Source organism: Dryobates pubescens, chromosome 26 (genome assembly GCF_014839835.1).
Source record: "Dryobates pubescens isolate bDryPub1 chromosome 26, bDryPub1.pri, whole genome shotgun sequence".
Taxonomy (NCBI): domain Eukaryota; kingdom Metazoa; phylum Chordata; class Aves; order Piciformes; family Picidae; genus Dryobates; species Dryobates pubescens.
The window spans coordinates 15684175-15950923 of NC_071637.1; the positions used below are offsets into that span (position 1 = coordinate 15684175).

At 63.8% G+C, this 266749-nt stretch overlaps 10 protein-coding genes across 12 annotated transcripts; 6 read left to right on the top strand and 4 right to left on the bottom strand.

Moving 5' to 3' along the window:
* Positions 1-3716: 3716 nt before the first annotated feature.
* Positions 3717-62032, top strand: CTNNBL1 (catenin beta like 1). The gene is made up of 16 exons (XM_009901791.2): positions 3717-3825; positions 15096-15284; positions 18690-18796; positions 19548-19687; positions 21906-22003; positions 24828-24921; positions 25893-25984; positions 28643-28715; positions 28948-29006; positions 30928-31076; positions 38438-38619; positions 49407-49504; positions 51633-51713; positions 55473-55610; positions 56553-56625; positions 61784-62032. Exons 1-16 carry the CDS (start codon positions 3796-3798, stop codon positions 61870-61872), a joined length of 1692 nt encoding a protein of 563 aa, XP_009900093.1. The 5' UTR covers positions 3717-3795; the 3' UTR covers positions 61873-62032.
* Positions 62033-69153: 7121 nt separating this feature from the next.
* On the top strand, positions 69154-81121 carry VSTM2L (V-set and transmembrane domain containing 2 like). Its single transcript, XM_054173687.1, has 4 exons — positions 69154-69377; positions 78067-78236; positions 79224-79277; positions 80775-81121. Exons 1-4 carry the CDS (start codon positions 69269-69271, stop codon positions 81084-81086), a joined length of 645 nt encoding a protein of 214 aa, XP_054029662.1. The 5' UTR covers positions 69154-69268; the 3' UTR covers positions 81087-81121.
* A 5081-nt stretch (positions 81122-86202) lies between these two features.
* TTI1 (TELO2 interacting protein 1) lies at positions 86203-98925 on the bottom strand (the record flags this gene model as incomplete). Its single annotated transcript, XM_054173523.1, has 7 exons — positions 96623-98925; positions 95232-95426; positions 94385-94533; positions 93558-93698; positions 93046-93250; positions 92322-92409; positions 86203-86389 (listed from the first exon to the last, which is right to left on the bottom strand). Coding segments are annotated over exons 1-7 (3219 nt in total), but the record flags the coding sequence as incomplete, so codon positions are not given.
* Positions 98926-99275: 350 nt separating this feature from the next.
* Positions 99276-116922, top strand: RPRD1B (regulation of nuclear pre-mRNA domain containing 1B). Of its 2 annotated transcripts, none has more exons than XM_054173679.1 (7): positions 99276-99520; positions 101287-101416; positions 103597-103730; positions 106402-106514; positions 109218-109344; positions 111309-111484; positions 116712-116922. In XM_054173679.1, exons 1-7 carry the CDS (start codon positions 99370-99372, stop codon positions 116859-116861), a joined length of 981 nt encoding a protein of 326 aa, XP_054029654.1. In that variant the 5' UTR covers positions 99276-99369; the 3' UTR covers positions 116862-116922. The 2 variants fall into 2 exon arrangements, with proteins under 2 accessions (XP_054029654.1, XP_054029655.1); XM_054173680.1 differs by having other exon boundaries at positions 111314-111484.
* A 4596-nt stretch (positions 116923-121518) lies between these two features.
* TGM2 (transglutaminase 2) lies at positions 121519-135233 on the bottom strand. Of its 2 annotated transcripts, XM_054173675.1 has the most exons (13): positions 135202-135233; positions 133028-133207; positions 130636-130878; positions 129034-129152; positions 127672-127800; positions 126999-127179; positions 125860-125995; positions 125634-125740; positions 125281-125520; positions 124848-125120; positions 122518-122678; positions 122008-122144; positions 121519-121744 (listed from the first exon to the last, which is right to left on the bottom strand). In XM_054173675.1, exons 1-13 carry the CDS (start codon positions 135209-135211, stop codon positions 121588-121590), a joined length of 2073 nt encoding a protein of 690 aa, XP_054029650.1. In that variant the 5' UTR covers positions 135212-135233; the 3' UTR covers positions 121519-121587. The 2 variants fall into 2 exon arrangements, with proteins under 2 accessions (XP_054029650.1, XP_054029651.1); XM_054173676.1 differs by lacking the exon at positions 127672-127800.
* An 8494-nt stretch (positions 135234-143727) lies between these two features.
* KIAA1755 (KIAA1755 ortholog) lies at positions 143728-153575 on the bottom strand. The gene is given in 15 exon segments (XM_054173704.1): positions 143728-144782; positions 144865-145056; positions 145870-145992; positions 146284-146422; positions 147452-147600; positions 147783-147881; positions 148363-148479; positions 149045-149131; positions 150053-150146; positions 150566-150689; positions 151387-151524; positions 151636-151757; positions 151992-152917; positions 153379-153527; positions 153530-153575. Coding segments are annotated over 15 exon segments (3447 nt in total). The 3' UTR covers positions 143728-143840.
* Positions 153576-163379: 9804 nt separating this feature from the next.
* LOC104301456 (bactericidal permeability-increasing protein) lies at positions 163380-170890 on the top strand. Its single transcript, XM_054173538.1, has 15 exons — positions 163380-163499; positions 164330-164444; positions 164583-164711; positions 165300-165455; positions 166211-166274; positions 167705-167768; positions 167916-168007; positions 168171-168347; positions 168548-168601; positions 168726-168893; positions 168995-169062; positions 169241-169283; positions 169582-169645; positions 170121-170197; positions 170801-170890. The coding sequence occupies exons 1-15, from the start codon at positions 163385-163387 to the stop codon at positions 170852-170854; spliced, it is 1440 nt and encodes a 479-aa protein (XP_054029513.1). The 5' UTR covers positions 163380-163384; the 3' UTR covers positions 170855-170890.
* Positions 170891-171497: 607 nt separating this feature from the next.
* On the top strand, positions 171498-179411 carry CDK5RAP1 (CDK5 regulatory subunit associated protein 1). The gene is made up of 13 exons (XM_054173479.1): positions 171498-171747; positions 172514-172617; positions 173250-173284; positions 174050-174150; positions 174245-174455; positions 175038-175158; positions 175729-175995; positions 176810-176907; positions 177005-177060; positions 177216-177346; positions 178219-178368; positions 178877-179017; positions 179137-179411. Exons 1-13 carry the CDS (start codon positions 171516-171518, stop codon positions 179215-179217), a joined length of 1728 nt encoding a protein of 575 aa, XP_054029454.1. The 5' UTR covers positions 171498-171515; the 3' UTR covers positions 179218-179411.
* Positions 179412-219548: 40137 nt separating this feature from the next.
* BPIFB2 (BPI fold containing family B member 2) lies at positions 219549-227706 on the top strand. Its single transcript, XM_054173497.1, has 17 exons — positions 219549-219570; positions 220382-220498; positions 221380-221473; positions 221789-221893; positions 221983-222123; positions 222519-222561; positions 222807-222867; positions 223569-223660; positions 223794-223970; positions 224060-224101; positions 224215-224379; positions 225208-225275; positions 225989-226034; positions 226353-226416; positions 226497-226573; positions 226699-226730; positions 227682-227706. The coding sequence occupies exons 1-17, from the start codon at positions 219549-219551 to the stop codon at positions 227704-227706; spliced, it is 1371 nt and encodes a 456-aa protein (XP_054029472.1).
* Positions 227707-228317: 611 nt separating this feature from the next.
* On the bottom strand, positions 228318-249267 carry BPIFB4 (BPI fold containing family B member 4). Its single transcript, XM_054173498.1, has 16 exons — positions 249070-249267; positions 241441-241567; positions 239733-239847; positions 238565-238669; positions 238165-238320; positions 237067-237130; positions 236362-236425; positions 235918-236009; positions 234327-234500; positions 232567-232620; positions 231687-231854; positions 231480-231547; positions 230779-230821; positions 229675-229738; positions 228976-229052; positions 228318-228341 (listed from the first exon to the last, which is right to left on the bottom strand). The coding sequence occupies exons 1-16, from the start codon at positions 249265-249267 to the stop codon at positions 228318-228320; spliced, it is 1593 nt and encodes a 530-aa protein (XP_054029473.1).
* Between the last annotated feature and the right edge of the window lie 17482 nt (positions 249268-266749).

A 266749-nucleotide genomic window follows, 5' to 3' on the forward strand; every position in this document is an offset into this window, starting at 1 on the left:
TGTGGGTGCAATTAGCTGCAGGTCTGGTGCTATGAAGCCATCAGCAGGCAGAGATCTGAATGTTAACAACCCTGGCGCATTCCCGTGCCCGGCTGTCCCCCTCCTGCCGGCGGTAACGCCCCAGCCACGCCAGAGGATTTCTACTGGCTGCCTTAATGGGCCTTGACTACATTAAATGCACATTTTTAAACCCATCTGACGGCCCAGCCCTCCCCGGAGTGCTTGGGTGATGGATTTGGTGCTTGCTGCGGGCACCGATGCCTGTGAAGGGAGTGGGTGTTGGCACAGCAGGATGGTGGCCAGGGCCGAATCAGGGCTGGATGGGTGCCATGCAAAGAGTCTGATCCAACGTTGTCCTCTGGGAGAGGAGACCAGGGAGTAGTTTACAAGCAAATCACCACTGTGGCAGCACCAGCTGGACCGGGATACCCGGCACAGCCCTGGCAGCACATCCCTCCCATGGCATAGGGGCTTGGCAGCTGACCCATTTCTCCCACTTGGGCAGGAACGTGGAGCTGGGAGTGTGGCCATTGCCTCCTTAAGCTTCATCCCTGTTTAATTGGAGAGTTGTGAGCCGTGGCTCCTATTTCTGCAGCAATTTGCTCCGAGGTTTCTCTCTTTCCCTCCATTATCCGCCCCGATGAACTCGGCTGTGCCAGCCAGCTCCCACCCGGCGGCGCGGGCAGCGCTGGCACCACCCGTTCACATGCAGGAGTCTGCCCGCAGTCCCTGGGCAGCGAACTGGGAGGGCAGGGGCCGTGTTGGGGGAGGCAGGGCTGTGGGGGTGCTGGTGTCGCCCCTCTCCGTGCCAGGAGCTGGTGCGGGGTGGTGGCACCGGGAGCCGAGCGGGTGCAGGGCCCTGCCACCACCCCACTGCTGCCAGGGAGCTGCGTGGCTGCAGCGCCTCTGCTTAGCAAAGGCTCATTTGAGATTCCAGCTGCGGCTTGTTCCCTTCGCCCCATTTTCACGGGAGACGGAAAGCGTCCGGGAACGCCGCGGCCCCCGAAAGGGCCAAGATCTGACAGAATTAACGAGCGGCTTCAATCAGGCTGTTTTCCTAATGGTTTGTCACAGCAGCCCGCACCGCCCGGCACCCCCCTTGCTCCCAACCCCCTGAGGCATCATTTACATTTCTTAATAACCCCTCATTAATATTGATGGCGCGGGGCGGGCAGCGGCTGAGCGCGGCGCTAATTCAATTGCAGCAGCCTCGCCGTGTTCCGTTAATCACCGGGGGCCGGGGGCGCTCGGCGCAATTATTTATTCGGAATTAGATCTCGGGGTGTCGGGATTGAAACCTGAACTCGGAATAAAATTAAACTGGGATTCTCCTCCCGCTGCTCCCAGCCGGTGCCGAGCATCGCTCCCGGCCACAGCCGCGGCCGGCAGCAGCAGGACACGAGATGCCCATCGCTGCCCATCGGTGCCAGTGTAGTTAGGGGAAGAGGGTTGGGAAGGTCTGGTTTGGGCTGTCCCAAGACATCCGGAGCCCTGGAGGTGTCGCTGAGGGAGCAGGGGAGGGCGCTGCAGGTCCCTCCACCGCAGCCGGGCACACCTCCGGTCAGCTCCGAGGGCACCGCTGATGCCAGCGTCTCCCCCAGGCCGGGGCTGCGGCTGCTCTCACCACGCGGCAGAGGGCACAGGGGTGCCAAAGCCTCCTGCTGTTCACCCCTCTCTGGTGTTTTCACCATTAACCTTTCGCGGGTGCGGGACAGCGGGCAGATCTCTGCCGGGCTCCCAGCCCTCAGGACAAGCCCTCCCAGGAGGCTGGGGATCCTGGTTACCACCCGAACGCTTCCCAAATTCTCGACTTCACTTTCCTGAGCATCCTCCCTGGGAAGCGAAGCGAATTTCCTGCCCTTCTGCCTCCTGAGGAGAAGCTTCAGGCAGGAGGTGCCTCGCCAAGCTGCCTTCAGGCGCTTTTCTCCAGCCCGAAGATGATTACCAGTGCCTCCCCCCGCAGCACTGGCACATCCCCCCCCATTTGCAGACCATGCCACCCGCAGACCCTCAGCTCCCTGCCCCACACCACAGCCGCAGCATCTCCTGATCCCACACCACGAGTCCTGAGCATTCCTGGGGCTGTGGATGCCCCATCCCTGGAACATTCCAGGTCAGCTTGTTTGGAGCTCTGAGCAACCTGCTCTAGTTGCAGACGTCCCTGCTGAGCGCAGGGAGGTTGAACTGGATGAGCTTTCAGAGATCCCTTCCCACCCAAGGCAGTCCGAGGTTCATCTCATCTCAGCTGCCCTGAGACGGGGGTGGGACGGGAGGAGTTCAAAGTGCTGCTAGGGAGGGAACAGAAAAACACGGTTTTAGGGGGGGTAACATCACCCAGTGGGAACAATGGCGAGGCGGGGGGGGATTGAAGTGAAACCTCAAAGCAGGAGACTGTGGTGCCCAGCGTTTGCCTGCAGACAGCGGGTCAGCTTTAACCTCGTGTTGCACAGCTGCTCGCTGCGTCCCCAGGCTGCTCAGGTCCCCACCCGAGCCCCCCGAGCCGTGCCACGCTCATGTCACCGCTCCTCCGGCGCTGGGGCCTCACAGCTGGCGAACTCGGCCGCGCTCGCTGAAGCACAGCCAGATGAGCCCATAATCATCTTCTATTTATCTCGTCTTTAACATGCAGATTTGTGGAGTTAATTTCGTCATGACTGATGCCTCCCGCATTTCAGCAGAGCACCGGGGGGATGCGAGGGACTCCTCGGAAAAAAAAAACCCCACACCACATTATATATATTTTTAATTTCGTGAGCATTCTCAGACCAGACTCACACTGAGATAACTGCCTAATAGCTCCCATCGTTACGCCGTGAAGAATTAGTTTAGCTCAAAACTCTTTTTTTAACGGCGCAGCTGCAATAAATTCCGGAAGATTTTTGGCCAAGTCGACTCTCTTCTAATTATTCATATTTGTTAAATTGAAAAATGCCTCCATCCATCTGCGGTTCTGCAGCTTGCTGAGTTACAGCAGCATTTGTCACGGCCTCGGCACACAGAGGGATGGCCACCTTCGCCCCCCGCCCCGCTCCCCCCGCGCTCGGTGCTCGGTTACCGGCCCCTGCCCAAGGTGCCAGCGGTGCGTAACGAGGGGCTGGCAGAGCCTCCTGCGCCTCCAGCCTGCCCCAGCCCGGGGAGGATGAGCGGATGGTTGGCAAAAGCAACCCCCAGGATTTGGGTGTCTGCACTTCACAGCGGGGCGAGTCGGCTCCGGGGGGGCTTTGCTGGGGTGGCAGCACCCGAGCCCCACGCGATGCCCAGCCCTGGTGGCACAGCCGCAGACAGGACCCCCGGCCCCCGTTCATCCACAGCACCAGGGGCTCACACAGCTCCCTCCATGGCATGGCTGGGGGTCCCTCGGAGCCCCTGCCAGCCGGGAGGGGACCTTTCCTGCGCCGGCTCCGCACCTGGCGGCGCCGCTCCCCGCTCTCCTCTTGCGCTCCCCCTGCGGCCGATCGGCCGCGCCCGGCTGCAGCGCGGAGGCTCCGGTGACCGGGCCGATGAGCGAGTCCAGCCTGCTGGGGTGTGCCTGGGGGGCGGCCAGGGGCCCAGCAGAGCCCCGAGGGAGCTGCTCCCCACTTCCCCGCCCAAGCCCGGCTGGCCCTCTGCCCCACTCTGCCCTGGAGCGTCCCAGCGCTGCTTTGCGCCAGTGTCGTACCTCTCGCTTTCCGGCAGCGTCCCTCCCCGCCTCCCGCTTTCCGGCAGAGTGGCGCCTTCCCCGTGCTTTACGGCACGCCGTCGCGCGGGCCCGGTCCTCGGCGGCAGTTTCCCGGTGGCGGGGGTCCGGTGGGTGCCATGGACGTGGGGGAGCTGCTCAGCTACCAGGTGAGCGGCTCGGTGGCGGCTCCCCGGGCGCTGGGGCGGGTAGGGGCCGGGAACCGAGCTCGCGGTGCACGGGGAACAGCCGCGGGCCAGCCCCGGCCCTCCCGAGGGCACCGAGCGCGGCCGCAGCCGGGCCCTGCCGGGGCTGGCAGAGACTCCCAGCCGAGGCCGCAGGCGAGCGCTCGCCCGCGGCCTCACGGGTTGCCGGCCCGGAGCGGCGGCGGTCCCGGGCGCTCTCGGTGCGTTCCTCCGCGACTCGGCGGCGCTGCCGCAAACTTTTGGGGGCCGCTTCGGGGAAGCGGTGCCCCGGTGGGATCCGGTTACCGGGGACTTTTCAGAAGGTAGCTCTGCTGACGCCGTTCCTTCCGGAGCCCGGCGCAGCGTGCGCCGGTCCGCTGCTGGCTCCGCGGCCGCGTTCTCCTCTTCACCCGCTCCGTGACAAACCCCAGGCCGCTGGAGCTTTGCCAGCCTCTTCTGGAAAAGGTTTCCTTCCTACAGCGGCTCTGGTGCCCTCCTCTCGGGGTGTGGCTGCTGCTGGTTCGGTCTTCGCAGCCAGCCGATGGGCAGATGTGGTCAGTCCCGTGGGTTCGGGGGCTCCCCCGTGGGTTCGGGGGCTCCCCCGTGGGCCGGGGATGGGAGCACTGCTGGTTCCTGCTGGTTTCGGTCCTGTCTCTGCGATTTCAGCTCACGATAGCATTGGCTTGTGCTTTACTTCTTGGAAAACTTGCAGCAGTGGCTTTTCCCTGTGGAGTCAGTGGGGGAGGAAACCCCCCAGAGATGTTCTCTACTTTGGAAGTGGTTGAGTTCACTCAGCAGATCTGGTTCAGAGCTCAGGATGCCCTGTGGAACCCCTCCTGCTGCCACCCTGGTGTGTGTGAGTCTGGGGAGGGCACCACACGTGTTCAGGGGTGACAAGAGCACCTCCCTGCTCCAGGCACCTCTCTGCTTCCAGGATGTGTTCTTCTGATGCAGGGAAAGAGGGAAAGGCACCCCTGGGTCTGAAAAAATTCCCACCTTGTTTCCCCAGTGGTACCAAAATGCCCTGGGATGTGGCTGTGGGAATGGTCTGCCTTGGAGAGCTCCCCTGGACTGCTCCTGGTTCAGCTCCAGGCCGTTGTGCTCCGTGGCTGCTCTGTCTCTCCCATCCTGCCTCGCCCCTTCCGTGGTGCTGCCAGCCTGGGCCTGGGAGCTGCTCTGCTGCTGTCCTTCTCCACTGCCACGCTGCCTGTGACTTTTTGCAGTATGGAATTGGAGCAATCCCTTCTCCTGGTGTTTAGAGACCTCTAAGGTCATCAAGTCCAAGAACTGGAATGTGACAGAGCTTGGCTTCCTCTGCCCCTCTTGCTGGACATAGAGCCATAGAATGGCTTGGGCTGGGAGAGGGCTTAGAGATCACCTGGTTCCCACTCCCCATGGGCCAGGGACACCTTCCAGCAGATCAGGATGCTCAAAGCATCACCCAGCCTTGCTCTTAAACCCTTCCAGGGAGAATACCCCTTGGTTTTATCCTTGCTTTGCTGTCAGTGGTGGCTTAATGTCTGAGAAGACTCTTGGACTCTTTGCTAGGTTTGAGCTCTGACTGTGTCAACAGCTTGCACAGGAGTACTCCTCACACAAGCACAGCTCATTTTGTGCCACTAGGTCCAGTGGAGGTCAGGAGCCTCTGTGGTTCAACACATATCAACAGAAGCAAGCCCTGAAAACAGCATCTGCAGATTTTTCTCCCTTGTTTTCATCCCCCTGGTGTCTCTTCCCCAGTCCCAGTGATGCCTCTGCTTCTTCTGTGGTGCAGTTCACACCTCAGGCACAGAAAGGTGAACCTCTGAGAGCTGCTGCTTGTTGTTGTTTCTTAACCAGGCTCCAGCTTGGGGGTTTTTATTTGTTGTGAAGTGTGGCAGGTTCCCATCTGCCCTGGGGCACAGTGCACATCACCTGGGCTTGGTTCAGCTTTCCTTGGCTGAGCTTTTGGATGGCAGGGAGGCTAAAGGTGAGGAGATGCTGCCTGGCTGCTGGGTGATTTAATTTCTTGCTGCTGCAATGATCCTGAGCTGCAGGACAAAACATTCAGCAGCTTGCAGCCAACCAGAGAAAGTGTTCCTGGAGGGTTTGCCCTGGCTCTGTGCTCCTCTGGTCTCACTGGGTACAGAGGGTTCCTGTGTCAGTGGTGGGATTTCAGTGCTTCCAGAAAGCAGGGGAAAAGGATGAGGAGCAGGCAGACAGCTCTGATCCTGAGGAGGTGAAGTTTCCTTTGTGAGGGAGCTGCTGGCTGAGAGGTAGGAAAAGCAGCTGGGAAGAAGAGGTGGTTCTGCTCCCCCCCTGCATGGGCCAGGGTCTGCACAGCTCTGAACTGCTGCCCTCCTGCCCCCCCTGTATCCATTTGAGAGGCCTGTTCTTGTCCCCTGAGGGTGTAAAGTTCAGGCTAGTCCCAGTTCTGCCACACTGCTGCTGCAGAGAGGACTTGGGCTGGTGTGTGGCAGATGAGGGGAGGGAGCCTGGCTCTGGGCTGTGCCCAGCTGATGGCAGGAGGAGGATGGCTGGGGGCTCACACAGCAGCTCCTGACCTCCCCAGTTTTCTCTCTGATGTTATGGGGAGCACAGGTCTGGGATCTCTCCTGCACCAGACTGGCTCAGGATCTCCTTGTCCAGCTTGGGTGCAGGGGTGGCACTGGCAGCTGGGTGCTGTGGTTAGGCCACACCTTGAGTCCTGTGGCCAGTTCTGGGCTCCTCAGGCTAGGAAAGATGTTGAGGTGCTGGAAGGTGTCCAGAGAAGGGCAACAAAGCTGGGGAGGGGTCTGGGGCACAGCCCTGGGAGGAGAGGCTGAGGGAGCTGGGGTTGCTTAGCCTGCAGAAGAGGAGGCTCAGGGGAGACCTTCTTGCTCTCTGCAACTCCCTGCAGGGAGGTTGGAGCCAGGTGGGGATTGGTCTCTTCTCCCAGGCACCTAGTACCAGAACAAGAGGACACAGTCTCAAGCTGTGCCAGGGGAGGTTCAGGCTGGATGTTAGGAAGAAGTTCTTCATAGTGAGATTGGCCCTGGGGATGTGCTGCCCAGGGAGGTGGTGGAGTCCCCATCCCTGGAGGTGTTTAGGTAGAGCCTGGCTGAGGCCCTTGGTGCCATGGTTGAGCTGCTCAGATGGTGCTGGGTGATAGCTTGGACTTGGACTCAAAGGTCTCTTCCAACCTGGTTTGTTCTCTTCTGTTCTGTTCTATTCCATTCCATTCTATTCTCTTCTGCTCCCTGCTTGTGATCTCTTGCTGCAAACAAATCAGTGTTCTCAGCTTCCCCAGCACAACCCCAGGCAATTGCTTTTCTCCTGCACTGCTGTGGCTTTGTCTCCTCTAAATGGCTCATTTGTGCCCTTTCTTCATGAAGAAGATGCTCTTCCCCACTGCCAAGTCTGGCATGGGAGCTCCCTGGGCCACTGCCTGGGCACCAAGTGTCTGTCAGAGCAGGAAAAGGAACGTCCTGCAGCAGTCCCCCCCAGGTAAACACTGCCTGGCAGCTCCCCCAGAGCTCAGGAATCCAGGCACTTTCTGAGTGGCTGCAAAACAGTTGCAGGAGGTCCTGAGCTGCTGATTCAGTGAGGCTGCTGCTGCTCTGCCCACCGGGGCTGTGCCCAGACCCTCTGTGCCTGGTCTCCCATCCTGGGGAGGAAGCCAGCTGCAGCTCTTCCCAGAGCCCTCTCTCAGCCCTCCTGGGAGGGAAGGAGGGAGATGATTTCAGTGCTCATTAAATGCAGCTTTCCCCACCGTGGGGGATGATTACAAAGTGCTCATTTTTTTAGTGGGGTATTGCTAAAACCACTCAGCAAAAAGCAGCAGGAAATAGTAGGGGGGGGGGCTCTGACCCCCAACCCCCCCCGAGCTGGGTGGTCTCACTGAAGGGACTGAGGGAGGTTTGGGGTGGGATGGATCTCCAGGTGGCAGTGAGAGGATAACTTCTGCTGCTGGTGCAGACAGTTTACTGCCAGTCCACAGTGCAGAGGTGCAGATGATGGCAGATGCTTCACTCTGCTCTGCTCAGACCTCACCTGCAGGGCTGGGGCCAGCTCTGGGGCCCTCCACACAGGAAGGACCTGGAGCTGATGGAGAGGGTCCAGAGGAGGCCAGGAAAGTGCTGATGGGGCTGGAATACCTCTGCCATGAGGACAGGCTGAGGGAGCTGGGGGTGTTCAGCCTAGAGAAGGCTCCAGGCAGACCTCAGAGCAGCCTCCCAGGACCTGCAGGGGGCTCCAAGCAGGCTGCAGAGGGACTGCTCCCAAAGGCCTGCAGGGACAGCACCAGGGGCAGGGGTTTGAAATGAGAGCAGAGCAGATTGAGATTGGAGGGGAGGAAGAAGTTGTGCCCCAGGAGGCTGCTGGAACACTGCAGCAGGTTGCCCAGGGAGGGAGCTGAGGCCCCATGGCTGGAGCTGTGCAAGGGGAGGCTGTGAGCAAGCTGCTGCAGGGCAGGATGTCCCTGCAGGGGGCTTGCACTGGGTGGCCTTTGGGAGCTCCCTTCCATCCCAACCCATTCTGGGGTCCTGTGATCCTGTGCTGAGCAGCTTGGTGGTCACTTGGAGCCTTACCACCCTGGCAGCTCTCCTCCTGCCCCTGGGCTCCAGGCAGGAGCTGTTGCAGGCCCAGCTGCAGCCTAGGCCTGAGCTGCCCTCCCGGCCCCGCGTCGTGGGGCTGCTGCTGCTGCACTGGCAGGGCCACAAGTCAGCCTTAGGTCTGTGTTCCAATCTGCTCCCTGGCCACAAACCCAGAGGTCTGTGGAAGCTTGGCAGGGAAGATCCCAGCTCCCTGCCCCTCCTGAGGGTTCCAGGCTCCTGACTGAGGCTGGAGAAGATCACCTCTCTCTGATGAGCTCTGTCCCTACACAGGGTCCCTCTCTCCCTCCCTTTGCCTCCCTTTGTGTGATTTCCCCCCCCCCCCTTCTTTTTCATTTTTTGGAGCTCTTGGAGCTTCCTGAGATTTCTGACTCCTCCTGGTGCCAGCTCTTCCAATTCTCCTGCTCAGATCCTGCACCATCTGGAGGTGTCGTGCTTCAGGAAGGAGAAACGACGAGGAGGGAGACTGACAGTAGCTTGGTTTATCAGCAGGGCTGAGGAAGTTGGTGAAGGTGCCTCTGGGGACTTGGGGAAGTGCTTTCCAGAGGCCTGGCCTGGCAGCTGCTTGCTGCAGCAGCTCCCAGAGGGCTGCAGCCGGTTGGGCTGTGGCTGCAGGAGAAGCTGCATCGCTGATGAAGATTCATTTCAGGTTTCATTACCAAGTAATTCCTGAGCTCCCCAGTAACAAGGTTACTCACAAAGCAGATGTCTGGGTAATATGAAACTGCATTAGAGACTTCTCTAAACCTTCCTGATGTTTGGAGGAGGCTGGAAGTGATCAGGGCCCCAAACAATACGTGTTCAGCTTCTGGGATTAGCGATCCTAGCCTGGGGCCACTGCTCTGAGGGACCCCAGGCAGGGCCCTGGGCAGGTCATAGAATCCTGGGATGGGTTGGAAGGGAGCTCTCAAAGGCCACCCAGCCCAACCCCCCTGCCCTCAGCAGGGACATCCTCCCCTGCAGCAGCTTGCTCACAGCCTTCTCCAGCCTCACCTTGCACAGCTCCAGCCATGGGGCCTCAGCTCCCTCCCTGGGCAACCTGCTGCAGTGTTCCAGCAGCCTCCTGGGGCACAACTTGTTCCTCCCCTCCAATCTCAATCTGCTCTGCTCTCATTTCAAACCCCTGCCCCTGGTGCAGTCCCCCTGCAGCCTTCCTGGAGCCTCCTGCAGGTGCTGGGAGGCTGCTCTGAGGTCTGCCTGGAGCCTTCTCTCCTCCAGGCTGAACACCCCCAGCTCCCTCAGCCTGGCCTTGCAGCAGAGGTTCTGCAGCCCCCTGAGCATTTTATTGGCCTCCTCTGGATCCTCTCCATCAGCTCCAGGTCCTTCCTGTGCTGAGGGCTCCAGAGCTGGCCCCAGCCCTGCAGGTGAGGCCTGAGCAGAGCAGAGGGCCAGGATCCCTCTCTCCAGCTCTGGCCACCCTGCTTTGGGTGCAGCCCAGGCTGCCCTTGCTGCCTGCCAGGGGTTGTGGAGCTGGAGCTCTGCAGGGAAGCTGTTGTCCACAGCTCTGGAGCTGGGCTGAGCAGCTCCAGCTGCTGACTGACTGTGGCTTAGGAGAAATGTTACCTCTGGCCCCTTTCCATCAGGTCCATGTCCTTCCTGTGCTGAGGGCCCCAGCAGTGCAGGTGAGGTCAGTGTGCTTTGATTTGGGCTGGTCCCCACCTTCCCCCCACACACAGCCTGGGTTCTGCTGCCTGCAGAGCAGGGGCCAGGTGTGCTCTTAGTGCCTGGGTACAAGCAAGACCCTGTGCCCAGTGTGTGCCTGGGGGAGATCTGGCCCCCAGCCCCAGCACATCAGTCACCATCCAAGTAGAGCAGAAAGACTGCAGAGGCCCAGGAGGTAATTCTCCCTTTAGCAGTCAGCAGCTTTTGTTTACTTCTTTGTGTGTTCTATAAATACCAGCTTGGCTTAAACCTTCCTCTGGATGTTATTATTCATTGTTTTCCTGTGCTGATATCAGTGTTAGATTGAAATGAAATTGTCTTTGGAGTAAATGACCAGGACTGCTCTGCATTCAAGGGGAACAGAATTAAGCTTAACTAAGAAAACAATTCCCAAGTGCTTTTCATGTGCAGTTTCTAATGGATTCCATCTCCTCCCCAGCTGCACCTCAGCACAGCCTCTGAGCAGCCCCGTGGCACTTAGCACATGATTAACTTCCCCCTTTGTTGCTCCAGAAAGGCAAAGCTTGTGCAGATGTTTGTGAGGCTGTGACAGCAGGCATGGAGTGGCAGGACCTGCAGCCCAGAGAGCCATCAGAGCCTGGGCTGCAGAAGAAGTGTGGCCAGCAGGGCCAGGGAGGGGATTCTGCCCCTCTGCTCCACTCTGCTGAGCCCACAGCTGGAGCTCTGGGGCCAGTGCTGGAGCCTCTGTGCCAGGAAGGCTCTGGAGGGGCTGGAAGGTGTCCAGAGAAGGGCCATGAGGAGGAGCAGAGGGCTGGAGCTGCTCTGCTGTGATCACAGCCTGAGAGAGTTGGGGTTGTGCAGGCTGGAGAGGAGAAGGCTCCCAGGAGACCTCATTGTGGCCTTCCAGGATCTGCAGGGGGCTCCAAGAAAGCTGGGGAGGGACTTTGGAGGGTGTCAGGGAGGGATAGGACTGGGGGGAATGAAGCAAAGTGGGGAGATTGAGATTGGCTGTGAGGAAGAAGTTGTTCCCCAGGAGGGTGGTGAGAGCCTGGCACAGGCTGCCCAGGGAGGTGGTGGCAGCCTCCTGCCTGGAGGTGTTTGCAGCCAGGCTGGAGGTGGCTGTGAGCAGCCTGCTGCGGTGTGAGGTGTGAGGGGTTGGAACTGGCTGAGCCTTGAGCTCCCTTCCAGCCCTGACACTTCTGTGATTCTCTGACTCTCTGGCTGCAGGCTGGAAGAAGCTGGATTTAGGTTGCAGGAAACTCTTCCCCAGGAGGGTGGTGAGGCACTGAGATCAGAGAGAAGGAATGACAGAAAGGAAGGGTTTGGAAGGGACCTCCAGAGGGCATGGAGTCCAACCCCCCTGCCAAAGCAGCATCACCCAGGGCAGGCCATGCAGGAATGCATCCAGGGGGGACTTGAAATTCTCTAGAGGAGGAGACTCCACCACCCAGAGAGGAGTTCTGGAGGCTGCAAGCTTGGCAGTGTTCGAGGCCGGGCTGGATGGGGCTGGGAGCAGCCTGCTGCAGCGTGAGGTGTCCCTGCCCGCGGCAGGGGGGTCGGAACTGGCTGATCTTCGAGGTCCCTTCCGCGCCGTGGTGGTGTGAAAGGCATTGTGTCGCTAAAAGCCCTCTGTGTTTGCTTGGCAGCGTGCCCCAGGCTCGGCGCTGCGCTGGAAGTGCTTAATCCTTGCTGGTTGGTGACAGCCCCGCAGGAAAGATAAACCCCGAGCAGAGCTGGGATGGATGAGCGGGGCTGCTGCTGCTGCTGCTCTCCGCTCGCTGCTTCCTGGCCCCGGCGCCTCCGGTGGGAGGCACAAACGCTGCTCCGGCCCCGGCGCCTCCGGTGGGAGGCACAAACGCTGCTCCGGCCCCGGCGCCTCCGGTGGGAGGCACAAATGCTGCTCCGGCCCCGGCGCCTCCGGTGGGAGGCACAAATGCTGCTCCGGCCCCGGCGCCTCCGGTGGGAGGCACAAACGCGGCTCCGGCCCCGGCGCCTCCGGTGGGAGGCACAAACGCTGCTCCGGCCCCGGCTCCTCCGGTGGGAGGCACAAACGCTGCTCCGGCCCCGGCTCCCGTGTTTGAGGAGTGCTGGCTGGAAATCTGCAGCCTTCTTGGGAGGCTCTTGCACCACAGCAGTGTCAAAAGGCGACCCTTCGCGCCCGCTAACGGCGTTTGCCTGGCAATCCAACGCGTGGCCGTGCAGCAGGGCAGCGGGCAGGGCTGCCGGCGCTGCAGAGCTCCCCCCCGCCGGGCAGGGATGCAGAGCAGCCTGGAAAAACCCAGCTGAAAACAAGGTGTCAGTGGTGATCCTCAGCTGGTGCCCTTGGGAGCAAACGGGGCAGGTGGGGGGCTGGGCTGGGTGTTGCGCCGGTGGTGCTCCGGCCCTGCCTGCTTGGCGTCTGCCGGGGCACCGGCTCCCTTGGCCCCTCCTTGGGGCTGCAGCGGGGTTCAGCCCTCTGGTGATGGCCAGAAAGGGGAGTGAGGAGTGAGAGCCTCCGATTCAGCCAGCCTTGGAGGGCTTTTTGCTTTTGAGGACCTGTGTCAGTGGCTTCTGTGCCTTGCCAGGGGTGGTGGAGGATGAAGGGGGTGCGAGGGAGGGAGGGTGTGGGAAGGACAGAGCCTTGTGTGCTGCTCAGGGCACTGAGCAAGGCAGGGATGTTTACCAATGCTTTGCCTTCCCCCCCCCCCCCTTGGATGATGTCATTTAGCAGAGCATTTCCCCCCCCCTTCCCCCCCTCCCCCCCTTTATTGGGTTGCTGATTGCTCGGGGAGGGTTTGGATTATTGGCTGCTGACAGTGACACATTTGCTTCCAAATGGAGCTCTCTGAGATTCTATTTTAATGTACCCAGAAGATAAGTAATAGGAAGCTGCTCTAAACCACCCCCCCCAGCCCCCAACCCACCCCCCCCCAACCCCCCCAGCACAAGAAGGCAATGCACAAAGCCCTGCAAGCCAATGCATTTCTCATCTCAGAGCCTCTGTGGGGCTGCTCCACAGCTCTTGAATTGTGAGCTGCTGGGGAGTCAAGCAGGAGTGCCCTGTCCATAATGGAAGCAGCAGGGGTGGTGGGGAGAGAGGGGGCAGGGAGCAGAGCCTGGGTAGGTCTGGCTGGGGGCAAACACCCAGAGCTTTCTGAGCTGTGCTGTTGTGTCCTCTGGGAAACTCGGTTCCTGCATCTGCCTGCAAGTGGTGGCAACGAGGTGCCCCTGCAAGGGGCATGGCTGCAGCCAGCTGGTGTCTGCTTGGCCCTGATGCTGCAGCAGCTTTCCAGGGGGGTCTGGCTTTGGCTGGGTGGTTTCTCTGCCTCTCTCCTGGGAGCAGAGTTTGTTGGAGAGCAGAGCTTTCCTTGCTGGCTCTCTCCTTGTGCTGGGACGAACCCACACCTAAAATGCTCTCTGCCTCCTGCCCTGTCTGGGCTGCAGCAGGATTGCCTCAGGGTTCTGAATGATTCATTGTGCTCTGGGGCCCAAGGTTCCCACCCTGCAGGGAGCTGGGTGTTCCCACCTTGATTCATGGATGCACAGAATGGTTTAGGTTGGCAGGGACCTTGCAGATCATCCAGTTCCAAGCCCCTGCCTCAGGCAGGGACACCTCCCACTCACCCAGCTTGCTCAAGGCCTCATCCAGCTGGCCTTGAGCACCCCCAGGGAGGGAACATCCTCAGCCTCCCTGGGCAGCCTGTGCCAGAGTCTCCCCACCCTCACTCTCCAGAATTTCTTCCTGATCTCTAGTCTAAGTCTCCCCTCTCCCAGCTCAAAGCCATCCCCCCCTTCTCATCCTACCACTCTAAGCCCTCCCCAGCGTTCTCCTAGCTGCCCCCAGGTGCTGCAGGGCTGCTGTCTTGATGCCCACACTCATGCTGGGCCTGGCAGTGGGAGGGCACTGCCACCTGTTCCCTCAGCATCTTTCTTTGCATCAAACCCAAGAGGAATCCCAGTCTTGGTTGAAAAGCAGAGCTTGTGTCCCTGAGAGCATGGTGTGACGCTGATGGTTTCTGACAGAGGGCCTCCCAGAGCAGGAGCTGAGGTCTTCCTGCCAGGTGATGTCTTATGGATCAGGCTGGAACAGAAGTTAGACCTCCAAGGGGTTACCAAACCGTCTAGCAGGCAAGGTGGGCAGTGACAGGAGGGAAAAACCTTGCTCTTGTTTTCATTGCTCTTAACACAGAGGCTCCCTTTAGACAGCCAAGAGTGAAGCTTTGCTTTGCTGGAGCAGCAGGCTGTGGAGCTCTCCTCTTCCAGCCTTGGGTGGCCTTGAAGGAAGAGGAGAGCCCTGCTCTAACAGCCTTGCAGCTTCTGAAGGGGGAGGGTTTGTCCTTCTGCTGCAGATGCTTTCAGCCCTTCCTGCCTCAGCTAAAACCTGTGGTTAGGGTTCATGGACTTCTTCTTGGCCCTGGCAGATTACCTTTCATTTCCACAACGGAACAGAAAGGGATGGGCTGCTGCCAGCCAAGCCTGGAGCTGCAGGCAGCACTTAGTGTGGGGCCAAGGCCCCTGCAGAGCTGCAGCCAGCAGCGCTGCCCTGTCCTGCTGCCCCCACTCCGGGCACTGCCTCTGCAGGCAGGTGCCAGCCAGAGGGATGGGGCTGGCCAAGGTGACTCAGGCTGCACACCAGGCTCCCAATACCATCTCCTGCACTGGGCAGGTGAATGACAGTCACCTCTCACTGCCCTCTGCCTGAGCCTGTCGGTCTCCTGTCCGTGGAGCGGGAGGTGGTCGCCGCTGAGCCCAGCTCCTGCAGCAGGCCTGTGCGGCCCCTGGGGAGCTCAGGTTGCCCACTGCTCCTCTGTGAGATGCTGGGGAATCCTCTGAAATCCTTGTCAGTGCTGCCTGGGGAGCTATTGCTCTGTGAATCATCTTCATAGATCAAACAAGGTGGGCTGTTGACATAGCTGTTGGCAGAGCCATCCATCTGCCGGGGCCGTTCCGCTCCCCCACCCGGCTCCCCTGCCGGCTCCCTGCGGGCAGATGTTGTCACACCGCTGCCGGGCGGCCGCTCGGGCTGCGCTGGTGCTGTGCCGGAGAGCTGCCCTCACTCCCCTTGGCCCTCTCTGCCCTCAGCCCAACAGAGGCACCAAGCGGCCCCGCGACGAAGAGGAGGAGGAGATCAAGGCGCGGCGGAAGCAGGCGAGCGCCCGGGAGCACGGCCGCCACAGGGAGGAGGAGCCTGCTGCCCTGGAGGAGACTGATGATGAGAAGAAGAAACTCCTTCAGATAATCGAGAGGGATGGAGAAGAGGAAGAGGAGGAAGTAAGTCCCCAGTGTGCTGTGGGAGAGGAGAGGCAGTGGGACTGAGCGGCGCCCCGGGGCGGCCGCTCTGCGCTTGCCCTTCCTTGCCCTGGGGCTCGCTGGTGGTTCTTCCCCTGCCTCAGCCACGCTGAGGCCCTGGGTTTCCTGCCTTGGGGAGGGCTTCCTGAGCTTCAAAGGTGTCTTCTGGAGGTTTAAAGGGGAGAGCAAAAGGAAAGGGAAGGGGAAGCTTTCCAGCCTGGTCTCTGTTTTAGGCTGGGAATAGCCAAATCCCCTTCTGAGCTGGACTTCCAGGGGAGAAGTTTCTGTGCTGGAATCAGTCTCCTAGCTCTGCTCTCACCAGCACTCCCAGCCAGGTAGCTTCTCCCACCTCTCTTTGTGCTGTGCAGCAGCAAATAAACAAACATCCTCCTGTGGAAGGGAGGCCTTGGGTCAGGGGAGGGGGGAGGCAGCTGTCAAGGGTAAATGATTTCAAGCCTTGCAGACAGAAGTCCGCTGCAGCGTTGGCCTTTCTGCCCAGGGCCAGGCAGAGATCACTCTATAAATGTGACACACAGATTGGTGCAGGTCTGGAGGATGTTTGCTGCCTGCTGCCTGTGTCCTGTTGGATCAAACAAGCGATGCTCAGCGCTGCAGAGCTGTGTAGGGTTGTAACGTGTCACTGTCCTCTGAGAGCAGCCTTGCCGGGGCTCCCTCAGCCCTGCTGCTGAGCTCTGGCTGTGACAGGGGCTGCTGGCAGCAGAGAAAGGTGACACAGGAGCCCTGCAGCTCCAGTGAGGGCAGATGGAGGTGGTCAAAAGGCCTCTTGGCTGGCCAGAGGCCTGTGGCTTCCTGCGGGGTTCACGGCCGTGCTGGTTTGTCAGGTGGAGCTGTGCCATCAGGCAGCTGGCCTCAGGCCCAGGGGCTCCTCAGGGGCAGGATCTCTCCTCTGTGATCTTGGAATGCCAGCACAAAGTGGTTTGTGCCAATACCTTTGCTGGGGGGGGAGCTGTATCTGTAGAACACCAGATGCCAACTCAGTGCAGGAAGCTCCCAGTGGAGGTGTGGTGATGCACGTGGGGGAAGGCAGAGGATCAGGGGGGGCAGAGGGAGGTGGTGTCAAGGTGACCCTGTCCTGATGGAGTGAAATCCCATTGCAGGAGCAGCAGGGTTTGGCTGGTGGAGTACTGACTGCCTGAGTGGGCTGGTGCCAGGACAGGCTGGGCTGGAGAAGGTGGGAAATACAACAGAGCTGGGCTGGTGGTGCTGCTGTGATGGAGCTGGCTGAGGGGATGGAGGTTTGTGGACAAGGTTGCTGTGCAGTCACTAACCAAGGAACCTCCAACACCAGAAGCAGCTTTTGAGTTCAGCTTGAGCAGCACAGCTCCTTATGGGGAGTGGCTGAGGGAGCTGGGGTGGTTTGGTGTGGAGAGGAGGAGGCTGAGGGGAGACCTCACTGCTCCCTACAGCTGCCTGAGGAGAGGTTAGAGAGGCTTGGAGGTTGCTTGATTAGAGGAAATAGCCTCAAGTTGCACCAGGGGAGGGTTTGGGTTGAACAGGGGAAGAAAGTTCTTGTCTGAAAGGGTTCTCAGAGCCTGGCCCAGGCTGCCCAGAGGAGGAGGTTTAATCCCCATCCCTGGAGACAGAGATGTGGTGCTGAGGGCCATGGTTTAGCCCCAGCCTTGGCAGAGTTAGAGAAAAGGGTTGGCCCCAAAGATCTTAAAGGGCTTCCCCAGCCCAAATGATTCTGTGGGACACAAAACTGGGCTGAAGATGTGAGGGTTTGGTTCTTGCTTTGAGAACTTGTCTTTAATAGTGATTGTAACATGGCCAAGGGGAAGGGGGAGCCCAGGGGCAGGCAGGAGAGGGGAAGGGGGAGCCCAGGGGCAGGCAGGAGAGGGGAAGGGGGAGCCCAGGGGCAGGCAGGAGAGGGGAAGAGGGAGCCCAGGGGCAGGCAGGAGAGGGGAAGGGGGAGCCCAGGGGCAGCCAGGAGAGGGGAAGAGGGAGCCCAGGGGCAGGCAGGAGAGGGGAAGGGGGAGCCCAGGGGCAGCCAGGAGAAGGGGAAGGGGGAGCCCAGGGGCAGCCAGGAGAGGGGAAGGGGGAGCCCAGGGGCAGGCAGGAGAGGGGAAGGGGGAGCCCAGGGGCAGGCAGGAGAAGGGGAGGGGGAGCCCAGGGGCAGCCAGGAGAGGGGAAGGGGGAGCCCAGGGGCAGGCAGGAGAGGGGAAGGGGGAGCCCAGGGGCAGGCAGGAGAGGGGGAGGGGGAGCCCAGGAGCAGTGGTGGCAGTGCTGAGCAGTGACTGTGTGATGCCAGCTGAGTAACAGCTTGGGAGAATTTAAAAAGCCAGAAAAGGAGGTAGTGGAGTAAAATATTGATTTTTGGGTTTGCTTTAGAAGAAGGCTTTAAAGCAGAAGTGAAAGCTTCTCCAAGTGAGGCAAACACAAAAGGACAGCAGCTCAGGGCAGGCTCCAGAAGGAAACAGCACAATGGACTCCTGAGCAGCAGCCATCCAGGGGTGTAAAACTGCTCCTGCAGAGTCGGAGTGGCAGGAGCCTGCAGGCCACTGCTGGTGCTGGGCAACAGCCAGGGGGGAGGGGATGGCTCAGGGAAGGGCAGCTGGTGCAGACAGGTCTATTTTCCACTGCTCCTCTGGCAGGGGAGACCTTCTGGTGGTCCTTGTGGGGCAGACAGTGGAGGGAAGCTCTTCTGGTTCTTTGCATTAGTGAAGCCTAAAACCCCCAGCCTCAAAGTGTTGCTGTGGGGAGCTGCTCAGGCTGGAGTTGGAGAACATCCTGGACTGCATCCAAAGCAGCATGGGCAGCAGATGGGCAGAGGGGATCCTGCCCCTGTGCTGTGCTGAGGCCTCACCTGCAGGGCTGTGTGTGAGGGAGCTGGGGGTGTTCAGCAGCCTGGAGGAGAGAAGGCTCCAGGCAGACCCCAGAGCAGCCTCCCAGTAGCTGCAGGGGGCTGCAGAGGGACTGCTCCCAAAGGCCTGCAGGGACAGCAGCAGGGGCAGGGGTTTGAAATGAGAGCAGAGCAGATTGAGATTGGAGGGGAGGAACAAGTTGTGCCCCAGGAGGCTGCTGGAACACTGCAGCAGGTTGCCCAGGGAGGGAGCTGAGGCCCCATGGCTGGAGCTGTGCAAGGGGAGGCTGTGAGCAAGCTGCTGCAGGGGAGGATGTCCCTGCTGAGGGCAGGGGGGTTGGGCTGGGTGGCCTTTGGGAGCTCCCTTCCATCCCAGCCCCTTCTGGGGCTGTCCATCAGGCAGTGGTGAGCACTGGTGGTGTGAGAGGTGCTGGCAGCTTTGCAGGGAGGCTTCAGAGGTCAGAGCTGCTCCCAGGGCTGTGGTCTCACCACGCTCTGCACTCACCCTCTGCTGGTTTGCTCCCACCATGCTGAGCTCTGCTCTCTGCCCTGTCCCATGGGGTTAGGAGGAACCTCTGGATGAGAGTTCAGTGAAGAAGATGATTCTCACCTTTGAGAAGAGGTCCTACAAAAACCAGGAGCTGCGGATCAAGTTTCCTGACAACCCAGAGAAGTAAGATCCTGCTGCCTCCTCTCTCTCCCTCTCCCCCTCCCCTCCCCTCCCCTTGGATTTCAGCTTCCAGCCCCACATCAGTTCCAGTCTGATGGTTTCAGCTCCATAAGGCTGAGGTAGCAGCAGTTCCTGCCATGGAGTTCTTGCAAATTGCATTTGAAGCTAATTTTGATATCAGAAATGGCATCCTGCAGCTGGGTGGAGCAACCCCAGGCACACATCCAGGCTGGGCTGGAAAGCAGCCCTGAGGAGAGAGGTTTGGGGGTGCTGGGGGAGGAGAAGCTCAACAGGAGCTCTCAGTGTGCACTTGCAGCCCAGAAAGCCAAGCAGAGCCTGGGCTGCAGCAGGAGAAGTGTGGCCAGCAGGGCAAGGGAGGGGATTCTCCCCCTCTGCTCAGCTCTGGGGAGACCCCACCTGGAGTACTGCCTCCAGCTCTGGAGCCCCTAGTACAGGAGGGATCTGGAGGTGCTGGAAGGTGTCCAGAGCAGGGCCAGGAGGAGGAGCAGAGGGCTGGAGCTGCTCTGCTGTGAGCACAGACTGAGGGAGTTGGGGTTGTGCAGGCTGGAGAGGAGAAGGTGTGAGGTGTCCCTGCCCATGGCAGGGGCTTGGCACTGCCTGAGCCTTGAGCTCCCTCCCAGCCCTGGCAGCTCTGTGAATCTCTGTCTCCCGGTGCCTGCTGCTGGCCTCTGCCTTTTGCCCTTTCATTTGACTGGTTGTGGGGGGTTTGGGTTTGGGTTTTGTCTTGCCCCAGGTTCATGGAGTCGGAGCTGGACCTCAATGACATCATCCAGGAGATGCATGTGATTGCCACCATGCCGGACCTGTACCACCTGCTGGTGGAGCTCAACGCCGTGCAGTCGCTGCTGGGGCTGCTGGGACACGACAACACCGATATCCTCCGGCCTCGGGCCGCTCCCCGCCGCGGCTCTCTGCAGCCTGTGCTCTGAGCTCTCCCCTCCTGCTTTCACTGCCTCCCCTGGATGCTTTCCCCTTCTCCCCCCCCCACCTCAATTTATGGCTTCTTTTGTCTCCTGCAAGTGGAAGTCTCCTTTGTCCCAGCAGTATTGATTCTGGATCTGTTCAGTGCTGGTTTTTCTCTCCCCTTGTTTTATGACCCTGCCATCTGGCCCTGAGTGCTGGAGTGTGGGCAGCCCAGAGCCCAGCACTGTGTGCTCTTGGGCTGGAGCAGCCCCTGGCACAACTGAAACCCCACACACACCTTTTTTCCCCCTTCCTCTCCCCCCCCCTTTTTTTCCCCCTTCCTCTCCCCCCCCCCTTTTTTCCCCCTTCCTCTCCCCCCCCCTTTTTTTCCCCCTTCCTCTCCCCCCCCTTTTTTTCCCCCTTCCTCTCCCCCCCCCCCCTTTTTCCCCCTGCCCCCCCCCCCCCCCCCTTTTTCCCCCTGCCTCTCCCCCCCCCCTTTTTTTCCCCCTTCCTCTCCCCCCCCTTTTTTTCCCCCTTCCTCTCCCCCCCCTTTTTTTCCCCCTTCCTCTCCCCCCCTTTTTTTCCCCCTTCCTCTCCCCCCCTTTTTTTCCCCCTTCCTCTCCCCCCCTATTTTTTCCCCTCCTTTCCTCCCCCCCCTTTTTTTCCCCCTCCTTTCCTCCCCCCCCCTTTTTTTCCCCCTCCTTTCCTCCCCCCCCCTTTTTTTCCCCCTCATTTCCTCCCCCCCCCCCTTTTTTTTCCCCCTCCTTTCCCCCCCCCCCCCTTTTTTTCCCCCTCCTTTCCTCCCCCCCCTTTTTTTTCCCCTCCTGTCCCCCCCCCCCCCTTGTTTTTTTCCCCTCCTTTCCTCCCCCCCCCTTTTTTTCCCCTCCTTTCCCATTCCTTATCAGGGTTCCACACTGGAAACCTCTCTGCCCTCAGTGTCTGCTCACAGTTCCCCCTGGTGCCCTGGGGACAGGCCCCATGCAAACCCAGTTCCATGCCTACCATGGTGTCCTTGCTTGTTGCTTTGCCAGGAGCCACAGGCTGTGTGCACTCTCTGCATGGCTTTCAAAGCTCCTGCTGAGCTTCTGCTTTGCAGGGGAAATGCAAACTGGGGCTGGGGGGAGATTTGCCTCGGGGTGGGGGGTTGGGGGGAGGTGCAGAAGGCTGCAGCCTGCCTGTCCTCCCAGCCCTCCGAACCGAGTCCTGGGGTCACTGCTGCTGTCAGAGGCTCGGCAGTGGTTCTGCTGTGAGCTCCTTTTAATTGCTTTGCCACTCACCTGTCAGTTGGTGGGGAGAAGCTTGGGCCCTGAATTGCAGTGTGGGGAAAAAGTCTGTTTCTTGCTCTGAGAGTGCTGAAGTGCTTCAGATCCCTGCAAGCAGGACACGAGGTTTCTGCAGCAGCACCTCTGCACGCTGCTGCTGATGGACAGGAGAGAAAATGCTGCTGGAGTGCAGCATCCAGAGGTGAACTAAATGGATGCAGCCCCAGGTTTCTAATGACTTTTTGTTAAAACAAATGGAAAAATGTTTTAAAAGGAGTTCTTCAAGGAGAGAGCTGAACAAATGGCCCTTCAGATGGGCTTTAAGTGCACTGTCTGGAGGGACTAATGCAAAGAGACAAAGGCAGTGTCCATGGGGAGCAGATCAGCTGCTGAATGATTCATGCAGCTTTGCACAAAGCAGGTGAAGGAAAGGTGAGCACCAAGAGGGTTTGATTAATGAAAGGCAGGGAAGCTCCACATGGTGTTTTGCTTTTCTCTCTCCTGAGTTTGGTAGGGTAAGTGATACTCTCACTGGAAGCCTCTAAAGAAACTCCCTCAGACAGGAATGCTGTGCCAGAAGAGCTCCTCAGACTGCTGGAGCTCTCAGAAGTCTGCCTCAGTTGGCTTCCCAGCCTGCAGCAGGCAGCAGCAGCCTGCAGGCAGAGCTTCCCTCAGCCTCCTCCTTATGGTTGATCCAACCCCATGCCCTCAGTCCTCCCTCCTACATCCTCTGCTGGCCCCTGGACTTGATCTCAGTGATTCCCAGTGGCCAGGATGTCAGGGCCTGGCACTTCCTGGCAGAGCCCAGAGCTGAACAAAATTTCTTCTGTTGCCTGCTGAGTGCCTGCAGCAGGCAGGAATTCCTCCTGTTGGCCTGCTGCCATCCCAGGGGGCTGTGAAACTGTCTTGTCCTTAACCCCCAGCACATGTCTCCATCGCTGTGGTAGACTTGCTGCAAGAGCTGACTGATATTGATACTCTCCATGAGAGTGAAGAAGGAGCTGAGGTCCTCATAGATGCCCTGGTAAGTGATGAGCTGCAGGGTGGCTCAGTGTCTGCGTGCCCCCTGCCTCCCTCAGCAGCCTCCCTCAGCCCCCCAGCAGCCTCCCTCAGCCCCCCAGCAGCCTCCCTCAGCCCCCCAGCAGCCTCCCTCAGCCCCCCAGCAGCTTCCCTCAGCCCCCCAGCAGCTTCCCTCAGCCCCCCAGCAGCCTCCCTCAGCCCCCCAGCAGCCTCCCTCAGCCCCCCAGCAGCCTCCCTCAGCCCCCCAGCAGCCTCCCTCAGCCCCCCAGCAGCCTCCCTCAGCCCCACAGCAGCTTCCCTCAGCCCCCCAGCAGCCTCCCTCAGCCCCACAGCAGCCTCCCTCAGCCCCACAGCAGCCTCCCTCAGCCCCACAGCAGCCTCCCTCCCCACACTTCCTGCAGCTGTGGCCATGAGGCAGGCCCAGGTCCAGGGACACCTCTGGTACCTGGAATGCTGTCCTGAGGGCCACAGTGGGGGTGGGTCTGGATGGAATGCCAGGGTTTGGAGATTAATTTCTTCTTGCACCTTGTCTGCCACTCCTTTTTCTGGAAGGAACAAGCTCCCACTGCAAAAGTTGCTTAGGCTGGGAGATTTTTTTCCTCCCTGCAGGGGAGGGAGAATGAAACAGTGTTTGTGACTTGGCCTGGGGAAGTCAGGAGCTTGGTGTGCATTTTCCTCTCTTCCTGCAGAGAAGGGTGACCTCTGCTCACCCAGGAGAAATTGAGGTCTGTGGCAGGGCTCAGATTGGGATCTGAAGGACAGTGAGGTCGCTGTGATCTCAGTCTAGCCACAGAGCCCAGACCTCCTCTGCCCAGCAACTCCTGTTTCAGACCTGGCTGGAGCTGGGACTCTGCTGCTGCAGGGAGGCTGTGAGTTCATAATGGTTTGGGTTAGAAGGGACCTTAGAGATCATCCCATTCCAACCCCCTGCCATGAGCAGGGACACCTCCCAGCAGCCCAGGTTGCTCAAGGCCTCATCCAGCCTGGCCTTGAGCACCTCCAGGGAGGAGGCAGCCACAGTCTGCCTGGACAAACCAGTCCAGTGTCTCCCCACCCTCAGTGTCAAGAATTTCTTCCTTATCTCCAGTCTGTCTCCCCTCTTCCAGCTCAAAGCCATTGCCCCTTGTCCTGTCACTCCAGGCCCTTGTCACAAGTCCCTCCCCAGCTCTCCCCTAGCCCCCTGCAGGTGCTGGAAGGCTGCTCCAAGGTCTCCCCAGAGCCTTCTCTTCTCCAGGCTGAGCAGCCCCAACTCTCTCAGCCTGTGGAAGATTTGGAAGTGTGTGGAAGGTTCTGGTTAACAGAGCTCATGTTTGAAGCCTGGAGGGGGGTTTGGAGGTGGCACAGAGATGAAACAGCCCCAGCAGATGATCTAGGTGAAGTAGAAGGTGCATGGCTGAGTGCTGCCCACCTGGGTGGCAGTGCCTCTTGCCCTCTGTGCTGCTGGGCTTCCCCTTTCTCCTGTGGTTGTGCTGGAGCCTCCTGCTCCTCACCAGTGGGAGGTGGACAGGGATCTGAGCAGGAGCCCTTCAGAGATGTGCAGCTCATCTTGAGGTTTACACATCTGACCTACCTTCAGGCAGCTTCTGCTGGAGACTCCCTGTGCTTGGGCTGCCTCTTGTTCTCTAGCTCTTACGTTGCAGCTGCCAGACAGGCAGCTGGACTTTTCCCTTGCTTGCTTTGCTTGGCTGCTCTGTTTTCTCCTCCAGTTCCTGTCCAGACCCTATAATGTTGCCTTCCAAAGGTTAATGACCATGCCCCCGGGCAGATTGCCTCTGGCTGGCCTCGGGGCTGTGCTTAATTACTGTGATGTGGGGATGAATGGGATGGGAGAGAGGAGCTGCAGGAGGGGCTCTTCCCTGGGCCCGGTGTGGGAGAGGCTGTAAATCAAGTGGAGTTCTTCCTCTGCTTTCCTTGTCAGCAGCTGCAGATAACAGCCAAGGTCCAGAGGTGCTTCTGGCAGGAAACATGTCAGGCACATCTGGGGAGCAGTGTTTGGGTCTCTGCTCTTCAGGTGACTTTTAGACCAAGCAGGTGTGGAGCAGGGTGCCCGTGGGCACTGCTGAGCTGCCTTCCGCAGCAGCTTCTCCATTCACTGGGCCCAGAGCTGGTTAGCAGCGTTGGAACTGGAGGTGGTTTTGTTGTTTGACTTGCAGTGGCAGGCTGGCCAAAGGCAGGCTGGATTCTGGCCAGCTGCAGCTTCCAGAGCATACTTTTTGTGTTGGCTTTGTGAGGAGGAGCTGGAGCTGCAGAGGTGGGCTCCTGCCGTCACTTCCCTCAGCCCCCTGAGCTTGCTGAAGCTGGCTCCGGCCGTTCCCTGGGCCAGGCTTCAGCTGGTGAGCCTCCAGCTTTTGGATTTGAAGCTGGGAGTGAGGGCTCCTTCAGCTTTGTCTGCCTGCTGAGGTGGGAGAGAGAACAGAAAGGGGGCAGCTGAAGGTGGAGCTGCCTGCAGAGCTCCCAGCTCGGCCCTCCGCGGGTGCTCCGCCGTGCCTGGCGCCGCGGAACTCGGAGGGATTAGAAATCAATCAGGCAGCTTCAGGAGAGGAGGCTGTGACAAGGTGCATGCTTGCCTCCAGATGTTTGCCTCTTTAATCTGAAACACTGAAGTTGTTTTAATTAATTAGGACAAACACAGTGGCAGATTTGCTGGGTGATTCCTTCGCTTCCTCTGAGGGAGGCTGTTAGTGGCTGCTGCTCCTGGCTGGCAGCTTTCAGCAGGGCTCATTTGATATTTATTAAGCTTCCCCATGCTTTCTCCTTCATCTAACCCCCTTTCTGGTTGTCTTCCTGATTTCCCCACCCTCCTCTTTCCCATCCCTTTGGTGATTCAGGTGGAGGGCCAGGTTGTGGCCTTGCTGGTGCAGAATTTAGAGCGCCTGGATGAAAGCGTCAAGGAGGAAGCTGATGGTGTCCACAACACCCTGGGTAAGTGGCTGCCTCTTGCTTCTTACCCTGCTCTGTACAGTGGGGGTCAGTTATCCCTCCCCCATCCTGTCCAGAGGAGGCCACCAACATGCTCATGGGGCTGGAGCACCTCTGCTCCTAGGCCAGGCTGAGGGAGCTGGGGGTGCTCAGCCTGGAGGAGAGAAGGCTCCAGGCAGACCTCAGAGCAGCCTCCCAGCACCTGCAAGGGGCTGCAGGAAGGCTGCAGAGGAACTGCTCCCAAAGGCCTGCAGGGACAGCAGCAGGGGCAGGGGTTTGGAATGAGAGCAGAGCAGATTGAGATTGGAGGGGAGGAACAAGTTGTGCCCCAGGAGGCTGCTGGAACACTGCAGCAGGTTGCCCAGGGAGGGAGCTGAGGCCCCATGGCTGGAGCTGTGCAAGGTGAGGCTGGAGAAGGCTGTGAGCAAGCTGCTGCAGGGCAGGATGTCCCTGCTGAGGGCAGGGGGGTTGGGCTGGGTGGCCTGTGGAGGTCCCTTCCACCCATTCTGGGATTCCTTCCCTTCCTACATTCTTTCCCCTTGAACTGCCAACAGCACAGAAGAGGACCTGGTGCAGCTTCTGTCCTGTAGGGCTTTGCCCATCACCCACTCCTGCCAGTCCTTTGGGACTGGAGGAGAGGCAGAGCCTGGGAGAGGAGTTTGGAAGTATTTTACTGCCACTGTTGTTAGTTCAGTGAAAACTGCTGCTGGAGTAAAGGGAACATCTTGGGCTGCTTGAGCAGGAGCTGTGCCAGGCTGAGGGTGAATGGTGTGGGCAGTGCCAACACCTGAGGGGTCACCACACACCCGAGCTTGGAGCTCACTCCAAAAGAAGGCTGTTCTGTGAAGCAGGTGGAACTTTGAGGGGAGCACTGCAGCCCTAGGAAGGACCTGGCCAAGCAACATTGGTCCAGGCCTGAGCTTGAGCTGCAGATGAGGGGAAACAAAGGTCTGGTTTGTGTCTTCTGTCCTCAGCAATCGTGGAGAACATGGCAGAGTTCAGACCAGAGATGTGCACCGAAGCGGCGCAGCAGGGCCTGATGCAGTGGCTGCTCAAGAGGCTCAAGGTGAGCTCCTCTCCCTGCTCTCCTCTGGGAGATGCCACAGCACAGACTGAGAGGCTGCTGTGCCCCATGGTGCTTGGCATCCCCTGAAGGCTGCTTGGCATGAGCTCTTTCTGTTGGTGTGGGTTAGCTCTGAGGTGAGCTCTGCCACCTGAGCACAGGGTGTTCAAAGCGCCCCCGAGCCAGGAATGTTCCCTTTGTCCCCTGCTGTGGAGGGGCAGCACTCAGGGAGCTGGCTGTGAGTGTAAGGAGCTCTGCAGAAGCTGGTGAGTAGAAGCACTCTGCTTTTGGTGGTGTGTGCCTGGAAGAGGGTCTGATGTTGAGTCTACACCAGTTAGCATGGGCTGAAACCAGTGCTTCCAACGGGCCAGGGCTGTGTTGGGGCAGCCAAGTCAAGGACAGAAAGTTGGAACTGAGTTTGCTGGCCTGAGGCCCCATGCCTGGAGGTGTTCAAGGTCAGGCTCTGAGCAAGCTGCTCTAGTGGAGGCTGTTCCTGCTGCCTGCAGGGGGTGGGAGCTTTGGGAGCCTCTTCCAACCCAAACCATTCTGGCTTCTCCCGACCCTCTCTGTGAGGCTTTGGCGCTCCCGTGCTTAAACGTCCTGCTGGGTAGGAGGCCTCTGAGTCCCAAAGTGCTTTCTGAGCCCTGTGAGCCTGCAGGTGCTGCTCTGTGCACCCTGTGTGCTTGTGAGCAGAGCTGAGCTGAGAGTCCTCACTGCAGGCAGTGCCAGGATGAGTCCTTTTGCTTAAAACCCCGAAGTGAATTTCTTTGCAGGCAGCTGCGTTCTGCTGCCTCCTCATGACTCTGGCAGCTGGGGACTGAAACTTGGGAAGGCCAAATAGTCACAACTTGGAGTCCTCTGCTTGGTGCCACAGAGGATGAGTGTTCAAGGTGCTCCCCCCTTGGTGCTGAGGGTGGCCTCCCATTGCCCTGGCACATGAGGGGTGCCATGGGGCAGGGCTCTTCCTTGGCTGTGCTGTCATGGGGAGCTGCTGGCTTGTGAAACCCTTGACCAGCACCTTTGCTACTGGCAACCCTTGGACTGGCATCTCTCCCCCTGACAGCTGTGGCAGGGGTTTAGGCAGGGGCTCAGCATCTGGGCAGAGGTTTATGCTGCTGGGCAGTGTCTGTGGCATGAGGTTTAAGAGCAGGCTCTGCCTGGGAGCGGATGAGGACAGCTGGCTCACAGTGCAGAGGGGCAGTTCCTCTTTCTGCCTGCATCCCAGGCTCTCTAACTGTGCAGCCTGGAGAGCTCAGGTGGAGAGCTTCTTAGCTGCCTTCTCCTGGCATCTGCAGGGTCTGAAGGTGTTGGGTGCAGCCTTGAGAGTGCAGCTGCCACCTCCTGCCACCTCTCGTGGCGCCGTGTCCGGTGTGGGAGCGTTCCCCGATCACTGCGAGCTTGAGAATCGCTTGGAGTGAAAAGCTTGGCTTTAAAATCAACACTCAGTGGCCTTTGGGATCTCCCTGCTCCTCACATTTCTGTGGTGCCTGGTGCTTGGTGCTGTGACCTTTTCCTTCAGCAGCAGGGCAGGGATAATTGGCCCTGGGGCAGCTTCGCTCCGGCGAGCTGCGGGGAGCTGCTCAGCGTCTGGGGACAAATTGTGGGTGACAAATGGTCTGGGTCACACCTGCTGCTTCCTGCCTGCTCTGCCTGGTGGGGGATTTTTTTCCCTCCCTTCTCCAGCAGTGGAATACAAACAGCTGGTGTCTGATGCTTGAAATGCCTTGTGTTTATTAGGCATTCCTTCCCTAGCCCACGCTGGGGGTGGGGGTTACAGCGAGGCTGTTTCCGAGGCAGCTTTGGCAGCGTGCAGCAAACATCAGATCCACTTCAGAGGCCCCCTCCAGGGACTGGTTTATTTGGGGCTTTCTCTCCTTCAAACTGAGTTTGCTGTGGGTTTGTGAGGGTTGTTTTTTTAACATGTTTGAGTATGGAGGGAAGGTAGGAAATGGAAGCTGTGTGACTCTGCAGGCTTCAGCCCCTCCGTGTGCTCTTCTGCCTGAGATGCTGTGATCCTCACGCAGCACCCAGCCAGGCTTGGGAGCTGAGCTGTTGGGGAGCAGTACAGGAGAAAGGGACCTCAGAGCTGCCCTCCAGGCCCTGAAGGGATCCTGCAGGAAGACAGCAGAGGGACTTTTCATGAGGGTGTCTGGAGACAGGCCAAGGGGGAATGGTTTGAAGCTGAGGCAGAGCAGGGTTAAAGTGGAGCTGAGGAAGAAGCTCTTCCTCAGGGTAGTGAGACTCTGGCACAGGCTGCCCAGGGAGGCTGTGGCTGCCTCCTGCCTGGGGATGTTCAAGGCCAGGTTGGATGAGGCCTTGAGCAGCTGAGAGTAGTTGAGAGGTGTCCCTGCCCATGGCAGGAGGTTGCAGCAGGTGAGCTCTGGGGTCCCTTCCAGCCTGAGGCACTCGGTGACCTGGGGGTCCTGGTGGGCAGCAGGATGCCCAGGAGCCAGCAATGTGCCCTTGTGGCCAAGAAGGCCAATGGCATCCTGGGGTGGATTAGAAGGGGGATGGTCAGCAGAGCTTCTCCTGCCCCTCTGCTCTGCCCTGGTGAGGCCACATCTGTGATACTGTGTCCAGTTCTGGGCCCCTCAGTTCAGGAAGGCCCTTGGGGAGCTTGGGAAAGCCCTGATGGGTCTCTTGTTCCTTCTTCCCCCGCAGGCCAAGATGCCTTTTGATGCCAACAAGCTGTACTGCAGCGAGGTGCTGGCCATCCTGCTCCAGAACAACGATGGTGAGAGCTGCCCCTGGTGCCCACACTCTGCTGGGGGAGCCCCTGGGCACCCTGCAGCCCCCAGCAGTGCTCCCCTGCCCCGGCTGCCCTCTGCCCCTGCCCTCTCCTGCCATGCCCCTGTGCTCCTCTGCAGCTCTATTGATTTTTCTGGCTGATGGATCAGTAACAGCTGACACTTGGCTTCATTTTTCTCTCTCTCCCTTTCCCTCTCCCCCTCCCCACCTCTGTCTAGACAACAGAGAATTGCTTGGGGAGCTGGATGGGATCGATGTGCTGCTGCAGCAGCTGTCGGTGAGTAGCAGCCCTCTGCTGGGGGGTGGGCTGCAGGGGCAGCTGGGGGGAGCTCCAGGGGCAGCTGGGGGGAGCTCCAGGGGCAGCTGGGGGGGCAGGGCTGGCCCAGCAGCCCTGTAGGAGCAGAAGCACAGCCCCTGAGTGACTTCCAGGCACGTGTGTCACCCGTGGGGAGCGAGGGGAAGCCCTGGTTTAGAGATGTTAACAGTGAGGCACACAGAAGTTAGGTTAATATGGAATAGAATCCCAGGATGGGTTGGGATGGAAGGGACCCCCACAGGCCACCCAGTCCAATCTCTCTGCACTCTGGCTCACAGCCTTCTCCAGCCTCACCTTGAATAGCTCCAGGCATGGAGCCTCAACTCCCTCCCTGGGCAACCTGCTGCAGTGTTCCAGCAGCCTCCTGGGGCACAACTTGTTCCTCCCCTCCAATCTCAATCTGCTCTGCTCTCATTTCAAACCCCTGCCCCTGCTGCTGTCCCTGCAGGCTTTTGGGAGCAGTCCCTCTGCAGCCTTCCTGCAGCCCCCTGCAGGTACTGAGAGGCTGCTCTAAGCCTTCTCCAGGCTGAACACCCCCAGCTCCCTCAGCCTGTCCTAGGAGCAGAGCTGCTCTGTTGTCATTGTGTGGCAAGTTGGAGCTGGGCAGGGTTGGGGTTTGGCCCTCTCCAGCATTCTCCACTCTAGGCACTGTGTTTGAGCAGGCTGGAGGTGAGCCCCCCTCCAGTCAGTCACAGCCCCCCTCCAGTCAGTCACAACCCCCCTCCAGTCAGTCACAGCCCCCCTCCAGTCAGTCACAGCCCCCCTCCAGTCAGTCACAGCCCCCCTCCAGTCAGTCACAGCCCCCCTCCAGTCAGTCACAGCCCCCTCCAGTCAGTCACAGCCCCCCTCCAGTCAGTCACAGCCCCCTGGTCACTGGAGGCAGTGCTGCCTGCAGCACCCTCAGGTGTGTGGTGCTGTGGTGCAGAGGAGCTCTGTGCTAACACACTTCTGAGCATCTGGTGACCCTCCCTCTGCAGGCCCTGTGTGGTCACTCCTCAGGCTGCTGCTGGGCATCTGGGGGTGTGCAGGCAGGGCTGGGGCAGGGGCAGCAGGGCAGGGGCAGGGGCTGGATGCAGTGACCGGAGGGGGCAGGGGCAAGGGCAGCGGGGCAGGGGCAGCAGGGCCGGGGGCAGGGGCAGCAGGGCAGGGGGCAGGGGCAGCAGGGCAGTAGGGCAGGGGCAGTAGGGCAGGGGGCAGGGGCAGTAGGGCAGGGGGCAGGGGCAGCAGGGCAGGGGGCAGGGGCAGCAGGGCAGGGGGCAGGGGCAGCAGGGCAGTAGGGCAGGGGCAGCAGGGCCGGGGCAGGGGCTGGATGCAGTGACCGGAGGCTGGGGCAGGGGCAGGGGCAGTAGGGCAGGGGCAGCAGGGCAGTAGGGCAGGGGGCAGGGGCAGCAGGGCCGGGGCAGGGGCAGGGGCTGGATGCAGTGACCGGAGGCTGGGGCAGGGGCAGGGGGCAGTAGGACAGGGGGCAGGGGCAGCAGGACAGGGGGCAGGGGCAGCAGGGCAGGGGGCAGGGGCAGCAGGGCAGGGGGCAGGGGCAGCAGGGCAGGGGCAGGGGCAGCAGGGCCGGGGCAGGGGCAGTAGGGCAGGGGGCAGGGGCAGGGGCAGTAGGGCAGGGGCAGTAGGGCTGGGGGCAGGGGCAGCAGGGCAGTAGGGCAGGGGGCAGGGGCAGCAGGGCCGGGGCAGGGGCAGCAGGGCAGTAGGGCAGGGGGCAGGGGCAGCAGGGCTGGGGCAGTGGGCAGGGGCAGTAGGGCAGGGGCAGCAGGGCCGGGGCAGGGGCAGCAGGGGCTGGATGCAGTGACCAGAGGCCGGGGCGGGAGCCGTTCCCCTGCGCTCGGCCGCGCTCCACTCTGGGGCCCTCCGGCTGTGCTCTGCCGTCCTGCAGGTGTTCAAGCGCCACAACCCCGGCACAGCAGAGGAGCAGGAGATGATGGAGAACCTCTTTGACTCCCTTTGCTCCTGCCTGATGCTCAGCTCCAACCGGGATCGCTTCCTGAAGGGCGAGGGGCTGCAGCTGATGAACCTGATGCTGAGGTACCGGAGGGCTCTGCTGCTCTGCCCGCTCCTGCGCCGCCTCTGGGCGGCTCTGGGGGTCTGTGCCGGTCTGCCTGGCTGGCCTCTCTTTCCCCACCCCCCCTCCTGTAAGCTGGACCCTCTCAGAGGCCTGAGCTCCACTCTGCCTTGAGCTTTGCCTCCTGAGAGCCAAGGGTACCCCAGCAGCTGCTCGGGAAGTGCCAGTGCAGGGCTGTGTGGCAGATGGAAGAGAGCCCAAGGGCCTCTCGGGCTTTCAGAGACCCCTGTGGGCACCTTTCGATGGATGTCTCTGGGGGAGGTGATTTTCCTTCTGAGGTTGTAGCCAGGTGGGGGTTGGGCTCTCCTCCCAGGCAAGCAGCACCAGAACAAGAGGACACAGCCTCAAGCTGTGCCAGGGGAAGTTGAGGCTGGAGGTGAGGAGGAAGTTCTTCCCAGAGAGAGGAATTGGTCACTGGGATGTGCTGCCCAGGGAGGTGCTCAGGAGGGGCTTGGATGTGGCACTTGGAGCCATGGTTTGGCTGTCAGGAGGTGCTGGGTGGCAGCTTGGACCTGATGGTCTCTGAGGCCTTTCCCAGTCTGATTGATTCTGTGCTCCCCAGCTCCCTGCTGGGCATCCCCTGAGCTGCTGAGGCTCCGTGGCTGTTGGCAGGGAGATGCCCCTTGTGGAATGGGCATCCAGGAGCATTGCTGCTGGGCTTTGTCAGATGGGCACTCAACAGGGCTCCTCTGCTCCCTCCTGGCTCTGCAGGCACAGTGCTGGGCACAGTGCTGGGCACAGTGGGGCTCTGGCTGGCTCCCTGCTGCCAGGCTCTGTGTGGCTCCTGGCTGGCACCAGCCGGCGGTGCCCGGCGGGGGCTGTGCAGCAGCAGGGAGCTGGGGAGGCAGGCAGGGATTATTCAAATAGGGCTTCCTGGAGGCTAAGGAAAGCAAAGCTCCAGAACTAAGAGGCAGGAGGAGGCCTCCCTCTGGCCTGGCAGAGCTGATGCCTGGAGTTGTGCCAGGGGGTGGCACTCGGCTGCTGGCTTCCCGAGCAGCTTTGCCCCGCTTTGGGGCTCTGCTCTTCGCTGCTGTCTGTACCAGCAGCCCAGCTGGTGCATGATGACGAGAGGAAGGTCTCTTGGTCCCCCTGCAGCAGTTGTGACAGGGTTAGGAGGGACAGAGCTTGGCCTCAGTGGCAGCACCTGACGGAAGGAGCTGCCTGAACCTCAGTCTTTGGCTGCTGAGGAGCCCAACTTGCTCTGCGGTGTGAACAGGGCTGGGAAAGCGACAGAGCTGGGCAGAGAGAGTGAACTTCTTGCTCCTAGTGATGTCTTCAGGCCAGAGGGGGAGGTGTGGAGCTGGTGCTTGTGCTGCTGATTGCCGTTTCTCCTCCTGAGGAGCTGTCAGCTGCTCTCCAGAGTGTCTCACACTGCTGCTCCCTTCCTTCCTCCACCCCATTTCCCCTTCTTGTGTCTTGGTCTTGACACTGCTGAGAGTGAAGGTTCAGATTCTGGCAGGGGTGACCCTGTGGAACCTGGAGCAGGTGAAAGCAGTGATGCTCAGGACCCCCTTGAAGCTGCTTCTGTGCTTCAGCCTGGCTGGGTCAGAGCCTGCACTGCCCTCAGCAGGCTTTTGCAGCTCCTCCTGGGTGCTGTGAGCTGCTCCTGGGAGGTGTGACACAGCTGACTGTGTCAGTGAGGGACTTCACCTGGACCCTCAGAGCTGCAGGGAAGTGCTTCTGAGCTCTGCTGTCTCTTGGCAGCTCCTGCAAACCACCTTGCTGGGCTCTCAGCTTTGCTGCTTTGTCAGCAGCAAGGGAGTGAGGAGCACTGGAGTCAGGAGCTCTGGGGGAGGGACTGGAGGTGGGGAAGGTGACAGCACTGGGGTGTGCTGGTGAAAGTGGGGAATGGATGCTGGGAGGAGGTGCCTGCCTGCCTGGGGGAGAGGGTTTGGGCCTGCTGGGCTGCTGCTGGGGGGGATGGTACTTGGCTTAGCAGATCATGGTGTGGTTGAAGGTAGAAAGCTCTGCTGGGCTTAGCAGGTGGTGAGGAAAGCAGAGCAGCACAGTGCCTGAGAGCTGGCCCTGGCAGCCTGGGCTGGGGCTTTGCCTGTGGGCTTTTCCCCTGCCAGGCTGTGCAGAAGATGCTCAGAAGGGGGCTGGGGGCTGTCCAGAAGATGCTAAATTCAGACTGGAGAGGAGAAGGCTCCCAGGAGACCTCATTGTGGCCTTCCAGGATCTGAAGGGAGCTACAAGAAAGCTGGGGAGGGACTTTGGAGGGTGTCAGGGAGGGATAGGCCTGGGGGGGATGGAGCAGAACTGGAAGTGGGGAGATTGAGATTGGCTGTGAGGAAGAAGTTGTTGCCCATGAGGGTGGTGAGAGCCTGGCACAGGCTGCCCAGGGAGGTGGTGGAAGCCTCATCCTGGAGGTGTTTGCAGCCAGGCTGGAGGTGGCTGTGAGCAACCTGCTGTGGTGTGAGGTGTCCCTGCCCATGGCAGGGGGCTGGCACTGGCTGAGCCTTGAGCTCCCTTCCAGCCCTGCCAGCTCTCTGATTCTAAAGGGGCTGTGAGGGGGTGTCCAGAAGATGCTGAGTGCCTTCTGCTGACCCCCAGCTCTTGCTGAGAGTTCCCCTGGTGTGCAGGAAGCTCTGGCAGTGGCTCAGTGGCTCTGCCAGCTCTGCCTGGGGCAGGGAGTGAGCTGGGCTGGAGAGCTGCAGGGGAGAGACTCTGCTGGATCTCCCTGAGCCGTTCCTGCCAGAGCCCAGAGGACAGAAGTGCTGCTCAGAGGTGATTGACCACCTTGCCCACAGCCAGGCAGAAGATCTCTCTCTCTCCTGTTGCCCTTGGCTGCAGGAGGGGGTGGGACAGGGCTGTGTTATTGTTTGGGCTGGCTTTGAGGCAGTTAATCATTGTGCCGTGGCCCTGAGCAGATGGAAGGACAGGGAAGCAAAGTTGGAAGTGTATTGACATGGTGTGAGACAGATAAGCTGTGGGAGGATGAAGATATCAGCCTGGAATCTCCCCTGGCTGTCTCAGAGGACAGCATTTGATGTCTGGTGCTGCCCAATACATCTGGCCAAGCTCCCCTGTCAGAGCTGCAGAGCAGGGAAGAGGCTCTCAGCTGAGTGCTTCACATGCTGGGGAGATGGCTGCAGGCAGCAGGGAGCTCAGGGTGCTGGGGGGATGGCTGCAGGGAGCTCAGGGTGCTGGGGGGGATGGCTGCAGGGAGCTCAGGGTGCTGGGGGGATGGCTGCAGGGAGCTCAGGGTGCTGGGGGCATGGCTGCAGGGAGCTCAGGGTGCTGGGGGGATGGCTGCAGGGAGCTCAGGGTGCTGGGGGGCTGGCTGCAGGGAGCTCAGGGTGCTGGGGGGATGGCTGCAGGGAGCTCAGGGTGCTGGGGGGGATGGCTGCAGGGAGCTCAGGGTGCTGGGGGGATGGCTGCAGGGAGCTCAGGGTGCTGGGGGGATGGCTGCAGGGAGCTCAGGGTGCTGGGGGGATGGCTGCAGGGAGCTCAGGGTGCTGGGGGGATGGCTGCAGGGAGCTCAGGGTGCTGGGGGGATGGCTGCAGGGAGCTCAGGGTGCTGGGGGGATGGCTGCAGGGAGCTCAGGGTGCTGGGGGGGATGGCTGCAGGGAGCTCAGGGTGCTGGGGGGGATGGCTGCAGGGAGCTCAGGGTGCTGGGGGGATGGCTGCAGGGAGCTCAGGGTGCTGGGGGGGATGGCTGCAGGGAGCTCAGGGTGCTGGGGAGGAGGATGGAGGTGGAGGCTGTGGGTCATCTGGCTGTGTTCCTGTGTGACCTGTGCTGGCTTCCATGCTCCTGCTCTGGCAGGGGGCTTGGGCTGGGTGGTCCCTGGAGGTCCCTTCCAACCCCTCCCATCCTGGGAGCCCAAGGGGAGTGTGGTAGCTTCAGGAGTGAGAGCCTGGTGAGCTGTGTCACGGCCTCAGACTGGGATGGAGCTGCATGGGCAGGGCTGTGGGAGGGGGCAGGGAGCAGAGCAGGCTGAGAGGAGCAGAGGTGAGGAGCTCTGAAGCAGGGTGAGGTGCAGCTCTGTGTCCTGCTTTGGTTTGCAGCTCTCTGGGGTGGCAGCCACCATGGGGGGAGCTCACAGATGCCACCTTTGGTTCAGGTCCAGAAGCTCACTTGAGCAGGCAGCCCCTCAGCCTTGCCTTGGTCACCCAGCTGCAGGTTACCTTTGGGGAGCTCAAAGGGAGACAGCCAGGCTCAGAGTGTCAGCTCCCCACACTGACAGCAGCAGGCTGAGTGCTGCTGCAGAGCTCTGTCAGGCTTTGGCTGTGGGGGCTGTGTGAGGGAGCTGCTCTCTTGCAGGGGGAGGTGAGCTGTGGCTCCCCCAGCTCTGAGGGGAGGTGTGAGCATGCAGGCAGGCACAGCACAGGCAGCTCCAGCTCTCACAGCCTTTTCTCTGTGCCCCTCAAGAAGAGTTTGCTGCTCTCAGCCAAAACTGAGCTGAGAGTGCACAGCTCTGTGCAGCTGCCCAGAGCCTGCCCAGAGCCTTCTCAGGCTGGGAGCTTGGTGCTGCTGCAGGAGAAGCTGGGCAGGAGCCAGCAGTGGGAGCCTGCAGCTCAGAAGGCCAAGGGCAGCCTGGGCTGCACCCAAAGCAGGGTGGCCAGAGGGGATCCTGCCCCTCTGCTCTGCTCAGGCCTCACCTGCAGGGCTGGGGCCAGCCCTGGAGCCCTCAGCACAGGAGGGACCTGGAGCTGATGGAGAGGGCCCAGAGGAGGCCATGAAGAAGTTGTGGGTGCTGGGGAAGGACTGCTGGGAGAACAGGCTGAGGGAGCTGGGGGTGCTCAGCCTGGAGGAGAGAAGGCTCCAGGCAGACCTCAGAGCAGCCTCCCAGGAGCTGAAGGGCTCCAAGCAGGCTGCAGAGGGACTGCTCCCAAAGGCCTGCAGGGACAGCACCAGGGGCAGGGGTTTGAAATGAGAGCAGAGCAGATTGAGATTGGAGGGGAGGAACAAGTTGTGCCCCAGGAGGCTGCTGGAACACTGCAGCAGGTTGCCCAGGGAGGGAGCTGAGGCCCCATGGCTGGAGCTGTGCAAGGGGAGGCTGGAGAAGGCTGTGAGCAAGCTGCTGCAGGGGAGGATGTCCCTGCTGAGGGCAGGGGGTTGGGCTGGGTGGCCTTTGGGAGCTCCCTTCCATCCCAACCCATTCTGGGATTATTAGAATCCTTCTGTTTCCTTCTCCTGCTGTTCCTAATCACCCCCTGGCAGCTCAGAGTGCCTCTTCTACATCTCCTGCTTAATTAACTGGAACCATTTCAGGCAGCACTTCCCCAGGAACTCACAGGGTCCCAGAAGGGGTTGGGGCTGGAAGGGACCTCCAAAGGTCACCCAGTGCAGCCCCCTGCCCTCAGCAGGGACATCCTCCCCTGCAGCAGCTTGCTCACAGCCTTGTGAGCCTTTGTTGTTCTACTTTTGCCTCTGGTTTGGACAGGGAGAGGCTGTGCTGGGCCCAGCTGGGAGGGCCAGGTGCTGCCTGCACCTCCCAGAGCTGGCAGGGCTGGAAGGGAGCTCAAGGCTCAGCCAGCTCCAACCCCCTGCCATGGGCAGGGACACCTCACACCACAGCAGGCTGCTCACAGCCACCTCCAGCCTGGCTGCAAACACCTCCAGGCAGGAGGCTTCCACCACCTCCCTGGGCAACCTGTGCCAGGCTCTCACCACCCTCCTGGGGAAGAATTCCTCTTCTTTTGGAGATGAGAAATGCACCAAGAGGCCTCTGAGCTGCAAGGGCAGTGCAGGGGAGGAAGCAGGGGGCAGGCAGCAGGGTGGTGATGCAGAGCCTGTGAGGTCAGTGCCTGCCAGGGACACTCCTGGGGCCCTGGGCTGGGTTAGTGCTGAGCTCCAGGTTCCCCTCAGTGAGCAGAGATGAGACTGAGATAAACTGCCTGCCCTCCAGCTGGATAAATATTTCAAAGGAAATCAACTCCAGACAGCCCAGTCAGGCAGCTATTGATCTCTGGGAGCCTGAACTTCAACCCAATGAATATTCCAGAGCTCAGCTCTGGGCAACCTCCTTAAATGCTGATCAATATGCAATTAGTGCCCCTGGAAGCATCCCTCACCCTGGCTGCCTGCAGAGCTGCTTCATTCTGAGCTCAGTGTGGAGGGGAGCTTGGGAGCCTCCCTCCTGCCCTGCTCCTCTCTCCTCTCCTGGGGGGAGCTCTGCTGTGCCCTGTCCCAGCTGCTCCTGGGTGCCTTCAGCAGCTGCTTCCTGCCCCTTGGAAGCAGCCCCAGCTGGGCATGGCCACCTCAGGCTGGGGCTTCACTTAGGGGATCCCAGAATGGGTTGGGCTGGAAGGGAGCTCCCAAAGGCCACCCAGCCCAACCCCCTGCCCTCAGCAGGGACATCCTCCCCTGCAGCAGCTTGCTCACAGCCTTCTCCAGCCTCCCCTTGCACAGCTCCAGCCATGGGGCCTCAGCTCCCTCCCTGGGCAACCTGCTGCAGTGTTCCAGCAGCCTCCTGGGGCACAACTTGTTCCTCCCCTCCAATCTCAATCTGCTCTGCTCTCATTTCAAACCCCTGCCCCTGGTGCTGTCCCTGCAGGCCTTTGGGAGCAGTCCCTCTGCAGCCTTCCTGCAGCCCCCTGCAGGTGCTGGGAGGCTGCTCTGGGGTCTGCCTGGAGCCTTCTCTTCCCCAGGCTGAGCACCCCCAGCTCCCTCAGCCTGTTCTCCCAGCAGTCCTTCCCCAGCACCCACATCTTCTTCATGGCCTCCTCTGGGCCCTCTCCATCAGCTCCAGGTCCCTCCTGTGCTGAGGGCCCCAGAGCTGGCCCCAGCCCTGCAGGTGAGGCCTGAGCAGAGCAGAGGGGCAGGATCCCCTCTGGCCACCCTGCTTTGGGTGCAGCCCAGGCTGCCCTTGGCCTTCTGAGCTGCAGGCTCCCACTGCTGGCTCCTGCCCAGCTTCTCCTGCAGCAGCACCAAGCTCCCAGCCTGAGAAGGCTCTGGGCAGGCTCTGGGCAGCTGCACAGAGCTGTGCACTCTCAGCTCAGTTTTGGCTGAGAGCAGCAAACTCTTCTTGAGGGGCACAGAGAAAAGGCTGTGAGAGCTGGAGCTGCCTGTGCTGTGCCTGCCTGCATGCTCACACCTCCCCTCAGAGCTGGGGGAGCCACAGCTCACCTCCCCCTGCAAGAGAGCAGCTCCCTCACACAGCCCCCAGGCCCCTCCTGTGCTGAGGGCTCCAGGGCTGGCCCCAGCCCTGCAGGGGAGGCCTGAGCAGAGCAGAGGGCCAGGATCCCTCTCTCCAGCTCTGCCCACACTGCCTGCTGAAGGCTGCTCTCATGTCCCTCTCCATGCTGTCCCTTCACAGCCACATCCTCCCAAGCCCCTGGGGGCCCTCAGGGCCTTACCCTGCCGCTGTCTCTCCCCAGGGAGAAGAAGATCTCCCGCAGCAGTGCCCTGAAGGTTCTGGACCATGCCATGATTGGCCCTGAGGGCACAGACAACTGCCACAAGTTTGTGGACATCCTTGGCCTCAGAACCATCTTCCCTCTCTTCATGAAGTCACCCAAAAAGATAAAGAAAGTTGGGACAACTGAGAAAGAGCATGAAGGTAGGTGAGCTCCCAGAGCTGCTCCTGCAGGGGGGCAGGGCAGGTGTCTGGAGGGAGGGGTGGCACAGGGGATGGCACATCCAGGAGGGAGGGGATGGCACAGGGGATGGCACATCCAGGAGGGAGGGGATGGCACAGGGGATGGCACAGGGGATGGCACATCCAGGAGGGAGGGGTGGCACAGGGGAGGGCACATCCAGGAGGGAGGAAGTGGCACAGGGAGTGGCACAGGAAGTGGCAGAGGGAATGCCATATCCAGGAAGAGAAGGAATGGCAGATCCAGGAGGGAGGGAATGGCACAGAAAGTGGCACAGGGAATGGCACATCCAGGAAGAGAGGGAATGGCACAGGAAGTGGCACAGGGAATGTCACATCTAGGAGGGAGGAAGTGGCACAGGGAATGGCAGAGGGAATGGCACAGGGAGTGGCACAGGGAATGGCACATCCAGGAGGGAGGGGATGGCACAGGGAGTGGCAGAGGGAATGGCACAGGGAGTGGCACATCCAGGAGGGAGGAAGTGGCAGAGGGAGTGGCAGAGGGAATGGCACATTCAGGAGGGAGGAAGTGGCACAGGGAGTGGCAGAGGGAATGGCACAGGGAGTGGCAGAGGGAATGGCACATCCCCACTGTTTCAGGGCTCCTGTGCAGCCCTGGGGCCCTGCCTGCCCAGCTGTTGGTGCTGCCAGCCTTGCCCTGCTGGCTGGCTGGCAGCTGCTGCTGGTGCCTGTGTTTCATGTGCTGCTGAGGAGTCCTCTCCCACTCCTGCAGGCTCTGTGGTTTGAAGCTGGGACTCTTTGATGCAGAACTCTTTTGAACAGAGTAATGAGGCAGCTACAAATGTCACCTCAGAAGCAGTGTGCTCATGGCTCCAGGCACTGGAGTGTGACTGGCTGAGCATCAGGCACTGCAGGGATCAGCTGCCTGCTTTTGAACTTGGTGGATTCCTTCTTTTTCTGGGTTTTCAGTTGTTGTTGTGGTTGTTCCTCCTCTCTCCTAGAGAGCTGCTGCCCCAGAAACCTGCTGGGGAGTGAGACTGCAGCAGCTTGTGCTCAGCTGCCTCTAGGGTCAGTCCCTCCTGCTTCAGGCTGTGTTCCCTGCTCCATTCTGTGGGTCATGGGGTCATAGAATCCTGGGATGGGATGGAAGGGAGCTCCCAAAGGCCACCCAGCCCAACCCCCCTGCCCTCAACAGGGACATCCTCCCCTGCAGCAGCTTGCTCACAGCCTTCTCCAGCCTCCCCTTGCACAGCTCCAGCCATGGGGCCTCAGCTCCCTCCCTGGGCAACCTGCTGCAGTGTTCCAGCAGCCTCCTGGGGTACAACTTGTTCCTCACCTCCAATCTCAATCTGCTCTGCTCTCATTTCAAACCCCTGCCCCTGGTGCTGTCCCTGCAGGCCTTTGGGAGCAGTTCCTCTGCAGCCTTCCTGCAGCCCCCTGCAGGTGCTGGGAGGCTGCTCTGGGGTCTGCCTGGAGCCTTCTCTTCCCCAGGCTGCTGAACACCTCCAGCTCCCTCAGCCTGGCCTTGCAGCAGAGGTTCTGCAGCCCCCTGAGCATCTTTGTGGCTCTCCTCTGGATCCTCTCCACCAGCTCCAGGTCCTTCCTGTGCTGAGGGCTCCAGAGCTGGTCCCAGCCCTGCAGGTGAGGCCTGAGCAGAGCAGAGGGCCAGGATCCCTCTCTCCAGCTCTGGCCACCCTGCTTTGGGTGCAGCCCAGGCTGCCCTTGCTGCCTGCCAGGGGTTGTGGAGCTGGAGCTCTGCAGGGAAGCTGTTGTCCACAGCTCTGGAGCTGGGCTGAGCAGCTCCAGCTGCTGACTGACTGTGGCTTAGGAGAAGTGTTGCCTGCTGCAGGGGTGCTGCAGGTTCTGTGCCAGCTCCTTGGGTTCTGTAAAGGATGACTCTTGCCAGGAGCTGAAGAGATGTGAGTGGGCCTCAGGCTTGCCTGGTGTCCAGCCCTGCCTCCTGCAGCAAACCAAGGGAAGATGGAAGGGAACAGCAGCAAAACAGGAGCTCTGAACCCCAATCTCCCTGCTGTGGGGGCTCAGGGGGTGTCTGGAACCTTCATTTGCAGTGTGGGATTGGGGAAGGTTAACTCTTTAGCTGGAGCTGCTTTGGGCAGAGAGAGGTCTGGGGCTGTGGCTCATGTCTCTGACTTCAGTTGGGGCAAGTGAGCTCATCTGTGTCTCCTCTGCTTCATCTGGAGGCTGCAGGTGACTTCTGTCTGTGACCTTGGCTGCTGGGAGGGTTGGGAAGTCCAGCCAGGGTCAGGTCCTGGCTGCTGCTGTGACAGGGAGAAGGCAAATCTGCTGCCTCTGGAGGGGGAGGAGGGAGAGATCCATGCAGGCAGCCCTGGAAGCACAGCTTCACCTTGCTGCTGCTCAGAGGACGTGGAGCTGAGCCCAGGGACTGGTTCTGGTAACACAAACTGTGGTGGGAAGTGCAATTGCCTTGGCTGTGCCTGACTGGGCAGGTGAGGGCCTGAATCTGTAATGCTGGAGCTGGTTGAGAGGTGGAGCTGGGCTCCCCTGCAGCCTGCCTCAGCCTGCTGCCAGCTGCACAGTGCCCAGGCTCACACCATGGGCACTGCTGGCCAGTGCCTGGCCTGGTCAGTGTCCTCTGTGTCCCTCCTGGGGACATGGCTCCTCTCTGTAGCCCTTCTCCAGCTCTCAGCAAGGAGACTTGCAGCAGGCTTCTCCTGGCTTCTTTTCCTGGCCAAACTTCTCCCTGTGCCCAGGCTGCTGAAAACCAACTCCAACCCAACCCAGGCAACTCAGCTGACAAGGAGCTGGCAGCAGCCTCTTGTGCCAGGGGAGCACTCACAGGTGGGGCAGGGGGAGGCACATGTTCCTCACAGCAGCTCTGGGGGGCTGGGCTGGGTTCCCTCTGAGGGCTTGGGGGGCTCCTGGTCACAGCACCAGAGAACTGTTTGGGTTGGAAAAGCCTCCTGAGAGCATGGAGCCCAACCCTCCCCACAGCACTGCCATGGCTGCACAGTGCTGGCCAGGCTGGGGGAGGCTTTGGGCAGCCTGGGCTGGTGGGAGGTGTCCCTGCCCTTGGCAGAGGCTGGGACTAGACTCCTAGGTTCATGGAATGGGTTGGGTTGGAAGGGACCTTAAAGCTCAGCCAGCTCCAGCCCCCTGCTATGGGCAGGGACACCTCCCACCAGCACAGGCTGCTCAGGGCCTCATCCAGGGGACTGCAGGAGCCTGTGCTCAGCTGCCCCTAGGGTCAGTCCCTCCTGCTTCTGGCAGTGTTCCCAGCCTGGCCTTGGGCACCTCCAGGGAGGGGACAGCCTGGGCAGCCTGTGCCAGGCTCTCCCCAGCCTCACTGCAAAGGATTTCTTCCTAATCTCCAGTCTCAATCTCCCCTCCTTGAGCTTCCATCCACCCCTCCTCTTCCTAGCACTCCAGGCCTTGTCAGAAGTCCCTTCCTGGCTTTCTTGTAGCCCCCTTCAGGTACTGGAAGACTGCTTTTTGGGGTCCCTTCCCCCCCCCCAGACCATTCCATGACTCTCTGAGCTCTTCAGCAGGCTGCCAAGCCTGGAGCCTGGCTCTGGCTGAGCGAGGCAGAGCCCTGCTGAAGATCCAAGCAGCTCTGCCAGGAGCTTTGCCTTCCAGGGTTCTGCTCCTCCACTCCTTGTGGGTGTCCCTTTGGCTTGGGGGGGCCCAGCACCAGTAGGGGCTGAGGGGCTGGGGCTGTGATCAGCTGCAGGGGCTGTGATCAGCTGCAGGGACTCCTCCCTGGGCAGCTGCTGCTCTGTCCTTGGAGTACAGAACCTCTCCTTCAGGGTCTGGTCGTGGTGGGGGGAAATGCTGCCCTTGGCTGGAGCTGAGAGGCAGTTTACCAAGGGCTGTTTATTTTCTTGTCTGCAGGGGGATGCTCTGCAGGTGACAGGCTGATAACCACCCTGGTGGAGGAACCCCCTTGGTGGGAACTCTGCCAGCTCTTATTTATTGCAGGAATCTCTAAGCCAAATGAGATTGGATCCAAAGGAACTCCTCTGGAATGTGCTTTCCTCTCTGCTTTTAAAGAGCCAGCCCAGGGAAGGGGGCAGTGCTGGTTAGCTGCAGCTTAAACACTGTCAGGGCTGGAGAATGATTGGCCTCCAGGGAGCCTGGGAACCAGTTCAATCCCAACTGCAGATATTTGTGCTTGATATGCACAGGGGTAATTAGGAGAGAAGAAAGGGAGAAGTTGTGAACCATCTTTATGGATGATCTGAGCCTGAAGATCAGGCTGCTGCTGCTGCTGCTGGCTGGCTGCACATTGCCTGCTCTTGAATTCTGCCTGACTTGGTGCAGATCATTGAGACACTTCTGAGGGCATTAGGTTTGGGAGGAAAAATCTCCTCTGAAGCAATTTCCTTTTCCCTGAGGCAGTGAAGCAACTCAAACCAAACGTTTTGCAGCTGCAAACAGCAACAGAATCAATCCTGGAATGGGTTGGGGGTGGAAGGGAGCTCCCAAAGGCCACCCAGCCCAGCCCCCCTGCCCTCAGCAGGGACATCCTGCCTGGAGCTGCTTGCTCACAGCCTTCTCCAGCCTCACCTCGAATGTCCCCAAGGATGGGCCCTCAGCTCCCTCCCTGTGGCAGTGTTCCAGCAGCCTCCTGCTGCAGAACTTGTTCCTCACATCCCAAATGGTTTAGAGTTCCCCTGTGTCTGTGGGATCAGAGGGCTTGTGAGGCTCCCACCAGCCTGGGCAGCCCTAAAGAGAAGCAGCTGCTTGTTGTGGAAGCTGTGTCCTGTGGGGCTCTCTGTGAGGTGGTGGAGTGGCCTTAGCCAGGTCCCACCTTGGCTGCTGCCTTAGGTGGGTGCTGGGGGGCAGGTGGACCTTCAGCACAAGAGGAAATGGCTTCAAGCTGCCCCAGAGAGGGTTTAGGTTGGCCATGAGGGACAATTCCCTCCCCTTGAGGGTTGTCCAGGCCTGGTTCAGGCTGCTCAGGGCAGTGGAGGAGTCCCCAAGCCTGGAGGGGTTTGAGAGCCTTGGAGCTGTGGTGCTGAGGGCCATGGGCTGGTGGTGCCCTGGCAGTGCTGGGGTAAGGCTTGGAGGTGATGTCAGTGATCAGCTGAATCAGAGCACCAGTGGCTGTGTTCTGGGATGCCTCCTGTGGCAGAGCTGAGGCTCAGCTTGTCTCCAGTGACCATGAGGCCCTTGGCAGTGGTTTTCCTGCAGCACCACTTAAGGCTTGGATGCTCACCTGAGATTCTTGAGCAGCCTCAGTGAGCTGAAACAGGAGAAAACACAGAGTCTTGGGAATGAGCCTGGAGTGAAGGGACCCTAGCTGGTGTGAGGGGCTGGATCTTCTCCTGCTCTTGCCTTTGCAGTCCAGTTTTGCTCCCTTGGAGGCTCTAATGAGCTCTAAAAGGCTTCCTGTCCAATTCATCTTCATTTGAACACCTTCTCCTGGCTCAGCTGTCACTTTTGCTTAGGAATGCTTCATTTGGCAACCTGAGAATTAGTTCAGCCAACATCCAGCTGAGAATTCCTGCTGCTGGGCTTTTGCCTCTTCCCCTCTATCAGTCAAGGATCTTCTTCTGGAGATGCTCAGCTCTGCATCCTTCAAAGACCAGCAGCAGCAGCAGCCCCCATGGCCAGGTCAGCACATTCTGACTCCTTGAGCTCTTACTGCAGGGCAGCAGCCTCAGGGTGACCTTTCCTGCTGCTGCCAGGACCCAGCTCCCTGGGCAGGGGGAAGGGGAAAGGCAGCCCCAGGGCAATGGGCTGATGAGGAGCTGCCACTGCCTGACCCCAGCAGGACATGTTTGCCTTTGGTGCCTTCTGAAGGGAACACCTGGGAGGGCAGCAGCCTGTTTGATCTCAGCCTCACTCTGCCACTTTGGTTTGTTGCCCTCCCCCAGCCCTCTGGAATGCAGCAGGGAGCAGGGATATGGAAGAGCCACGGGGCTGGGCCCAGAGCTGCCTTTCCTTCAGCTCAGGCTCCTGTGCTGCATCACAGAAGGGAACCTCCTCAGCCCACACAGAGGGGTTGGTGTCCTGCCCAGCTCAGTGGTTGGGTTCCAGCTCCCCAGGGGGTTGTGTGGAGCTTCTGAGCCTTCCCAGGCTCACAGGATGGTAGGGGTTGGAAGGGACCCCTGGAGATCTTCCAGTCCAATTCCCCTGCCAGAGCAGGAGCATGGAATCCAGCACAGGAACACATCCAGATGGGGCTGGGAAGGCTCCAGAGAAGGAGACTCCACAACCTCTCTGGGCAGCCTGCTCCAGGGCTCTGTGAGCCTCACAGTGCAGAAGTTCCTCCTCATGTTGAGGTGGAACCTCCTGTGCTGGAGCTTCCATCCATTACCCCTTGTCCTGTCACAGGGGGCAAGTGAGCAGAGCCTGACCTATCCCTCCTGACCCCCAGCCCTCAGCTATTGATAGACATTGATCAGATCCCTCTCAGTCTTCTCTTCTCCAGCCTAAACACCCCCAGGGCTCTCAGCTTCTCCTCACAGGGCAGTGCTGCAGTCCCTTCAGCATCCTCATAGCCTCTCTTGGACTCTCTCCAGCAGCTCCCTGTCCCTCTTGAGCTGGGAAGCCCAGGGCTGGATGCAATGTTCCAGGTGAGGTCTCACCAAGGCAGAGTAGGATCATGGACCTGTCAGGGCTGGAAGGGACCTCCAGGCTCAGCCAGTCCCAGCCCCCTGCCATGGGCAGGGACACCTCACACCACAGCAGGTTGCTCACAGCCACCTCCAGCCTGGCTGCAAACACCTCCAGGCAGGAGGCTTCCACCACCTCCCTGGGCAGCCTGTGCCAGGCTCTCACCACCCTCCTGGGCAACAACTTCTTCCTCACAGCCAATCTCAATCTCCCCACTTCCAGTTCTGCTCCATCCCCCCTAGTCCTATCCCTCCCTGGCACCCTCCAAAGTCCCTCCCCAGCTTTCTTGTAGCCCCCTGCAGGCACTGGAAGGCCACAATGAGGTCTCCTTGGAGCCTTCTCCTCTCCAGCCTGCACAACCCCAACTCCCTCAGTCTGTTCTCACAGCAGAGCAGCTCCAGCCCTCTGCTCCTCCTCCTGGCCCTGCTCTGGACACCTTCCAGCCTCTCCAGACCTTTCCTGCAGTAGAGGCTCCAGAACTGGCCCCAGAGCTGCAGCTGTGGGCTCAGCAGAGTGGAGCAGAGGGGCAGAATCCCCTCCCTGCCCTGCTGGCCACACTTCTGCTGCTGCAGCCCAGGCTGTGAGTGGTGGGGGAGGGAGAACCAGTTGTGGGGTTTAGGGGGGGTGTGTGTGTGACATGAAACACATGAGGGCAGAGTCCTTTCAGCAAGCTGCTGTAAAGCAGGTTGAGCTCAGAATATTGCTGTCAAATATTGCTTTTGAATGCTTTGGAGCAGGCAGCTAAACATTCCCTGGGTTTTTCTGCAGTGATCTATTGAAAGCATAACCTCCTCCTTAAAAAGCCTGTGTCAGCTCCTTCAGACTTCCCAGGACTTTTTCAACAGTTTATTGATAAAGCAGATAAATCCCTGTGCCTGAGCAGCAGAGGAAGAGGGGGGAGGAAAGAAAGGCAGAAGTGATGGCTGGAATACATTGCCTGAGAGAGGAGCACCGAGGTGGTGGTGGTGGAGGGGGGGAGGAGGGAGAGAAGCAGCCAGTGAAGATCTATCATCAGGGGGAATATTGCTACTCAAACACTGTGTCAACACCTGGGAGAAAGGGAAGGTTGGGGAGGTGTGGGGGGAGGGCAAAAGCTGGTGTGAAATGCAGGCTTGCAGGGCTGCAAGCCAGCTGCTGGCTTGGGCTGGAAGAAAGGCAAAGGCTCCGTTTCCTCCTCGCTCTTTTTCTGCGCCTCAATAGGCTCTTGCAAGGCCTTCTTGGAGGCTGCTTTTCCTTTTCTCCTTCTCTCTTTTTTTCTTCTTTTGCAACCTCTTTCCTTTTTAATGCAGCCACTTAATTTGGTGTTGCTTTCCTGTGGCCTGCCTGCCTGCCTGGGTGCAGCGGGGAGCTGCCACAAGCCCCCGAGCCATCCTTCACCCCCCGCGCCGGGCTGACAGCGCCTGCCCGCCCGATAAACCTGTTATCTGCCTGCTCCTCCTGCCAGCAGCTCTCCCAATCTCCTTGCTCCGTGAAAAATTGACACCACCTCGGGCAGAAATCTGTTTTCCGAGGCAGCCACATTTATAAGGAGCTAATGAAATGGGCTGGGTGCGTGCAGCCGCCGCGCCTGCCGCCCGGCCCCGCCGGCGGCCCCGGGGAGAGGGAGCCGGGGGGGGGGGGCGACACAAAGCCACCAACAGCTTGGCTTCCCCTTCCCACAGGCACCTAAGCTGGCAGGGGGAGTGCAGGAGCTGCCTGCAAGCGCCCTGCTCCTGCCTGTGCTTGGCAGCCCGCTGCAGTGGGTTCCCGCTCGCCCCGGCTCCGGGCCGGGCGCTGCTGTGGGGGCGCAGGGCGGATGGCACAGTGGGGAGGAGCCCTTCCCTCTGCAGGTTGCCTTCTCCTCTCTGAACAGGACAGGCCATAGACCTGTCAGGGTGGTTGTTCTGCTTTTGCTTCTGTCTTGGGCAGGGAGAGGTGGTGTTGGGCTCATCTGGGAAGGCCAGGCGATGCCTGCACCTCACAGAAGTGTCAGAGGTGGAAGGGAGCTCAAGGCTCAGCCAGTTCCAACCCCCCTGCCATGGGCAGGGACACCTCACACCACAGCAGGTTGCTCACAGCCACCTCCAGCCTGGCTGCAAACACCTCCAGGCAGGAGGCTTCCACCACCTCCCGGGGCAGCCTGTGCCAGGCTCTCACCATCCTCATGGGGAACAACTTCTTCCTGACATCCAATCTGAATCTCCCCACTTCTAGTTCTGCTCCATCCCCCCCAGTCCTATCCCTCCCTGACACCCTGAAAAGAACTCTTGATGCCCCTTCTCTGCCCAGCTTGTGGCTGGTACCTGTCCTGTCTTAATCAGCCAGATCACAGTGAGGACATCTTGGAGCAGCTGCAGCTCTGGATGGATTGATGCACCTCAGCCATGGGGTCTGTGCCAGTGCAGGGCTGAGGGCAGGCAGCGGCAGCACCACGTGGGTTGGCACAGGAGGGAAGCTCCTGCTGCTCTGTGCCTTTCTGCTGGGTTTTGTGGCCCCCTGTTAAAGCCATGCCCTCTCTGATGCTGCCAGCAGCATCTCTGGGCTTGGCATCTGTTCTGCAAAGGGTTGTCATCCCCTGGGGCACCAGGGGTGCAGAACGGTGGCCCTGTGGCCACCCCACTTCCCATTCCCAGGGAAAGGAGGGTGGACACTTGCCCAGGTTCCTTGCCCTGGCTCCCAGAGGTGGGTTGGTTCCTGCCCCCTGAAATCTGTTCATGGGCTAAAGGAGAAGGAGACCAGGGCAGATCAGGGCAGCTGTGCCAGGCTGGGGGGGGGGGGGGAACAAACTGAGGCAGATGTGCCAGGCTGGGGGGTGCAAACTGAGGCAGTTGTGCCAGGCTGGGAGGGGGTGTGTGTGTGTGTGTGGGACAGACCAGGGCAGCTGTGCCAGGCTGGGGTGTGTGTGTGGGGGGGGGGGGGGACAGACCAGGGCAGCTGTGCCAGGCTGGGGGGGGGGGGGGGTTGGGACAGACCAGGGCAGCTGTGCCAGGCTGGGGGGTGCAAACTGAGGCAGATGTGCCAGGCTGGGGGGTGCAAACTGAGGCAGATGTGCCAGGCTGGGAGGGGGGGGGTGTGTGTGTGTGGGACAGACCAGGGCAGCTGTGCCAGGCTGGGGGGTGCAAACTGAGGCAGATGTGCCAGGCTGGGGGGTGCAAACTGAGGCAGATGTGCCAGGCTGGAGGGGGCAACCTGAGGCAGATGTGCCAGGCTGGGAGGGGGGATGTGTGTGTGTGTGGGACAGACCAGGGCAGCTGTGCCAGGCTGGGGGGGACACAAACTGAGGCAGTTGTGCCAGGCTGAGGGGGGACAAACTGGGGCAGATGTGCCAGGCTGGGGGGGACAACCTGAGGCAGATGTGCCAGGCTGGGAGGGTGTGTGTGTGTGGGGGGGACAGACCAGGGCAGCTGTGCCAGGCTGGGGGGGGACAAACTGAGGCAGATGTGCCAGGCTGGGGGGGACAACCTGAGGCAGATGTGCCAGGCTGGGAGGGTGTGTGTGTGGGGGGGGGGGACAGACCAGGGCAGCTGTGCCAGGCTGGGGGGGGACAAACTGAGGCAGTTGTGCCAGGCTGGGGGAGGGGTGTGTGTGTATGACCAGGGCAGCCGTGCCAGGCTGGGGGGGGACAAACTGAGACAGTTGTGCCAGGCTGGGGGATGGGTGTGTGTGTGTGAGACCAGGGCAGCTGTGCCAGGCTGGGGGGTGGGGGTGTGTGTGAGACCAGGGCAGCTGTGCCAGGCTGGGGGGACACAAACTGAGGCAGTTGTGCCAGGCTGGGGGGTGTGTGTGTGTGTGAGACCAGGGCAGCTGTGCCAGGCTGGGGGGGGACAAACTGAGGCAGTTGTGCCAGGCTGGGGGGTGGGGGTGTGTGTGTGACGAGGGCAGCTGTGCCAGGCTGGGGGGGAGCAAACCGGAGCAGGGTTCAGGCATTGTGCAAAGTGCTTTTCTCAGGTGGCTGAGGAGGAGCAGCATTGGTGTGGCAGAGCCCGAGGAGCTCTCCCCGGCCGGGCCGGGCCGAGGAGGAGCTGTCAGGGCTGCTGCCGGCGCCGCTCGCAGCTGCTCGTCCTCCTCTCGGCAGCGCTGGGGAGCCGCCAGGCCGCTGCTTATCGCCAGCCGCACGCAGGAGCGCCGGGAGCAAATTTAATGGCATGTTACAGGGAAAATAAGCTGCTGTTCCCCCAGCTCAGCGTGCAATTTCCATCCTGTATCTCCAGAACATGTCTGCTCCATCCTGGCCTCCCTCCTGCGAAACCTCAGAGGGCAGCAGAGGACACGGCTGCTGAATAAATTCACCGAGAACGACAGCGAGAAGGTGAGCGGAGTGCCGGCCCCTGCGAGCCGGCTGCCGGCCCCTGCCGGCCCCTGCCGGCCCCTGCCTGCCCCTGCCCGCCGGCCCCTGCCAGCCCCTGCCGGCCCCTGCCTGCCCCTGCCCGCCGGCTGCCGGCCCCTGCCTGCCCCTGCCTGCCCCTGCCCGCCAGCCCCCTGCCTGCCGGCTGCCTGCCCCTGCCTGCCCCTGCCTGCCAGCCCCTGCGCGCCAGCTGCCTGCCCCTGCCTGCCGGCCCCTGCGAGCCGGCTGCCTGCCCCTGCCTGCCCCTGCCTGCCCCTGCCTGCCGGCTGCCTGCCCCTGCCTGCCCCTGCCTGCCCCTGCCTGCCAGCCCCTGCGCGCCGGCTGCCTGCCCCTGCCTGCCCCTGCCTGCCCCTGCCTGCCAGCCCCTGCGCGCCGGCTGCCTGCCCCTGCCTGCCCCTGCCTGCCGGCCCCCTGCCCGCCGGCCCCTGCCTGCCAGCTGCCTGCCCCTGCCTGCCTGCCCCTGCACGCCGGCTGCCTGCCCCTGCCGCCCCCCTGCCCGCCGGCCCCTGCCCGCCGGCCCCTGCCCACCGGCTGCCTGCCTGCCGAGTGCTGCCCGCGGGGGCTCCCGCCCGCGGCTCCCCTCCCAGCTGCTGCTGCTGGGAGGACAAACTGGGGGCCTGGCAACGCTTTTGGTGCTTGGTCCTCCCTGCACAGAGGCTGGAAGGGACCTCAAGGAGCATCCAGTGGGTTCCTGCTCCCCCTTGGCTCTGGGCTGGGCGCTGCTGTGGGGAGGCAGGTTGGATGGCACAGGGGTGAGGAGCCCTTTCCTCTGCAGGTTGCCTTCTTCTCTGCCTCCTTTCCTCTGAAATCATGGAATTATAGAGCTGTCAGGCTTGGAAGGGAGCTCAAGGCTCAGCCAGTCCCAACCCCCTGCCATGGGCAGGGACACCTCACACTGCAGCAGGTTGCTCACAGCCACCTCCAGCCTGGCTGCAAACACCTCCAGGCAGGAGGCTGCCACCACCTCCCTGGGCAGCCTGTGCCAGGCTCTCACCACCCTCCTGGGCAACAACTTCTTCCTCACATCCAATCTTAATCTCACCACTTCTAGTTTTGCTCCATCCCCCCCAGTCCTATCCCTCCCTGACACCCTCCAAAGTCCCTCCCCAGCTTTCTTGGAGCCCCCTTCAGATCCTGGAAGGTCTCAATTAGGTCTCCTGGGAGCCTTCTCTTCTCCAGCCTGCACAACCCCAACTCCCTCAGCCTGTCCTCCTAGGAGAGGCGCCCCAGCCCCCTGCTCATCCTCACGGCACCCCAGCTGCTTTCTGGAGCCTCCTGCAGCAGCCACCCCTGGGCTGTGTCTCTGCTGAGCGCCTCCCGCGGGGCTGCTTCGGGCTGGCTCTGCGGGAGCAGGGCGCGCTGGGCGTGCCAGCTTCTCCAGGGGAGCTCTTCTGTGGAGGGCTGAGGAGTTGCTCCAGGAGGCATTTAGCAGTGCCCATCCTCTCCAGAACGTGTCACTTCAGTGGTGTTGACTCTGGGAAGTTCCTTCCCAAATATTGACACGGTGCTGGGAAATGCAAACAGCTGCGGAGCAGGAGCGGCAGCCTCTGCAAACCGCTAATCCCAGGCATTTGCAAATCCCACCCCTGGGGAAATGCCACTTCCTTGGCATTGCTCACTGCTGTGTTTGAAGGGTGGGGGGTTTCTTCTCATGCCCTGCTGTGGCAGTTGCAAGTTTTACTGGGCAGGCTCTCCGCTGCCTGTCGCAGCTCGGAGGGGAGCGGGAGAGCCGCGCCGGCGGCACCGAGCGTGGCCTTGGCTGTGCACAGCAAGGACAGAAAGGGATGGGGGGGAGGGGGGCGAACCAGGGAGCTGCTGGAGCATGGCACAGCAGAGAGGGCAAGCTGGGCACGTGGGTCAGTCTGCTGCCTCCTAGCTGGAGCTGCCAAGGGCGTTTTGTGCCGTGGGCTCACGGCCCGGTGCCTGCGGTCCCAGCGTGCTCGCCCCGCCGCGCTCACGCCACCCCGGGACACGCTCCTGCCCGTGAGGCTGCGGAGGCTGCAGCTGGGAGGAGAGCAAAGCAGCATGAGGGATGCAAGGGGACTGCATTGTTCTTTTCTCTTGCTTAGGTGTCTCCCTTCTGCCCTTGCAGGTCGATAGGCTGATGGAGCTGTATTTTAAGTACCTTGACGCGATGCAGGCAGCTGATAAGAAGATTGATGGCGAGAAGCACGTAGGTACTGCTGGGGGCTGGCCAGCTCCCGTCTCTGGCACCTCTCACAGGCCTGGCACAGCGCTTCTGGCTCAGCAGGTCACTCTGCTGAGCATCAGACCTCTGCCCCTACCCCTTCATTCTTGTTGCCCCACGCTCCAGCTTGCAGCAAAGCTCAGCCAGAATGGGCTGAGAGCTTCTTTGCAGCGAGTGCTCCTGGCCTTGCCTTAGAGGGAGGTTCTGAGCAGGGCCTAGCTCTGTGCTTCGGCTGGCCCCCACGGCTCCTTGGCTGCAGTCTGGCTTGCTTGGGCAGGTGGAGGCTGAGTGGAGTGCAGAGGGGCAATGGCATGATCATGGGGGGGTCTCTTGCCCTGCTCTGCAGAGCCCTGCTCGCTGCGAGAGCCTCTCCATTTGGAGCAGTGAGAGGAGGCTGCAGCCAAAGGCTCCTGAGCTCCCTGCCCGCCAGCCGCCAGTCTGAGTGCCACAAGCCCTGCTGCCACACCAAGCTTCTTGCAGCTGAAGCTGGAACAGACTTTTAGGAGGAGAGGAGCTGCAGGAGGCAGGAAGCAGCTTGCAGAGCTGTTAGGGAGCTTGGCTGGCTGCCTGCAGCTGGTCGGTGTCAGCCTGAGCAGGGCGCGAGGCTGAGCGCTGCCGACGGCCGCGAGCGCTGCAGGGGCTGCAGCCCCCTGCCAGGCACATGAGCAGCTGCCTGCCCGCTGCCAGGGCCTTCCTCTGGCCACAGGGACTAGTTCTGAAGGCATCAGAGCTCAGCAGTGCTGCTGCAGCTTCACAAATGGATGCTGGCCTGGAGCAAGCCAACCTCCAGCCCTTCCTGCTCCCTCTCTGCTCCCTTCGTCCCCAGGACAGAGCGAGAAGTGATTTCTGCTTCACAGTTCAGTGCTGGGCTGTGGGGTTGGGAACTCAAGCCCCAGTGGATTGTCCTGGCTCAGCTCAGGCTGCTCTGGAGCCTGAAAGGCAGAGTGCAGAGCTGCTCTCTGTGTCCTTCACCCAAAGAGATCCTGGTGCTAGCAGCTGAGGCAAGCAGCCAGCACAAAGCAGGGTGAAGGGGATGTGAAGAACTTGGTGTAGAAGCTCTTTGCTTAGTAGCATTTAACCCCTTCATGTTCTTCAGGAGCTGAAGAACCTCAGCTTCTTCTCCTGTGCCCAGCAAGTCAGTGGCTGGAGGAAGTGGAGCTGAGTTCTTCAGTCCTGGCAGAGCTCAGCAGGATGTGGTAGGACCAGCTCACAGGTGCAGGATGCTGGGCACCAGCTGTGTGAAACCAGATGTGGAGGCTCACCCCCAGCATGGCACAGCCCCAGAATTCGTGGCCTCCTTTGGAGCCTCTCCAGCAGCTCTTGTGCTGGGGGGCCCAGCACTGGAGGCAGTGCTGCAGGTGGGGTCTCATGAGAGCAGAGCAGAGGGGCAGAGCCTGGTGGTACTGCAGGTGCCATGTGAACCCCAGGAGTGAAGTCTACATGAGCCCCCCCAGCACCCAGTGCCCATCCTAGCCCCTTCCTCAGAGGCTTTATTTAATGAGACCTGGGAAGCATCTTGCCCCCCTCTCCAATCCAGTTCTGGTAGGAAAGGGTGCAGGATCCTTTGGCTTTTGCCTGCCTCTGGCAGGGGGTGGGGGGGAGAGGTGGGGGGCAGGAACCTTCCTGATCTCTGAGAGTGGCAGGAAGAGGCAGGAGATGGTTCCATGTATTTATAGCTGCACAGAAAATTGTGCTCAGCAGGTTGGTTGGGTGAAATGTTCTCAGCAGACACTTGGTGCTGTAATGACTTACAAATCACATGCTAATTGTGCTACAGGTGAGGCACTCCAGCCTTGGAGGGGGGGAGGTGGAGCTCTGAGTGTGGCAGCAGTGGCCACAGAGCAGGAGAGCTGCCACTGGAGTTGGTCTCAGAGACCAAAGTGCCTGGACCTGTTCTTAGGGCAGGGCACAGGGGAGAGGGACAGACCCTGTCCCCAGTGTGGCTGGGTTGGCCCTGCTGCCCCTCAGGCTTTGCTGGGCTTGAGCTCTGAACTTTGTTGCTGAGTCTGGTGGCTCTGCAGGTGTCACAGCTGCCCTCAGGTGATGCCCTTTCCTGGTGGTGAAGCTGAGCTCAGGCTCAGCAGGAGCTGCAGTTCCCTTTCTCCTGACTCAGAAGCCATCCTGGGCTTCCTAGCCATCAGGGTGAGCTTTGCAGCTCCTGCAGGCTGCTGGCTCAGCTCACAACTTCAAGTTGTTTGTGCTTGTAAGGCAGAAATGAGGAAAGCTCTGCCCACAGCAGAGGCCTCTGATGGCTTCTTGTGTGGCTCTGGGAGCTTTGTGGTCACCTTGGTGTGACCTGGGTGCCTGCCAGCTGGGTGACCTGCCCAGGGCTCAGTCCTGGCTCTGCTGTGTTTCAAGGAGCATGGTGGTGACTGAGGAGACCACGAGGTCTGCAGCCTCTGCATGTGGGAGAGGCTCCTGGGGGGGTGGGTGGCACAGCTCCTGGGGGGGTGGGTGGCACAGCTCCTGGGGGGATGGGTGGCACAGCTCCTGGGGGGTGGGTGGCACAGCTCCTGGGGGGATGGGTGGCACAGCTCCTGGGGGGTGGCTGTGAGCTGGAAGCAGCTGGTCCTGGGCACTCCTCCTTACAGCAGTCTGACTTCCCCCAGGGCTTCTGCTTGCTCTTCTCCTGTTGGAGGTGTTGGTTGCTGTCCCCTCTGTGGCCTTTTTGACCCAGAGCTTAGTGGTGCCCTTGAGCTCTCTGCCTGTGGTCTGAAAGCAGCTCCTGAGCCTGGCTGCTGCCAGGGTGCTGGAGATGATGGGTGCCCAGCCCTGCTCTGCCCAGCCCTGCTGTGTGCTGGGGAAGGCTGGTGGGGCAGGAAGGAGCAGGATGTGGAGGATCCTTTGTGCAGAGCAGGTGTGATCTGTGCACAGCAGTGGCAGAGCCACTGTCTGCAGGCTTCCAGGCTCCACCTGACACCTCCAGGCCTGTCAGTCCTGCCTCATTAGTGTGGGAGAAGCTCATTTTAGCTTCACAGAAGCCCATCTTAGTGCTGTCTTCTCCCATCAGTGAGGGGCAGCTCAGCAGGGAGTGCTGGCAGATTAGAAATGGCACCTGAGTGCTCGTTTGCAGGTGAGCACCTTGACAGCTTGGAAGGGGAGGCAGGGTGGCAGGGTGGCTGTTTGGTGCTGGCTGGCAGAGAGGTTGGCATTCCCAGGGTGGCTGTGCTTAGAAACAAAACCCACAGCAGGCTGCGAGCTGCAGGCTGCGAGCTGCAGGCTGCTCCTGGCCTGGCCTCTCTCGGAGCTGCTTTGCCTGGCTGCTGCCTCTCTGCAGGGAGAGGTCAGGGACCCAGCTGGGAGCAGGGTGCAGAGCAGACCCCAGCTTTGTGCCCTGCTCTGGGGGTTTGGGGGGGTCAGGGTTCTGCCCTGTGGGTGTTTGTCTGCTCAGGCTGTGGGGAGGAGAAGGCAGCGAGGCAGGGGGCAGCAGCTCAGGAGCTGTCCTGGCACTGCTTGGGTGTCTCAGGCAGTGCTTCCCAGCTCTTGCCAGCCAGACTCAGCACGGGGGAGAGTCCAGACTGATCCTTTGGGCTGGAAGAGACCTTTAAGGTCATTGAGGCCAAGCATTACCTGACCCTGCCAAGCCCGGTGCCAGCCTCTGCCCCTGCTCTGCTCAGGTTCGAGCCATGTGGGGTGGGCAGAGTGGATTTGTCTTTGAAGTGGCAGGCTCTCCCCTGCCAGCTCTGCCCAGCTGCTGGGAAGGGCCCTGTGAGGGCATCCTGACAGCTGCTGTGCCCCTGGCAGGACATGGTGAGGAGGGGAGAGATCATCGACGACGACATGGAGGAGGAGTTCTACCTGCGCCGCCTGGACGCCGGCCTCTTCGTCCTGCAGCTCATCTGCTACATCATGGCAGAGATCTGCAATGCCAACGTCCCCCAGGTGAGCACAGGGCTCCAAGGCCTTGCAGATGCAGCCCCAGGGAAGGCTCTCCTCTGCCTTCCCCCTCAGGCAGGACCCCTCCTGTGGCTCAGTCCCTGCGGCTCCAGCCAGGGACAGGAGGAGGCCTGGGCGGGGGCTGCGGGGGTGAGGTCCTGCAGCCTGCCCTGAGTGAGGCCCCAGGCAGAAGGGGGAGGGCCCTGGGTGAGCCCTGTCAGAAGGGACCATGCCCTGGGGGTGCTGGGGGAGGAGAAGCTCAGCAGGAGCCAGCAGGGAGCACTTGCAGCCCAGAGAGCCAAGCAGAGCCTGGGCTGCAGCAAGAAGTGTGGCCAGCAGGGCCAGGGAGGGGATTCTGCCCCTCTGCTCCACTCTGCTGAGCCCACAGCTGCAGCTCTGGGGCCAGTTCTGGAGCCTCTACTGCAGGAAAGGTCTGGAGAGGCTGGAAGGTGTCCAGAGAAGGGCCAGGAGGAGGAGCAGAGGGCTGGAGCTGCTCTGCTGTGAGAACAGACTGAGGGAGTTGGGGTTGTGCAGGCTGGAGAGGAGAAGGCTCCCAGGAGACCTCATTGTGGCCTTCCAGGATCTGCAGGGGGCTCCAAGAAAGCTGGGGAGGGACTCTTGAGGGTGTCAGGGAGGGATAGGACTGGGGGGGATGGAGCAGAACTGGAAGTGGGGAGATTGAGATTGGCTGTGAGGAAGAAGTTGTTGCCCAGGAGGGTGGTGAGAGCCTGGCACAGGCTGCCCAGGGAGGTGGTGGAAGCCTCCTGCCTGGAGGTGTTTGCAGCCAGGCTGGAGGTGGCTGTGAGCAACCTGCTGTGGTGTGAGGTGTCCCTGCCCATGGCAGGGGGTTGGCACTGGCTGAGCCTTGAGCTCCCTTCCAAGCCTGACAGCTCTGTGGCAGGCCCAGAGTGCAGCAGGTGACTTTGCTTCTCCTCCTGTGCCCCCCAGGTTCGGCAGAGAGTCCACCAGATCCTCAACATGAGAGGCAGCTCCATCAAGATTGTCAGGCACATCCTGAAGGGTGAGTTGAGCTGAGCTGCTCCTGTGCCTGCCTCAGCTCTGCCAGGGACAGCTTGGCCATCACTGGGCAGAAGCAGCCTTCCTGTCCTTCCCCTCGGCTCCCTGAGCACCTTGGGGCAGCAGCTGTGAGCTCGAGGCCTTGCTGGGCCCCCTGGTAGGAGGCAGCTGTGACCCTGGAGCTGGGGCAGACTGCCTGCTGCTGGCCCTGGGGCATCACTGGCTGCTGAGTCAGTGCTGGAGGGGGAGTGGGGAGGCTCCTCCTGCACTCCCATGGCTCCACACTTCAGCAGCTGCACTGTGTCCGTGTCCATGGTGTGTTTGTCTCCCTCTTAGTGTCAGATTACCCTGGATTATGGCATTAGCTCTGCATCTGCATCCCCCTTGAAGCCACTGCTTGCTATTGTTAATGCCTGTGCTGGAGCAGAGCAGTGCCTGTCTGAGCTGTGCCCTGCTCTCCTTCAGCAGAGGGCAGGGCTGGCTCTGTGCCCACAGCCCCTGAGCTGTGAGGCTGAGCTCGAGCTGGGGGGCTGCTGCTGCTGCCCCCTCCTTTAGCAGGGGGTCCTGTGGGCCCTGTGCTGGCTTTGGTGGGGGGAGAGGACTCCAGGAGCAGCCTTTGGACTCCAGCTGAAGGTGTTCCCCCACCAGAGCAGTTGGACACTTGGGATCATCTGCCAAGGGAAGCAGTGGAGGCCTGGGGCAGTTGGGAGGCTCAGCCTGACAGGGTGCTGAGCCACCTCGTTTCCAGCACCCAGAGAGCTTGGATCAGGTGATCCCTGGGGGCTCCCTTCCAGCCTGGCACTCTGGGCTCTCCATTGCTGGAAAGAGAGGAGGGTTGGCAGCAGCCCCAGGGCTCTCTGCTTGCTGTGGCAGTGATGCTCTCCTGGCCCTCCCTTCCCCACCCAGCGCTGGCAGGGGCAGGCAGCTTGGTTCTCTTGCAGATCCCAGCAGTTTTCTCTCCTCCTCCCATAAGCAGGACAGAAAGGGACCAGAAGGATGGCTGCTGGGGTGGAGTTCAGGAGGGACTGCTGCTGCTGGGGGGGTCCCTGCAGCTGGAGGGGATCTCTGGCCCTTGTCCTGTGCCAGCAGGTGCCTGCTGCTGCTGCCTGCTGCTGCTGCTGCCTGGGCCACTGGGCAGGGCATCTTCTCTGCTCTTAATTCTGACAGCTCCTGCCCCCACACTGCCCACTGCCAGCTTGGGGGGTGGCTCACACCTGTGCTGGGGCTCCAAGGCCTTGGGAGTGACAGTCCCCTGGCTGTGTTCCCTCACCTGGGTGTCTCTGGTGCCTTGCTGTCCACACTGAGCCAGAGGTGGCAGCAGCAAGGTCTCATCTGATCCTTCCTCTGGCAGATGCTGACCTGCACTCTGCAGCTTCCTTGCTGGTTTTGCTGTGCCCTGCAAGCTGTGGGCCTGTGGCAGGCACTCAGCACTGACCCCTTCTGTGCCCCAGGAGGCCACCTCTGGCTTGTCCACGGTGCAGGGGGTGGCTCCAGGGCTTGGGGCTTGCAGAGACCTTTGCCATCACCCTTGGCAGTGACCTGGGGACTAAATGTGGTGGTGGGCACTGGTGAAGGGCTACAGGGGGGCCCAGCAGGTCCCTGCCAGGCAGGAGCAGCACTGAGCTCATCTGCAGCCTGTGCTGGGGGAAGTTGGAGCCTGTCAGGGTCCAGGGCTCCTCCTGGATTGATTGGAGCCTGTCAGGGTCTAGGGCTCCTCCTGGATTGATTGGAGCTTGCCAGGGTCCAGGGCTCCCTGTGGCTTCAGCAGCTTCCAGCAGGAGGGACAGAGGCCCCAGCAGCTGCCTCTGCAGGAGCTGCTCCTGGGCACAGCCTGGCTGCTTGGGGGCAGCTTGCTTGTGGCCCCTGGAAGCCTCTCAGGGTTGGGTGGGTTTTGGGGGGCACTCCTTGGGGATTCCCAGAAGGGACCTGGGGTCTGTGGGGCTCTCTCCCAGGTGGCTGAGAGAGAGAGGCCTGGAGCCTGGGCTGGGCAAGCTTGCAGGGCACTTCCCACCTTGCTGGGTGGTTCTTTGCCTCTGGCTCCCTGCCCTGCTCCTGCTGAGGGCTGTGGGCCCTGGGTTTTTGCATGCTAATGAGCTGCTGGCTCTTTAGTTGGAGTTTTATGGCCTACATATTCTCCATGTTTCTCTGGCAACCTGACAGCTGATGGATCCCTGGGGGGTTGCTCAGGATTGTTTCTGATGCAAGCCAGGGAGCAAGGCCATTTCCTTGGGGGGGGGAGGAGGGGGCAGGCAGGGGCTGGAGGCTCTTTGTGGAACAGAATTCACCAGCTTGGAAAAGACCTCAGAGATCACCAAGTCCAAGCTCTCCCCCAGCACCTTCTGATCAGCTCAGCCATGGCTCCAAGGGCCTCAGCCAGGCTCTTCCTAAACACCCCCAGGGATGGGGACTCCACCACCCCCCTGGGCAGCACATCCCCAGGGCCAATCTCTCTGGGAAGAACTTTCTCCTCACTTCCAGCCTGAACCTCCCCTGGCACAGCTTGAGACTGTGTCCTCTTGTTCTGCTGCTGGGTGCCTGCCTGGGAGAAGAGCCCAACCCCCACCTGGCTCCAACCTCCCTTCAGGGAGTTGCAGAGAGCAAGAAGGTCTCCCCTGAGCCTCCTCCTCTGCAGGCTAAGCAACCCCAGCTCCCTCAGCCTCTCCTCACAGGGCTGTGCCCCAGACCCCTCCCCAGCTTTGTTGCCCTTCTCTGGACACCTTCAAGTCTCTCAATGTCCTTCTTGAACTGAGGGGCCCAGAACTGGCCACAGGACTCCAGGTGGGGCCTGAGCAGTGCTGAGCACAGGGCAGGATGAGCTCCCTGCTCCTGCAGCTGGCCAGGCCTCCCACAGCTCCTGCTCTGGAGGGCCAAGCAGTGCTTGCAAGGCACAGCTGGAGAGGGGAATAGGGGAGAGGAGAGGGGAGGGGAGGAGAAGAGAAGAGGGGAGAGGGAAGGGAAGGGAAGGGAAGGGAAGGGAAGGGAAGGGAAGGGAAGGGAAGGGAAGGGAAGGGAAGGGAAGGGAAGGGAAGGGAAGGGAAGGGAAGGGAAGGGAAGGGAAGGGAAGGGAGAGGACCATGCTGGCTTTGGTCCATGGTCCCTCCTGTGCAGGTTTTCCACCTCCCAGTATCCATCTCAGGCTCCAGTGTTTCCCCATCGATTTTCCACTGCTCCCTAACCATTGTGTTTTGGCTAATGAGGCAGAAACCAATTCTGGGTCCTTGCTGCAGCTGCAGCAGTTGCTGAGCCCTGGTTAAGTGCTGGCAGGGGCAGCTTACCTTGGGTTGTTTTTGGGGGGGGGGGGGGTTCGGGGTGCTGTTTCACTGAGTGAACAGGATTTGTCCCAGAGGCCCTGGCAAGGAGCTTGGCTGGTTGTACTGGAGAGAGGGGAGAGGAGGGGAAGGGAGAGGAAAGGAGGGGAAGGGAGAGGAAAGGAGGGTAGAGGAGATGGAGAGGGAGGAGAGGAGAGGGAGAGAGTGGAGAGGAGAGGGGAGGGGAGGGGAAGAGGAGATGGAGAGGGGAGGAGAGAGGAGAGGGGAGAGAGAGGAGGAGAGGAGAGGGGAGGGGAGAGAGGGGAGGGGGAGGGGGAGAGAGGGGAGGGGGAGGGGGAGAGAGGGGAGAGAGAGGAGAGGGGCAGAGAGAGGCTGCAGAGGGCAGTGAGCCTCCCGCGCCAGGCCCCCTCCGGCCCCGCTGCCCTCGGCAGTGCCCTCCCCGAGCAGCCTGGGCTGGGGCTCAGGGGCAGGCAGTGCTGCTGAGCACAGCAGCAGTGAAGCAAACTTCCTGCAGCAGCTCCCATTCAGAGGCTGAGCAGGAGCTGCTCTGTTTGCTCAGGGAGAGGCGGTGAGGAGGTGGAGGCTGGGGGACTACCCAGGCAGCCTGCTCCTGATTCACTCAGATCTGCTCAGCTCCTTGCTCCTGCAGCTCCAGGGCTGTCTGCCTCTGCTTCCTGCCCTGCTTCCTGCCCTGCTTCCTGCCCTGCTTCCTGCCTCTGCTTCCTGCCCTGCTTCCTGCCCTGCTTCCTGCCCTGCCTCTGCTTCCTGCCTCTGCTTCCTGCCTCTGCTTCCTGCCCTGCCTCTGCTTCCTGCCTCTGCTTCCTGCCTCTGCTTCCTGCCTCTGCTTCCTGCCTCTGCTTCCTGCCTCTGCTTCCTGCCCTGCTTCCTGCCCTGCTTCCTGCCCTGCTTCCTGCCCTTCCTTTGCTTCCTGCCCTTCCTTTGCTTCCTGCCCTTCCTTTGCTTCCTTCCCTTCCTTTGCTTCCTGCCCTGCCTCTGCTTCCTTCCCTTCCTTTGCTTCCTGCCCTGCCTCTGCTTCCTGCCCTGCTTCCTGCCCTGCCTCTGCTTCCTTCCCTTCCTTTGCTTCCTGCCCTGCCTCTGCTTCCTTCCCTTCCTTTGCTTCCTTCCCTTCCTTTGCTTCCTTCCCTTCCTTTGCTTCCTGCCCTGCCTCTGCTTCCTGCCCTGCCTCTGCTTCCTGCCCTGCCTTTGTTGTGCTCTCTGTGTCTCTTTTGAAAGCATCTTTGAGCATTCAGGTTGTGGTGACAGGAGGGAGGGAGCTGCCAGCTCCCAGGGAGTGCCAGGGAAGAGGGCAGCAGTGGAGGTGTTTGGTGGCTTGGCTGTGGGCATGGGTGGGCAAAGCCTTGGTCAGGGTCTGGTAGCCCCTGCCTGAAGGCAGGGAGGGGGGTTGGGGGTTCAGGCTGCATGAAACGCTCTGGTAGAGGGGGGAGCTGGGCTGGGCTTGGCAGAGATCCTCCCTCAGGATGCTTGGGCAGCAGAGAGGTTAAAGGCCAGGCCAGGAATGTTGGACAGTTGGGTAAGAGCCCTCAGCCCCTCCTGGCCTATGCTCAGTGTTAAAGGGACCTGGGGAGCCGGTGGTTGTCCAGGAGGGTCTGGACCCCTGGGGCTGAGAGGGGCCAGAGGTGGCCCTGTCCAGTCCAGAGAGCAGCTAGGAGAGGCTCAGGCCCTGCTGACTGCAGAAGCTCCCAGTGAGGGCTCAGGAGGTGTTTGTGGTGCAGAGCTTGGACCCTGGGGGCGAGGAGGAGAGCTCTGGGATGCTCCTTGAGCCAAATCCCCATCCAGGGGGGGAGCAGCCTGGGGCTGCACCTGCAGGAGGAGCTGCCTGGCCCTCAGCAAGAGCCTGCTCCAAGGCTGTTCTGTCTCTGCTTTCCCTCACAGAGTATGCAGAGAACATTGGGGATGGGAAGAACCAGGAGTTCCGGGAGAGTGAGCAGAAGAGGATCCTGGACCTGCTGGAGAACTTCTGAGGGCTCAGGAGCAGAGTCCCTGTGCTGGGTTTGGCTGCCCCCTCCCTGCCCACAGAGCTGTGGCTCCTGCTGCCCCCTCCTCCAGCCCTGCCTGCCCCATGCAAGAGCTGTTTCTGTGAAACTGCTTCTGAGGGGGGGTGGGGGTATTAAAGATGCTTTGTGGGGTTTGTAGCTCCTGCTCTGGTGTTTGTGCTGGGGGGGAGGTGGCAGGAGGGCAGCTCAAGGTGTTCCATTCTCTGTTTGGTTTGCCTTCCCCCCCTGGAGCCAAGCTGCTGTGTGAGGCAGCACAGAGTGTGGGGGACAGAGGTGGGAGGGGGAGCCCCAGAGAGCTCAGGGGGCTGTGTGCAGGTCACTGCAGGCTGAGTGTGCAGCCCCCAGCCCCTGCTGGCCTGGGCAGGCTGGGGGAGGCCAGTTCAGCTCTTCTGCAGCAGCAGAGTGGGCTCAGGGGGTCAGCACATTGGCCATGCCTGGCAGGCCCTCCCACAGGGGAGCTGGAATGGAGGCAGGGCTGGCACAGGCTGCCACCCACCCTGGCCCAAGGGGGTGCTGGAGTGAGCCTGCCCAGGGTGTGCCCAGAGCCAGCAGGGAGAGGAGGAGTCAGTGAAATGCCCAAAGCCCACTGGCTGCCTTGGCACTTGGGTTCAGGTCTGGGCTGTGCTCCTGCTGCAGGGTCCTGGTTCCTGAGCTGGGCTCTGGAGCTCAGCAGCAGCAGAGGAACTTCCCCACCCCTCCCTCCTGCAGCCTTCTGCACCTCACACTGGGGGCTGCAGGGAGCCCCAGGGCTTTGCCTTTGGCTGGACTGCAGCAGGCAGGGCACTGCTGCTGCTCTGCTGCCTTCTGCTCTGGGGGTGCAGCTCCAGCTGCCTGCTCCCCAGACCCCACTGCCCCTCAGCTCCAGCTGGGCCGAGGAGGCACTGAGACCATTCCTCCCCCCCCCCCCCCCACACACATCCTTTGCTCTGCTGGAGTTGATGACAGTCAGCAGCCAGCAGCACAGCAGCTCCAGCAGGCTGGGCCTTGCCTAATTTAGGGAGATTTGCATGCTGGCAGCATTCATTTTTTATCTCCCCAGAAAAATGCATTGTCAGGGAAGCTCAGAGGCTGCCTTCAGTCATGGCTGCCTGGCTCTGCTGGCCTGGTGCTATCAAAGGCTCTTCTGCAGGGGCTCAGGGTGGAAGTTGTGGCTTCAGCAGCCACAGAGAGCTGCACAAACACTTTCTCCTCTGGTGCAGAAGTTGGTTGAATTCCTCCTTCCTTTCTCCTCTTTTCAGCCTGCTTCCTTAGAGCTGCTTTTGGGGGGGATGGGGGGGTGTTTGTGGTGTGGTTTAGCTCTCAGCTGTGTTCAGTTCTTTGCTTTACCTGAGCCTGGGGGTTGTGCCCTTCCTGCCCCACAGGCCTGGGGGATTTGTGGGCTCAGAGCTGGTCTCAGGTGGTCCTCATCTCCCAGGGTGTGAAAAAGCTGAGGGGAAGGGAGGGCTTGAGGCAGAGCAGGAAGGGGATTGACTGTGGAGCAGCTTCAGCTGAAAAGTAGGAGCCAGGTACCTGGGGAAAGGGGCAGGGAGGGTCTGGAGAATGGTTCTGCAGAGGGTGTGAGCAGGAGGTGAGGTTTCCGTCCTCAGGTCCTGCCCCTGCTCTGGTGTCACTGCCTCTGCCACAGGCCTGGGGCTGTCCTGGTGCAGCTCACTGAGCTCTGGGGGCTCTGTGGTGCTCAATGGCAGCACTGAGCCAGCTCCCTGCAGTGTGGGGACCCTGCAGTGTGGGGACCCTGCAGTGTGGGGACCCTGCAGTGGTGTCTGGTGGGGTGAAAATGCCTCCTGGGAGGCTGCTTCAGCTTGGAGACCCTTTGGGGCAGAAACTGTGCCTCATGTCCAGCCTGAACCTCCCCTGGGGCAGCTTGAGGCTGTTGCCTCTTGTTCCTTGAGAGAAAAGACCAAGCCCCACCTGGCTCCAACCTCCTCTCAGGGAGCTGTACAGAGCCTCAGGGTCTCCCCTCAGCCTCCTTCTCTCCAGGCTGAACACCCCCAGCTCCCTCAGCTGCTCCTCCCCAGCCCTGCTCTCCAGAGCCCTGGAACTCAAGTGTGGGGAGATGCCAAACCCTTGCCAGGGCAGCAGGAGCAGAGGCTGGGCAGTGGGGCTGAGGCAGGGCATGAGGCTGCTGCCCCAACTGCTGCCCACTCTCAGTGCCAGGCTGGGCACTGAGGCAGTGGAGTGTGGGCAGAGACCTGACTGCATCACACCAGGCCCTGTCTCCTTGTCTCTGATTGTAAACAGATTTGACTAAAGAGGGGAATTAGAAGTTAATTAGAAGCAACATGATGGATGAGGCACTCTGGTGCTGGGGAGGCAGGACACTGGAGCTCCAGGAGAGGGGAGGGGGCTCTGCAGCAGGAGCTCACCCTTCACCCCACAATCCCCCTGGCAGAGGGCTTTGGGGTGTGGGGTTTTGTCCCCCAGGAGGGGATGTGAGCTCCTCTCCTGATCCCAGTCAGGTAGTGGGTGCCTGAGGCTGCTGAGCACCAGCACAGGGGTTGGCAAGAGGCAGAGCAGCAAGGGAGGGGGAGAGGCAGTCCCTGGTTTCTGGGGCCGCTGGGCTCTGTGCTCACCCCGGTGGGCTCTGGCCAGGCCGGGCTCTGTTGGGGTGAATCCTGGGGGCAGCCAGGGTGAGAAGGAGGCGGCAGAGGGAGGGGGAGAGCGGCCCCGCGGTGGGCAGTGGGGCAGGGCCCCGGGGGAGGTGTCTGATCCCAGCCGCAGCAGGGGAGCTGCCGGCCCGGCGGGGAGGCAGGAGCCGGGCACCTTCCCCTGGCACCTTCCCCTGGCACCTTCCCCTGGCACCCTCCTCACCGCGCCGCTGGATCCAGCTTCAGCTCCCCGAGCAGGGAACGAGGGGCGGCGGTGGGGGCTGAGGGACGGCTCCTGCCGGGACGGCTCCTGCCGGGACGGCTCCTGCCGGGACGGCTCCTGCCGGGACGGCTCCGGGGCCCCGGCTGAGCTGAGTGCGAGGAGGCAGCCTCGGAGCTGCAGCAACCCTGCAGGCTTCCTCGCACGGCAGTAACTGACCCGGAGGGGGAAGGGCTGCAGGCCCTGGGGCTTTTGGGGTTGGTTTTGGGGGTTGGGGGGAGGTTAGATTTGTCTTTTTTTTTGGTTCTTAAAGGGTTTGGGGAGAGGGAACTTGCCCAAGGGACTGAAACCTGCCCCAGCTCTCCTCTCCGTCGGGGAGCTGCCGGTGAGTCGTGCCCAGCAGGAGGGAGCTGATGGGCTGGGAGTGGGCACGAATCTTCCTCTGCAGAAGTCATCCACCTCAAGTGGTTCTTCTTCTTCTGAATTGCCTGCTCTGGGATCACCTTCTGTGGGGCTGGGCGAGAGACCTGTGGCTCCCAAAGCTCTGTGTGCTGGGGGGGAGGTTCCCACCACCAACCCCCAGGGCTGAGGGCTGGGTACAAGGGGCTGCAGCTGTCCCTGAGCTGGGCAAGGGGGACAGAGCCAGTGGGCTTCTGTGCCCCAGGGGTGCTCATCCCATCTGCCCAGCCCCAGTGCCGCTCAAAACAGGCCATGCCACCTGGAGGGGCACCAGGAGCCCTCGGTGGCGCTGGGACCTGCTCCTAGCGGCCGCTGGGGCTGGGGCAGGGCTCCCGAGGCTGCCTGCCTGCTGGGCTGGTTTCTGGGGGGCTGTTTGGGTGCTGGGGGGTGGGGTGGGCTGTTTGCTCCCCTGGGTGAGGTTTCAGGGGGTGCTGTGGTGGCTGGGCTGGGCTGGGGGGGGAGGCTGGAGGGCAGGCTGTCGGCAGCCTCGCTCTGCCGCGGCGCACGCAGGCCTTTGCCAACACTCTCATAAGGCAGGGATGCCAACCCGGGGCTCTGGGAGGGAATCCTTTTCTACAGGCACGGGCAAGCCTCGAAACAAGGCTCAGAAACGAGCTGGGCTGTCGCTGGGGAGGGTGCTTGTGCTGCCTGTCAGAGAGAGGAACAGCCAGATCCGCTCTGCCCGGCCGCCGCGGGGGCCGGCGTCGCCTCTCGGGCCTGGGGAGGGCTCGGGGGGTGACCCCGCAGCTGGTGGGGCCCTGGGGGGCTGGGACCGGCTGCCCCTGGGGCAGCACTGGGGGCAAAAGTGGCTGTGGGCAGGGTGGGGGCAATGGGGAGCAGAGAGCAAGCGTCCCACTGAGCCCTAGGGTTGGGGGCTGCTGAGCCTCGGGGTGCCCCTGGGCTGAGCCCCCAAAGGGTGAGAGTCAAAGTAAGGCAGGAGGCAGCCTCAGCTCTTCAGGAGCTAAGGGGCTGGGGAGGTCTCTGCATGCCATGAGCTGAGGATGCAGGGCCTGGGTGGCTCTGCCATCGCTTGGGCTGTGTCAGAACGAACCAAGCAGCGTTTGGGTGGCACCAGGGAGGACTGACCCAATTCAGGCTGCCTCTGGGTGTCTTTGGGGAGTGCCAGGCTGGGGCTGTGTCGCTGGGGGACAGTCCCTGTGCCCCAGCCACAATGAAAGGCTCCTCCCAGCTGCCCTCTGGGGCCTCCTGGGCCCCAAACAAGGCAGTCCCTGGGAGGTGGCAGTGATGGGGCGACATCCCCTTCACCCTTCCAACCTCTCATCCAACTCGGAGCTCTGCTGCCAGCTCCAGCTCCACAGCCTCACTGTGGCACCCAGCAGATGGGCAGACACCTGGGAGCCTGGTGGGTGCATGGGGGGGGGGTGGCACAGGCTGCCAGGCTGGTGCCACCCCGAGCAGAACCAGCAGCGCACGTGGGACGAGGCAGCAGGAGGAGAACCCGGTGCCAATGGAGACAAAGAACATCTCATCCTCAAGAGCCAGCCCCTGGGCAGGTACAGCTGGAACAGGAGCCCTGAGAGGGAGGCTCCAGCTCTTGCAGAGCAGCGGAGAAGGGACCTTGACAGGCAGCAAGCGCTGGCGTCTGGCTGCTCTGGGAGCCTCTGCTGCTGCCTCTGTGTGTCAGCCACGTCCTCCCCCGGCCCTGTCAGAGGCGTGGGGCTGTGGCAGCTGGCAGCAGCAGCTCTGGGCCCTTTGCTGATGAATTCGAACTGAGGAGGAAAATGAAACCTTCCACATGTGCCTGAGTCTGTGGCTGCTCAGCTCTCCCCCGCTCGCTGGGCTCCTGCACAGACCTGCTGTCCCTTTGTCATCTGCTGGGGATGGGACTTGCTTCAGGCCCTGCAGCCAGAGGTGGTCCCAGCTCCCAGAGTGGTTCCTGCTCTGCACTGCCTCGTGGCAGGATCTCAGCACCTCTGGGGCAGGTGGAGGTCCCGGCAGGTTCCAGCCCCCGTGCTGCAGTGTGGGAGCTGGGATGGGGCCAGCAGCCTGAGCTCAGGATGTATGATCCCTGCTGGGTGCTGCCCCCAGCTCCCAGCCTGGCTGCACCCAGGGTGGGCCCTTCACACGGTGGGGCTGCCAGGGCTGAAGATACTGTTTGTGGGTCCCATCTCAACGTGGGTTCAGTCAGCAGCTGGTGGTAGAGAGCAGCCCTCAGGCCATGCAGCAGCCACGGGGGTCTGGGCAGCCCTGGGAGCTGGGGCTCACTGCTGCTTGGTCTTTGCTGCTTCTCCCTATTGCACTTCATTCTGTCCCTGAACCTCACAGCTTGGTGCATGAATCCTCTGTCCCTGGCTCTGGGTACTCTGGGGCTTCTGCTATGCTCAGGGTCCAGCCCAGAGCCTCTCCCTGAGACAGCCACAGTTGCTTGCTGTCTCCTGGCCCAGTTGTTTAGGCTGCAGGAGCCTGATGGGGGTAGCTGGAGCCCAGTACTGTCCCAAGGGAAAGGTCTCTCTGCTCAGGGCACAGAGCCTGACTCTGGGACCATGCTGGAACCTGCTGGGGCAGCAGGGCTGTTCCCTGCTGGATGCAGTGGTCAGTGACTCCTGAGCCCCTCTGGTATCCTTGTCCCAAGCCCAGTCCCACTTTGAAAGGCCAACTCCCGGGACCTTTGCCACTGCTGCTCTCCCATGATCCCAAAGCAGGACCCCCCAACCCCAACCAGCCCCTGCTCCTCCTCACTGCCGCTCCCTCCTTCCTCCAGCTTCCAACTCTAGAGGGAGCAACTGGCTTGGGCAGAGCCTGGTGCTCCCTGCTCTGCCTCTGGCTCTCTGCTGAGCTGCAGAAGCCCTTCAGAAGGTGCAACTTCCTAGGCCTGTTGAGGCGTGGCACCAGTATAGGCTAAACTGGGCTGCACTGGACGCTGTACTGGGCTAAACTGGGTGCTGTGCTGGGCCGTGCTGGTCTGTACTGGGCTGCACTGGGCTCTCTTGGGCTGTGCTGGGCACAGGGCACTGGGCTGGGCCGGGCCGTACTGGTCTATACTGGGCTGCACTGGGCTCTCTTGGGCTGTGCTGGGCGCAGGGCGCTGGGCTGGGCCGCGCTGGGTGCTGGGCGCTGGGCTGGGCCGCGCTGGGCGCTGGGTGCTGGGCGCTGGGCTGGGCCGCGCTGGGCGCTGGGCGCTGGGTGCTGGGCTGGGCCGTGCTGGGTGCTGGGCGCTGGGTGCTGGGCTGGGCCGTGCTGGGTGCTGGGCGCTGGGCTGGGCCGCGCTGGGTGCTGGGCGCTGGGCTGGGCCGCACTGGGTCCTGGGCTGGGCCGCGCTGGGCGCTGGGCTGGGCCGCACTGGGTGCTGGGCTGGGCCGTGCTGGGTGCTGGGCGCTGGGCTGGGCCGCGCTGGGTGCTGGGCGCTGCGCTGGGCGCTGGGCCGGGCCGCGCTGGGTGCTGGGCGCTGGGCTGGGCCGTGCAGGGCGCTGGGCTGCGCTGGGCGCTGCGCTGGGTGCTGGGCACTGGGCTGGGCCGCGCTGGGCGCTGCGCTGGGCGCTGGGTGCTGGGCGCTGGGCTGTGCTGGGTGCTGGGCCGCGCTGGGCGCTGGGTGCTGGGCGCTGGGCTGGGCCGCGCTGGGTGCTGGGCGCAGGGCGCTGGGCGCTGCGCTGGGTGCTGGGCGCTGGGCTGGGCCGCGCTGGGTGCTGGGTGCTGGGCGCTGGGCGCTGGGCTGGGCTGCGCTGGGTGCTGGGCGCTGGGCTGGGCCGCGCTGGGTGCTGGGCTGGGCCGCGCTGGGTGCTGGGCGCTGGGTGCTGGGCTGGGCCGCGCTGGGTGCTGGGCGCTGGGCTGGGCTGCGCTGGGCGCTGTCCGCGGTGCTGAAGCGGCTCCGCGCGGCGCGTGCTGCCCCCGCGCGCCGGCCCCGCCTCGCGCACTTTAAGAATGAACCGTGGGAAAAACTTGGGGGTGCGCGCGGGGCGCGGATCCCTCCGCCGGGCGGGGGGAGGCTCCGGGCGAGCCGCTGCACCGCCTCGGCGCTCGGCTCCCTCCGCGCCAGGGAAGAGTTCCGCAGCGCGGCGGCGCCGGGACCGCGGCGCAGCCCCGGGGACAGGGCTCGGCCCGGCCGCGCCGCCGCCCCCGGGACGGCCGCGCCGGCGGCAAGATGGGCGGCCTGGGCCTGGCCCTGGGGCTTTTCCACTACCTGGGGCTCTACCTGCAGCTCGGCGCCGCCTCCCGGCACCCCCCGTGGGACGCCCCGGCGGCGGGCAGCGGTGAGAGCGGGCGGCGGCGGCAGGGCGGGATCTGGGGCGGCGGCTGCTCCCCCGGGGGGGAAGGCCGGCTGCGCTCAGAGCGCTCCCGGGGCTCTGTTCACGGCGGGTCGGGGCGGCTCCTGCCCGGGCAGCAGGACGGGCGGCGAGGGGGGGTCCCGGCGCTGGAGGCAGCGCTGGTCTCTATCGCCGCGGGCAGCATCTCGTCGCGTTCCGGCGTCTCCGGGAAACGAGGAGCGGCCCGGCCGAAGCCGGGCTGGGCTCAGCCGCTCCCGTGCCTGGGGCTCGGGGGGCGGCATCTGGTTCCGCCTCTGGGCTGCCGAGCCGAGGGGGGATTTGCACGAGGCCACCCCGAGCACATCCCAGTGCCCATCCCGGTGCACGCCGCCGCGCACCGTCGTGCGCTGCCCTGCAGCACGGGGAGCGGGAGCGGCTCTCCGGGCTCCTCTCCCGTTCTCTGCCGCCGCTGGGGCTCGGCGGGGCGACGGAGCCCAGCCGGGGTCCCGCCGGGGCTGGGGCCCCTCTTTCAGGACTCCCCTCACCAAGGTCTGTCCCGGCCAGCGAGGGGCAGCTCCCGCCCCAGGGGTGCCGGCAGAGCACCCTCGGAAGGGAACACCGAGTCCCTCCCGCTCTGTGCGCGGTGACACTGTTGGGCTTGGAGCCGAGCCCCGAAGGGGTTACGGCGGGTGGGTGCCCGGTGGCAGCCGTGTCCATCACCCGGCTCCGGAGCCCTGAGTGCGTGGAGGGAGCTGCTCTGCCCCGAGGAGCCTCCGGGCTCGGGGCCGTGTGCTGGTCCTGCGGGCTGCGGGGGTGAGCGGCGGGAGGAGGTGACCTGCCCTTGCGTGGGGGGCGAAGGCAGAGGGTTGGCGAAGCTGCCAGCCCGGCGTGGCGAGGTGGGCGAGGAGAGGTGGGCGAGGAGAGGTGGGCGAGGAACCTCCATTAGCCGCCGCTGCTCCCCTCAGATATCGGCGATAGGCAAATAAACGGTGAAATGGTCGCTGAGAGGGAGCGGAGGGAGAGATGTTCGGGGGAGGCGAGCACTGGGGAGCCACATTCCAGCTGCCAGGAGCAGTTCTGCAGCAACTCCCTGAATCCCGGCACAAACCTTTATTGGGGTGCTGGGGAGCAGCGGGAAGTGGGACACGCATCACGAGCCGCTGGCGCTCAGCAGGTGAATGCCAATCGGATCAGCCCCCGGGAGCTGAGCCCTCGATCAATCGCTGATCTATTGCCTTTCTTCAGCACGCGGCGATTGATCCTTTTACCCCTGCCTGGTGATGCTTTCCCTTCGCACCGAAGAGCCTGGCGGGGCAGGAGCTTAGAGCAGGAAAGGGGCCGGGTGGGATCCAACTGGATCCTGCCAGGCTCTGGCTGGCTCTGCTCGCAGCCGACGGCGTCTGAAGCTCGCTGCCATCTCTGCCCGGTGCCGGGTGGCCTGGAGGAGCCCCTGCTGCCCAGGCAAGGTCCAGCACAGCCCAGAAGAGTGATTGTTGTTGTCTTTCCCTTGCCCACAGCGGATACAGGGAGGGAATGGAGTGGGAGCTCTGCAGGGGACAGCCGGTGCCCGTGACCGCTCTTGGGGTGCCGGCAGCTCCCACCCTCCTGCCAGCCTGCAGCCGTGAGCGACGGGCCTCTGCTCTCCGAGCAGCCAGGGATGCTGGCAGGGGGAAGTCCTTTCCCTGCTCCCACGGCAAGGCTCTGCCTCGAGCGGGGATGGAGCTGGGATGGAGCATGGATAGAGTGAGGATGGATGTGGGATGGAATCCATCTGCCCCACTGTCCTGGAGAGCGCCTGAGCCGCAGATCCCTCCTCACCATCCCTCCCTTACCCACTGTGCTGCCTCTCCTCTCTCCCTTCTCCTCCCCTCCTCTCCTCAGGCTGGTGCCTTCAATTATTCATGCCCCCGATTGCAGGCAGCCTGTGCAAGCTGGGCTGGTGCCACCGGCTCTCAAACCGGCGCTGGCTGGGACCTCCTGAAGCAGGGCAAGGAGAGTGGGCAGCGGCTAGCGGGCAGCAGGCACTCCCGAGGAGAGCAGCCGGGCTCCTTCCTTGCACCTCCCGCGGCCGATGGTGCCTCGCCTTCGGTACAGCTGCTGCCAAGGGCTGGGGGCTGCAGGCAACGGTGCCCCGGTTCCCCGGGGGGCCTGCCCTGCTCCTGCCGGCACACCCCGCTGATTATTCCATCAATTACTTTCATAAACACTTTGCATTCTGCCGGATTTTTTCACGCTTCCTGATGGGAATTCTCCACCCAGTGTGTTTTTCCTGCTGCTGTTCGTGCAGTCATTCAGCACAATTACTTCTGACACCTCTCCTCATCAAACGTCTGCGCTCGCTTTTCCCTCGCAGAAGCTGACAGACGATGGGCCAGACACTGGGAATTATTGCGTTAGGACAGTGACAGCTAATTTTAATCACAGCGTTCCCCGGGAGCCAGGCAGCAAATCAAACCCGCAGCCGGAGCCGTGGGCAGCGCGGTGGGGCCAGGGGGGGAGAGCCGGAGGGGGCCGAGGGGCCGGCCCCCAGGTGGGGGCTCTCCCCTTTGCAGCCCCTCGGGGGTTTTGGTGCACGCTGTGCGGAGAACTTGTGTGGCCCCGACAGCCCCTCCCGGCCCCTCCAGCGCTTCCCCAGCCGCTGGCGGCTCTGTTCTGCCTCTTCTTTTCCGTGGCCATTCCCCTGGCTGTGCTTCGTCTCCCTCCTGCCCCCTCCCCACGGCTCTGGATGCGGTGGGTGCGTGGCACAGCACCAGGGCCACCGGCTGGGCCCAACCGTGCCGGATGTGCTGATGCCTCACGCTGTGTGCTCCATGCAGAGCCGCATCCGGATGCGCTCCCCAGCCACGGGGCGGGCAGAGCTGGGCAGGAGGGTGCTGTGCTCGGGAGCGCTGGGTGCTGCCAGCTCCGTGGGACAGGTACCAGTACCGTGCACGGTGTGGGCAGCTCTCTGCAGTGCCTACCAGTGCCAGTGGCTCGCGGTTTGGGCTCTCAGGTTGAGATCAGAGGAGCGTGATCTCCATGTCTGCCCCACGGCAGTTCCTGCCCGCTGGGAACCATCCCCTGGCCGGGACCAGCGCCAGGGTGAGCGGCGGCTGATGGCCGGCGGCGCGGCGCTGCCGGGGTCGCGCCGGGAACTGTTCCGAGGGACCACGCCGGGGTTCTGTGCTTTACACGATCAAATAATGACTCTGCCTCGTTCCTTGGGGAGGGAATCGTCTGAGAGCCGCGACTCCCAGGAGCCGGCCGGGAGCAGCCAGTCCCCTCTCTGATGAGAGATGGAGTCCCCTCCCTGGGGAGGGCTCCTGGTGCCGGTCTGGGGGTGAATTCTCACTGCTGGGCATCTCTCCAGCCGCGGTGCAGGACCTGGGCAAGGGGGAGCTGCCGGGAGGGTGGGAGCTGGAGAGCAGCCCCGTGGTAATGGTTCAGTGCTAGAAACACTCTGGGGTTTCAAGGTTAATTCCAGCTCCCTGGCAAGGAGAGCTCCAGCTTGCTCGAGAATTCCCTGGATTTTATTTTGATTTTAATTTGTGCTGCAAATTTGAACTAATTCTGAGCTAATCTGACAGTAAATAGGGGCAGAGAAATGGCGTTCCCATCCCCGGCGTGCCGGGGGAACCTCCCGTCCCTGCCTGGGTTTCGTAGTGTTCCAGCCTGGGGCTTCTCCTGGAAAGGACGAGCAGGGCACTGCCGGAGGAGCCCTGCAGCGCTAGGGCCAGGCACTGGCAGGGTGCTCAGCAGGCTGGCACAGCCAGGAGCTGCCCAAATGCGTCTGTGGATGGATCCATCCCCGGATCCAGCTCTGGTCCTCATTCCCACCCCGGCTGCCGAAGCCTTTTGCCCGGGCGCAGCTGCTGGAGCCGGCGCCGCCGGCTGTGGTCGTGCACCGGTTTGTGGTCGTGATGTGTTTTTGGTGACCCTGGGTCAGCATCCCTGCTCGAGGGCTTGTCAGGAGATTCATTCACAGATGTTTGTGGGCAGATGGGAAGAGGAGAGAGGTTTGAACCCAACCTGCAGAGCGGACACGCGTAACCCTCTTGTCCCCGCGGCAGGGGATGGCGCAGCCATGCCAGAGCAGCACCGGGGCTCCTGCTCCTGGGCCCATCCGGCGCGGGGGGTGGATCCTGCACCTTCTGATCAGCCAGGAATCAGGGTAGGGTTTGTATGGAGTCATCAAGGGGCAGGGGTAGGAGCAGGAACTGGAGAAGAAGCAGGCGCAGGAACTGGAGAACCTCAACCGACATCCTTCGGGAGGGCTGAGCACTGCCCACAGCCCTAGCACCAAGGTGGGGCATGGGAACAAGGAGGCTGTGGGGGGTGGCTGCCTCTGCAGCTTTGCAGGGTCCTCTTAGGGGGTCTCTCACCTGCTCTTCAGACAGGGAGGGAGCAGCTTGGCTCTCCTGGCAGCGCCAGCTGCTCTCTCCTGCCTTTATTCTGCCCCGTGGTGCTGTCTGCACTGGGAGCTGCCGGTGGTGGGGCCCCGGTGTGAGAGTGGTGCTGCCCCAGGGTGGGTGGCGAAGGCAGCACCGATCTGCTGGTAGCCTGGGCAGGTCTGGATGCTGGTGGGCACCGACTGAGGGGGACCACTGGAGTCCAGCCTCCATCGGAGCTGCGGACGTTGGGGTGCTCCTCTCCCCAGCGTGAGCCCAGGGCCACCACGCTGGTCACGTCCGGAGCCGGGTCCGTTCCTGCCGCGGCTCACGGCACAGCCCTGCTGCCGGGGGAGCGGTGACAGGAGTGCGAGGCCGTGCTGGCAATTAGGCTTCCAAGTGCCTCGGCTCACCGAACCGTGACGAGCGGTGAGTTACAGCGAGGAGCTCTGGGAAGGGGGGAAGGAGCCACCCCCCAGCACAGCCCGCGGCGCGGCAGTGGCCGCTGGAGGGAGGGACAAAGGGTGGCAGGGGCTGCTCACCAGCACGGTTCCTGCCCCTGGCTGCCCGGAGGTCCCAGCCTCCCCCAGACCCTGTCCCTGCCCTGAGCAGGATGGACCCAGCCCCTGCCCAGCCTTCATGTGCCACCCACAAGCCTGGCTGCGGCTCTGCCAGGGGACTGCTGCTGCTGCTGAGTTTGGCAGGGAAAGTAGCGTTGAATCGACCAGCGCTGTAATGGTCCCAGTGGGGCGAGGGACTGGGAGTGCCAGTGCCAGCACAGCCTGGGTGATCCATGTGCCCACCGTGTATTGAATTGCCCTCCAGAACCGGACCGTGCCCACCTCGCTGGTTAAGCCATGGCCACCCCCGCAGCCCGCGGTCGGTGCCTCGTGTGGGCTGTGCCAGGGGAGGCCGGGAAAGGCAGCCTGGCTCCACCAAAGCTGCCAACAGCAGGCAAAATCCTGACCAGGCTCCTGGGGGCTACACGGCCTCATGTGCCCGCGGGGCAGGACTGCTGGGGGGACAGGGCAGGCTCATTTCCAGGTGGCTAGGGCAATGCATGACCTGTCCTTGCCCCTGGCACCTTGCCCAGTGCCTGCTCACTGCTGGTACAGCCCTGTGTGTGCCGAGGGGGCTGTGGCGGTGGGTCGTGCCCGCGGTGGGTCGTGCCCGCGCTGGATCGTGCCCGCGGTGGGCGGGTGGTGCCAGCGGCGGGCAGCAGCCTGTATATCTCGGGTTTATGAGAGCACCAAGCTGTCCCAGCAGGCGCTTTCAATTCCGTTTATCTGTGTTTCCCCATTGAGTTCATTTTATTTCCCCTGATTTTTGTTTCCTGGAAGATTTATCGATCCTGGCGCTCTCAGTTTATGGCAGGTAGCAGCCATAAAGCAGGCAGAGCCGCCAGCCCGTCGCCGGCCCCCTCCCTTCCCCTGCGAGGACGCGGCACCAATGTCAGCGGTGGGGAGAGGGATGGTGCTGGGGACAGCGCGGGTGGGACAGCTCGGGTGGGCACAGGGGCTGGGGCGTTCGCTGGCTCCAGCAGCTTGGCGCTGCCCAGTCTCGGCCAGCGGTGTTGATGGAAGCAGGATCTGGGCAGCTCGGCCAGCCCGGTGTGGGGTCCGTGGGTCTGGGCAGCTCGGCCAGCCCGGTGTGGGGTCCGTGGGTCTGGGCAGCTCGGCCGGCCCGGTGTGGGGTCCGTGGGTCTGGGCAGCTCGGCCAGCCCGGTGTGGGGTCCGTGGGTCTGGGCAGCTCAGCCGGCCCGGTGTGGGGTCCGTGGGTCTGGGCAGCTCAGCCGGCCCGGTGTGGGGTCCGTGGGTCTGGGCAGCTCGGCCAGCCCGGTGTGGGGTCCGTGGGTCTGGGTAGCTCGGCCAGCCCGGTGTGGGGTCCGTGCCCAGCTGTGGGACTGCTCTTGGTGGGGGAGTGGTCTCCTCTTTGCCTCACCAAACGCCTTGACTCCCAGAGTGCTGAAAGGGCTGAGCTGCCCTCGGGGAGCTGCTGGCCCCCTCCATTGGACCCCCCCCAGGAACCATCCCCACAGTATCTCCCATCTCTCACTGACCCCAGAGTGCCTCTCTGTCTGTCCATCTGTCTTTACCTACTCTGCTGTCTGTCCCTGTCCCCTGCTGGTGTTTTTGGCCGCTGTGGGGCTCGCCCACCATCCCGGCCCCTCTCCTCGGCCCTTGACCACATCCTGCTCTCCCGGTGCCACAGAGACTGTCCTGCTGTGACTCGGGGGCTGGGAACCACACTGGTGGCGCAGCTGCCCCTTGCCTGGGGTGTCCCGGGGTGACTGCTGAGGCTGGGGGGCCAGCAGCCTATGGACACAAGCTGCATGCATGTCCCTTGGCACTGGGGACCTGGAGCCCCCTCCCTGACCAAGGACCTCGGGGTGGGAGCTGGGATGGAGGGGTATGAAGCACTGGGATGTGCAGGGAGGGTGGGACCTTCCCTGCTGCTGTCAGAGCTCGTTGTCTGTCTGTCCGTCCCTGCTCAGGGACGGTTCATGGGCTGTCTGTCCGCGGTTTCCAGCGTGTCACTCACCGCCGCTGCTGGGCCCGGGCCGGGCGCGGGGAGGGGGCTGGGGCCCACTGTGGTCCCCAGGAGCGCTGTGGGGCTGGCAGGGCCATCGGCAGGACCGGCCCTGCTTTGGCCGCACCGGGAGGGGCTGCGCCCTGGGGTTAATTAATGCAGATTGATGCCCGCGCTTTCCAATGACCAGCGGGAGGAAAGGTGGTGCTGGGTCCAGCCCTTTCTCCTCCTCTGCCTAACCCCGACCCTGGCAGCAGATTTCTCTTGGGCACGGCTGGAGCCCTCTGGCTCTCAATCCCTCTGCCCCTCACGCCCGGCCAGGACTGTGGGGTCCCGCGGGGCTCTGCTGAGACCCCCCCTTGGTTTTTGCCCACCACTCCTGCGGAGCAAAATCCCTATCCCAGCCACGGCTAGGAGAGCCGCGGGTGTGTCTGGCTTAACGGCTGGACGCAGTAGCCCTGGCACCGCTGTGGCAGGAGCACGGCACAGCCCTTTGCCATGTGCCAAGGAGCAGCTGGCACCGGGCAGTGCCAGGCCCTCTGCCCATCCCGCAGCCCTTGTCTGTTCCCGGCTTGAAACTCCCTCTGCACCCTGGCACAGAGCCCACATGGCTGCTGGCATCGGGGTCCTGGGTGAGGGGGATGCAGGGGCCGTGCCAGGTGCCTCACCAGGAGCCCCCAGGTCCTTAAAGCCTCACGCTGGGTGTTCCCTCAGCTCTCTTGCCAGGATGGATTAGAGGGAAGGGATCAGTGCCTGGGATTTCCCTGTGTCCACAGGGACAGGGAGATATCCAAGGCATTAACTTTTCTGTCTGGGCTGATAATGATTCGTTTTCCGAGGAGACCAGGGCTTGGCAGGAGGCTCCGGGGAGCTGTGCGCTGCTGCTGACAGATGTGTGCCCCTGGGGGGCTCTGGTGGCACCGCTGGGACCCGCAGGGCGGCTGTCAGACAGCAGCTTGAGGTGACTGAAGACGGGAGGGCAGAGGGCACAGGCACGCTATGGCCCGCCTGGACTGGGCACCACGCGCTGCAGCTGATGGCAAGGCAGGGCTGGGCAGGAGACTGGCAGGGCTGGGCACGGATGGGCAGTAGGGACAGGGCAGGTGGCCCCTGTCCCACTCGGCCCCTGGCTGCCTCTGTGGCCAAATCGTTGGCCAGGGAAAGGGCAGGGACCTGCCCGTGCTGCTGTTGGGGGTCTCAGCCCCTGTCCCCATGGCAGGGAGAAGCTGGCACAGGCTGTGCCACAGCGCTGGTGGGTGACCTGCGCAGCAGGAGCCTCCTCAGCGAGGAGCAATCATCCCTCCAGAGGAGATGAAAAGAATTCTAATTACATCTCCCAACGATGTTTGTTTTGAGCAGGGAGAGCAAAACATACGGCGTGTGGGAGGGGGGTTGGTTCCGTTTCTGCTCCAAGCAGGGCTGACCGAGCTGCTTGGCTTTGCTGCCCCTGGGAGGTGCATCCTGCGCTCATCGAGGGCAGGGGTCCCAGGGCCGGGGTGGGACTGGGGGCTCCAGCTCCTTCCCTTTCTTCCTGCTGCTTTTTGCAAAGCGCCAGGGGCCGGGGGGGTGCTGGGTGGCTCTGTCAGGGCTGGGGAAGGGGCACTAGGGGGAGAGAGGGGCAGCTGGGGATGGGAGGGGTCCACCTGAATGGCAGACAGCTGCCTCCTCCGCTGAGGGTGCTGGGTCCGTTTGGCTGGGGAGGGGTCAGGGCACTCCTGGTGCCACCGGCAGCCTCTTCCCTCGCCAGGGCGGCGGCAGGTCCCCGCAGGCGCCCGCAGCCCCGGCTCTGTCTCCCGCAGCCCTCTTCACCGAGGCCCCCCACGACATGACAGCGCAGGCGGGCGAGGACGTGGAGATGGCCTGCTCCTTCCGCGGCACCGGCTCCCCCTCCTACTCCCTTGAGATCCAGTGGTGGTACGTCCGCAACCACAGGGACTGGACGGACAAACAGACCTGGGCTTCCAACCAGGTGAGGCCCCTCCCGGCCCTGCTCGGGCGGAGCCCCCTCCCCACGCCCGCCCGGGGCTTTGCTGCAGCAGCAGTTGGGATCCGAGGGGGTCCCCGCCCCGCAGCAGCGTCCCCGGTGCCCACAAGCCCTGCACACAGCTGGGTCCCATCCCCTCTGCTCTGCACGCGTGGGCAGACGCCGTGGGTGCCCTGGCACAGCCCCGCGTGTGGGGAGCGCTGAGGCTGGGCTGTCCTGGTACCTTCCCTGGTACCGTGAGCCCAGGCACCGCGGGGCTCATCCCCCGGCACTGAGGCCAGGCAGAGGCTTTGTCTTTGTGCCGGGGCCTGCTCCCAGCCCATTCCTGACTCGTCCCCGTCCTCTGCCCTCCCTCATTGTCCCCATGTCCCCCTCTGGGGCTCGGGAGGCAGCTGGCTGCTGGCTCCTGGCTCTGTTCACACAGAGATAAGGGCCAGGGCTGGGGGTGGGCAGCCTCGAGTGCTCTCAGGAGGCTTTGGCACTGTGCCCGTGGCAGAGCTGCTGCTGGTGTCACCACAGACTGGGAGAACACAGGGGAGGTGCCACTGGGAGGGGTGAGGGGGGTGCTGGGAGTGAGGGGTGCTGGGATCCCAGTGTGGGGAGTGGGATGGGAGCCAGCTGTGTGGTGCAGTAGGGAGCCCAAATGCCCGGGCCCTGGTGCTGTTGGTGCCTGCTGAGGGTGCCAGGCTGCTGCCCACCTCCCCAGCTGATTCCAGCTGACTGGGAAGGGGCTGGGCTTACAGGGGCCAGGGGTCACATTGCAGCAGTGGGTGGCACTCTGTCCCCAACCCTGGGGCATGGGAAGCACCCGCAGCCCAGCACCCCATGCCCCCTGACTGCTGTGGTGCTCCAGCGCTACCAGCCCCTAGCTGCCCTGTGTGTCCCTCGTCTGCCCTGCTCCTGCCTCCCCCCAGCCGTCTGACAGCTCCTCTCTCTTCCTCCCTGGTCCTGCTCCCATCCGGCTCTGGCCAGCATCTGAAAGCGTCGGCGCAGGAGGAGCCTGGCAAGGACGCCACCAAAATCAGCGTGAGTTTGGCTGATGGGGGCTGCCGGGGGCGAGTTTGGCTAGTGGGGGCTGCCGGGGGCGAGTTTGGCTGATGGGGGCTGCCGGGGGCGAGTTTGGCTAGTGGGGGCTGCCGGGGGCGAGTTTGGCTGATGGGGCTCCTGGGGGCACTGCTGGAACCTCCCCAGCGATGCCAGCACCCAGCTCTTCACGAAGCTGGGGGGCAGGAGGCTCTCCAGGGGGTTGGTCTCTCTGCAAGGCCCTAGGGGAAGCGCCCTGGGCTGGGGTGGGGGTCGCACCGCTCCCGCCGGGGGGGGGAGGCCGGCTGTGCCGCAGCTCAGTGCTGGGAGGCAGGAGCGTTGGGGGTGGTCATAAACTCCTGGTAAGTGAGCGTGGGCAGCGCCTGGGTGACCTGCAGGGCAGCGGCAGATTGGGCTTTCGCTTTTATTAGTTCTCCATTTCCCAGCCATTAATTTCAGTAAGTGACTCCCTGCTCTCCTGACACCCAGGGCTCTTTTGGCAGCCACTTTCCCGTGGTGGCCTCCGTGCCCCGGCACGCTCGCCCCGCCGCTGGCACCTCCCCCCTCCCGCACCTCCCTCCCACCCCGCAGCCCCCTGGGCACAGCCCCCGCTGCCCCTTCCTTGCCCCGTTTCAGGGCCCGCTTTGGAGAAGCAGCCTGCACCGGGTGCCCACCCGGGCGGGTGCTGGTGGCTGCGGGCTTAGAGTCAGCCTTTCGGGGTGGCCCTGGCCACCTCTCAGCAGCCCATGGGGCTGCAGGGCAACCAGACCAGCTGCTTGTGTGTGCCAGCCTGTGCTGGCATGTATTGGCATATCCTGGCATGCCGATCCGTGTATGTATTGGCACGTCCTGCCCGTGGGCAGCTCAGCCCCTCGGCGAGGCTGCTGCTGGGTGCCCGTCTCCACGCTGCTGCCCACGGCTTGGCACTGCCTCCACTGCTTGCTTGCTTGCTTTCCCTCCCCCCCTCTTCTTTCCTTCCCTCTCCCCATCGTGTGCCAGGGGTCTGTGCCTCTCCGGCGGCAGCTCCCAGCCCCGTCTCTAAACACCATAAAATCTTCGGCTAACAAACGCAGCGGCGAGCAGAAAAACGACCGCTGCCAGCCCGGGTGATTGTAGGGAGCAGAGCCAGGGGCCTGGGGCGGGCCATAAATCTGATTTATTGACCCAGCCCAGCGGCAGCCGCGGCTCCGGCTACTTGAGTGAGTCTTAAATTTCATTGGGTGATAAATACTGAGAGCGAATCAATTTGGTACCAAAGCTAATTAGCCGGCCTGGCTCCGCAGCCGCCTCCCGGCCCGGCGCGGGCGGCCGCGCTCCGGGGGCTCCAGCACCCCGGGGTCCGTCCCCCCACCCCCATCCCCGGCACCCGCTGCCGCCTTCACCCTGTCCGCACTGCGGGGGGCAGGGTGTGGGAGGCATGCGACTGGGCTTGGCGCTGGTCAAGGGGTTTATGGGGGTCCCGGGAGCCCCCTTGACCCCCCCCGCCTGCCCCGTTTGCAGGTGGTGAAGGTGGTCGGCAGCAACATCTCGCACAAGCTGCGGCTGTCGCGGGTGAAGCCGGAGGACGAGGGGACCTACGAGTGCCGGGTGATCGACTCCAGCGACGGCAAGGCGAGGCACCACAAGGTCAAAGCCTACCTGCGGGTGGAGGCGGCGGGGGGCGCGGGGCACCCCCAGGACACCCAGCTGCGGGGAGCTCCGCCGCCGGACCCCGCCGCGCCGGGCTCGGCCCACGCTCACCACCATCACCACCACCACAAAGCCGGGAAGGAGCTGAAGAAGCGCTCGGCGGACGTCTCCTGCGTGCTGTAGGCAGGCGGTGCCGCGGCGGGGGGATGCCGGAGCGCCCCCCCACCTCCCCTCCCCAGCCCCCCGTTGCCCCGGACTCAGTGGAGCCATCGAAGACCCCGCACCCCCTGCCAGAGACTGGTCCCACCGCCCCGTCTTGCCCACCACCCCCGCTCCGCCCCCGCCGCCTCCTTCCGCCAGCCGCTGCCGCCTCGGTTTGTTCCCCAGCCCTGCGATGCGGCGGTGCCAGGGCTCGGTGTGGGAGCAGGACTGTGTCCATGCCAGGGGGGCATCGCTGGGACAGTGCCCGGGGCACACACCCACACACGTTGGTCCCATCCCCTGTGGCCCCCCCCGTGGGCGGGCACCCTGCTGCTTACAGCCACGCGTGGTGCCACAGGCCACGGTGCTCCCCAGCTTTGCGTGACCGGTGGAGACCCCCCCCCCCCCCTTCGCCCACGGGACCCTCCCTGCCCTCCCCTGTGCTTTGCAGAACCGCCCGGCTGTCCCCGTAGGAGGTCCGGTTTAGTTGCCCCCTTCCAGCCCCGCAGCGCCCACCTAAGTTCCAGTACCCATCTCACAGCCCCCGCGTACCCCCTGCCCCTGCCAGCGCCGCCCCAGCACGTCAAGACCTGAGCCCAGCGGAGGGAGGATGGCAGGGAATGCCCCTGGCACGCTCCTGGCACGCTCCCAGCGTTCTTCCCACCTCAGCCATGGTGCTGCGGGCCGTGCCGCGGCATTGCCCAGCCAGGCAGTTGCCCGCGGTCCGTGTGTGCCCGGGGAGCTGCGCCACCCGGGCTGCCCCCCTGCCACCATCGCTCCTCCCGGCCCTTTGCATCTCATGGAGGAAAGGGGCTCGGCCACCTTCCCAGCCTGCCCTCGCTCTGTCCCTGCTGCCCCTGCTGGTGTGGCTCTGGGTCTTCTGCTCCCGCCGAGCTCCCAATCCTCCCGTGCCATCGCACCCGTGCCGTAGCACCCGTGCCATCCTGGGCAGGGGCCGGCTCGTGGGCTCCCGTACCCCCCTGCGAAGGGCAGAGCCCATTCCCGGTGCCCCCGTGGGTAACACCGCTGCTGGGGCCGGAGCTGTGGCAGGGCCAGGGGAGCCCTGAGCCTCCCCATCCGGGTGCCAGGTGCTGCTCCCCTGCCGTCGCTCCCCCGCGCCGCCCAGCCTGTGCCACCAGACCTGCTGCAGCTAATTAAAGCTCTTTAAACGAACCCTCTGGGCTCTCTGTCCCGGGCACGGCGAGGGGAGGAGGCTTTGGCACTCGCCCGGCTACAAACGGGCACAGCTGGGGCTGCTCCGGGGGGAGGAAGGGAATCAAGCTGCAGCTGGGTGATGCTGTGCCATGGGTGCGGGATGTGGCGGGGTCCCGGGTGAGCTGGGGTTGCTCTGCAGCAGGGGGCAGTGGGAGGCTGGGGGTGCCTCTGGGTTCTGCTCCTCTCCGGGTGCCAGCCGCGACCCCTGCCTGGGCACCCACAGCAAAGGTCTCATCCCCAGCCAGGCAGGAGATCAGTGGTGCCCAAAGTGGGGGCGGGGGTGGGCTGACCCCCCATGGCAGAGCAGCTCCCGGTGCCAGCAGTGCCCAGCCTGGCCCAGCAGTGCTCTGGCTGATGGGGTGCCAGCCAGCGCTGGTGGCAGGGCAAGGACATGGTCCGGCTGGTGACCGTGGGACGTGGCAAGAGCCACGTTGTCCTCCGTGGGTTCCCTGCAGAGCCAGGGTCTCGGGGAGCCGCTGGCGTGGGCTGCGAACGTGCAGGAGCCCCGGAACTCCTGACCTGCTGGAGGGCAAGGGGCTGGCGCTGGGCACCGCTGCTCTGCCCAGGCTCTCGCATGCCCCTCGTCGGGACACGCTTCCGGCATGAGGGAGCCGGGGGGAGGGCACCGAGCAACAAAACCCAGCCCCCGGAGGAGGGAAGAGGCAAAGGGCTGCAAATCAGCTGCGCGGGAGGGCAAATAAAGGGCTGCGTGCCGCAGGCACCTGGGGGTGGGCTCCAAAGAGAGCAGGGGGCGTGAGGCGAGCTGGGGACGGGGAGCTGCTGGTTTGGTGTGCGGGACCCTCTGGCGGTGCCCGGCCTCGGGGGCTGCGTGTTGAGCTGCACATCCTCGGTGGGGGCTTTCCCCCCTCCAGGTTTGTGCACGGAGGAGGCTGGGCAGGGCCTCCTCTGCTCCCCGTGCCCAGGGAAGGCAGCTGGGGGCAGGGCTGGGGGCAGGGCTGGGGCAGGGGGAGCCCCACTCGCTGTGCCGGGCGAGGGCTGTGGCACCCCACGCAGCTCCTCCACTCCCCAGAGCTGAGGGCAGCTGGGGCCAGCTCTGCTGGGGGTGCTGAGGGAGGGACTGGAGCCCTCCTCCTGCACCCCAAGGGTGCTCAGCCCTGAACCTCGGCGGGCTGGGGGGTGGGGAATGCTCAGGAGCCTGGCCGGGGAGCGGGGCGAGGACAGGGCAGCAGAGAGCCTCCCAGGGCTGGCTGGCACATGGGCTGAGCTTAACGGGCAAGTCCGGGCTGGGCAGGAACCGGGCTCATGGAAATGCCATCTCCACGCAGCGCTCTGCTGCCCATTAGCCTGCTCCAGACAAAAGCAATTTGCTCAGCCGGCAGAAAAGCAGAGGTGAGAAGGGAGCTGGGGCAGCCCCGGGGCAGCCCCGGCAGGAGCCACGCTGGGGCTCCCCCGGTGCCGCCGGTGGTGCCGCCGGTGGTGCCGCCGGCGGTGCCCATCGGCCGCGGGGTGAAGCCTGGCAGCAGCCTCTTGAGCCCCAGCAGCATCTCTGCTGGTCAGGGCTCTGTCAGCCCCCCAAACCGGGTGGCTCAGGCCAGAGTGGCAGCCCGAGGCTCCCTTCCTAATGGACGCAGCTGATCCCAGCGGCTCTCCTCTCTCCCTCCCTCCAGCACCGACCGAGGTGATTAGAACTCTTCTCTTGCTGGCACAGCCCTTGCCTGGCCCCCAGCCGGGAGGGAGGCAGAGAGGTTGGGCACTTGGGGCTCCAGTGTGGTGCCACAACACCTCTGGCCGGCTGCTGCAGCCCCAAGGCCCCCAGAACTGTCGTGGCTGAAAGAGACCTCGAAGCTCCTCGAGTCCAGCCGTGAGGATGCTGCAGGAGGCTTCACTTCCAGCCCTGCCTGCAGCAGCCTGGGCTGCACCACCCCCAGGGGGCTGCTGTGGGCCTGAGCAGGTGAGTGTGGGGGGGCAGCAGGGGGGACTCTGATGCCAGTGCTGCTCCTGAGCCTGGGGCCTGAGGGTGGTGGTGGTGTGCCATGCTGTGGGCACGGGCAGGCTGGGGCCTCAGAGCCCACCAGGGTGGGCTGGGGGCACACAGAAAAGGTCCCAGGGTGGGCTGGGCAGGCTGGGGGCACCTGGGGAGGGTCCCAGGGTGGGCTGGGCAGGCTGGGGGCACCCGGGAAGGGTGCCTGGGCTGGGGTGGCAGCCACAGGGGGGTCTTGCTGTGGTGGGTGCTGCAGATGCCACCTGGTTTGCATGCTTGTCCCGTGGGGAAGATGAACTTCACTCTGCCAAAGAGCAGGACAGAGGTTACTGAGGCTGCCTCTCAGCTTGCCTGGGCCCTGCAGGGGTGAATGCAGCCTGGGCTGCTGCTGCTCCCCTGCAGCCTGGCACCAGCTGGTGCCACCAGCAGCAGGCTGCTCCGGGGGCTGGCAGCGGCTCCCTGGCAGCAGCCCTGCCAGAGGCACAGCCTGTGGGGAGCCCCCGGGGGCAGGAGGGAGAGAGGAGCCCCTGGGGCCGTGGTGGGGCTGCAGGCAGGGCTGCAGGCAGGGCTGGGCAGGCTGCAGCTGATGGATGAGGCTGCTCCAGAGCTCCAACGATCCAGAAGGTTCTGCAGCAGCCCCCGGGGGGCCCTGGAGGCTGCAGGTGATATTTCACCTTCCTGCTCTCCCACCTCTGCCTCTCAGCTCTGAAGGCTTCCTTTGTACAACCCCCAGCCCAGAGCCCAGCACTGAACAGACAGTGGGGGAGGGGGAAACCCAACCCCAACCCAAACCACCCTCAAAAGGGGGGGAAAAAGCTGAACTTCAGCCCTGCCCTGCCTGCTGCCCAGCTGCAGAAGCAAAGCAGCAACCAGGAGGAAGCCTGAAGGCAAGCAGGGAGCCAAGGGGAGGTAATGCCAGCCTGGGGGGTGGGGGCAGCAGCAGCCCCCTTGGTGCCACAGCTGAGCCAGGCTGGATGCTCCCCCAGGGCCCCCCCAGCAGTGAGGCACAGACCTGCTCCATGTAACAGTCACTTTATTGCTTTGGTTTTTGTCCCTCTGAGCTTTGCAGCCAGGATCTGTCCCAGCAGCACAGCTCCTCCCCAGGGGCCAGCCCGAGGCCAGCACTCGCCTGGGGTGAAGCTGGCATCCAGAGGGCAGCCTGGGCTGGCAGCAGCTGAGTGAAGCAGCAGCCCCTGGGGCTGGAGCATCAGAGCCCCTCCCAGGGGAGCAGGGAGCCCCTGCTGTGCCCTGGAGGGCAGAGCAGCCCTTTGCCAGGGGCAGAGCCCACTGCCCTCTCTGCTCACTGCATGGTGCTGAGCCAAGCAGGGCACTGCCATGGTGCCACCCAACCTCCCTGCCCAGGGCTTGGGCACAGGGGGAGCCTCCACTGAGCTCTCCTTGGGGTGGCTGCTGGAGAGCAGGTCTGGGGATGAGCCTGAGCCCCCCCCTGTGAGCTGGGTCGGGGCTGGCACCTCCTGCCCTGTGGGGGGAGAGCTGAGGGGGCCCCCAGGGGCCAGCCCCAGCGGCCTGCAGGGCAGAGCCAGGGTGTTGCAGGGGGACAGAGTGCCCTCAGCAGTGGCACTGGGGAGGGGGCTCCCTGGAAGCGCTCTGGCTCCACAAAGCAAAGGTCTTTGGTGCCCCCCCGGCCTGGCATCACCCCAGCACCACCTGCAGGGCAGGAGCAGTCAGGGGGGATGGGGCTGAAGCCCCCACCTCATCCTCAACCACTGGCTCCAACCCCCCAAGCTTCTGCCCCCAGGGAGGTGCCTCAGGCAGCAGCCCAGCCTGGGCAGCCCCTGCCCTGCCCCCAGCACCCTGTGGGCATCTCCCAGGGCAGCTCTGCCCCCGGGGGGGGGCTGTGTGTCTCTCTCCCCTGCCAGCTGCTGTGCAGGTGCCTCAGGGAGGGGAAGGCTCCTGTGTGGCCAGCCCTGCCCTGCCCTCCTGCTGCCCCAGCCTGTCCAGCAGGAGCTGCACGTTGTGGCTGAGCTCTCCCCCGGGCCTGGCCCTGCCCCCCAGCTCCACCGGCTGCAGGCTGGCATGGGGGGGGGAGGGGAACCCGCGGGGGCAGGCCTCCTGCAGCAGCAGCCAGGTGCTGTCAGGGTCCAGCTGCATCAGGTGGAGGAAGACACTGGAAAAGAGCAGGGAGAAAGGAGAGAGGGTGAGGAGGAGGAGGCCTGCTGCCTGGCACCCACCAGAGCCCCTGGCAGGGGCTGCAGGCAGCTCTGGGGGCTGCCCCCTCCCACCTGGAGGCTCAGCAGGGAGCACCAGGAGAGGTGCCCAGGAGAAGGCACTGCCTGGCTGCACATCTGGCAGGGGGCACAGAGCTCTTCTGCCCCAGGCTCTGGCTCTGCAGCTGGGGCTGGCAAAGCCCTTCCTAAGGCAGCCTGGGCCCAGGGGTGCCCAGGCTGTGGCCCTGCCCTGCCCTGCACCATGGCTCCTGCACAGCTCCCTCAGGCTCTGCAAGCTGCTCAGCAGCCTCTCTGGCCTTTGGGGAGAGAGGGATGAGCCCAGCAGGGCTGCTTCCCCTTCTGGGGGTGCCTGGGGTGGACTCACAGCGTGGCTCTGGCTGCAAGAGACCTTGGAGGTCGTTGGAGCCCAACCACGGAGCCAGCACTGCCAGGGCACCACCAGCCCATGGCCCTCAGCACCACAGCTCCAGGGCCTGGAAACCCCTCCAGGGATGGAGACTCCACCACTGCCCTGGGCAGCCTGGGCCAGGCCTGGACAACCTTCCAGGTAAGAAATCATTCCTCCTGTCCAACCTGACCCTCCCCTGGGGCAGCCTGAGGCTCTTTCCCCTTCTCCTGCCACCAGGACACAGCCCAGGAGCAGGCAGGAAAGAGGACTCCCTGGGAGGCAACCACAGGGAGTGGGAACTGTCCTCAGCTGGCACCTCCAGCACACAGCTTTACCTCTGAGACTCCCAGGGAGCATCCTCTGCCCCCCAGCCTGTGCCCTGGAGAGAGGAGAGCAGCTGGTGCCTGGAGAGCTGCCTGCCTCTGGTGCCCACAGGGGGCTGCTGCTGATCTCCTGAGGGCCTGGAGTGCTCTGCAGCCAAAGGACTTCCACCCTGCCCAACCCTGGGGCAGTCTCTAAGCAACCTCCTTCCATGGCAAGGACTCCTGGGGCCAGCCCAGGGCTGTTCCCTGCTGGGCTGCTCTGGTTTGCTGGCTTGAACTGCAGTGTTTGGTTGTGCTGTGCCCTGTGCAGGTGGCTGAGCCCAGGCTGTGGATGCCAGCTGCCAGCAGTGCCCAGGACAGCACAGCCCAAGCCAGCAGGGATGCTGCAGGACTGACCTGGGCTCCTCAAGAGGGCCAGAAGGGAACTCCCCTCTCTGTCCCAGCTGTGCTCAGCAACTTCCTGTGCTAGCACAGAGCCCAGAGTGTGGCTGCTGCCCTGCCCCAGGCTTCAGGCAGAGCCTCAGGCTGGCAGAGGGACACAGAGCTCCACAAGGTAAGGTCCTGCAGCTGGCTCAGGCCAACCCCAGGCTGGCTGAGGAGTGGCTGCAGAGCAGCCCTGAGGAGGAGGCCTTGGGGGGTGTCAGGGGGTGACAAAACTCCCCAGGAGCCACAGCTTGAGTCCTGTGGCCAGCTCTGGGCTCCTCAGCTCAAGAAGGACATTGAGAGGCTTGAAGGTGTCCAGAGAAGGGCAACAGAGCTGGGGAGGGGTCTGGGGCACAGCCCTGGGAGGAGAGGCTGAGGGAGCTGGGGTTGCTTAGCCTGCAGAAGAGGAGGCTCAGGGAAGACCACCTTGCTCTCTCCAACTCCCTGCAGGGAGGTTGGAGCCAGGAAGGGGTTGGGCTCTTCTCTCTAGCAACCAGCACCAGAACAAGAGGACACAGCCTCAAGCTGTGCCAGGGGAGGTTCAGGCTGGAGATGAGGAGAAAGTTCTTCCCAGAAGGAGTTAATTGGCCCTGGGGATGTGCTGCCCAGGGGGGTGGTGGAGTCCCCATCCCTGGGGGTGTTCAAGAGGGGCTTGGATGTGGCCCTGGGAGCCATGGCTTGGCTGTCAGGAGGTGCTGGGGGACAGCTTGCTGATCTCTGAGCTCTTTCCCAGCCTGAGTCTGTGACAGCCAGGCCACCTCTCAGCCTTTCCTGCCTCTCCCAAACTCTTCTGCAGCAGCTCTGGAAGGGTTTTTTTGGGTGGCTTTGGGGTTTTTCTTGAGCTGTGGATAATATTCCTCCCCTGGAACTCTCTTATCCTAAAGCCTATTGTCCCTTTGGCTCCTCCTCAGCCATGCTGGAGTCTTTTGTTCCCCTTTGTTCCCAGAGTCTCTTTGCTTTTGCCTGTTGAGTCTGGCATAAAGCTGCAGCTCCAGAATCCACTTCCTCCCCCTGCTGCAGCTCATAAAACTACAGGCTCCCATCAATGGGATTAAGAAGCCTCCTTGGGGGCATGACAACAGCCCTGGCTGGCTGCCAGAAGCCTTTTCTTCTTCCCTTTTCCACTTGGTTTGTGGCTCCAGCACCGTGCCCAAACCAAACTCCTGCCTGAGCCCTTCAGGAGCCTGCAGGACCCCCAGAGCAGGGAGCTGGGGCTGGCCTGGGGAGACCTCAGCTTGCTCTTGGCAGCTCCCAACTCAGGAGCTGAGTAAGGCTGGGAGGGCACTGACTGCCAGCTGGCCCCCAGCAGAGACTCACAGAGCAGCCAGGGCTGGAGGGGAGCTCAAGGCTCAGCCAGCTCCAACCCCCTGCCATGGCCAGGGACACCTCACACCACAGCAGGTTGCTCACAGCCACCTCCAGCCTGGCTGCAAACACCTCCAGGATGAGGCTTCCACCACCTCCCTGGGCAGCCTGTGCCAGGCTCTCACCACCCTCCTGGGGAACAACTTCTTCCTCACAGCCAATCTCAATCTCCCCACTTCCAGTTCTGCTCCATCCCCCCCAGTCCTATCCCTCCCTGACACCCTCCAAAGTCCCTCCCCAGCTTTCCTGGAGCCCCCTGCAGATCCTGGGAGGCCACAATGAGGTCTCCTGGGAGCCTTCTCCTCTCCAGCCTGCACAACCCCAACTCCCTCAGGCTGTGCTCAGAGCAGAGCAGCTCCAGCCCTCTGCTCCTCCTCATGGCCCTTCTCTGGACACCTTCCAGCCCCTCCAGAGCCTTCCTGGCACAGAGGCTCCAGCACTGGCCCCAGAGCTGCAGCTGTGGTCTCAGCAGAGTGGAGCAGAAGGGCAGAATCCCCTCCCTGGCCCTGCTGGCCACACTTCTGCTGCAGCCCAGGCTCTGCTTGGCTCTCTGGGCTGCTCCCTGCTGGCTCCTGCTGAGCTTCCTTTTCCCTGCTGGGATTCCTGCAGTGAGGAAGCTGAGTTGTGTGACACAGCCCAGCCCTGGGGCTGGGGCTCACTGCACTTCTGCTCTAGCTGTTTGAAGATGCAGCCCTGCTGAGGGAGCAGGCTGAGGGCATTGCCCTGGCTGCCCATGGCTGTAGGATTGCTTTCAGGGGCAGGGAGAGCAAGGGAAAGGGTTGGAGCTTGCAGGAACCTGGTGCTAAAGCAGCTGGAGGAAGGAAAGGGAAGCAGGGCTGAGGAGTGATGCTTGTCCTGGAGCTTGTCCTGGGTCTGAACTCACTTTGACTTCTCCAAGCTGAAAACCTCCTTCCCAGGCTCTTCAGCCTGGAGGAGAGAAGGCTCCAGGCAGACCTCAGAGCAGCCTCCCAGCACCTGCAGGGGGCTGCAGGAAGGCTGCAGAGGGACTGCTCCCAAAGGCCTGCAGGGACAGCACCAGGGGCAGGGGTTTGAAATGAGAGCAGAGCAGATTGAGATTGGAGGGGAGGAACAAGTTGTGCCCCAGGAGGCTGCTGGAACACTGCAGCAGGTTGCCCAGGGAGGGAGCTGAGGCTCCATGGCTGGAGCTGTGCAAGGTGAGGCTGGAGAAGGCTGTGAGCAAGCTGCTGACTGGAGGGGAGTTGCACTGGGTGGCCCTGGGGAGGTCCCTTCCAGGGTTCTCTGGCTGCCCTCTGCTGTGAGAGCAGGGATCACACAGGGCTGAGCTCCCCCCCAAAGCCCCAGGCCAGCACTGCTGCCAGGAGGCCAGCAGGATGTGGCCCTCCATGCAGCTCTCTCTGGCCAGCAGGGCTGCAGGAGCCTGCTCAGAGCCTGCTCAGAGCCTGCTCAGAGCCTGCTCAGAGCCTGCTCAGAGCCTGCTCAGAGCCTGCTCAGAGCCTGCTCAGAGCCTGCTCAGAGCCTGCTCAGAGCCTGCTCAGAGCCTGCTCAGAGCCTGCTCAGAGCCTGCTCAGAGCCTGCGTGCTGGGGGGGAGCACTGGGATGTGGCTTTTTGTTTTCCCCCTTAAAATAGAGCAGGAAATAATAGACAGGAGAAAGAAAAGGAGTTCCTTGGCCTGCTGTTTGCTGCTGCTGCCCTTTCCCTCCAGCAGCAGCCAGGCTGCCTCACAAAGCACTGCTGAGGACCCCAGCACATCACAGAGCTCTTCTGGCCCTTCCCCCACTCCTCCTGCAGGGGGGTGGGTTGGAACTGGTGCAGCTTTCAGGCTGCTTTGTTACTGATTTAGCAGCTCAGGTTCTAAATAGCCAGCTGAAGCCTGCTTGCTGCTCCCCCAGGGCCAGGCTCCATTGTGCCAGGGAGCTGGCTGCCCCCAGGCAGGAGCCCCTCTGCTGTGCTGCCCTCGGTGCCAGGCAGGTAAAAATAACCCCCAGTGCCCCCAGTGCAGAGAGGCAGCACAAAGGCAGGGCTGCAGCTCCTGCCAGCCTGCCCTCAAACCTGCTGCCCAGCCACACAAAGCCCTCCCTGGCAGCCTGAGCCAGGGCAGCTCTGCCCTTCCCAGCAGCTGCCCTCCCAGGCCTGCAGTGCCCCTGCTGCAGGGGGGGCAAGGCTGGCACACAGAGGGGGCTGTGCCCCCACCCTCAGCAGAGCCAGGGGCTTGGGGCTTGCTTTGTTCCCTTCCCCCCGCTCTGTGCCTGGGCTTCCACCTGGAGCTCTGTGTCCTCTGTGCCAGGAAGGCTCTGGAGGGGCTGGAAGGTGTCCAGAGCAGGGCCAGGAGGAGGAGCAGAGGGCTGGAGCTGCTCTGCTGTGAGCACAGCCTGAGGGAGTTGGGGTTGTGCAGGCTGGAGAGGAGAAGGCTCCCAGGAGACCTCATTGTGGCCTTCCAGGATCTGCAGGGGGCTGCAGGAAAGCTGGGGAGGGACTTTGGAGGGTGTCAGGGAGGGATAGGACTGGGGGGGATGGAGCAGAACTAGAAGTGGGGAGATTCAGATTGGCTGTGAGGAAGAAGTTCCCCAGGAGGGTGGTGAGAGCCTGGCACAGGCTGCCCAGGGAGGTGGTGGCAACCTCCTGCCTGGAGGTGTTTGCTGGAGGTGGCTGTGAGCAATCTGCTGTGGTGTGAGGTGTCCCTGCCCATGGCAGGGGGTTGGAGCTGGCTGAGCCTTGAGCTCCCTTCCAGCCCTGGCAGCTCTGTGATTCCTTGTGGCTGCTGAACCCTCTGGCCTGGTTTCCAGCTGCCAACAGCAGCAGCAGCAAGCAGCAAAGTGGCTGTCAGCACTTCAGAGAGCTGCTGTGTGCTCACCTGAACTGTGGCTGTGCTCCTTCCACACCCTGCAGCCAGGCTGGTGCCAAAGCTGCCAGCTTCCCAATCAGCCTCCAGCCCCCCTGGCACAGCCTGGGCTGCTGCCAGCCAGGTGCCCAGGGAACCAGGAGGGTAAGAGAAGTAAATGCCTCAGCCTACAGGGGGCATGGAGTGATGAACACCATGGGAATGCCTGGCACAGCCTCTGGCACAGCTGTCCTCCCCTTGACAGTTTTGTGCCACCAGCTGCCCCCAGGCTGCTCCCTCCAACAGGAGGAGGCTGGAGGGAAGGCAAGGAAGGGGCTGGGGGGCAGCTGCAACCTGTGGGGCAACCTAACCCCTGCTCTTTTTAGCCCCTCCCTCTCTTGAACTCCTCCAGCTCCAGGGCAGCAAACACCTCCCCAGACCCAGGGCTGACTTCCCTCATCCAGGACCCAGACTGGGAGGAGGCCTGGGGGAGCAGCAGAAGCAGAGGGGTCACACTTCCCCTCTGCCCACTCTCTGCACACCTGATGCTCCTGCACCTAAGGGAAGTTACCTCTGGGCAGCTTCCTGCAGCTTCCTGGGCTGCCTGGCACTGAGGTAGGGCAGGCAGGCATCTGCCACTTGATTCAGGTCACTCTCTCCTGCAGGAATGGAACAGAGAAGAAGGGTAGGAGGTGACCTACTCAGCAGCTGCTACCTAACAGAATCAGCTCTAAATTGGCAGCCAGAGGCTTCTGAGCCTTTGAAGTCCCTGACCCAGAGCTCTTCTGACCTCACCTCTTAAGCCTCTTGCTGCAAAGGCAGGGAAGCAATCAAGGGCAGGAGGAGAGGAGAGGAGAGGAGCAGCTCACCAGCAAACCTTCTCCCTCCTCAAAGGCAGCTCCAGAAAGCTACCCTAGACCTTCAGAGGGCTCCATCCAGCAGGAGGTGGTGGGGTGCTGCATTTAAAGGGTCACCCAGAGGTGCCCCCAAAGTGGGGCCAGTCAAGTCTGAACTGGGCTCCAGCCCTTCAGTTAAGGAAGAGCAAGGCAGGTGCTCCCCTCTGCAGCCACTCCCCAGGCAGGGCTGAGGGGAGCAGCCAGAGGCTGAGTGCTGGGCACCACCTCTCCCCTTCATCTCCTGAGGAGTGAAGAGCAACCAGCTTCTCTCTGCAGAGAGCTCTCCAAGAGCACAGCTTGAGGCCCAGCAGCACCTGAAGGGGCTGAGGCTGGAGGAGACCAGGACATGACTCCCAGAGGGCAGCTGGAGGGGAGAAGAGCCAAGTGCCTGCTACTCACCCAGGTCCAGCCTCTCACAGAGGGAGCCCAGCCCCTGCAGGACAGCCAGCTGCAGCTTGAAGGCCAGGCTGTGGCTGTACACAGGGCCAGCTTGGGCACTTGCTGGGGCCTGGCTGAGGAGGGACTGGGCCAGCTTGGGCAGCACATCCTTGGAGAACCTCTGCCTCAGGAAGTCCCCACACTTATCAGCCAGGGTACACAGCACCTGCAGGAGAAACAGCACTGATGGAGGAGAGGTGCACAGACAGGGGGGGTTGTGTGGGGCACAAACTGGAAGCCAAGAAAGCTCCAACTGAAGAGGAGCAGAAACTTCTTTGGTGTGAGGGTGGCAGAGCCCTTGGAGCAGGCTGCCCGCAGAGGTTGTGGAGTCTCCTCCTCTGGAGAGCTCCCAACCCCAGCTGGCTGCTGTGCTCCTGGGCAAGCTGCTGTGCTCCAAGCCGTCTCAAAGCCACTAGCCAAGGCTGGGGCTGCCCTCAGGAGCCTGGGGGCTGTGTGCAGGGTGGTTGCTGTACCTTGAAGGCCCTGAGCACGGCCAGGGGGTGGTCGCTGAGCAGGCGGCTGAGCAGCGGCGGCCAGGCCCGGTGAGCCAGGGGCAGCAGCTGGCTGCCATGGGGATGCAGCACGGTCACACACAGCTCCAGCACCTCCAGCACCTAGGGGACAGACTGTCAGAGCCCTGCTGCAGCCCCAGCTGCTGCCACAGCAGGGAGCAGGAGCAGGAGAGGGGCCTGGCAGGGAGCGGGGCTGGGTGGACCCCGGCAGGGAGCACAGGGCCTGCTCAGAAGGGCACAAGTGACAGCCCCCCCACCCCGGGGCCAGGCTGGCACCAGGGCACGGTGCCCAGCCTCCTGAGCTGCAGCAGGAGCCCAGCACTGCTGTGGCAAGGCAGCACCTGGGAGCTCTGCTCAGAATCTGGGTTAGGGCTGAGCGCTGCTGTGGCTGCCAGGCTCTGCAGCTGGAAAGGAGGCCACCTTCAAAGGCTTGGCATAACGAAACAAGCCCAGGCTGGGAGCTCTGCTCAGCACCACCCAGCCTCTCCCACAGTCTGCAGCGGGCTGGGGACTTGGGGGGGAGGGGAGGAAGGCTCTGCTGAGGCCCAGGACTGAGCACCCTGGGGAGGTGTCTGATGTGAAGCCCCCCTCGAGGTTCTGCCCAGCCTGGCTGCTCTTCCCCAGCAGCTGCTGCTGCCAAACCAGCCCCTGCCAGAGCTGCAGGGTCTGCGTGGGGCAAGCAGAGGGCAGAGCTAACCCTGCCCCAGGAGGAAGCTCCACAAGCAGGGAGCAGGTGCTGCTGACCCCCCCCAGCTCCCCCTGACCCCTTCAAGCCCCCAGTCCCCAACCTTCAGGCGCAGGTGGAGGCTCTCATGGGACAGCAGGTGGCTGCACCTCTCCATCACAGCCTTGGCCAGCTGAGCATGGCTGGGCAGGGGAGCCTCTTCCTCCATGGCACAGCTGCTCAGCTCTGGGCCAGCCAGTGGGGGAACCTCATCTGGAAGGTAAAAACCATTGCTGAAGGCATGGAGGTGACTTGGAAGCTGTGGGAGGTCACAACCCCTCCCCCCCACAGCTGCTCTGCACCTTCCCAGGGGAGGCTGTGGCATTTTCCAAGACACTTCCAGGCAGCCCAGTGCCTGAGCTCTGGGGGTTAGGTGTCAGCTTCAGCTGGGTGTGGGGCTGGGGCAGGTCTGCTTGCCTCCCTGGGCAGAGCAGAGGGGCTGACCTTTGCAGCCTCCCCTCACCATGGCCTCAGTGCCCATTGATTGGGGTTAGAACTGCAAAGCCTGGGGAGTTAAAGAGAAGGTCTTTAAAGGTCAGGACTGCAGCAGAGCCCAGCAAAGACTGAAAACTTCCTGAGGTGAATGTGTGCAGAGCCTGCCAAGGCCAGAAGAAAAGGGACTGGGGCTCCCAGCAGCCAGGAGAAAACGGCCCAGGGATTCCCAAGGGAGGGAAAGAGGCAACGTTGGCTCCTGAGCCCAAATGATGTGATGGAGGTGAAGAAAACCAGAGTGTGCCTTGTGCCTTGGAGCCAGGCAAGCCCTCACCTGCCCTGAGTGGAACCCAGCAAGAGCACCCAGCAGCACCTCTCATCAGCTGAGGCCAGCTCAGAGCAGCCCTGAGGCTGTCAGGAGGCTGCTGGGCCTGCAGCCTGCTCCACACTGAACATCCTCCAGCACACACAGCACTGACCTGCCCCTGCCTCCTCCTCCTCTGTCTCAGGAAGATCTCCCTCTGCCATCTGCTTCTGCCTGATGTAGTCCAGGAAGAACTGCTGCACCTCCTGCTTTGTCACCACCTGCTGGCCCTGGGACACAGCTCTGCTCCAGCTCTGCCCAGCCTGGCCACGGCCATGCTCCTCATCACAGCAGGGTCCAAACCAGGCAGCTGCAAAGGAGGCACTGACAGGTCAGCAAGGGCCCCTCCTGCAGGCAGCGGCCACCACGGGCTCCCTGACAGACAAACAGCCCTCTGGAGCCTGATGGGACTGACCCACAGAAGCAGGCACCTGCTGCCACAGCAGGGTGGCCTCCTGGTGGCATGAGGCTGTCAAACCCACGCAGCAAAGCCAAGCTGCTCCAGGTGCTCCTGCAGAGCCCTGCTGGGAGCAGGAAATCCACCACTAAAGGCCTCACTCCTGCACCTCTGCAGGCCAGAGCAGGGGGAACTGGTGGTGGAGAGGGGGAACTGGTGGTGGAGAGGGGCAGCTGGTGGTGGAGAGGGGGAGCTGGTGGTGGAGAGGGGCAGCTGGTGGTGGAGAGGGGCAGTTGGTGGTGACCTTTGCGGGACAGCTGCCCACCCAGCACAGCACAGCTGCCCACCCAGCACAGCACAGCTGCCACCCAGCACAGCTCCCACCCAGCACAGCACAGCTGCCCACCCAGCACAGCTCCCACCCAGCACAGCACAGCTGCCACACAGCACAGCTGCCCACCCGGCACAGCACAGCTGCCCACCCGGCACAGCACAGCTGCCCACCCGGCACAGCTCAGCTGCCCACCCAGCACAGCACAGCTGCCCACCCAGCACAGCACAGCTGCCCACCCAGCACAGCACAGCTGCCCACCCAGCACAGCTCAGCTGCCCACCCAGCACAGCTCAGCTGCCCACCCAGCACAGCACAGCTGCCCACCCAGCACAGCTCAGCTGCCCACCCAGCACAGCTGCCCACCCAGCACAGCACAGCTGCCCACCCAGCACAGCTGCCCACCCAGCACAGCACAGCTGCCCACCCAGCACAGCTGCCTGCCCACCCAGCACAGCACAGCTGCCCACCCAGCACAGCTGCCCACCCAGCACAGCACAGCTGCCCACCCAGCACAGCTGCCTGCCCACCCAGCACAGCACAGCTGCCCACCCAGCACAGCACAGCTGCCCACCCAGCACAGCACAGCTGCCACCCACCACAGCTGCCCACCCAGCACAGCTGCCCACCCAGCACAGCACAGCTGCCCACCCAGCACAGCACGGCTGCCCACCCAGCACAGCACAGCTGCCACCATTCCACCTGAACCCTGGCAGGCCCAGAGGTGCCCTGAGGCGCGGCAAGGCCGCAGCAGCCAAAGCCAAGCTCCCTTGGATACCTAAAGCTGTCATCACCGAGCGGAGGACCCCGAGGAAGGCGGCGGCCTGCTCGTTGTAGGAGTGATCCAGGGCAGAGAGGACATCCCGGATGACGTCCTCCACCAGGGGCAGCAGGCTGGCGTCCGAGTGCCTCAGCACGGCGTCCAGCACCCGGGCGGCGTGGGGCCGCAGCGCCGGCTGGCGCAGGCCCAGGGCGACGCCGTCGGCCAGGTAGTCCGCGTTGTCGGCGATCAGAGCCCGCAGGGAGGGGTACCCGCAGGCCTCCCCGATGTCCCCCAGCGTCCCCAGCGCCGTCTGGCTGACCAGCAGGGTGCCGGCCCCGGCCTTCTCCAGCACCGGGTAGAGGGCCGAGAGCAGCAGCGGGCGGAAGGCCCTGCCCAGCGCGGCGGCGAAGCGGCCGACGCCTTCCAGCTGGATGCAGAGCTGCCAGACGTTGCCGTTGGCGGCGCCGGGCGGCTCGGGGGGGGCGAGGACGAGGCCTCCCGCGCCGCCGCCGCCCCAGCCCCGCGCCGGCTCCTCCGCCTCGGCGCCGGTCGGCAGGTACCAGTTGGCCTGCTCGGTGTACTCGTCCAGAATGGACGCCACGGCGCCTCTGAGCTCGTCCGCCCCCACGGGCGCTTCCCTGGGCCGCAGGACGTCCACCCCCAGCCCGGCGGCCCCCGTCACCAGCTCGTTGAGGACCATGGCCGCCTGCCTGCGGTACAGCCCCGAGCGGCGGTACAGCCCCGTGAAGTGGTCCACCAGCAGGTAGAGGTTGCCGTGGTAGCCCAGGACGCGGCAGACCTGCTGGAGCAGCCGCAGCACCTTCTCCTCCGTGAAGAAGCGGAAGTATTTCCTCTGGCAGCCGCCGCCCCCCCCCAGCCCCTGCTGCCAGGGCCCCGGGGGTCCCTCCCGGCCCCAGCGCCTCTCCTCCACGACCTTGACGTCGGTCACGTCCAGCTCCAGGACCTGCAGCAGCGCCTGGGCCAGCCGCTGGAGGTGGGACGCGGAGCGGAGGACGGCGTCGACCTTGGGGCCCAGCAGCTTGAGGTAGCCCAGCAGGAGGCTCAGCGTGGCGACCTTGCCCCGGTCATCCTGGGAGCTCATCAGGCGGGGCAGGGCCGTGGCGAGGGAGTGGAGGTTCTCGGAGAGGACGTCGGCGAGAGCCCTGCTCTGAGCCACCACCCCCTGCTCGGCGATGCCCTGCAGCACCTCCCGACAGCGGCCGCGCACCTCGCCGCTCTCGTCGCTCACCAGCCCCACCAAGGCCTTCAGGAGGTGGCCGAAGGAGTCCACCAGCGACCGGCTGCAGCTGCCCAGCAAGTGGTGGACCAGCTCCACCAGCTCCAGCCTCACTTTCCAGTGGGGGTGAACGGAGGAAAACTCAACCACTCTCTGCAGGAGGAGAGCGAGCTTGGCAGCAGTGCTTCTGCTCCACTCGGGTCCTCTGTGCACCATCAGCTCCGCTATCCTGCACTGCTCCGCCGGCAGCTTTTCTTTGCTCTGCGGCGCTCTGGCTAGCTGGGCGTCAGCCATCACCGAGCCAAGGGTCAGATAGAGGAGTCTGATGGCAGAGACAACAGGTTTGTGGCCTTGTTTGATGTCCCCAGTGATCACCCGGGACAGTGTGATGGACATCCCAGGCAGAAAGGAAGCAAAGAGATCCCCACACCGCTGCACCTCGTCCTCAGCCAGGGGCCGGTGCTCCTGGCAGTCACACTGCAGCACCAGGACCTGCAAGCACCTCAGCGCAGAGACCTTGATCTGCTTTGCTTTTTCGTGCTCTGCCAAGCCCAGGAGCAAGGAGACAGCAAATCCTAGGAGGGGCAGGGTGGAAGGCTGGTACAGGGACAGGACAACGTCCCCGCGGGCTGCGTGCAGCAGGGTGTGCAGCGCCTGGATCACGGCCAGCTTCAGCTCCTCCGACAGCGGGGCGGCTTTGCCGGAGCTGGGAGGGGGCGAGAGGCAGGAGCAGAGCTCGGAGAAGAGCTCCCGCAGCAGCTCCGGCTTCTTCAGGCAGGTGGCGGCCAGCACGGCGGAGATGCACTGCACCAGGCTCTGCACCAGCCGCTCCTGCTGGGGCCCCGGCAGCCGCAGGGCGAAGCGCAGCGGGAACAGGACGTACTCCTGCAGCTCCTGCAGCGCCGGGGCGCTGACCGCCGCCAGCCGCGCCCGCAGCAGCCCCACGTTCTCCAGCGTCTGGGCCCGGGTCAGCTGCACGCAGACGGGGCGCAGGGCGCCGAAGGCCTCCTGGGGGGTGTCGAAAACGGCCATGCCGGAGCGGGGGCGAGCAGCTGGGCAGCTGCCGGGGGCGGCCTCGGGGCCGGGGTGGTGGTGCTGGGGAGCCCTCAGCGGGGCCGGGGCCGTGCCCGGCGCGGGGGCGCGCCTACCTGCTCCCGAGGAGAGGGGAGGGAGGCGGGGGCGGCCATGTGCCGGAAGTGACGCAGGGGACGGCCGCGGCCGGCAGCGCCGCCGCCGGAGCGGGCAGGCGCCAGAAAGGTCCCGCGCGGTGGCGGTGCGCGTGCGCCAGCCCCGCCCGCGCGGCCGCACATGCGCCGTGCGCCCCCGGCCGCGCGGGCGGCCGCCGCGCCGCCCCTCCGGCGATCCGTAGCTCGGTGCCCTTCGACCCGCCGCGCGGGGTCAGGGGGCGGGCGGCCATCTTGTGGCGGAGGCGGCGGCGGCGGCCGTGGCCGGTTGTCGTCGGTGAGGCTGCGGCGCGCCCTCCCCCGCGGGCGGAGCGGCCCCGGGCGCGGCCCGGCCCGCAGCCATGTCCTCCTTCTCGGAGTCGGCGCTGGAGAAGAAGCTGTCGGAGCTGAGCAACTCCCAGCAGAGCGTGCAGACGCTGTCGCTGTGGCTCATCCACCACCGCAAGCACGCAGGGCCCATCGTCTCCGTTTGGCACCGGGAGCTCCGCAAAGGTAACGCGGGCCCGCTGCGCTTTGGCCGTCGGCCGCCGCTTCGCTGCTCCCCGGGCGTGGGTTGGGATCCCGGCGGGACCGGGGAGCGGTGCGGGTCGTCGGCTCTGCCGCCGCGGCGGCCGGCGGAACCAACCCGCGGCCCGGCGAGGCGGCGGCCGCCCCGACAGCAGCTCCAGCTGGTGGGCACCGCGGGCCGGCTGCGGGGCCGTGGCTGGGGGCGGGCTCCGCCTGACGGCGGCCTCAGGACGCCTGCGGTCGGTACGGGGAGAGGTTTGTAACCGGGGAGAGGCGGAGCTGGAGCGCCGCCGGAGCCCGGGCGCCGTTCCGCTGCTGCTGTGGCTGCGCTCTCTCGGGGTCCCGCGCACGGCTGGCGGGGATGAGGGCGGTGTGCGCCGGGCGGGAGCGCGGGGGGTGCGCGGCCCCGGCCGCTGGGCAGGTAGCGATGTGCTGAGCGCTCGGCCCTGGAGCCCTTCGGGTTGGGAAAGCTCTCCAAGGTCACCCAGTCCAGACAAAAACCCAGCCCCACCGTGCCCACCAAACCCTGGCCCCAGGTGCCTTGGCCGCAGGTTTTGGAGCCCCTCCAGGGCTGGGGACTCCACCGCCGCCCTGGGCAGCCTGGGCCAGGCCCTGACCACTCCTGGGGTAAAGGAATTTTTCCTCATCTCCAACCTAAGCCTCCCCTGGCACAACTTCAGGTCATGTCCTCTGCTTCTATCTGAGACTGGGGAGAGGAGACCAACCCTCACCTCACTCCAGGTTCTCTTTGATGTGCTGGAGAGAAGGGATCCATCCAGAGGGACCTGGAGAGGTGTCCCCAGGACAACCTCAGGAGGTTCAACGAGACCCAAGGGCAAGGTCCTGCCTCTGGGTCAGGGCAATCCCAGGCACTGCTGTAGGCTGGGCAGCAACTGGCTTGAGAGCAGCCCTGAAGGAAAGGCCTTGGGGGTGCTGGGGGAGGAGAAGCTCAGCAGGAGCCAGCAGGGAGCACTTGCAGCCCAGAGAGCCAAGCAGAGCCTGGGCTGCAGCAAGAGAAGTGTGGCCAGCAGGGCCAGGGAGGGGATTCTGCCCCTCTGCTCCACTCTGCTGAGCCCACAGCTGCAGCTCTGGGGCCAGTGCTGGAGCCTCTGTGCCAGGAGGGATCTGGAGGGGCTGGAAGGTGTCCAGAGCAGGGCCAGGAGGAGGAGCAGAGGGCTGGAGCTGCTCTGCTGTGAGCACAGCCTGAGGGAGTTGGGGTTGTGCAGGCTGGAGAGGAGAAGGCTCCCAGGAGACCTCATTGTGGCCTCCCAGGATCTGCAGGGGGCTGCAAGGCTGGGGAGGGACTGCTCAGGCTCTCAGGCAGTGATAGGAGCAGGGGGAAGGGAATGAAGCTGGAGGTGGGGAGGAAGTGCCTCACCATGAGAGTGGTGAAGCCCTGGCATGGGCTGTGCAGGGAGGTGGTTGGGGCCCCAGCCCTGGAGGTGTTTGCAGCCAGGCTGGCTGAGGCTCTGGCCAGGCTGATCTGCTGTGGGGGTCCCTGCCCATGGCAGGGGGCTGGGCCTGGCTGAGCCTTGGGGTCCCCTCCAGCCCTGACCGCCTCTGTGAGCGCTGTGGAAGTTGCTCTGAGCCTGAGGAGCTTCAGCAGCTGGGAAGGCCACACTGCTTGTCATGGCTGCAAGGCCTGAGCCATGGATGCAAACTCTGCTCTGGGTTTGGCTCTGTTTTCCCTCCCCCCTCTCCTTCCTTCCTTCCCTTCCTTCCCTTCCCTCCCTTCCCTTCCCCTTCCCCAGCCAAATCCAGTCGGAAGCTGACCTTCCTCTACCTGGCAAATGATGTCATCCAGAACAGCAAGAGGAAAGGGCCTGAATTCACCAGGGAGTTTGAGTCAGTGCTTGTGGATGCTTTCTCCCACGTTGCCAGGTAGGTTGCCCTCCCTGCTGGCTCTGCAGCCCTGCTGCCCAGGCTGCCAGCCCTCGGGCCCGGGGCTGGGGGCTGCTTCCCCTCCCCTCCCAGTGCAATCACAGGGTGGCAGGGACCTAAAGAGACCTCCCAGGCCCAGCCCTGTGCACTTTGCACAGAAATGTGCTCAGGGAGGGAGGCTTCACAGCCTCTCTGGGCAGCCTGCTCCTTAGGTCCCTCAGGGCCTTGCTGCACAGTGGCTAAAATGATGCTCCAAGGGCTGGGGCAGCTCTGCTCTGCTGCAGGCTGAGGGAGCTGGGGTTGGTCAGCCTGGAGAGGACTCCAGGGGGACCTCAGAGCTGCCTTCCAATGCCTGAAGGGGGATCCTGCAGGGAGGCTGCAGAGGGACTTCTCATGAGGGTGTCCAGAGCCAGGCCAAGGGGGAAGGGTTTGAAGCTGAGGCAGAGCAGGGGCAGAGTGGAGCTGAGGAAGAAGTTCTCCAGAAGGAGGGTGGTGAGACTCTGGCACAGGCTGCCTCCTGCCTGGAGCTGTTCAAGGCCAGGCTGGGTGAGGCCTTGAGCCCTGAGCCTGGCTGAGAGGGGTCCCTGGGCACAGTGAGGAGGTTGGAGGAGAGGAGCTCTGAGCTCCCTTCCAGCCTGAGCCCCTCTGTGAGCCAAACTCTACTGCTGTGTCCAGCAGCTCCCCTCCAAGCTGTCCTTCCTGAGAGGGTCACTCAGCCAGGGGGGGCTCTGAGCCTGGCTCTCATGTCAGGAGAGCACAGTTCCAACCCTCAGGGAGCCACTTCTGTGCAGTCTGTGGCTGGGAGGTACTCAGTGGTAAGATTTCTCTCTGGCCAAGCATCTTGGGGTGAGGCTCAGCCCCTGGCAGCTTCAGCCCCATGCAGCTCCTGTGCTCTGTGTCTCAGCTGTCACCAGAGGCCCTGGCAGGTTTGTTGATGGGAGGTGAAACTGAGCTTGTGCTTATTGGAGCCCCCCAAGGAGTGGCCTTGGCCCAGAGGGCTTTGAGGTGTGGAGCTGAGCCTTTGGGGTGCTGGGCTCTCCTCAGTCCCCTGCTCTGAGCACAGCTCCTTTCCCTCCTGCTCCTTCTGCTTTGGTCTTTAGAGCCTTGCTGGAACCACAGAATGGGTTGGAAGGGACCTTAAAGAGCTTCCACTTCCAAGCCCTTGCCATGGGCAGGGACACCTCCCACTGGCCTCCCAGCTTCCAGCCCTGGGGTCCCCAGAGCTTCCCCTGGGCAGCCCAGGCTGCTGCCTCACCACCCCCCTGGGAAGAATTGCTTCCTGATGCCAAACCTGACTCTGCCTTCTTCCACTTTGAGGCCATCACCCCTTGTCCTGTCCCTCCCAGCCCTGGTCAGAAGTCCCTTCTCAGCTCCCCTGTAGCCCCTTCAGGCACTGGCAGGCTGCTCTAAGCTCTCCCCAGAGCCCTCTCTGGGCTGAACAGCCCCAACCCTCCCAGCCTGTCCCCACAGGGGAGCTTCTCCAGCCTCTGACCACCCTTGGGCCTCCTCTGGAGCCTCTCCAACACTTCCTTGTCCTTGTGCTGGGGGCTCCAGGGCTGGAGCCAGCTCTCCAGGTGGGATCTGAGCAGAGCAGAGGGGCAGAAGCCCCTCCCTGGACCTTGAGGTGGGAGGGATTCTGCAGCTGGAAGGGAAGGCTGGATGCAGCCCCCCAGGATGGGCTGTGCCTGGGGCAGGAGCTCTCTCAGCAGCCTCATTCCTGGCAGCTGAGCCAAGTGCTGTGTTCAGTGGGGGCTGTTCTGGCTGAGGCTGAGCCTCCAGTGCTCTCCAGGAGGGATCCCAGTGCCTGATGAGCCAATCAAGCTGCCTTTTAATTGGGGTGAAGCAGCTCTTCCACCTCCCTGCAGTGGCTTGGGGCAGTGCTCTGAGCAGGGTCTGACTCCTCTGAGCAAACCCTGCAGGGCAGCAAGTTTCTGCCTTCAGAACCCTTCCAACCCTGGGAGGGGGAGGGGGTGTGGGGGGCACTTCCTGGCTGCCTTTGGCTCTGTTAAAAGAGGAAGGTTGGCCTTCAGGCTGGTTTGTGTGGCTTGTCTCTGCCCAGCAGCTGCTGGCCCTGGGAGCTGCCCTCCCCAAGCCTGAGGGCTGCTGCTCAGCTGAGCCAGAGTGGTGTTGGTTTGGGGGTTTGTTGTTGTGGTTTTTTTCCCCCTGCTCTTTGAACACAGAGAAGCAGATGAGGGCTGCAAGAAGCCCTTGGAAAGGTTGCTTAACATCTGGCAGGAGAGGAGTGTGTATGGCAGTGAGTTCATCCAGCAGCTCAAGCTCTCCATGGAGGACTCCAACAGCCCCCAGACTAAAGGTAAGCAGCCTGCTGTTGGCCTCTGCTGGAGCTGGGCTGCAGGTGCTCCACACTGCACTCAGAGCACTGCCAGGAGCTGAGCTCTGGGCTCCTCCAGCTGAGCTCTGGCCAGAGCTGGGCATGGGCTGGCTGGAGAGGAGCCTGGTTCCCCTTAAACCCACAGCTGCAGTTTGAGGCTGGAGGATGGCAGGGAGGTTAATTGAGGCACTGACTGCTGCTGCTGCAGGGGCAGAGAGCCCCCCTGGGGCTGCAGGGGGGCAGAGAGCTCTGCAGGGGCAGAGAGCCCCCTGGGGCTGCAGGGGGGCAGAGAGCTCTGCAGGGGCAGAGAGCCCCCCTGGGGCTGCAGGCAGAGAGCTCTGCAGGGGCAGAGAGCCCCCTGGGGCTGCAGGGGCAGAGAGCTCTGCAGGGGCAGAGAGCCCCCTGGGGCTGCAGAGGCAGAGAGCCCTGCAAGGGCAGAGAGCCCCCTGGGGCTGCAGGGGGGCAGAGAGCCCTGCAAGGGCAGAGAGCCCCCTGGGGCTGCAGGGGGGCAGAGAGCCCTGCAAGGGCAGAGAGCCCCCTGGGGCTGCAGGCAGAGAGCCCTGCAAGGGCAGAGAGCCCCCTGGGGCTGCAGGGGGGCAGAGAGCCCTGCAAGGGCAGAGAGCCTCCTGGGGCTGCAGGCAGAGAGCTCTGCAGGGGCAGAGAGCCTCCTGGGGCTGCAGGGGGGCAGAGAGCCCTGCAGGGGCAGAGAGCCCCCTGGGGCTGCAGGGGGGCAGAGAGCCCTGCAAGGGCAGAGAGCCTCCTGGGGCTGCAGGCAGAGAGCTCTGCAGGGGCAGAGAGCCTCCTGGGGCTGCAGGCAGAGAGCCCTGCAAGGGCAGAGAGCCCCCCCCGGGGCTGCAGGGGCAGAGAGCCCTGCAGGGGCAGAGAGCCCCCTGGGGCTGCAGGCAGAGAGCTCTGCAGGGGCAGAGAGCCCCCTGGGGCTGCAGGGGGGCAGAGAGCCCTGCAGGGGCAGAGAGCCCCCTGGGGCTGCAGGGGGGCAGAGAGCCCTGCAAGGGCAGAGAGCCTCCTGGGGCTGCAGGCAGAGAGCTCTGCAGGGGCAGAGAGCCTCCTGGGGCTGCAGGCAGAGAGCCCTGCAAGGGCAGAGAGCCCCCCCCGGGGCTGCAGGGGCAGAGAGCCCTGCAGGGGCAGAGAGCCCCCTGGGGCTGCAGGCAGAGAGCTCTGCAGGGGCAGAGAGCCCCCTGGGGCTGCAGGCAGAGAGCTCTGCAGGGGCAGAGAGCCCCCTGGGGCTGCAGGCAGAGAGCTCTGCAGGGGCAGAGAGCCCCCTGGGGCTGCAGGCAGAGAGCTCTGCAGGGGCAGAGAGCCCCCTGGGGCTGCAGGGGCAGAGAGCCCTGCAGGGGGGCAGAGAGCCCTGCAGGGGCAGAGAGCCTCCTGGGGCTGCAGGCAGAGAGCCCCCCCTGGGCAGCAGGGGCAAAGAGCCCTGCAGGGGCAGAGAGCCCCCCAGGGCAGCAGGGGGGCAGAGAGCCCCCCAGGGCTGCCTGTGGGGTGCAGTGCCAGTGGCTGGTGTGCTCCTTGCCAGCTGGAGAGCCAAAGCTGTCTCACCTGCTCTGAGAGCAGCCAGCTGCCCTGCTCACTGCTTCACTGAGTGCTGCTGGAGCTCTCAGTCTCCTCCTGCTGTGGCTGCTGCACTTCCTTGTGGCTCAGCAGGGAGGGTTTGCTGGCTGCAGGGTGTCCCCAGCAGCTTGCCTGGCACCAGCTGACAGCATCTGGGGGAAGCAGCAGCCTGCATCCCTTCCTGTGGCTGGCTCCTCACAGTGCCCCTCACTGCTTCAGCCAGGGCTGGGAAGCTGAGGGCAGGGTTTGGGGTTGGCTTTTGTGCTGCTTCCACAGAAGCACAGAATGGGTTGGGATGGAAGGGAGCTCCCAAAGGCCACCCAGGCCAACCCCCCCCTGCCCTCAGCAGGGACATCCTGCCCTGCAGCAGCTTGCTCACAGCCTCCCCTTGCACAGCTCCAGCCATGGGGCCTCAGCTCCCTCCCTGGGCAACCTGCTGCAGTGTTCCAGCAGCCTCCTGGGGCACAACTTGTTCCTCCCCTCCAATCTCAATCTGCTCTGCTCTCATTTCAAACCCCTGCCCCTGCTGCTGTCCCTGCAGGCCTTTGGGAGCAGTCCCTCTGCAGCCTTGCTGCAGCCCCCTGCAGGTACTGGGAGGCTGCTCTGAGGTCTGCCTGGAGCCTTCTCTCCTCCAGGCTGAGCACCCCCAGCTCCCTCAGCCTGGCCTTGCAGCAGAGGTGCTCCAGCCCCATGAGCATCCTTGTGGCCTCCTCTGGACCCTCCCCATCAGCTCTTCTGCCCACGTGTACCCTGGCCCCAGGGCTGCTTTGCTGCTGCTGGAGCATCCTCACCTGCAGTGGTGTGAGCCAGAGAAGCTGAGCAGGGCTGAGCAGTGCCTGCCAGGTGGGACAGCCCCTGGCCTTTGCTGAGGGCAGGAGGCCCCAGGCTGTGCAGTGCACCCTGCTGCTGCTGAGGGCTGTGCTGCTGTGCCTCTGGGGGGTGAAAGCCAACCTCCTGTAGCTGCTCACATTGGAGTGCTGGGGGTGAGATCCCAGCCCTGGGGGCCAGCTGTGCTGATCCTGGGGCCAGCTTGTGGAGGTGGTTATAAGGTGGGCAGAGCTGGCATCCTTACTCATGGCTTCAGTTGCAGAGGAGAAGAAGTCACTCAAGAGGACTTTCCAGCAGATACAGGAGGAGGAGGATGATGACTACCCTGGCAGCTACTCCCCCCAGGACCCCAGTGCTGGGCCCCTGCTGGTAGGTGGGAAGGGCTGGGAGTGGGAGAGGCTGTGCCCCCACCATTCCCAGCTGGGACAGCCTCTCTTCCCCTGTGGGACAGCCACAAGGTGGAGCTGCCAACCAGTGAGAGGCCTGGGCTGGGGGAGGCAGCTGGGAAGCCGGTGTGGAATGGGGGAGAGAGGCTCTGTGCCCCTGGGAGCAGCCACTCTGAGTGCTTGCAGCTGCTCTGACCCCAGCTCTGAGCAGTGCCACCAGCAAAGACCCTCAGAGGGCTGCTGGGGGAGGGCAGACCACAGTCTGAATTCCCTCTGAGGTCAGGCTGTAATTTCTCAGCCCTGGAGCTGGAACACAAACCCCATGGAGTCCCAGAGGGGCTCAGGCTGGAAGGGAGCTCAGAGCTCCTCTCCTCCAACCTCCACACCATGCCCAGGGACCCCTCTCAGCCAGGCTCAGCTGCTCAAGGCCTCACCCAGCCTGGCCTTGAATATCCCTGGGGAGGAGGCAGCCACAGCCTCCCTGGGCAGCCTGTGCCAGAGTCTCAGCAGCCTCCTACTGAAGGCTTCTTCCTCAGCTCCACTCTGCCCCTGCTCTGCCTCAGCTTCAAACCATTCCCCCTTGGCCTGGCTCCAGCCCCCCTCAGCAAAAGTCTCTCTGCAGCCTTCCTGCAGGATCCCTCCAGGTCCTGGCAGCAGCTCTGAGGTGCCCCTGGAGTCTCCTCCAGGCTGCTCACCCCCAGCTCCCTCAGCCTGCCCTCCCAGCAGAGCTGCCCCAGCCCCTTTGTGGCCTCCTGGGCTCTCCACACAGATTCACTTGCAGGAGCTCTCTCTCTGAGCTATCCAAAAAGCTCAGGAGAAGCTTGCTACAGACTTCTGGAGGCTGCCAACTGGAAAGAGAGGGCTGCAAGAGAATCCTTCTGCCTGCTGGAAGCTGCAGGGTGAACATATGTTGAAGCAGGGGCTGGTTGGGAGGGCAAGCAGCCCAGCCTCCATCTGCTGGTGTGTAAACACTGGGAGAAGCAGGGAGCAGTTGCCAAGGAAATAAAAGTGAGGGGATTTGGGTGGCTTTTTGTTGTACTTTGCCTCCAGATGCTTTGCAGCTTGTGGTTTGGTTGGGGTTTGGTTTTGTCCCTTGCTGCTAAGCTTTGCCTTTGTTCCCCTGGGAGATGATTAACTCCTTGTAAAGCAGCAGGGAATTTTGGGTGCTGGTTTTCTTCCTTCCTTCCTTCCTTCCTCAGCTTTAACCCCAGATCCATTGTTCAGGGGCTCTGGTTGCTGTTCAACCCATGGCAGTGGAGTTTAACCTGCAGCAGGGGTGGCTGCAGGGTGGCTCTTCCAGCTTCCCAGACCTCCTCCAAGCAAACAGCAGGGTGGGGGTGGGGGGGGTTAAAGCTTCCCCTTCCACCTTCTCTCCTTTTTGAGGAGGAGGAAATGTCCTCTTCTGGCTTCCACCTCCTGCTGAAGCTGGGCTGGCTTGGGGTTTTAAACTGGCAGGTTTTTATCCCCCTTAAAAGCCACTGAGAGGTGGAGCCTGAGGGGTTCAGGTGGCTGCAAAGGGGACAAGAGGGGGTGGGGGTGGAAAGCTCTGCTTCCCCCCCCCAGGATTGGCCTCTCTGCCATCAGAGGTTCTGGCAGGTAACCAGCCCCAGAGTGGCAGATCTCAGATGGATGGAAGTCTGACAGCTTGCTTTGGGCTGATACAGAACCACAGGATGGGAGGGGTGGGAAGGGACCTCTGGAGCTCCTCCAGCCCAACCCCCCCTGCCAGAGCAGGGTCACCCAGGGCAGGGCACACACAACACACCCAGGTGGGGCTGGAAGCTCTCCAGAGCAGGAGACTCCACAGCCTCTCTGGGCAGCCTGCCCCAGGGCTCTGCACCCTCACAGGGACAAAGTTTTGCCTCCTGTTCCCCTGGCAGCTGCTCTGCTCCAGCTTGCCCCCAGTGCCCCTGGTGCTGTCCTTGAGCCCTGAGCAGAGCCTGGCTCCAGCCAGTTTCCCCTCCTGTTCCCCTGGCAGCTGCTCTGCTCCAGCTTGCCCCCAGTGCCCCTGGTGCTGTCCTTGAGCCCTGAGCAGAGCCTGGCTCCAGCCAGTTTCCTCTCCTGTTCCCCTGGCAGCTGCTCTGCTCCAGCTTGCCCCCAGTGCCCCTGGTGCTGTCCTTGAGCCCTGAGCAGAGCCTGGCTCCAGCCCTGCACATCTTTATCCCCAGCACTGAGGGCACCCCCCAGGCTCCTCTGCTCCAAGCCCCAGCTCCCTCAGGCTGTCCTCAGCAGGGAGATGTTCCACTCCAGCTCCATCCAGGGCTGGGGGTGGGTTGGCTCCCTCAGCATGCCCCCAGGGAGCAGGGCCAGGGCACCGCAGCCCCCGGGGCTGAGGGGGAGCGCTCAGCCGAGGGAGGCAGTCCCAGCCTGAGGGAACAGCGAGGGCTGAGGGCTGTTTCTCACCCAGCTGTGCTCAGGTGCTTGTCAGCTTTCTCTCAAGTGCTCTCTTGTTCGGAACAGGGAGGTTTCCACCACAGAGCCTCGAGGAAGCTGATCCTCCCGGGGCTGACCCCTGGGGGGTGGTGCGAGGCGGCGAGCGGCCGCGGCCGGAGGAAGCAGCAGCTTGGAACGTCGGCCAAGTCTTCCCCCAGTGGCTGCTCTGAGACCTCAGCTGCAGCCACCCCGACCACAGGAAGTGGCACAGGAGTTTGCCTGGTTTCAGTGTTGGCCAACTTTTGTCTTGCAGACTGAGGACCTGATCAAAGCCCTGCAGGACCTGGAGAACGCGGCGTCGGGAGACGCGACGGTGCGGCAGAAGATCGCCTCCCTGCCCCAGGAGGTCCAGGACGTGTCCCTGCTGGAGAAGATCACAGGTATGGGGCTGGGAGGGGGCTGAGGGCTCAAGGTGGTCTTTTCTTCAAGGAAGCCCAGCTTGTGGGGGGCTGAAGTCCTGCTCCTGTGTCCTGCTCCTGTGGCTCCGGGGAAGGTTCACCTCCGGCAGCCCTCTGAGGTGAAGCTGAGGAGGAAGCTCGGAGAGCTTTGGGGCAGGTCAGAAGCATTTGGCAGGGTCCCAGAGGAAACAAGGCCAGAGCTCTGGGGTGTTTGATGGGAGCATTGAGGCTGCTGGGTAGCTGTGAGTTGGGTCAGGCTGGGCTGGGTGCTCCCAGTCCTTGCTTGCCAGGGAACAGGAAGCTGCCCGCCCCTGCCCGGCCCCCAGCCTTTGTTTCGGCACCCTGGCAAGGTCACCTGGGCAGGGGGCAGCTGCAGCCTGCCCTGCCCTGAGCCTCATTCCTGCAAGTTGTTTGAATGCAAGGAGCTCCTCAGGAGCTTCACTTCCTCAGTGCTCTGTGAGCCACTCTGAGAGCTGGTGTGCAGTGTCTGGGTCTTGCTTGGAGCACCCCAGCAGCGTGGGTTGGAAAGGGCCTCTGGAGGTGGAGTGCAACCTCCTCCCCCTCCCGAGGCAGGGGTCCCACAGGGATGCAGCCAGGCAGGCCTGGAAGGTCTCCAGAGGTGGAAACTCCACCACTTCCCTGGGCAGCCTGCTCCAGGGCTCCATCACCCTGAAAGAAGTTCCTCCTCCTGCTTAGATGGAGCCTCTTCTGTCCCAGTTTGTGCCCCTTGCCCCAAGGAGTTGCTCAGAGAAGGGAGGCCAGCAGGTGTGAACGTGGAAGCCACTTGGCCTAACTCCAAGCACAGCCTGATGGTCTGAGGGCACAAGCTTCAACTTGGAACAGCTTTTCCTTTGGGTGTGAGGGAGCAGAGCCCTGGGGCAGGCTGCCCAGAGGGGCTGTGGAGTCTCCTTCTCTGGAGAGCTGCCAAAGCCCACCTGCATGCCCTCCTGTGTGACCTGCCCCAAATGGTCCTGGAGCTCAAGGATCTCCAGAAGTCATAGGCTCCTAGAGTTGCCAGGGTTGGAGGGGACCTCGAGGGGAGGAGAGGAGGAGGAGGATGGAGGAGGATGGAGGAGGAGGAGGATGGAGGAGGAGGAGAGGAGGAGGAGGAGGAGGATGGAGGTGGAGGAGAGGAGGATGGAGGTGGAGGAGAAGAGGATGGAGGTGGAGGAGAGGAGGAGGAGGATGAAGGGGGAGGAGAGGAGAAGGAGGATGGAGGAGGAGGAGGATGGAGGTGGAGGAGAGGACAAGGAGGATGGAGGAGGAGGAGGATGGAGGGGGAGGAGAGGAGGAGGAGGATGGAGGGGGAGGAGAGGAGGAGGAGGATGGAGGGGGAGGAGAGGAGGAGGAGGATGGAGGTGGAGGAGAGGAGAAGGAGGATGGAGGAGGAGGAGGATGGAGGTGGAGGAGAGGAGAAGGAGGCCGGGCTGGGGCAGTGAGCTGCAGCTCTGCTGCCTGAGGCCAGCCTGAGCCCCTGGCCTGCCCTGGAGGTGGCTCCAGGCTGGAGAGGAGGAGGCTGGGCTGGGGCAGTGAGCTGCAGCTCTGCTGCCCGAGGCCAGCCTGAGCCCCTGGCCTGGAGGTGGCTCCAGGCTGGAGAGGAGGAGGCTGGGCTGGGGCAGTGAGCTGCAGCTCTGCTGCCCGAGGCCAGCCTGAGCCCCTGGCCTGGCCTGGAGGTGGCTCCAGGCTGGAGAGGAGGAGGCCAGGCTGGGGCAGTGAGCTGCAGCTCTGCTGCCCGAGGCCAGCCTGAGCCCCTGCCCTGGAGGTGGCTCCAGGCTGGAGAGGAGGAGGCTGGGCTGGGGCAGTGAGCTGCAGCTCTGCTGCCTGAGGCCAGCCTGAGCCCCTGCCCTGGAGGTGGCTCCAGGCTGGAGAGGAGGAGGCCGGGCTGGGGCAGTGAGCTGCAGCTCTGCTGCCCGAGGCCAGCCTGAGCCCCTGGCCTGGCCTGGCAGACAAGGAGGCGGCGGAGAGGCTCTCCAAGACGGTGGACGAGGCCTGCCTGCTGCTGGCGGAGTACAACGGGCGGCTGGCGGCGGAGCTGGAGGACCGGCGGCAGCTGGCGCGGATGCTGATCGAGTACACCCAGAGCCAGAAGGACGTCCTGACCGAGAAGGAGAAGAAGCTGGAGGTGAGGGCTGCCCGGGCCCGCCTGCAGGGGGCCCTGCCCCGGCCTCTGCCGACGGCCCTCGGCCTCAGGCTCCCTCCGAGCAAGAGGCTCCCCCTGACAAACAGACTAAATGCCCACTGCCCACAGCCTCTTGCCCTCTCTGTGCCCACAGCCTCTTGCCCTCTCTGTGCCCACAGCCTCTTGCCCTCTCTCTGTGCCCACAGCCTCTTGCCCTCTCTCTGTGCCCACAGCCTCTTGCCCTCTCTCTGTGCCCACAGCCTCTTGCCCTCTCTCTGTGCCCACAGCCTCTTGCCCTCTCTCTGTGCCCACAGCCTCTTGCCCTCTCTCTGTGCCCACAGCCTCTTGCCCTCTCTGTGCCCACAGCCTCTTGCCCTCTCTCTGTGCCCACAGCCTCTTGCCCTCTCTCTGTGCCCACAGCCTCTTGCCCTCTCTCTGTGCCCACAGCCTCTTGCCCTCTCTCTGTGCCCACAGCCTCTTGCTCTCTCTCTGTGCCCACAGCCTCTTGCCCTCTCTGTGCCCACAGCCTCTTGCCCTCTCTCTGTGCCCACAGCCTCTTGCCCTCTCTCTGTGCCCACAGCCTCTTGCCCTCTCTCTGTGCCCACAGCCTCTTGCCCTCTCTCTGTGCCCACAGCCTCTTGCCCTCTCTCTGTGCCCACAGCCTCTTGCCCTCTCTCTGTGCCCACAGCCTCTTGCCCTCTCTCTGTGCCCACAGCCTCTTGCCCTCTCTCTCTCTGTGCCCACAGCCTCTTGCCCTCTCTCTCTCTGTGCCCACAGCCTCTTGCCCTCTCTCTCTCTGTGCCCACAGCCTCTTGCCCTCTCTCTCTCTGTGCCCACAGCCTCTTGCCCTCTCTCTCTCTGTGCCCACAGCCTCTTGCCCTCTCTCTCTCTGTGCCCACAGCCTCTTGCCCTCTCTCTGTGCCCACAGCCTCTTGCCCTCTCTCTGTGCCCACAGCCTCTTGCCCTCTCTCTGTGCCCACAGCCTCTTGCCCTCTCTCTGTGCCCACAGCCTCTTGCCCTCTCTCTGTGCCCACAGTCTCTTGCCCTCTCTCTCTCTGTGCCCACAGTCTCTTGCCCTCTCTCTCTCTGTGCCCACAGCCTCTTGCCCTCTCTCTCTCTGTGCCCACAGCCTCTTGCCCTCTCTCTCTCTGTGCCCACAGCCTCTTGCCCTCTCTGTGCCCACAGCCTCTTGCCCTCTCTCTCTCTGTGCCCACAGCCTCTTGCCCTCTCTCTCTCTGTGCCCACAGCCTCTTGCCCTCTCTCTCTCTGTGCCCACAGCCTCTTGCCCTCTCTCTCTCTGTGCCCACAGCCTCTTGCCCTCTCTCTCTCTGTGCCCACAGCCTCTTGCCCTCTCTCTGTGCCCACAGTCTCTTGCCCTCTCTCTCTCTGTGCCCACAGCCTCTTGCCCTCTCTCTCTCTGTGCCCACAGCCTCTTGCCCTCTCTCTGTGCCCACAGCCTCTTGCCCTCTCTCTCTCTGTGCCCACAGTCTCTTGCCCTCTCTCTCTCTGTGCCCACAGCCTCTTGCCCTCTCTCTGTGCCCACAGCCTCTTGCCCTCTCTCTCTGCCCACAGCCTCTTGCCCTCTCTCTGTGCCTACAGCCTCTTGCCCTCTCTCTCCTCTCTGTGCCCACAGCCTCTTGCCCTCTCTCTCTCTCTGTGCCCACAGCCTCTTGCCCTCTCTCTCTCTCTGTGCCCACAGCCTCTTGCCCTCTCTCTCTCTCTGTGCCCACAGCCTCTTGCCCTCTCTCTCTCTCTGTGCCCACAGCCTCTTGCCCTCTCTCTCCTCTCTGCCCACAGCCTCTTGCCCTCTCTCTCTCTCTGTGCCCACAGCCTCTTGCCCTCTCTCTCTCTGTGCCCACAGCCTCTTGCCCTCTCTCTCTCTCTGTGCCCACAGCCTCTTGCCCTCTCTCTCTCTCTGTGCCCACAGCCTCTTGCCCTCTCTCTCTCTCTGTGCCCACAGCCTCTTGCCCTCTCTCTCTCTGTGCCCACAGCCTCTTGCCCTCTCTCTCTGTGCCCACAGCCTCTTGCCCTCTCTCTCCTCTCTGCCCACAGCCTCTTGCCCTCTCTCTCTCTCTGCCCACAGCCTTTTGCCTTGCCTCCCTCTTCTCTCTGTGCCCACAGCCTCTTGCCCTCTCTCTCTCTCTGCCCACAGCCTCTTGCCCTCTCTCTGTGCCCACAGCCTCTTGCCCTCTCTCTCCTCTCTGCCCACAGCCTCTTGCCCTCTCTCTCTCTCTGTGCCCACAGCCTCTTGCCCTCTCTCTCCTCTCTGTGCCCACAGCCTCTTGCCCTCTCTCTTCTCTCTCTGCCCACAACCTCCCTCTCCCCCTCTCTGTGCCCACAGCCTGCCTCCCTCTCTGCCCCAGTTAGCAGTGCTTTTCTGTGAACTGATTGGGTCCTTTAGATGTTCCTATGCTTGGCTGTCCCTCATCTGCCTCCCCACCCCCTGCTGGACAAGGGGCTGCAGTTCAAAGGGGATCTGGTGGTGTCCATCCTGTCCCAGCCACTCCTGCCTGCAGCCTGTGGCATGAGCATGTGTGGGGCTGCCCTGAGCCCAGTGAGGTGCCTGCCCTGCCCTGCCTCCCTGGAGGAGGGGACAGGAGGCTCTGCATGAGCCCCAGCAGCATGTCCCAGCTCTTGGAGGAGCTCCTTTCAGCTCTGCAGCCTGGTTCTGGGCTGTGAGGAAATAAAATGGCTGTGGCTGTGCCACTGCCACCTGAGAGCTGCCCCTCCTGAGGCTGCCTGGGTGCTGGGGGCTCTGGTTGGTGCCAGCAGCTGTTGCTGGGTGGGACAGGAGTTGCTGGAGGAGCTGTGGAAGGAGGCTGTGCTGGAGCACTTGCAGCTCTGCTTGCTGCCAGGCCACAGCTAATCCTCTGGCAGGCAGGCAGGCAGGCAGCAGCCTGCTGGGGTGCCACTGCCAGTGTGGTGTGCCCTGTGTTTGGAGCAGAGCTGCTGTGTCTGGGGGCTCTGGATGTGCTGCTCTCCCAGAGCAGCCTGGCAGAAGTGCTGATTGTGCAGCCCAGGGGGAGGGAGGGCTGTTCATCATTCTGTGAGCTTGCTTGGCTGGGCTCTCTTCAGGCAGAGGGTGTCTGGTTTGTGACTGAGTCATCAAAAGGCACTTCCAGACCTGGATGTGAGAGAGAAACCCAAATCCTCCTCCCTGGCACCTGGTTTCTCTGCTGGAGCCTTGGGTCAGGGCTTTTCTCCTTGCTGGAGGAAGGACACTTGGCTGGCAGCAGTGTGTTGGGGTGAGGAGGGGTTTGGGTGCTGGGGGAGGTTGCTGGGTGCTCTGTCAGAGAGGCAAGAGGCAGGCAGCAGAGTGCCAGGCAGCAGTGATTTGAGCAGCCCAGAGCAGCCCCCCCCCAACCCCCTCTGGAGCCAGCTTCAGCTGGGGAGTGAAGGAATTCATCCCAGGGGCATCAGGGGAGCATTGCTGAGGCACTGCCTGGAGTGGGGCAGCTGTGGTGGGGCTTGGTTTGGTTGGGAAAGGACCTTTAGGGCTCTGGGTGAACCCTGTGGAGTGGTTTGGGTGGGAAGGGAACCTCCAAAGCTCATCCAGCCCAAGCCCCCCTGCAGTCCCCAGGGGCAGTCCCAACCAGAGCAGGCTGCTCCCAGCCCCAGCAGCCTGAGCTGCCAGGGGGCAGCTCCCAGCTCTCTGGGCAGCCTGGGCCAGGCTCTCCCCACCCTCACTGCCAAACATTTCTCCCTGCTCTCCACTCTCCCTCTTTGAGTTCAAACCATCCCCCCTTGGCCTGTCCCAACAGGCCCTGCTCAGAAGCCTGTCCCCAGCTTTCTGCTCAGCCTCTGAGCACTGCAAGGCCCCCAAGAGGTCTCCCTGCAGCCTTCTCTTCCCCAGGCTGAGCAAGCCCAGCTCTCTCAGCCTGGCTCCCAGCAGAGGGCTCCCAGCCCCCTGACCATCCTCGGGGAGGTGCAGCTGAGGCCCCATCCCTGGAGCTGGAGCAAGCTGCTCTAGTGGAGGATGTCCCTGCATGGGGGGTGGGCTGGGGTGGCCTTTGCAGGTCCCTTCCAGCCCAACCCATCCCAGGATTCGATCTGGAGCCTCTTGGGGAGCATCCTGCTGAGGTGCAGTGTCCTTCTGGAAGGGCTGTGGGCCATGGGAGCTGTGCAGGGGCACCCCTGGGAGCTCAGCAGTGCAGTGGCTGTGCAGCCCTGAGGGCAGGGGGGATGCTGCTGCCGGCTGTAAGCCCCGGGGAGTGCTCTTGCTGGCTGGCTGCTGGCGTGAAGCTCCCGGCAGGGCAGCAGCAGGGTGGCCCTGAGCTGCAGGCAGTGCTGCTCCCCGGTGTCAGAGCTGCAATCTGAGCCGGGGGGGTTGCCCAGGAAGGGCTTCCATTGTTCTGCACTTGTCAGGGGGCTGAGGAACAGGAGGAGATGCTGGTTGCAGATACACAGCCTGCAGCTGCTTATCGCTGTTGCTGCAGCCTTTGATGTTGATAAGCTGCCTCTGCCTTTGTAGTGCTAATGAGCTGTTCAGGGAGGCCTCCCAGATTCTGGCAGCAATTAAGGGAGGTTTGAAAGCCCCAAGTGTTTGCTCAAGCCAGGAGGGGAGTCGGGGAACGGCTGAAACCCACCCAGCTGTGCAGATGTGGCTGTGCCCTGAGCAGTTTCCCCCTGCCCTGCGGCGGTGCTGCCCTCCCTCGCTCCTGGGGCAGCTGTGGACGGTGCCTGCTCCAGCAGCTGGCCAGAGGTGATGCTCCTGTGGGACTGCTCAGCCAGCCAAGGCCAGCAGGGGCTGGAGGAGGTGCCCCTGAGGCTGTTTGCTTGTGCCCTGAGTGATGAGCTCTCTGGGGTGTGTGTGCTGAGGAGAGCAGCAGGGGCAACCCCTCCCACCCCCAGGCTTTGCTGTGGGGAGGCTGAGCTGCAAGGGAGGCAGAGTTTGGTTGCCAGCCTGGGCCACTCTGAGAGAGCTTTGAAAGGCTGATGAGGAGGAGGAGGAGGCATCTCCAGCAGCAGGAGCAAGGCCCTGCAGAGGCCTCTGCTGCTGCCTCTTCCATTGGGCAGCTTGCAGTCATGGGGAGGCTGAGCTGCAAGGGAAGCAGAGTTTGGTTGCCAGCCTGGGTCAGTCTGAGAGTGCTCTGAAAGGCTGATAAGATGAAGATGAGGAAGAGGAGGCATCTCCAGCAGCAGGAGCAAGGCCCTGCAGAGGCCTCAGGGGGCATAACAGAGCTCTGTTAGCTGCCCTGTGCTCAGCCTCTCCCTTCTCTCTCCCCCTCAGGAGTACAAGCAGAAGCTGGCTCGGGTCACCCAGGTCCGCAAGGAGCTCAAGTCCCACATCCAGAGCCTCCCAGACCTCTCCCTGCTGCCCAACGTCACAGGGGGGCTGGCACCTCTGCCATCTGCTGGTGACCTCTTCTCCACAGACTAAAGGTTGCTGTGTTGCCCTGTTCCCACTGTCAACCAGCAGAAGGAAGAAGACTCTGGGCTTGGCTGGGACCCCCCCAGCCTTCCAAGATCTCCAGTAGGAAGGAACCTGCAGACCCTGCTTTCGACCTCTGCCTGCCCCCTGCTCACCCCCTCTGCTCACACTGAGGGGAGGAAGAGGAGCCCAGGAGGGAGTGGGGGATGGGCCAGGGAGGCAAACTTCCCTCCTCCTCGTCCATGCTCTTTAGTTGCTGTTTGCTCTTAGCACTTGTCACCCCCAGAGGCTGTGACGCTCGTGTGCCCCTGCGAGCCTCCGGAGCGAGGCTGCCCCTAGAGCCCCTGCCCCCTGTGCAAGCCCTGTGTCCTCTCTGAGCCCTGGCTGCTGAACCTCAGCCCTTGCAGCTGGAGAGGGGCTGCTGGGTGGCTGGCAGGCACTGTGCCAGCTCAGTGTGGGAAGGTGGCACTGACTGAGCAATGCCACAAAGTTTGCCTGCAGCCCACAGTTCCTCCTGCTGCTGCTGCTGCTGCTGCCCTTGGGGCTCCCCCCAGGCAGTGCCCAGGAGCAGCCTTCCTGTGTGGATCAGAGCTTCAGGACTCGCTCTGCTGAGCCATGCAGAGCTGGGTTAGCACCTCAAGGAGAGGGGAAGTCACTGTTCTTCCAGCTGCCTTGGAACTCCACCACATTGTCCCCTCTTGCTCACCCAAAAGGGAAGATGGGTGAGCCAGGCTGGGAGCTTGGCAAGGTGCACTGCAGCTGGGGGCAGCCCTGGCACAGGCTGACTCTGGGGCTGGATCCATGGAAAATGCTCTCCTCTCAGTTCCCTCCTGGCTCCAGTGAAGTTCCAGGTGGCCCCAGCCCTGATCCATGGAGCAAGCAGCCTCCTGCATGCGTGGAGGTGGCCCAGGAGGATGCTCCTCTCTCTGCCACAGATCACTGGGAGTTGATTTCTTTGGGTTTTATCATCAGGAAAAGGCAAAAAAGGTAACAGGAAAAAAGGGCAATCAAAGAGCCTCTGGATGCCCCTGGGCTGCTGGGCTCTGGCCAGCTGCTGTGGTTGTGGTTTCAGTTTGCCTTGGGTCTGACACTCTTGGACTCTGGTCACTGCAAACCATTCCAGCTGGGGGGAGCAGACTGGAGGGCAAATTCAGCCCCTCTCCCAGCAGAGCCTTCTGGAAACACTTGGGCTGCCCCCACAGAGGCTTGGTGGTGCTGAGCTTTGTGTCTCCCCTAGAGTCTTAGGCTGCTGCTGGCAGAGACAGGAGGGGAAACCTCCCTCCTCCTCCTCTTCCCCCCCCCCCCCCCAGAATGCAAAGCTTGTTGTGTGTCCCTGCAGGCTGCTCAGCAGCCTGCTCCCTCTTCACTTCAACCCCAAATGCAACACCTCTGGGGCCCTGGGAAGCTCTCCTCCTTTCCTCACTGCCACTTGAGTTTGTTCCCTTCTGTCCAAGCTCCTTGCCCCCCCGCCCCCCACATCCTGCCCAGCCAAATGTTTGGTGATTTATTTCCCCCCTCCCTCCTCCTCAGTTTACAGGGAAGCCTTGCAGTGCAGAGCTGCTCCTTCCATGGCTTGCTCTGCCACAGCCTTTTATGGTCCAAACCCTGCTCAGCTCCAGCACTCTGCACTCTCAGTGCTTTTGCCAAAAGGAGAAGGGGAAAACAACCAACAGCTCCCCCCCCAGCCCCCTCCCTCCCCACCCCACAAAGCAAACAAGCAGCAACCCAACCCCCCCCCCCCCCAAAGGGCCTCAAGAGCCCCAGGCCCAGCTGCTGGGAGTCACCCTGAGGCTTTCTGGCTTTTAACCACCCCCTGGCTTCACTCTGTCCCCAGCACAGGCCTTGGAAAGCTGATTTGGGTTTTTAGGGGGGGGGTGGTTGCTCAAGCTGGTGTTTGGTTTGTCCTGGGGGGGGGTTGTTGTTTGGGGGAGAGTTTGGTTTTGGTGGTTGTTGATTTTATTTGCAACCCTTCTGTTTTTACTCTATTTTGGGGGGGGGGGGGAGGGGTTGGTTTCAGAGAGGTTTGTGTCAGGGGGGGGTTTTATTCTGCTGCCCTGAAATGAGCTCTGGGTGGGGGTTTGAGTTTCCTTTGGGGTGGGCTTGCAGGGCAGGGGGGGAGGAGGAGGAGGAGGAAGAGAAGGAGGGGAGGAGGAGGAAGGAAAGGAGGAGGGAGAGAAGGGGAAGGAGGAGGAAAAGAAGAGGAGGGAGGAGGAGGAAGGGTGTGTGACTTGAGGTTCTCTTGAGGCTGAAGAGGTTGAGGCTCTGTTGTTTCCCTTGCCCCCAGGTGTGTTGTTTTTGCTGTTGTGTTGGGGGGTTGGTTTGGGGTTGTTTTTTTGGGGGGGGGGTTGGGTTTTGGGTTTGTTTTGGGGGTTGTGGTTTGGTTTTTTTAACAAGAGGGAAAGCTTCACCCTGTACATGAAGTGATGGAGGGATTCCTGTAGAGCTAGAGGGCTGCCCTTGGGGGCCAGCAGTATATTCTCAGTTGTCTCTCATAGATCTCTATTTTTGAATAAAGAGCCTGTCCTTGAGTGCTGCTGCTCTTGGGGTTTCTTCCACCACCCTGCTGGGGGCTCACCCTGCACCCTTGGGGTCTGCCAGACACCCCCCCCCTCCCCAGGCATCACAGGATGGGAAGAAGGGACCTCCAGAGGTCATCCAGGCCAGAGCAGGAGCAGCCAGGAACACATCCAGGTGGGTCTGGAAGCTCTCCAGAGCAGGAGACTGCACAGCCTCTCTGGGCAGCCTGCCCCAGGGCTCTGCACCCTCACAGGGACAAAGTTTCCCCTCCTGTTCCCCTGGCAGCTGCTCTGCTCCAGCTTGCCCCCAGTGCCCCTGGTGCTGTCCTTGAGCCCTGAGCAGAGCCTGGCTCCAGCCAGTTTCCCCTCCTGTTCTCCTGGCAGCTGCTCTGCTCCAGCTTGCCCCCAGTGCCCCTGGTGCTGTCCTTGAGCCCTGAGCAGAGCCTGGCTCCAGTTTCCCCTCCTGTTCCCCTGGCAGCTCCTCTGCTCCAGCTTGCCCCCAGTGCCCCTTGTCCCCAGGCTGCCCCCAGGCTGCTTGTGCCTGGGGCAAGGCCCTGCCGTGGCTGTGGCTCTTGGTCACAGCTTTCTCAGTCCCTCCAGGCCAGCCAAGGAGGTCGGGGGGAGGGGCAGGTGCCTGGGGGTGTGATGGAGGTGCCTGAAGTGATTTCATGAGGCTCTGCAAACAGCCTGGAAGTGTGAGGTAGCTGCTAGGTGATGGGGGAGAAAGCAGCCCCGAAGAGCCGACCCCGCGGTGGGAGCCTCTGCCGAGCTGCTCTCTCCTGGGGCTCGCTCTGCCGAGCCTCGGCTGCGGGAGTGACCTTCCCGCAGAGCTGAGCTGCTGTTTGGTTTAGCAGGGCCAGGCTCCCAGCCCGGCTCCCAGCCCGGCTCCCAGCCCGGCAGCGGGGGGCTGAGGGGGGCTGCAGGGGGCTGCGGGGAGCAGGGGCTGCTGTGGCCGCCCTGCGCTCAGCCCTGCTCCCGCCAGGGGCAGGCAGCTCGGCTCCTGCTGTTAACCCTTGGGGTGCCGCTGCTCCTCTGAGCCCCTGGGGCATCTCCTGAGGGCTGGGGGGAGGGGGCTGGCATGGCCCCCGTTCAGGTTTGAGTCCAGCCCTCATCTAACTAGCAAGGCTGGGGCTAACCCATGGCCCTCAGCAGCACATCTCTGCAGCTCTGAAACACCTCCAGGGCTGGGGGGGATTGCACCACCGCCTCCCTGGGCAGCCTGCTCCAGCGGCTGAGAAGCCTTCCAGTGAAGCATTTTCTTGTAGTGCCCAACCTAAGCCTCCCCTTGGGCCACCGAGGCCATTTCCTCTCATCCTACCTCTTGTTCCTTGGGAGAAGAAACCAACCCCCACCCCCACCCCGGCTCCAACCTCCTTTCAGGGAGCTGCAGGCAGCCAGGAGGTCTCCCCTCAGCCTCCTGTTCTCCAGGCTGATCTCCAGGTGTTCCCTCAGCTGCTCCTCCCCAGCCCTGTTCCCCAGGCCCTTCACCTTCTCTCTGGGTTGGAAGAGCCAGGAGGGCTTTAAAAGTGAAAAATAGAGATTTTATTCAGTGCTTGCAGAGTTAACTCGGGTCAGGGGCATGTCCTGTCCCTCTCTGTGCTGGCTGCAGCCACAGGAGCCAGGACTGGCACAAGCTCAGGCCCTGCTGCACCCCTGCAGGGGGTCCTGTGCAGGGCATGGCCAGCAGCAGGTCCCCTGTGGCTGTCCACGGCCTGTGGACAGCTCGGGCTCACAGCTCTGCTCTCCCCACGGAGTCCAGGGGAGCAGGGCTGAGCTGTGCTGGGTACTGGGGGGGGTTGTGCTGGGGTTTGGTTTGTTACAACCTTCTCTGGGCTCGGGGGAGGGTCAGCACTGCAGGAGGAGGAGCAGGAGGCTGCCCGGCTTGCGGGGGTGGCTCAGGAGGTCCCTGCTGCACCCAGGCTGGGGGCCAGGCAGGGCAGGGATGCTTCCACCCCACGGGGTGAGGGAAAGGCAGGGAAACGAAGAGGTGCTGCAGGGACCTCCCAACACCCCCAGCCCCTCTCTCCTCTCGCTGCTCCACCGTCTCTCTCCCCGCAGCAGCTCCCCGGGAGGAGCGCAGCGCCGAGCCGGGGCCGGGCTGGGCTCCTGCTGCCCTGCCGTGGAGGGCTGGAACCATCGCGGGCGAAAGCTAGCGAGGGGCTGGCGAGGCCCCGGGCCGGAGGGGAGGCGCCGGGCGGGGAGGGGGCGGCGGCGGCCGCTCACTTGGGCTGGGGGGCGATGATGACGTTGCGGTAGCCCTTCACCCCCAGCAGTTTGTCGCTCTCGAAGTCCACCACCAGCTTGTGCCGCCCCGCCTGGCGCGGCACCAGATCCAGCCTGACCTTGGCCTCCGCCTGCGGCTCCACGGGCTCCTCGCTGCGGGGTGGGGGGGCAGGGGGTCAGCGGGGTGCCCACTCTCCCTCCCGGGGCCCTGGCCCCCTCCCCGTGCCCGCAGCGCCACAGGGGGGGCAAGTGAGGCAGAGCTGACCCCGCAGGCACCAGCGCAGCCCCGGCTCCTGCTGAGCCCACAGCAGAGCCGGGTGCCAGGACCACCCTCCCTGGGCGGGGGGCGGCTCTGGGTACAGACCCCACCCCCATCCCCATGGGCCCAGCTGGGGGAAGGGAGGAAAAGCTCTTACAGCTGCTTGACCTGCTGCCCGTCGGTGAGGTTGGCACCCTCCACCATGAAGACGCAGTTGTTGAGGGGGGCTGAGAGGGGGTTCACCAGGCTGACCTCTGCCACCAGCTTCCGCTGCTGCATTGGCTCCCCCAGGATCTGCAAGCAGGAGGGGTTAGAGCCCCAGCACAGCCATGCCTGGGGGGGGCTGCCTTTGCCCCAAGCCTGGGGAGCTGGGGCAGGTCCCAGGGGGTGCAGGTCCCAGGGGGTGCAGGTCCCAGGGGGTGCAGGGTCCTGCTCCCCAAGCCCCACCTGGGGACCCCAAATCTTGGGATTGCTGGGACCAACCCCTCAGGATCATAGCAGTATCATAGAAGCAGTCAGGATTGGAAGGGACCACAAGGATCATCCAGTTCCAACCCCTCCTGCCATGGGCAGGGACAGCCCACACTAGATCAGGATGATTGCAGCAACCCCCTGCCAGTTGGACATGCTGTTCCAGTCCACCCAGAGCAGAGCACTGAGTCCTTACCCTGATCTTGATCTCTGGATTCTGGATGAGGATATCCCTGACAGCCACAACCACGTCACCAGTCTGGTACTCGGTCAGGAGGGCAACCACCTTGATCAGGTTGTCCTGGGTCAGGTTCTCCCCGTAGGCCTCGTACAGGATGCGCAGGGGAACTCTCTGCTCTGCAAGGGGGAGCACAGGGGGCTCAGGGCTTGCTCCCTGCCCACAGCCTTCTGCTGGCATCTGGCTGCTTGCCCCTGGGCTTCTCAGGAGTTTCTCCAGGTGCCTTGCAAGGAGAGGAAAGTGTGGGGAGAGCTGGGGGAGTAACCTCACACGAAAGGGGCACTGGAGGGGTGGGCCTGGCACTGTGAGCCCAGGAACAAGCCTGGGCTGGGGGTGCCCAGGCTGAACACTCCCCAAAGAAAATGGGATCTGTCTGTCCATCCCCAGCTCCAGAGTGCTGGTGGCTCCCAAATGAGCTGCAAGACCCCTGCAGCTGGTTGCTCTGTGCCCATCCTGGGTGCTGAGGGTGCTGCTGCAGCACTGGGTGCTTGGGGTGCTGCTCCCACTCGTGCAGGGAAGCAGGGCTGCGAGCGCCTGCCGTGGGGCATTGGGAAAGGACCTTGAGTCCAGCCAGGGCTCCAGGATGAGGCTCTAGAAGTGATGTTCAGGATGTGGGGAGGGGAAGGAGCCGTGTGCCAGGGCAGAATCCCATGGATGTGCCTGCATCAGGACCCGGAGAGGCTTCAGCAGCCCTTTGCAGCCGGCGGTGGGAGCCAGCCCAGCTCCCTGACAGCTGCCCTCGTTCTGCTCTGAGCTTTGTTTATCCCAAAGCCCTTCGGGATTGAGCTGTCTTGTGCTGAGGGGGGGAAGGAGGCTGAAGGCAGCCAGCTGCAGAGCTGTCCCGGGGAAGGCTCCGTGACCGCTGGAAGCACGCAGCTCGGTGTTCCCGGCACATGATGTGCCGTGCCGGAGCCCAGACCAGAGGGAAGGTCCCGGCACGCTCCCCCTGGGCTGCTCTTGCCAGCACAGGGCACAGCGTCCCCTGAGGGCTGCACCGTGGGGAGTCCTGGGGGTCTGCATTCCCAGGCAGGAGCTGCAGAAGCCTCATGGGGGGAGAAAAAATGGTGTTGGGTTAGCTTGGGGATGGGGACGTTAAAGACAGGGAAGGTTCAAGTGGAGGGATGCCAGCAGCATCCTGCTTCCCTTCACAGCCAGAGCAGGCACTTTCCTCATTCCCTCCATCACTCCTCATTCCCTCCATCACTCCTCATTCCCTCCATCACTCCTCATTCCCTCCATCACTCCTCATTCCCTCCATCACTCCTCATTCCCTCCATCACTCCTCGTTCCCTTAAGGCAGCCCCACAAGCAGCAGGGAGCTGAGTGCTGCGTTCGTCACGGCCGCCTTAGCCGAGCGGCGCTTGGCGAGGATTGAAGCCCAAGGCTGTTCCAGGACAGCAGATGGGTCACATTTCCAGGCCCTGCAGGGGCTGTGGAAATCTGGCATAAATCAAGCCTCGTGGTTAATTAGCAGGCGTGAAGCTAATTTGTACCCGAGGCAAAGGCAGGCTCGGCCGGGACTGCTCCGAGCGGAGCCCACCCACGGAGGAGCTGCCGGAGCTGCGGCGCTGCCGTCACCGGGCGGGGGCCGCGCTGTCGGGGCCGGCCCGGGGTCAGTCCTGCGCTCCCTGCCCTGGGAGAGTCCTGCAGGAGAGCCCAGCCCCACTTTGGGAAGCTGAGACCCACGGAAGAGCAGGGCTGGGGTGCAGGTGAGGGAACAGAGTGGCCAACGGTAACGTCTGTCCTGCTCCAGGTGCTCTCCCAGCCCCTGCCTGAGCACCTTCCTCACCCTTCCGTCGAGGAATAAAATCCACAGCAGTGGATGAAGGAGGAGGAAGCCCCAACGGAGCCACTGCTCACCGAGCAGCCCAGGCATGGGGCTGCAGCTCTTGAGCCCTCCCCAATCTGGGGCTTTGAGGTCACTGTTGAAGGAGGAAGGCACGGAGCAGCTGCTGCCTGAACAAACAACCCTGACCCCGGCTGTGGGTGCTGGCTGCTCCTGCTGCCCAGCCCCAGGCCCTGCTGCAACATCGCTGTTATCTCGTGGATCAAACAGAAACCTCCAGCTGCCGCCCCAGCTCCAGCCGTGAGCCTGCTGCGAGGATTGGTTGCAGTGGTGCAACCGGAGGGCGTTCAGGAGGAGAGGAGAGGAGTGGAGGGGATGCGAGAGGAGGGGATGCGAGGGGAGGAGTTTCGAGGGGAGGGGATGCAAAGGGAGGAGACGCAAAGGGAGCGGACGCAAGAGGAGGGGGACGCCATCCCCCCTGCGGTGCCAGCAGGTCCCTTACCCGCCCAGGGCTCGAGGGTGAGGTTCAGCAGGTCCTTCAGGCCGCACTGGGGCCCGACGGTGCCGTTGTAGCTGGCGGTGCGGGCGCCCAGCGTGAGGCGGCAGCGGCGCTCCGTGGCTGTGTTGTTGTTGACGACGGCGAAGACGTCGAAGTCGCAGCCGTTGTTGGCCCCATCCGACAGCTTGATCTTGAGGTGCAGCCCCTCGTCCTCCTGCCGCAGCGAGCTGGTCTCATGCTCGGCCCTGGCGAACACTTCTCTCTCCTTTTCGGACCCTGTGGCGCACGGAGAAACCCATGGTTCCCAGGAGGGCACGGCCAGGCCAGGGTCTGGGCTGCTTTGCCCTGAAGACCTCCTGGAGCAGTCGGTGCCTTGATGACTCATTTCCCCACTCCCTTCCCCGGGGCACCTTCCTCCTGCCGCCCCCCTGCGTACCCTCCGGGTACTTGTAGGTGTGGGTGATGTCCTCCCTGCTGTCCCTGCCCACGCTCTTGGTGCTGATGTTCTTCCCCACCACCGAGGAATGGGTGCCCTTCTTCTGTGTCCCGTCGTTCTGCACCACCCAGTACACCACGTCGGCGTTCACCTCGGCGAAGACAAAGGGGATGTCGTACTTGAGCTGCAGGTCTCCCTCCTTGATGGCTCGGACCGGGGCCGGCCCGCAGCAGAAAACCCCTGCAGGGACCGGAGCCGACGTCAGCGCCCCGGCCTCGGCCACGGCGAGGGCAAGCCCCCGCGGTGCCAGGGGTAAGGGGTGGCACGGAGCACCCCCGTGGTGCCCCCCGTACCTTCGCTCTTCTCCTGGGGGGTCGGGTCCAGCACCTGCCAGCCGTCGTAGCTGGGCCTGGCCAGGTCTGGGCGAGCCATCCAGGATTCCACCCAGCAGTGGAAGTTCCTGCAAGACAAGCCAGGATGTAGGAAGCTCCTCCAGCGCCCAGCAGCTGTGGGGAAGGGGCAGGTGCTGCCCTGAGGGGTGGGTGGGTGGGCAGGCTGGAGGCCCCTGGTGCCCCTCACCAGATCATGTCCCTGGAGCGCCGCTCCAGCTCCCCTGTCTCGCTGAGGTAGCGATCGATGACCAGGTTGCCGTTGGTGTCGTGAGCCGAGTTGTAGTTGGTCACCACCCGGCTGGGGATGCCCAGGCACCTCATGACTGTGGGGAGGCAGGGCAGGCTGAGACAGGGCCCTGGCCCCGGGGGTCCCTGGGGTGGCACAGCTCCCGTCCCTCAGAGCCCTGGCTTCACGCAGCTCCCATCCCGCAGGGCCATGCAAAGCCGTCCCACGCGGCCCCAAGTTCCCCTGCCCTTCCCCAGGCTTTCCCCACCAGGATGAGCTGGTCCCTGCAGTGGGCACGGGCAAACTGGGTGGCACAGGGCGCTGGCAGCCTGCAGAGTCTGGGTACTGAGGGGGAAAAAAGGCACAAAAGCAGCTGCCAGTGCGTGTGTGAGGTGCGGCGGCAGCAGAGCTCAGCCTCTCGTTTCATCTCCCAGCTGCTTTCGCCGCCAGCAGAGCTCCCCGGGGAGCAGGGAGGCTTCAAAGGGAGGCTCCCAACTCCTCTGAGTGCCGGGAAACCCACTTTGGTTTCCTGCTCTCTCTCTGCACTGTAAAGGCTCTGCTCTGGCTGTGCTCTGCAAACACAGGCGAGCTCCCGCAGCTCCCCGAGCGCAGCCTGTTCCTGCGCCAGGTGTGAAGGGTGGTGGTGCACATCCCACCGGCCACCAGCCTGGAATTCCTTCCCCTCTCTCTTGCCTGCCCCAGCCTGGCTGCTTCGTCGGCAGTGGAACCATTTTGACCTCAGAGGATTGGAGGTTTTACTGCAAGCTTGACCTTAAAGCCACTTTTCCTTCTCCCGAGCTGGGCATCCAGCCCCCTCCTGCTCTGCCAGCTCGAAGTGAAAAAGCCAAAGCCCTCTGCTAACCCTTTCCTCCCCTTCCCCCCGCCACCTCCTTCATTTCCTCCCAGATTGGAAGAACAGAGACTTTTAACTGCTGAGCAATCAGCGGGGGCTGATTATCACCGGCCTGAGAGTTTCCCCCTCCGCCCCCACCCCTGCTGCACCGCTGGGAGAGAGGCTGGGAAGCAGGAAGCTGGGCTGGGGAGAGAGAAAGCCACGGCTGACCCCCACCCAGCACCAAGAGGAGACAGCAGGCGCTCACCAGTGCACGCCACAGCAGCAAACACCCAGCACTGGCCGTACTTGACCGGTTGGCAGCCGAAGTTCTTCCACCTCTTGAGTATGTCCACGCTCCCGATCCAGGCCATGGGGCTCATCCCGTCCTCGTACTGGTTGTCCCAGCGCCCTGCCAGCACCCCGTGGTCCTCATCGTTGCAGTTGACCTGTGGCGCGGCAGGAGGGACCCATGAAGGGGTGGAGGGAGGGGGGAGGGTGCCCATCAGCCTCCCAAGACCTCGCTGGGATGTGGGAGGACGTGGGGCAAGAGGGCACCGGGATGCACGCAGTGCATCCCGGTGCCCTCTTGCCCCACGTCCTCCCACATCCCAGCGGGTTTGGGATGGATTTTTAGGAGCACATCAACTTTCCCAAGCGTTTAGGGGGTGGTCACCGCCTGCAGAAGCCAGGGAGGAGCAAAGGCAGCTCCAGGGAGGGAGCATCCCCAGCTCTGCTGCTTCGCTCCTCTGGCAAGGAGGGGGAACCAACCCCCGGGGATGGAAAGTGGCGTGGCTGGGAGTGTGTGGGGGGGAAGGGTGAATGTCCCCTCTCCGTCTGTCCCAGCAAGGTGGGGGGATGGGGGAGGGAAGGAAGGATGGGGGAGGGAGGGGTCTGTCTGCAGTGGGGGGAGGTTGCGGGGTGGCGCTGCCGGGGCTCACCATGGCGCTCACCACCCTGCCGATGTACACGGGGTCGTTCCGCCGGGAGCAATCCCGGTTCTGGTCCCTCAGGAATTTGGGGTTTGTGTCCAGCAGCTCGAGGCAGATGGCCAAGATGTCATCCTCAAACTGGAGAGGGGGGGAAAAAAGCGGGGTGGGGGTGTGAGGGGTGGGGGTGTGAGGGGTGGGGGTGTGAGGTCCCTGGTGCACCCCGGGATCTCTTGCCTCCCTCCCTGGCTCAGCCCCTGCAAACGGAGCTGCTGGGCACGCAGCAGGGTGGCAGAGTCCTGGGGTCCCCTCGCTGAGCCAGCAGCCTCTGAGCGACATCTCCTCCCCCCCCCCCCATTTGTGCCCCCACGACGAGGGGCTGGAGCTGCGGCCAGCAGATGCTGAGCCCTGCTGGGGCTGGATCCTGCTTCCTGCCTCTCTGCTGCGCAGGGAGCAGGCACGGACCTGACCTGACCTCCTGCTTCCCTCCGAGGCTGAGTCACAGCCCTGCCCCGGACTGCAGCACGGATCCTGCGTGGGCCACGGCACCCCCGCGGCCCCTCCGGGACACCCCCGCGGGGCTCAGGGTGAACAGCCGGGGCTGCCCCTGCCCGGGGAGGGGGCCCCAGCACGGCCGCGGGGCTGTGGGCGCTGCCTTATCAGCACAACCGGCACGGCCCCGGGGAGCAGCTATCGGGGGCCGGCTCCCGGCGCTGCGTGGTCACCCCGATTAGAGCAGCACACGGCCCCGGGGCCCCCCAGGAATGCTCCCCAAGCTCTGCTGCGCTTCTGAGCCAGCAAGTTCCCCTCTTGGAAATGAAACTGAGCTCTTGGGAGTCGGGAGAGCCCAACCCTTACCCCAGCACTGCCGGGGCACCACCAAACCACGGCCCTCAGCACCGCATCTCCAGGGCTTTGAAAGCTCTCCAGGGATGTGGACTCCACCACTGCCCTGGGCAGCCCGGGGCAGGGCTTCAGGGGAAGGAAATCCTCTAACAATGGGAGCCCTCGACCACCAGAAGTGGTCAGGAACTCTGAAGAGAAAGGCCAAGGCAATAAAAATCGGCATGAGTTGAAACTCCTGCACCACTGCAAGGGCAACAGGCAGCCCAGGGAGGTGGGAGCTGCCCCAGCCCTGGCCCCACTGCAGGCCAGGCTGTTCGGGGCTCTGAGCAGCCTCCTCTGGCTGCATCTCCACTTTGGATCTCGTTTTGTTTGTCCCGTGGCTGCGTGGTGGGGATCAGACCCTCCCTTGACGTGCTGGCTGCACTTGGGCTGTGCATTCAGGGGGCACCTGCATGGCACCAGCCCCTACACCCTGCAGTGCTAGGCTGTGCCAGGGGTCCTGGTGGGGGGGGGGCAGGCCCTGCTCACCTGGCCAAAGTTCCAGGGGGTGGAGGTGATGTAGTCCCGGGAGCCCTGGTAGATGAGGCCCTGCTGCGACAGCACGTACTCGCGGCGCTCATCCTCGTCCCGCAGGTACACAGCGTCCTCTGGGGGGAGGGACAGAGGTGGGCACGGGGCTCTGCCCCACACCCCCTGCCCCCAGGCCTGCTCAGAGCCCCCCAGCCCTGCTCAGAGCCCCCCAGCCCTGCTCAGACCCCCCCAGTCCTGCTCACATCCTCCCCCACCCCGGGGATGTGCCAGGCAGTGACCAGGGCTGGTCCTGGTGGGCAATGAAGTGACAGGCTATGAACAACAGCACAGCAGGTTCCACTTCAACATGAGGAGGAACTTCTCCCCTCTGAGGGTCACAGAGCTCCCCAGAGGGGTTGTGGAGTCTCCTTGTCTGGATCCTTTCCAGAGCCATCTGGCTGTGTTCCTGTGTGACCTGTGCTGGGTTCTGTGCTCCTGCTCTGGCAGGGAGGTTGGGCAGGAGGATCTCTGGAGGTCCCTTCCAACCCCTGACATCCTGTGAGCCTGTGTGATCCTGTGGCTGTCACTGCTCCCATCTGAGACAGCTGCTGGGGAATTTCAGCCCGGTTGGGTCGAAGCTGCTGGGAGTGTTTCAGCAGCCTGGGGGTTTCCCTTTGCTTTCTGCTTTCCCTCTTTCTTTCTCTCCTTTTGTTTCACGGGGTCAGGTCCTTTCCCAGCCGGGGACCCTCCCAGTGGGAGCAGCAGGCGGTGGGAAGTGGGAGCACTGAGGTGGCAGCTGAAGCCATTCTGCTCACCCAGCCGTGGCTGCTGGACCCCCACCCCCCGCCCTGTTTACTGGAAACGTTCTGGGAGGGAGCCCAGCACGCACATCCCCTGCTCCAGCTCGGCACAGCTGAGCAGAGCTTCCTACAGACCCTTATCTCTGCAGCGCCAGGAAACGGCCGGCTCAGCCCAGGTTCAGCCCAGGTCTGCCTGGGAGGAGCTGGAGCTTGGCAGCTCCTGGAGCACAGGAAGGACCTGGAACCGTGGAATCCTGGCTGCTGCTTGCCCAGGGCCATCAAACCCCTCCAGCACTGAGCCCCACTTCTGCCCCAGGCTGCCTCAGTTCCACCGGGAATGAGCACCCAGGGCTCGGCCTGGAGCCCACAGGTGGTGCCTGGGCTGAGGCTGGGGGGGGTTGGCTGGGGCAGGTGGGGGCAGTTGGGGCAATTAGGGGCACTTAAGAGCTTTCCCCTCTGCTCAGGACAGCCAGGAGCTGTTGCTGAGGGCTGCTCAGAACTTTGCACCAGCACCCCCAAGGTGAGCTCCCGTGGGGCACCATCGGGTGGGGGCAGCCCAGAGGTGGCCTTGGGGTTTTGTGGCACTGGTGAAGGGGCTGTGAGTGTCTTGGGGTGGGGGTGGTGTTTGTGGCCTCGACCTGCTGTGGCACCATGTGGAGGTGGATCAAAGTGGAGCTTTCTGCTTAGAGCTGATCTCAGGGCAAGGTTTGGGTCACCAGGGGTCTGCAGCAGTGAGACCCATGGGGATGTGCTGCCCTGGCAGAGCTGGGGGCAGACGGCGTTTGCCCTCTGCCCAGCCTGGGGAAGGGGAAAGCCTCACCTGGGTGCCAGGCATTGAAGAGCAGGATGAAGCTCCCGATGTGGTAGCTGCTGCCCTGGTAGCCGGTGGAGGTCTCCACCGTCAGGCTGTAGCGACCGATGCGGGCGTCGGGGGGCGAGCAGAGCGAGACCGAGACGGAGTCCCCGTCCTGGTCCTGCACCACCGCGCTCCAGCTCGCCTCCTCCGGCGTGTCCGTCACGGCGAAGTGCGACCTGGTGCCGGAGGTCTCGATGGGGCATGGCCCTGCCGAGAAACAGCGCCTCAGCTTCCCCGGGGCTCTGGGAGCCCCACGCCGTGAGGATGTGCCGGGGGGGGCTGCCCCATGGTGCTCCCTGTGGCCCTCCCCGGAATGCCAGGAATGTTTCCTGCTCGGTCTGTTGGCGTGGGGCAGCTGTGGGGTGCTCAGGAGGGTCTCTTGCTGTTTGGGATGGGGCAGGAGGGAGGGACTAGCCTCGGGGCTAGGAGGGTGGACAGGGTGCCCACCCCAGGGCCGTGTCTTCTCCCCTCAGCCGCACCCACTAGGCGCAGAGCTGCCAGGTCCCTGTGCCCATGCAGCGTGGGTACCACTACAGCCCGTGGCGTGGGGGTCGCGGCAGTGCCCCCCCGGACATCACCGGGCTGCTCCCAGCCCCACGAGGTGTAGGCAGCCGCAGGCGTTGCTGCAAACAGGCCGGGACCGGGGATGACATCAGCGTCCGCAGGCTGAGCCGAGGACAGCGTGATCCCTGCCACCCCCCCGGGCTCGCAGCGGACTCCAAGCCACCTGCACCGAGCCAGTTCCCAACGCGGCTCCCAGGGGGAGCGGTGCCGCCCAGCCCCGGGCCTGCCGGTGCCGGTGCCGTGGCACAGCCCCGGGCTGGTCGCTTGCCAGCCTTCTCCCGCAGCGTGCGCCAGGCCAGTCACCAAAAATACTCATGAACTCATGAGCGGTGACACAGTTTTTCTCCTCTCCGTCCTTCCGAAGAGGCTGGGGTTGAGCTAACCCTATCCTGGCAGAGCCGCAAACCCTGCGCCTCCCCTGGCGCGGCCGGAGGGATGGGCTGCCAGGGGAGCCTGCCTCCCCCTCCTCCTTCTCTTCTTTCTCTCCCTGCTTGCCTGCAAATCCCTCATCCCCAAAGGGCCCCCGGTGCCTGCGCCGGGCTCTTCAAACGCAATAGCTTCTGAATTGCTGTGCTTGCCCGCGGGAGGTGGCGCAGCCCGGGCAGATTGGCTGTCCCGGGGAGGGCAGGTCTGGCCCTTCCCTGTCCTGGCGGGGCTGGCCCCAGCGAGGTAGGTTGGGTTGCTCACGTCTCTATGAGACCCGAAGCAACTTTGTCCCTTTGCTGCAGGCTCCGGGGCTGCCTCGCCCCGGGAGGCTCCGTTTCGGGCTCCTGGCTTGCAAAACCAGCCCGGGGCTGTATGGGAGCAGCACGACCTCACAAGACCCAAGAGCTTTGAGCTGGGGGTGTGCAGACCACTGCCTTGGGACTGAGGGGGCCGCTGGTGGTTTAGGGTGAAGCTGGGGGTGCTGGATTTGTGTTGTCACCCCCCCGGTGGGATCGTAGCTTCTGAGGGAAAAGCAGAAGAGTGATTGGCACTGGGAGGACACCGTGGAGTCACTGTGAGTTCTGGCCTGGTTGACTCAGCAGGACTCAGCAGCCCCAAAAATAGCTCTTGCCCAAGAGTTTCCTCTCCCTTTGCTCCGAGCTGGCGGGGGCTGAGCCCCTGCCCGGAGGCTGTGCCCTGCCCTGGCTTGCAGCTGCCACATCCCAGTCCCTGCAGCTCCCGGTGGGCCCTCACCAGGGCTGCAGGGGTGGTGGGAGAAGCTCCTGGCTTGGAGCTGAAGGGACCTGTTAGACACGGTGCCCAGCTTCTGGGTACCAGCTCTGGCACCGTTTGAGCTGGGGGGTGGGGTTGCAGCAGGGCTGTGTGCTGGGGGCAGCGTTTCCTTTCTCAGGATCCCCACGCTGGGGATCTCTCGGTGCTGGGGGCGCAGGGAGTGGCTGGGTGAAGACTCTCTGGCTGCCGTGGTTCGCTTTGATGCTGCCCAAAAGGGTGAGAGACTCCGTGTGGGGCATTTCCCGGCCACAGCCAAGGCATTTCCGGCTGCTCTGGCATGTCGCTGCGTCTGGCACAGCCGTGGAATGAGGAAGAGGAGGAGGAAGAGGTGGTGGCGGCGGCAGCAGCTTTGTTTCTTTCTTGCTAGCTTCCCCCCAGCTCTGGTGACAGAGCCAAGTTCCTGCCTTTGCTCTCTGTCTTGGTGTAGAAGCTGTGCCCAGCAGCAGCCCCTGCCAGGAGGGGCCGGCAGGGGGCAGGGACCGGGTGGGATGGGGCAGGCGCCTTGGCGCAGCGCACCGCGGGCGGAGGGCAGCTCGCTGGTGGGGGAGGGGGAGAGGGGCACGGCAGCACTCACCTGTCTCGATGTCAAAGGCCAGTTTGTCCACTCCCTCCTCGTAGGCCCTGCCCGAGAAGTGCAGGGTGATGGTGAAGGGCTGCCCGCGCCGCACCACCAGCTGCTGGCAGCCCATCTCCGCCGTCCGGTGCTCGCGGCCGTTGCGCTCGCACTGCAGGTCCCACGTCTCCAGCACCAGCTCTGCCAAGGCAGCACAATGCCCAGCTCAGGGGGGGCGGCAGGAGGGCTTGATCTTACCCCCCACCCCACCCTGAGTCCTGGGATTGTGGATCTTGGTGCCAGAGTCTGGCAGCCGCTGCCCTCTCCCTGCCCAGCGCTGCCCTGGATGCTGCAGCTGTGCCAGGCTCTGAGCATCCCTCCTGGGGCGGCCTCTGCTCTCAGCTGGCACTCTGTGCTGTGGGCACTGTGATGGGCAGAGGTCCTGTGGGTGAGCCTGCAGCTAAGAGCTGCCCTCCTGCCTGATCTCCATGCCCATGCTTTATGCACTGTGGTGCTGCCCTCCGTGGTATCACCGCAGAGTGCTGCCCAAGCCGTGCCAGGTCCACAGCTCGTGGCACCCTCTCTACCTCCTGGCAGGTGTGGGGTCCATCAGTCAGGGCTTGCTGCCTGGGTGCCCCTACCCCAAGCAGGCACTGCTGAGCCTGGAGAATGCCAGGAATGTTGCTGTGCCTCTGCCAGGCCGGGAAGGGCTCTGCAGCAGCTTTAATGCTCCGTGACTGCTAACAAATTGGTGACACCAGCCATAAATTCAGCCCCAAGGAAGGTGTCTGTTCCACCCTCGCTGCTCTCTCTCTCTCCCAGCCCAGGCAGGGCTGTGTCCCTGTTATGTGCCCACCGTGTCCCTGCTGGCACTGTGCTGGAGCCATGTGTCACTGGAGGCTGCTGCCCCCCGGGTGCTCTGCTGATGTGAGGGTTGGCTGCCAGAAGCAGCAGAAGTCTTTGGTGCAGGGGAGCCCATGGCAAGCTCAGCACCAGCCAGGGACTGGGGTGGCTTGCAGGGATGATGCTCAGATTGCTGTCCCCATTCTACAGCTGTCCCTGGCTGTGCCTTCCCTAGTGCCAGCCATGGTTGTCACCAAGCCATCCTCAGGGCTATGAGCATCCCAGGGGCTCAATGAGGCTTGTCCCTGGTGCCCACTGTGCTGAGATCTGAGGTGCCCACCATGGCAGCTGAGAGTGGCCATGAATGGCTCTTGTGAGGTGACTCCAGCTGGTCCCTCTGGACCCTGGGATGGGGACTAGGTACAAAAAGTTCCCTTCCTGTGCCTCTGTGAGCAGGAGCATGGCTCCGTGGTAGAGCCTCAGGCACCGACACTGAGCCAAAGGTGTGGCAAAAAGTGAGCTGGGGGAGCAGGGCTGAAGCTCTTCCTGTCCTTGACACCTGGGCTATTGTCCTCCAAGGGTCCAGCAGGCAGCAGATTCTTCAGAGCAGGGGCAGGTGGCACCCCCCTGAGGGGTCAGTCCCAGGAGATGGGTGAGGAGGGGGCTGCAGGGTGAGCAGGTGGCAGTGGGGTCCTAGGCATGGCCACACAGGAGCAAGAGGTGCCCCACGTGCAGTGGTTCAGCCTCCTGCCCGGAGCTGGGGGTGCCCAAGCAGAGGGACCCCTGTCGGTGTCACCGCTGTGGTGCCAGGAGCCTGGTGAGCTGGGGACAGCCTGTGGCAGTGCTGGGCACTGGAGCAGAGTGATGCCACCTCACCCAGAAGGCTCTGTGCCCTCAGTATGGCTCTGACCCAGTCCCAGTCTCAGTTGGAGGTGAGGGGCAGGAGGTGATTTGCCCCTTCCTAGGAGCTCCCAAAGCCCCCTGCGGGGGTGGCTCTGCCTAAGCCCCCGGAGCCCTCCTTACCCCCCGGGCATGTGCCAGCAGCTGTCACTGCTCTTCTCCTGAGCACCGAAAGCTTTATATAGCAGCAGCAGCTTCGAGCTGCCAGCGCTGGGGCCACGGAGGGAGGGAAGGAAAGCACCGGCGGCAAACCACCGCCGAGCTCTGCTCCGGTCCTCTCCGGCCCTTCCCTTCCCGCTCCCTCTCGCCCTTGGCTCAGCCAAGCAAAGGGCTGGAGGTGCCACCGAGCAGGGAGAGCTCCAGGGCTGGATGGGACCGGAGGTGGGGGTCCAGCTCCTGCCGGTCACAACCTCCCAGGGCACCTGCGGGAGGGAACGGTCCTGCGGTCTTACCTTCGGCCATGGTGCCCCGGTGCTGATCCCGATCCCGGCTGTGGTCCTAGCGCCTGTCCCGGGAACTGCCCCTCAGCGCCCGCTGCCCGGCCCCGCTGCCCGCCCCATTTATACGGCTCCCGGCGCCGCGCACACCCCCGGGAAAGTAAAAGGAAAACAAAGTTTCCAGGAAACGGAGCGGTCTGGGTCCCACCTATTGAAAACAGCCTCCCAAAAATAAGAAAGAGAGGGGAGAAAAAAAAAGAGCGGCCGGGGCTGAGCGCCCGGCCCCTGCCCCGGCCCCCGGTGCCGCCTCCGGGGCTAGGAACGCCGCTGGGGAAGAGGAGGGGAAAAACCCCGGGGGGGAGGAGGAGGAGGGGGACTGTGCAGCTCCCACCGAGGTGCCAGAGGCTCGGGGAATGTTTTCTCCATATAAAGTTTTCCTTCCCGGGGCCTTATCTCCGTGCCCGGCCGTTTCTGGCAGGCATGCGGCTGCTGGAGCGGCAGCAGCTGGTCCCTTCCCGGCAGCACATCCCTGGGAGCTGGGGGGACAGCGGGGAAAATGGGCTGGAAACCTTGCTGGGGGGGTGGGGGGGAGCACAGTGCCATGGAGAGCTGGGCACAGGGCAGGGATCAGCGCTTTCCCTGGCAGCCCTTGCCCCACGCTCTGGCTGTCCCTCTCCTGCGCAGGGGTCTCTGGCCCCACAGGGCTGCCTGGCCTGACCCTGGGCATCCCAAGGGTGACCCAATGCAGTTGAGGCTGCCCAGCAGGGGCAGAGACCCTACATCAGACCCCCTGTGGGGGGCTTGGGGTTTGGGAGTGCCCCTGAGCAGCAGCCTGGCTTGTGATGAGCAAGGTCTTGAGCTCTGGAGCAGATGTGGTTTAGCCACTGGTTTTTCTTCCCATGATTTAAGCTGACCAGGGGCAGGGCCAAGGTTGAGGTTTGCTGCTGGTGGAGCCCTGTGCCTCTTTGGCCCTTGGCCAGGTGCAGGACACTGCAGCCCCTGTGCTGGGGGTGTTTGCCTACTTGGAACCCTCCCCCCCTCGGTTTGGGGGTTGGTGGTCACCCCAGGGCTGCTCCAGTTACTGAGGACCTTCCTGTGGATGCCCTGAAGGTGGCTGGGGTCCATCACTTGGTGTACTCAAGGGCCCACACACAGGCTGTGCCCCTGCTGTCCTGGACTCTCCTGTGTCCCAGTGTGCCCTGTCCCAGCCCTGGCTGGATCTGTTCCCCTGGTGCTCAGGGCAGTCTTGGCAAGGAGCAAGGATGCAGGTGGTGCTGTCTGCTGGGGCATGCCACAGCCCCAGGGTGGCAGGCTTTGCAGTGAGCTGTGCAGCTCCTTCAGCTCCACAAAGAGCTTCTGGGCACCACCACTGCCTTTGTGACATCTCAGCAGGCCAAGAGCAGGGGGGGGAACCCCAGGAGATGAGGGCATGGCTGATTTTTGCCCCATGTTACCTAGGCTGGCAGCAGGGCAACATCCCTGGGGTAGGAGCTGAGCTGGTGGCTGCAGCTGTTGGGGGGGAGCCCCATCCTTCACCCCTCTTGTGGGCAGCTGGGAAGGCAGGTCAGAAGGAGGGCAGCAAATCCTTGCTGAGAGACAGCTCAGGGCAGCTGGTTTTGATGGAAGCTATCCATGATCCCTTGGTGCTGGCAGTGTGGGCAGAGCTGGGTCGATGCAGGGAGGGGGTCCAGGGGGCTGCCCACCTTTCCTGGCATCAGGGGCACAGGAACCCCTCTCCCCTGCCAAGCCACAGCAGTGGCAGGGCTGAGGGAGGGCTGGTGGCAGCAGGACCTGCAGCCCCACTGCAGCTGTTGTTGTCTGCCACAAGTTGGCACTGCACCCAGGGCTGCTTCCTGGGCACAGGAGCCTTTGATGATAAGTGCCAGGGGGTTGGGGCTCACTCTGGGGCGTGCAGGGCCTGGCTCTGCCCGCACAAGCCCTCTCTTCCTCTCGGTGTGAACTCTGGATGCACTCAGGTGTTCCTTCTGCTCCAGGTGCAGGTGGCACAAACAGCTCCCCCGGGGCAGTGGCAGGCAGGCTGTCCTGGCTCTGCTGGGAGCAAGGGCACTCTGTCATCGGGAGGGTGCTGGGGTGTTTGGGGTGCCGAGGTGCCAGGCACTGGCCAGGCTGCAAGGGACTCGCTGCCATCTGCTCTTCTGGCCAAGCACGGAGCGGGGACCGCTGGCAGCGTCCGTCCCTGCCCTGGCACCTCTGCCACAAGTGGCCAGAGCTGAGAGCCCTGCTGTCCCCTGGGGCTGTCCAGGGAACCCCGGGCCAGGTCTCACCGCCTCAGCCAGGGGAAACCTCCCTGGTTTCCAGTTGCAGTGCCCGCTCCGCTCCCCGCCGCCTATCTCGGAGGCATTGGTCAGCCCGGGCAGTGGAAAACGCTGCCCGCGGGAGGCCACCCCCCCGGCAGGGTTATTTTTACTCTCTTCACAAGGTTGCATTAAGAGGGTGTTTGCAGGGCTGGATGGCCAAAATAACCTCTCATTTGCTCAAGGTGCTCAGCAGAGGACTGCGACTTCCCTCGCACCCACCCCAGCCCTGGAGCCGCTTCAAAGGCTCCCCGGGGCGGGCAGAGCTCTGTTTGCTCTCCTGGGTGTGAGCTGGGGAGGTTGGCAGCCCCCGGCTGCGCCCGCACATCACATCCTGACTCAGTCCCTTGTGCAGGCAGATAAACAAGCCCTGAAAGGGGACAGTGTCTTCCTCTGAGTCGCTCGCCTCGGCTGTCAACCGCCTCTAACAGATCTGCCCCGGCGGCGCCGCCCACCCCGGGGTGTTCCCACGGCCTGACCCCCGCGCAGAGCCAAGGGCTGCCCCCGGAGCTGGGGTGACCCATCCGCTCCCCACCTCGTGTGGTCACCCCAGCGCCCGGAGCCTCTCAGTGAGGAGCCCAGCATCCTCCCAACCCTGCCCCAGGGGCTGGAAAGGGGGCGGCGGGGCAGGGATGGCTCTGGGCAAAGCTGCAAGGGTGGGAAGCTGTTTTCTGCTCTCGCTGATGGGGAGGGTTTGTGGCTCCCCTGGCACAGCCTGCCCTGGCACACCAGAGCTGGAACAGGGCTCGGGGCTTGTGGGCATGGCAAAATAGCTCAAAAGTGGAGGGAGGAAACACCTGCAGCTGCCCCACACCTGGCAGGGCTGGAGCTGAGGGCTGGGCAGTGCCAGCAGGCAGGGCGGGTGAGGGCAGCCCAGGCTGGCAGGTGAGAGAAGCTGGGGGCTGTGGCTGGGGGCAGTGACTGTGGGCAGAGCAGAGGAAAGGCAGCAGCTCTGTGAGGACATCACTCCTGGCTTGGGGGTTTTGGTTGCTGTGGGCACCTCTGGCACTGGGCCAGTGGTTGAGCAAGATGAGCTTGGCCCTTTGGCAGGGCTGCTGCAGGGGCACAGCTTTGGCAGCTGGCACAAAGGGGCTCTTGCTCCTGGCCATGAGCAGTGGGCAGGGCTGCCCTGGTGCAGGGCATGGGGCAGCTTTGGGAAGAGTGGCAGTTCCCAGGGCAAGCAGGTTGCCTTTCCACCTGGACCCACAGCCACGTCCGGGGAGCTGAGTTGCCGTGGGGTGAACAGGCAGAGGACTCTCACCACGGGGGCACAGCAGCCTCTGCTCACCAGGCAGGAGGAGGGATGTGCTTGGTGCTGGGCTCTGGCTCACTGCTCTTGGCATGCAGCGAGCCAGAGGCTGTCTCAGAGAAGCACAGAGCTGGCAGCAGCATCCCTGCAGGTAGCTGATAACCAGGCAGCTGATAACCAGGTGCCCTGGAAAGACCTGGGGCCAGGCACAGCAACCTCTTCCCAAGGTGGGGGGCTCAGGAGCAGCTGCTCATGTCCCCCTCTTTGTTCTTAGGCCAAGGCCATGGTTTTGTTCAGAGGGAAGGAGAAACACAACCCCCCTGTGTGTCTCTGGGTTTATCCCCACTCTGGTGAGGGGCCAGGAGGGCTGGGGCAGGGGAAAGGCTTCCCTGGGACAGCTCCTTCCCACCCCCTCCAGGGCAGTGGGACCTGCAGGTGAGCAAGGGACAAGGATTCTGCAGCCACCTGGAGCTTTGCCATGCTGGTGGCCCAAGGGTGGCCACAGTGCTGGTCCCAGCCACTGGCTGGGTCCTGTTGCACAGGAGTGGGTGGGCAGGAGGCTGGTCCTGCTGCTGGTGAGGGTCCCACTGTGCTGGCCCCTGGGGCTGTGGGGGTCAGACACATCCTCACTGGCAGGGCAGCTGTGAGCAGGGACACAGCATTTTGCAATCTGAACTGTTTGAACCTGGTGGGAGGTGAACTGTCCTCTCCCAGGGCCCTTTCCCAGAAGCTTACTGGAACCACCCCCAGGGGACCAGTTCCTCCTTCCCACGAGTCTTCCACCCCCTTCATGGCAGGCAGGGTGGGTGGGAGGCAATCAAGAGGGGTCTGCACTGCCCCCTAACCCCTTGGTGTGTGGTGAGTCGGTGTCCCTCTGTGAGCATGTGTGCCCAGGTTTGATGACCAAAGCCACCAGGGTCCCTGGGACTGGCACACAAGTGCCATGCTTCCCCCAAGCAGGGGGGGCCCTGCACCTCTCTGTGCCCTCAGCAGCACTGGTGGGTGTCCAGTGGGCCACTGGACAAGCACTGGCATCCTCAGGGTTGCCAGCAGGCCCTTGGAGGGGGCACAGCTGGGACTTGGGAAAGCAGCCAGCTGCTGGCTGGACCAGACTGGAGTTAGGTTTGGCCCTCAGAGTCCAACCCTTTGGTGTTCCTGGTGTCCCTTTGGCGTTCCTGGTGTCCCTTTGGCGTTCCTGGTGTCCCTTGGCATTGTTTCTTTGGTTTCCCACACTGTTGTGGCCCCCACGATGCCCCCCCAGGAGCAGCAGCCACCTTGGCTGGGTGGCAGGAGAGAGCCAAGCTGGCTCTGCTTGACAGCAGAAGGTTGGAGGTCAGGAAGCTGCTTTGGGTCGTCCCTGCTCAGAGCCACTTCCAAACCCCTGGCATGATAGGGATGGAGCTGTTGGCTTTGTGCTGCCCTTCAGGTGCCTCCTGCTGTGTTTACCTGCTGAGTTGCCCTCCAGTTGCCCTCAGGAGTACAGGTCCAGACTCAACCACACTTCCACAGCCTCAGTCCCACCCTGTGCTTCAAACCCCCCTGCGGCTGCTGGCAGCTGAGCCCCGGTGCCAGGTGCTGCCATACCGAGCCCTTGGCAGCTCCACTGGCACCAGACCTGCTGGAGGGGGGGCCTGTCCGGGGGGGTTCATGTTGTCCCACTTGTGGCTGGCTCTTTAGTTTGTCTTGCCACCCATTGTCCACGCTTTGCTCCTTGCCCGGGAGCAGGGCACAGCTGTGGGAAGGCTCCGGCCCCGGTGGCTCCTGCCCTGCCTGCTTCTTCCTTCCTCTTCTCTCCATCTGTGGTTGAGAATTCAGCGACCCCCACCCTGCCCCCACAGCCTGCGGGGGAAGGGCTTGACGGGAAGGCAGCAGTGAGGAGGAGGAGGAGAAGGAAGAGTTGCTGATCTTGGCTGGATCTCCCTGCTCAGTGCTGACCTTGGTACCGACTGCTCGGCGGTGGGGGATGGCTGCCTGCAAGAGCTTTCATGAGGAAGAGGAGGGCAGCCCCCTGGGGCTCCGTGACCTGCCTCCTGTCTCCAGGGTGGTTTTGTCTTCTACAATGAACACTTAGCACCTTTTTCCCTCGGGGGGAGAATAGTCCGGACAAGTTCAAGAGGCCCCAGCCCCATAGCAGGCTGGGTACCGGGGCAGGAGCTCCCCTCCCCGGGCTGGGCTGGGCACGGTGCTCTGGCACTGCCAGCCCCCTGCCACCCCTGCCCCGTGACAAACGATTTTGCCATTTGGTGGGTGGGAGCTGGATGTTGATTAACTCCTGGGCTCGTCTTGCTGGAAAGGTTATGGCTTAATTGGGCAGCCCCAGAGCCATAAATCAGGAGCTGAAGGCTCAGCAGAGATAAGAGTGATGCAGAGGGCTGCAAAAACACTTTGTGCTGGGAGGGCTCCAGCTGTGCCCAGCCAGATGTGAGGCTGAGGGCGGCGCAGGGCTCCTCTGAGGAAAGGTTTTGCACTCCAGCAAGGGGCCAGAAATTCTTCCCTCTCTTATCAGTGAATCTCAGGAACTGCAAAATAACCTTGGGGACTTGCTGCTGCTGCTCCCTTCTTTCTCCCCCTCCTCTCCCTTCTTTCTCCCCCTCCTCTCCCTTCTTTCTCCCCCTCCTCTCCCTTCTTTCTCCCCCTCCTCTCCCTTCTTTCTCCCCCTCCTCTCCCTTCTTTCTCCCCCTCCTCTCCCTTCTTTCTCCCCCTCCTCTCCCTTCTTTCTCCCCCTCCTCTCCCTTCTTTCTCCCCCTCCTCTCCCTTCTTTCTTTCTCCCCCTCTCCCTTCGGGGTGGGGATGTGGCTGTGCCACGCTGGTGCACCAGGCTGAGCTATCAGTTATGGGCTGATAAGGAGGAGTCCTGAGGCCACCGCCTCCTGCATGGGGGATGAGGGTCAAGAATCTGTGTCCAAGGAGGCAGGTGGAGGCACTGGGCAGTGCAGGGTGCCATGGGTGTGTGAGGAGAGGACACAGCTGTCAGCAGAGCAGAGAAGCCAGCAAGGCAACTGCCAGGGTGGGCTTTAAATCCTTCTGGAAGAAGAGGTTCTTTGGCTCTCACGAGGAGCTGTGCTCCATCCACGCATGGGGCTGGGGAGCAGGCAGGCTCGGGGGGCGGGGGGGAGGGTAGCACAGGATGGGGAGCAGAGGTCAGCGTGGGGCCGGCCAGCCCCGGGCGGCTCGCAGTGGCGGTCGGCGTCCGTCTGCTCCCCCTTCAGCGCTCTGTGTTGCATCAGCTCCGCGGAGGGGATTTCTGGAGCACTTCAGGCTCGGCCCAGGGCCAGGCGGTTGGGCAAGAGCAAACATCATCATGGGAAGAGGTAGGAAGAGTGACTGGGCTGGGGTGACCTCGGTGACACTCAGGACGTGCCGCCGACTGCAGAACGGAGTGGAGCCGGCGGGGTTCACCCAGGACGGGCTGAGCAGACCTGCCCTGGCGACTCCCTGCTGCCGAGGCAAGGGGAAGGGGCCAGACCCCGGCCAGCAGGGCCACAGTGAAGCAGGGACAGAAGTGCTGTGGGGGACTTGGTGTCTGAGCTGGAGAAGACGGAGCTTGAAAGAACCCCAAGAGCAGAGCACGGGTAGGGGATGGGCAGGAGGTCCCAGGGCAGTGCCTGGGGAGCCCGCGGGGATGGACCTTCGTTAACACTCATTAATGACTCGGGCAGGAGGAGGCTGAGCTGCGGCAGGGGGGTGGCCGTGACTGCAGCCTCCAGAGAAGATCTCAGCGGGGCTGGGCTCGGGGACTTGGCAAAAACAAGGCTGAGGGGGGTATGAGTGACTCTGAGAGACGCTGGGATGGGCAAGGGCCCTTTGCTGAGGCACAGCACCCATGGGGGCCGTGAGCAGGCCGTGGCTGGGAGGAGGAGAGGGTTGCCGTGGCTGCTCCTCGCCGTGCCCCATGAGCTCATGGTGCTGTCTGGGGTACCCGAGCAGGTGGTGTGACTCTCTGGGATGTGCCATGGGGACAGGATCCCCAGGGCCCCTGGGCTGTTTGGGATGGTGATCAGTGAGCTCACAGCCAGCTCAGCTTTGGGACAGCATGTTCCCAGCGAGCAGGGAGGCTGGGCAGGATGACACCACCCCGGCGTGCACCGGGAGTGAGAACCAGGGGTGGGAGGCTGCTCTTTGAACCCCCCCAAAAGGGGCAGAGGCTCATTCTGCAGGTGGCTGCAGCCTGGCAGAGGGGCAGGGGACAATGGTGATGAGCCAGCAGTGGTTTGAGCAGGATCATCCTACCAGCAGGGAGAGGCTGGTGGTGGGCAGGAGAACCAGGCTGTGGTCACAGAATGTTAGGGGTTGGAAGGGACCTCTGCAGATCATCCGCTCCAGATCCCCTGCCAAGGCAGATTCACCAAGACAAGGTCACACAGGCACACACCCAGGTGGCTTTGGGATGTCTCCAGAGATGAAGACTCCACCACCTCTCTGAGCAGCTGGCTCCAGCTCCCTTAAAGAAGTCCTTTTCCATCCATCCTGGGGGCTGAGGAGACTCCTGTGGTGGCACAGGCTGCCCGTTGGCCCTGGCTTGGGGCAGCAGCAGGGAGCCTGGCTGGGCAGCCTGGCTCTGGGCAGGACACAGCTCCAGGAGGACCATGCTGGGTGCTTCTCTCTGGGTTTATTACCATTAATGAGGTTAGTGCCACGTTAAGGAGTGTGCAAGAACAGAATGCCCATGGCTGGCACTGCCCAGGGCTGCAGTGCAGGGGACGGTGCAGCCACCCAGCAGGTGGTGGAGCTGCTGGGCACAAGCACAGCTCTGTGCTGCCTCGGGATGCTCCAAGCACAGCTGCTGGCTGCCTGGAGCCTCCCAGCTGTGCTGGGCAGACCTGGCTGGCCCTGGGAGGCATCCTGCACCCCAGGCACAGGTTGCTGCACACCTAGTAGAGGATTAATGAACCCCAAGAGGCTGGTGACGAAGTTACTGCTGTCCCACGGCGGGGGCAGTGCTAAAGATGGGCAAGTGGAAGACCCCCCCAGGGCTGAGGGTTGGGTGAGGGGTCCCAGCATCCCCCCTCCAAGCACGGCCTGTCCCATCCCCTTGGCGATGGAGACCTCCCCAGCTGGCCAGGGACAGCCCCGACTGGAGGGGGTTGGTTTTACTTGGCATTGGCTTTAGCTGGACTCTTGCTGTGGTGGTTCTCCAGGTAGACAATCTGGGGGGGCTTTTCGGAGGGGCAAGGTGGTCTGGGACTCTGGGGGTCCCGGGGCAGAGCCAAGCCCCCTGCTGGGGCCTCCTCGGTGGAGTTCTGTGAGTCTGAGTCTTCGGAGGACAAACTGCTCTGGCTGGAAACCTGGAAGTACTGCGTGGCTTCTGCGGGCAGGCCCCGCGTGCCGGGGGCTGAGGCCGTCCCGAGGGGCACAGAGGGGGCACACAACGGGTCAGCACCCAGAAAGCGTGCCTGGGGAGGCAGGATGAAGGGAAGCCTCTGAGGGAGCTGGCTGTGATCCTGGGCGAGGTGTCCTGCAGCTCCCAGGCTGGCTCTGCCCTCGGGTCTGGGCAGGGAGGTGCCAGCAGAGCCGTGGTGGGGGGCACGGTCCCCCTGCTCTTGGGGCTGTGGGGAGCTTGGCTCTGCACCCGGCGTGGGGCTGGCGACGCTGCTGGCCTGGGATTGTCCTGGCCCCTTGGCCCGGGGCTCTGGCTGCTCTGCTGGCCCCCAGCCCCCCAGCCCCACCGGCCTGGGGCTGGTGGCTGCTTTGCAGACTGGAGCTTCCTTGCAAGGGGCTGCAGCTCCTGAGCCAGGGGGACTTAAGGCATCTCCCTGCCCTTCAGCTTGTGCTCCCCAGGCCTCCTGCAGCTCTGCCAGCATCTCCTCCAGGACCTGCCGGGTCTCCTGGTACCTGTGCCGTGCCTCGGTCCAGGCTGCCAGCCCCTGGCTGCTCTGCATCCTCCGCAGCTGAGCCTTCATCTCCTGCAGCTTCTCCAGGGCAAACTCCACCGACAGCTTCTGGAAGGAGCTCTGCAGGCACTGCAGCTCCTGGCCCTCACCACGCCGCGCCCGGGCCGGGCACTGCCCGCAGTCCAGCTGCAGCGCTGCCAGCTGGGGAAGGGGACAAGAGAGGCTGTTTGCTACGGGCGCCCGGCCGGCGCCGGCGCCGCGGGAGAAGATCCTGGGCGCTCACCTTGCTGGAGACGCGGCCGAGCTCCCGCAGCAGCTCCTGCTCCTCCTGCCGCCGCTCCACCTGCCCCAGGAAGCCCAGCAGCTTGGTCTGGAAAAGCGCCGCAGCCGCTCGGAAGGGATCTGCCTCCGGCAATGCCCCGGCCCGGAGCTCCGCCGCCTCCTGACACAGGGCCAGCCCCTGCCGGTACCGCGCCTGCGGGGGTGGCAGGGAAGGCTCTGTGCTCAAGGAACGGCACTGCCCCGCCGTGCTGGGACGTGTGGCAGTGTCACTGCGTGGGAAAGGTCTCACAGAATCATGGAATTGTTTGGGCTGGAGGAGAGCTCCAAGATCCTCGAGTCCAACCTTCAAGCCAGCACCACGACAGCCATCAACCCACGCCCCCAGGCGCCGTGGCCACACGGTTCTGGAGCACCTCCAGGGCTGGGGGGCTCCAGCACCTCCCTGGGCAGCCTGTGCCAATCCCTGACCAATTTCTGGGCAAGTGAGAAGAAAGGAGGAGAAGATGGACTGCCCAGACCCCTGCTCTGTCCTGGCTTGGCTCTGAGCACACAAACAGCACCATCCTGTCCTGAGCAGGCTCACCTTGTCTCAGCCTCCCTGCACTGCCTTAACTAAAGAGACCTCATCTCGGGGGGTGTGGGAGGAACCACTCCTGGACCACCTCCTTACCTACTGCCTGATGGACATCCAAGCTCTGCAGCCCTGTGGGAGGAAGGGGGCTGCGAAGGACGAAGTGCAGGAGGGGTCAGGAATGGCAGTGAGGAGCAGCACAACCCTCCCCTCAGCAGAGCAGGATGGTGCCAAGATGCCAGGCAAGCTGGGCTTGGAAACTGCAGCTTCACCCAGCCAGCCTGGGGCCCCCTGGTTTTGCCCAGAAGCCTGCTTCCAAATCAAACTCTGTGAGGATGCTTGGTCATTTCTAACTTGGCATTTCCAGCTGAGGTGTCCAGAGCTGGCAGCAGGACCCCAGGGCTGCATGTCACAGGCTGTCCCCTCCCAACCTACCGTAGCCTGGGTGAGGAACTCGTTGAAGCGCTCGGCAGAGCCCTGGGGGCTGTCAGGGTTTGGCTCCTCGGTGCCCATCTCCTGCAGCCGGGCTGCTGCCTCCCCGTCCAGCCAGCAGCCCAGCTGTGGGGGAGAGCAGAGCCAGGGGTCAGGTGGCATCAGACACCCCCCTGGCACCCCCCCTTTCCTTTACCCAGCCAAGCATCCCACCCCTGGAGTGCTCACAACTATAATGAAACCGAAGCTCAGGCTCTTCTCCAGGCTTCCTTCGGCGTTAGAGCCTGGGCAAAGGTGCCCAAAGTGCTCAACCATGGGAGCACCACGGGGGACAAGGTGGGAGCACCACGGGGGACAAGGTGGGAGCACCACAGGGGACAAGGTAGGGACACTCAGAGCAGCACCCCAGGGACCCACCTTGCTGAACTCAGCCTCGAGCTGCCGGACCTTGCGGAGGAGCTCCAGGCGCTCCAGGCAGGCGTTGGACTGCGACACCAGGTCGTGGAGCTGCTCCTCCAGCTGGCTGTAGAGCCCCTCAGCCAGCTCCATGCTGGTCCTGGTGGTGGGGAGCAGAGGGGGTGTCAGTGCTGGGTGCTGCTGACACTGCAGACACTGGACAAGGCAGCAGGCAGGAGCCTGGGCTGGGCAGCTCCATGGAAGTGGGCACCGCTGTGTGGGCAGCCAGGAGCCAGGGAGCAGGCAGGCAATGACCCAGGATGTGTGGCTGCTCAGAGCCTGGAAGGTGTCCAGGTCAGGAGCCAACCAAGAGACCTTCTCCCCATCCTCCTTGCATCCTCTGAGCCCACCTGGGAGTCGAGGGCTCTCCCTGTGCTGTGCTGGGCAGCAGGCTCCAAGCCCTGCACGCTGGGCATGCTGCAGAGGAGCTCCCCGGCCCTAGGGTGCCCGGGCACCTCCTCATCCCATGCAGTCAGATGGATGCTGGGGACCATGGGGATGGGCAAGGGTTGGCTGCCTGGCCCAGCTGAGCAAAGAGAGCAGTGGGACTAGAGCTGTGCATGCACCGGAGGAGTGTGGCATCACCGGAGGAGCGTGGCACTGGCAGACACATGCAGCGTTGCTGGGTGAGTGCTGGCATCACCAGCGGGGCATGGCACTCCCAGGCATGTGCAGCATTCCCAGACAAACGTGTCACCACCAGAGGAGCACGGCATTCCCGGACGTGAGCGGCATTCCCGGACGTGAGCGGCATTCCCGGCGCGGCGCGGCCGGCCGATCGCGGCACCGCCGGGGCTTGGCCCCATCTAGCGGCTTCGGCTGCCTGGAGGGCTCCCTGCAGGCTCTGCCGAGCAGCCCGGGAGCGCGGCCAATGCAGCAGAACCACCCCCCAGGAGGAACTGTGCCCCCTCCCCAGCCGGGACACCCTGCACGGGGCTCTCTGGGATGGCAGCTCCAGCATCGGGAGCTGTTGGCAGGGCAGGAGAGAGCAGGGCGCAGCTCTGGGATGTGCTGGGCAGCAGCTCCTGCCGATGGGGACCCCGAGGGGGAGTTGGTTCTGTGGCCAGCCGAGGAGCCTGGGGTCTCCAGCGCTGCGCCCCCCTGCGCCGGCAGAGCCAGGGGCTCTTACCTGACGTGGGCCGAGGCACGGAGCTGGGCGGCCTCCCTGCGCAGCCTGGCCAGGACAGAGCCTCCCTCCCGCTGCAGCTGCAGCAGCTGTGGGTCGCTCAGCACCCTCCCCATCAGCGCCTGGTGCCTCTGGATGCAGGCAGCCACGTCCTGTGGAGGGAGGTGGGGCACGGGTCTCACCTGGGGGCTCACCTGGCAGCTCCTGGGCCAGCCCGGGACCCAGGGACAGGCAAAGGGGACAGGGGACAGACCCATGGCCAGGAGTGGCCGGTCTGGGAGGAGCTGCAGCCCATCTGGGGGACTGCAGAGCGGCTCTTTGGAAGCCCCAGCACCTGTGTCCCTGCCAGAGCCTTGGTACCACACAGCTCCTGGATGCAGCTCTGCAGCACCTCCAATGCCTGCCTGAGGCCAGCCACGAAGGGGTGAAGCTTCTGCCAGAGGAGACACAACAGGTCAGTGGGGCTGGGGCAGGAGGGCAGCCTGTCTTGGGAGGGAGGAGGAGGAGAAGCAGTGCCAGGGAATACCATGGGGCACTGGTAGGGAAAGGAGCGTGGAGATGGATGGGCAGGAGGGGGTTGCCCTGCTTGCACTCAGAGCTTTTCTTTCCCCTCCCCTGGGCTTTGCTGCTGCTTTTCTAGGGGTGGCTGAGCGGTGGAAGCCGTGTTGGGGACGGAGGGGCCTGGCAAGGAGGCGAGGTGATGGCTCAGGGCGTGACAGCAGACACCTCGGGGAGGCGAGGTGATGGCTCACGGGGCGGGGGCAGGCCGGGGAGGGGAGGGGGGGCGACAGCTCAGGAGGTGGTGGCCGGCACAAGGGGGCACAGCAGGGAGGTGAGGTGGGGGCACAGCAGGGAGGTGAGGTGGGGGCACAGCAGGGAGGTGAGGTGGGGGCTCACTGCGTGCTGACAGACACCTGGAAGAATTGCACCCACTCGCCGTGGCAGTAGGGGAAGGAACCCTCCAGCTCCGGGGGCAGCTGGGAGCTGTCGACGAAGCGGCCCAGAGCCCTCAGCGACCCCAGGGTCTCCACCTGTGGGGAGGGGGCTGTGAGCACCGTGGCACTGCACCAGCTCCCTCCCCAAAGCCCTCTCCCCCTCGGTCCCCCCTACCCAGGGACAGCCTGGAGCAGGGCACAAGCCCCTGCTGCCCCCACAGCCACCCTGCCAGGGTAGCAGGTCCAGAGTGGTGGCCCTGGGAGTGTGGCACATGCCGGAGAGCTGAGCAGGGCTGCAAGCTCTGCCAGCAGAGCCCTGCCAGGGGATCCAGCTCGTTAATGGTTCACATTAGACTAATTAAACCCAGCAGCACTGAGCAATGAACTCCTTCCAGTTGGGACTTAATCATCCCAGAGCCTGTTGTGAGGCCAACAGAGGTAACTGGGACGGTGCTTGGCTGTCACCTGCCTGTGCAGCACATCAAGCCCAAGGGTCTCATCCTGCACGTGGCACAGGAGCACCTGCCCTAGCAAGGGGCTGCTCTGCCTGCAGGTGAGGAGACGAAGGTCCCTCAGGGCAGGGGGGCTCCTTTCACCCCAGCTCTGCTCTTCCCAAGGGAGGCAGAGAGGGGCCAGGAGGAGGGGCCGGGGAGAGGCTCACCTGCACCCCGGGCAGCCGCTCGCGGTGGGCAGCCAGCTCCTTCTCGGCCAGCAGCAGCACGGTGTGGATGCAGCCTGGTGAGGTGCTCTGGGGGAGGCAGGGCAGAGTCCCCGTGGCAGAATCCCCACAGCAAAGCCCTTGGGGAAGAGTCCCCCGCAGCAGACCCTGTGGCACAGCCCTGGGGTTCCCCAGGGTGATGCCAGGCCTTGTTTCGTGGGGAACGGAAAAGGTTGGCTCAGGCCACGGCCTCCTCCCAGCCACCACCTCCCTGGGCAAGACCCTTCCCTGGTGACCTGGCTGGTGTGGCATTTGTGGCACAGGCTGCAAGGATGCCCTGGGCAGGTGGAGGCAAGGGCAGCTGTGCAAGGAGGGCCCCACTGCCCCCGGGGCTGTGCAGGGCACTGCCTCAGCCCTGGCACCAAACCCCTGCCAGGACCATCACTGCAGAGCCCATTTCCAGCTGAGCTCAGCCAGCAGGGTGCTGAAGGGGTTAGGGGCAAACCATGGTGCCAGGTGCCAGTGGAGATGAGGACAGAACCTGCAGGGCTGGGAAGGGCTCCAAACCACCAGAGCCTTGGGCTGGCACCTGAGGAGCTGGAAGTGCCAGGTGGGAGCTCTGTTTGGGGCTGTGCCCCTGGGGCATGGGCTGTGCCACCACAGTCATGCCCAGAAGTTTGGAAACCAAGTGGCAGCTGTTTAAGCACTGCCAGACCTACAGGGAGTTGGGAACTGGGCTGGGGAGCTGGGGAGGCAGCCAGAGGGACAGGGGTTTGCCAGGCCAGGGCACCGTGGTGCAGCCAGGAGCTGCCAGGGCAAATCTGCACCATGGCACTGAGGGGCAAAATCTGTGAGTGAGGTAAAAGCAAGGCCCCAGGGCTGCTGGAGAGGCTGCTGCCAGCTGTGCATCACAGTGGGCACAGAGGAGCCTCTGAGGGACCCCAAAGGGCAGCAGCTCCTGGGTAGGGACCCCCTGGCATGTCTGTGGCACAGGGCTGGGGCCAGGCATACCTGGGCAGAGCGGAGGGCACAGAACAGGACAGGAGCTGGCAGCTGCTTCCTGGCATCCACCACCACGGTCAGCCCCGAGTCCTTCGCTCCTCGCCTGGCAGGGGGAACAGAGCAGGAGGCAGATGGCACCGGTTAGAAGTGAGGCATGAAGTGGGGGTCCCTTCCCTCTGGCAGGACCCACTCAAAGCCTCCTCCCACAGCTCTGTGCCCCTGGGCAGCAGGGTGAGGGCAGGGAAGAGCCAGCAGCCACCAGTGATGGGCCTGACCCTGTGGGATGCCCCAGCCAAGGGCAGTGCCAGGCCCTCAGAAATAGCTGCCTTGGCTAAAGGCATGGCACAGGGGCCCCAGGGGTGGCTGCAGGGGGGGCTGGGCACACGGTGAGGACGTGTGGGATGTGCCCAAGCCAGCACGTGCAGGGGGGTGGGCATCCCCCCCAGCTTGGCCTAGGAACTGCCCAGCACCCCTGAGGCAGGAACCATCTGGGAGTCTCCTGAAGGTGCTCCTGGCACTTACCTGGGCAGGGAGCAGAGGTAGAGGATGAGCCTTGCCAGCTCGCCGGCCGAGCACCACGCAGCTCCCCAGGCACTGCCGCTGGTGGTCACCTGGAGCAGGGCCCTGCCCAGCCTGTCCGAGCTCCCTGCAGGGACAGGGACAGGGACCGGTCACCCCCCCAGCACCCACCCCCCGGCTGCCAACTCCAGCCCTGAGCAAGCCCCCAGAGGGCTCCCATTGGCCTCACTGCTGCTGGCCATGCAGGGTCAGCTCCTGAGGGGTGCAGGACTGAGCTCTGCCCCAGCTTGGGGGCAGCTCAGGGGACACAGCCCTGGTTCAGAGGGTTCTGCCCAGGTGAATCCTGTGCCACCCTGGCACAGCCCCCCTCCCAGCCCCCCCCCAGATGGGCAATGCCAGGCCCTGAGGGCTCTCGGCAGCGACAGCAGCCCTGAAGTGCCAGGGCAGAGCTCTGGGGAGGTTCTTGCTGGGGCTCTCTTTTTTTCTGGTCACTGTTGTTTCCAGTTCTTGGGAAAAGGAAGCAGCCAAGTGTTGAGTGCTTGGCAGCTGAGCACTGAGAGCTTCACTGGTGAGGAATGGTGTGGGAGGGCTGGCTGCAGCTGGGGCAGCTGCTCAGGGCCCTTGTTTGTCTGCTTTGCCTTTTGCCCTTTGGGTTTTTGTCTGCCCAGCTGAAAGGAGATTTTTCTGCCTGGAAGCTTTGTGGCCTCCAGCAAAGCCCTGAGACCTTCCTCCAGAAACCCACCCCCACCCCAGCACAGCAGCCTCCCACTGCCCCTCCACAGGCTCCTCCTGCCATGCCCCCCCCCGGAGGTGCTGGCGGGTACCTGGCAGGCACACGATGCCCGAGTGCAGCAGCCCGGCGTGCAGCTCCTGCCAGGCTGGGGGCTGCTGGGGGCTGGGCACCATGGGACCGTTCCTGCAGCTGGTGCTTTCCAGAGACCGTTCCTCTGCTGTGTCAGTACCTGCCCGTGGGGATGGAGAGAGGAGCTGGTGATGTGCCAGGGGGCAGGGAGATGCCAAAGCCCCCCCGCGCCCAGTGCCCAAGCGGGCACCCAGCCCTGCTGGGTTGGTACCTTTCCCAGCTGGCTTGGCTCTGCCCATCCGGGGTGAGTAGATGGCAGTCATCTTCTTCCAGGCCCCCTCCTGCTGGCTGGGAGCTTTATCGTCCCCGGGGGCTGCCCCAAGCCGGGGCCCCCTCAGGAAGGAGAATTTGTGAGTGGAGCTGGTGGGGAGCCGGGGGCTGCCCTGCTGTGCCTCTGCTGGCACCCCGGCGCCGGCCTGGGGGGGATGGGGGGTGGGGGGCGTGGGGCTGCCAGCCCCCACCCCGTGCTGCGCGGGGGTCTCGTGAGGGGCGGCGGGGGGTGGCTCGGGGCCGGGGCCATCAGACTCCTCCAGGATGGCTGCCATCAGCCCGGGGCCGAAGCTCACCGGGTTCTGCAGAGCGGCCAGGTAGGAGTCGCGGTGGCGGCACCGCGGGCCGTGCGGCCCCAGCTCCCGGCCCAGCTTCCTCCCCAGGCACGGGGGGCAAGGACCCTCCTTCGAGCCTGACGCCCCCGCGCAGGGCCAGGCATCTGCTCCTTGACCCCCAGCTGTCCAGGGAAGCGCTGTCTCATCCCTGCTCCCCACCGGCCCCGCCGGGGGAGTGGAGGGCAGGGACCGGGACAGGAGGTGCGGCTGCTCCTGGGAGCAGTCCAGCAGGTCCACGTATTCCCCCTCCAGGTTCTGGCTGATGATCTCGTAGAGGCTGGGCATGGCCAGCGTGCCTGGCTGCTTCTGCAGCCCAGCCTGCTCCACCTTGATCAGCCCTGGGTACCTGCCCTGGCTCGATTTCCAAGCGGTGCCCTTGCAGCCCGGGACGGTGCCCGCCACATTGCCATAGGGCACCGAGACGTCCACCGCGCCACGGGGCACGGCCAGGCCGGCTGCTGCGGGCTCAGCTGCGCTTCCAGGAGCGGGGCCCTGCTGGGCGCCGTCACCTCCAGCTTTGGGCTTGTCGATGAACTCGGGCGTGGCGATCTTGCTCCAGGGCAGGGGGGTGACGCCGTTCTCGGTGGCCACCAGGCAGGAGCGGAGCGGCGCCGTCTCCCGGGCGCCGTTGATCTCCTCCAGCCACTCGGTGGTGAAGAGCAGAGGGTAGGCAGCCTCGGGGACCGGCGTCTCCTCCACCGTGCTCAGGTCCCGGGACAGGTGCTTGAGGGTGATGCGGGCAGAGTGCTCCTCGCAGGGCTCTGCTTGCAGGTAGAAGTCCCCGGGCCGCAGCAGCAGGGGGTTGAGGGGTGCCAGGTGGACGACCACTTTCTCGTGAAGACACAAGGGCCAGCCCTCGTGGAGAAAGATGCAGTTAAAGTAGGGAGCCTGGCCGGGAGGAAGGAGACAGTGTGTGAGCCAGAGCCCCCACCGGCTCCATACCCTCCTGGCCAGCCCCTCAAGATCTCTCTGCCCTGCCCTGTGCCCCTGTGACAGGACTGAAGAGGCCAAGGACCTGGTGGCACTTCCCTGAGACGAGCCACAGCAGGGTCCTGCAGTCCCACCCCTAGCCTGCAGCCATTCCCAGGCTGCAGAGGGCAAACCCCACCTGCAGCCTCTCCAGGGCTGTGACAAGGTGCCCTGGGTGTGCCCCCAGCCTTAGCGCAAGGACCGCATGTGCCAAGCTGTGTGCTGGCAGCTGGGCACACTCACTCTGCGGTGAGGGCAGGGAGGGAGCCTGCAGCCTGGCACAGGGCACGGCTGCACAGGGGGTCAGGCATTAACGGCAAGCCCCCGGCGCCCAGCAGCGTGGCACAGGGGCCCGGTGGCACAGGGGGAGGTTGTCTTACGCAGGCAGCCCGCCGGACGTGCTCGAAGAGGCGCTTGGCCGGGATGAGGAAGTGGAGCAGGCAGCAGAGCCCATCCCCTCGGAAGCTGGTCTCCAGCAGCCGAAACACCTGGCCCAGCACGGTGGGGGCCGTGGCTTCGAAGGGCGGGTAGAGAGCCTGCAGGGCACCCTGCACGGCTGCGTCCAGCGACCCGGCATCCTGCAGGGGGGGAAGCAGCGCCGCTGGGGAGAGTGGCCCCGCAGCGGGATGCCATCCTCCCCCGCCCCCCCCCGCAGCCTGTGCCCACCATCCCGCGCAGCACCGCCTCTCTGCCAGCTCCTGCTGCGCCCACGCCGGCGATGCCACCAAGCTCAGGAGGCTCCAAGCCGGGGAGGAACCGGGCGCAGAGCCCAGCAAGCACCGCGCAGCCGGGACCACGGGCACGGCCAGGATCGGTTCCCAGCGCTGGGCTGCCGGGATGAGTGCTGGGCGTGCGGAGGCGGAGGAGCCGCAGCAGCCAAGGGGTTAACCCGAGCCAGACGCGGAGCGTGGGGATGTGCCGGGCTCAGCAGGAATGCAGCAGCGGATGGGAGGAAGGACAAACATCTGAAGATGGATGGAGTGCTTGGTTCAGACTCATCGCCGAGCTCGCCAAGCTCCAAACGAGACTCGGAGCCGTTCCTGGGAAGCGCTGCCAGGGGACGTCCCCCTCCCCTGCACGCTTCCAGACCACGTCTGGGACGCTGGCCCTGTGGCCAGGACACCGGCTTTGTGGCCAGGATGCTGGCCCCGTGCCACGCATGGGCTGGGGGTTCCAAGCCTGCTCTCCTGGCGGCGTGGGGCCGGCTGGCACAGCTGGCATCCGGCGGGAAGCGGCCGGCCGGTTCCCATGGAATCCCAGCTGCGTGACAGGCAGCTCAGGGGTGACCGTGGATGGGGCTGCCTAAAGGAGCCTCTGGGGGAGTGGGAGAGAGACTTCTGCAGCTCCCCAGGGGGGGTTCTGCTCCCATCAGCTGCAAAGCAGGCTGGGGCAGGCGGGCAAACGGTGCCTTGCTGCTGGAGATGGTGCTGCTGGGGAGAGATGCTGGTGCCCATGTGGTGCAGGGTCAGGCCCAGCCTGTCTGCCCAGGGATCATCTGCTGCTCTGCAGTGGGACAGCTCTCTTCTTCCTCCTCTTCTTCCTGCAGAGCTGCCTCTGCCAGCTGCTGGGTACCAAAGAGCAGCCAGGTCCTGGAGCTCCAGCAGTGTCCCTGTGCTCCTAGACTGGCACCCAGGAAGTCAAGTGGGATCAGCTGGAGGTGGGCATTAGCTTGAGGCAAGTAATCCATAGCCTGGGAATCCATATGGAGACAAAGTGGCCTGAGTCAATCTTAATGAGCTGTGAAGAGCTTTAGCTAACAAACTTTGCAGTCATGCTTTGGGTAATTCCTGACTTCTCATAGCTCCACGCAGGGATCTCCTGCCCCTGGCCCTGGCAGGGGAAGCCTTGGAGCCTGGGCAGAGCAGGAGGAGAGCAAGTCCCTTCTTGGTGCCTTGAGCAGTCCCCTGCTGGCTTTCTGCCCTTGGACCATCCATCTTCTCACACTGTTCCGAGGAGGAATGGGAGACCTTGCTCTGGCCAAGCACCAGCTGCAGGGTGAAGCCCAGCTCCATGTTCTTGCCTCCTTCCCAGGCACCAAGCCTGGCCAGGCACCCACCACCTCCCTGCCTGGCACCACCAAGCTCAGCTCCTGCCTTGTCCCAGCACATGAGTGAGGAACCACTGCCTGCAAAGGAGGATCCATCCAGATCCTGATGACAGCATGAGAGAGAGACCAGCCCTGCCAGCCCTGCCTGTGCTGACCTTCACCAGGTTCACCCTTGCCCAGCCCTGGCACGTTCCAAACCCAGCTCTTTGGGAGCCAAAGTCAGCTCTCACCAACCAAGCTCATGTGCACTGATAAAGCAGCAAAGGAGAAGAGAAAGAGAAGCCAAGTCCCCCCCAAAATGGGACCAAGGTGGCTGATGGGTCCTAAACTCAGCCATTGCCCAGCTTGGCCACACCACTGGCAAGGGCTTTGCATGGTGTGGGGGCACAGAGCAGAGTCTAGCACAACCAAGGTGCTTCCAGCAGCCCCATCCCTCACCCAGCATCTCTCAACACTGCTCCCAAGCCCCAGAGCAGCCTCCCCAGGCCCATGGCACACACAGCCCAGCTCCCTGTCTGCGCTCCCACACCTTGGTGGCTGGGGAGAAACAGCCTGAGTTTGGGTAAACTCAGCGTCTGGGGTCCCCCCAGATCACCACCAAACCTCAGCAGAGGGATGTGCCAGGGGCTGGAGGGGCTGAATGAGCCCAGTCCCACCTCAGTGGGATCCCACTCCTCCATCAGTAGGATCACAGGAGCCAGCACTGAGAGAGAGCAGCCAAGGGATGGAGACACCAGGCACAGCCTGTGTCCTGCCGAGGAGGGTTTTGGCCTGTGCTGACTGAAAGGTTTTCAGTGAGTGTCACAAAGCCCTCCGTCGCCGGGGGGAGGGGGGATTTGGGGTAACCGCGGCGGCAGCTCTGCATTCCTGGGAGAAGCTGAGGGCAGGCTGGAGCTGCGCAGAGCCAAAAGCAGCCAATTAGCCCCAGCCAGCTGCAGGGAGGGAGCAAAACAAAAGGCATCAGGGAGCAGGAGGAGATTTACATTTGCAAAGCCATTTCCATTTTAATCAGCCCAAGTGCTGCTAGATAGAGATTGATATTTCTCCCCAAGCACCCATCTTTCTGAGCTGCTTTCCACCAACCAGCCCAGCCCGGAGCTGGGCTTTGGCGTTTCGGGGCTGGGAAGTGGTTTAACTCCTGCCCAGCGCCGTGGGGTGACTCAGCTCTCTCTCCTTTCTCCCTCCAGCTCAGGAAGGAGCCAGGCTGGAGCTCCAGAGCCAGCCCTGAATTGCAATCCCTCTCCCTCTGGCTGTCAGGAACTTTGGCAGGACGCGGAGAGGAGGCTGAGGAACGGCCCCGGCGCTCGGCACAGCGTCGCCGGGAGCCAGGGCAGCAGCCTGTGCCGGCTGCAGGGACAAACGAGCCAGGCACGGCCCCGGGGAACCTCCTGTACCTGCACAGCAGGGGCGCACAGCAGCACCCACCTGCTGCACCCGGACCCCTGCCAAACTTTGCAGGGAAGTTTGAGCAGCGTGGGCAGCAGCCCCACAAGCCCCTGCCCCAGGGGCTGGTGGCCTCCACCTCCTCCACATGGCCTCTACCTTCACACCTCCACGACCACCTTTTTACCTCGACCTTCACACCTGACCTCCAGCTTCACTTCTTCCTTCCTCTGCCTTCGCCCCACATCTCCACTTTCATGCCCAGCCTCCACCTTTGAACCCAACCTCCACCTTCACACCCCACCGTTTCCTTTGCTCTTGACCTCCAGCTTTGCTCCTGTCCTCTACTTTCTCTCCTGACCTCCACTTCCACTCTCCACCTCCTCCACCTTCTTATCCCACCTCCATCTTTGCATCTGACTTGTTCCACCTCCACCCCCGACCTCTCTGCTCGAGATCTCTCCCACCTTCACCCCACCTCCATCTTCACCCCACCTCCATCTTCACCCCACCTCCTCCACCCTCGCTTCCGATGCCCGCCCCGTTCTTGGGAGGCCCCAGGACCGGCAGATGCCCGCAGGAGCCGGCGGGGAGTGGAGAGGAAAGCAGCAGGAGTTCATTACCATGTCCACCGGGCAGTGGCAGAGGCACCGGGGGGGCACCGACTCTCCCTTCCCTCCTCCTTGCCGGGACCCGGCTCCGCTCGGCCGGCGGCTTAGCCCCGAGCTGGGGGCGGGCGGCCCCTGCCCCCCCGGGCCCGGCTGGCTCCCTCCGCCTCTTCTGGGGAAGAGAAAAAAAACAAAGAAGAAGAAGAAAGAAGGAAACAGAAAGCAAAGGCGAAGAAAGAGCGAGAGCGGCGGGGCGGGCCGGGGGAGGGGGCTGGCGGGGGGCGGCTCGGGGAACGCTGCCGGGACGGGACGGGGGGGCCGGGATGGGACGGGAAGCGGGGGACGGGACCGGGCAGAGCCCGCCGGGCGTCCCCGAGGCGGCGGCGGCAGCTCCGTCCTGCGGGGGGAATTGCGTTGGGGTGGATGGGGGGCTGTGTGCAAGAGAAAAGCCCCGGGAAGGGTAGGGGGCCCCCACCGCCCCCAGCCCCACGGGAAAACTCCGCGGATGCTGCAGAGCACCGGGAAAGGCAGAGCCGGGGGGTGAACGGCGCTTGCGGCTCCCTCCCGTTAACTGAAGTCGGTCCAGCGCCGGTCCGGACCCCCAGGACTGGCTTGTGCCCCACGCCCAGCACTCGCCCAGCGCGGGGGTCTCCTTTGCGAGCTGCTCTGAAAGCTCAGCAGGGGGAAGGAGCCTCTCAGGGCTCCTGGGATGTGGCAGCGGCGGGAAGAACTCTCTGGCAGGCAGAGCTGGGATGTGGCAACCAGGGTTGTACAAAACCAACCGGCCCAGGAGCCAAAGGCACAGACTGGGGCTGTCCTGAAGCCACTCGGGGCCACTCGGCCGTCCCTGGGCTCCTCCGACCCTGGGCACCGCGTCCAGCTCCCTGCCCAGCCCTCCTCGGGCTGCATTTGTGTTTGTGGGATGGGGATGGGATGGGACCAGGGGTGGGATGGGACCAGGGGTGGGACAAAGGGCAGGACCAGTGAGGGGACCACAAAAAGAGGTAGGACCAAGCCTAGGACCAAGGCTGGGACAGGACCAGGGAACAGACTGAAGCTGGGGTGGTGCTGGGACAGAACAGGACAAGGGATGAGACAAGGACAGAAGACAGGACCAGAGATGGGACCAGGGCTGGGACTGGGGCAGAGACAAGGGACAGAGCACGTCATGGGGCTGGGGCTCGGATGGGAGCAGGGCCAGGGCTGGGATGAAGCACGTTTGTCGAGGGCTTAGTGAGTGGCTAGGGGACAGGCAGTGAAAAGCAGCAGAGCAGGAGGAGGCACAGCTGGGCTGGGCTGCTGTGGTGGGAGGACAGCACTGGGGAGGGCTGTGTCTTAGCTTCCCTGCTCCTGGCAGCTACAGGAGCCCTTCCACGGCCGGCACAGGTCACGAGTGCTGCCAGGGCTTAGCACCAGCGCTGCGTGGGCAGAGGCTTGGCCACGGAGAGCAGGGCTGGAGCGGCCGGCTCAGCCCCCTGCAAGGCTCCAGCCCGGCTGGCAGCGCCACGGCTGGTCCCTGGCTCAGCCCCGGTCCGAGCCGTCTGCCTGGGATCCCTCATTCAAACGGGGGGCAGCTGGGGCGGCTCCTCCCATCCCAGCAGCAGCCAATTGCTCCGTTAATTGTGCTGGTTCACACACTCCGCTCCAGCCTTTTTATAGTCTCCCCAGCACCAGGGGAGCATGAGCTCATGCTCTGACCTTCTGCAATTGCCTGGTTACCTCTGAAACGAGCCCAGGAACTTCCCTTGGCTCGGGCACCTTCCGGCTGGGGGGAAGGCAGAGAGGCTGACTGGGTCCTGCACCAGCAGGTAGGAGCCCTCCGCGGTGCTGGGGAGCAGGAGGGGAAGGATGCAGAGCTCAGAAGCGTGGAGTGCCCGAGAGCAGCAGCTCACTGCTTGGCCCTGGGGTGTGCTTTTCACCCAGCGTGGGCAGATCCTGCCCTGGATCCCTGCAGCCCCCCCAAACAAGTCCTCCTGCTGCTCTCGGGCAGCTTGGAGGTGGGAGTCAGGGTGCTGAGGGCCAAGCCTGTCCCTCCAAAGGCAGAGCTCCCCGGGGGCCACCCGGCTGCCCCTGCCCCCACAAGATCCTCCTCCTCCTCTGCTCCCTTTCTCCATGTCCTGTTTGTCCTGAGCAGCTGCTGGGACAGGCTTCATGTGGCCTCCTGCCCTGCCCCTCCAGAGGCACAGAGGCACCATTCAGCTCCCCCCAGGCCCTCTGGCCGAGGTCACCATCGCTGCACTTCTGGTGTTTGGGGTCACTTTTCTGCACACTCATCCCTCGTGGCTCTCTGTGGCCCCTTTTGTGTCCCAGGAGGAGGCTCCCAGACCTCGTGTCCCGAGCTGGGGAGCGGAGTCCATCTGTCTGGGGGCCCCGGGGACAGCAGACACTGAGTCTGCTCAGTGTCTGGCAGCATTGGTCCCCAGGGATCCTCCCCAGGATCTTGGGGTGGAGGAAGGGTGAGCGTGGGGAGCCCAGCACCAGGGAGGGTGTCTAGGGCTGGGCTCCTGCTGGGAGCCTCGTTGCTTGTGGCCATGTCCCTGCCCCCTTGGGTCCTCACCATGCTGTGCTAGGTCTGGGGTCCTGGGTGTCCTGCCCTGGCCTGCTCAGGGCTGCTCTCAGCAGAGACTTTGTGCTGGCTGAGAGCCCTTCCCTGCTCCAGGGACAGCTGGGGATGGGTCACAGCAATCCTGCAGCTGGGAAAGCAGCAGTGGAGGAAGCCCTGTGCAGCCCTGGCTGTTTTCAGAGGCTGTCAAGGACATGCAAGTGACAGTGGGCAGTGCCAGGCTGGCAGCACACAGGGGAGCAGGCAGAAGCTGCAGCTCTCCTGCACCTCCCTGCTGGCAGCGCTGCACCAAGCCATGGGCACAGCCACCAGGGGCTCAGGGACAACCGTGGTGGCCACAGGGACCTGGGCAGAGCCTGGTTCTGTGGGTGGCAGTGAGCTTGTCCTGCCTGGCAGGGGCTCAGGGTTGGTTCTGTTTCTGCCTGGGGACTTTTCCTTTCCAAGCTGCCTCCAACCCCAGCCAGGCTGCTCTCACTTTTCCTTGCCAGCTCCTGGGTTTTCCCCCACCTTTCCCCTTTGCTGACCCCCAGCTGCAGCTCACAGCCCTGCCTGATGACTGGTGGCAGCAGTTCCTCTGCCACCAGCAGTGCCTCTGGCACTGGCAGTGCTGCCTGGGGCCCCGGGGAATTCCCAGGCTGGTTGTGGCACCACAAGAAGTGAGGGGGCCGGATTTCCTCACCAAAGGCAAACACATCTGTGTGGCCTTGCAGCCCAAGGAGCAGAAACTCCTGCCACGCTGCCCTGCATCTGCCAGAGGCCATCCTGGGCACAGCTGGGTGCAGCCAGCCCCCAGTGCCCACCCAGGAAGGGGCTTAGTGGGCACTGAGCCCAGCAGACCCAAGCTGGAGGCTGCTGGGGATGGTGCAGAGCCTCGGCCTGAGCCTCATGGCCACCCCAGGAGCCCCAGCACACAGCTTCAGTGTAGTTTGGGTCATTGCATCATGCAGGGCTTGGAGGAAGAGCTGTGGGCAGGAGCAGGAACTGCCCACACGTGCTGGGGAGCGTGGCCAGTGGACAAGCCCTGACCTGGGGAACAAGGGGTGGCCTGGGGTCATCAGGCAGCAGGTCCTAACCCACAGCCCCGGCCAGGAGAAAGGTGGCAGCACAGGAGAGAGGCCTCCTGCAGCTCCTCACCCTCCCAGCTGAGGATGCCCCCTTCCTGCACATACAGCACAGCCCCAGCAGCCGCGGGGGGGCCCTCTCCTCCCCCAGCAGGGCAGCCCCCCGGGGCTCCGGGGCTGGCAGGGCAGGGCAGCCCCCCGGGGCTCCAGGGCTGGCAGGGCAGGGCAGAGCAGCCCCCCGGGGCTCCGGGGCTGGCAGGGCAGGGCAGAACAGCCCCCCGGGGCTCCGGGGCTGGCAGGGCAGGGCAGAGCAGCCCCCCGGGGCTCCGGGGCTGGCAGGGCAGGGCAGCCCCCCGGGGCTCCGGGGCTGGCAGGGCAGGGCAGGGCAGCCCCCCGGGGCTCCGGGGCTGGCAGGGCAGGGCAGGGCAGCCCCCCGGGGCTCCGGGGCTGGCAGGGCAGGGCAGCCCCCCGGGGCTCCGGGGCTGGCAGGGCAGGGCAGCCCCCCGGGGCTCCAGGGCTGGCAGGGCAGGGCAGGGCAGCCCCCCGGGGCTCCAGGGCTGGCAGGGCAGGGCAGGGCAGCCCCCCGGGGCTCCAGGGCTGGCAGGGCAGGGCAGAGCAGCCCCCGGGGCTCCGGGGCTGGCAGGGCAGGGCAGGGCAGCCCCCCGGGGCTCCGGGGCTGGCAGGGCAGCCCCCCGGGGCTCCAGGGCTGGCAGGGCAGGGCAGAGCAGCCCCCCGGGGCTCCGGGGCGGGCAGGGCAGAGCAGCCCCCCGGGGCTCCGGGGCTGGCAGGGCAGGGCAGCCCCCCGGGGCTCCAGGGCTGGCAGGGCAGGGCAGGGCAGCCCCTGGGGCTCCAGGACAGGGCAGCAGCCTGTCAGGGGAAGCCTTTTCCCCCGGGAAGGGTCAGGGTTTCAAACTCGATCCCCTGCTGTCATCCCTCACCCCAAACACGTCCAGGCTCAGCCCCTGGGTGTCCAGCCTCAGATGTGGCTCAGCTGTTCCCTCTGGCAGGGCTCATGCTGTGTGAAAGGCTTTTACAGTTCAACGTTTGCTCAGCTCCAGGGGGACACCTTCTGCTTTTGCTTCCTCGCTGTGCTGATGCCTGTGCAATGCCATTTCTTCTCGTGGGAAGAGGCTCTGGTTCCCCAGAGCTCATCCTGGGGGTCTCCAGTGTTGTTTTCAAACAGCCCTGCTGGGGTCTGGCCTCTTGGATGGGAGGTTTGAGTTGCTTCTCCTCCACGTGGTGCAAGACCCAGCAGGGTTGGGGGCACTGTGGAGGCTGCAAGTGGGGGGTTGGCCCTTCAGCATTCTCCTCTGCTCCTGGCTGCTTGTTTCAGGGCAAGACAAGCTCTGCCCACGGGCTCCTGGCCCTCAGGGGTGGAGCTGGGCTGGCACTGAGCACAGGCTGTGGGTGCTGTTTGGATGCTCGTGGGACACAGCTCTCCCCTGGGTGGTTTGTCCACCAGCACCAGAGCTGCTGGGCTGCTGTGTGCTCTCCCTGCCCAGCCACGACTGCAGGGCTGCACAGCAGCACCAGGCTGCAGCCACAGCTGGGAGCCTGGTGGGGTTCTGCTGGGTCTCTGCCAGGCACCTGCAAGTGACCCCCAGCCAGAGCCTGGGGGGGAAGGAAGGCAGAGTGGGTCTGAGACCCCTCCATGTGCCACATTCCTCCACTCAGCCCATCCCTCAGGGTCTCCTGGGGCTGCAGCCTTGGTGTTTGAGCAAGAGCTGCCTTTCACAAGGGCCTTCTCCAGGGATGGTGCCTCTGGCATCCAGGACTTCCCTGGATGCAGCTCGAGATCTGCCTGCCTCAGCAGGCCTGGGTTTCCTGTGCTGCTTCCCCAAGGGGAAATGAAAGTCACTTCAGTCACTTCTTCTTCCCTCAGCTCCCTCCTGCAGCCCCTGGGCAGGATTTGGCCACCCCAGTCTTCCCCCTCACTCCTGCCTGGCTGCACCCACCTCCAGCCACCGTGACCCCAAGAGCTGGGGCATGGCTGAGCCCCACAAGCTCTGCCCCTGAGGCTCCTTCCTGGTGCAATCCCTCCCCAAATCAGGGGCTGGATTTCGTTGCCCCCCTCCCTGAGTCCCACAGCAGTCACCCAGCCCAGGCAGGTGACCCTTCACCAGCCCTCAGGGGGCGTGGGGGGACCCTGAGGTCTGCTCCCATGGGGTGAGAAACCACCACTTGCTTTCTTCAGCCCCTGCTGCGCCCCAAGGCTGCTCTGGTGCCTTGGGCAGGCCTGTGGTAGCAGCAGGAGTGCAGAGCACACCCCTTGAACCCTGTGGGAGGTGTTGGGGATGGCTTTGGAGGCACCTCGGGCTCTCCCCAGCCTTTGCTTGGCACAGGCAGAACCCACAGCAAGGACCTGGCCCCGCGGAACGAGCTGGCAGTGCCAAAGCCGTGCCAACAGCAGCTCTAACTCCCCGGGCACCTGCCTGTGCTGCAGGCAGGGACCCTCTGCTCCCCCGTGGAGAGCTGGAGGCTGAGCTGCCGTCTCCTGGCTTTCGCTGGCCCTTCCCAGCCCCTGAGGGGAGGCGCAGGGGTGCCGTGCCCTGCGGCGCAGCGAGAGGAGCAGGGCAGCGTCCCAGCAGGAAGCTCGGGGGGACGTCCCCGCAGGGGCTGCGGCAGCGCCTCCGGACACCTCCCTCGCCGGTGGTTCCCGTTTTGGCAGGGGCTATAAAAGCAGGGAGGGCAGGGAGGGCCTGGCAGCAGCGTGGGGCGGGCAGGATGGGAGCGCAGAAGCTGGCGGTGGCTTGCAGGGTGCTGGCTTTGTGCCTGGCCACCATCGGGGCCACCAACCCTGGCTTCGTGGTGAGGATCACCCAGGCTGGCTTGGACTATGGTGGGTTCGGCTTCCGCTTTCCCTCCTTGCAGGTGTGCTGGTGGCCGAGGAGCAGTGCTGGGAGCTTGGGAAGAGCTCGTGGCGGGGGGGCCCAGGGCAGGATGGGGGCACCCGTGGGCACCACAGGCACCATCCATCCCCTGGGACTTCCTGCTGATGCTCCCAGCTGCCCCCTGCGCCGCCCTCACGGGGGGTCAGGGCTGCCCGGCCCCGCTGGGCTCTCAGGGGGCTGTACTCAGCTGGAGCTGGAGGAGGCACAGGGCTGGCAGAGGAGGATCCTGCTGCCATGGCACCGTGTGCGGGCAGCTGAGCCGTCAGCAGAGGAGGAGGGCGGAGGAGGGGGCTGCGGGGGGCAGTGCCGGAGATGGATGTGCCCTGGGCTGCTTTTATCGAGGCAGGCAGAGCCCTGGCACTGCTGTGCGTTGAAACAGACCCTGAGAGGCAGCTCCAGCAGCCTGCGGGGCAGGATCCCCGTCCCAGATGGGTCAGGGGTGCAGCCCCCGGCTCCCATCCTGCTGCTCCTGGGACCCGCGCTCCACCCAGCCCCGGGCACGAAGCGGTGCCGTGCCCAGGGCCTCCCCACACCTTGCCGAGCTGGGAGCTCTCCCCACCGCCAGTGCCTGGCCACCACCTTCCCCCGGGGCTTGCGAGCAGCAGACGTCAGGGAGCCGCTCGCAGGGCTCCGTGCCTGAGATTAGCTTTAGAGATAGGCAGGGAGGTGGAGAGCAGCCAGGGCAAAGCCTGGGTGGTTCCTTTAACCCTTTCCTTGTCACCTGGGGGGGTGCTGCCGGGGAGCTCACGGCCGTGCCGCCCTCCCTTTGCCCCCGCAGCCCATCAGCACGGGATCAGGATCCTGGAGGAGGAGCTGGGCCAGCTGAAGCTGCAGGACATCTCAGGTGACTTTCGGGTCCTACGCGTGGGGAAGGTTCGCTACGAGCTCTCCAGGTGAGCCCTGCCGGCCCCGCAGGGCGCTGCAGCCTCCTTCCCCTCCCTCCCTCCCCAGCTGGTGTGGCCAGGGACAAAGCTCCCCTGTGAAGTGACTTTTCTCTTAGCTTTGTGGGGTTGTTTTCCCCTCTGTTTCAGGCTGCAGCTCCGCAGCTTCCACCTGCCACACTCCTACATCTCCCTGGTGCCCAGCGTGGGCCTGCAGGTCTCCATCTCCAATGCCTTTGCCGACCTGAGTGGGAACTGGAGAGTGAAGATCTACTTCATGTGCGTGCCCAGCTGCCCTCTCCCTGCCCAGGCACTTGGGCTCTGCCTCTCCCTCTCTGGGTCTGGACTGGGTTCTCCCCTCTCCCCTCTCCCTGAGTTCTCTTCCCCACAGCTGGGCTGCAGCCACTCCATGCCAGGAGCCCCCGGAGCTGGCAGGAGGTCTTTGTCTTGATTGCAGGTGGCTGGGGAGACAACTGGGAAAGCCATTTCCCCTCTTGTGACATCTGGGGGGCGAGGGCCAGTCCCTTGGTCCCTCCCACTTGCTTGCACCACCCTGAGCACCCTCAGGCACAGAGCTGAGCCAGGAGCAGGGCTGGGCAGAGGTTGCTGCTTCTCCCACAGCAACTGAGATCAAGCAGCCAGGTCGGGAGGAGAACAAGTGGGCCACATAGAGGCTGTGGAGGATCTCTCCTGGATCTCAAGGCCACCTTTCCTAGTCTGTGTCCCAGTGGAATTTGCTTTCCCTGAGTCCAAAAAGCTTTCCTGGGAGCTCCCCTAGATGGATCCAGCCCACAGCTGATCTGCGACCCCTGCCCGGGGCCGGGCGCTGAGGAACCTCCTTCTCTTGTCCTCCTCCTCCCCCTGCAGCAGGGACCATGGCTCCTTTGACCTGAAGGTGGAGAATGTCTACATCAAAATCGACCTGCAGCTGGGCAGTGACCCCCTGGGGAAGCCTACCATAGACACCTCTGCCTGCAGCACTCGCATCTCCAAAGTCCATGTCCGCTTCTCGGGCAGGCTTGGGTAGGTAACCTCTGCCCCCCACCCCCCTCCCCGAGGCCTGGGGATGCTGCCTGGCACCCAGCTGCCATCACCAGGCCTGTGTGCAGGTTGCAAGCAGCTCTGTTTGCGAAGGGGAAGCCCGAGGTGGAGCCTGGTGCCGAGTCAGCGTGGCAGGGACGTTGCCCAGCGGCTCGCGGCTCTGCTGCGCTCCTTTCCCGGGCTAAGGGTTCTGCAGCAGCCTCTCAGCTGGAGAAGGAAGTTGGGAAGGGATGGGATGGGATGGGGTAGGATAGGAGTGGGGTAGGATAGGAGAAGACTAGACTAAACAGAATAGTATATTTAGGGCTGGAAGGGAGCTCAAGGCTCAGCCAGCTCCAACCCCCTGCCATGGGCAGGGACACCTCACACCACAGCAGGTTGCTCACAGCCACCTCCAGCCTGGCTGCAAACACCTCCAGGATGAGGCTTCCACCACCTCCCTGGGCAGCCTGTGCCAGGCTCTCACCACCCTCATGGGGAACAACTTCTTCCTCGCATCCAATCTGAATCTCCCCACTTCTAGTTTGGCTCCATCCCTCCCTGACACCCTCCAAAGTCCCTCCCCTGCTTTCTTGTAGCCCCCTGCAGATCCTGGAAGGCCACAATTAGGTCTCCTTGGAGCCTTCTCCTCTCCACCCTGAACAGCCCCAACTCCTTCAGTCTGTCCTCAGAGCAGAGCAGCTCCAGCCCTCTGCTCATCCTCATGGCCAAGCTCTCCTCTCTGGTTCTCCCTGCAGGTGGCTTTACAACCTCTTCCATGGTGCTGTGGAGTCCAGGTTCAGGAAGATCTTGGAAAGCCAGGTAGGTTTCTTACCAGGAGGCTGCTGGAACACTGCCACAGGTTGCCCAGGGAGGGAGCTGAGGCCCCATCCCTGGAGCTATTCAAGGTGAGGCTCAACAGGGCTCTGGGCAAGCTGCTCTAGTGGAGGTTGTCCCTGCTTACTGCAGGGGGCTTGCACTGGGTGAGCTTTGGAGGTCCCTTCCAACCCAAGCCATTCTAGGATGCTATGAGGTGAATGGTGGGGGGCAGGGATTGGGGCTTTCTTGGGGGGGCTTTGGCCCTCACTGGTGGCTGATGGGCTGGAGGGGGCAGGCACAGGCTGGGATTTAACTGGAGCCAGAGCACAGGGCTGTGCTGCCAGCCTGGTGCAGCCCAGAGCAATGGGCATGGCCAGCTGCAGCCTCCCCAGCACCGTGTGGCTTGGGCTGGATTCGAGCCCTGCAGCCTCTGCCAAAGCCCTGTGTAATCAGCTGCCTAATTAACAAAGCTTCCTCTTTCCATGTGGTCAGTTAATTGGATCTCACCCCTCAGCCAGCCCTGGCCACAGCAGAGGGAACCTGATCAGAGCTGGCCTTTGGAACAGCCACGCTCCAGCTGCCTGGGGAGTGCTGGGGAACAGCTCTGCAGCCTGGCTCCCAGGCACTCCTCCTAACAGGGAGCACCGGGGGGAGCCTGGGCTGGGCAAGCAGCACAACAGCCCCGGTGCAGGAGCCCTGCCCCATGACAGGGAACAAGCTGTTAGCAGTAATTGCTACAAAGAGAACTGGCAGCAGCTGCAGCCTCCCTGCAGCTGAGCTTGCTCAGGAAGGAGGCAGTTGGAGAGCAGGCAACTCCTCCCCCAGCAGAGCCCACCCTGCCTGGGCACCATCCCCATGCCAGGCAGTGGCTTTCCCCTGGCCCCCAGGAGCTGTGGCACCATCCCCATGCCAGGCAGTGGCTTTCCCCTGGCCCCCAGGAGCTGTGGCACCATCCCCATGCCAGGCAGTGGCTTTCCCCTGGCCCCCAGGAGCTGTGGCACCATCCCCATGCCAGGCAGTGGCTTTCCCCTGGCCCCCAGGAGCTGTGGCAGCAGGAGTGCAGCTGGGGCTCTAAGGCTTTTTCTGCTGCTGTGCCTCCTGCAAGGAGAGCAGCTCTGGGATTTCTGAGGGGATCCCTGCTGCCCTCTGTGCCTCCTCCCAGCCCCCTTTGCCCCACACAGCTTCCTCAGGGCCTTTCTCCATGGGAGATGGGCTGAGGGGCAACGGGCAGGAGAGGACAGGGGCTGGGAGTGCAAGTGCTCTGGGACCTCAGCTCAGCCTGGTGCCATCCCAGCCTTGGCAGCCTGCATCTGCCTCTGGCTCTTGCTGCACACACTTCGGCAGCCCTCAGGTCCCCAGTGCTGGGGGGAGCTGGTCACTGGGAGGTCCCAGTCTCTGGGGGGGTCACTGGGAGATGCCTTCCTGCCCCACAGGTCTGTGAGCTCGTGGCCAGGTCTGTGCACAGGGAGCTCCAACCTTACCTCCGGACCCTGCCAGGTACCCAGCAGGGGCTGCGTGGCGGGGGGGCAGGGGCAGCTCCTCCTCGTGTCTCCCAGCCATGAGGGCCCTGCTGAACCTTGTGCCCACTTCTCTCCCTGGGCTGCCACCTTCCCCTTGCTCATCTCTCTGCCTCATGTTTTACAGTCACAGCCAAGATCGATGCCAGGGCTGGGATCGATTACTCCTTGGTGGCACCACCGGCTGCCACTGCCCGCTCCCTGGATGTGGACCTGAAGGTGAGAGGCTGCCCTGGCTGATGCCATCAGCACAGGCAGGTGGGGAACCAGCTTTAGGTGCCTCCTGTGAACGCTGCTCGCCAGCTCATGGCAGCAGAGAGTCCCGTCCTCCCCCGCTGCTCTCCTGCTTCACCTCCCTCCCTCCCTCCCTCCCTCCTCTCAGGGCGAGTTCTTCTCCCTGGCACACCGCTCTGCTGTCCCCTTCTCCCCCCTGCCGCTGGCCTTGCCCCCAGACCACAGCCACATGGTTTACTTCGGAGTCTCCAGCTACTTCTTCAACACCGCTGCCTTCGCCTACCACGCAGCCGGGGCGCTGGTCTTCAACGTCACGGAGGCTGTGGTGAGCACCATGGAGAGGGGACAGGAGCCGCTCCCCTCGCTGCTGCCTGCGGGGCAGCTCTGGGGGCAGCCGCTGCTCTTGGAGGACTCCCCCCCGTGAGCTGCTGGGAGCGGTGGGAGGGGGCTGCTGGGCACGGGAAAAGCTTGTGGGGGGCGGAAGAGACGATGTCATCCCCGCGGTGTGACCGTTCTGCCCTGCAGATCCCGAAGGGTGTCTCCCTGAACACCACCACCTTCTCAGCCTTCATTCCCCAGGTCAGTGGCCCGGCCCTGCCTCCCTGGAGCTCCTGCTGCACGCAGGTTCTCCTCCCTGCCAAGCAGAAGCCCCGCCCCGGGGGGGTTGTGCTGCTGTCCCCACCCTGTCCCTGCTCCTCTGCAGCTGGAGAGGATGTACCCCAACGCCCCAATGACATTCAGGCTGTCAGCCCCCTCTGCCCCCTTCCTGAGCATTGAGCCACAGGGGCTCTCCCTGCGGCCCGTGGTGGACGTCCAGGCTTACGCCGTCCTGCCCAGCTCCGAGCCGGTTCCCCTCTTCCTCCTCAGCCTGGTGAGTCCCCACGGCGTTCTGGCTGGTCAGGGCCATTGCCCTGGCTCTGGGGTGGGGTGAGGTGGGATGAGCACTGCTGGAGCTCAGCACTCTCCCCCCAGACAGGGAACGTGTCAGCTGTCGTCGACGTGAGGTCCGGCCACATAGTTGGGAGCCTGAAGGTGGGCAGGTATGGAGGGGAGCAGCACAGGGCACTGTGAGGTGCTGCATTTCTGGGCTCCTGGGGACAGAGGGGAGGTCCTGGAGATGTGGAGCTGGTGTGAAGGGGCTGGGCTGGGGGTGGCACCAGGGTGGGAACTGTCCCCTCCAGTGGGGCAGCCTCACAGCACCACCCTGTCTCTGCGCAGGATAAAGTTCACCCTGAAGCAGTCAAACGTTGGCACTTTCCAGGTGAGCTGCTCTTGACCATGACCCCCAGCACGGCGCTGAGGGCATGCTGGGAGCCAGGGAGAGGGCTCATCCTCCCCCTGTCCCCCAACGCAGGACCCGGGGGCTCACCCAGGACCCCACATTGCCCCCTTGGACAGCCTGCGAGGCTGGGAGAGGGAGATGCCGTTGCTCCTCCCACCCCACCAGCCTGGCCACACGGAGCCTCTGGTGCCCGTCCCAGCTCCTCCTCATCCTTTCTTGCCCTAAGGGTCCTCCAGTGCCTGGTCCCCTGCAGCTCTTTCCCTTCCCCCTTCTCTAGGTGCGGCAGCTGCAGTCCCTAGTGAACACCATTGCTTCCTCCATCCTCATCCCGCAGCTTAACGGTGAGAACCTGCCCGGGGCTGGAGCTGCCGGAGTCACCCCTGGCCGGCTTGCTCCGTCCCAGCAGTCCCCATTGCCAGCCCGCTCGGAGGGGGAAGCCTGCAGCTGCAGGTAGCTCCTTGGAAGCCTCTCAGCGCTGGGACATCCACCCAGCAGCGAGCTCGATGGAAAAACTGAGCCCGGCACACAGCCTAATGCGTTCCAGACCCTCTGCCCTGCTCGCTGCTCCTCTCCACTCCCCGGCAGTTTGCGCTGGCGGCTGCCTGGGGCCCCGGGGCGGGGAGGGGGAGGGTGAAAACGGGGGGAGGGGGTTTCGCGGCACAACACGCAGCCCCCAGCCCTTCCGAAGAGCTTGGGAGGGATTTCCTCTGCCCGCCCCCGGGGGAAGAGAGGGCTGGGGTGAGGAGGCGGCCGCCTGCTTTGCACAGCTCGTGTTCCTCTTGCTCCAGCCCTCATCCCACATCTTGTCTGTTCCAGAGAGGTTAAATGAGGGATTCCCTCTGCCGCTGCCGGACAGGATTCAGCTCTCCAAGATCCTTGTCAGGTTTCACCAGGTGAGTGAGGAGCACCCAAACCTGGCTGGAGCCACCCCACCGCCCCCGAGCCCCCCACATCCTGACACCCCAGAGCTCCCCCATCCTGCTCTTCCTCCCCAGGCTGGGAGGTGGTGGCAGGAGGGTGCAATCCACCAGGATCCCCGCAGCAGAGCCCCACTTTTCCTGCCTGCACGCTGGGGGTCCGGGCTCTGCACCCCTCAGGCATCACCACATCGCTCTCCGAGCCCGGGGTGTGAATGTCCCAGGATGTATTTGATAGCCTCAGCCCCCAGCCGCCTCCTCCGGCACAGCTGCCTGGGGCGGGACCGGCAGCGCCTGCCAGGCTCCTCGCAAGGAGCCCAGCTGGGTTCTGGGAAGCAGAGAAAGCCCTAGGAGTGGGAGGTTTGGGGAAGCCTCCGGGAGGTGTCATGATGTGGATGCTGAGCAGTTCCTGTGTGTGAAATGTCCTCAGAACTCCTGCGGGGGCCCAGGGGCCGGCAGGGTCACACGCTCCCAGCCGTCGTCCCCCTCCCCCCCGCCCCGAGAGCTGGTGGGTGCTAGGGAGCACAGAAAGCAGCTCCCAGGCCTGTCACAGCCCCAATTTCTCTCTCTTTCTCCCAGAATTTCCTGCTGCTGGGAGCAGACGTCGCCTACCAGCCCCGGGAGCGAAGATAAAGCAAGGAGAGAAACCAAAACCGACCCCTTCCCCCCCGGCCCCGCTGCCGGAGCTGAAGAGCACTGCTTCTGTGTCTCCTCACCACTCGCTTCGAGGGGGCAGAAACACCCCAGGGGTGAACCCCGCATCCCCCAGCCGGGGTCTCACTATGAGCTGGGGAGTCCCCGGCGCCCCCAAACCCTCTCCCCTCCCTCTCTGCCACGGTGGTCTGCAACAATAAAGGCGGCGGGCGCCGGAGCCAGGGTTATGGTGGAGGTGTCGCCGTCAAGAGCCTGCGCTCCCTACCCGGGGCTCTTCGCGGGGCCTGGGGGGGGGACTCCAGGACCCCCCGAGGGGGAGGGCAGTGTGGCGGGCAGGCTCTGTGGGTCTGTTTTTACGGCTGCGCTGGGGGCGGACCACCCACCGCGCACCACCGTTCCCTTACGGTGACTCTTTTCCAGGCTGGGGACATCGCCCCCGGCCGCCCGCAAGCTCCCCGGCTCCGCCCGGCCGCGGGGCGGGCAGCGCGGAACGAGCGCGGCGCGGAACGCCGGCGCCGCGGGGCGGGGAGGCGGCGGGGACCGCTTATAGCGGCGGACGCCTCCTCTCCGCGCCCCCCTCCCGCCGCGGTCCGTCCCGCAAAGCCTTCCGCCGGCAGCGCTGCCGGGCGCCGGTGCTGCCATGCTGCCCTGCGGACGAGCGCTGCGGGCCGCGGGGCTCCTCCGCCCGGCCGGCGCCGCCGGGCACCGCCCCTGGGCCTCTCGCCCAGCGAGCCGCGGCCCGGGCGAGCCGCAGGGGGGCCGCGGGGCGGCGCTGCCCGCGGGGCCGGACCTGCGCCACTTCCTCAGAGGGGTCCCTGCCGGGGGGCCGCAGCCCGAGCCGCAGCCGGGCTCTTACCCCGGGGCCGGGAAAGGTTTGTGGTCGTGCTGCTTCCCCGCCGCCGTTATCTCCCCTCCGCGGGCGTGCTGGAGGGCTCAGCCGTGCCCCGGGCGGGTGGAGGGCTCAGCCGGGCCCCGGGGGGTCTGGAGGGGTCAGCCGTGCCCCGGGGGGTGTGGAGGGCTCAGCCGGGGCTGGAGGGCTCAGCCGTGCCCCGGGCGGGTGGAGGGCTCAGCTACCCCCTGTGGCTGTGCTGCCCGGCAGCGTAGGGTCGCTGTGGCCGGCGGCGCCCCGGAGCAGAGAGTCAGTGCAGCGTGTGTGGGGAAAGCAAGTTGTTAGGGGCTCGGGGGGACCCCGAAGTGGGTTTTGGCATTAGAAGAAGTCCATCCCCTTGGCCACGTCCTCGCTGGCCTGTGTGTCCCTGCCTGAGGAGAGGGCAATGAGCAAGTCCTGGCGTTTCCACAGCCGTGGCCAGTGGGGCTGGGGCAGAGCTTTCAGGCTGTGGTGCCCAGGAGAAGGTTTTTCAGTGCACCAGAAGCCCTGGCTCGGGAAGAACATCACTGCTGCTGCTCTCTGCAAGCCACATTCCAGACCTGCTGGGCTGGAATGAGGCTCTCTGAAGCACCTGGCTTTCCCAGTCTCTTTCCTCTTTGGTTTACCCTTTCTGTGGGGGCTGTAAAAGGAAGGCAGCTTTTGTGCTGCCTGCCTGATGCTCTCCAGTGGTGGGAGTGAAGGTCCCTGCCTGCAGAGGAGCTCCCAGCAGCAGGTTGTGGAGGAGAGCTGAGGTGTGCCCTGTGTTGCAGTGTACCTGGAGACCTATGGCTGCCAGATGAACGTCAATGACACAGAGATTGCCTGGACCATCCTGCAGAGGAGTGGCTACACCAGAACAAAGGAGCTGGAGGAGGTGAGGCACCTTGGCAGCTCTCCTGCAGCACAGGCCTTGCTGTGGGGGTCACACTGTGTGTGCTGCAGGCCCAGCTGGTGCCTGGGATGCAGCCCTGCAGGGTGCAGAGAGCCTCTGGAGTGAAGGAAAGCACTTCAGCAGTGTGCTGGGAGGCTGTGGGGGTCACACTGTGTGTGCCTGCAGGCCCAGCTGGTGCCTGGGATGCAGCCCTGCAGGGTGCAGAGAGCCTCTGGAGTGAAGGAAAGCACTTCAGGAGTGTGCTGGGAGGCTGTGGGGGTCACACTGTGTGTGCCTGCAGGCCCAGCTGGTGCCTGGGATGCAGCCCTGCAGGGTGCAGAGAGCCTCTGGAGTGAAGGAAAGCACTTCAGCAGTGTGCTGGGAGGCCATGGGCTGCCCCTTTCTTGCTGTGAGGTGCTGGGCTGGGCACAGCAGGATGCTCCTGGCTCATCTTTGAGCTTGCTTCTCCCCTTCAATGGGAGGTTGCTTCTGCTGGCTTCTTTCTTACAGCCCACCTGGGCAGATCATTTTCACTGCCTGAAGGGACTCCTGGGTTCCCTGTGCAGGGCATGGCACTTGCTGCTTGGCTCTTACTAAGTCTTCCCTTCTTTTTGTGGTTGCTGCTTTCACTCCAGGCTGATGTGGTTCTCCTGGTCACCTGCTCTGTGAGGTAAGGAGCTTCACTTGCTGCTGCTGCTGCTTTGGAGGGGTTGTAAGGGCTCAGCACCAAGGCAGTGGAGGTGTCATGGGGGTGTCATGGCAGGAGTGCAGCTGCTCCTTTAGCTGAGGTTGGAGCTGCCCTGATGTGTGGCATCAGCTGTGCTGGGAATGGATTTCCTGGGGGGGGGGAAGAGAGAGAGAGAGAAGTTCTTTGGGAGCTGCAGCTCGGTGCTGTGGGCAGTGGGAGAGCTGCCCAGGACTCTGCTTCCATCAGGATGAGGCTTTTCTCAGTATTCTTTTGCCTTCTCATGGAGTGAGGAGTGGGAGAGCCACAGGAGGAGGAGGAGGAGAGGGCCTGTGCTACACAAAGGGGAGGGAATACATCTAGGGGCAGCTTGGGCCAGAAGTGCCTGGGGAGCTTTGCTGCTTCTTCCTGCACGCAGGGGACCTCAGGTGCTCCTCCTCACTGCCAAAGCAGCTGATGCTGGCTGCCTAAAGCCAATAGCACTTTGTCCACAGGGGGGGTCAGAGTCTCCAAGGGGACTTTTCTCCCCCAGAGCTCAGTCCCTGAGTTGTTCCTGCAGGGCAAAAACTCCCAAGGGTTTGAGAGGAGGGTTCAGAGCTGAGCTGTGACCCACACTCCGCAGCCCCCAGCAGGCGATTCCCTCTCTCCCTGCTTGGATTCTCCTCTCCAAGCACTGGAGCTGCCTCACCTTGGGGGGTGGGTGCTGTAAAGGCCCAGCAAGTGCAGGCAGGGCTGTGTCTGGCTCCCCAGGGAGAAGGCAGAGCAGGCCATCTGGAACCGCCTGCAGCACCTCAAGGCGCTGAAGGTTCGGCGGCAGCAGCGGCGCTCGGCCCTGCGCATCGGCATCCTGGGTGAGCAGCCGGGGGGGCCCTGCCCTGGACCCCCTCTCCCTCCCCTCTCCCTCCCCCAACCAGGCCATTTACTGGGGCCTTCCTTTGGTGGCAGGGTGCATGGCTGAGAGGCTGAAGGAGGAGATCCTGCAGAAGGAGAAGCTGGTGGACGTGGTGGCAGGGCCTGACGCCTACCGTGACCTGCCCCGGCTGCTGGCCCTGGCAGAGGCTGGCCACCAGGCTGCCAACGTCCTGCTCTCCCTGGATGAGACCTATGCAGATGTCCTGCCTGTGCAGACCACTGCAGGTGGCATCACAGCCTTTGTGTGAGCACCTGGCTTCTCCTCTGCCTGTTTGTGTGGCTCTGGCAGTGCTGCTGTGAGCTCCTGGGCTCTGCTCTGCCTGTTTGTGTGGCTCTGGCAGTGCTGCTGTGGGCTCCTGGGCTCTGCTCTGCCTGTTTGTGAGGCTCTGAGAGTGCTGCTGTGGGCTCCTGGGCTCTGCTCTGCCTGTTTGTGAGGCTCTGGGAGTGCTGCTGTGGGCTCCTGGGCTCTGCTCTGCCTGCTTGTGAGGCTCTGGCAGTGCTGCTGTGGGCTCCTGGGCTCTGCTCTGCTCTGTTTGTGAGGCTCTGGCAGTGCTGCTGTGGGCTCCTGGGCTCTGCTCTGCCTGTTTGTGAGGCTCTGAGAGTGCTGCTGTGGGCTCCTGGGCTCTGCTCTGCCTGTTTGTGAGGCTCTGGGAGTGCTGCTGTGGGCTCCTGGGCTCTGCTCTGCCTGTTTGTGTGGCTCTGGCAGTGCTGCTGTGGGCTCCTGGGCTCTGCTCTGTTTGTGAGGCTCTGGCAGTGCTGCTGTGGGCTCCTGGGCTCTGCTCTGCCTGTTCCTCTGAGCAGTGACCTGGCCTTCTCCCCTCTGCAGGTCGATCATGAGAGGCTGTGACAACTTCTGCAGCTACTGCGTTGTGCCCTTCACCCGCGGGCGCGAGCGCAGCCGGCCCCTGGCCTCCATCCTGCAGGAGGTCAGGATGCTCTCAGAGCAGGTAAGGCACAGCCTCCTTCCCTCCCCCAGCCCCTTCAGCAGCTGAGGCACAGCCTCCTCCCCTCTCCCAGCCCCTTCCAGGAGCTGAGGCACAGCCTCCTCCCCTCTCCCAGCCCCTTCCAGGAGCTGAGGCACAGCCTCCTTCCCTCCCCCAGCCCCTGCAGCAGCTGAGGCACAGCCTCCTTCCCTCCCCCAGCCCCTGCAGCAGCTGAGGCACAGCCTCCTTCCCTCCCCCAGCCCCTTCCAGCAGCTGAGGCACAGCCTCCTTCCCTCCCCCAGCCCCTTCCAGCAGCTGAGGCACAGCCTCTTTCCCACTCTCCTAGACCCTGGGTCTTCCCCATTCCCAGCCCAGAGATGGGAGGCTGGTTCTCAGTGCTGCCCCTGCTAACACTCCCTTCCCTCTGGAGAGGAAGGTCCCCAGAGGGTCCCTCCAGGGGCGTTTTGCTTCCCCTGGTTGAAGCTGTGAGGCAGAGTGGGAGGGCAGAGAGCTTCCCTGGGAGCCTGCTGCTCGGGGGCGAGCCCAGGGCCGCCCCCGCGGGGCTGCCTCTCCTCTCTCTCTTTGCCTCGGCAGGGGGTGAAGGAGGTGACCCTGCTGGGTCAGAACGTCAACAGCTACCGGGACCTGTCGGAGGTGCAGTTCCAGGCAGCGGCCGCCGCGGGGCCGAGCCCTGGCTCGGGGCCGAGCCCTGGCTCGGGGCTGAGCCGCGGCTTCGGCGCCGCCCGCAGGGGCCGGGCCGGGGGCCTGCGCTTCGCGCAGCTCCTGGACCAGGTCTCCAGGGTGGACCCCGGCCTCAGGATCCGCTTCACCTCCCCCCACCCCAAGGACTTCCCTGATGAGGCAAGTGTGGAGCGCAGCCCCGCAGCCCTGCCTGCCAGGCAGGAGGCTGAACAGGAGCCAGCAGTGCGCCGAGAGGGCCGAGGGCATCCTGGCCTGCGCCAGGAGCAGGGAGCTCATCCTGCCCTGTGCTCAGCACTGCTCAGGCCACACCTGCAGTCCTGTGGCCAGCTCTGGGCCCCTCAGTTCAAGAAGGACATTGAGAGGCTTGAAGGTGTCCAGAGAAGGGCAACAAAGCTGGGGAGGGGTCTGGGGCACAGCCCTGGGAGGAGAGGCTGAGGGAGCTGGGGTTGCTTAGCCTGGAGAAGAGGAGGCTCAGGGGAGACCTCATTGCTCTCTGCAACTCCCTGAAGGGAGGTTGGAGCCAGGTGGGGGTTGGGCTCTGCTGCCAGGCACCCAGCACCAGAACAAGAGGACACAGTCTCAAGCTGTGCCAGGGGAGGGTTGGGCTGGAGGTGAGGAGAAAGTTCTTCCCAGCAGGAGAGATTGGCCCTGGGGATGTGCTGCCCAGGGAGGTGGTGGAGTCCCCATCCCTGGGGGTGTTTAGCCTGGCTGAAGCCCTTGGTGCCATGGTTTGGTTGATCAGATGGTGCTGGGGGAGAGGTTGGAGTGGATGAGCTCAAAGGTCTCTTCCAACCTGGTCTGTTCCTATCCCATCCCTTCCCCCAGGGCTTCTCATCAGAGGCCGGCAGCAGCTCCTGGGAGGGGGGAAAGTGGGAGCTGGAGCTGGCAGCAGGTTTCCCCCTGCTGGCTGTGCCCTGGGGGAGAGAAGACTCTTGCCTTGGGCAGCCCAGTAGAGCTGAGCTGTCTGTCCCAGGTCCTGCAGCTCATCCAGGAGCGCCACAACATCTGCAAGCAGCTTCACCTCCCTGCCCAGAGCGGCAGCAGCAGGGTGCTGGAGGCCATGCGCCGGGGGTGAGTGCCCTGCCCTGCCCTCTCCTCTGGGCTGCTGCCTCCTCCTGCCCTCTGGGGTGGCTCTCTGCTGAGCAGGTCCCTGTGCTGTTCACTGCAGGTACACCAGAGAAGCCTACCTGGAGCTGGTGCAGCACGTGAGGGAGTCCATTCCAGGTAGGGGCTCCTGAGGCTGGTACTGAGCTCAGCACAGCTGTGTCCTGCCCTGAGCCGAGGGCTCCCCCCGGGCCCTGAGCCCCACCTTGGGCCCTGAGCCCGAGCTGAGGGCTCCCCTCTGGCCCTGGGGGGTGCTCCCTGTGGGTGTGTCACAGGGGTGAGCCTCAGCAGTGATTTCATCACTGGCTTCTGTGGGGAGACAGAGGATGATCACCAGCAGACCCTGTCCCTGCTGAGGGCAGTTGGCTACAACATTGGCTTCCTGTTTGCCTACAGCATGAGGAAGGTGAGTGCAGGACCTGCTGGAGGAGGCAGCAGCCTCTGGGGCCTCTCTCTGACCTCCTGGGACCCTGAAACCCCTCCCCAGATCTACTGGAGAGCACAGCAGGCCTCGTTGGGTCGGTAGATTCTGTGCCTGGCACGCAGCCCTTCGGGGTTTGTGGTGCTGCCAGAGCTGGCTGCAAGCCTGAGAGGCTCCCAGCCCCCTGGGGGGTGCCAGGGCCCACTGCTGTTGGGTGATGTGGGGCTGCAGAAGCTGCTGCACAGCCTCTGAGTGGAGCAGCCACGGGCTGCAGAGACCTGGCTTTGGTGAGGAGTTGTGCTGGGGCCCAGAGATTTGCCCTTGGGGGTCTGCAGGCCCCAGGAGGTGACTCTCCAGGAGGCCTTTCCCTCAGCGGGGTGGATGGTCGGCATCTCTGCTCAGGAGTGCTCCCTGCACTCCCTGCCTCGGAGGAAGAGGAGAGCAGGGGGGGAGAGAAGGAAGCAAGGGGCCGTGGGGAGGGATGGGAGCTGTCTCCTCCTGCTGGGGGCAGGCAGGCAGCAGCTCCACCTCCCAGCTGCCCCCAGCCCCCTCCAGCAGACCCTCTGCCGAGGAGGAGCTGCGGGGGGAGGGCGAGGAGCTGCGGGGGGAGGGCGAGGAGCTGCGGGGGGAGGGCGAGGAGCTGCGGGAGGAGGGTGAGGAGCTGCAGCAGGCTGCCGGTGCTCGGCCCCTCAAACCATGCCTTGAGATGATGCTGACGGAGAGAGCTGTGCCGGGCTCGGAGGGCAGCCGGGCGGGGGGGCGCGGGGCCGGGCTTGGGGCGGGGACTGGGGGCTTGGGGCCGGGCTCTGGACTCGGGGCTGGGCTCAGCTGTGGTTGCCCCCTCCCCCTGCCCGCAGAAGACCCAAGCCTTCCACCGGCTGCAGGATGATGTCCCCGCGGCCGTCAAGCGGCGGCGCCTGCAGGAGCTCATCACAGTCTTCAGAGAGGAGGCTGCCAGGGCAAACCAGGCCATGGTGGGCCAGGCTCAGCTGGTGCTGGTGGAGGGGGTGAGTGTGCCTCAGCAGAGCTATTCTCCTCCCCTCCTGCTGCTCAGGAGGCTCTGGGGCTGCACCCAGCAGCCATCAACTCTGCCTTCCCTCCTTGCTGTCCTTCTCCTCTCCTGCTGCTCAAGAGGCCCTGGGACTGCACCCAGCAGCCATCACCTCTGCCTTCCCTTTCCCCACACCCTGGGGTGATGCCCACAGCCTCAAGCAGGCAGCCTGCTGTCTGCAGGGCACTGAGCTGGGCACTGAGCTGGGCACAGCAGGGCGGTCTGGGGCAGAGACCTGGCTCTGGCCAAGCAGCTGAGCAGCTTTGGAAGGTTGGCCTTGGTGCGTGGGGGTGAGGGCAGCAGCTCTGCCCACAGGACTCTGTTGCATGCCAGGTGGAGGCTGGGGCTTGGCTCAGCCCTCAGTGAGCTGCTGAGGCAGTGGGGGGCAGCAGTGGGGGCCAGCAGTGGGGGGCAGCAGTGGGGCTCTGCTGCCCTGCAGGTGATGCTCTCTGTCCCCCTCCCAGCCCAGCAAGCGCTCTGCCTCCGAGCTGTGTGGGAGGAACGATGGCAACCTCAAGGTCATCTTCCCTGCTGCCCAGGGGGAGGAGGATGCAGGCTCCAGGGCTCCCTTCAGACCCCAGCCTGGGGACTATGTGCTGGTGAAGGTAACCTCTCTCCTTGCACCCTCCTCTTCTCCAGGGCAGCTGCTGCTGGGGGAGACTGGAATTCCCAGGCAGCCTCCTGGGCCTCTGTGTTCTGAGGCCTCTCCTGCTCTGTCTTTCAGGTGACCTCTGCCAGCTCTCAGACCCTCAGGGGAGTCCTGCTGGGTCCTGCCAGCCTCTCCCACTCTGCTGCTTGTCCTTGAGGAGTCCCTGCTGCTGCTGGGGGGGGCAGGAGCAGCAGCACCTTCACTCCAGGAAGCAGCAGTGAGGCCTGGTCAGGCAGAGGCAGGGCAGTGAGAGGGAGGAGTGTGTGTGTCAGATGCTGGCTGTGGTTTGCAGCCACCTGCCCTGTGCAGCTTTGCCAGCAGAAGGGCTGGAAGCTGTGCCTGGGCTTGTCAGACCCATTTTCCCTTGCTGCCCTCCTTGCAGGGCTGCCCTCCAGCACATCCTCTGCTGCAGCCCAGCCTGAGGGCTGGCTGCCTGCAGAGCAGCTCCTTGTGCTGGCTCTGGCTGGCAGGGGCTGGAGGGGCAGAGCCTGCAGACCACAGCTCCAGGAAGTGCTGAGGAAGGCTGGGAGGACTCTCCCACAGAGGGGGAGGAACTCAACAGCAGACTCTGAGTTCCTGATGACCTTCCCTCTTTTGCAAGCTGCTGGGAAAGGTGAAGTGAGCTCCTGGCCTGTGTGGAATGCGGCCCTGAGCTGTGGAATGCCAGCAGCTGGTTAGCAGGCTCAGGGCTTGCTTCATCTGCTCTGCCTGAGGCCAGGGAGGTGCAGCCTGGGGCTGCTGGGGGCTGGCTTGGAGGGTTTCTTCATCTCCAGGCCCAGAGGATGCAGGGTGAGGATGGCTCTAAGCCTGCTGAAGCTTGAGGTGCAGCTTTTCACCCACTGCCTGGGGATGATCCTGCAATGGGTTGGGGTGGAAGGGACCCCCAGAGGCCACCCAGTGCAACCCCCCCTGCACTCAGCAGGGACTTCCTCCAGCAGAGCACCTTGCTCAGGGCCTTCTCCACCTCAACCACCTCCCTGGGCAACCTGTGGCACCTTCCTGGGGGTGCTGCTGTGCTCACTGGGAGGAGAGGAAGGGTTGCACTGGGTTCAGTGGTCAGCAAGCTCCTGCAGGGCACCTCCCAGCTCCTTCTTTCTGTCACCCTGCAGCTAAGCCTGGCTGCATCCTCTCCCCTGGGGCTTGCTGCCTTGCCCTGCACCCTAGCCTCTGAGCTGGGAGGAGGAATCACCTCCTTTTACCCCAGCTGTTGAGAGAAGCCCCTGCAAGAGGCTCTGGCCAGGGCCGGGCTGTGAGGGAGCAGCTGCTGCAGCAATCAACCCAGGAGCCTGCAGGAGCTTTAAATAAACATGAAAGGCTGTTGCTGGAAAGTCCTCCTGGCTCTTTCTGGGCTGGAATTGGTTCCCTTTGAAGCCAGCAGTGGGGCCCTGAATATTCATTAGCCTTGCTTGAAGGAACGATCAGCAAAACGAATCTCTCTCTCTCTCTCTCCCAGCTGCTTCTCTTCCCCTTCCCAGCGCTGGGGGAGCAGCACGGAGGGGAGCTGCTGAGGGGCTCCTGGGGCCAGTTTGCTTCCCTTGGCCCCCGGGCTGCCAAGCCGGGGCTGTGGCTCCCTGCTGCCCCGGGAGCCTTTGAGCAGCAGGCTGTGAAAGAGGAGGCAGGGAGGAGCTGTTTGCCCTGGAACAGCAAAGCAAAGGAGCAGGATCGTTGAGCACCCTGCCCTCAGAAGTGCCAGGCCCTGGAGCCACCCTGCCCTTGCTGCTGGGAGCACCTCCCGCTGAGCTACCCCGGGGTGGCTGCCCAGCAGCTTCTCCTCCAGCTCCCTTTCCCCCCCAGAACCTCAAAACCCAAGCCCAGCACCCCCTGAGAAGGGCTGACCCCCCCTTTCCCTTTCCCTTTCCCTTTCCCTTTCCCTTTCCCTTTCCCTTTCCCTTTCCCTTTCCCTTTCCCTTTCCCTTTCCCTTTCCCTTTCCCTTTCCCTTTCCCTTTCCCTTTCCCTTTCCCTTTCCCTTTCCCTTTCCCTTTCCCTTTCCCTTTCCCTTTCCCTTTCCCTTTCCCTTTCCCTTTCCCTTTCCCTTTCCCTTTCCCTTTCCCTTTCCCTTTCCCCCCTTGCCCCTTTTCCCCTTGCCCCTGCCCAGTGGATCCCCAGTGCTGCTTCACAGCTGTGAGTGTTGGGTAGCTCTTGGTGCCTCACAGCACCCAGGCAGGAGCCATGGCAGTGCCCTGTGCCCTGCCCCAGGAGCAAGGAGCCACCTTGGTGCCTCCAGCCCCCTCCCACCGCTGCCAGGCGCCAGTGTGTGTGCTGTGCTGGCTGGGCAGAGCTGCCCAGGGGCTGTGCCAGGCTCTGGTGACATTGGCATCCCCCAGGGCTCAGCCAAGGCCCCTCAGGGTGACAGAGCCCTGCCCAGCCTCTCCCTTCCAGCAGCTGCCTCCTTCCCAGGTGCTTTGTGCCAGGGTCCCCCTGGAGGACACCTCCCCAGCCCCTCCCCCAGCTGGGTCACACCCGTGGGCAAACACCTCCGGGGACATTGGGCAGGGCAGCTTTGCCAGCACAGCCCTGGAGTGCTGGGTGGCATTTACCCTGCTGTGCCCCCAGGGTTTCACAACAGCCACCCTGCCCCTGCCCCTGCCCCTGCTCTGCCTGTGCTGAGCCCCCAGCAGCTGCAGGGGGTGGGAAGGGGCTGCCAGGGAGGCTGCTGCCTGCCTGCTCATGAACCCACAGAATCAGTGAGGCTGGAAAAGAGCTCAGAGAGCACCAGGCTGCCCCCCAGCACCTCCTGACTGCCCAAACCATGGCTCCAAGGGCCACATCCAAGCCCCTCTTGAACACCTCCAGGGATGGGGACTCCACCACCCCCCTGGGCAGCACATCCCCAGGGCCAATTCCTCTCTGGGAAGAACTTTCTCCTCACCTCCAGCCTGAACCTCCCCTGGCACAGCTTGAGATTGTGTCCTCTTGTTCTGGTGCTGGGTGCCTGGCAGAAGAGACCAACCCTCACCTGGCTCCAACCTCCCTTCAGGGAGCTGGAGAGAGCAAGAAGGTCTCCCCTGAGCCTCCTCTTCTGCAGGCTAAGCAACCCCAGCTCCCTCAGCCTCTCCTCCCGGGGCTGTGCCCCAGACCCCTCCCCAGCTCTGTTGCCCTTCTCTGGACACCTTCAGGTTTCTCAGTGTCCTTCAGAACTGGCCACAGGACTCCAGGTGTTGCCCAGAGCCCCTGCCCTCAGCCCCCCAGAGGAGCCTGCTCCAGCTCAGGGCCGTGGCCATGCTCAGGGCAGGGGAGGACAGAGGGCAGCAGGAGCTCAGGGCCAGGGCCCTCAGTGGCAACTTCGGCAGCCCCCCGCTTGCCCCCCCTGCCCCTGCCCAGCCTTGCTCCCCTCCCAGGCAGCTCTGGCAGAGCAGCTGGGGCTGGGGGAAGGTTCTGATGTCCTGAACCAAGATCCTTCCTCCCATGCCAAAGTCCCTGGTGGTTTAAAAGCCCTTTTGCTGTGCCTGGGACAGCTTTCCCCACCCCACCCTCAGAAGCAGGCAGAGCCCAGGGCTGCCAGGAGCAGCAGGTGGCAGAGCCCCAGCTCCTCTGGGCAGCAGAAAGATGCTCAGGGGGCTCCAGGGATGCTGGGGGGGACAGGGAGGGGGCTCGAGGGACAGACAGAACCCCTGCAGCTGGCTGGCATCCTCTGTGCTTGGCCTTGCCAAGCATTTCCTCTCTCCAAGCACCTTTCCCTGCCCTGGACACCGGTGCCAGGCTCATCTCCATCCTCCCTCAGCTCTGTCCTCAGCTGGGAGGTGCTCAGAGCCTTGGGCTGGGCTGGGCTGGGAGCTGCTTGCGCCACAGCTGAGCAGAGCCAGGGCTGCTGTTTGCCTTCAGGGCTTTGGGTTGGCACTGCCAGGGGCCAAAGCAAACCCTCAGGCCTTCTGTTTCCCTGCTGTGCAAACAGAGGCTGGAGGAGAAGGGGATGAGAGTGGCTGGCAGAGCTGCTGCTGCTTGGCACAGCTGGGGCTGCCTCAGAGCCAACGAACTGCTGCCAAACAAAGGCTCAGGTGTGAACGCTCCGGAGCAGCACTGGAGGTGGCTGCCAGGGACAGGGATGTGCCAGCCCAGGGGCTCTTTGGCAGCCCTGGATGGAATGGCATCAGAGGAGGGCTCTTGGGGGTGAGGAGGCAAGCGCAGGGTCAAGGTGGGAAGGGCACTGAGCGGGGCTGAGTCACAGCTGAGGAAGGGCACTGGGGGCTGGGAGCTGCACTGGGGATGCTCAGCTGGAGCTGGCACCAGGGCTGCCAGCTGCTCCTCCTGGCTGGCACCCACCACTTCCCAGTCCTCAGCATCTTCAGCTCCTCTGGTTCTCTTCTCCTTTTGGAGTTGTGATCAGGAGCAGGGCACTGGCTGCAGAACCACAGCTCCAGGCTCAGCCCTTCCTGCTGGGGCTGTGGGGCCGTGGCAGGAGCAGAGGGGGCTGTGATGGGCAGAGGCACAGGAGGGTGTCGGTGCCTGCCAGCAGAGATGCCCAGCAGAGCTGGCATGGGCACTGGGGCGCACACAGTGCCACGATGGCAGCTCTGGAAGCCGCAGGGCTCGGGGTCTCGGTGCTGGCCGCTGGGACTCGGCGCCGGTCGCAGCAGCTCTCCCCCCGCCCCGGGCAGCCACTCCGCTCGGGGGCTGCGGCAGAGCCACCCCCAGGGACGTGTTTTGGGGAGCTCCTCCTGCCCCCCAGCTCCCTCCCTCCGTCGCTGCCTGCCCGGCCCGGGGGGCCCGGCCCCAGCCGGGGGGTGCTGCCCCGGCGGGCACAAGGGAGGCGTTCGCTCCTGCCGGACGGCTCCCGGAGCAGGGAACGAAGGCAGCAGCAGCAGCCCGGGGAGCAGCGGGGAATAAACCTGCAGAGAGCTAAAGGAGAGGAATTTCTGTGCCTCGCTGCCCCCAGCCTGCTGGGGCCGCTGGAAGCAGGCAGGGAAGGGAGGCTGCAGCGCAGGGCTTGGGGTGCAGCTCCCCCCCCAGCTCCAGCAGGCTCAGCCCTTCGCTCCTCCCTGAGCGGCTCCTGGAGCTGATGGGAGAGAGAGATAACAACAGCTCCCCCCAGCCCCCCCGGCAGGAGCAGAGCAGCTCCGGCGGGCCGGGAAGGAGCCAGGCCAGGCTCTGAATGCAGATGAAGAAAGAGCTTTCCTTTTATTGGGAGGAGCAGCAGGAGGGACCTGAGCCCACCCCAGCCCCGAGGCGACACATCCAACCCCCTTGGAGCTCACAGGAGAGGAGAGAGGTAGCGCTGAGCAGCTGCAAGCAGAGCTGTTGGGGAGCAGCTGGGGGTAGAGCTCTGCCCCTGCCTCCAGCAGGGTGCAGGAAGCAAGGAGCAGGAGGAGAGCACAGACAAAGCTTTCATCAGCCTCTGCCCCTCCTCCCTCGCAGGTTTGGTGCAGCTGCTGCAAACTCCCCCAAGGGCTGAGGGCACAGGGAGCAGATGGTGGCCCCCAGCCAGGCTCTGCTGGTCCAGCACCGCTGAAGTCTCCTCTGTGCCAAGCAGCCCAAGCCCCAGCCTCGGCCCAGGGCACACTTGGGGGGGGGGGTGAGGAAGGGTGGGAGGGGCAGGGTTGTGCCCCTGCCAGGGGTGGCTGTGGCAAGCAGGAAGGCACAGGGGCAAGACCTGGAGCTCCTGCCCCTGCATCTGCTGCCAGCAGTGCCACTGGGACAGTTAACCATTGGTGTGGGTAGCCATCAGCCTGGCTAAGCATTGGCATGGGTAACCATTGGCAGGGGTAACCATTGGCAGGGGTAGTCACTGGCATGGGTAGCCATCAGCCTGGCTAAAGACTGGCATGGGTAACCACTGGCATGGGTAGCCATCAACCTGGCTAACCATTGGCATGGATAACCACTGGCATGGGTAGCCACTGGCATGGGTAGCCATCAGCCTGGCTAACCATTGGCAAGGGTAACCCTTGGCACAGGTAACCCTTGGCATGGGTAACCAACCATTGGCACTGGTAACAACTGGCACAGCTCACCCTGGGCTGGACAGGCCCCAGAGTGTGCCAGGGCTGAGGGGTGGCACAGGACTGCTGCATTTCCTGCTTGGGTTGCTCCATTGTCTTGTGTGCTCTCCATGCTTTGAGTTCTCTTCCTCCCTTCCCTCCTCCTCCTCGGGGTGGGGTGGCACAAGCTGCCCACAGGGGCACCTGCAAGAGGCCAGAGCTGAGGGTTCAGGCAGCCCTGTGCTCCACCAGCAGCTCCCACTGCCAGGGTGTGGGGACAGCCCTGGTGGGCTCCAGCCCAGCACCAACCCCAGCACTGGCACCAGCACCAACCCCAGCACTGGCACCAGCACCAACCCAGCACTGGCAGCAGTACCAACCCTAGCATGGGCACCAGCACCAACCCAGCACTGGCAGCAGCACCAACCCAGCACTGGCGGCAGCACCAACCCAGCACTGGCAGCAGCACCAACCCAGCACTGGCAGCAGCACCAACCCCAGCACTGGCAGCAGTGCCAACCCCAGCACTGGCAGCAGTACCAACCCAGCACTGGCACCAGCACCAACCAAACATTGGCAGCAGTACCAACCCAGCACTGGCAGCAGTACCAACCCAGCACTGGCACCAGCACCAACCAAACATTGGCAGCAGTGCCAACCCCAGCACTGGCACCAGCACCAACCCAGCACTGGCAGCAGTACCAACCCAGCACTGGCACCAGCACCAACCAAACACTGGCAGCAGTACCAACCCTAGCATGGGCACCAGCACCAACCCAGCACTGGCAGCAGCACCAACCCTAGCATGGGCATCAGTACCAACCCCAGCACTGGCACCAGCACCAACCCAGCACTGGCAGCAGCACCAACCCCAGCACTGGCACATGCAGCAGCAGAGCTCTCAGCTAGGTCTGCTGCCAGCAAACCTTCCTTACCCCATGGCAGTGCCAGCCCCACAGCTATGGGATGTTGCCAGGCTCGATGCCTGCAGCTGGGAAGAAGGTGCCAGGTCAGAGCTCACCAGTTCCCCCCCAGCCCCCTCCCCAAGCTGCAGCAGCCCCCACCTGCAGTGCCAGGCTCTGCCGTGCCCCCACAGATGATTTACAGCTCTGCCTTCTCCCCTCCTCTGTGGGCACACGGCCCTGGAGCCCCCCTGCCCCCTCCCCCTGCCCCAGTCTCTGCAGAGGATCCTTGCCACCCCCCAGGTCCCCCCAGCCACCCCCACGAAGGGAAATCCTTCACCCGAGCTGAGGTGGCACCCCCCGGGCAGTGCAGGGCACCCCCAGGGCACTCAGTCAGTGTCCCAGCACCAGAGCCCTGCTCAGGGGCCAGCCTGCCCCTGCTGGGGGTGTCTCTGAGGTCCAGGGACCCCCCCAGCACCTCTGCACCACGTGGGGGGCAAGGGCTTTGTGGGATCACCCCCCGAGGCACCAGCACCCTTGGCTTGGGCTGCACCCCGGGCAGTGCCCACCCCAGGGCCGTGCCCCCTCCCAGGGCAGCCCACAGCAGCCCCTGAGGGGTCCCCAGGGACTCACTCTGGAGGAGCCAGTCGATGAAGGTGCTCGGGAAGGGGGAGTTCTGCAAGAGCAATGGGGGAGCTGTGAGAGGGGGCTGCAGGGGCTGCAGGGGCTGCAGGGGCTGCAGGGATGCTGGGGCTGCAGGGGCTGCAGGGGCTGCAGGGGATGCTGGGGCTGCAGGGATGCTGGGGCTGCAGGGGCTGCAGGGGCTGCAGGGATGCTGGGGCTGCAGGGATGCTGGGGCTGCAGGGGCTGCAGGGGCTGCAGGGATGCTGGGGCTGCAGGGATGCTGGGGCTGCAGGGGCTGCAGGGATGCTGGGGATGCAGGGGCTGCAGGGGCTGCAGGGGCTGTGGGGTTGCAGGGATGGTGGGGCTGCAGGGGCTGCAGGGATGGTGGGGATGCAGGGGCTGCAGGGATGGTGGGGATGCAGGGGCTGTGGGGTTGCAGGGGCTGCAGAGGCTGCAGGGGCTGCAGGGGCTGCAGGGGCTGCAGGGGCTGCACTCAGCCCTACCTGCAGGTCCAGCTCCACCACCTGCTCCGAGGTGAGCGGCAGGCCGGAGAGGGCTGAGTAGATCCTGCCCAGCAGCCCGAAGGAGAGGACACCTGGCAGAGGGAGGAGCTGTGAGGGCTGCTGCAGCCACGCCGCTGAGAGGAGCCTGTGCCGAGGCTGGGCTGGCACCGCCCCTGGGCTGGCACCGCCCCTGGGCTGGCACCGCCGCTGCTCATCCTGCCCCTGGCTCTCAGACCCTGCCCGGGCTTCAAACGCTGCCCTGGAAGCTGCTCCCCAGGGCAGGGCTCAGCCCACCGAGAGGTTTGGTTGGCCTCAGTGACCTGAAAGGGTTTTCCCCCCCCCCAGAAGCAATTCCATGGGGCCAGGGGCCAGGGCTGCTTGTGGGGAGGCAGCAGCTGGGGAGCCCTGGGGCTCAAACAGAGCTAGGGAGGGAAATCCCTCAGCACTGCAGGGCTGCACGCTGGGGAGTCCTGGCAGTGTCCTCTCCTGGCAGGGCTCCAGTTGGAGCAATCCCATGAGGAGCAGGAGCATGGCAGCTCCAAGGGGTCAGGAGCATGGCAGCTCCAAGGGGTCAGGAGCATGGCAGCTCCAAGGGGTCAGGAGCATGGCAGCTCCATGGGGTCAGGACCATGGCAGCTCCATGGGGCCAGGTCCATGGCAGCTCCATGGGGTCAGGAGCCTGGCAGCTCCATGGGGTCAGGAGCCTGGCAGCTCCAAGGGGTCAGGAGCCTGGCAGCTCCAAGGGGTCAGGAGCATGGCAGCTCCATGGGGTCAGGACCATGGCAGCTCCATGGGGTCAGGACCATGGCAGCTCCATGGGGCCAGGAGCATGGCAGCTCCATGGGGCCAGGAGTATGGCAGCTCCAAGGGGTCAGGAGCCTGGCAGCTCCATGGGGCCAGGAGCATGGCAGCTCCAAGGGGTCAGGAGCCTGGCAGCTCCAAGGGGTCAGGAGCATGGCAGCTCCATGGGGTCAGGACCATGGCAGCTCCATGGGGTCAGGACCATGGCAGCTCCATGGGGCCAGGAGCATGGCAGCTCCAAGGGGTCAGGAGCATGGCAGCTCCATGGGGCCAGGAGCATGGCAGCTCCATGGGGCCAGGTCCATGGCAGCTCCATGGGGCCAGGAGCATGGCAGCTCCATGGGGCCAGGAGTATGGCAGCTCCAAGGGGTCAGGAGCCTGGCAGCTCCATGGGGCCAGGAGCATGGCAGCTCCATGGGGTCAGGAGTATGGCAGCTCCATGGGGCCAGGACCACAACAGCTTCAGCTCAGGACCACGACAGCTTTGTACCAGGCACTGGCTGAGCCAGGACTGTGCCACCCCAGCAGCTTTGCTCCCTGCAGGGCGAATTGCCTCTCCCCCAGCCCCAGCTGCCCCCAGGGAGCCCTCTGGAGGAGCCCAGGCACCCAGAGCTCGGCCTGCAGGTGGGAGAGAGAGCAGAAGGACTCACGGTTGAGGAACTGCAGCTGCACATTGATGATGCTGACCCAAAGATTCACCACGGGGCAGAGCTGCAGGGGCAACAAGGGGCACAGCCCCGGTGAGGAGCCTGGGGGGTGGGCACACACCTCCCTGGCATGCCCTGAGCCTCACAGAGCCTGCAGCAAGGAGGAGCAATCAGCTTCCTGCGTGGCAAAGGGGGGGTGTGAATCATGCAGCCCTCCTCTCGGCCTGGCACCCATCCATGCAGCAGGCAAAGGCTCTCTGAGGAGCAGCTTTGCCCTCCCTGGGGCTGTGCCCAGGAGGCCACTTGGAAGGCAGCTGGGGATAAATGATCCCCCAAGCTTGGCTGGTGGAACCTGGATGGCTCCTAGCAAATAAACTGTGGCCTTGAGGAAGATGAGGGCAGGCTGTGCAGTTCACTAGGGGTGGGGGGTGGGCTGTGCACCCCCTGGGATCACTCTGTGTGAGGCTGCCAGGCTGCCCTGGCAAGGGCTGCTCCAGCTGCAGCTCAGCTTCTGCCAGCAAAGGACCTTCAGGGACTCACCAGTGCAGGTACAAGGGACTGGAGAGTAGAGTTCAGCAGTCGACTGACCAGGTTGGTGAGGAGGCTGGAAGGGGAAAGGACAGACAGGGGGGAGCAGGGAGATGTCAGCCCCCAGGGCTCAGCACCAAACCCAACCTGAGCTCCTCCAGGGCACGGTGAGCAGCCAAGGTGAGCACCACCTCCGAGGGAGATGCTGAAGCCCACAGCTCCCCCAGGCTTCCTCAGGAGCTGGGGATGCTCAGGGCTTTGTCAGCTGATCCACAGACTCCTGGGACGGGTTGGGTTGGAAGGGGCTTCGCAGATCAGCCAGCCCCAAGCCTTCTGGAAGGTGTCCCTGCCCGTGGCAGGGGGGGGTTGGAACTGCAGGGTCTCGAAGGTCCTTTCCAACCCAAAGCACTCTGTGAATCTCTCAATCTGCGCCCAGGCTGGAGGCTGAAATGTTGCTCAACTGCGAGGCTGCCGAGAGCTGAGCCCTGCCCAGCTCAGCCCTGCCCAGCTCAGCCCTGCCCAGCCCTGCCCAGCCCTGCCCCTTTCCCCAGCGGCTGCCAGCAGCCCCCTTGCAGGTTCATCACACCGAAGGGCTGAGGACACCCTGTGGGCTCCCCGGGGCTGGGCACTGCAGCTGCCCTTCGCTTCCTCTCCTCCTCCGGGCGGCTCCCGGGGCTGGGAACCCAACACCCACCTTGGGTGGGGAGGGAAGGAGAAACCTGCCCGCAAGCTCTGCCCTGCCTGGAGCTGAGCTGCAGGGAAGCTCGGTGCTCATCTCCAGGTCCCTTCAGCTCCCCCGAGGTCTGTGCCTGGCCAAGCCTGGGGCCGGTGCCGGCCGCCCCCCGCTCACCTCTTCCGCAGGCTGACGCTGAAGCCCCCGAGCAGGCTGCTGCAGTCCTTGATCACCAGCTTGAGGTCACCAGGGCTGTCCTGGCTCAGCTGGATGTGGGATGTGATGTTTGTCTCCACCGAGGAGCCACTCAGGAAGTGAAAGATCCTGAGAAGAAAAGGAAGAGGCTGTGGAGGGAACCCAAGCAGTGGGGGCTGAGCCACACGCTTGGGCTGGGACAGAGGTTTAGTCTCAGGGCTTCCAGCAGGCTCCTGGGGCTGGTAGAGCATTGGAGTGCCAGTGTGCAGGCAGGCACAGGAGAGGTCTGGCTCCAGCAGGAGGAAGGACAAGTCAGCCTGGAGGAGCATGGAGCATCCTTAGCACTTGGCTTTTAATGCCTTCAGAGAGTCACAGAATGGGTTGGGGCTGGAAGGGACCTCAGAGACCATCCAGCTCCAACCCCCTGCCCTGGGCAGGGACACTTCCCACCAGCCCAGGATGCTCAAGGGCTCATCCAGCCTGGCCTTGAGCACCTCCAGCTTCCCTGGGCAGCCTGCTCCAGGGTCTCCTCACCCTCACTGGGAAGGGTGGTTGGGAATCCCCTTAAGAGAGCTAAAGAAACAGCAGCAAAGCCAAAGCCACCAGAAGCTCCACAGTGCCTGGAGGCTCAGAAGCCATCTCCAGCCTAAACCTGCCCTCCTTGAGCTCAAAGCTATTCCCTTGGCCACCCCAGGGTCACTGCTGGCCACCCCAGGGTCACTGCTGGCCACCCCAGACTGGGATTTGGACTGAGGGCAGCTGGGAATGTGCCCAGGGAGAGGCAGCAGCACAGCCCAGCACAGAGCTGTCCTCACCAGCCCCTCCCTCACACCTCTGGGGCCATTTCCCCAGCACCCAGGACTGTCCCATTCCCCCCAGCAGCCTCAGGTCCCCGTGGCTGTGGTGGCTCAGGGCTCCCCAGGGCCCTGCTCACCCTGGGAAGCGAAGCACCAGCCTGGAGTAGAGGTTCAGCACCAGCTCTCCGCCACGGAGGAGCTTCCAGGACACTCGGAGGTTCTCCAGGTTCAGCACCTTCAGCCTGAGGGTCAACACCAGAGCAAAGCCACCCTGAGGTGGCAGGAGCAGGCCCCCACAGCCCCACCCCTCCCTCTTCACCCTCTGACCCATCACCCCTGCAGATTATCCCAGTTAAAGGTGAAGGTGGGGAAGGGTCAACCCCAGCTCCAAGAAGAGCCAAGCTCAAAGCAAGGTCAGGCTGCCCAGGGCTGTGTCCTGCAGAGCCTTGACTGCCCCCAAGGCTTGGAGATCTCCTCCCAGGCTGCCCAGGGCTGTGTCCTGCAGAGCCTTGACTGCCCCCAAGGCTTGGAGATCCCCTCCCAGGCTGCCCAGGGCTGTGTCCTGCAGAGCCTTGACCATCTCCAAGGCTGGAGATCCCCTCCCAGGCTGCCCAGGGCTGTGTCCTGCAGAGCCTTGACTGCCCCCAAGGCTTGGAGATCCCCTCCCAGGCTGCCCAGGGCTGTGTCCTGCAGAGCCCTGACCATCTCCAAGGCTGGAGATCCCCTCCCAGGCTGCCCAGGGCTGTGTCCTGCAGAGCCCTGACCATCTCCAAGGCTGGAGATCTCCTCCCAGGCTGCCCAGGGCTGTGTCCTGCATAGCCTTGACTGCCCCCAAGGCTTGGAGATCCCCTCCCAGGCTGCCCAGGGCTGTGTCCTGCAGAGCCCTGACCATCTCCAAGGCTGGAGATCCCCTCCCAGGCTGCCCAGGGCTGTGTCCTGCAGAGCCCTGACCATCTCCAAGGCTGGAGATCTCCTCCCAGGCTGCCCAGGGCTGTGTCCTGCAGAGCCTTGACTGCCCCCAAGGCTTGGAGATCCCCTCCCAGGCTGCCCAGGGCTGTGTCCTGCAGAGCCTTGACCATCTCCAAGGCTGGAGATCCCCTCCCAGGCTGCCCAGGGCTGTGTCCTGCAGAGCCTTGACTGCCCCCAAGGCTGGAGATCCCCTCCCAGGCTGCCCAGGGCTGTGTCCTGCAGAGCCTTGACTGCCCCCAAGGCTTGGAGATCCCCTCCCAGGCTGCCCAGGGCTGTGTCCTGCAGAGCCCTGACCATCTCCAAGGCTGGAGATCCCCTCCCAGGCTGCCCAGGGCTGTGTCCTGCAGAGCCCTGACCATCTCCAAGGCTGGAGATCTCCTCCCAGGCTGCCCAGGGCTGTGTCCTGCAGAGCCTTGACTGCCCCCAAGGCTTGGAGATCCCCTCCCAGGCTGCCCAGGGCTGTGTCCTGCAGAGCCTTGACCATCTCCAAGGCTGGAGATCCCCTCCCAGGCTGCCCAGGGCTGTGTCCTGCAGAGCCTTGACTGCCCCCAAGGCTTGGAGATCCCCTCCCAGGCTGCCCAGGGCTGTGTCCTGCAGAGCCCTGACCATCTCCAAGGCTGGAGATCCCCTCCCAGGCTGCCCAGGGCTGTGTCCTGCAGAGCCTTGACCATCTCCAAGGCTGGAGATCTCCTCCCCTCCCAGGCTGCCCAGCAGTGGCACATCACACCCATGGGGAAGTCTTTTCCCATCTCTGGTTGGAATCCCCCTCCCATGACAGCTCCTCCTGTGAGCTGTGAGCCCCAGGCTGGTGTGCCAGGAGCACCCTTCCAGGGGAACCTGTCCCCTGGGGGGGTTATTTGCCACCTTGCAGTGAGAGCAGCCCCCAGCTGCTGCTCTGACCTACCAGGCAAAGGGTGTTGATTTGGGGGGGACTCCACTGCCCAGCAGTCCTCCTCCCAGCAGGCCTCCTTCACCCAGCAGTCCTCCTCCAGCCAGCAGACTGTCAAGACCAGGTAGACTTCCATTGCCCAGGAGACCTCCTTTGCCAAGCAGCCCTGTGCCAAGCAGCCCTGGCTCTCCAAGGAGACTTCTGTTGCCAAGGAGGCCGTTGCCAAGAGCATTGCCAAGGACACCACTGGTAAGGCCTTGACCACCAAGGATGCCTGTGCCAAGTCCTCCAAGGACCCCTGTTGCAAGTCCTGCACCTCCTGTGCCAAGCAGCCCTGTGCCAAGCAGCCCTTGCTCCCCAAGAGGGCTTTTGGTGCCAAGGAGACCACTGGTAAGGCCTTGACCACCGAGGATGCCTGTGCCAAGTCCTCCAAGGACACCTGTTGCAAGACCTGCACCTCCTGTGCCAAGCAGCCCTTGCTCCCCAAGAGGGCTTTTGGTGCCAAGGAGACTCTTGCCAAGGCCTTCCCCACCGAGGATCCCTGTGCCAAGACCTCCTCCAAGGACATCTGCTCCAAGACCTTCTCCTCCAAGGATCCCTGTGCCTGCACCTCCTGTGCCAAGCAGCCCTTGCTTTCCAAGAGGGCTTTGGGTGCCAAGGAGACTCTTGCCAAGGCCTTCCCCACCGAGGATGCCTGTGCCAGGAAGACCACCGCTGCCTGGCTGTCCTCCTGCAACAACCAGACCTCCATTACTCTTCTTTCACAGCCCAGAAGCCCTCCTCCTCCTCTCCCATGCCAAGGAGACCTTCCTCACCTAGGAGGCCTGTGCCAAGGCCCCCAGATTCTTTTCCTCCATCCAGGGGACCTCCACTTCCCTCCCCACTGGAGCTCCCTTTGCCAAGGAGGCTGGTCCCAAGGAGGCCACCTGCAGCAAGACCTGTGCCAGGCAATCCTCCTGCTGTGCTGAGCAGGCCTGCAGCACCAGGAAGACCACTGCCAAGCAGACCTGCACCAAGAGACAGCCAGTGAGTGACCAGCCTCCCACTGCTGGAGAGACTTCATTGCCCAGAGAGGTTTGCTGCAGCTCTGCTTGGCTGACCTGCTCAGGAGGAGCCCTGTGCCCAAAGCTGAGCTCCCAAGGAGCTGAGCCTGGTCCCTGAGGAGCTGCTCCAGGAGCTCTGTGTGGCACAGGGCACACCAGGACCAAGGTGGGAGCTTGGCCACCCTGGTGCTCCCCTGGGAAACACAGGAACCCCCCCAGCTCACCGGCTTTGGGTTGTGCTGGGCTCAGCCCAAGGACGCTGCCCAGGCTGAGGAGTCCCTGGCAGGTGGGCAGGAGGCCCCCAAGGAGGATGAAGTACCAGCAGGGCATCATCTTCTGACCTGGCACCTGTGGAGAGACCCAAATCAGCCCAAGGGCACTGCCCAGGCTGAGGAGGTTCTGGGAGGTGAACAAGAGGCTCCCAAGAAGGGCAAGACACTAGAAGGGCATCACCTCCTGAGCTGGCACCTGTGGAGCCACCCAGAGCAGCCCAAGGACACTGCAGAAGGGCATCACCTCCTGAGCTGGCACCTGTGGAGCCACCCAGAGCAGCCCAAGGACACTGCAGAAGGGCATCATCTCCTACCCTGGCACCTGTGGAGCCACCCAGAGCAGCCCAAGCATGGGAATGGGCAGCCTGGGCACCCTCCATCCTTCAGGTGTGCCACCCCAGGGTGGTGGAGCAGGTCCCTCTGGACACACAGCCCCCAGACACTGCCCCTCAGCCCTGGGGAGCCAGCCTGGACTCTGCAGCACCCAGAAAGGTCAAACCACCTCTGGTCCCAGGGGAGCTTGGTGAAGTGCTGCTGCAGAGCCATGGCTGCCCCCACGCCCAGCTGGGTCACTGCCCTGCAGAGCTGCTGCCTGGCACGGCAGGGAAGGGGGAAAGGTCCCTTTGGAGGGAGAGGAGGGATGGAGCTGAGGCAGGAGGACCTTGTGCTGAGGGGAGGGATGACTGCTGTGGAGCATCCCTGAGAGAAGACCACCCGGAGGGGCACAGCCGGGTGCCAAAGGGTGCTGCAGCGCCGTGCCCTCGCCCCCAGCTGCAGGGCCCTGCCGTGCCGCCCGAGCCCAGCCCCCAGCCCACCCCAGCAGGCTCTTTGCTTTCCCCCCCGCTCCCTCCGGCCAGGCTGCGAGCAGAGCCTCCTCTGGCCGCGCTTGCCCTGCCCCTGCCCAGAAGCAAGGAGCTCCTGTCCCCCAGCCGAGCCACTGCCAGCGCCGGGCGGCGTTCGCTGCGCAGGGGAAGGGCAGCAGCTGGAGGTCCCTGCCTGAGGGAGCTGCAGAGCCTGGGCTGGAGCCCCCCCGAGCTGAGCTGCTGCGGGGGGGGCTGTGGGGCAGCAACCGGCGGCGTCTAGGTCGGGCTGAGCAAGTCGCTCGGCCGCTGCAAAGCCCTTAGGAGAAGCTCTGCTCTGGCGCCGTTAAGCCCGGCTTTAATTCACAGCCCGGCCTCTGCCCGCTCGGCGCCCAGCGAGGCGCAGCCTGCCGCGGGGGCAGTGGCCCGGGGGAGGGGGCGGTCGCCCAGGGGAGAGGGCAGTAGCCCGGGGGAGGGGGCAGAGGCTGCAGCGGCTCCGTCCAGCCCTGCGCCGCGGCGGATCGGAGGGGCTGGCCGGAGGGGCTCCGCGGGGCCGTGTGCGGCGCGGTGAAAGGAGCCCAGCGCGGCTGTCAGGGCTCTCAGAGTCACACACTCAGGGAGTTGCTCGGGCCGGGGAAGCCCTCTGAGAGCATCCAGCCCAACCAGCAGCCCAACCATGGCCATCAAACCATAGCCCCAGGTGCCACGGCCACAGGCTTCCTGAGCACCTCCACGGCTGGGGACTCCACCACCGCCCTGGGCGGCCTGGGCCAGCCCCTGACCGCTCTTGCAGCAAAGAAATCTTTCCTCATCTCCAACCTCAGCCTCCCCTGGCACAGTTTCAGGCCATTGCCTCTTGTTCTCTCACCTGGCAGTAGGCAGAAGAGCCCAAGCCCCACCTGGCTCCAGCCTCCTTCCAGGGAGCTGTAGAGAGCCAGAAGGTCTCCCCTCAGCCTCCTCTTCTCCAGACCTACTCCTCAGACCCTTCTCGGGTCCCACTCCAGCACCTCACTGTCCCGAGAGGTGCCAAGGGAGGCAGCTGTCCTGGTGGCTACCAGCAGCCCCTCTCAGGCTGGCACCTCCCCGGGCACGCAGGAGCTGAGCAGCACCCGCAGAGGCTCCTCTGCATTTCACACCAGCTGAGACCTGGCCAGCTGCAAACGGTTCTGAATCGTGGCTGGGGAGATCATCAACCCCCATCCTCATCCCACCTCCCCTCAGCCCTGGCTGCTGGCTCGGGCACGATGTCAAGCCCCAGCAGCACCGAGCAGCGGCAGGGAAGTGGCCGAGCCAGAGCTGCCAGCTCCGCAGATTGCCTTCCCCTCCGCTGCAGAGACCACAGGGAGCATCCTCAGCAGCCCTGCCCCTGCAGCCCTGCCCCTGCAGCCCTCTCTGCTCGGCTGGCGGCTGTCTGACGGCAGCAGGAGCCCCGCGGCGCCTCGGTGCCACTTACCCGCAGCCCTTTGATGTGGCGGTGCCGGTGCCCGCGGCGGGGAGGGCGCAGCTTTTATACCCCCGGCTGCAGGAAGCAGGGGAGAGGATGGAGCGGGGAAGTTCCCCCTCGCTGCCTCTTGGGTGTGAACCTGCGCTGGGCTGACCCCGAGCGCCGCACGGAGCCGTGCCAGACCGTGGCCAGCAGCAGCCAGGCATGCCCGCGGCTCGGCCCTTCCCCTGGGGCTGGGTGCCCACTGGCTCTGCTGCCTGGCCCTGGAGGCTGTGCCCTCCTGTCCCCACCGATTTGGGGGCCAGCAGGGGCTGAGGGGCCAGCGTGGCAGCTGCCGGGTGCTGGGGCAGGGGGGCTCTGGACCAAGCCCCACCTGGCTCAAGCACATGGCCCAGGGTGCCTGGCCCTGGGCATGGCAGGGCCGTGGGCTGTGGCACAGGTGGCAGTGGTTGCTTGCAGCTGCTCAGAGTCTCCCTTTGCTCCCTCAGAGAGGAGCAGCAGGGAGATGGCAGCCAAAACCCTCCCCAAGCCCAGCCCCAGCAGAAGCCCCTGAGCCCACTGCAGTCATCAGGAGAACCCTTTGGACAGGATGGGCATCCCCTGGGCAGGCTGAGAACCCTGGAACAGCAACTGCACCTTCAGCAATCTGTGCCCAGCTCCTGGGCCCCAGTTGAAGCCATTCCTTGAGGCCCTTCTCCATGGCATCAAAGCTGCCTGCAGTGAGCACCTCTGGAAACCAAACCTGCTCCATCTGCAGGAGTCCTGCCCCAGGGGAGCCCAGGATCCGACCCCCACCTCTGCCACCATCCCCTGTGAGGCACCAGGGCGAGCATCCCAGGGGCACAGCATGGGCACAGCATGGGCACACCTGGGCTGTCCTGTGCTCCACTGGGGACCCCAAACCTCTCCATCCATCTGCAGAGGTGGGAGAAAGGTGCTGTTCAAAGCACAGCCCCCCTGCCACACCAGGAGGGACTCTCCCTTGGCTCTCCTGAGCCAGCATCTATCAGCACTTTGCTTTCTCCAATGGCTGCTTCGTGTTGCTGAGGCTGATCCTGCTCTGCCACCAAAGCCAGGGATGGATGAGGCCACCGAGGAGAGCTCAGCCCTGCAGGAGGAAGCAGAGGTGAGGAGAGCCCAGGCAGAGCCTCTGCTGACCCAATCCCATTGATTTCAGGGTGTCAGGGAGGGATAGGACTGGGGGGGATGGAGCAGAACTAGAAGTGGTGAGATTCAGATTGGCTGTGAGGAAGAAGCTCTTCCCCATGAGGGTGGTGAGAGCCTGGCACAGGCTGCCCAGGGAGGTGGTGGAAGCCTCCTGCCTGGAGGTGGCTGTGAGCAACCTGCTGTGGTGTGAGGTGTCCCTGCCCATGGCAGGGGGGGTTGGGACTGGCTGAGCCCTGAGGTCCCTTCCAGCCCTGACACTTCTCCCAGTCTGTGCCACTCTCCTCACTGCACAGCCCAGCAGCTCCCACACCCATGGCCACCTCTGCAACCTGCCCCCAGGCTGAAGACCAGAGTCAGATGATGCTGAGCTCCAGTTTGCTGTCCCCAGCTGCAAAGCACAGGGGCAGCAGGGAGGTGGTGAGGGACAGAGAGGGCAGGGCAGGGTGGCTGCCCCAGGCCATGGCACATGGGGCACAGGTGCCAGCAGCTTTGGTGCCCTCCGTGCAGGGCGGAGGAAACCTTCAGGAGGAGGTTCTGCACGAGTTGCTCCTTCACCCAGAGGATGCTCAGAAGGCAGGGAGAGTTCTGGCCCTCACCTGGGCAGATCTGCAGCACCTCTGCTGTGGCCCTGGGCTGGCTCACACCTTTGTTTTCCTTTCAGGTCAGCCAGGGTGCTGCAGGGGCTGCAGCAGCTCACGTGGCTGGGGACATGCCTTGCAAACCTCTCGACATCCCCGGGGGAGAAACTGGCCCTGCAACCTGGAAACCAGCAGCAGGACACAGAGTCCCACAGCCAGGCAGAGCCAAAGCCTGGCTGTGACCCGAGGGAGCTGCAGAGGGCAGGGTGGCAGCCAGAGAGTCCCAGGAGCCCAGCAGGGAGGGACCTCTGGAGCTCATCCACTCCAACCCCAGGCCACCCACAGCAGCCTGCCCAGGAGCACAGTGCCCAGGGGGGGTTGGAAGCTCTCCACACCAGGAGACTCCACAACCTCTCTGGGCAGCCTGCTCCAGGGCTCTGCTCCCTCACACCAAACAACTTTCTCCTCATGGAACCTCCTGGCTGCCACTCTGTGCCCACTGCTCCTTGTGCTGTCCCTGGGCACCACTGAGCAGAGCCTGGCCCCAGCCTCTTGCCCCTCACAGCTCCTTTAGCTCCCCTCTGGGGCTGCTCTTCTGCAGGCTCTCAGCCCCAGGGCTCTCAGCCTCTGCTGCTCCCAGAGCTGCTCCAGACCCCTTTGGAGCTTCCCTTGGGCCCTCTCCAGCAGCTCCCTGGCTCTCTGAGCTGGGCAGCCTGTGATGTGGCAACAGCTTCAGCTCCAGACAATGCTCTCCCTTGTTTCCACCAAGCTGTGACATGAGGAGATCAGACTTTGGAGACTTAATTACCCCAGGAGGAAAGCAGGATCCTGAGGAGAGGTCTCTGCCCTGGCAAAGCAAACAGCTCCCACCCCAGCCCAGCCCTGCACCACTCTGCCTTCCTCTCCCTTCACCTGCATTGGTTCAGCCTCTTTTCTCTTTCAGCCCTTGGCACCTTCTTGGAGCTGCAGGCATCACCCCCTAGGTGCCACAGCCCCACTGCTGATCCCTGGCACCTTCTTGGAGCTGCAGGCATCACCCCCTAGGTGCCACAGCCCCACTGCTGATCCCTGGCACCTTCTTGGAGCAGCAGGCATCACCCCCCAGATGCCACAGCCCCACTGCATGGCTCAGATGCCCTCTGGGGCTGCTTTTCCCCAGTCTAAACCAGGCTTTGCCATGGTTTCCAGCTGTGGACCTAAGTCCTTGAGCTTGCCCCCCTCCAAGGGACAGGTGGGATAGTGCTCCTGCAAAGGAAGGGACAGGGAGACATCTCCCCTGCCCTGGGCACTGCAAGCAGAACCAGGACTCACCCCAGGGCTCCAAGGGTCAATGTGGTTAGTGCTGGGGGCTCAGGAAGCTGTGGCAGGGAGAGAAACTCTGTGTGGTGGCTTCAGCAGAGCCTGCTCTCAGCACTGCTGGGGCTGGCAGCACAGCAGATGCCAGCAGAGCCCCTGCTGAACGGCCCTGGGGTGCTAAAGCAGCAGCCTGGGTGCCAGCCCCAGGTCCCTGCAGCCCTGAGCCGGGCAGTGCCCCCTGCTCACCACGCTGCTGGAGCTGGCCAGGTCCAGGGCACCCTCCTCCTGCAGCCCCCCCAGCCCAGCCAGTGCACAGAGAGCCCCAGCAGCAGGAGCTGGTGCCCACCACGGGGGGCAGGGGTGGCATGGGGACAGCAGGTGGGGTGGGGACAGCCTCTGCCTCACCCAGGGGAGGCTCCAGGAGGCCTCCTGGCTCTTGCCCAGCGACAGTGTGGAGGTGCAGGGCAGGGCAGCAGAGGCCAAAGCGTTGCAGTGTTTGCCTTCACGCTCAGCTTGGTGTCCCCCCCGGGGACACTTCCTCCAGCACCAACCCTGCAGCACTCTCCCATGACAGCCCCAGCAGCAGGGCACCCGGGAGGGACCTCCTCAGGCCTCCCACAGACACCTCAGAGCCAGCTGCTCAGCTGCCCATGGCCTGAGAGGACCTTCCCCAAGCCAGCTGAGGTCCTCCTGAGCCTCGGGTGTGGGTGGAAGGAGAAGCTGCAGGGCTGCTGCTCAGGGCTGCCTGCAGGAAGCGGCTGGGGAGCCCAACCCCTCCAGCTGCACTGCCCCTGCCCAGCCGGCCCAGCAGGCTGGCCAAGGGCAAAGGAGCAGCCTCCAGGTGCCCCAGAGCCCCCTCTCGTGGTGCTGCTTCCACCAGCCCAGGGCAGGGCTGGCACTGCCACCAGCACCAACCTACCTCCGGGCGCTGAGGGCCAGCCGCGCGTGGAGCTTGAGGTGGCTGCCGGCGCCGGGGGGCAGCTGCAGGGACACCCTGGGCAGACCTTCAGGCTGCAGGGACACCCTGAGGGCTGCCTCTGAGCCTGGCACCCAGGCTCTGCCCCCTGCACAAAGCCACTGCTCCAGGGGTGGGCAAGTCAGAGGCCCTTTGGAGCAGCAGACACCAACCCCCTGCCTCCCCCCCGGCTTTGGTTGGCTCCTGGCTCAAGCAGCAGCCAGGGTGGGAACGGGGTGGTAGCAAACAGGAGAGCTTTGGGCTCGGCACCAGCTGCCCAGGGCCAAGGCCTGGCTCTGGGGATGGTGGCAAAGGGCAGAGCTCTGGCACGGCCCCAGCTGCCCAGCGCCAAGCCTTGGCTCCGGGCACCCTCTACGGGCCAGAGTCCTTCCACTGCTGCTGCCCTCGGCTGCTCCTGGGCAGCCCCAGAGCCTGCCTGGGGCACTGCCAGGCTGCCTGTGCCTCGGAGCATCAGCTCCCAGCCAGAGCTGCCACACAAAGGAAGGGTTGTGAGGCAGGGAGCAGCGCTGAGCAAGAGGCTGTTGGGCGCCCGGCTGCGGAGCGCTGCTGCAGCCCGGAGGAGGAGGAGGAGGAGAAAGAGAAGGAGGAGGAGGAGGAGGAGAAAGAGAAGAAGGAGGAGGAGGAGGAGAAGGAGGAGGAGAAGGAGGAGGAGAAGGAGGAGGAGAAGGAGGAGGAGAAGGAGGAGGAGAAGGAGGAGGAGAAGGAGGAGGAGAAGGAGGAGGAGAAGGAGCCCAAGACTGTGGGGGGCAGCACAGGAGGTTCCTGCTGCCCCTCGAAGCCAGGCTGGGAAATGAGCTCCCTCCAGACACTTCCCTTCCCCCCCAAGGATTGGTCCCACACAGGCTGCAGCCCCGGGGGGGAGCTCCAGGTCTGCAGGGAGGCTCTGGGAGGCTCCAGCGTAGCACCAGCAGCCTTTTTCTCCCTTTCCTTTAGTGCCCAACCCAAGAAGTGGCTCTGGAGGATCATCCCTCCCACCCCACAGCCACTGCCTGCTTCCCAGCAGGGGGTGTTCCCCAGGCTCAGGAAAGCCCCTCCTGGGGGGTGGGGGGCAGGCTGCTGCAGCTCAGCTCCCGGCCACAAGGCCACTTTTGGCCTGGTGCCCTCAGCACTTGAGAGCAGCCTGAGGTAAAAGGCTGCAGCCAGCCAGCTGCTGGAGCTCCCCCAGCAAGGGGCAGCCTTGTCTTCAAGCCAGCAGCAGGAGCTGCCTGCTCTCTGCTGGGATCCTCTCTCTCTCTGGCTGGGATCCTCTCTCTCTCTCTGCTGGGACCTTCTCTCTCCCTCTGCTGGGATCCTCTCTCTCCCTCTCTGCTGGGATCCTCTCTCTCTCTCTCCCTGCTGGGATCTTCTCTCTCCCTCTCCCTGCTGGGATCCTCTCTCTCTCTGCTGGGATCCTCTCTCTCTCTCCCTGCTGGGATCCTCTCTCTCTCTGCTGGGATCCTCTCCCTCTCCCTGCTCAGATCCTCTCCCTCTCCCTGCTGGGATCTTCTCTCTCCCTCTCCCTGCTGGGACCCTCTTGCACAATCAGGCTCCACGTGGGACATGCTGCCAAGAATCCCAGAGGGGCTCAGGCTGGAAGGGAGCTCAGAGCTCCTCTCCTCCAACCTCCACACCATGCCCAGGGACCCCTCTCAGCCAGGCTCAGCTGCTCAAGGCCTCACCCAGCCTGGCCTTGAATATACCTGGGGAGGAGGCAGCCACAGCCTCCCTGGGCAGCCTGTGCCAGAGTCTCAGCAGCCTCCTACTGAAGGCTTCTTCCTCAGCTCCACTCTGCCCCTGCTCTGCCTCAGCTTCAAACCATTCCCCCTTGGCCTGGCTCCAGACCCCCTCAGCAAAAGTCTCTCTGCAGCCTTCCTGCAGGATCCCTCCAGGTCCTGGCAGCAGCTCTGAGGTGCCCCTGGAGTCTCCTCCAGGCTGCTCACCCCCAGCTCCCTCAGCCTGCCCTCCCAGCAGAGCTGTGCCAGCCCTTGGATCATCTCTGTGGCCTCCTCTGGCCTCACTCCAGCAGCTCTGTGTCCTCCTGCTGGGGACCCCAGAGCTGGAGGCAGGATTGGAGGTGAGGTCTCAGCAGAGCCCAGGGGCAGAATCCCCTCTGCTGCCCTGCTGCCCACCCTGCTCTGGCTGCAGCCCAGCACCCAGCTGCCTGCAGGGCTGCAGGAGGGCACTGCCAGCTCCTGGGGAGCTGCTCAGCACCCAGCACCCCCAAAGTGCCTTTCTTCAGAGCTGCTCAAGCTGCTCCCCAGCAGTGCCTGCAGCAAGGGCTCCAAAGAGGTGGGAAGTGGCAGCCAGGTGCTTAGCTAAACCTGCACCACAGCTGCACTGTGGGCAGCTCCTCTGCCCTGCCAGCCTGGCACGAGTGGCACCCAGCCAGGCAGGGCATGGGCTGCAGCAGGGCACCCAGGGGCTCTAAACCCCAGCCCTGTGTGAGGCTGAGCCCCTGAAACACTGTGTGAGGGACTGGCTGGGCATGGGCTGAGAGGGATAGGGGCACGGGGGGGACAGGGTGGGTGCTGGCACCAGAAACCCAGCTCAGATAAAGGCTCAGGGAGAGAAGTTGTGAAGCAGTGAAGGATTTTATTGAGAGCAGGAGGAGAGCAACCTCCTCCTTCACACCCAGGAGAGAGCTCTGCTTCCCCACAGCAGCTCCTCAGAGTGCTCCTGGCCAGCGAACAGCCACCAGCTGAGCAGCTTCGCCCACCCTGGTGCCAGGCTGACCCCAGGACCAGCTGAGCAGAGAGAGCCTCCGGTGCCCCTCGGGCCACAGCGGCAAAGGAGGCTGGGGACGGCAGAGAGGGGCAGGGCTCTGGGCTCAGAGCCGGGACAGGGATCCTCCCGAGCAGGAGCCCTGCAGGGAGGTCTGGGCGGTGAAGTCCTCAGCCTGGAAGAGGCAGCACAGAAACCATTCAGCTCTTCAGCTTTCCCCTGCATCCCCGGTGGGCTTCCCCCGTGGCCCCTTGGAAACACCCACGGGAGTCAGGCTGCCCGGGGGCTGCCGAGCCGGGGACAGGGCGAGAGGGGTGGGGAGGGGTGGGGAGGAGTCGGGAGGGGTGGGGAGGAGTCGGGAGGGGTGGGGAGGGCGACCCTCACCTCGGTGAAGTCAGCCTGGACGTTCCTGAAGCTGGCGTTGATGACGTTGGGCAGAGGAATTGCCACGCTCAAGGCATCTGCAAGGGAGAGCATCCTGTCATGGGAGGGTGAGAGGCACTGAGGGAAGGGGAGAACCCCCCCAAAGGTGGCTGAGCCGAGAGCAGAGGCACCCCAGAGCTTGGCCATACCATTGATGTCAGGCAGGTAGGCAGAGGTAAGGACCTGCTTCATCCACCCTGCCAGTGAGGAGACCTGCAGGAGAGCAGGACAGCAGTCAGTGGCTGAAGAAAAGAGCAACAGCTGTGGGGGGCAAAGAGCAGCAATGTCCCCAGCAGCTGTGCCACTGCAGGGTGCTCAGAGCTGGGAACACAAAGGTTTCCTTCAGTGATCCTCAGTGAGGGTTGGGGACTCAGGGTCATGGCCTTTGGGTGATCTCTCCTCCCTGATTCCCAGCCCAGTGCACTGCCAGGAGGAGAAGGCAGCAGGCAGAGGGCAGGGATGGGGCAGGCAGCGGGCAGAGGGCAGGGATGGGGCAGGCAGCAGGCAGAGGGCAGGGATGGGAGCAGGGATGGAGGCAGCAGGCAGAGGCAGAGGGCAGGGATGGGGCAGGCAGAGGGCAGGCAGCAGGCAGAGGGCAGGGATGGGGCAGGCAGAGGGCAGGGATGGGGCAGGCAGAGGGCAGAGGGCAGGGATGGGGGCAGGCAGCAGGCAGAGGGCAGGGATGGGAGCAGGGATGGAGGCAGCAGGCAGAGGCAGAGGGCAGGGATGGGGCAGGCAGCAGGCAGAGGGCAGGGATGGGGCAGGCAGAGGGCAGGCAGCAGGCAGAGGGCAGGGATGGGGCAGGCAGCAGGCAGAGGGCAGGGATGGGAGCAGGGATGGAGGCAGCAGGCAGAGGCAGAGGGCAGGGATGGGGCAGGCAGAGGGCAGGCAGCAGGCAGAGGGCAGGGATGGGGCAGGCAGAGGGCAGGGATGGGGCAGGCAGCAGGCAGCAGCTGGCCTCTGCCCAGGGGAGCAATGTGGAGGCTGGGGGAACTGGGGTTTGGTTCCTCCCCACCCAGGCTCCAGAGCAGCACTCACAGAGACAGGGTCCAGGCTCTGGGGCACCCTGGTCAGGCTGATGCTGCAAAAGAGAAGAGCAAGGCAGGGGTTGGAGAAGCAGAGCACCCCAGGTGGGTTTGGGTGGGAAGGGAACCCCAAAGCTCATCCAGTCCAAGCCCCTGCAGTCCCCAGGGACTGCCCCAACCAGAGCAGGCTGCTCCCAGCCCCAGCAGCCTGAGCTGCCAGGAGGCAGCTCCCAGCCCTCTGGGCAGCCTGGGCCAGGCTCTCCCCACCCTCAGTGCCAAACATTTCTCCCTGCTCTCCACTCTCAATCTCCCTCTTTGAGTTCAAACCACCTCCCCTTGTCCTGTCCCACCAGGCCCTGCTGCAGGGGCAGGCTGCAGCAGGTACAACCTTCCTCCAGCTTCCCAAAGGCTGCTCAGAGCCTTTCTTGGGGTGGAATTGCTCTCACCCCAAGACCTGAGGATTCTGAGATCAGGGAAACCTGTCCCAGCCCTCTCCTCACTTCAGCCATGCCCTTGGTGTGGGGCTGGGGTGAGGCAGGGAAGCTCTGCCTCCCTTTGCATCTCCCCCAGGTCTCCAGGGCACCCCCCAGCTGCTGCCACCAGCCCCCCCACACCCCGTGTCAGGCTCCTGGGAGCCCCCCCAGGCAGAGCCCCCCACCCACAGAGCTTGGCTGCACCTGTCAAGAGCCAGGGAGGTCCTCAGCCTGCCGTCCTGCACCACTGGGATGATGTCCAGGACGATGTCCTGCAAGCAGGAGAGGGCAAGAGGCCAGGTGAAGGCCCTGCAGAGCCCCCAGCCCTGAGGAGCAAAGCCAGGGTGGGGGAAAGGAGCCCAGGGAGCCTCCTGCTGGGGCTGCCTGCTGCCTGCTTTGCAGTCAGGGCATGGGTTGGGCTGGAAAGGATCATCCAGGGACCCCTCCCCCCAGCCCAGCTTGCTCCAGGCCTCATCCAGCCTGGCCTTGAACACCCCCAGGGAGGGGACAGCCACAGCCTCCCTGGGCAGCCTGTGCCAGGCTCTCCCCACCCTCACTGGGAAGGATTTCTTCCTCCTCTCCAGTCTTGATCTGCCCTCCTTGAGCTGCAGTGGATGGATGGGAGGGAGAGGAGGGAGGGAGAGGAGGGAGGGAGAGGAGGGAGGGCTGGGTGAATGACCTCACACATCTGTCCCCCCAGGGCTCCCCCTTCCTCCCTTGGCTCTCTGTTGTTCCCTAGAGCTCTCACTTGAGCTTCATTAGGAGCAGCTTAACGAGCTGGGCACCACCGTGTGAGGTGCAGTGAGCTCCACAGCAGGGGCAGTGTGGTGACAGTGGCAGGCAGGAGGCTGCCTGGGAGCAGCCAGGCTCAGCCTTCCCCCATCCCCCTGCTGCTGGGGTCCCCCCCACCCCCAGCACCCACTCACTGCATCCACGGAGAAGAGAGGCCTCAGGGAGTTCTGCAGGGCAGGGACCACGAAGTCAATGGAGGCTTTGAGGGTGGCAGTGGCTCCCTGTCCCCTGATGGCCACCTCGGGGTCCTTGGCCACCCTCAGGTGGAGCTCCAGCGGCAGAGTCCCAGGGAGGATCCTGGAGAGCTGCAGGGGCAAGGGGAGCTCAGGGCAAGGAGGGCTGTGTGTGGGTGGGGTGGGTGGTGAGGGGGCTGGAGGTCAGTGGTGATAGGGGAGGGAGGGGGCTGGAGGTCAGTGGATGGGAGGGAGGGGGCTGGAGGTCAGTGGATGGGAGGGAGGGGGCTGGAGGTCAGTGGATGGGAGGGAGGGAGCTGACCTGGGGGATGAGTGGGAACAGAGCAGCTGTGGACAGCGAGAGGCCGTTGGGTACCTGCAGGAACAGCATCAGAGAGTCAGTGCAGTGGTTTGGGCTGGAGAAGGCCTCTGGGATCATCCAGTCCAACCTCCACCCCAGCACCACCCTGGCCATCCAACCCTGGCCCCGTGGGCACAGCTTGCTTCAACCCCTCCAGGCATGGGGACTCCAGCTCCTGCCTGGGCAGCCTGGGCCAGCCCCTGGCCACTCTTCAGCCAAGACATTTGCCCTCACCTCCAGCCTCAGCCTCCCCTGGCACAAGTTCAGGCCATTGCCTGAGACTGGGGAGAAGAGCCCAGCTCCAACCTGCCCTCTGGGCTGTTAGCAGCCAGGAGGGTTTGTACACCCACAAACACCCACAGTCCTCCTTGGCCCACCCAGGAGTGAGCAGGACACTGACCTGGCCCCAGGGGTAGGCATCACTGCTGGCCTCTGAGCTGGTGATGTCCTGGTTGAAGGCTCCCTGCTGCCAGCCCTGCCCCAGCAGGGCGCTGAGGGCTTGCCGGGAGAGGCTGAGCCGCGGGGGGCGGCCGGTGGTCAGCAGCAGGGTGGCAGGGAGGGGGTTCTGCTCTGCAGGGCTCACCACGCTCCCCTGAGCGTCCCTGGCCGTGATCTGCAGGGCACAGAGCAGGGGAGGTCGGTAAGGGGGGGCTCAGAGGTCACACACAGCCCCCTGCCCACCCCTGGAGAGGCTCAGGTGGGGTTCAGCCACAGGGTAATAAACCTGCAGCTGCTCCAGCGCCTGCTGCAGCTCCCGGGGGGGCTCTGACCTCAGCAGGACGACGGCGTGGCCCAATTATGGTCCCTGCTAATTAGGTGCCAAAGGTTTGCAAAGCCCCTGTCAGTGGATCCTGCTGTGAGCAGCGACCGTGGCCCCGGCGCGGGGCTGAGCTCTTCTGGCTGGCAGCTAGGGGACTGCTCTAATTAGCTGACTGCTCCGATTAGGAGACTGCTTTAATTAGGCTTCATTAAGCAGCATCAAACCGATCCTCTGGCTCCTGCTGCCCGCGAGGGTCAGCAGCTCAAACCCGAGGCAGGGATGGCATCGGCGTGGGGCTGGGCAGCCGCTTCCAGCCGGTGCTGCTCTGGAAGCCCCCAGGGACTCGAGAGGAGCCTTCGCCCCCGGCCCCCCAGAGGCGATTGTCCCAGGCTCACCCAGTCAGAGGTGCGGGCAGGGGCCGGCAGGTTCAGCTCCATCCGGACAGAGTCCCCGCTGATGATGGAGAAGGGCGGCAGGTCCCCCAGAGCCCCGAGCGGGAGCGCGGCTGCGGGACACGGGAGGGCAGGTGGGAAGCCGCCCACGGGAGGGAGATGCTCCCCGAGCCTGCGGCCCCAGCGCCGGCCCCGGCTCCTGCTCCGGCTGCCCAAGCTGCCAGGCAGCAGCAGCTGGAGGGTTTCTGTGAGCCGGAGGTGGGTGTCTGGGGAAGGAGCTGGCCCCGGGGCACGGCGGAGCAGAGCTGGGCTTCACCTGGGGGGGGGGGGGGGTGGTTGGAGGGCGAGGGGGGCAAAGCCTCCCCCCCGGCCCCAAGTGCTGGGTCGCAGAGGGGAGGCAGCCAGCACTTACGGGTCCTGGGGCTGAGCAGGGAGTTCAAGACTCTGAGCCTGGCGCTGAGGATGTCGCAGACCTGGGGAGGAAGAGGAGGGTCAGGACCCGGGAAGCCGTGGGGGCAGCGGCTCAGCGGCCGGAGCAGCGGCGGAGCAGCGGCCGGAACAGCAGCAGCGGCGGCTCAGCGGCCGGAGCAGCAGCCGGAGCAGCGGCTCCGCGGCCGGAGCAGCAGCAGCAGCAGCGGCTCCGCGGCCGGAGCAGCAGCAGCGGCGGAGCAGCGGCCGGAGCAGCAGCCGGAGCAGCAGCCGGAGCAGCAGCCGGAGCAGCGGCAGCTGGCTGTGCCGAGGGGCATGGAGCAGGCAAGGACCTGCTGCGATCTTCCAGCACTGCTCTGCTTGGATTTGATGGGAAGAGACCTTTGAGATGGTGGAGTCCAAGCCTCAACCCAGCACTGCCAGGGCACCAAACCTGCCAGCCAGGGCAGCACCAAACCATGGCCCTCAGCACCACACCTCCAGGCCTTTGAGACCCCTCCAGGGGTGGGGACCCCACCACTGCCCTGGGCAGCTTCTTCCAGGGCTTGGCCACCCCTCTAAGCCAGGCTGGATCCCACCCCCCTGGACAAGGCTGTGACCACTCAACCCACCCTGTGTCCCAGCCAGCCCTTTGCCAGCAAAGCCTGGCACCAGCAATGGCACAGGCAGGGTGCTGGTGCCCACCAGTGAGGGCACCCTTTCTGTGCCAGCAGCCACGGGCACCACCCTGCCCCGTGCTGGGGGCTCAGAGGAAGCTCTCCCTGCTGCTCACCTTCCCCCGCAGGGCATCAGCCAGGAGGCTCTTCAGAGGCTCGTCCAGAAGTGGCACTTCGGGCCTGGAGGGCAGGAAAGGGGCAACAAAAAGTGACCTTGGTCAGCAGCTGGGACCCCAAAGCACTCCACAGGAGGAAGAGGAGGCCTGGATTGCACTGCCCAGGGCCGCTCTCACTGCCAGCACAGCACCAGAACTCGGTCCCCTGAGGCCAGCTCCGTGCCAGGCTCCCAGCACAGCCCAGAAATCCTCTTCCTTGAGCCCAGTTTTGCCAGGAGAGGTTGGCAGAGGCCCCTCTGAGGCTGGCAGCAGGGTGGTTGAACCCCCGAGGTGCCAGGCACCGGAGTGCTGCCTCCCGTGGGCAACAGCACCAAGAGCTGCTGCTGCCACAGGGCCACCAGCTGGCCACGGGCACCCTGCTCCCATGGCTGCCACCCCTCATGGCTGCCACCTCTCATGGGTGCCAGCCTCACATGTGGATGTCAGCCTCACATGGATGTCAGCCTCACATGGGTGCCAGCCTCACATGGGTGCCAGCCTCTCATAGGTGCCAGCCTCACACAGATGCCCACCTCACACAGATGCCTACCTCAGATGGACCTTTATGTCGACCACCTGGCAGTCCCTGGTGCCCTGAGGCGCTGCCCACCTGTCCTGGACCAGCAGCTCCACGTCGGCCTCCACCTGCAGGCAGAGCTGCTGCCCTGTGGCACTGCAGGGGGGGCAAGGGGGCAGGAAGCTCAGGGCAGCTCTTGGCCATCTGCCTGCCAAGGGGTCGGTGCCCACCTGGTGCCCTGAGCCATCCTACCTGGTGCTCTCCGCCAGCAGCTGGGTGCTGAAGCCCAGCTGGTGCCCGAAGCCTGGCAGGGAGCGCAGGCTGAGCCTGGGCAGGCTGTTGTTCACGATTCGTGGCCTGGAGGGGGGGAGCAAGGAGGAGGCAGTGAGGCAGGCAGGCAGGGAGGGACACCTTGGCACAGATGGTGCCCTGGCCCTCGGGGGGGGCCTCTCCTTTTGGGGTCCCTGAGGGCAGGGATCCCCAGCAGGCAGGAGCAGCACACCCACAGGTCCCACCAGCCCCCTGGCTGGAGCTGCCCCTGCCCCAGGAGGGCAAATGGAGGCAGAGAGCAGGCTCCAGAGCAGAGCCTCCTTTCCCCAGCGTGAGGACTGCTTGGGGTCCCCCATCCCCCTCACCCCCACCCCCCACTTACCCTGGGAGCTCTCCACCACTGCCACCCAGGAGCCCCCCGACCAGGCCGTCCTTGGAGAGGATTCCTCCCTTGCCGATGAGGAGGTTGAGAAGAGCATCAAGGAGAGTGTCCACGAGGCCATCCTTGCCAAGCAGAGCGTCCAGAAGCCCACCTTTGCCAAGGAGGCCACCCAGCAGACCTCCAACAGCTCCATCCTTGCCTAGGAGACCCCCAAGGAGACCATCTCCGCCCAGGAGACCTCCAACTACACCATCCTTGCCCAGGAGACTGCCCACAGCACCATCCTTGCCCAGGAGACTGCCAACAGCACCATCCTTGCCCAGAAGACCTCCAACTACACCATCCTTGCCCAGGAGACTGCCCACAGCACCATCCTTGCCCAGGAGACCTCCAACTACACCATCCTTGCCCAGGAGACTGCCCACAGCACCATCCTTGCCCAGGAGACTGCCCACAGCACCATCCTTGCCCAGGAGACCACCAAGGAGTCCTCCAACAGCACCATCCTTGCCCAGGAGACCTCCAACTACACCATCCTTGCCCAGGAGACTGCCCACAGCACCATCCTTGCCAAGAAGACCTCCAACAGCACCATCTTTGCCCAGGAGACCACCAACAACACCATCTTTGCCTAGAAGAGTGCCAACAGGACCATCTTTGCCCAGGAGACCTCCAACAACACCATCCTTGCCCAGGAGACTGCCCACAGCACCATCTTTGCCCAGGAGACCACCAAGGAGACCTCCAACAGCACCATCTTTGCCTAGAAGAGTGCCAACAGGACCATCCTTGCCCAGGAGACCTCCAACAACACCATCTTTGCCTAGAAGAGTGCCAACAGGACCATCCTTGCCCAGGAGACCTCCAACAACACCATCTTTGCCCAGAAGAGTGCCAACAGGACCATCTTTGCCTAGCAGGCCCCCAACAACACCATCTTTGCCCAGGAGACTGCCAACAGCACCATCTTTGCCCAGGAGACCACCAAGGAGACCCCCAACAACACCATCTTTGCCTAGAAGAGTGCCAACAGGACCATCCTTGCCCAGGAGACCTCCAACAACACCATCCTTGCCCAGGAGACTGCCAACAGCACCATCTTTGCCTAGAAGAGTGCCAACAGGACCATCTTTGCCCAGCAGGCCCCCAACAACACCATCCTTGCCCAGGAGACTGCCAACAGCACCATCTTTGCCTAGAAGAGTGCCAACAGCACCATCTTTGCCTAGAAGACCCCCAACAACACCATCCTTGCCCAGGAGACTGCCAACAGGACCATCTTTGCCCAGCAGGCCCCCAACAACACCATCCTTGCCCAGGAGACTGCCAACAGCACCATCTTTGCCTAGAAGACCCCCAACAACACCATCCTTGCCCAGGAGACTGCCAACAGCACCATCTTTGCCCAGAAGAGTGCCAACAGGACCATCTTTGCCCAGCAGGCCCCCAACAACACCATCCTTGCCCAGGAGACTGCCAACAGCACCATCCTTGCCCAGCAGGCCCCCAACAGCACCATCCTTGCCCAGGAGCCCACTGAGCAGGTCGCCACCGAGGAGGCTGGCTCGAGGCTGGGGGAGGTCCTGATGGAGCACTGCTTGTCCAATGCCTGGGGAAAACAGAAGGGAGGAGGAAGCACCATGAGCCCTCTGGCTCCTGGGCCTTCCACTGCCCTCCTGACAGAGTGCCAGTGGTGCCACCAGGCACTGTGAAGGGCCTGAAGTGCCACCTGCCAGGTGCTGTGTCGATGCAGCCCTGCTGGAGGGCTCTGGAGCAGCTCCTGGCTGCCTGAGCATGGTCAGGAAGAGCAGAAGTGGCCTCCAGAGGGGGCAGAGCCTGCCCCTTCCCCACACTCACCTTCCACATTCTCTTGGGCAGCCGGGGGCAGGATCCTAAACCCTTGTGAAGGGCTCAGCAGGCTGCAGAGGAGGAGGAGAGCCCAGGAGGGACTCATCTTCGGTCCTGGGAACTGTGGGGAAGCAAAAGTCATCAGCAGAGGGGTGGGAGAGGGGGGCAGGAGCCAGAGGAGAAGAAAGGAAAGGGAGGAAGCCTGTTGGGGAAGATCAGCTCAGCTGCTGGCACTGCTCCTGCCTCCTCCCCAGGCTGCTGGGCACAGCCAAGCCCCTGGTGGCTCCTTCCTGCAGGAGCAGCCAGGACTCCCACCACAGATGCTCCAAAGAGCAGCAGACAGCACAGCAGCCAAGTGGAAGGAGGCTGCCTGGTTGCTCCTGCTGCAGCCCCTCCACACCAGGGAGCAGCTGGGCTAGGAGAGGGAAGGGGACTCAGGACCCTCCTGACAGGAGGAACATCTCCAGTCAGGGAGAGAAAAGGGCAGAGGACAACTGCAAGGTGATCTCTGAGCTCCCCACAGGCCCCCAGGAGCCTGAGGCTTCTCTCTGCACCTTCTGGGAGAGCTGTGAGGAGCAGAAAAGAGGCTTCAGAGTTCCAGCCTCGCTGAACCACTCCTGGGACCCTGCAGCACGAAGCAGCTTTGACTTGTGGAAGAGCCAGCAGGGACTCCAGGGCCCCAGACCTATGGAAGGCTAAAGAGGAGGTCAGGAAGGGACCAAACCAAGGGTGACCTCCATCAGCTGGGAGCTGCCTGGGAGAGCAGAGCTGCACCAAGAGCAGGGAGGTGTTAACTGGTGAGGAGCTCCTGGAATCAGAGCTGCCAGGGCTGGAAGGGAGCTCAAGGCTCAGCCAGTTCCAAGCCCCTGCCATGGGCAGGGACACCTCACACCACAGCAGGTTGCTCACAGCCACCTCCAGCCTGGCTGCAAACACCTCCAGGCAGGAGGCTGCCACCACCTCCCTGGGCAGCCTGTGCCAGGCTCTCACCACCCTCCTGGGCAACAACTTCTTCCTCACAGCCAATCTCAATCTCCCCACTTCCAGTTCTGCTCCATCCCCCCCAGTCCTATCCCTCCCTGACACCCTCCAAAGTCCCTCCCCAGCTTTCCTGGAGCCCCCTGCAGCTCCTGGAAGGCCACAATGAGGTCTCCTGGGAGCCTTCTCCTCTGCAGACCCCAACTCCCTCAGGCTGTGCTCAGAGCAGAGCAGCTCCAGCCCTCTGCTCCTGCTCCTGGCCCTGCTCTGGACACCTTCCAGCCCCTCCAGCCCCTTCCTGTCATAGGGGCTCCAGAACTGACCCAGAGCCCCAGGAGGGGTCTCAGCAGAGGGGCAGAAGCCCATGGAAGGCTTCTTTCCCCTTGGGGGACTGCAGGCCCCCCGCCCACGCTTGGCTGCTCTCGAGGAGCTCACCCTGGCAGCCAGCAGCTTGCCTGCCCCAGCAGGCAGCAGGGATTTGGCTTGGGCAGCCAGGAGTCCCAGCTGCACCTCAAAGGCTTCTCCTCCCCTGCAGGGGAGCAGCAGCAGAAGCTGGAAGCAAGCTCTCTGCTCTTACCTGCCCAAGCTCTGGAGGCAGAGGCTGTCCCCAGCTGATGGCTTCTGGAGCTGCCCTGCGCTGAGCATCCTCATATATAGAGCTGGGCAGCAGGAAGGGGATGCCAGGGAGGGCACCCAGGGCAGTCCTGGGGGGAGCTGGGGGGAGCAAACCAAACAAATGATGCAGGTCCCTGGTGACTTCCACTGCAAATATTTCCCTGGAGATGCAGCAGCTTTGGGGAAAGGATTGAGCAACACCCCCTGGGCTGGGCCAGAGCCTGCTGCCAAGATGCCCAGGGTGCCAGCTCAGCCCCAGGGGCTTGTGCTGCTCCCAGAGTGGAGCTGGCTGGCCAGAGCCTGCTGAGAGCCTCTGGGGCTTGTGCTGCTCCCAGAGTGGAGCTGGCTGGCCAGAGCCTGCTGAGAGCCTCTGGGGGCTTGTGCTGCTCCCAGAGTGGAGCTGCCTGGCCAGAGCCTGCTGAGAGCCTCTGGGGGCTTTTCCTGCTCCCAGAGTGGAGCTGGCTGGCCAGAGCCTGCTGAGAGCCTCTGGGGCTTGTGCTGCTCTCCCAGTGGAGCTGCCTGGCCAGAGCCTGCTGAGAGCCTCTGGGGGCTTGTGCTGCTCCCAGAGTGGAGCTGGCTGGCCAGAGCCTGCTGAGAGCCTCTGGGGGTTTGTGCTGCCCACAGAGGAGAGGCTTTGGCTGAAGGGTGTCAGACTCTTGACCACCCCCTCGCTGTCAGGGCCCTGCTGCAGCTCCTGGCTCTGAGCACCTTCCCCTCCTGGGGAGCTGCCAGAGGGGCTGGGTGACCCCAGGCAGTGGAGAGGCCCTGGAGCAGAGCTGGGTGCTCAGCAGCCAGGCCAGCAGGGCATGCCCAGCATCCCCACCCCGAGCTGCCCACAGGCTGGCACCTTAGCAAAGCCACCAGCAGCTGTCCAGTGCTGGGGGGCAGGGGCTCAGAACCCAGCTGGGCAGCAGATGTGGAGCTGGGAAGGGCAATGGCAGCAGGAGGAGCTGTGGTGCTGGGGGGGGCACAGCCCCATGGCTGCCTGAGCTGCCAGACCCTCTGGGTCAGAACTGCTTCACTGCTGCTCAGCTCCACCACCTCTGCACCCCAGGAGGGCCTGGGGGGCAGGTGAGACACTGCTGGGAGGGTGATGCCAGGCAGCCAGGGAGCTCCCAGGCTGGCAGCTCTGGACCCCTTGGAGGGGCTGCTGGTCCCAGTGGGGGCACAGCAAGAGAGGAGAGCTCCCCAGCCACACAGGGGCCAGGTCCATGCAGGCCCTCAGCCCCTCAGAGTTATGCTCAGGATGGTTCCATGCTGAAGAACCATGTCCCAGCCTGCTCCATCAGAGCCTTTCTCCCCCCTGCCAGAGAGTTCATTGCCACAGGCAGGAGGGGAGCAGAAAGCTCTCTGCTGAGGCAGCAGCTCACAGGCACCCAGAGCCTGGCCAAGGGGACCCTGGGCTGGCCAAGGGGACCCTGTGCTGGCCAAGGGGGACCCTGGGCTGGCCAAAGGGACCCTGGGCTGGCCAAGGGGGACCCTGGGCTGGCCAAGGGGAGCCTGGGCTGGCCAAAGGGACCCTGTGCTGGCCAAGGGGACCCTGTGCTGGCCAAAGGGACCCTGGGCTGGCCAAAGGGAGCCTGGGCTGGCCAAAGGGAGCCTGTGCTGGCCAAGGGGGACCCTGGGCTGGCCAAAGGGAGCCTGTGCTGGCCAAGGGGACCCTGTGCTGGCCAAAGGGAACCCTGGGCTGGCCAAAGGGACCCTGGGCTGGCCAAAGGGACCCTGTGCTGGCCAAGGGGGACCCTGGGCTGGCCAAAGGGAACCCTGGGCTGGCCAAGGGGGACCCTGTGCTGGCCAAGGGGGACCCTGGGCTGGCCAAAGGGACCCTGGGCTGGCCAAGGGGACCTTGTGCTGGCCAAGGGGACCCTGTGCTGGCCAAGGGGACCCTGGGCTGGCCAAAGGGAACCCTGGGCTGGCCAAAGGGAACCCTGGGCTGGCCAAGGGGAACCCTGGGCTGGCCAAGGGGGACCCTGGGCTGGCCAAGGGGACCCTGTGCTGGCCAAGGGGCACCCTGTGCTGGCCAAGGGGACCCTGTGCTGGCCAAGGGGCACCCTGTGCTGGCCAGGGGGAGCCTGGGCTGGCCAAAGGGCACCCTGGGCTGGCCAAAGGGACCCTGGGCTGGCCAAGGGGGACCCTGTGCTGGCCAAGGGGGAGCCTGGGCTGGCCAAGGGGGAGCCTGGGCTGGCCAAGGGGAGCCTGGGCTGGCCAAAGGGCACCCTGGGCTGGCCAAAGGGACCCTGGGCTGGCCAAGGGGAACCCTGGGCTGGCCAAGGAGACCTTGTGTTGGCCAAGGGGGACCTTGTGCTGGCCACAGGGACAGGGTGAACTCTTCACTGCCCCTGCTGTGTTCATCAGGATGGGGGTGGGGTGGGGGTGAGCTGCTCCCCACCTCTGAAAGATAATAGCCCAGGAAACCTCTTGCTTGGATTAATACCTTCTGCAAACTGGGAGCTCAGCTTTTCCAGCCCAGGAGCCAGCTTTGGTCACACCTCCCTTCCACCTTCAAGAATCCCTTAGCCACAGGCCAAGGAAGGGGCAGCAGAGCTGCCAGAGCTGTCACTCTCCTTGCAACCCGAGCAGGGAGGCAGCCCAGGAGCACAAAGCCCTGCTGTCACCAGCAGATCCTGACCTCTGATAAGGAGGGGCAGCAGGAGCAGGATGCTGGCACCTTCTCACCCCCCCCGGGGTCACCTGATACTTTGGGCAAGCACTGGCCCCAGCCAGGCAGCACCCAGCAGAGGGGCACCTTGGCACCCCCCTGCCAGCCCCCTCTGCCAGCCCCCTCTGCCAGCCCCTCTGCCAGCCCCTCTGCCAGCCCCCTCTGCCAGCCCCCCTGCCAGCCCCTTCTGCCAGCCCCTCTGCCAGCCCCCCTGCCAGCCCCCCTGCCAGCCCCCTCTGCCAGCCCCCTCTGCCAGCCCCTCTGCCAGCCCCTCTGCCAGCCCCCTCTGCCAGCCCCCCTGCCAGCCCCTTCTGCCAGCCCCTCTGCCAGCCCCCTCTGCCAGCCCCCCTGCCAGCCCCCTCTGCCAGCCCCCTCTGCCAGCCCCCCTGCCAGCCCCCCTGCCAGCCCCTCTGCCAGCCCCTCTGCCAGCCCCCTCTGCCAGCCCCCTCTGCCAGCCCCTTCTGCCAGCCCCTCTGCCAGCCCCCCTGCCAGCCCCCCTGCCAGCCCCCTCTGCCAGCCCCTCTGCCAGCCCCCCTGCCAGCCCCCTCTGCCAGCCCCCCTGCCAGCCCCCTCTGCCAGCCCCCCTGCCAGCCCCTCTGCCAGCCCTTCTGCCAGCCCCCCTGCCAGCCCCTCTGCCAGCCCCTCTGCCAGCCCCTCTGCCAGCCCCCCTGCCAGCCCCTCTGCCAGCCCTTCTGCCAGCCCCCCTGCCAGCCCCCCTGCCAGCTCCTCTGCCAGCCCCCCTGCCAGCCCCTCTGCCAGCCCCTTCTGCCAGCCCCTCTGCCAGCCCCTCTGCCAGCCCCTTCTGCCAGCCCTTCTGCCAGCCCCCTCTGCCAGCCCCTCTGCCAGCCCCCCTGCCAGCCCCCTCTGCCAGCCCCCCTGCCAGCCCCCTCTGCCAGCCCCCCTGCCAGCCCCTTCTGCCAGCCCCCCTGCCAGCCCCCCTGCCAGCCCCCCTGCCAGCCCCCCTGGCACCCCCCTGGCAGCCAGCACAGAGTTTCACTGCTGAGCCTGGAAGCCCTCAGCCCCTGGGCCCTGGGCAGGGGCTGCCAGGAGCTGTGGAGCCTCTTGCTCAACACCCAGCAGAGGCTGGCAGGGCTGGGCTGAAACTCGAGGCTGAGCTGCTTAATGACAGGGTGCAGGCAGCACTGGGGGCCAGGAGGAACCCAAGAGCTGCTCTGGGGAGACACCCAGGGAGCTGTGGCTCTGGGCAGGAGAGGCTCTTGCTCGCTCGTGGAGCACCAAGGGAGGACAGGGGAGCTGCTGCTGGCACCCTGCTGGGCTCAGTGACAGCCCTCAGGGCTGGAGGGAGGCTGAGGAGAGCCCTGCCCAGGCTGAGGAGAGCAGCTCTGGGCTGAGGAGAGCAGCTCTGGGCTGAGGAGAGCCCTGCCCAGGCTGAGGAGAGCAGCTCTGGGCTGAGGAGAGCAGCTCTGGGCTGAGGAGAGCCCTGCCCAGGCTGAGGAGATCATCCCCAGGCTGAGGAGAGCAGCTCTGGGCTGAGGAGAGCCCTGCCCAGGCTGAGGAGAGCAGCTCTGGGCTGAGGAGAGCCCTGCCCAGGCTGAGGAGAGCAGCTCTGGGCTGAGGAGAGCAGCTCTAGGCTGAGGAGGTCATCCCCAGGCTAAGGAGGTCATCCCCAGGCAGAGATTGACCATCTCCATGCTGAGATTGACCATCTCCAGGCTGAAAAGGCCATCCCTAGGCTGAGCTGAGCCCTCCCCAGGCCGAGCTGAGCCCTCCCCAGGCCGAGCTGAGCCCTCCCCAGGCTGACCTGAGCCCTCCCCAGGCCGAGCTGAGCCCTCCCCAGGCTGAGCTGAGCCCTCCCCAGGCTGAGCTGAGCCCTCCCCAGGCTGAGCTGAGCCCTCACCCACCCAGAGGCCAGGCCTCTGCCCCCCAGCCCTGCCCCCCCCCCAGCAGAGCCATGTGTCCCCCCCCAGGCTGCCCACACTGCTGCCACCTCCATGGCCTCCTTCAGCTGGGGGCAGAGGCCAGCAGGGGGGTCCTCACCCAGCCCCTCCTGGGCTCCCCACCCTGCACAGCCAGCTCAGGGAGGTCACCCTGGGGGGCTCCTGCTGCACCAAGCCCTGGGTTTCTTCCCTTCCTCCCTGTGTGGAGCCTGGCACAAGGTTCAGCCTGCAGCTCCCTCCCTCCCAGGGCTGCTCTCCTGCCCCCTCTGAGCCCAGCCAAGGAGCTTTGCCTCTTCTGCTCTCCAGGAGGGGAGGTCCCAGGCTAAACCTGGCATGGAGCACACCAGGACAGGAAGGCACTTGGGTGCCAGCAGCCTGAGCAGTCATTAAGCTCTAAGCTGACATCTAATTAAGCCTCTGCAGGGATCAGCAGGCTCAGAACAGCTCTTCAGGAGGAGTAAATCTCCCTCTAAGCCCCACGGAGCCACCTCACCCCAGCAGCTTATCCCCAGCCCCTTGTGCTGCTGGAGCCAGGCTCAGCAGAGGCAGCTCCCCAGCCCCTGCCCCTGCAGCACTCCTCAGGGGATGCTCTGGGTGGTGTCCACCTCCCTGCCAAAGCCAGGGGACACAAAACACTGCCTGGGAGCCCGGGGGGGGGATTCCTCTGCAGGTTCCAGGCTCCCTTCCTGCCCTCACCTGCCTGGGCTGCCCACCCCAGCAGGGCAGGGAGGCTGCTGCTGGGCACAGACCTCCCTCTGGCCTCTGCTCCCTGGCTGCCTCCAGTGGGAGCACACAACGTGGCTGGAGCTCTGCTCCTGCTGGGAAGGGAAGGGGCAGGGTGCTGGGGGAGCTCTGACCGTGTCAGCATGGCCCTGGCCCCAGCCCTGGCCCCAGCCCTGGCCCCATAACTCACCTCAGCCAGGCACAAAGGACAATGGCTGCCAGCCCAGGCTGCAGGTGTTTCAACAAGCCCTGAGCACCTCCTGCCACTGCCAAGGGCTGCAGACCAGGGTGGGCAGCTCAGCCCCCTCTGCAGGACAGGGCACACCTCCAGGGGAGAGCACAGGCTGGGAGGGGGGAGAGGAGGGGAAGCCAGGACGTGCAGCAGGGAGGAGGCACTGCCAGGGGGGTCCCAGCTCTGCCCTCCAGACCAAAAGGAGGCCAGGAGAAGGTGCTGGGCCCCAAGCACAGCAGGGAGGGAGCTGGGAGCCCCTTCCAGGAGCCTTTCACTGCTTGCAGGGAGGTCAGCAAAGGCAGTGGGCAGCAGCCCCAGGCACTGATGCCAGCTGGGAGAAGCACTGGCAGTGGCTTTTGGGTGGGGATGGGTTCAGCAGGGGAAGGAATTGTTGCCCCTGGATGGCTGCAGAGGTCAGAGGAGAAGCCTTCCAAAAGAGCCTGAGCTGCTGCCTGGCCTCAGGCTCCCTGAACCCCCCAGAAGCCCTCCTGCTGCCTTCAAGAGCCATCCCCAGGCCTGATGGAGGCAGAGGCCAGCACTGATGAGCTGCCAAGAGCTCCCTCAGCATCCTCTGAGCAGCTCTCAGCCCTTCTGCTCCCAGCTGCCTGGCTGGGAGAGCGACACAGAGCACAGCCTGGGGCTGGGGCTGGGGCTGGGGCTGTCCCCCAGCAGAGAGCAGGGCTGCAGAGCACAGCAGCCAAGGTTCCCTCTCTGGCAGTGCCTGGCTGCTTGGCACCTTGCAGCCCAAGAAGGTTCTTTGTTCTCCTCCAGCCAGCCCAGGATGGAGGCAAGCTGCCCCAGCACCTGGGCTGCCATATTTCACCTGCCTGGGTCAGTGGCCCAGGGAACAATGAGCAATGGGTGGCCAAAAACAAAGGGCCCAGCCAGTGCCCCCTGCTTCCAGCCCCCTGCCAGCTTCTGCCCCACCAGCCCTGCTGCTCAGGGTATAAAAAGCAGCTGAGGGCCTGGGGGTGGCCAGGGCAGGCCCCAGGGAAGGAGCTGCAGGATGGACAGAGCGAGCTGGAGAGGTAAAGCTGGGTTTGCCAGCTGGGCAGCTTGAGCTGGGCTGGCTCCTGGCTGCCCCTGCCAGGCTGCCTCCCAGCACAGCCTGGCAGGAATCTCCCACCAGCCCTGCCTCAGCCTGCTGGGAGAGCAGCAGAGCAGCTCCTCAGGGAGGCAGAGGACCTCTTCCACCTCCTCAGCTGCTTGGAGCCTCCTCCACAGCTTCCTTTTGTTCCTCAGCTGATTTCAGCTCCCAGTTCCACACCAGCTGCAGGGGGGTCCTGCTCCTGGCCTTCCTCAGCAGCACCTCGGGGCTGACCCACAGGGGGCTGCAAGGTTGAGCCTCCTGCTGGTGCTGAGCCTCCCTGCTGGTGCTGAGCCTCCTGCTGGTGCTGAGCCTCCCTGCTTGCACTGAGCCTCCTGCTGGTGCTGAGCCTCCCTGTTGGTGCTGAGCCTCCTGCTGGTGCTGAGCCTCCCTGCTGGTGCTGAGCCTCCTGCTGGTGCTGAGCCTCCCTGCTTGCCCTGAGCCTCCCTGCTGGTGCTGAGCCTCCCTCCTGGTGCTGAGCCTCCCTGCTGGTGCTGAGCCTCCTGCTGGTGCTGAGCCTCCTGCTGGTGCTGAGCCTCCCTGCTTGCCCTGAGCCTTCCTGCTGGTGCTGAACCTCCCTGCCGGTCCTGAGCTCTCTGCCGGTTCTCCCAGCGCCCCCCAGGAGCCCTGTGCTGGTGTTGCACGAACCTGACCAGCTCAGGACCACAAACCCAAGCCGGGAGCAGGTCTGTGGCCCCCTGGGGGCCGGCTCAGGGCCATCCTGCTCCGGTTCTTTCCTTCTCCTCTTCCAGGATCCGAGCCGGCGAAGCTCTGCGCCCTCAGCATCCTCCTGAGCCTGCTGCTCCCTGCTCAGCCCAGCAGGTCACCCGACTGCGGGGGCATCCTCACCCCGGCAGGGCTCAGCTACTGTAAGTGTGGAGCCCACAGCTCCTCCTCCGGCAGCAGCAGGGCGGGCAGGGGAAGCACCAACTCCTCCCAGCCCTGGGGATCGACCACCGAGCGCTGCCACCAGGAGCTTCCCTCGGGCAGCTGCGGGGTGGGGGGTGAGGGGTGGCAGGGTGGCACCTGGGCAGGTGGCATCTCTGCATCACACCAAGGAGGGGATGGGATGGGAGGGGAGGGGATGGAATGGAATGGAATGGAATGGAATGGAATGGAATGGAATGGAATGGAATGGAATGGAGTGGAATGGAATGGAATGAACCAGGTTGGGAAAGACCTTTGAGATCACCAAGTCCAACCTCTCCCCCAGCACCCTCTGATCAACTCAGCCATGGCACCAAGCACCCCATCCTGGCTCTTCCTAAACACCCCCAGGGATGGGGACTCCACCACCCCCCTGGGCAGCACATCCCCAGGGCCAATCTCTCTTTCTATGAAGAACTTCCTCACCTCCAGCCTAAACCTCCCCTGGCACAGTTTGAGACTGTGTCCTCTTGTTCTGCTGCTGGGTGCCTGGGAGAAGAGCCCAACCCCCACCTGGCTCCAACCTCCCTGTAAGGAGTTGGAGAGAGCAAGAAGGTCTCCCCTGAGCCTCCTCTTCTCCAGGCTCAGCAACCCCAGCTCCCTCAGCCTCTCCTCCCAAGGCTGTGCCCCAGACCCCTCCCCAGCTTCGTTGCCCTTCTCTGGACACCTTCAAGCCTCTTAATGTCCCTTCTTGAACTGAGGGGCCCAGAACTGGCCACAGGACTGCAGGTGTGGGCTGAGCAGTGCTGAGCAGAGGGCAGGATGAGCTCCCTGCTCCTGCTGGCTCCAGAGGCTCTCTCAGAGCTTCTGCCCTGTCCCACAGTTGCTGAGGTCTCGAAGCCACACACGGAGGCAGTCCTCAGGCGGCAGCTGGTGGCAGACCCTGACCTGTCCCAGAGCTCCTCAAAGCCCAGCAGGTGAGTCCACAGCTCTGCCTTGCCCACCCTGCCTCTGCTGCATGCTGCAGCCCTCTGCCCATTGTCACAGAAGGCCTTTTGGCAGCACAAATGCTCCTGCAGGCCAGCAGGGAGGCTTGCAGCGAGGTCTGGGAGCAGGCTCCTGGCTCCTCCTCTGAGCTCCCAGGGCAGCAGCCCCGGCGCCACCCTGGGGGCAGATGCCCTGCACTGGTGGGGTTTGCCCCATGGGGAGAGCCCCCAGGGGCTGCACACCAGCCTGGGCTGCTCTCCTGACCCCGGGCTGCTCTCCTGACCCCCTCCCTGCTGCTCCAGCAGGAACTCAATCACCTCAGTCAACGTCTCCGAGCTGTCCCTGTCCCTCGTGCCCCACGCCGGGCTGCGGCTGAGCATCGATGCAGACCTGGGCATCTCCTCTGCCCCGTGAGTGCTGGGGGCAGCCTGAGGGCTCCAGGAGCAAGGCCAGGGGCAGCCCCCACGCCCCAGCCTCATCCTCTGCCCCCCTGGCACAGCTCAGCCACCAGGGTGAAGAGGTTGTCCATCCTGGCTGACCTCCACGTGGAGATGAACCTCGAAGGCAACATGGAGCTGGTGACCTCCTCCTGCAAGCCCACCCTGGAGGGCACCCAGAGCAGCTCTGAGGAGGTGGAAAGGTGCAGCCTGAAGATTGTCCTTGCTGTAGGGCCTGGGGAAAGAGGGGGGGGGGGGGGGGGGAAAGACCCCCAAGGCAGGAGGGTTTCTGGGCAGGAAGGGGCCATGGCTCAGAGAGGTTAGCAGGACAACTTCACCTGCATGGGAGGACCTTTGCTCCTCTCCAGGGTGGTTTCACTCCCTCCAAAGCCAGCAGACCTCCTTAAGCAGAGGGCAGGAAGGTTCTTCATGCCAGTCCAGCAGTAGCCTGGGCTCTGGTGGTGGTTGTAGCTTCACAGGGGACAGCAACCAGCAGAGTTTGGGTCTCTGGGTACCTTTGGGTAGATGGAAGACCCTCACCTCCCCCTGGCTCACCTGGGTCTTGCCTAATGTCTCCCATCCTCTTGTTTCCATCCAGCAAGTCCTCTAGTTCAGAGCTGGACAAGATCAGTGTGGACAAGGTAAGGCAGAGCCTGGGGAGGTGTGGGGGCAGGAGAGGCCCAGGCTGGCCAGTGAGCATCAGAGCACCTCCAGCCAAGCTGCTGCTTCTCTGCCAGGTCTCCCTCACAGCCCTGTGCTCACCAGACACTGCCCTGCTCCCTCTCCTGGCTGCCACACGGCCAGAGGATGGGCACAGCCCAGCAGAGGGGTTGGGGGGAGGCCCCTCAGGCCCCCCTGCCCCCTCTCTTTCTCCTTCATCCCACAGGTCTGCCTGGAAGTCTCCAAGCTGCTGCTCTCCCCCAACGAGAGGCTCATTTCCCTGACAAGTGAGCACCTGCCTTTGGCTGGCCTCAGCTGGCCCCAGGGCTCCAGGGTTCAGTTCTGGAGCAGGTCTGAGATGGGACAAGCTCCCAGCCCTGCAGCTCTGCTGCTGCCCTCTCCCTGGGGACCTGTTCCTGTCCCTGCAGCTCTGCTGCTGCCCTCTCCCTGGGGACCTGCTCCTGATCCTCTGCTGCCCTCTCCCTGGGGACCTGCTCCTGACCCTCTGCTGCCCTCTCCCTGGGGACCTGCTCCTGACCCTCTGCTGCCCTCTCCCCGGGGACCTGCTCCTGATCCTCTGCTGCCCTCTCCCTGGGGACCTGCTCCTGACCCTCTGCTGCCCTCTCCCCGGGGACCTGCTCCTGACCCTCTGCTGCCCTCTCCCCAGGGACCTGCTCCTGACCCTCTGCTGCCCTCTCCCTGGGGACCTGCTCCTGATCCTCTGCTGCCCTCTCCCTGGGGACCTGCTCCTGATCCTCTGCTGCCCTCTCCCTGGGGACCTGCTCCTGACCCTCTGCTGCCCTCTCCCTGGGGACCTGCTCCTGACCCTCTGCTGCCCTCTCCCTGGGGACCTGCTCCTGACCCTCTGCTGCCCTCTCCCCGGGGACCTGCTCCCTGTGCCCAGCTCCTTCCCTGCCTCGCTGCTGGGGAGCCCCAGGCCCTGCCCAGCCTGCAGCAGCCCTCCTGAGGCTGCCTGTGCCCCTTGCAGCCCAGTTCCCGGTCACAGCCAGCTGCCAGGCCCAGTACGTGCCCCTGGCCGTGCCCATGTTCTCCGAGCAGGGCATCATCATATCCTTGCAAGTAAGTCCCAGCCCCCCAGGGCTCACAGCCCAGCTCCAGCCCTTGGCAGAGCCACTTCCCCTCCCCTCCCCCCTCAGCTCCCCACGCCCTGGGACCCCTCAAGCTCCTTTTCCCCTTGACCCTGTCCCTGCAGACCACTTTCCAGGTGGCAGGAATCCCCATCCCCCTGCCAGTCAGCCCCGTGCCCTTCAGCATGCCCGAGCCAGCCAGCTCCAGCTCTTCCCACCTCACCCTGGCTTTCTCTGAGCACTTCTACACCAGCCTCTTCTTCGCCCTGGAGATCGCTGGAGCCTTCAACATGACCTTGCTGGTGAGCAGAGCGAGGGAGGAGCAGGGAGCAGAGCCGGGGAGGGGGCGGCAGCCCCGGCGGCGCCTCACAGCCTGTGCCTTGCCTTGCAGAGCCCCCTGACCACCCGCACCGTGGCTCAGAGAATCCCTCAGGTTCGTCGCGGCGGCTCCAGGAGGCACAACCCCGGCTCGGGCAGCGCCCCCCAGCCGCCCGGGGGGCTGCCGTGCCCAGCAGTACCCACCCCCACCCCCCCTCTCCCGGGCAGGTGGGCTCCCTCTTCCAGGAGGACGTGCCGGTGGTCCTGCAAGCCGTGTTCCGGAGCTCCCCTCGTGTGCAGCTGGAGGAAGGCAAAGCTGCCCTGAGGCTCTTCCTCACCGTTCACGTGGGGGCAGGGGCGGCAGGGTTCCAGAGCTTCCTCAGCGTCAGCGTGGTGAGTGTGCCAGGTGTGCCCTGGGAGCGTGGTGAGTGTGCCCCGGGAGTGTGCCAGGTGTGCCCCGGGAGCGTGCCAGGTGTGCCCCGGGAGTGTGCCAGGTGTGCCCCAGGAGTGGGGTGAGTGTGCCCCGGGAGTGTGCCAGGTGTGCCCTAGGAACCTGGTGAGTGTGCCCCGGGAGCGTGCCAGGTGTGCCCCGGGAGTGTGGTGAGTGTGCCCCGGGAGTGTGCCAGCTGTGCCCCGGGAGTGTGGTGAGTGTGTCCTGGGAGCGTGCCAGGTGTGCCCCGGGAGTGTGCCAGGTGTGCCCCGGGAGTGTGCCAGGTGTGCCCCGGGAGTGTGCCGAGTTTGCCCCGGGAGCGTGCCAGGTGTGCCCCGGGAGTGTGCCAGGTGTGCCCTGGGAGTGTGCCAGGTGTGCCCCGGGAGTGTGGTGAGTGTGCCCCGGGAGTGTGCCAGCTGTGCCCTGGGAGTGTGGTGAGTGTGCCCCGGGAGTGTGCCAGCTGTGCCCTGGGAGTGTGGTGAGTGTGCCCCGGGAGTGTGCCAGCTGTGCCCTGGGAGCATGAGGAACACAGGGAGTGTGCCCTGCACGAGTGCCAAGCACAAGGAGCGTGCCCAAGGCTGGCACAGGGGCACTGCCCTCTGCTCCGAGTGCCAGCCTGGCTGCAGCCCCCGCAGGGGCTGGGCTCTCCCTCACCTCCCCCTCGGTGCTGGGCAGCTTTGCCCGCAGGCAGCAGCTGGCAGCGCAGGGAGGGGATCCTCACCTCCCACTGCTGCCAGCCCAGGCAGGGCCCTCGGCTCCCCCTGAGCCTGGCATCGCTTCTGCCCATGCAGGACATGTCTGCAGAGCTCCTCCTCAGCGTTGTGGGCACCAAGATGAAGATCTCTGCAGCAACAACAGAGTAAGGATGCCCAGAGCAGGGTGCCAGCCAGAGCAGGGTGCCAGCCAGAGCAGGGTGCCAGCCAGAGCAGGGTGCCAGCCAGAGCAGGGCAAGCAGCCTGGGGCATCGCTTCCCTGCCACGGGCTGGGCACTGCCGAGGTGGCTCTGGGCAGAGGGCAGCAGCCAGAATCCAGCAACCTGCTCCGGGAGGACAGGGAACAGCTCTCAGCTGCCCCAAGCACCCCCTGCAGCTGCTGGGGGCCTGGCCATGGTGGTCCCTGCAGCCACTGCCCCACAGCACCCAGCACCCCCACACCCGGCACCCCCACACCTGGCACCCCACATCCGGCACCTCAAATCCGGCACCCAGCACCCCGCACCGCACATCCAGCACCCCACATCCAGCACCCAGCACCCCACACCCAGCACAGCCTTGCCTGCTTCAGCAAGGTCCCACAGCAGGTCTGCAGTCTGGGTGCCCAGGCTCAGAGCCCCCCCAAGCCCTTGCTGCTGTGCCCTGGGGCAAGGTCGGGCTCCAGCTGCCCACCCTGACGTGCCCAGGCTCAGAGCCCCCCCAAGCCCTTGCTGCTGTGCCCTGGGGCAAGGTCGGGCTCCAGCTGCCCACCCTGGTGTGCCCAGGCACCAAGGTCCCTGCTGGCTCAGCCCTGGGCCTGCCTGGGGGAGCCCCGAAGCGGCTGCTGGCCACAAGCAGCTCCTCTTCTGCTCTTTTGCAGGGGTGCTGAGCTCAGCCTGGCTGCCTCTGACGTGGGTTCCGTGCCGGTAGGTGCCCCCCACCATGCCCCTCCCAAGGGACCGAGCACAGCCGGGTCCCCTCCTTGCCCTGCGCCGCTGTGAGTGGCTCAGTGCCACCCTCCGGGAGCCTGGGCACCCTCAGCACCCCCAGCCAGCTCGGACTGCCCCATGGCAGCCTGGGCAGCAGAGAAAGGGGAAAGCCCTTGGGTGCTGCACCCTGCAGAAGGGAGAGGCAGTGCCGAGAGGGATGGGGGAGGGCTGCAGTGAGCACCAGGACCCCCTCCCCGGCCCTTGGCTGGAGCCTGCCCCTCTGCCCGTGCTGTGCTGAGGCTTTGCCTCTGGCAGGCTGCTGCGCTGCGGGAGCTGCTGCTGCCCACCGTCCAGCGGGAGGTGCCAGCTCAGCTGAACGGTGAGTCCCACAGGGCGCTGCCGGCCGGAGAGCACCCAGGCAGCGCCCACCTGGCCACTTCTCCTCCTTTCCTCCCCCAGAGGTGCTGAGCGAAGGCATCTTCCTGCCCCACGTCTCGGGCTTCACCTACACCGACGTGGCCGTGGCCATCCACAGGGTAAGGAGCGAGGCGCTTGGGCTGCTCCCCGTCCGGGGGCGCCTGGGAGCGGCGGCCGGAGCGAAGCAGAGCCTGCTCCTCAAGCCTGCCGCTAACCCTCCCCTTCGCCCCCCCCCCGTGCTTAGGACTACGTCCTGGTGCCCTGCAACCTGCAGCTGCAGGAGAGGATCCGAGGGCAGAGCTGAGCTCTGGAGCCCGCAGCGAGAGAGGCAGCAAAGCTGCTGAGCTGCCTCTGAAACCCTGCTTCGAGGTGCAGAGAAAGCTTCTTCCCTGCCCCACTGGAAGGTTCCTCAGGTCTAGGACAGCAGCAGGTTCCTGGCCCAGGCCTGCTCCTGGGGCTGTGGGTGCACAGAGAGGATGGAGCCCAACCTCCTTCTGTGCTTGCATTAAACACTTCCCTCTCAAGCTCCACTTTCTGCCTGCTGACTTTTGGGGGGGGGTCTCCTCCTCAAGGGGTTGGGGCTGGGCTCAGCTGGGTTTGGGGCTGGGCTCAGCCGGGTTTGGGGCTGGGCTTACCTGAGTTTTCTCTTGCTCAGAGCTGCTACCAGTCCAGATGCCCAGAGCATGGCAATGCCACCAGTCCCCAGGGGTGCAAGGCAGCCCTGTGCTGCCTGGCTGCACAACCAGACAGCTCCTGGCCAGCAGCAGAGCTTCCCTCTGCTTCTGCTCCGTCCCTGGGTCACTCTGGGAACATTCCAGCTGCTGGTTTGCCCTGGATCAGGCAAAAGGGGAGCAAAAAAGGGACCAAAACCCAACCAGAGGAGGCAACCAGGCTGCAAAAAGGGTTCTGATTTCAGACCCCAAGGCAGGAGCCTTGCCCCAGGCTGTGCTGCTGGCAGAGCTCTTCACAGCCCAGCTGCTGAAGGAACCTGGGCTGGGCTGGTGCCACTTTGCCAGCAGCCTGGGCTGGGCTGTCCCACAGCCCAAACACCTCCATGCTCCAGAGGCTGTTCAGGAAACTAAAGGGGGAGGAGGGGAGAACCCCACAACAGATCTGAGCACCCTCTCTGCTCCTCCCTGCTCAGCTCCATGCCAGAGGCCAGACCCAGGGAGGAAAAAGCCTTCTCCAGGTGCTCAAGCAGCTTTCCCCCCTTTCCTGTGGTCCCAGGCTCCCACAGCCCCTGGCCCTGTGAGACTCCCCCAGTCCCACCCTGAGCCCTCCCTGAGAAGCAGCAGAGAGCCAGAGCCTCATTCCAAGCACCAGGAACTGTTTATTAAAGGAGTTACAAATGGGTCCTGAGCTCCTGCCCAGCCCTGCCTCCCCCTGCCCAGCCCTGCCTCCCCCTGCCCAGCCCTGCCTCCCCCTGCCTCCCCCTGCCCAGCACTCCCTACACTGCCCAGCCCTGCCTCCCCCTGCCCAGCTCTGCCTCCCCCTGCCCACCCCTGCCTCCCCCTGCCCAGCCCTCCCTACACTGCTCAGCCCTGCCTCCCCTGCCCGCCTGGCTGGGGACACTGGCAGCCACGGGCAAGGTCTTCCTGGCATCAGCAGTGCTCTGCCCTCAGGGCAAAGGCAGCAGGGCCCAGCCCCAGCTGCTCTGTGACCCAGCCCAGGAGGGTTTCTCCCCAGGATGAGTGCTGCCCCCCCAGCTGCCTGCTGGCTGATGTGAGCCTCAGCCTCCACAGGAGCCGGCCGGCTCTGGAGTGCCTGCAGTGCCATCGGGGCTGTGAGCCAGGGCTACAGAGGAGATCAGGCTGGGCTGGGTGCTCCATCCTCCCTCCTCCCTCCTCCTCCTTCCTCCTCAGCTCACACAAAGATCAGCAGCAGGCCCTGGGGGGGTGCAAGGAGCAGCAGAGCACAGCCCAGGTCACAGCCAGCTCACAAACCCCTCCTGCCGAACCCCCCACGTCCAGTGTGGCAGGGGAGAGGCAGAGCTGCCCCCTGGGAAGCGTTGGGAGAGCATCCCAGCCCCTCTGGCACAGCTCCAGGGCAACTCCAGACCCTTCTGAGGGCTGCCCCTCAGAGAGGCTGAAGCCCCTGCACCCACCCAGAGCTCTCCAGGAAGGGAAGGTCGCCGGACAGGGAGGCAGGAGCTGCCCAGGGGGGCCCTGACCATTGCTCCCTGTGCTGGTGTGAGGCTGCTCATGGGCAAGGGGTGCTGGGGAGGCACCTTCTGCCCTGCAGGAGGTCAGGCAGGGCGAGCCTTTGTGGCCTTGCAAGGATGAAACCCTGCAGCCCCTGCCCCCTGAAGCACCACTGCTGGGGAGCAGCCACAGGGGCCAGCTGCTAGCCCCAGGGCCCTCTCCCAGAGCCCTCTCCAAAGAGCCCTCCCAGTGCCCTCTCCCAGTGCCTTCTCCCTGTGCCCTCCTCAATGACCTCTCCAGTGCCCTCTCCCAGTGCCCTCTGCCAATGCCCTCCCCCAGTGCCCTCCCCCAGTGCCCTCCCCCAGTGCCCACCCACTCACCACTTGGATCTGGATCTCCACCTTGAGGAGGGGGATGCCCAGGACGTTGGGCAGGGGGATCCCCACACGCAGGGCACCTGTGGGCACACAGTGGCTCCTTAGCCAGCGCTGCAGGGCTGAGCCCCACTCCCAGCCCAGAGCCAGCCCTGGCTCAGCAGGCACAGGCTCAGCACCACCAGGCCCTCAGCTCCCCTGGCAGCACAGAATGGGCTGGGAAGAGAGCTGTGGGGTGGTGGAGTCCAACCATCAACCTCCTCTCATCCTCTGCCACTGCTGCCAGGAGCCCCAGGGCAGGAGCTGGGGTGGGTAGGGTGAAGATGAGGTTGGGACTGCAGTCTCTCTGACTCACACAGAATCCCAGCAGGGAGGGCTTGGAAGGGAGCTCTGGAGCTCACCCAGCCCAAGCCCTGCTCCAGCAGGGCTCCCCCAGCAGCCTGCCCAGCAGCACAGTGCCCAGGGCAGGTTGGAAGCTCTGCAGACTCCACAGCCTCTCTGGGCAGCCTGCTCCAGGGCTCTTCCTCAGACACCACAGGAGCCCATTGGCCTTCTTGGCCACCAGGGCACATTGCTGGCTCGTGGGCAGCTCCAAGCAGCTCTCCCAGGACCCTCTCCATGGAGCAGCTCAGCCCCTAAGCCCTGCTCCAGCTCTCCATCACACACAGCCCACCCCCTGCACCCTCTGTCCCAGCTGTCCCTTACCATTGAGGAGGGGCACTAAGGTCTCTGTCAGCAAAGTGGTGCAGTGTGGCTTCAGGTTGGAGATCTGAAGCAGAGAAGAGGCAGGGGGTGAGCAGCCAGCACGGCCGGGGGCCGGGGCCGCAGGGCAGAGCAGCCCCCGGGGCTGGACAGCACCTCCCGGGGACACAGCCAGGGGACGGCAGAGCCTGGGACAGCACAGCCAGGGACAGGGACAGCACAGGGACAGCACAGCCCACCCAGGGACAGGGACAGCACAGCCCGGGGACAGGGACAGCCAGGGACAGCACAGCCCAGCCCGGGCACAGCCAGGGACAGCCCAGCCCGGGGGGGACAAGGACAGCACAGCCCAGCCAGGGGGCAAGGACAGCGACAGCCCGGGGGGGGGACAGGGACAGCCCAGCCAGGGGGACAGGGACAGCACAGCCCGGGGACAGGGACAGCCAGGGACAGCACAGCCCACCCAGGGACAGGGACAGCGCAGCCCGGGGACAGGGACAGCACAGGGACAGCACAGCCCAGCCCGGGCACAGCCAGGGACAGGGACAGCACAGCCCGGGGACAGGGACAGCCAGGGACAGCACAGCCCAGCCCGGGCACAGCCAGGGACAGCACAGGGACAGCACAGCCCGGGGACAGGGACAGCCAGGGACAGCGACAGCCCGGGGGGACAGGGACAGCCCGGGGGGACAGGGACAGCCCGGGGGGACAGGGACAGCCCGGGACAGCCCAGCCCGGCCCGGGGGACAGGGACAGCCCAGCCAGGTCTCTCTTTGCTTCAAAGCAAATCTGCTTCCCCGCCGGGTTTGGGCTCGGTGCTCCCTTTGGGAAGCCTTCAGCCAGGTGAAGCTCTGCTGGAGCCGAGGGAGAGCTTTGCCCAAGCAGGGATGGGCACAGCCCCAAGCTCTGCATCCACAGGCCCAGGACAGGCAGAAGGCAAAGCAAGAGCAGCAAAAGAATGAGGAGTGGCCAGAAAGCAGAGCAGCCAAGAGCTAACCCCCAGCAGCTGCCCTCCCTCGCAGCCAGGGCACCTTCCCCACCCACATCTCCCTCCCCTCAGCTGCTCTGCCTGTGCCCAGGCAAGCCTGGCTGCCACCAGGGACTCACATTGCTGATGCCAACATCAGAAGACTCCAAGGAGAGGGCAGTGCTGCAGGAAAGCAAAGGCATCAGGTGCCAGGAGGTGCCAGGAGGTGCCAGGAGCTGCCAGGTGCCCAGGATCAGCTCCCACCACCTCCCAGGGCAGCATCGATCAGCCCAGGGCCAAGAGCCCCCCGTGGGGCACCACTGGGGCACCCACGGGGTCACCAGGAAGAGCTGGGCACTGCCAGCCTCTCAGGGAGGAAAGAGGAGCACAGGAGCTGCTTCTCATTTCCATTGCCTTGCCAACCAAGCAGCCCTGGCACAGGGCACCCAGCAGCTCCTGGCTTCCCCTCTAGCAGCTCTGTGCCACCCTCCTGTCCCTCCTGCCACGGTCCAAGCACCTCCAGCAGCTCTGTGCCACCCTCCTATCCCTCCTGCCATGGTCCAAGCACCTCCAGCAGCTCTGTGCCACCCTCCTGTCCCTCCTGCCATGATCCAAGCACCTCCAGCAGCTCGGTGCCACCCAGGGACCTGCTGCCCTCCCTCCCTGCTGTCCTGCTCCCTCCTGGCTGCTGCTTCCCAGGGAGCTGAGCCTGCAGCAGCCCAAAGCCCAGGGCAGCTGAGGCTTCCCAGCGTGCTTGAACCTCAAGACCTGGTTGCAGAAGGCGTTGCTTCAAACACCCCCACCCCCCCCCCGCCCCCACCCCAGCCTGGGGACCCCCTACCTGCCCAGGGACAAGCCCAGCACCAGCCTGCCCCCCCCGATGGACAAGTGGACATCCAGGCTGAGGTCCTGCAAAGCAAACGAGGAGAGGCTCAGCCCGCGGGGGTGCCCCCAGCCCGCGGGGGTGCCCCCAGGCGCGGGGGTGCCCCCAGCCCAGCTGGCAGCCTGTCGGCTGGCACCAGGGCGGGCTGTGCGCAGCCACACTCACAGCCTTCAGCAGCAGGAGGTTGAGGACAGCTCCGTCCGGACGCTTCGCAGAGACCTGGATGAGGACCAGCAGCTCCACGGCGGCTTTGCCGTCTTCCAGGAGGAGCAGCGGGCTCCCCCCCAGCGTCAGCCTGATGCTCAGGGGGCTGCCCCCGCGGCAGGCAGGGCACTGTGGCAGCGGGGCACAGGGGGAGGTGGCTGCCTGCACCCCCACCCCTTGGCCAGGCAGGGAGTCCTCTGGTGGGACTCTCACCCCCCACCCCCTCCCCAATAACTCTGGAGGGCCACCCCGGAGCTCTCCCAGCCCAAACGTGCCGAGCCAAGGGCTCTGGCAGCACAGCTCAGCTCTCCTTGCCGGGGTGGGGGGAGCCCAGGGGGGTGGCAAGGCTCACGGGAGGGTGCCCAGGTGCCAGGCACTTATCAGCTCCTCCTGCCAGGGGCTGGGGGATCAGAGTGGGCTGCCCAGGGAGCTGCTGGAGTCACCGAGCCCCGGGGGTGGCCAAGGAGCTGCAGATGTGGCACTGGGGGACGTGAGGTGATGGAGGTGCTGGGTGGAAGCCTGGACCTGAGGACCTTGGAGACCTTGCCCAGCCTTAATGGCTTCATGACCCTCTGCTTGAGCAGGGTTGGCTGCAGGCAGCGGAGCACGGGGCAGTGGGCACCCTGCAGAGGCTGCCGAGGGCTGGGCACAAACCTTGGGGCCCTCCAACGCTCCCACAGCAGCTGCTGGGCAGCAGAGCAGCCTCCAACCCTGCTGGCACAGGCTGGCCACGGGGCTCAGCCAGGGCGGCCAAGGGAAGGGGAGCAGGAGGCCCCTGGCAGCAGCAGACTGGCACGGGGAGGCTGGCACGGGGGGTCTGGGGCCAGGAGAAGCTACTCACCCCAGCAGGCACCAGGGCCAGGATGGCTTCTTGCAGAGGGGTGGCACTGGAGAACTGTCGGCACAAAAGCAGAGCCAGCCCCAGTGAGCTCTCCAGCAGCCCCCACCGAGCGCCCCTCCAGCAGCCCCCACGGAGCGCCCCTCCAGCAGCCCCCACGGAGCGTCCCTCCAGCAGCCCCCACGGAGCGCCCCTCCAGCAGCCCCCACCGAGCGCCCCTCCAGCAGCCCCCACCGAGCGCCCCTCCAGCAGCCGAGTGAGCTCTCCAGCAGCCCCCAGTGAGCTCTCCAGCAGCCCCCACCAAGCGCCCCTCCAGCAGCCCCCACTGAGCGCCCCTCCAGCAGCCCCCACCGAGCGCCCCTCCAGCAGCCGAGTGAGCTCTCCAGCAGCCCCCACCGAGCGCCCCTCCAGCAGCCGAGTGAGCTCTCCAGCAGCCCCCACCGAGCGCCCCTCCAGCAGCCGAGTGAGCTCTCCAGCAGCCCCCACCGAGCGCTGCTCCAGCAGCCCCCAGTGAGCTCTCCAGCAGCCCCCACCGAGCGCCCCTCCAGCAGCCCCCACCGAGCGCCCCTCCAGCAGCCCCCAGTGAGCTCTCCAGCAGCCCCCACCGAGCGCCCCTCCAGCAGCCCCCACCGAGCGCCCCTCCAGCAGCCCCCAGTGAGCTCTCCAGCAGCCCCCACGGAGCGCCCCTCCAGCAGCCCCCACCGAGCGCCCCTCCAGCAGCCCCCACCGAGCGCCCCTCCAGCAGCCCCCAGTGAGCTCTCCAGCAGCCCCCAGTGAGCTCTCCAGCAGCCCCCACCGAGCGCCCCTCCAGCAGCCGAGTGAGCTCTCCAGCAGCCCCCAGTGAGCTCTCCAGCAGCCCCCACCGAGCGCCCCTCCAGCAGCCCCCAGCCTGCCGGGGCCACCCCGCCCCGCCTGGCACCCTGCTGCCAGCCACCTTGGGCACGCTGCTGGGGCCTGCCCTGAGCCCCTGGCACTGCCCCCACCGAGCCTCCAGGCGGCTCAGGCACACTCAGACCTGCGAGGGAGCAGCACCCTCGGCCCTCCACCTCCCCCACTGCTCCCAGAGATTGCCAGCGAGGCGCTAGGGTGAGGGCAAGCAGCAGGAGCTGGAGCCCAGCAGGGGGGGCAGGGGAAGGCTGCAGGGGGGCAGGGGGAAGGCTGCAGGGGGGGCAGGGGGAAGGCTGCAGGGGGGGCAGGGGGAAGGCTGCAGGGGGGGCAGGGGGAAGGCTGCAGGGGGGGCAGGGGAAGAGGGGAAGGCTGCAGGGGGGCAGGGGAAGGCTGCAGGGGGGGCAGGGGAAGGCTGCAGGGGGGGCAGGGGGAAGGCTGCAGGGGGGGCAGGGGAAGGCTGCAGGGGGGCAGGGGAAGGCTGCAGGGGGGGCAGGGGAAGGCTGCAGGGGGGGCAGGGGAAGGCTGCAGGGGGGCAGGGGAAGAGGGGAAGGCTGCAGGGGGGCAGGGGAAGAGGGGAAGGCTGCAGGGGGGGCAGGGGAAGAGGGGAAGGCTGCAGGGGGGGCAGGGGAAGAGGGGAAGGCTGCAGGGGGGGCAGGGGAAGAGGGGAAGGCTGCAGGGGGGCAGGGGAAGAGGGGAAGGCTGCAGGGGGGGCAGGGGAAGAGGGGAAGGCTGCAGGGGGGGCAGGGGAAGAGGGGAAGGCTGCAGGGGGGCAGGGGAAGAGGGGAAGGCTGCAGTGCCCAGCAGCCCCCCAGGCTGAGCTGTGGTGCAGCTGCTGTGTGTCCTGGCATCAGAGGAGGCGCTGGGGCTGCACTCACCACGTCTGGGGTGCAGGTGAAGGTCTGGGGGGGGGTCTGGATGAGGAGGGCCAGGACCGCGTTGAGGAAGCTCTGCCGCAGGCCCAGCACCAGCAGCTTGTCCAGCAGCGGGGGCAGGGCAGAGGGGGAGGCCTCGTGGGGGATGATGGTGCCCCCCACCTGCTTCACTGCACCCTGCAAAGACAGGGCACAGCCACCTTGGCCCCCCAAAGCCAGCAGGCTGCCCAGAGCCTCGGGGTGGAAGGCTGCAGGGCCTGTGCCAGCTGGAAGAGCAGCCAAGGGAAGGTGCTGGGCTTGGAGCTGAGATGAGAGGAACCTCAGGGCAGGCTGCAAGTGAGACCTGCCCTGGGTCCTGCCCAGCTGCTGCCAGCCTGGGTCCTGCCCAGCTGCTGCCAGCCTGGGCCCTGCCCAGCTGCTCCAGCTCATACAATCCCAAAGGGAAGGGATCCTCCCAAGCTCATCCAGTCCAAGCTCCTGCAGCCCCCAGGGACAGCCCCAACCAGAGCAGGCTGCTCCCAGCCCCACACAGCCTGAGCTGCAGTGGTGCCAGGCAGGGGGCAGCTCCCAGCTCTGTGGGCAGCCTGGGCCAGGCTCTCCCCACCCTCAGGGGCAAACATTTCTCCCTTCTCCCCAGCCTGAATCTCTCTCCTTGAGCCCAAACCATCACTCCTTGTCCTGCCACAACAAGCCCTGCTCAAAAGGTCTGTCCAGAGCTTTCTTCTTGGTCCCTTTGAGCACTGCGAGGCCCCCAGGTGGTCTCCCTGGAGCCTTCTCCTCCCCAGGCTGAACCAGCCCAGCTCTCTCAGCCTGGCTCCCAGCAGAGAGGTAGAAAACTCCAGCACCCAGCCAGCGTGGGGAGGGCAGGCAGCCTCCAGGAGCAGCCAGTCTGGAGGCAGGGCAAGGGCAGGCGGCAAAGCACTGCTCCCAGCAGCTCCAAACAGAGCTGGGCAGCCCTGGGCAGCGCCAGGGGAAGTCTGCCAAGAGAGCAGCAGAGGGTTTGAGGAGCAGTGCCCACGGGGGGGGCCGGGCTGAGGGCCTGCACAAGCAGGCAGCACCCCCCGGAGCCATCAGCCCCCCGGAGCCATCAGCCTGGCTGCTCCCCGCCGGGACCCCGGCAGAGGGGAACTGCTCCCAGGGGGGAGAGGGGAGCGGGATGAAGCGTTCCCGGGCCTGGAGCATCTGCCACCTCCCCGGGCAAGCTGTTCCAGGGCTTCCCCACCCCCACTGCAAGGCATTCCTGCCTTCCAGCCGACCCAAACCTCCTCTCTTTCGGCCGGGAACCTTCCCCTCCCCTCCCGCCGCGGCGCTCCCCGGGGCAGAGCCTGCTCCCCACCTCTCCCCCTCAGCCCTCTGAGGTGTGGGCACCTTGCCAGGCTCCTGCCACCCAGCTGGCTGGCCTCTGGGATGTGCTGCCCAGGGGGGTGGTGGAGTCCCCATCCCGGGAGGTGCTCACAAAGGGGCTTGGCTGTGGCACTTGGAGCCACGGTTTGGTTGGTCAGGAGGTGCCGGCTGGCAGGTTGGGCTTGATGATCTCTGAGGCCTTTTCCAGCCTCGCTGAGCCCATGACCCTATGATTCTGGTGCCAACTCACATCCAAGTCCATGCCCAGGACCAAGCCAGAGGTGAAGGGCAGGCTGGCCAGCTGGTAGTGGATGGTTCCTGCCGTCCCGACCGGGATCACCGCTGCTCGCAGGGCAGAGAGCCACAGACCAGCCTCAGCAACACAGCAGCACCGAGGCTCCCCCTTGGCCCTGCAGCTCCCCACGCCAGACCCTCACCCCCAGGTCCCCCCCAGCCTCCCCTCCTGCTGCTGCTGCTCAAAAGAGGCCAAACCACCTCCCCCCCAGACTCAGCCCCGTGGGGATACAGCCCGAAGGGAGCACCCAGGGGAGCCAGCCAGAGCCAGGGGGGATGGAGGGGACTGGGGCAGGGTGTGAGCAGGTCACTTGGAGCCTTCCCCCTCTGGGCTAGGTGTGGGGAAGGGTCCTCCCTGCTGTGGGACTGCAGGGGGGGTGGGGGGAAGCAAGAAACACACCGTTGAGGGTGCCCAGGAGCTGGATGTTCACCAGGTTCACCACAATCTCCAGCACTGGGCACAGCTGCAACACAGAGCAGAGAGCTGAGCACCCAGCCCCCTCTGCACCCCTCTGCCCACCCTGAGTCCCCAGGGCAAAGCACCTCAGGGCACCAGCTGTGGAGGGCCCGAGGGGGGCAGCAGGGCAGCCCTGGAGCTGTGGTGCCACCCCAAGGGCACTGCTGGGAGCCAGGGAGCAGCCAGGCTGGCCCTGGGCACCCCCAGGAGCAGGGGGCAGCAGTGCCACGGGGAAGCAGCACAGGGCATGGTGCTGGCTCCTGGCATTCCTGCTGGGAGAAGAGGCTCAACAGGATGGGAGGGGTTGGAAGGGACCTCTGGAGCTCTCTTCCTGCCAGAGCAGGAGCACAGAATCCAGCTCAGGTCACACATCCAGAGGGGGCTGGGAAGGTTCCAGGGCAGGAGGCTCCACAGCCTCTCTGGGCAGCCTGCTCCAGGGCTCTGGGAGCCTCACAGGGCAGAAGTTCCTCCTCCTGCTGAGCTGCAACCTCCTGTGCTGCAGCTTCCATCCACTGCTCCCTGTGCAACTGAGCAGAGCCCGGCCCTGGCCCTTCCTTCCTGACCCCCAGCCCTAGGGCACTGACAGACATTGATCAGATCCCTCTCAGCCTCCTCCTCTCCCGAGCAGAGGGAGGGCTCCAGGCTCACCAGAGCAGGCAGAGCTGCTGTCAGCTGGCGCAGCACCATCTCGTTCACTGACAGGGTCAGCAGGCTGGGGAGCAGAGAGGAAGACTCCAGTCACAGCTCCAGGAGAGGAGACCAGAGGGTGCCCAGCCCCCACCTGACTCATTGGCAGTCCTTGGCCATCCCTTCAGGGGCAAGGCTACAGCCCAGGGGCTCTGCTGAAGGCAGGAGGACAAGGAGCTGCACTGCTCACCCAGGGGAGAGCAGGGCTGGCTTCTGGGCAGGGAGGGCTTGGGGTGGGCAGCATCAGGGAGTCACAGACTTGTCTGGGTTGGGAAAAGCCCTCTAGGATCATCCAGTCCAGCCACAGAGCCAACACCACCATGGCCATGAAACCATGGCCCTGCCACACCACCCCCTCCCTCCTGAAACCTAGGCCAGGACATGCAGGCTGGGTGAGCTGGGTGCCTCTGCTCCCTGGCAGGCTCTGTCCTGGAGCAGCTGCTGCACTGGGCCAGGCAGGAGGAGGACTGCAGTGAACCTCAGGAGTGCCTCCCCGGGAAGCAATGAGAGGGGACAGTGCCCCTGGGCGAGCTGCTGCCACAGCCCTCAGCGCAGCAAGGCAGCAAACTCCTCCTGCCAGGGGCTTGGCTAAGGCTGAGGAGGAGATGGGACATGGGCAGGGGACATGCCAGGGGGGTGGGACAATCACCCACACCCACAGGGGTCACACCACGGGTCCATGTGCCCAGCAGCACCCGGGGCCAGCAGTGCCCAGGGCCAGCAGGGGCCAGGGCCAGCAGAGGGGTTGCCCTCCCAGAGCTCTCTCCCCCTCTCATGCCCACCCTTTGGCTGCCTGCTCACCAGCCAAGCCTGCAGAAGGTGCCAAGGCTCACCCTTCAGCCCAGGGCAGGGCAGAGGAGCTCTCCTCTCCCAGCACCCACATCCTTGGCCAGCCCCACGGCAGCCGCCCGGGCGAGGGGCAGGGATCCCTTCCCCGAGGCCTGGCCCTGCAGCAGCTCAGCACCAGCAGCACCCCCTGGCCTGGCAGCCTGCCTGCCTCCCTGGGTGAGGGCAGGGGGGATGGCAGAGGGTGGCAAACAGCGACCCAGAGGCACTCACCGAGAGAGGAGCTTGATCTTCACAGCCCCCAGGATGCAGAGGCAGTCCTCGAAGAGCACCTGGACGCTGCCCGCCTCGTAGTTGGTGCATTTGATGTTGGCAGTGATCCTCACATCCACCAGGATGTCAATGAGCTCAGAGAGGAGGCCAACCAGGCTGGGAAAGAGGGGGGGGAAAAAAGGCAACAGATTGCATCTCTCAGAGAGAGCCTCAGCAAAGCCAAAGAGCCTCAGCCAAGAGCTGCTCCGGCTCGGCACAGAACGCCCTGAGGCATCTTCTGTGCTGCTCCAGCACCTCCTGGCAAGCGAGAAGCCCCTGAAATGCAGCAGCCCCTGCAGGACAGGGCCCCTGGGGGGCAGGGGCTGCCCCAGCAGAGCCCCCATGACCCAGCAGGACTCACCAGTCACCGCTGAGCTCCAGCTTGGCGGCGACGGTCAGCTGGACGCCGATGCCCGCCAGCAGCGCCACCGACAGCTTGGGCCTCCGGACCTTGACCAGGTGCAGGCTGCAAGCAACGGCAACAGCAGCAGCTGGCAGCAGCTCAAAAGCATCCCCTGAGAGCTCAGCAGCCATGCCCAGCTGAGGAGCCCACAGCAGCCAGCTCCAGCTGGTGGCACCAGGGTTGTGAGCAAGGGAAGCCTGCTGCGGGACGAGAGGCAGAGGCTGCAGCTGAGAGCCCAAAGGAGGAGCCTGGAATCGGCCTGGGGTGGAAGCCAGCTCTAGAGAGCAGTCAGTGCTTCCCCTCTGGGGCCTCTTCTTTGCCCTCTCAGTGCTGCCACAGAGTTCCAGCTTGGTGGGGTTGGAAGGGAGCTCTGGGGCTCACCCACCCCAGCCCCTGCTCCAGCAGGGCTCCCACAGCAGCCTGCCCAGGGGCACAGTGCCCAGGGGGGGTTGGAAGCTCTCCACACCAGGAGACTCCACAACCTCTCTGGGCAGCCTGCTCCAGGGCTCTGCTCCCTCACACCAAACAACTTTCTCCTCATGGAACCTCCTGGCTGCCACTCTGTGCCCATTGCTCCTTGTGCTGTCCCTGGGCACCACTGGGCAGAGCCTGGCCCCAGCCTCTTGCCCCCCACAGGTCCTTCAGCTCTTGCTGAGCATTGCTGAGGTCCCCTCTGGGGCTGCTCTGCTCCAGGCTCTCAGCCTTTGCTCCTCACAGAGCTGCTCCAGGACCTTTCCCTGGACTCTCTCCAGCAGCTCCCTGTCCAGCTTGCACTGGGGAGCCCAGACCTGGCCCCAGTGCCCCAGCTGTAGCCTCACTGGGGCAGAGTAGAGGAGGAGGAGAAGGAGGAGGAGGAGAACCTCCCTTGCCCTGCTGGCCACACTCTTCTTCATGCAGCCCCAAATGTGCCAAGCACCTGAGAGCCCAACAGCAGCACCAGGGCCTCCACTCTGCAGCCAGAGCCTGCAGTGCTGCTCAGCACCCAGGATGCCACCACACAGAAAGCTTTTACTGGCTCAGAGCTGCAGCAGCAGCCAAACCAGGGCTCCCCTGCTGGGGCAGCCATGCCCAGCTCCTGCTGCTTCAGCTGCTGGCTCAGGAAGCCCTTTGCTGCCCACCCACTCACCCAGTGATGCTGGTGGGGGAGTTCAGCAGACCCCCTTCACTCAGGATGTTGGGGAGCACCAGGCCCTGCAGGTGCTGCTGGAGGAGCCCATTCTGCAGGATGGCTTCTGAGAGGACTGCAAGAAAGACCTCTGGGTGAGAACCAGCAGCAGTGAGCTCCCCCTCCTTGCTCAGCTCTGGCCTGCCAGGGGCACCCCACCGAGTTCCACCACCACCCCCAGACCTCCTGAAGCCAGCAGCTGTGAGTGGCTCATTGCAGTCACATCCCCCAGGGGCTGCTGCTCTCCAGCTGCACCAAAGCAAAGCTGTCCTCAGGGAGCAGAAGGGAGGGGCTGGAGTGGAGAGCACCCCACAGCTCCCACCCCACGGCTCCAGGGGGGTTGAGCCCCTCCCGTGGTCATGCTTCAGCTCACAGCCTGCTTCCCAGCTGCAAAGGGCTTTGCTTGGTTGGGAGGCTGGGGAGGAGAGGCTGAGGGAGCTGGGGCTGCTTAGCCTGGAGAAGAGGAGGCTCAGGGGAGCCCTCATTGCTCTCTACAGCTACCTGCAGGGAGGTTGGAGCCAGGTGGGGGCTGGGCTTTTCTCCCAGGCACCCAGCACCAGAACAAGAGGACACAGCCTCAAGCTGTGCCAGGGGAGGCTCAGGCTGGAGGGGAGGAAGAAATTCTTCCCAGCAAGAGAGATTGGCCCTGGGGATGTGCTGCCCAGGGAGGTGGTGGAGTCCCCATCCCTGGAGGTGTTCAGGAAGAGCCTGGCTGAGGCCCTTGGTGCCATGGCTGAGCTGCTCAGATGGTGCTGGGGGAGAGCTTGGACTTGATGAGCTCTGAGGTCTTTTCCAACCTTGATGATTCTGTGATTTTTGGGGGGGTTCCCACAGCAGCAGCTGGAACTGAGCCTCTCTTTGTTGGGTCTTGTTGGTCCTGGGTGGGTTGGTTGGTTGGCTTTTTCCTGCTGGAGCACTGCAGGCACGAGCAGGGCTGCCCAGCTTGACAGCAGCTGTTGGCCAAGCATCTGCTGCTCCAGAGTGGAAATGAAGACCAGGACAAAAAAAAAAAAGGAGGAAACCACCCAGATCTAGCTCCAAAATGCTGTGTGGCTGCTTGGTGTGGAGATCAGAGCCACACACAGCCTCACACAGCCTCAGAGGATGTTAGGGGTTGGAAGGGACCTCTGGAGATCATTGATTCCAACCCCCCCTGCCAGAGCAGGACCATAGAATCCAGCTCAGGTCACACAGGAACACATCCAGACAGGCCTCCAGAGAAGGAGACTCCACAGCCTCTCTGAGCAGCCTCCTCCAGGGCTCTGTGAGCCTCACAGAGCAGAAGTTCCTCCTCATGTTGAGCTGGAACCTCCTGTGCTGGAGTTTCCATCCATTGCCCCTTGTCCTGCCACAGGGTGCAGCTGAGCAGAGCCTGTCCCCTCCCTCCTGACCCTCAGAGATTTGTGAGCATCTACTCAATGCCCTCTCAGCCTTCTCTTCTCCAGACTAAAAAGCTCCAGGGCTCAGCCTCTCCTCTCAGGGCAGTGCTGTGTGATGCATCCCAGGGCCTGCAGCAGAGCTCAGTCCCTGAACCCATCCCTGGCTGTAGGAAGCTCTGAGCAAAGCCTGCAGCCCTGGGGAGCAGTGAGATGAAGATGAAGACCCCCTCAGGAGGGCTTCCTCCCCCCCAAGAGCTGTCAGAGCCACCAGGCCCTTGCCTGCTGGTTACCATTCTGCATGGCCCTGGGGCTGACGGCGCAGGACAGACCGGACAGGACCTCCTGAGAGGGGCAGAGGAGGCCACAGAAAAGGAGGAGTCCAAGGAGCTTCAGCATTGCCACCTCCAGCAGACTGCCCTGCAGGCAAGGAGACATCAGGGGGGGGAAAGGGGAGGAAAAGCTTCCAAGAAGGGCCTCTTCAGAAGGGAAGAGGTGGAGCAAGAGATGCTCCCTTTGGCCTTCATCCAGCTCGAGTGAGACTCTGCAGGAGGACCTTGCTGATGCCCACACGTGGACAGGCTTCAAATGGGGCACAAGGAAAGCCCTTTCCAAGCCCTTTGTGATTTGCCCCAGAGCCCCCAGATGTTCCCACAGAGGAAAGCAGCCCTGCTCCTTCTCCCCTGCCCTGAGCCTCCAGCTCCTGCATCTTGCATCAGCTCCTCCTCTGCTCTGAGCCTCCAGCTCCTGCATCCTGCACCAGCTCCTCCTCCTCTGCCCTGAGCCTCCAGCTCCTGCATCCTGCACCAGCTCCTCCTCTGCCCTGAGCCTCCAGCTCCTGCATCCTGCACCAGCTCCTCCTCTGCCCTGAGCCTCCAGCTCCTGCATCCTGCACCAGCTCCTCCTCCTCTGCCCTGAGCCTCCAGCTCCTGCATCCTGCACCAGCTCCTCCTCTGCCCTGAGCCTCCAGCTCCTGCATCCTGCACCAGCTCCTCCTCCCCTGCCCTGAGCCTCCAGCTCCTGCATCCTGCACCAGCTCCTCCTCTGCCCTGAGCCTCCAGCTCCTGCATCCTGCACCAGCTCCTCTCCCCTGCCCTGAGCCTCCAGCTCCTGCATCCTGCACCAGCTCCTCCTCCCCTGCCCTGAGCCTCCAGCTCCTGCATCCTGCACCAGCTCCTCCTCCTCTGCCCTGAGCCTCCAGCTCCTGCATCCTGCACTAGCTCCTCCTTTGCCCTGAGCCTCCAGCTCCTGCATCCTGCATCAGCTCCTCCCCTGCCCTGAGCCTCCAGCTCCTGCATCCTGCACCAGCTCCTCCTCTGCCCTGAGCCTCCAGCTCCTGCATCCTGCACCAGCTCCTCCCCTGCCCTGAGCCTCCAGCTCCTGCATCCTGCACCAGCTCCTCCTCTGCCCTGAGCCTCCAGCTCCTGCATCCTGCACCAGCTCCTCCCCTGCCCTGAGCCTCCAGCTCCTGCACCCTGCATCAGCTCCTCCCCTGCCCTGAGCCTCCAGCTCCTGCATCCTGCACCAGCTCCTCTCCCCTGCCCTGAGCTTCCCATTTGGGGCCAGGTCTTTGCCTGGGGGGTCTGAGCTGAGGGTGATCCTTCTCCTCTCCAAGGCAGTGACAGAATGAGCTCAAGGCACAGAAATAAGCCAAGGAGAAGGTCCTAAGCAATAAATGTTAACAGAAGCTCAGTGCTGATGGTTGGGAGCTTGGTGCACAGCAAAGCCTCAGCTCAGCAAGAGGCTCCCTGCTCACACTCTTCCCTCATTCCCATCCATGATGCCCTCCTGCCACCATGCACATCCTCCTGCCACCCCCCATGGTGTCCCCCTGCCACCATGCACATCCCCCTGCCACCATGCACATCCCCCTGCCACCCCCCATGGTGTCCCCCTGCCACCATGCACATCCCCCTGCCACCATGCACATCCCCCTGCCACCCCCCATGGTGTCCCCCTCCCACCATGCACATCCCCCTGCCACCATGCACATCCCCCTGCCACCATGCACATCCCCCTGCCACCCCCCATGATGCCCTCCTGCCACCATGCACATCCCCCTGCCACCCCCCATGGTGTCCCCCTGCCACCATGCACATCCCCCTGCCACCATGCACATCCCCCTGCCACCCCCCATGGTGTCCCCCTGCCACCATGCACATCCCCCTGCCACCCCCCATGGTGTCCCCCTGCCACCATGCACATCCCCCTGCCACCATGCACATCCCCCTGCCACCCCCCATGGTGTCCCCCTGCCACCATGCACATCCCCCTGCCACCCCCCATGGTGTCCCCCTGCCACCATGCACATCCCCCTGCCACCCCCCAGCCTTGCCCAGGCTCTGAGGCAGAGCTGATGTCACTACCTGCAGCGTGCTCTCAGGGCTCTCAGCTCCCCTCAGGCTCTTCTGGAAGTTGTCCTCTCTCTCTTGTCCTTTTTGTCCCCCTCCCTGCACCTTGCAGCTGAGGTGGAAGGAGCTGTCCCTTATATAAAGCTGCCCCCAGCAGACACACCTTCCCCTCCCAGCCTCCCCAGCCCCTGAGCAGCCATCCCTCTGTGCTCCTGCTCGTTCCAAGCTACACCCAGCTGCCACCCCTCTTGATTGATGGGAGGCAACGTCACCCCTGCCTGGGCTGCTTGCCCTTGCCCCTGGTGGATCACTCAGATGCTGCTTCCCCCCCCTCTTTGAAGTCCATCTCTCAAAGGATTGCCCTGGAAGAGTGGCCCTGGGAGAGGGGGGCACCCCCAGGCCTTGAGGAAAGCAGGGGGGAGGGAGTGAGGAGAAGCATCTCAAGGAGCCAGGGGCTGCTGGAGCTGCCTGGGTGGGCAGGTGGCACCTGGAGCACAGGGGGCATGGGTTCAGGGAGGCTTGGAGTGGGGAAACCATCATCCAACCTTTGCCCTTCCCAGGCCCTGAGGAGCTGAGGGGCTCAGAGTGTTCATTCCTGTGCTGAAGGCAGCTCTGGGCAGGGGGGGACAAAAAAGATTTGCTTGACACAAAGCAAGGGGGAGAGGCTGCAGCCACCTGAGGGCTGCTGGCTGTCAGGAACCAGCTTCAGGAGGGAGAGGCTGCAGCCACCTGAGGGCTGCTGGCTCTGTTGGGAACCAGCTTCAGGAGGGAGAGGCTGCAGCCACCTGAGGGCTGCTGGCTGTCAGGAACCAGCTCCAGGAGGGAGAGGCTGCAGCCACCTGAGGGCTGCTGGCTCTGTCAGGAACCAGCTCCAGGAGGGAGAGGCTGCAACCACCTGAGGGCTGCTGGCTCTGTCAGGAACCAGCTCCAGGAGGGAGAGGCTGCAGCAGCCTGAGGGCTGCTGGCTCTGTCAGGAACCAGCTCCAGCAGGGAGAGGCTGCAGCCACCTGAGGGCTGTTGGCCCTGTTAGGAACCAGCTCCAGAAGGGAGAGGCTGCAGCCACCTGAGGGCTGCTGGCTGTCAGGAACCAGCTCCAGGAGGGAGAGGCTGCAGCCACCTGAGGGCTGCTGGCTCTGTCAGGAACCAGCTCCAGGAGGGAGAGGCTGCAACCACCTGAGGGCTGCTGGCTCTGTCAGGAACCAGCTCCAGGAGGGAGAGGCTGCAGCAGCCTGAGGGCTGCTGGCTCTGTCAGGAACCAGCTCCAGCAGGGAGAGGCTGCAGCCACCTGAGGGCTGTTGGCCCTGTTAGGAACCAGCTCCAGAAGGGAGAGGCTGCAGCCACCTGAGGGCTGCTGGCTGTCAGGAACCAGCTCCAGGAGGGAGAGGCTGCAGCCACCTGAGGGCTGCTGGCTCTGTCAGGAACCAGCTCCAGAAGGGAGAGGCTGCAGCCACCTGAGGGCTGCTGGCTCTGTCAGGAACCAGCTCCAGGAGGGAGAGGCTGCAGCAGCCTAAGGGCTGCTGGCTCTGTCAGGAACCAGCTCCAGAAGGGAGAGGCTGCAGCCACCTGAGGGCTGCTGGCTCTGTTGGGAACCAGCTCCAGAAGGGAGAGGCTGCAACCACCTGAGGGCTGTTGGCTCTGTCAGGAACCAGCTCCAGAAGGGAGAGGCTGCAGCCACCTGAGGGCTGCTGGCTCTGTCAGGAACCAGCTCCAGAAGGGAGAGGCTGCAGCCACCTGAGGGCTGCTGGCTCTGTCAGGAACCAGCTCCAGAAGGGAGAGGCTGCAGCAGCCTGAGGGCTGTTGGCTTTGTCAAGAACCAGCTTCAGAAGGGCTTCAGCTGCCTGTGGGGTGGCATGAAGGTGAAGCTCTTCCAAGCCAGCATCAGCCTGCAGAAGCCAGGCTGGAGGCAAGCCAAGGGCAGGGCAGCAGGGGTGAGGATCTCAAAGGAAAGGAAATCTCCTCCCACAGGGATGGAAGCCTCAGCAGCCCTCAGCAGATCTCTGTGCTGAGCTCCATGGAAGTTTCCATTGTGCAGGGCCCTGGGGAGATCTTATCTGGGACTTTGCTCAGGTCTGCTCAGCCATGTGGAGCAGGGATGGACCTGGAGGGAAGCTGGGCAGCAAAGGGCTGCTGAGGGACTGGGGAGCTGGAGAGGGCCTTGGTGTGGCTTGGACTGTGAACAAAGCCCAGCAGAGATAGGATCATGCTCCACAAACATGGAGAGGGGGAGAGACTGGGGAGGGGAGGGGAGCAGAGCTGCTTGGGCTCAGGGGCAGTGCTGGCAGAGGAACAGACAGAAGCCAGCAGGCTGAGGTTAGCAGAGAGCTGCCACTGCTGTGCTGAGTTCTGGGGCAGCTTCCCCCTGGGACTACAGAAGCCAAGGAAAAATAGTGGAGGGCTGGGGACTGCACCACCTCCCTGGGCAGCTGCTTCCAGTGCCTGACCCCTTGCAGCAAAGAAATATTTGCTCATCTCCAACCTAAACCTCCCCTGGGGCAGCTTGAGGCCATTTCCTCTCATCCTGTCCCTTGGGAGCAGAGCCCAGCCCCCACCTGGCTCCAGCCTCCTCTCAGGGAGCTGCAGAGAGCCACAAGGTCTCCCCCCAGCCTCCTTTTCTCCAGGCTGCACACCCCCAGCTCCCTCAGCTGCTCCTCCCCAGCCCTGCTCTCCAGACCCTTCCCTGGACCTGCTCCAGCCCCTCAGTGTCCTTCTTGGAGTGTGTGTGTGGGAGGGGGGGTCCAAAACCAGCCCCAGGATTCCAGGTGTGGCCTCAGCAGTGCTGAGCACAGGGCTCCTGGTCCTCCTGGCCACACCACTGCTGAGGATCTTCTCAGGCACCTGGGCAGAGCCTGGCTCAGCTCCAGCAGGCTGGCACCAACACCCCCAGGTTCCATACCCTGGAGCCTCCCTGGGGCTGTTGTGCCCTTGGCTTTGCTGAACCTCAGCCCACTGGCCTCAGCCCATCAATCCAGCCTGGCCAGATGCCTCTGCAGAGCCTTCTCACCTCGGAGCAGGTCACCACTGCCACCCCAGCTGGTGCCATCTGCAGCTCTGCTTGCTGTGCGAGTGCCCTGCGCTGGCTCCCACCCTCTGCCTTCCCTTCACAGCTCTCTCTCAGGTGCTCCTCGCAGCAGGGATTCAGGGCTGGCTCAGCAGGAGGCTGATTGCAGCCCTGCAGCGAGGAGAGCACGGCCGTTGAAAGGGAGCACCGCAGGGAATGCTGGCAGAGCTCTTTCCCAGCGCTGGGAAGGGGCTTGTGGAAAGGCCAACAGCACAAACACCCTGGGGCCAGCCCCTGGCAGCCTGAGCTCAGGAAGACAAAACTAACCTCCAGCAACAGGAGCTGCCACAACCTGAAGTGGGAAAAGCCTCCTAGAAAGGAGCTGGAAGGTTTCAGTCAGACCTGCAGGCATCAAACCCTCCTCAGCTCCTGGCTCTGGGCTGCAGCCCAGGGCTGCCAGAAACCCACAGCCAGGTTCACACTCGGTTTAGCAGCTCCTCTTGTCAGCAGCCCACAGGGGCAGAGCAGCTCAATTAAAGCAATCAGGCTCCAGGAGCAGGCAGCCTGGCCAAAGCCATCCCAGCTCAGCCTGACCCAGGGCTCCTGCTCAGCACCAGGGGCTCACAGCACCTCCTGCGTGGGGCCAGACGTCAGAGGCGTCCCTGCCAGGGCTGCTGGGGGCTGACTGCTCACCAGGGCACCTCCCTGCACCAGCAACCTGCCTCAGGCTGGGAGGGACCTCAGAGAGCATCCACTCCAACCTCCTGCCACGGGCAGGGACACCTCTCAGCTAGGCTCAGCTGCTCAAGGCTTCTCCCAGCCTGGCTTTGAACACCCCCCAGGGAGGAGGCAGCCCCAAGCTCCCTGTTCCAGAGTGCCACCAGCCTCCTGCTGAAGGAGCAGGCACATCATGAGTGGGGAGGGCCATGCACAGGCAGGGAAAACCAGGAGGAGAAGACCAGGAGGCTCCTGTCAGGAGGAGGGAGAGGAGCAGCATTGATTTCTGGAGGGACCTGCAATGCTGAGCACAAGGAGCAAGGGCAGAGCAAAAGCTCTGCCACGAGATAACAGCAAATCAATGTCTGCAGGAGCTGTACAGGCAGGGAACCTGCTGCTCCTGGGCTCCTGCCTGGCCCCACGGCCCCGCAGCCCGGCTCCGCAGCCCCGCAGCCCGGCTCCGCGCCCGGCCCCGCGGCCCCGCAGCCCGGCTCCCTGCCCGGCCCCACAGCCCGGCTCCCTGCCCGGCCCCGCAGCCCCGCAGCCCGGCTCCCCGCCCGGCTCCCCGCCCGGCCCCAGGTCTGGGGGAGCTCTGCCTGACGAAAAGCAAAGCAGCACTGAGTGAAATTGGCCTTGATGGCCTCCATTAATCCCCGGGAAGAATTAGCAGCAGGCCTATATTGCACACATACATCTTCTGCAAGCGAAGGGTTTCAGCTCCTTGTCTTATCCCCAGCCTGTAACAGAGATGCGAGGTGGTCTCCCCCGGCACAGCAGCGGCAGAATTAGCGCTGGGCTTTGTCCAGACATCCCTCAGGGGATAGATTAGAGCCCTCCAGGGGCTGGAGTCAGCACTACGCAAACAAAAGCTGCTGTTTAGGAAGACATCAACCGCCCTGGAGAGCCTGCAGCTGAAAGGAGCAGCCTGCTAATGAGTTAATTACTCCGAGGAGCAGGGCTGGGGTCAAACTCACCCACCATGTTATCTCCTCCTCCGTGGATCCTGCCTGAGGGCACAAACCTCAAAGCACCAGGGGGAGGTGGAACGGAGGAGACAAAGAGGCATCAGAGGAGATAAAACCTGGAGCAGGCTGGGGAGGGGGAAGATCATGGCGATGCTGCCAGGGCACAGCTGCCCTGCCTGGGACACTGCGTAGCTCCAGCATCCCAATTCATGCCTACAGCTGCCTGGATAACGTGGGATGGCCCTGCCCTGCCCAGCTCCTCTGCACCGAGGTCTCACACACATCTCCCCTCGGTTCCCTTGCCCCCAAACTGCAGTTTTGATGCCAAAAACCCAAAAAGAAATGGGTGAGAACCCTCTCAGAGAGGGGAAAACAGAGGATCAGGAGAGAGAAAGAGTCACATTTCCCCATCTTGTGATGCTGGGGCAGTGCTGGGAACCTGGAGCTCACCCAGCACCATCCAGACCCCCATGGAAATGAGCCACCCTCTCCCCCCGAGGCTGATGTGATACACAGAATCACAGAACAGAATCACAGAAGCCTTAAGACTGGAAAAGCTCTCTGAGCTCGTCCAGTCCAACCCCCCACCACCATGCCCCCTCAACCGTGTCCCCAAGTGCCATGGCCACATGGTTTTCGAATGCCTCTGGGGATGGGGACTCCACCACCTCCCCGGGCAGCCTGTGCCAATGCCTCAGCACTCCTGCAGGAAAGACATTTCCCCCCCAATACCCAACCTCAACCTCCCATGCTGCACCTTGAGGCTGTTTGTTCTCCTTCTCTCGCCTCTGCCCGGGGAGAAGAGACCAACCCCCACCTCACTGCACCTTCCCCCCAGGCAGAAGACAAGCCCATCCTCCCTCGCAGCGAGCAGGAGCACAAGGGACAAGCCTCCGGGGACACGGGGCAGGAAAACGCCCGATGGAGACCCCGGGGAAGGTCTGACCCTGCCGGCGGGGGCGAGACTCGAACCCGAGCGCTGCAGGCTCCGGGCGCCTCCGGCCCAGGGCGCAGCGGGGCGCGGCGCGGCTTGTGTTGTGCCGCCCCCTGCTGGCGGCTCCGCGGAGCAGCAGCCCGGGGAAGGGACATCGCAACCGCGCCCCCGGGACCTCCCCGGCTCGGGCAGAGGGAGCCGCAGCCCAGCTCCATCCCCAGCCTGCGAGCAGCGCGGCTCGGAAGGGCTGCCGGGGCTCGATGCCAGGCAGCGGCAGAAGGGCTCTGCTGCGGCTCGCTGCCGTTTATTTAACGCCTGGCTGCGGCGCTGTGTTCACCCCATTAGAGCTGGCAGCGCTTGGGCAGCGCCGAGTGGAAAACGATTCCAAGGACACGCTGGGATAACCCCTCCCGAAGCAGCTCCCCGGCAGGGGCAGATTGATTCCTGTGCACGCACAAAAAAACACCCCCACCAAACCCCGCAGTACAGCCAAGGGAAAGAGAGATCATTTCATCCTCCTTTAACTCTGAACACCGATTTGAGGCATCCGTGGCAGGCTGCAGAGAAGCATCGACCCAGAAAGAGACAGGAGTCAGGCACCAGGAGCTGGCAGAGTGGAGTGGAGAGAGGAAAAATTGCTTCAGGGCTAATTTCACTCCCTCACAGAGTTAAAGCCAAGACTTGGTTGGTGGTGGAAGAGCACAAACCGATCCATTAACCACAGCCACTAACGAGCTCCACAGCCAGAGCTCCTCACACAGAAGCAAAGAATTGGTTTGGCTGGGGAGAAAACAACACCCTTTAAAGATCATCAACCATTATCCAGCTCTGCCAAATCTCTGACTGAGTGACCTGCACCAGGGTGGCACCCTCACCTCCCTGGGCACACCCAAGGGTGCCCCCCAGCCCCCAAACCAACTGCAGAAGAGCACAGCAGCAGCAAGAGAGAGGTTAAAAGGAAGGTTAGAAACTTCCTGCCACCTCCTGTCAGGCTCCAGGGTTGCTTTCAGCCTCCAAGGGTTCAGCCAGAGAGCCCTTTTGCAGCCACACCAGGCAGGAACACCTGGGAAGCCCTGGAAACCCTTCCCTGCTCCAGGCAGATGTTGTTCTCCCCCAGCTGCAGCAGTCTCTGTCCATCACCAGCCTGCAGACACCGAGTTAGAGTCCCTAAGGTGCCCTGGGTGGACATCTTGCACCTTGCCTGCCTCAGCTCCTGGCACATTCAAGGTTTTCCCAGGGTTTGCCTTCCCCACCCGGCCCCACACAAGGCAATCTCAGCTGCTTGCTACAACCCCTCTGCTGTTCAAGGCCTGGGCAGGGCAGCAGGACAGAACACAGAATTCACCAGGTTGGAAAAGGCCTTTGAGATCATCCAGTCCAAGCTCTCCCCCAGCACCATCTGACCAACTCAACCATGGCACCAAGGGCTTCAGCCAGGCTAAACACCTCCAGGGATGGGGACTCCACCACCTCCCTGGGCAGCACATCCCCAGGGCCAATCTCTCCTGCTGGGAAGAATTTCTTCCTCAGCTCCAGCCTAAACCTCCCCTGGCACAGCTTGAGACTGTGTCTTCCTGTTCTGGTGCTGGGTGCCTGGGAGCAGAGCCCAACCCCCACCTGGCTACAATCTCCCTTCAGGCAGTTGGAGAGAGCAAGAAGGTCTCCCCTGAGCCTCCTCCTCTCCAGGCTAAGCAACCCCAGCTCCCTCAGCCTCTCCTCCCAGGGCTGTGCCCCAGACCCCTCCCCAGCTTTGTTGCCCTTCTCTGGACACCTTCCAGCACCTCAACCTCTTTCCTGACCTGAGGAGCCCAGAGCTGGCCACAGGACTCCAGGTCATCTGATCAACCAAACCATGGCACAAAGGGCCTCAGCCAGGCTCTTCCTAAACACCTCCAAGGATGGGGACTCCACCACTCATGAAAAACCTGAATCAGGCTCCAGGGCTGCTTTCAGGCTCCAAGGGGTCAGCCAGAGAGGCCTCCTGCAGCCATCTGGGGAGGGGGGCACAGAGGCTGCCCACTGGGGTCTGCGTGTGTGTGACCACCGAGCGCTCCGCGGGGGGTGTTTGAGCTGCACCGCGGCACGGCTCCCCTCGTGCTGTCTGTGAGATGGAGACCTGGAGCCTTCAAGGCATGGCCAGGCTCTGGGAGCTTCCAGCAGCCTCTCCTGTGCCTGCAGATGCTCAGACCATAAATCATCCCCGCACGTTTTCCCTGCTGCCGCTGCCGATACTGCGCTGCCTGCGGCGGCCGCTGGCCGGGCTGCCGCCCAGCTAAGGCCGGGCGAGCTTCAGAGGCTTTGGGCGCTTTGAGTGGAAGCTTCTCGACATCAAAGCCCCAGGAGGGCTTTTAGCGAGACTTTGGAAGGCCAAGTGAAGGCCTTTTAATGTGCCGCGGCAGCAGCTAGCATCAAAGGGAGAGCTGGCTGCAGGGAGCTGCGGCTTCACAAAGTCGCCGATGGCAACGGGAGCTGAGCTCAACAGCTTCCCCGGCAGCGCTTGGAGGAACTCTTTGTGTACAGGAGCCCAGCGCTCCGGAGGCTTCCTTGGAGCAGAGAGCCCTGAATAACAACAACAACCAACAGAGAAACCCAACCCTGACTTGCCTGTGTGCCGCTGAAAATGACTCAGATGGAAGCACAGCCTTGAGCTTGCCTGGGCCGGTGCCACGCAGGCAGCTCCCAGGGATGACTGATGAGCTCTGCAGCCCTCACACAGCCACCCAAGGTCATCTCCAGCGCTCAGCAAGCCAGCTCCACTCCCTGCTCCTTACTGCTTCAGCACACAGTTAGGGTTGGTTTGGGGTCTGTTTGATTTGATGTGGGTTTTTTTCCCCCTTCCTTTCAGCAGGAGCTGCTGCCAAGCAGGGGCCTGGCACAGACACCTCCCTGGGCAGGGGATGGAGCAGGAGGACAGGAGCCAAGGTCTGACCTGGTCAGGGACTTAATGAACAAAAGAGTGAAGTGGTTCACAGAACCCCAGCGTGGTGGGGTTGGAAGAGACCTCTGGGGATCACCCAGCCCAAGCCCTGCTCCAGCAGGGCTCCCACAGCAGCTTGCCCAGGAGCACAATGCCCAGGGGGGGTTGGAAGCTCTGCACACCAGGAGACTCCACAGCCTCTCTGGGCAGCCTGCTCCAGGGCTCTGCTCCCTCACACCAAACAACTTTCTCCTCCTGCAACCTCCTGGCTGCCACTCTGTGCCCATTGCTCCTTGTGCTGTCCCTGGGCACCACTGAGCAGAGCCTGGCCCCAGCCTCTTGCCCCTCACAGCTCCTTTAGCTCCCCTCTGGGGCTGCTCTTCTGCAGGCTCTCAGCCCCAGGGCTCTCAGCCTCTGCTGCTCCCAGAGCTGCTCCAGACCCCTTTGGAGCTTCCCTTGGGCCCTCTCCAGCAGCTCCCTGGCTCTCTGAGCTGGGCAGCCTGTGATGTGGCAACAGCTTCAGCTCCAGACAATGCTCTCCCTTGTTTCCACCAAGCTGTGACATGAGGAGATCAGACTTTGGAGACTTAATTACCCCAGGAGGAAAGCAGGATCCTGAGGAGAGGTCTCTGCCCTGGCAAAGCAAACAGCTCCCACCCCAGCCCAGCCCTGCACCACTCTGCCTTCCTCTCCCTTCACCTGTATTGGTTCAGCCTCTTTTCTCTTTCAGCCCCTGGCACCTTCTTGGAGCTGCAGGCATCACCCCCCAGATGCCACAGCCCCACTGCTGATCCCTGGCACCTTCTTGGAGCTGCAGGCATCACCCCCTAGGTGCCACAGCCCCACTGCTGGCACTGGGGCTCTACCCAAACACTTTGGACACCTTCTCCCAACCCCTCTGCCAGGGCAAGGGCAGCTCTGCTGCCAGCCAAGAGCTGGCCAGCAGCAGGTTTCTCAGCTACCACACAGCTGACAAAAACCAAAGCAGTGCTCTGAAGGCAGTGCCAGCCCCGGGTGCCTGTGCCAGCCCCGGGTGCCTGTGCCAGCTCTCAAGGCCACCTTCAGCCTCCCCACCGCGCAGGGAACTCGTAGAAGGCTGAGCTGAGACAGTATTTCACGGCTTGGATTGCTTCAGATCCCCCCCAGGAGCAAGTGCCAGAGGCTTCCAAGAGCTGTGGCGTTAACAACAAAGCAGGGACCCCTCCCAGCCTCTCAGCCCGAGCAGCAGCGATTTGCTCTGGCCAAGCTCTGCTTCCTAAACCCTTTGCCTCCATTCAGCTTGACATCCAAACACCCATCCCATTCACTCCAGCTGTCAGCTGGAGGAGTTGTGGGCTGCTCTTAGGAACAGCCCTGAGGTGAATTAGGAACAGCCTGTAATGATGTTCCACTACAGCAACTTTATTTCCACCCAGCCAAGTAAATGAGCAATATTTTATCTGCTCTGCCTCGGCTGGGCGGCGAGAGGCAGCTGCTCCCCTCCCCCCCTCCTCCCCTCCCGGTGATTTACTGCAGGGATGGGTCCTAAAGAGCCTAAAAGCCAGCCCCTGAAACCAGCCACAAAATCTCCTCCTCCTCCTCCTCACAAGGAGGGAGAACTTCAGCTCCTGGAGGGTGGCAAACTCGAGCACGAAGCCTTTCATTTGGCATCCTTCTCTTTCTTCCCTGCACGCAAGGAGCTGAGCAGCAGCAGCCATAAATATCGATGCTGAGCAGCTGGCAGCAGCAGCGTGGGGCACCAACAGCTCTGGGCACAGAAAGGCAGCAGCAGGGCAGCCCTCTCCTGCCCAGCAAGCAACCAAGGGAACGCTGAGGGCTTGGAAGCACAGAGAGTGCCTCCGGGAACCTGCCTCCCGTTCCGGGCTCCCCCAGGCCAAGAGGGACAGGGAGCTGCTGGAGAGAGTCCAGAGGAGGCTACAGAGATGCTGAAGGGGCTGAGGAGCAGAGGCTGAGAGCCTGGAGCAGAGCAGCCCCAGAGGGGAGGCTAAAGGAGCTGTGGGGGGCAAGAGGCTGGGGCCAGACTCTGCCCAGTGGTGCCCAGGGACAGCACAAGGAGCAATGGGCACAGAGTGGCAGCCAGGAGGTTCCATGAGGAGAAAGTTGTTTGGTGTGAGGGAGCAGAGCCCTGGAGCAGGCTGCCCAGAGAGGTTGTGGAGTCTCCTGGTGTGGAGAGCTTCCAACCCCCCCTGGGCACTGTGCTCCTGGGCAGGCTGCTGTGGGAGCCCTGCTGGGGCAGGGGCTGGGGTGGGTGAGCCCCAGAGGTCCCTTCCAGCCCCAACCACGCTGGGATTCAGGGATTCTGTAAGGAAGGACAGACCTTACACACCTTCAGCAGCAGTCCAGGCAGCACCAGTCACGCTGGGGACTGCTTCCATCAGGCTCCCAGCACACTGCATTGCTGCCCCAGCAGAGCCAGCCCCTGGCACTGCAGAGAGAGAAGCAGAGGCAGAAGTGAAACAGAGGCAGAAGAATCCCACAGCACACCAAGACCTCCAGCCAAGAGCTCTGTGGAGTAAGCAGCTCAGGCTGGGGTTTGGGGCCCTGCAGACCTGGCAGGAGGAAAGGGATTTTCACAGTGGCCAAACACAGGAGAGCTGCCAGGAGACAGCTCCCAAGCCAAGAAGTTAATGAGATTCACCAGAGGTCTGGAGGTTCACACAGGCACAGAGGACACAGGGAAGTCTCACAGTGACCAGCAGCACCTTCCAAGGGTGTTAGCTCTCAGGGGCTCCAGCTCAGAGACCCCAAGACCCAAGCCAGGGCAGGAGGCAGACTGAGATGCCTGCAAAGTGCTGGCACCTCCCTGTGAGGGCCATGAGGGCAGAGGCTGTCAGCAAGAGGTGAGAGCCCCCCCAAGGACAGAGGTGACCCATTTGGGTGTTTCAATCACTCTCCTGGCTAAGCAAAGGGAGAAGATGTTGAGGGAAGCCCTAGCAGGGCAGCAGGTGGCCAGCACAGGGCTGGGATCCCCACCCCCAGCCACGAAGAAGGCTCCAATATTTATAGCCCAAGGAATGCCAAGAGCCTGGCTCCAGGCCCTGCCTGGATGTCTGCTCTGGGAGTGGAGACTCTGTGCCTGGATGCAGGGATAAGGCAGCAAGGGACCTGCTGGGCTGTGCTGGAGAGACTCCAGCTCCAGGAAGCAGCCTCTGTGGAGGTGCTGATGAAACTTCCCCAGGCTGTCTCACCCTGGCTCTGGTGAGACAGCAGAGGGGGGACCAAAAAACCCCAAAGCCAACCCAGCCAGCAGCTTAAAACATCCCCAAAGTGCTCACCAGAGCTCCTCCTGGGGCCAGTTTGGGCTCCCTCTTGCAGATCCCCCAGGCAAAGCAGCTGTGCTGGCAGCAGGGCACAGGTTCCCCACCACACCTCAGCTCCCTGGCCATGCAAACCACACTCAGCATTGCTTTGACACTCTGCCCTTGGATGCTGTGACTGGAAGCAGCTAACCCCCACCTGGGCCTGGCACAGACACCTCCCTGGGCAGGGGATGGAGCAGAAGGACAGGAGCCAAGGTCTGACCTGGAGAGTGACTCAATGGAGGAAAGGGGGAAGTGGGGAGGGCTGCCTGGGCAGCAGGAGCTGTGGCAGGGCTGCTGGGGGCCTCCACTCCTCTTCTCCTTCTCCAGCAAAAGGCAATGGCTGCAGAACCTCCCTTCCACCCTTCAGAAAGTAAATGAGATCCACTTGGTCCAAACACAGCAGAGCTGCTCCTGAGAGGCTGTCTCCAACTCTCTGGAACTGAATCCCAGTGTAGTTGGGGCTGGAAGGGAGCTCTGGAGCTCCCCCAGCCCAACCTCTGCCCCAGCAGGGCTCCCACAGCAGCCTGCCCAATGCCCAGGGGGGGTTGGAAGCTCTCCACACCAGGAGACTCCACAACCTCTCTGGGCAGCCTGCTCCAGGGCTCTGCTCCCTCACACCAAACAACTTTCTCCTCCTGCAATCTCCTGGCTGCCACTCTGTGCCCATTGCTCCTTGCCCTGTCCCTGGGCACCACTGGGCAGAGCCTGGCCCCAGCCTCTTGCCCCCCACAGCTCCTTTAGCTCCCCTCTGGGGCTGCTCTGCTCCAGGCTCTCAGCCTCTGCTCCTCAGCCCCTTCAGCATCTCTGTAGCCTCCTCTGGACTCTCTCCAGCAGCTCCCTGCCTCCCTTAGCACTGGGGGTGCCCTGACTTCCCCCCCAGCCTGTGCTACAGCAGGGTCGCCCAGAGCACCTTGCCCACACCAGGACCTTTCACCTGGCCTCCAACAAATGGGAGTCAAATATCTGTTGAGGAGATTCTGAGCTCTCCTGTTCTGTGCCATTCCACACAGAGGGGAGGGGGAGGAGGAGGAAGAAGAAGAAGGGGGGGGGGAAGGAATCAAGATAAAAGGAGGAACCCATTTGAGCTGCAGAGGATTTATTCATCCAATTTACATCTGAATCAATTATCCAGGCACAGCTCAAACACTGCCAGCATGATTTAGGTGACTGAACACACATCATAAATAGTGCAGGACTCAAGGCATATAATCCCTGGCTGCAATTTGTGGAGAGCCTGAGGAGCAGGAGGAGCATCCTGCCTGGTGGTGTGCCTGGATTGCTGAGCAGCAGAGCTGCACTGAGCAGCTGAGCCCCCCTCTCACTTCCCTCCTGCCAAGGAACCCACAGCTTGCCAGCCAGCCCAGTGTGCGAGGGATAAGGTCCCAAGGGCTACAGGGCTGGGGGCAAGAGGTTCTCCTCCCTCTCTACTCTGCCCCAGTGAGGCTACAGCTGGGGTACTGGGGCCAGTACTGGGCTCCCCAGGGCAAGATGGACAGGGAGCTGCTGGGGAGAGCCCAGCAGAGGCTACAAAGATGCTGAAATGGGCTCCTCCTTTTATCTTGATTCCTTTTTCTCTTGCTCCTGCTTCCCAGGCCAGTGCCACACTGAGCTGTGTGTCCCCAGAGGTGCTCTGGGACAGGGACTCTTGCTCCTGCTTCCCAAACCAGTGCCACACTGAGCTGTGTGCCCCCAGAGGTGCTCAGGGACAGGGACTCTTGCTCCTGCTTCCCTAACCAGTGCCACACTGAGCTGTGTGCCCCCAGAGGTGCTCTGGGACAGGGACTCTTGCTCCTGCTTCCCAAACCAGTGCCACACTGAGCTGTGTGCCCCCAGAGGTGCTCTGGGACAGGGACTCTTGCTCCTGCTTCCTTTTGGTTGCTCCCCATGAAGGGCTGTGCCTGGGCTGTGCTCTCCTTCCCCACAACAGCAATTTGCTGCTCTCCAGGGAGGGAGCAGGAGGCTGCACTCTGCACAGAGCAGAGGAGGTGTGAGGAGCAGCAGATGCTCTGGGGGTGAGGGAGCAGAAGGGCTTCCCCCCAGCCCCTTCCTGCAGCAAGCCCCCATGGGCTGATTGTGTTCAGCCCTGGCTTGGCAGGAGATCAAAGCCAGCCCATGTCAGTCAGAAGGTGGTGGCAGGCTGTGGGGAGGGCTGCCTGGGCAGCAGGAGCTGTGGCAGGGCTGCTGGGGGCCTCCACTCCTCTTCTCCTTCTCCAGCAAAAGGCAATGGCTGCACAACCTCCCTTCCACCCTTCAGAAAGTAGATGAGGTCCACTTGGTCCAAGCACAGCAGAGCTGCTCCTGAGAGGCTGTCTCCAACTCTCTGTAGCTGCTCTGGGACTGAACCTCAGCATGGTTGAGGTTGGAAGGGACCTCTGGAGCTCACCCAGTCCAAGCCCTGCTCCAGCAGGGCTCCCACAGCAGCCTGCCCAGGAGCACAGTGCCCAGGGGGGTTGGAAGCTCTCCACACCAGGAGACTCCACAACCTCTCTGGGCAGCCTGCTCCAGGGCTCTGCTCCCTCACACCAAACAACCTTCTCCCAGAGCACCTCTGGGGGCACACAGCTCAGTGTGGCACTGGTTTGGGAAGCAGGAGCAAGAGCCCCTGTCCCAGAGCACCTCTGGGGGCACACAGCTCAGTGTGGCACTGGTTAGGGAAGCAGGAGCAAGAGTCCCTGTCCCAGAGCACCTCTGGGGGCACACAGCTCAGTGTGGCACTGGTTTGGGAAGTAGGAGCAAGAGTCCCTGTCCCAGAGCACCTCTGGGGGCACACAGCTCAGTGTGGCACTGGTTTGGGAAACAGCACTTCCAGCAGAACTTCCTTTTGACCAGGAGATTGGGGAGGTTGGATCCTCTGGGCCTCTTTAGCTGGAACCCAAAAGCTTTTTCCCCACACCATTAAAATGCTGCCAGGTTTCAGACCAAAGCTTCAGAGGGGTTGAAGTCTTTCAGCTCCTGATGGTCTCCCTCTGGGGGCAGTGGCAGGCTCCTCAGAGCAGCTCCTCCTGGAGACCTCAGGACTCCCTTTCTTTTGCACAGAGAGTGCCTCCAGGAGAGCAGGGAGCTGCACCAGCCCAGGAGCTGAGCTCATTTCACACCCAAAGAGTGGCTCCTCTCTTCTGCTCGAGGTTAGCCTTGTACCAGTGCAAGGAGAGAGACAAAAGAGTTATGAAGCTCTGAATCCCATTAGCATCCCAATGCAGCTGTGCAGAGGAGAGGCTTTTACACAGGGAAGAGATTTGCTGAGGGAGGAGCAGGAGGAGGCTGAGAAACCCTCTCCAGTTGTGTTGTGAAGGCATTTTTCATGGAGCTGGAACCAGAATTTGTTGCTGTGCCTTGGGCTTTGCTGCATTAATCACTGCAGGCTGCCTGGGTGGGCAGGGGGGGGAGAAAAAAATCCATTTGCTGCTGTAAGAGCTTCAGACAATTTCAAGAGGCCTTTGGAGAGCCAGAAGAATGCAGGTAGCCACTTTGGAGATGGCTCCTGGGCTCTGCCAGGCACCAGGGGATGACCTGGACCTGCACTCTGCAGGTGGAGCCACCGTGGGGGCTCCAGAGCAGGGCACCTCCAGCCAGCCAAGGTGTGCTGAGGACACCAGCACTGCCAGAGCATCCCTTCCACTCCTGCAGGGCACAGCTCTGCCCACTCCATCCTTGCTCAAGGGGCAGAAATCCAGGTGAAGCAAACACACAGAGAGAAGGGAGCAGTGGAGGAGGCAGCAGGGAGAGGCCACATCCCCAAGGACAGTGCCAGCCTGTCCCAAGCCCTGCTGGCAGCAAGCACAAGAGGCCAAGCAGTCAGCTCCCCTCCTGGCTTCTGTCATTTGGGTCTTGACTAAGAAGGAATCAGGGGAGAGTCAACCCTGGGGACCTAGAGATGGTTTCCAGAAGAGCTCCCAAGGGCTCCTCAAGAAGCCTGAGCTGAACACCAAGAGAAGAGAGCCAGGAGCAGCACTGCTGACTTCCCCCACCCCACATCACCCTGGCAGGAGGTGTGCACAGCATGGCCAAGCTGCCAGAAGCTGCTGGGGGAGAAGAGAATAAACCAGGTTGGGAAAGACCTTTGAGATCACCAAGTCCAAGCTCTCCCCCAGCACCATCTGAGCAGCTCAACCATGGCACCAAGGGCCTCAGCCAGGCCCTTCCTAAACACCTCCAGGGATGGGGACTCCACCACCTCCCTGGGCAGCACATCCCCAGGGCCAATCTCTCTGGCTGGGAAGAATTTCTTCCTAGCATCCAGCCTGAACCTCCCCTGGCACAGCTTGAGGCTGTGTCCTCTTGTTCTGGTGCTGGGTGCCTGGCAGAAGAGCCCAACCCCCACCTGGCTCCAACCTCCCTGCAGGGAGCTGCAGAGAGCAAGAAGGTCTCCCCTGAGCCTCTTCCTCTCCAGGCTAAGCAACCCCAGCTCCCTCAGCCTCTCCTCCCAGGGCTGTGCCCCAGACCCCTCCCCAGCTTTGTTGCCCTTCTCTGGACACCTTCCAGCACCTCAACCTCTTTCCTGACCTGAGGAGCCCAGGACTGGCCACAGGAGCTGCTGTGGCATCCCATGGCAGAAGGTTGCTCCCTGCTCCTGCCCCCAGCCTGCTGCAGGGCTGCTCACCACCACTCCATCAGCTGCCTGGAGACAGCTTTGGGCAGAAAGCTGCCCCCAAGCCTCAGCCTCAGGTGCCCCTCAGCTCTGGAGGTGCTGCAGTGGAGCAACCAGGCACCAGGGGAGCCCCAGCCCCGCTGATTTTCCTCTTCCCCTCCCCCAGCACTATCAGAGCTGCCCAGAAACACGAAAAGATTTATGGACAAACCACCAGGAGATCAATAGCTCAGGGCAGAGGGAAGAGCAGGCTTTGGAGCTGCCGCTGAACTACATCACACCGCCTGAATTAACCTCAGCAGGAGGCTGAGGGACACGGGAGAGAGCTCTGGAGTCGGAAAACGCTTGGTCTGGTTGGGATAAAAACCCCCAAGTGAGGACAGCTCCGACCCAGCAGGGCTGCCCCAGGGAGCTTGGACAGGCTGGAGGTGCAGGGCGCCCCTGGGGAGGACACAGCGGGAGGGAAGAGGGAGCTCAACATTCAGCCATGGCCAGGGGGAAACCCACTCAGAGCCATCACACACTGGTGGCAGAGAGCTGCCTCCGGCCGTGCCGCTGCCGGCAGAGAGCTGCCTGCACTTGAGCCCTGCCGGCAGAGAGCTGCCTGCACTTGAGCCCTGCCGGCACGGAGCCGCCTCCCGTCCGGCCCCCGCCGGCCAATAAAGGCAGACGAAGAGGACCCTTCACGGGGCCACCACCGCCAAACCCAAGCAGCAGAGCTCAGTGGATCGCAGCCAAGCCGAGCCCAAAGGCTTGTCCTCACACCCCAGCACGGACCAGCAGCCTGCCTGATGGGAAACCAGGGCCCTGCTGGACCCTGTTGCTGCATCCAGCACAGGGCTTTCCGTTCAGCCTCCTCCTGAAGATCCTCTGATGCCCAGAGAGAGGAGGATGCAGCCAGCAGCCTCCTCAGCGGCGCTCCGGGCGCCCTCGCAGCGCTCCGCTCCCGGCCTGCCCAGCATCCCTCCTCAGTGCAGCCACCCTCAGAAGCGGTGCCCAGGCCACTGTGTCAGGGCTTGGCTCACACTCCTGCTGTCACAGCAGCTCAGAGGGGGGACACAGAGTGCCTCACGCCCTGCCTGCTCTCCTCCCTCCCTCCCCCCTGGCTAAGCTGCAGAGCAGGACCAGCCCTGCCAACCCTCTGTCCGGAGCTGCTGCCTCCCCCCTCAGGGCTTCCTGCCACTTTGGCTCACTTGATCTTTGCTCAAAGCTCAGCTTTGGCAGCAGCTCTCTCTCTGGGGCTGCAGAGGAGCCACACAGACCTTGGCATTTTTCACCTTCTGCTGGCTGGGGCTGGCTGCAAATGTCAGAAGCATCTTCAGCAGCCCAAAGCTCTCACACTTCACCTCGCACCCCACGGAGCTGCAGAGCCCTGCTTCCATCTCTGCAGCGCGTTCCCCACGCCTGAAGGCTCTGCCAGCACTTCTGGAGGGCCATTCTCTCCTCTCAAGGCTAAGCAGGAGAGAATGCCATGGGGAAAAAAACAACCACCCAGCTTCTGCAGCAGCTTTGCTGGGCTAGGAAGCAGCCAGGGCTGCAAAGCTGCCCTGCTGAGGGAGGCAAAGCAGGCAGAGGCAAGAAGCTGAAGCAAGGAGGTGAGGCTGCCATGGGTCTAGAGGAGTCTGGCTCTTGGGAGCAGGGTTCCACAGCCTGGCTTTGCCCCAGCTCTTACCTAAGGCACAGAACCACACTTTAACCTTTAGAATGGAAATAGAATTCACCAGGTTGGAAAAGGCCTTTGAGATCATCCAGTCCAAGCTCTCCCCCAGCACCATCTGAGCAGCTCAGCCATGGCACCAAGGGCCTCAGCCAGGCTCTTCCTAAGCACCTCCAGGGATGGGGACTCCACCACCTCCCTGGGCAGCACATCCCCAGGGCCAATTAACTCCTTCTGTGAAGAGCTTTCTCCTCACCTCCAGCCTAAACCTCCCCTGGCACAGCTGGAGGCTGTGTCCTCTTGTTCTGCTGCTGGGTGCCTGCCTGGGAGAAGAGCCCAACCCCCACCTGGCTACAGCCTCCCTGCAAGGAGCTGTAGACAGCAAGAAGGTCTCCCCTGAGCCTCCTCCTCTGCAGGTTAAGCAACCCCAGCTCCCTCAGCCTCTCTTCCCAGGGCTGTGCCCCAGACCCCTCCCCAGCTTTGTTGCCCTTCTCTGGACACCTTCCAGCAGCTCAACCTCTTTCCTGACCTGAGGAGCCCAGAACTGGCCACAGGACTGCAGGTGTGGGCTGAGCAGTGCTGAGCACAGGGCAGGATGAGCTCCCTGCTCCTGCTGGCCACACTGTTCCTGCTGCAGGCCAGGCTGCCCTTGGCCTTCTTGCTCCCCTGGGCACACTTGCTGGAGCAGCCTCTTCTCCTTTGGGCTGTTCCACAGTGGTGGAGCTGATGCCAAGAGCCTGCAGCTCAAAGCCAGCAGAGGGGAGGTTCCTCAGCACCCTGAGGCATGGCTGAGGAGTGCTGATAGGAGCCCAGCCAGGCTGCTCCCCCTCTCCTCAGCCTCACTTGGAGCCTGCAGAGACAAACCTGCTCCCCTTGCATGCTTGTGACGGATTCCTCTTGGCTCTCAGTAAGCCTGAGGAGGGGAAATGAGTCATGTTTCACCCCAAAAAGCCTCTGGTGATGTTTCCCTCTCTCTGGCTTTCATCATGCTGCACTGAATCCACTTCCCTGGCTCCAAGAGCACGAAGGACAAAACAACCTCCACTGCTGGCAGCAGCTGGAAGAGCCAAACCTCCTGCTCAGAGGCAGGCCTGGCAGGGTGGCCACAGCAGCCTGGAGGCACAAGGAGCTCACAGAAGGGGAGGGGGTGGAAGGGACTTCTGGAGACCACTGAGTCCAACCTCCCCCCTGCCAGGGCAGGGTCACCCAGAGAGGGGCACCCAGGAACACCCCCAGCTGGGGTTGGAAGCTCTCCAGAGATGGAGCCTCCACCACCTCCCTGGGCAGCCTGATCATGTTTAGGTGTTCAGGTTTGTGCTCCTCACCCCTTGGCCTGTCCCTGGGCACCACTGAAAGCAGCCTGGTGCCACCCTCCTGCCACCCACCCTTGACCAGCACTGATGAGATCCCCCTCAGGCTGCTCTTGCCCAGCCTAGAAAGCTTCCCTGAGCCTCAGCCTGCAGTGGCTCCACTGGGCAGAGGCAGCAGCTCAGCACCAGACAAGCTCCACAGCCAGGAGAACAGCAAGATGAAGCCACCCCCTGCTTCCCTCACAATCAGCTGCTTGCAGGGGGGGGGAAACCTACAGCAAAGGAGGTGGTGGATTAGCAAAGCACACAAGAATCCCACCCAGGAGCTGGCAGTGCCTCCTGGGAGAGGTTCTGAGCACCAGCAGGGAAATCAGAGCTTTCATCTGCATTGGTTCCACTGCTGTGGCAGGAGATGTGCTCCACGTCAAGCTGCTGATGTTCAGCTGCAGGGGAAGCTTCCACTCCTGCCTCAGGAGCCAAGATGCTGCTTAGAAGTCATGGTTCTCAGAGTGCTGGAACAGGCTGGGTGGGAAGGGAGCTCCCAGAGGCCACCCAGCCCAACCCCCTGCCCTCAGCAGGGACATCCTCCCCTGCAGCAGCTTGCTCACAGCCTTCTCCAGCCTCACCTTGCACAGCTCCAGCCATGGGGCCTCAGCTCCCTCCCTGGGCAACCTGCTGCAGTGTTCCAGCAGCCTCCTGGGGCACAACTTGTTCCTCCCCTCCAATCTCAATCTGCTCTGCTCTCATTCCAAACCCCTGCCCCTGGTGCTGTCCCTGCAGGCCTTTGGGAGCAGTCCCTCTGCAGCCTTCCTGCAGCCCCCTGCAGGTCCTGGGAGGCTGCTCTGAGGTCTCCTCAGGGAGGTTCACTTCACCCTGCTTGGTTTCCACTGCTGCTGCTATCTGGAACCCCTCCTCCACCACTCTCCCTGCAGCTTCCTGGGGGCACTTCTGCCAAGCCATCAAAACCTCCTACAAATCCTCAACCACAGAGCCAGCCCAGGAAGGGCTAAAAGCCACCAGGAGAGGCTGCTCCAGGGTCTGCCTGGAGCCTTTGCTGGCAGAAGCTCTTTGCCTGCTTACCTTGGATGGCAAAGCCCTTCAAGGAGGCTTCCTCCTCGCAGCTGGAGGTGGTGTGGCAGAAGCAGCCCCCGTGGGAGAGGGTTTGCTGGCCTGCAGCTCTCCTGCAGGGCATCACAACAAGGTTCTGTGGGCCAGAGATGCTCCAAAGCTGCCCCTTCTCCAGCCAGGCTGCTTTTCAGCCTAGGAGGTGTTGACAGAGGCCAACAGCAACCAATCCTCAACCACAGACCCAGCCCAGGAGGGGCTAAAAACCACCAGGTGAGGACCAAGCCACTCCCCCCCCCACCTGCTCCTCCTTAGCACTGATGAGAAACCAATTTCACTGCCAAGACCAACTCCTCCAGCCTGGAAGTGTGCCAGGGGCAGTGGCTGCCTGGGGGGAGCTGGGGCAGTGGCTGCTCCAGTGGCTGCTGCAGTGGCTGCTGCAGTGTCTGGGGGCACCAAACACAGCACTCCCCAGAACTGGCTGTTGGGTGGGAGGAAGCAGTTCTGCCAAACATCTTCTCCCAGACATAGAATCATGGAATCAAGAAGGTTGGAAAAGAGCTCAGAGCTCACCAGGTCCAAGCTGTCACCCAGCACCTCCTGGCTAACCAAACCATGGCTCCAAGTGCCACATCTTCCACACCCCCAGGGATGGGGACTCCACCACCTCCCTGGGCTGCACATTCCCAGGGCCAATCTCTCTTGCTGGGAAGAACTTTCTCCTCAGCTCCAGCCTGAACCTCCCCTGGCACAGCTTGAGACTGTGTCCTCTTGTTCTAGTGCTGCTTGCCTGGGAGAAGAGCCCAACACCCACCTGGCTCCAGCCTCCCTTCAGGGAGTGTAGAGAGCAAGAAGGTCTCCCCTGAGCCTCCTAAGGCTAAGCAACCCCAGCTCCCTCAGCCTCTCCTCCCAGGGCTGTGCTCCAGACCCCTCCCCAGCCTCCTTGCCCTCAGCCACAGAGCTGCCCTGCACCAAGGGGCTGATTAAGACACCAAGCTCAAGGCTGCTAATCAAGCAGCCAGGGGCAGCACTGACAGCATTTGTGAGCCTCTCTGCTTTCAGCTGCAGAATGGAGGGGGGTGGGAGGTGGGAAAAGAGCTTTTATGTTATCTGGCCAATAAATCCATCTCTGGGGACCCATCCAAAGGGGAGGCTGCTTGCTGCTCTCCAAGGCAGTCACTGGTGGCCCCCGAGCAGAGGAGAGGCACAGCCGTGCATGGGAATGAGAGGCAGGGCCCTTGGAAGCACTCTGCAGCCTCTCAGCCTGGCTGCAAACACCTCCAGGCAGGAGGCTGCCACCACCTCCCTGGGCAGCCTGTGCCAGGCTCTCACCACCCTCATGGGCAACAACTTCTTCCTAACATCCAATCTGAATCCCCACTTCTAGTTCTGCTCCATCCCCCCCAGTCCTATCCCTCCCTGACACCCTCAGAAGTCCCTCCCCAGCTTTCCTGGAGCCCCCTGCAGATCCTGGAAGGCCACAATGAGGTCTCCTGGGAGCCTTCTCCTCTCCAGCCTGCACAAACCCAACCCTCTCAGAGCAGAGCAGCTCCAGCCCTCTGCTCCTCCTTCTGGCCCTTCTCTGGACACCTCCCAGCACCTCCAGAGCCTTCCTGGCACAGAGGCTCCAGAACTGGCCCCAGAGCTCCAGGTTTGGGCTTTTCCCTGCAAGCAAGAAACAAGGAGAGAGCAGAAGCCAAGTGCAAGCACAAGAGCCAGCCCTGGGCCCTGGCAAGCAGTGCAGGCAGTGATTTACAGCCCCCCCCCCAAAAACCCCAGAGCCCTACCAGAAACATAACAGCCTGCCAGGGAAGTGATGGATGGTGCTTGCAGAGGGCTGCAGCCTCCCAGGGCAGCCCTGTCAAGGAGAGGCAGTGACCAGCCTGGGCCTTGGGAAGGGAGGGCCGAGGAGGCTGCTGCTCTGCTGTGGGGATGGGGTGCTTGGCTCCTCTGCTGTACCAGCCCTGCAGCATGCCCCTGAGCAGCAGGAGGAGGAGGTTTGGGCACCCAACAGGCACCTTCCAGATGAGCAGCACTGTGGTGCTGCAAGGGATGGAACAGGTCCTGCTGCAGAGGAGGAGAGTGGCAGGGAAGGAGAGGAACACTGAGCGCAGGCAAGGAGGAGGCACAGAGCCAACTCGTTCTGAACCGAGCTCAAAGCTGGGCTTTGCAAAGGGGCCCAAAGCAGCACCCCCCCACCCCCCCCCGAGGCCATGCACCAACCCCCCTGGGGACTGGCATCTGCTGGGGGGGAGAGAAAACCTTTTGCCAACACCAAAGGCACCTGTGGGAAGAGCCCCTGCGGGGCTGTGCCTTCTCCACCCTCCTGCCAGGTAGGGACGAGCCTGGGGAGCTGCCGTGGCCCCGCGGCACCGCCCTGGCAGCGCTGCTCGGGGGCTGGCACCACCGAGGCCGGGAGGAGGCAGAGCTGCAGCTCTGGGAGCCCAGGGAAAGGCTTCGAAGAGCCAGCGGCGAGCGCCTCGCAACGCCAGCACCTGGGGAGGGTCAGGCAGCAGCTGAGCCCCTGCCAGCTGCCCGGCGGCTGCAGCTCCGAAGCCGATGCGCACATGAGAAGGCAAACCGCAGAGAGATCCGCGGAGATGACCCAGGTTGATCCCACCCGATCCCTCCCTCCCTCCCTCCCCGGATTCCCTGCACAGCAGCCGGGCTGCTCCCAGCTCATCGCAAAGCCCAACAGTACCACCCGGCGGCCACCCCTCCTGCTGCAGGGGAAACCAAACCCACCCGAACCGGCATCGAATCCCGGCAGGAAAAGCCTTTCAACCCCTCGGCACGCC

What these genes read in the sequence shown, in the direction of transcription:
- CTNNBL1 (XM_009901791.2), top strand. Translation starts at nt 3,796, where the DNA reads ATGGACGTGGGGGAGCTGCTCAGCTACCAG. An exon ending in TGCTGCTGCAGCAGCTGTCG is followed by an intron (nt 29,007 to 30,927) that starts GTGAGTAGCAGC and finishes GCCGTCCTGCAG; the next exon opens with GTGTTCAAGCGCCACAACCC. An exon ending in CCGAGAACGACAGCGAGAAG is followed by an intron (nt 49,505 to 51,632) that starts GTGAGCGGAGTG and finishes CTGCCCTTGCAG; the next exon opens with GTCGATAGGCTGATGGAGCT.
- VSTM2L (XM_054173687.1), top strand. Translation starts at nt 69,269, where the DNA reads ATGGGCGGCCTGGGCCTGGCCCTGGGGCTTTTCCACTACCTGGGGCTC. An exon ending in AGACCTGGGCTTCCAACCAG is followed by an intron (nt 78,237 to 79,223) that starts GTGAGGCCCCTC and finishes GGCTCTGGCCAG; the next exon opens with CATCTGAAAGCGTCGGCGCA. An exon ending in AGGACGCCACCAAAATCAGC is followed by an intron (nt 79,278 to 80,774) that starts GTGAGTTTGGCT and finishes CCCCGTTTGCAG; the next exon opens with GTGGTGAAGGTGGTCGGCAG.
- RPRD1B (XM_054173679.1), top strand. Translation starts at nt 99,370, where the DNA reads ATGTCCTCCTTCTCGGAGTCGGCGCTGGAGAAGAAGCTGTCGGAGCTG. An exon ending in GCTTTCTCCCACGTTGCCAG is followed by an intron (nt 101,417 to 103,596) that starts GTAGGTTGCCCT and finishes CTTTGAACACAG; the next exon opens with AGAAGCAGATGAGGGCTGCA. An exon ending in CCAGTGCTGGGCCCCTGCTG is followed by an intron (nt 106,515 to 109,217) that starts GTAGGTGGGAAG and finishes TTTGTCTTGCAG; the next exon opens with ACTGAGGACCTGATCAAAGC.
- TGM2 (XM_054173675.1), bottom strand. An exon ending in CCCCCTGGAACTTTGGCCAG is followed by an intron (nt 127,801 to 129,033) that starts GTGAGCAGGGCC and finishes CCCCCTCTCCAG; the next exon opens with TTTGAGGATGACATCTTGGC. An exon ending in CCCCCAGGAGAAGAGCGAAG is followed by an intron (nt 125,521 to 125,633) that starts GTACGGGGGGCA and finishes CGGTCCCTGCAG; the next exon opens with GGGTTTTCTGCTGCGGGCCG.
- LOC104301456 (XM_054173538.1), top strand. Translation starts at nt 163,385, where the DNA reads ATGGGAGCGCAGAAGCTGGCGGTGGCTTGCAGGGTGCTGGCTTTGTGC. An exon ending in GTTCGCTACGAGCTCTCCAG is followed by an intron (nt 164,445 to 164,582) that starts GTGAGCCCTGCC and finishes CCTCTGTTTCAG; the next exon opens with GCTGCAGCTCCGCAGCTTCC. An exon ending in GGGAGCCTGAAGGTGGGCAG is followed by an intron (nt 169,063 to 169,240) that starts GTATGGAGGGGA and finishes GTCTCTGCGCAG; the next exon opens with GATAAAGTTCACCCTGAAGC.
- CDK5RAP1 (XM_054173479.1), top strand. Translation starts at nt 171,516, where the DNA reads ATGCTGCCCTGCGGACGAGCGCTGCGGGCCGCGGGGCTCCTCCGCCCG. An exon ending in CCAAGGACTTCCCTGATGAG is followed by an intron (nt 175,996 to 176,809) that starts GCAAGTGTGGAG and finishes TGTCTGTCCCAG; the next exon opens with GTCCTGCAGCTCATCCAGGA. An exon ending in GGGACTATGTGCTGGTGAAG is followed by an intron (nt 179,018 to 179,136) that starts GTAACCTCTCTC and finishes TCTGTCTTTCAG; the next exon opens with GTGACCTCTGCCAGCTCTCA.
- BPIFB2 (XM_054173497.1), top strand. Translation starts at nt 219,549, where the DNA reads ATGGACAGAGCGAGCTGGAGAG. An exon ending in TGGCCGTGGCCATCCACAGG is followed by an intron (nt 226,574 to 226,698) that starts GTAAGGAGCGAG and finishes CCCCGTGCTTAG; the next exon opens with GACTACGTCCTGGTGCCCTG. An exon ending in GTGCCCTGCAACCTGCAGCT is followed by an intron (nt 226,731 to 227,681) that starts GCAGGAGAGGAT and finishes CTGTGGTCCCAG; the next exon opens with GCTCCCACAGCCCCTGGCCC.
- BPIFB4 (XM_054173498.1), bottom strand. Translation starts at nt 249,267, where the DNA reads ATGTCCCTTCCCCGGGCTGCTGCTCCGCGGAGCCGCCAGCAGGGGGCG. An exon ending in CTGGGCTTGTCCCTGGGCAG is followed by an intron (nt 230,822 to 231,479) that starts GTAGGGGGTCCC and finishes GCTTTCCTGCAG; the next exon opens with CACTGCCCTCTCCTTGGAGT. An exon ending in CTGATGTTGGCATCAGCAAT is followed by an intron (nt 229,739 to 230,778) that starts GTGAGTCCCTGG and finishes TCTCTGCTTCAG; the next exon opens with ATCTCCAACCTGAAGCCACA.